The 285,153-nt window shown below is 44.0% G+C and overlaps 8 protein-coding genes, 4 long non-coding RNA genes and 1 pseudogene across 32 annotated transcripts; 8 read left to right on the top strand and 5 right to left on the bottom strand.

Annotated features, from left to right (window-relative positions):
- Positions 1 to 8,299: 8,299 nt before the first annotated feature.
- On the top strand, positions 8,300 to 30,167 carry LOC140504405 (tissue alpha-L-fucosidase-like). Of its 2 annotated transcripts, none has more exons than XR_011967094.1 (8): positions 8,300 to 9,418; positions 16,439 to 16,573; positions 22,259 to 22,396; positions 23,385 to 23,490; positions 24,691 to 24,891; positions 25,613 to 25,800; positions 27,421 to 27,608; positions 28,890 to 30,167. XR_011967094.1 is itself a non-coding variant. In XM_072609292.1 (8 exons), the coding sequence occupies exons 1-8, from the start codon at positions 8,985 to 8,987 to the stop codon at positions 29,028 to 29,030; spliced, it is 1,443 nt and encodes a 480-aa protein (XP_072465393.1). In that variant the 5' UTR covers positions 8,300 to 8,984; the 3' UTR covers positions 29,031 to 30,167. The 2 variants fall into 2 exon arrangements, 1 of the variants encoding a protein (XP_072465393.1); XM_072609292.1 differs by having other exon boundaries at positions 27,509 to 27,608.
- Positions 30,168 to 37,585: 7,418 nt separating this feature from the next.
- Positions 37,586 to 38,468, top strand: LOC140507485 (V-type proton ATPase subunit C 2 pseudogene; annotated as a pseudogene).
- Positions 38,469 to 41,769: 3,301 nt separating this feature from the next.
- On the top strand, positions 41,770 to 43,122 carry LOC140504404 (uncharacterized). Its single transcript, XR_011967093.1, has 3 exons — positions 41,770 to 41,875; positions 42,053 to 42,294; positions 42,654 to 43,122. It is a non-coding gene; the product is annotated as an uncharacterized lncRNA (long non-coding RNA).
- A 3,896-nt stretch (positions 43,123 to 47,018) lies between these two features.
- HMGCL (3-hydroxy-3-methylglutaryl-CoA lyase) lies at positions 47,019 to 59,981 on the top strand. 2 transcript variants are annotated; one of them, XM_072609284.1, is made up of 9 exons: positions 47,019 to 47,145; positions 48,506 to 48,589; positions 49,422 to 49,529; positions 50,497 to 50,592; positions 51,490 to 51,638; positions 52,554 to 52,617; positions 53,939 to 54,127; positions 56,452 to 56,577; positions 59,207 to 59,981. In XM_072609284.1, exons 1-9 carry the CDS (start codon positions 47,083 to 47,085, stop codon positions 59,312 to 59,314), a joined length of 987 nt encoding a protein of 328 aa, XP_072465385.1. In that variant the 5' UTR covers positions 47,019 to 47,082; the 3' UTR covers positions 59,315 to 59,981. The 2 variants fall into 2 exon arrangements, with proteins under 2 accessions (XP_072465385.1, XP_072465384.1); XM_072609283.1 differs by lacking the exon at positions 59,207 to 59,981 and adding an exon at positions 56,672 to 58,290.
- Positions 59,982 to 65,895: 5,914 nt separating this feature from the next.
- GALE (UDP-galactose-4-epimerase) lies at positions 65,896 to 71,367 on the top strand. 5 transcript variants are annotated; one of them, XM_072609280.1, is made up of 13 exons: positions 66,554 to 66,591; positions 67,178 to 67,262; positions 68,009 to 68,139; positions 68,289 to 68,418; positions 68,560 to 68,675; positions 68,782 to 68,895; positions 69,225 to 69,401; positions 69,575 to 69,688; positions 69,776 to 69,842; positions 70,013 to 70,098; positions 70,200 to 70,277; positions 70,665 to 70,779; positions 70,894 to 71,367. In XM_072609280.1, the coding sequence occupies exons 4-13, from the start codon at positions 68,298 to 68,300 to the stop codon at positions 70,950 to 70,952; spliced, it is 1,047 nt and encodes a 348-aa protein (XP_072465381.1). In that variant the 5' UTR covers positions 66,554 to 66,591; positions 67,178 to 67,262; positions 68,009 to 68,139; positions 68,289 to 68,297; the 3' UTR covers positions 70,953 to 71,367. The 5 variants fall into 5 exon arrangements, with proteins under 5 accessions (XP_072465379.1, XP_072465381.1, XP_072465382.1 ...); XM_072609281.1 differs by lacking the exon at positions 68,009 to 68,139 and having other exon boundaries at positions 66,566 to 66,591; XM_072609278.1 differs by lacking the exons at positions 67,178 to 67,262; positions 68,009 to 68,139 and having other exon boundaries at positions 65,896 to 66,591.
- A 101-nt stretch (positions 71,368 to 71,468) lies between these two features.
- On the bottom strand, positions 71,469 to 78,905 carry LYPLA2 (lysophospholipase 2). Of its 5 annotated transcripts, none has more exons than XM_072609287.1 (10): positions 78,789 to 78,905; positions 76,423 to 76,527; positions 76,173 to 76,204; positions 75,995 to 76,060; positions 75,444 to 75,491; positions 75,255 to 75,325; positions 74,772 to 74,845; positions 74,543 to 74,644; positions 72,598 to 72,771; positions 71,469 to 72,520 (listed from the first exon to the last, which is right to left on the bottom strand). In XM_072609287.1, the coding sequence occupies exons 2-10, from the start codon at positions 76,498 to 76,500 to the stop codon at positions 72,470 to 72,472; spliced, it is 696 nt and encodes a 231-aa protein (XP_072465388.1). In that variant the 5' UTR covers positions 76,501 to 76,527; positions 78,789 to 78,905; the 3' UTR covers positions 71,469 to 72,469. The 5 variants fall into 5 exon arrangements, with proteins under 5 accessions (XP_072465388.1, XP_072465389.1, XP_072465386.1 ...); XM_072609288.1 differs by having other exon boundaries at positions 78,839 to 78,888; XM_072609285.1 differs by having other exon boundaries at positions 71,469 to 72,771; positions 78,839 to 78,903.
- A 2,060-nt stretch (positions 78,906 to 80,965) lies between these two features.
- PITHD1 (PITH domain containing 1) lies at positions 80,966 to 89,812 on the bottom strand. The gene is made up of 6 exons (XM_072609290.1): positions 89,429 to 89,812; positions 88,165 to 88,208; positions 87,530 to 87,607; positions 83,606 to 83,710; positions 82,475 to 82,583; positions 80,966 to 81,870 (listed from the first exon to the last, which is right to left on the bottom strand). The coding sequence occupies exons 1-6, from the start codon at positions 89,627 to 89,629 to the stop codon at positions 81,769 to 81,771; spliced, it is 639 nt and encodes a 212-aa protein (XP_072465391.1). The 5' UTR covers positions 89,630 to 89,812; the 3' UTR covers positions 80,966 to 81,768.
- A 55-nt stretch (positions 89,813 to 89,867) lies between these two features.
- On the top strand, positions 89,868 to 97,046 carry LOC140504398 (uncharacterized). Of its 4 annotated transcripts, XR_011967092.1 has the most exons (5): positions 89,885 to 90,058; positions 90,701 to 90,777; positions 90,901 to 91,137; positions 92,367 to 92,443; positions 94,242 to 97,046. It is a non-coding gene; the product is annotated as an uncharacterized lncRNA (long non-coding RNA). The 4 variants fall into 4 exon arrangements; XR_011967089.1 differs by lacking the exon at positions 90,701 to 90,777 and having other exon boundaries at positions 89,868 to 90,058; XR_011967090.1 differs by having other exon boundaries at positions 90,701 to 91,137.
- Positions 97,047 to 106,142: 9,096 nt separating this feature from the next.
- ELOA (elongin A) lies at positions 106,143 to 123,293 on the bottom strand. Of its 2 annotated transcripts, none has more exons than XM_072609276.1 (11): positions 123,067 to 123,293; positions 116,568 to 116,624; positions 115,588 to 115,706; positions 113,508 to 114,705; positions 112,931 to 113,045; positions 111,723 to 111,878; positions 111,183 to 111,280; positions 109,014 to 109,194; positions 108,489 to 108,600; positions 107,913 to 108,100; positions 106,143 to 106,559 (listed from the first exon to the last, which is right to left on the bottom strand). In XM_072609276.1, the coding sequence occupies exons 1-11, from the start codon at positions 123,139 to 123,141 to the stop codon at positions 106,498 to 106,500; spliced, it is 2,361 nt and encodes a 786-aa protein (XP_072465377.1). In that variant the 5' UTR covers positions 123,142 to 123,293; the 3' UTR covers positions 106,143 to 106,497. The 2 variants fall into 2 exon arrangements, with proteins under 2 accessions (XP_072465377.1, XP_072465376.1); XM_072609275.1 differs by having other exon boundaries at positions 111,723 to 111,875; positions 123,067 to 123,268.
- A 10,508-nt stretch (positions 123,294 to 133,801) lies between these two features.
- Positions 133,802 to 151,510, top strand: LOC140504396 (uncharacterized). Its single transcript, XR_011967088.1, has 3 exons — positions 133,802 to 133,941; positions 143,014 to 143,149; positions 149,165 to 151,510. It is a non-coding gene; the product is annotated as an uncharacterized lncRNA (long non-coding RNA).
- Positions 150,251 to 156,660, bottom strand: RPL11 (ribosomal protein L11). Of its 2 annotated transcripts, none has more exons than XM_072609273.1 (6): positions 156,222 to 156,660; positions 154,217 to 154,367; positions 152,879 to 152,985; positions 152,281 to 152,412; positions 150,964 to 151,074; positions 150,251 to 150,328 (listed from the first exon to the last, which is right to left on the bottom strand). In XM_072609273.1, exons 1-6 carry the CDS (start codon positions 156,225 to 156,227, stop codon positions 150,299 to 150,301), a joined length of 537 nt encoding a protein of 178 aa, XP_072465374.1. In that variant the 5' UTR covers positions 156,228 to 156,660; the 3' UTR covers positions 150,251 to 150,298. The 2 variants fall into 2 exon arrangements, with proteins under 2 accessions (XP_072465374.1, XP_072465375.1); XM_072609274.1 differs by lacking the exon at positions 156,222 to 156,660 and adding an exon at positions 155,554 to 155,690.
- A 16,995-nt stretch (positions 156,661 to 173,655) lies between these two features.
- LOC140504393 (probable small intestine urate exporter) lies at positions 173,656 to 276,122 on the bottom strand. Of its 4 annotated transcripts, none has more exons than XM_072609270.1 (12): positions 275,956 to 276,122; positions 191,702 to 191,873; positions 188,616 to 188,824; positions 184,877 to 185,110; positions 182,047 to 182,134; positions 181,505 to 181,591; positions 178,120 to 178,238; positions 177,642 to 177,803; positions 177,172 to 177,304; positions 176,657 to 176,804; positions 175,877 to 175,967; positions 173,656 to 174,384 (listed from the first exon to the last, which is right to left on the bottom strand). In XM_072609270.1, the coding sequence occupies exons 2-12, from the start codon at positions 191,781 to 191,783 to the stop codon at positions 174,256 to 174,258; spliced, it is 1,482 nt and encodes a 493-aa protein (XP_072465371.1). In that variant the 5' UTR covers positions 191,784 to 191,873; positions 275,956 to 276,122; the 3' UTR covers positions 173,656 to 174,255. The 4 variants fall into 4 exon arrangements, with proteins under 4 accessions (XP_072465371.1, XP_072465369.1, XP_072465370.1 ...); XM_072609268.1 differs by lacking the exon at positions 275,956 to 276,122 and adding an exon at positions 193,766 to 194,775; XM_072609269.1 differs by lacking the exon at positions 275,956 to 276,122 and adding an exon at positions 192,576 to 193,468.
- Positions 181,985 to 191,009, top strand: LOC140504394 (uncharacterized). 3 transcript variants are annotated; one of them, XR_011967087.1, is made up of 5 exons: positions 181,999 to 182,072; positions 182,280 to 182,316; positions 186,333 to 186,437; positions 188,017 to 188,879; positions 190,254 to 191,009. It is a non-coding gene; the product is annotated as an uncharacterized lncRNA (long non-coding RNA). The 3 variants fall into 3 exon arrangements; XR_011967085.1 differs by lacking the exon at positions 181,999 to 182,072 and adding an exon at positions 182,088 to 182,177; XR_011967086.1 differs by lacking the exon at positions 182,280 to 182,316 and having other exon boundaries at positions 181,985 to 182,072.
- Positions 276,123 to 285,153: the final 9,031 nt, after the last annotated feature.

Genomic DNA, 285,153 nt, shown 5'->3' with positions numbered 1-285,153 from the left:
GCCAAGTCTAGTGGTCTTTCACTCTTCAGCCTTCTTGAAGTCTCTGCAGCCTTAGACATTGTCAGTCACCCTTATCTCTTGGAAACTCTTTCCTTTCTAGTTTTCATGACACTGCACTCTTCTGCTTCTCTTAATGGTCTAAAAACTCTTTTCAGTCTCCTTTTCTGGATAGCTGTCCAGATCATTCTCCTAAATAGGGAAACCTTGAAGGTTCTGACCTTGGTCCCCTTCTCTTTCACTTCTCTCTTTGTTGGTAGCTCTTGGTCTCTTTGTAGATATCATCTTTATGTAGATGCTTCTCAGAAGTATTTATCTAAGCCAAAACCATTCTCCTGACCTCCAGATTGACCAGAACTGCTGATTAGACATCTGTAACTGAATGCCCTGAAGATGTCTCTAACTCAAAATATCTCAAAGAGATCTCAATATCTTTCCCCCAAAATCCTTCCAACTTGTCTTTCACTGTGAAAGATACTACCATTTTCCCAGTCATTCATGCTACTCATCTCACTCACCTCACATAGCCAATCTGTGGTCATTTCTTGTCATTTCTACCTTCACAAAATCTCTGGAATAAATCCCCTTCTTTCCATTTACACAGCCACCATCTGTTGCAGTAAAGTTGAATCAAGTCAATTTGCATTTGTCAAGTGTCTCTTATGTGCCAGGCAATAAGCTAAGGACTGGGAATACAGACAGAGGCAAAAGACTATCCCTGCTCTCAAGGAGCAGACAACTGAATGGAGGACACAACCTAAAAACCACTAAGTACAAACAACAAAGGTGAAGGAGAAATTGGAGACAATCAAAGGAGGGAAAGCTCTAGAATTCAAAGGGGATTGGAAAAGGCTTCTTGTAGAAGAGGATCATTTAGGTGAGTCTTGAAGGAAGCCAGGAAATGGGGAAGAGGGGACAGAGATTGCCAGGCCTGGAAGAAAGTCAATGAAAATGCAGAGAGGTGGGAGATGGTGTGTCTTGTTTGAGGAACAACAAGGAAGCCACTTAAATCAGATGACTGTGTCAGTAAAGGGAAGGTGGGTGTCAGAAAACTGGAAAGGAGGGCCAGGTGGCAAAGGGCCTTACAAGCCAAAGAGAAGCCTTTATAGTAGATCATAGAGGTAATAAAAAGCTTATGCCTAGACTATTGCAATGGCCTGCAGGGTGGTTTCCTTGTCTCATATCTCTCCCCTTTATATGTCAACCTCTTCCCAACTACCAGAGTGATCTTCCAAAACAACACATCTAACCATGACACTGACCCCACTCAATAAACTCCCATAGCTCCCTATTATTTCTAAAATCATATGTAAAAGTACTTCACAACCTGTCTGCTTTTCCAGGCTTCTCACACTTAACTCCCCCTCAAATATCTGGTGATCCATCAGTACTGGCCTTCCCGGTGTGCCTCACAGAGGACCCTCCATCTCTGGTACTTTCCTGCTGAAAAGAGAGCCTCAGGTGATTTTGGCTTCTGAGGTCCAGTTCTTTCTGAGAGCATAGATTTAGAGCAGCAAGGGACTTCTAAGATCTTTGAGTAGTCTCCCCTCCCACCCAACCTCATTTGTCAACTCAGAAAAATGAGGCCAAGAAAGGTTAAGTGACTTGCCTGGGATCATACAGCATAATGATAATAGCTCACATTTATTTATGGCTTTCGGGTTTGCATACTTTTTTATATGTTACTTCATTTGACTCTAACAACCTTCTGAGGTAGATATTGTGAGACCAATTTTACAAATAGGAAACTGATATTGTATTCCTAGATCCTAGCACAGGGAGATTGGGACAGGGACTGGGTAGACCGACAAGTTTATTATTTTAAGGACTATGTATAATACCTAGGAAAGGAAATTTCTCCCACCAATGCAATTCAGCTCATTCCCTACAATTGTATTTAGAGAGAGTTTCCCAGAGCAGCACTAAGTGACTTAGCCAAGGTACTAAACCTAGTACATGTCAAAGTTAGGTCCTGAAGCCAGGAACAATTCTGTCTCCTCTTCAGCTGATCAATTGTGAACACATACCTCCTCCCTCCTTAGGCCAACTCACACTGCCACTGGCAGGTTGGATCCCCAGAGGGCTCCCACCAGTGTCTTTCTGTTTTATACTCTGTGAGTATACTCACTTAGTACTTTAGTAAAGGCATTTATTCTAATAGTGATGAGGTTTTGGGATGATGGGTACCCAAAATACTGACAGTCTGGGTCATGCTCGAATAAATTCAACTCAAGCCTTCTTAAAGCCAAAGAAAACAAAGTTTATTAATGATTCGCCAATTGGGTTGCCTTTTAAGGAACCTAAGCATTTGTGATGCTTGTATTCACAAGCGGGCCAGATAGAATCCCAGCTAGACAGAGTCTGAGCTGGATTGAATCTGAGCACCTTCATGGAGGCAAGATGGGACTTAAATACAGAAAAGAATATAGGAGGGATCTGGGGGGGTAGTCTGGTAGTCCAGGGTGATGGGAGGAGGGATTTAGGAAGGGTCTTGAGGAAAAGTCCAAGGAGGGAATCCAAGGAGGGTCAAAGACTGGAAACAGCTGGAGGCTATCAGGAGATATCAGACAATGGAGGGTTTGGGTGGGAAGCAGGTGGGGCAATCCAGATATCTTGACAGGGGCAATATGGGAATGGATACAGATCTTGATGGGAGTGGTCAGCAGCCTGGGGAAATGGGGTTTTGATGGGATCAAGGGTGGGGGGGTGAAACAGAGACCTAAGTAGAATGATAATGAAAAGCCCAAGGGCTTCCTGAGACTGCTGGAACAAATGGGAAGATTAGATTTGAGTAAGAAAGGCCAGATCAAGTGGGAAGATTCAAGGGGAGCTCAAGGAGGTTCCCAGAGTCTGAACCCCATCAACAGCATACGAAGAAAAGTGTCAACAAAGCATTTTCTCCAACACCAAGGGGTTACCTAAATACAACTAGACTCCAAGGCAACGGGGTTGGGGAGAAGGGTGAAGTCAAATGCAAATTATAATGGAGTAAGGCCAATGTACACTTTCTCATGGCCATGTCACCTCACCATTTAGTATGTATTTATTGAGTACCTACTATATACTTGGCACTGAGCTAAAGGCTGGGGTATAAAGAAAGGCAAAATATACTCCCTGTTCTCAAAAAGTTCACAGTCTGGGGGACGGAGCCAAGATGGCGGAGTAGAAAGACATAGATATGGAGGCTCTCCCCACACAGCCCATAAAAAACCTGTAAAGAGGGACTCTCAACAAATTGTGGAGCAGCAGAAGTGGAGAACAACAGAGTGGAGGCGATTTCCAGCCCAGGGTGACCTGAGAGGCCCACAGAAATGTCTGTTGCACAGGCGTGGAGCAGAGCCCAGCTCAGCTTTGGCCAGGCAGTGCAGCTCCCGAACAGCCTTCGGGGGCAGAATCTCCACTCGCGGAATCCCCAGTCCCAGTAGCAGCGGTTCCCAGATCCCTCAACTCACAGGCGCCAAAGGTCAGTGACCAGGTTTTTTCAGCTGGCCAAGAAGGGAAAAGGGCCTTCCCATAGCTCCAGCAGCAGGCAGCAGCCACAGAGGCTGCACAGCAGGCTGTACAGACTGCTCCATTGTTGGAGCGTAAAAACCCCTAGGGGTACTGAAGAACTGAGTCTTACCTCAGCCCTGAGTAGAGGCCCTGAGGCAGCTGGTCTTTGTCTCACACTGAATGGTGGCCCTGCCCATCCAGCTTATCTGAAAATCAGCCCCCAGTGCTGACTTGGCAGAACTGGAGGCCAGGTGGCTGTGGAGAGGTAACTGCTAAGATTCTGGGCACAAAAATCCTCTCTGCATCCAGACCAGTACATGCTTGATTGTGCCACCTTGGAGAAACTGAGATCTTATGGATTCCCAGAGTATACCCTACTCTTGACAAAGGACCCAAAAGTCAAGTAACTGGTTGGGAAAAATGCCCAAAAAAGGGAAAAAAAATAAGACTATAGATGGTTACTTTCTTGGTGAACAGATACCTTCTCCCAACCTTTTGGATGAGTAAAAACAATGCTTACCATCAGGGAAAGACATAGAAGTCAAGGCTTCTGTATCCCAAACATCCAAAATAATTCTTCAATGGTCTCAGGTCATGGAAGAGCTCAAAAAGGATTTTGAAAATCATGTAAGAGAGGTGGAGGAAAACTGGGAAGAGAAATGAGAGAGATGCAAGAAAAGCATGAAAAGCGGGTCAACACCTTGCTAAAGGAGACCCAAAAAAATGCTAAAGAAGATAACACCTTTAAAAATAGGCTAACTCAATAGGCAAAAGAAGTTCAAGAAGCCAATGAGGAGAAGAATGCTTTCAAAAGCAGAATTAGTCAAATGGAAAAGGAGGTTCAAAAGCTCACTGAAGAAAACAGTTATTTAAAAATTAGAATTAAACAGATGGAGGCTAATGACTTTATGAGAAACCAAGAAATCACAAAATAAAACCAAAAGAATGAAAAAATGGAAGATAATGTGAAATATCTCATTGGAAAAACAACTGACCTGGAAAATAGAATCAGGAGAGACAATGTAAAAATTCTGGGACTACCTGAAAGCCTTGATCAAAAAAAGAGCCTAGACATCATCTTTCATGAAATTATCAAGGAAAACTGCCCTGAGATTCTAGAACCAGAGGGCAAAATAAATATTGAAAGAATCCACAGATCACCTCCTGAAAGAGATCCAAAAAGAGAAACTCCTAGGAACATTGTGGCCAAATTCCAGAGTTCCCTGGTCAAGGAGAAAATATTGCAAACAGTTAGAAAGAAACAATTCAAGTATTGTGGAAATACAATCAGGATATCACAAGATCTAGCAGCTTCTACATTGAGGGATTGAAGGGCTTGTAATATGATATTCCAGAAGTCAAAGGAACTAGGACTAAAACCAAGAAGCACCTACCCAGCAAAACTGAGTATAATACTTCAGAGGAAAAAAGGGTCTTTCAATGAAATAGAGGACTTTCAAGCATTCTTGATGAAAAGACCAGAGCTGAAAAGAAAATTTGACTTTCAAACACAAGAATGAAGAGAAGCATGAAAAGGTAAACAGCAAAGAGAAGTCATAAGGGACTTACTAATGTTGAACTATTTACATTCCTGAAGGGAAAGACAATATTTGTAACTCTTGAAACTTTTTTCAGTATCTGGATAGTTGGTGGGATTACAGAGAGAGAGAGAGAGAGAGCGCACAGAGTGAATTGAATAGGAAGGGATCATATCTTAAAAAAATGAAATTAAATAGTGAGAGAGAAATATATTGGGAGAAGAAAGGGAGATATGGAATGGGGCAAATTATCTCTCATAAAAGAGGCAAGTAAAAGACTTTTCAGTGGAGAGGAAAAGAGGGAAGGTGAGAGAAAAAACATGAAGTTTACTCTCATCACATTTGACTAAAGGAAGGAATAAAATGCACACTCATTTTGGTATGAAAACCTATCTTACAATACAGGAAAGTCGGGGAGAAGGGGATAAGCAGGATAGGGGGGATGATGGAAGGGAGGGCAGTGGGAGGAGGGAGCAATTTGAAGTCAACACTCTTGGGGAGGGACAGGATCAAAAGAGAGAATAGAAGCAATGGGGGGCAGGATAGGATGGAGGGAATTACAGTTAGTCTTACACAACACGACTATTATGGAAATCATTTGCAAAACTACACAGATATGGCCTATATTGAATTGCCTGCCCTCCCAAAGAGAATGGGTGGGGAGGTAGTGGTGGGGAGAAGTTGGAACTCAAAGTTTTAGGAACAGCTGTTGAGTATTGTTCTTGCAACCTAGGCAATAAGAAATATAGGTAATGGGGTACAGAAAGTTATCTTGCTCTACAGGACAAAAGAGAAGATGGGGATAAGGGAAGGGAGGGATGTTAGAAGAGAGGGCAGATTGGTGATAGGGACAATTAGAATGCTCGGCGTTTTGGAGTGGGGGAGGGGAGAAATGGGTAGAAAATTTGGAACCCAAAATTTTGTGAAAATGAATGTTAAAAGTTAAATAAATAAATTTAAAAAAAAAAGAAAGAAAATGACGGATGAACACAGATGGGGTAGGAGGGTTTATAGGAAGACAGAAATAAAGAATCAGATAGTGAGGGGATGCGGAATGGGGTTTAAATGATAACATCCAGGAAGTTCAGAATCACTTGGATGTGTATGTAGGGTATGAGCAAGTATGAGAATGTTTATCATTGAACGGAAGGTACCACTTCTCTTCTCAGAGGTGGCTGAAGATCAAATTGGGAACAAGTACAGTACTGGATGGAAAGCATATAGTCAGCTGGGAATCTCCATTTCACCATGAATCTCAACTTGCAAGTCGTTCATCTTTATGTTTTTAGGGTCTAGATTTAAACTGAAATCTTTCGAGTACAGATTTAAAATTAAATATATGATCATGCATTAACAGCACACAGATGAGTTAACCTTAAAACAAGACTTATTTGGACAGAGAAAATCTTTGCCCCTTTTATTTTTTTTGGATGAAATTTACCTATTTTGTATTTTTTTTTAAATTGATGCTGCTGTAAAGTCACAGTGGATGAAGATGCTATTGAGGGCTGACATGTTTTCCATGTTGAATTATCTCCTTGGAGCATATCAGTCACCCAATCCAAAATGAAGATGGGGAAGGAGAAGCTGCTTCAATTATTCAACCTTTCTTCTTCTCCACAGGCCCCATCCTCCAATAATGCCTTTTGAAAAGCATATTTTCCATGCACCATTGGACTGGCCACTCAGTATCTTATCTACAGGACAACTCAAGTCAACATAAACCCACTCAATTGGTACCCGACTTCCCTCCCCCCCCCATTTTGTGGTTTTCTGGATTTATAGAATTTAATCTTCAGCAGCCATTAGAGCTCCACAGATAACTAAATTCCAAGAACTTGAATTGATTATTAAGTTGAAGAAAATGTGATTGTTAAATTGAAGAATTTAATTGATCGTTAAATTGTAGAAATTTTCAACCCAATAGAAGCCCAGTCATCATCACAAGAAATCCTTGCATGTTCTATACGGCAAAATGAAATAATTTTTAAAAATCTGATGTCAACAGCTTCAACATGTTTTTGAAGCTGAGCTCCCCTATTGCTGATATTCCTCCTTCCATCAATCCCCTTTTTTCTCTCTCATCCCCATTACACTTTTGCTGACCTGTGTAGTGATTTGGTAAAAGAAACTGTCATCACTCACTTTCCTTTCACCACATGTGAGTTTCAAGTTTTATTGTTGCAACAAAATGCTTTTTGCTAGCTTTTCTTTTAAAAAAAAACATATACCCTAATTTGCTAATCTCATCCTCCCTCTGAAGGTAGGAAACTGGTTGGTTGTTGTCCTTCATTCTGGAAGAGGACCAAAATGAGATCACCATGACAAAGTGAAATTTCAGTGTCTTCCACTGTGGCTGATCAGACCAACACGGACTCGGAATGAATCTCATCTTCCCTATGAAGATAGGAAACTACACAGCAAGAGAATGGAAGTCCTACTTACATTTTGGAGAAATGAATAAAGATATACAGATGTACATACATACATATATATGTAATACATGTGTTTATGTCATTATATGTGTCTATATAAAAATATACCATTCATTACAGAGATGCCTGCTTGTTACAAAGCAGCTGGTGAAAAAGACAGACAAAGAGATCGAGACATAAAGAGGAGAGAGAAACAGAGAGGAGGGAGGGAGAAGAGAAAGAGAAACAGAGAGTGAGAAAGAGACACAGAAGAGAGACAAAGATAAAGGGAGAGGGACACTTGTTAAAGAGGCTTGTATATCTCGAGTTACAGAAGACGTAGAAGGAACGTGTCCTTGTTAGCTAACGTTCGCACTAGATTAAAGGGGATCATAAATCAGTTAGAGACAAGATAAAGAAGAGCAGGATACCTAGAGCCCTTAAAGTCCCTTGCAATAATTAAGTCTCTAGCATTTAGGAGAGGAAAGTAGACTTTAAAGAGGGTGGAAGCTGTCCCTGCAGCACTGGCTGAGACTGTACATACATAACAAATGTCGAATTAGCACCAAAATGGAATTCGTTCCGGCAACCCCTGAAAGTGCACTCTTTACTGTTAATTCTTAAAAATCCACTTTCAATATTATTAAATCGTACTCGTCTTCATTCTCAGCCCTGGAGGGTTACTCCAGGCTCCTAGTCCACGCTGGTTCTAAGTAAGCTCGGAGCCAGGATCAGCCCCACCCCCTTTCTTCTCTCTGGCCAATCAGTGAGGAAATGATACCGAGAGGCCCCACCCCCAGCCAGTTTGGGGCTGCTCTTGTGGTTTAAAACTGGAGTTGATTACGAGGCTGCAATTCGTTGGCCAATCAGTGGGCAGAAGGGGCGGAGCCAGTGTGAGGGCTTAGGAGCCTGTCCGGGGCTGCTGCTCGCAGTCCTTGGGTTGCTACCCCCTCGGTGGCAGTTAGGGTCAAGTCCGTGACGCAGCTCTGGTCGCTGAGGCTGCTTCTGCTCTTCTCCGCTTCGTCGGCTTCGGCCTCAGCCAGCTACACCCGGGCCAGGGAGAGCCTGGACGCGCGGCCGGGGCTGGACGAGACCAAGCCGGAGGCGTTTGAGTCCTGGGGCGGATCCTCAATGAGTCCCAGGGAGGAAGCAGTCCTGCGCCGGAACCTCCGCGCCGGGCTTTTCCTAGGCGATCTTGGCCCCAGTTCGAGGCCAGCTTATCCGAGCCCAAGCAGTGGGCAAACCTCCTGGAGCCGTCGGGCGCACCAGGGAAAGGGACCGGCCAACTGACAGTTTACATATGAGAAAGCGGGCCCAGAGAGGTGAAGGGATTTGGCCCGGGGTCCCCGAAATTTGAGACCAGAGCTCTCCTATAACCCGCAGCCTTATCCCCCGAGGCTTCCCCGCCTCGGACGCCAGAGGGCGCCATAGTGCGTGCTGGTGCTGGAAGGCCCCAGGCGTCGTTTAGGAGGCGGGTCCGCCCCGCCCTCTTGCTTGGCTCCGGCCAATCAGCGCGGCAGAGAGGAGGAGCCCGCGAACCAGGATGGGGCCGAGGGCGCTCTGCAGAAGCTACCCAATTAGCAGGACCGAGACCTCCCGGAGGGGCGCTATGGTGGCCCGGGCAGCCCAGCAGGGCCGCGGTTGGCTGCAGCTGCCCCTGCTCGTGCTGGCGGCCTCGGCCTCGGCCTCGCCTCGCTACACGCCGGACTGGAAGAGCCTGGACTCGCGGCCGCTACCCGCCTGGTTCGACGAAGCCAAGTTCGGCGTGTTCGTGCACTGGGGCGTGTACTCGGTGCCGTCCTGGGGCAGCGAGTGGTTCTGGTGGAACTGGCAGGGCCTGCACGATGTCTTGTACGAAACCTTCATGCTCCGCAACTACCCGCCCGGCTTCTCCTACCCCGACTTCGGCCCCCAGTTCGGGGCCAGCTTCTTCGACCCCGAGCAGTGGGCCAACCTGTTCGAGGCGTCCGGGGCTAGGTGAGAGCGGGCGGGGCCCCGGGGAGGGCCGGACGTGGATCTCGGATTCCGCCCCGGGGCTCCGGGGAGCGGCTGCACGGAGCCGGGTGGGACCAGGATTCCAGCTCGAACCCGCGCTCCTCCCAGAGCGCCACCCAGCCCCTTATCGCTTTACTGGTAGCCCAGGTTATCCCGTCCCCTTTATCCGATAAGGTTACGGAGACTGAGGAGGCTAAGCCACTTCCCCGTTTCGGGATTGGGCGGTTTTTGTTAGTTTGGTATCCCCAACAACTGATAAATGTTTGTTGAGTGACTGTCCCAGACACGGAGGGCTAACCGCTAACTGGATTGGAACCTCGGTCTTTTCTGACTCCCAAGTCCAGGACTGTCACTGCTTTTCCTAGAGCAAAGCCTCCCTTAGGTAGCAACAAGCCACTGTTGCCCTGGTAACAGGCATTCATTTAGGGCTTACTGTGAGTTAGAAGGGGCAGCTAGGGGGCTGGAGCTCCGGGACTGAAGTCAGAAAGACTCACCTTCCTGAGTTCCAATCTAGCCTCAGACACTTCCTAACTGGATAAGTCACTTCACCCTGCTTGCCTCAGTCTCCTCATTTGTCAAATGAGTTGGAGAAGGAAGTGGCAAACCATTTCAGTATTTCTGTCAAGAAAACCCCAAATGGAGTCAGGAAGAGCTGGACGGGACTGAAAAAATGACTTAGAATGAAAATTCTTTAGGAGTAGGGATTGTTTCATTGGGACTGAACAGCAAATGACTTCGAATGAAAATTCTTTGGAAGTAGAGATTGTTTCGAATTGATTGTATTTGAGTAATGGTAGTGCGGTTCCCAACACATAGTAGGTGCCTATTGATAGTTGGAACCATAACTTCTCTGATACTCACCTTTCTCTTCTGTAAAATGAGTGAGCTGGGTTTACCTGTGTCACCTTAGGCAAGTCACTTAACGTCCCTTCTGGAACTTATTTTCCACACCTGTAAAAAGAGGAGGTTGGATTAAATGGCCTCCGGCGCCCTTTAAAGTTCTGTGTATTTCTTTTTTTGTATATAGCTGTTCACATGTCTTCCCTATTAGATTGTAAACTCCCTTAGGCTAGGAATTGTTTTTGTCTTTCTTTGTATCCCCAGCCCTTAAGAGCTGTGTGGCATGTAGTAAACTATTAGTAAATGCTTTATTGCCTTGAATCAGCAAGCATTTATTAGATTCTTCTTAGGTGCTGCTGGGTTCTGGGCTTGGCAGATATAGAGGAGCTGATGTGTAATTCAGGCAACTTCTACTGAAACTGAGTGAATTCCTTTCTGGAACCCCAAAACAATGTAGGTGGGTTAGATTCTCTGGTGCTTCTGGTTTGAGGCTGGCTGGTCCTGGTAAAGGAGTACAGGCAGGGCAGTGAGCAACAGGTCAGATGACAAGATGTCTAAACTGGCTAGATAATTAGGGGCAGAGGTGAAAACCGGCTCATCCTACAATCATGTTTGGGCACTAGGTGGTGCTGTGATAGAATATCTGCCTGAGTCAGACTCATATTCATGAGTTCAAATCTGTCCTCAGACACTTAAGTAGCAGTGTGACCCTGGGCAAGTCACTTAACCTTGTTTGCCTCAGTTTCCTCTTCTGTCAAATGATCTGCAGAAGGAAATGACAAATTGCTCCAGTATCTTTGCCAAGAAAATCCCAAATGAAGTGACAGATAGTTGAACAAAACTGAAAACATCTGAACAACAATCTAACTCTCCCTCAAGATGAAACATCAGAAATGAAAGCTCACATATATAAGGGGGAGTTTCCCCCCACAGCACCACTGTGTACTAGTAGAGAAGTATTGTTGTCCCCTTTTGACAGAAGAGGCAGCTGAAGTTTAGAGGAGGGAGAGTAGCCCAGGCTACTTTCAAGACATGACCAGGAAGCAGCTGAGACTCCAGAGCTGGTTCTCAGTGTTCTTTAGTGCTTCTTTGTCTGCACCTCTCTTCTTCTGATTATTCATCCAAGGTCTGGTTAGGAGATAGTCTGGGGTCATTTTATAGAAAGGCCCTTTGCCCAGAATTAGGAGGGCAGGAAGATCTTGACTCCGGACTCCCTGCATAAGCAGGCCACTCTTTGCCTCAAATTTCTCTTCTTAGATCCAGAGCTGGAAGTGATCAATTCCTGGGTAATCTTAGAGGTTGCCCAGGGCCATTCCCTTATTGTCTTTCAAATACAAATACAATACAATGAAACAAATACGGCACCTCCCACACTGACACCTCAAGTGCCAACCAATCTCGGGATCATTTTAAGGATCAAGTCCTAACAGCTTTGTGCACTGGCCTCACTAGACCATTGCTTTCCTTCTCTCCCCTTCTCAGCCCTGCTCCACTTCCCCTTCTGGTCCCATTTCTTCCTTTACCAAAGAAGAAGTAGGGCTTGGCTTCAGCACAAAAAAGACAAGCCAAGGAAAATTGGGTGTTTTTTTAAGGGCAAATGACTGAGTAGCAGAAGTTGGTGCTGTCCCCATCTTTGAATTATGCAATCATGAGAGCCATAAGGGAGACCCATTGGCGGCTTACCTAGTCCAAGGCCATCAGGAGTAACCAGAGTAGCCTTTTCCAATTCCCCCTTAGTGATGTGATAGCACCTTCCCTCTGTGATTATCTCCAGCTTATCCTGTCTAGGGTTGTACATGGTTATTTCCACGTGGTCTCCCCCGAAAGACTGTAAGATCCTAAATGGCAGGAAATGTCTTTTGCTTTTCTCTGTGTTCCCAGTGCCTAGCACAGTGTCTGACACAGTGTCTGACACATGGTAGGTGCTTGATAAATGATTGACTATCAGAGAAAAAGTGACTTATCCAGGGTCACAAAGCCAGCAAGTTCCTTAATCTCTGAACTCTAGCTCCCTGTATTGTCAAATGGGGATAATAGTAGAATCTACCTCATGGTTGTGGTGAAACTCAAATTGGACATGAAGACTCTGGAGAGTGTCCAGGAGGGCAGCCAGGCCAGCAGACGACTTCGAGCCTATGCCACATGCGGATCAGTTGAAAGAACTGAATTGGGCATGTTTAGCCTGGAGAAGAAGAGAGGAGGTCACATTGGGGCAGACTGATCATTTGATGGCTGTTCAAATGTGTGGAGGGGTAGGATGTGGATCGCACTCACTTGATTTGACCTGAAGGCCAAGGATAGCATGGTAGAAATTGAAAAGAAACAATTTATGCTTAACATCAGGAAAATAACTTCCTGTTGATTCATAAACTATGCAGACAGGAAATAGGAGTTCCCCATCCTTGGAAATCTTTAAGCTGAAGCTGGTTATAGTAAAGATACAAAAGGGTTCTTCAACTTTTTTATGTCATGGACCCTTGTGGCAATCTGGTAGATCCCTTTCTCAGGATGTATTTAAATGCAGACTGTAAAGTCCATAGGGTTATGAAGGAAACTATTCGGAAGCTATAAAAAAAAGTTACCATTTTTTAAAAAATCCAAGGACCTCAGATTAAGAATCACTTCTGCGCAGGTGGGACTAGATGACCCCTCATGTCCCTTCCAACTGGCAAGTACTTTAATTGGGGTTTTGTCTGTGAATACTTACAAGGTCAGTCAATAAATACTGGTTAAACACCTTCTATGTGTCAGACACTCTGCTTATAGCAAGGAAGACAGTATGCAAACAACTATGTACAACTAAGCTATACACAGGATAAATAGGAAAATAATCAATATATGGAAGGTACTAGAATTAAAGGGACACTGAAAAGGCTTCCTATGGAAGCCAGGAGCCAAAGAGGAGGCCTTTGAGAGCATCTACAAGGTGTAAATGTGGGAGACTGAACTTGAACCCAGGATACTCCATCTGGCGGTCCTTGGTCCTCTACTACTTCTCTCTCCCTTCTCTTGCTGCTGTTCCTTACAGGAAGGGGATTAGAAACCATTTCTCCCCATTTCCTGTTCAGTGGTTTCTCTGAACTCTCTGTCTCTGAAAGAATTATATCCCTGTCTCTAAAATGTGGGGAAAAAAACTCCTTATCTTTCAAAGATAGAAACTTATCCATGTAGGTATTTCTCAGAGTGACAGCATCAGTCACATGTTCTCATAGATCTATAAGTTCCTAGCTTTTCTCAGACCACTTAAGATGATTTTGGTGACTACACAGGAAAACTGACTGTGTTTGTCACCTGGAAACTAGCTTAATGGAATTTTTAAATGTTTTGGATGGACTTCTTTTGGTCCTTTAGTCAATCTACAAATCAGAAATGAAGGAAGCAACCTCAGGGTCATCTATCCCAACCTTGTCATTTTACAAATGAAAAAACAGAGGCTGGTAGAGATGAAATGACTTTCCCCAAATTCCAAACCTAGTCTTTATACCCAGGCGCTGACTCCAAGCATCTTTTTACTTTTTTCATCTCCTCTCCTCTTGAGAGATATTATGACCTAGTGGATAAAATGCTGGTTTGGCATGGGGGGACTCAGACAGACTTAGGTTCCAGTCTTGCCCTTGTCATTTACTTAGCTCTGCATACCTCGCCAGATCATCTCTTTGTGCCATAGTTCTGTATTGTGAAATGGGAATGTCATCTAGTAGTACTCATGAAAAGAAGTACATGAAAGTGTTTTGCAAGCTTTCAACCCATTTATAAATGTCAACTGTTGTCATTCCTGCATAGATCTAGAAGAGGGATTTTTAACCTTTTTTGTCTCCTGGACCCTTTGACAATCTGGTAAAAGTCTATGGACCTCTTCTCATAATAATCTTTTTTAAATACATAAAATGGAATTGCAAATAGACCAGTTATTGAAATACATTTGTCAAAATCATTTTTAAAAAAACTAATTCACAGACTCCAGATTAAAATCCTCTAGTTTATAAATGTATAAATTCTCCTGTCCTCCTGCTTAACATCAGGAAAATAACTTCCCTTTTGATTCATAAACTGTGCAAACAGGAAAGATGGTTTTCCTTCATAGCACATGATTCTTTCCCTAGTTATAGTCAGATTGGTGTCATTCTCTTAGAGGTAGAAGGGGCTACAGAGCTAAGCTAAGCCTTCTTTTATAGATGCAGAAATTAGGGCCCAGTAAAGTTAAGGAACTTTGACAAAGTCAGACAGAATTAAAGGTGCCCAAGCCCAGAATGAACAGCTTTATACTCCTGATGTCCAGCTTACCACATGGCCTTCCCACATCCTTATTTCTACTGAGAAACTCTAGACTTCTCTGTCTTTTCATGGGTAGAAAAAGTTAAAAGGAGCAGGTGGCTGCTGTGGGGGAAGGGAAGAGCCAGTGAACACTCAGTTCTATCCCCTGTCGCTAGTAAATTCAATAAAAGTAAACTGAGGTACATACTCTGAGCAAATCAGTTTATTAATAGTGACACACATACAGAGTTGTTAACAAAGTATGTCAGACTGACCACCTCAGTAAGGCCAGCTACCTCAGTGAGTAGAGGTGCACTCTATTTACAGGAACGAAGGAGGCCTATAAACCTCATAGTTATTAGCTCCACGAAGAAAAGTGGGTTGTCATTCAGCTGATGTTAATCATGCCCCTCTCTAACAATTAAGAAACATTTGATGTTTTATGGGATTCATCTGCCTCTTGTCATCTTAGTTAGATCAATACTCTCAGCTTGCTGACCCTTTGAGGAGATCAAATCTCCATTAACTGCAAAAGAACAGGCAAGGGTGGAGATACAGCTTTAGGGGATGGAACCAGATTCAGTTGGTTGGGGCTTGCAGACAACAAGCAGATGTCCCAGGGGCTAACTGCCAAGTAACAAAGATTTTTCCTTCCAACCACACCTTTAAATTAACTCAGAGGGAAAACTGCATGCCTGAAGCTTAACTTGGGGATAAAGAAAGCAGCTAGAACAATCATACAAAATGGGGCAGTAATACAAAATAAAGTCAGTTACAGAATAGAATCACTTATTAAATGATACAGAATAATTTTAATTCCCTCATCACACCCCTTTGTCTCCTTCTTGCCTCCTGGCAAGTTAGTGAGTTCAGAATTGCTACCTCCTTAGGACGCCATCATGAAATCTAAAGGCTAAAACAATCTCCTGGTCTTTTCCTTGACCGTCAGACAGTCTTAAGTCTCAGAGATAATCTTGAGTACTTTGAAAGGACTGGGATGTCCTTGGTGTGATTACATTCCTTCCTGCCATCACCTAGTGCCAGTCTTCTTATGGTAAGTTAAGCTGGTTCTGGGAAAACAGACTTGTCATTGTGATCTGCTTGAAGCCTTGCCAGCTTTGAAGGACCAGCCATATCTTGGAATCTGCTGACTCTGCCTCAGGAACACAGGCTCATTTTCAAAGCACAGTGAAGCACAAGGAGAGAAAGAAGTTGAAATATGAAAGGAAGGGAAGTTCTCTATGTGAAGAGCCCCAGAACCTCCCTTTATCCAGATGACTCTCACAAGCAAACTGGGAAACCCCTTTTAAAGCTACCGGGTAATTTGGAGGCTACTGGGCCCCTTCTACCTTTAATAAAGCAGAAATAGAGATAGGTATTTTGTAAGGCAGGATTTTTTTTATTTCTAATACATAATATTTTATTTTTCCCCCAATTACTTGTAAGGCAGGAATAGTTGAGAGACAGATTTGGGCACTTCCCAACCCTGAGAGGCATCCGCAAGTGGCTTGGGCTGTTTGCCTCAGGAGGGGCTACTTCTCCCTCCCTGGAGGACTTCAGACAAGCCTGAGGAACTGCTTGTCAGCTGTCCTGTAGTCAGACTAGATCCCCTCGAAGGTGCCCTCCATTTCTGAGATTCTGTGATTCTACAGAAGCCCTGACAGTGTATTGAACAAAGCGTTCCATAACGTAGGGCCAGAGAAGAGGTCACAGATGGCTGGTGACCTTTTGCTCACATTTGATTTATTAAGCACTTTCTCTGTGCCCAGCCCTGGGGCTACAGAGGCAAAAACAGCCCCCTGCCCTCAAGGTGTTTACATTTCACTGAGGCCATACTACACAGATGGGTAAATATATGAGAATTTGATCAGGAAGAAAGCATTGTCAACATGGCTTTGATTTCCACAGGTATGTGGTCCTGACCAGCAAGCATCATGAAGGTTATACACTCTGGCCCAGTCCTACATCTTGGAACTGGAATTCTATGGATGTAGGGCCACGCCGAGATCTGGTGGGTGATTTGGAACCTTTCCTCCGAAAGAAGTAAGTGTATTTGTTGTTTATTAGCCTTGGACTCCCCTTTGCTGGCAATCACTTGCAAATCTCTTTAGCTAACCCTTAGCTTTCCCAAATCACTAAAAATAATCTGCAGAATGGTCTCATTATCATTGAGCATTATTACATCCAAGCCCTGCTTGTTTGAGTTTTTTTAGTTTTTTTTTTATTTAACTTTTAACATTCATTTTCACAAAATTTTGGGTTCCAAATTTTCTACCCATTTCTCCCCTTCCCCTACCCCAAAACACCGAGCATTCTAATTGCCCCTATCACCAATCTGCCCTCTCTTCTATCATCCCTCCCTTCCCTTGTCCCTATCTTCTCTTTTGTCCTGTAGGGCCAGATAACTTTCTATACCCCTTTACCTGTATTTCTTATTTCCTAGTTGCAAGAACAGAACTCGACATTTGTTCCTAAAACTTTGAGATGCAACTTCTCTTCATCCCTCCCTCCCCACCCATTCCCTTTGGGAAGGCAAGCAATTCAATATAGGCCATATCTATGTAGTTTTGTAAATGACTTCCATAATAGTCGTGTTGTATAAGACTAACTATATTTCCCTCCATCCTATCCTGCCCCCCATTGCTTCTATTCTCTCTTTTGATCCTGTCCCTCCCCAAGAGTGTTGGCTTCAAATTGCTCCCTCCTCCCACTGCCCTCCCTTCCATCATCCCCCCCACCCTGTTTATCCCCTTCTCCCCCACTTTCCTGTATTGTAATATAGGTTTTCATACCAAAATGAGTGTGCATTTTATTTCTTCCTTTAGTCAAATGTGATGAGAGTAAACTTCATGTTTTCTTCTTCACCTCCCCTCTTTTTCCCTCCACTAAAAAGTCTTTTGCCTGCCTCTTTTATGAGAGATAATTTGCCCCATTCCATTTCTCCCTTTCTCCTCCCAATATATTTCTCTCTCACCCCTTAATTTCATTTTTTTAAGATATGATCCCATCCTATTCAATTCACTCTGTGTGTGTGTGTGTGTGTGTGTGTGTGTGTGTGTGTAATCCCACCCACTACCCAGATACTGAAAAGTTTCAAGAGTTACAAATATTGTCTTTCCATGTAGGAATGTAAACAGTTCAACTTTAGTTAAGTCCCTTATGACTTCTCTTTGCTGTTCACCTTTTCATGCTTCTCTTCATTCTTGTGTTTGAAAGTCAAATTTTCTTTTCAGCTCTGGTCTTTTCATCAAGAATGCTTGAAAGTCCTCTATTTCATTGAAAGACCATTTTTTCCCCTGAAGTATTATACTCAGTTTTGCTGGGTAGGTGCTTCTTGGTTTTAGTCCTAGTTCCTTTGACTTCTGGAATACCCTATTCCATGCCCTTCGATCCCTTAATGTAGAAGCTGCTAGATCTTGTGTTATTCTGATTGTATTTCCACAGTACTTGAATTGTTTCTTTCTAGCTGCTTGCACATTTTCTCCTTGACCAGAGAACTCTGGAATTTGGCCACAGTGTTCCTAGGAGTTTCTCTTTTTGGATCTCTTTCAGGAAGTGATCTGTGGATTCTTTCAATATTTATTTTGCCCTCTGGTTCTAGAATCTCAGGGCAGTTTTCCTTGATAATTTCATGAAAGATGATGTCTAGGCTCTTTTTTTGATCATGGCTTTCAGGTAGACCCATAATTTTTAAATTGTCTCTCCTGGATCTATTTTCCAGGTCAGTTGTTTTTCCAATGAGATATTTCACATTATCTTCCATTTTTTCATTCTTTTGGTTTTGTTTTGTGATTTCTTGGTTTCTCATAAAGTCATTGGCCTCCATCTGTTCCATTCTGATTTTGAAAGAACTATTTTCTTCAATGAGCTTTTGAATCTCGTTTTCCATTTGGCTAATTCTGCTTTTGAAAGCATTCTTCTCCTCATTGGCTTTTTGAATCTCTTTTTCCAATTGAGTTAGCCTATTTTTCAGGGTGTTATCTTCTTCAGCATTTTTTTGGGTCTCCTTTAGCAAGGTGCTGACCTGCTTTTCATGCTTTCCTTGCATCTGTTTCATTTCTTCCCAGTTTTTCCTCCACCTCTCTAACTTGATTTTCAAAATCCTTTTTGAGCTCTTCCATGGCCTGAGCCCATTGAATATTTATTCTGGATGTTTGGAATACAGAAGCCTTGACTTCTGAGTCTTTCCCTGATGGTAAGCCTTTTTCTTCCTCATCAAAAAGGATAGGAAGAGATATCTGTTCACCAAGAAAGTAACTTTATATGGTCTTATTTTTTTTCCCTTTTCTGGGCATTTTCCCAGCCAGTGACTTGACTTCTGAGTGTCCCCTCCACACCTACCTCACCTCCAGATCCGCCCAGCCAGTGCTTGGGGTCTGCTTCCCAGCCTCAGAGCTTTTGGCAGGGGCGGGGCTGGTATTCAGTGTGAGATTAAGTTCAGCTGCTTGGGGCTCAGTTCCCCCAGGGGGTTTATGCAGAGACCTTCAACAATGGATCCGAGCTCCTGCCTGCTTTGGGAGCCCTTGTCTGCTGCTGCCTCCTGAGGGGGCCTGAGTTATGGAGACACCCCACTCCCCTCTCAGCCAGCCAAAGAGACCCTCTCACTGACCTTTGGGGCCTCTGGGTGGAGGGACCTGCCCGCAGCTGAAGATTCCGTCCCTGAAGCCTGCTCGGATCTGCTCCTCTCAGTGCTACGCGGCCAAGGCAGGGCTGGGCTCTGCTCTGGGTCCGGTGCGTGACGGACTTTTCGGGTCAGTTTTTCAGGTCTCTCTGGAACAGAAATCTCATCCACTCCATTGTTCTGTGGCTTCTGCTGCTCCAGAATTTGTTGGGAGTTCTTCCTTACAGGAATTTTATGGGCTGTGGGTTTGGAGCTAGCATATGTGTGTCTTTCTACTCAGCCATTTTGGCTCCTCTTGTTTGAGTTTTAAGCCAGAGATTACCAGGCTACAAGTGGCATTTGGCTGATGAAGAGAAGCTGTCTAGAATAGGCCAGTGTCTGTATCAGCCTAGGAAAGAATCTGCTGACCTGGGGGCTTCTCCAGTCCTACCTTTGAGGAAGTATTTGGAGGCATGGCTAGGCAATAGTTCTGAAAAAGACTTAGAGGTTTAGTGGACTGGGCAGCTAGGTGCCACAGCAGATTGAGTGCCAGGCCTGAAGTCAGGAAGACTCATCTTCCTGAGTTCAAATCTAGCCTCAGATACTTCCTAGCTGTGTGATGCTAGATGAGTCACTTAACCCTATTTACCTCAGTTTCCTCATCTGTAAAATGAGCTGGAAAAGGAAAGGGCAGGCCACTCCAGTATCTCTGCCAAGAAAACCCCAAATCATTTGACATTTCTGAAACAAACAACAACGATAAAACTCATAGTCAAGACAGTTAGCACAGTCTTGGGTAGAATGAGTTGCCTCCACAAAGTGACTGACCCCTCCTCACAAGTCTTCTAACAGAAGCTGGAAGTTAGCTATGTAGCAATGGAGTTTCTTGTCCTTGATGGCTTTGTCAGAGGTGGGGAACCTGGGGCGTGAAACCCACATGTGGCCTTTTAGGGCCTCCGTTGCAGCCTTTTGACTGAGTCCAACTTTTACAGAACAAGTTGTTTTATGAAGGGGATTTGTTCTGTGAAATTTGGATTCAGTCAAAGGACTATGCTTGAGGACCTAAAGGGCCACGTGTGGCATTCAGACCACAAGTTCCCCTCCCCTGACTTGGACTAATGGTGCTGAAAAGTATTTGATTCTATGATTCTGATTAGGTCATCTCCTACCACTTGCCCCCCCATTCATATGTTCCTCCCTAGGTTTTGCCAAAATACCTTTACACTTCTCATCCTTTCCTTTCTCCTGAACTAAAGAAAGACTAGAATTTGAGTTGGTGGTAGAGCAAGGAATTCAAATACCAGAGCTTCCTTCTTCTGAGTAACCCTTCCCAACAGCATCAGCAACTCCCAGCTTCAATCTGGGTGCATCAGGGGTTCTCACACTTTTTGGTTTCAGCACCCATTTATACTCTTAAAAATTATCGAACACCCCCAGAAAGAGTTTTTGTTTGTGTGGCTTATTTTGTCTTGTTTGTGAGTTTTGTTTATCTAAAAATAGTTACTATAATAAAAATGTAAACACATTACCATTATTATAGAAATAGTTTTTGCCTCATGGGAACCCCCCCAAATAAAGGGGGGAGGTCTAAACACCTGAGCTGTTTAAACTTAGGCAGCTAGGTAGCTCAGTAGATAAAGCTCTGAGTTTCAGTTAGGAACACCTGCATTCAAATCCAGCCTCAGGCACTAGCTGTGTGACCTTAAGCAAGTCTCTTAACCTCTCATTGCCTTAATCCACTGGAGAAGGAAATAGCAAAGTATTCCAGTAACTTTGCCAAGAAAATTCCATGAACTATGCCCAAAGGGCTATAAATGTGCAAACCCTTTGACCCAACAACACTGCTTCTCAGACTGTATCCCAAAGAGATCATAAAAGTGGGAAAGGGACCCACATGTACAAAAATATTTGTAGCAGCTCTTTGTGTGGTGGCCAAGAACTGGAAATCGAGGGGATGCCCATCAATTGAGGAATGACTGAACAAGTTCTGGTATGTGAATGTAATGGAACACTATTGTGCTATAAGAAATGACGAACAGCCAGACTTCAGAAAATCCTGGAAAGACACATATGAACTGATGCTGAGTGAGGTGAGCAGAGCCAGGAGAACATTGTACACAGTAAACAGCCACAGTGTTTGAGGACTGTTTTTTATAAACTTAGCCCTTCACCACAATGTAAGGACCTAAAACATTTCCAAAGGACTTATGATGGACAATGCCATCCACATCCAGACAAAGAACTATGAAGTCAGAACACAGAATGGAGCAGACCGTTTTCTCCTTTGTTATGTCTGGTTCTTCCCCTGGTTTCTCCCATTCCTTTTAATTCTTCTATGCAGCATGACTAATATGAAAATGTGTTTAATAGGAATACACGTGTAGAGCCCATATAAGATTGCATGCTATCTTGGGGAGGGAGGGGAGAAAATTTGGAACTTATGGAAGTGGTTGTTGAAAACTGAAAACAAATAAATTAATGAATCTGGAGGAAAAAAAATTCCATGGACAGTTTTGATGGCAACTGAACAACCACAAAATCTAAACTTACTGGAGGGCAATGAGCAGGGACATTCGCTTCTCCAGGGTGGTGACTCCATCTTAACTGTCTTTCTAAAAGTCATTTGTAAATGAAGCAGAAGCATTTTCTTAAAGTCTAGAAAGCACCGGAGTGAGAGAGTTAGTTGAGAAGGAAAGAAAGACTGAGAATGTAAATGTTTTTATAGGTTGGCAAAAATGTGTGACATGGTAAACTTGCTGCCCAAATTCACTGTAGAGTGCAGAGCACAGGACACATCCTCCAGGGCCAAATGCTGCTGTTAACAGTGTTCTCTAATGGCATTTTAACTCCTCCTTCTTTGGTGATATCCTTTAAACTACTTCTTTTTTTATTCAAGGAAACCCTCGAATGAAATCATATAATTTATATATGTTACCAATCAATTGAATTCCTACAGTGAAACTCACTACAGTATATATCTGGGCACTGGAAAACAATTGAAATTTGTTTCAGATTCCAGTCCCCCATCTGTCACTTCCATACTATGTACTATTAGGTCTGTTTTTATTTTAAAAGTAGCTGTTCAAAAGAATTCTGTGTGAGATTCTGTTGTTCTTTCATCTTTTTAGGAATATCCGTTATGGACTGTACCACTCACTCCTAGAGTGGTTTCATCCCTTCTATCTGCTTGACAAGGAAAACAACTTCACAACCCAGAATTTTGTCAAGGCCAAGGTCCTGCCAGAAATGGTTGATCTTGTGACCAGGTAAACCTTCAGTTTTCATCCTTTCTAAACCTGGGATGGGGCATTGCTGTTCCTCTTTCAATCTCATGGGGTTTTATAATCCTAAAGGGCTAGAGAAATGGGAGATTGAAGGCAGTTTCTTTTTGTTTTGTTTTTTGCTGCTTGTAAAATATTCTCTTAGGGGATAGTCATTCCGCTGAGCTCTGACTGCAGTCTTACTAAGTAGTGAGGTCAAAGGCTTCCTAAAACTCCAAGGGACTAGTAGTTTCTGAGCATTGAAGGGCTAGAGTATGCCAGCTAACACTGCCCTGGGGACAGGTTCAGGGAGTAGGATTCTATGGCTTCAAAGCCTTTTTTTTTTTTTTTTGACAAATATATCACTCCCTTGATATAGGGATCTCCTAGTGAAGAGCTTGCTTTCCAAGGCAGACAGCATCTTCTTTTTTTTCTTTCTTTTCTTTTTTTGGGAGGTAAAGGGGGAAAGACAAGGCAGTTGGGCTTAAGTGACTTTCCCAAGGTCACACAGCTAGTAAGTGTCAAATGTGTGAGGCTGAATTTGAACTCAGGTCCTCCTGACTCCAGGGCCAGTGCTGTATTCACTGCGCCACCTAGCTGCCCCAAACTGCATCTTCTTAGTGTCTGAGGGCACTCAGAGATGAAGCAGCTTACCAGATCCACATAGCCAGTGTGGTTCAGGGGCAGGACTTGAACCCAGATCCTCCTTACTCCAAAGTAGCTCTCTGACCACTGCTCCACACTGCGCCTCTACAAACTTTACATCCTGTGTGAGGGAAGGAGAACAATCTAGTTCCAGTGTTACATATGAGGGTAATAAGGCTCAAACAGTGTAATTTCTTGCCTGAGGTTACATGGTTCTTCATAAGTGCTTTAGCCAGGCCTGGACCCTGGATCCCTTGACTGTTGGTCCACTGCTAGGTCACCTGGACCCCACTGCTGCTCTAGATTGTGAAGTCTCCTCTAGCATGTGACCCTTCCATGTGTCTTTCAGGTACAAACCTGACCTGATCTGGTCTGATGGAGAATGGGAAGCCCCTGACACTTACTGGAATTCCACTGAATTCCTCGCCTGGTTGTACAATGACAGCCCTGTAAAGGTAGGTGACTGTGAAGGACTGATTGTGACTGTAGAAGGTTGAGTGGGCCAGGGCCTGGAACCAATTGTATCCTTTCCTCCCCTCCATGATTAGTCAGGAGGGAAGAGAATTCTGGATGGGGAAATAAGGAAGCTTTCCAAGAATGCAGGATGCAGCATGCTGCTGTGGGACCAAGGGAAGAGAAAGAAATTAAAGGTCTTGTACATTCACACTGTCCTTGGCAGATGTTGAAAAGAATTGTTCCTTGGAGAGGGGGGATGGGAGAGAAGGGGAGAAAATTTAGAACTCATATTATGAAAGTGAATGTTGAAAACTAAAAAATAATTAATTAAAAAAATTGTTCCCTAGCATGAAGTCTTGAGTGACATACAGAACAGGCCTTTAGATCTAGGGCAAGATCATTGAATGTTCCAAGGCCTGGTAATGTAAATTTCATTTCATTTCAGCCAGAGATGTTTTATGCAATGTCTGCTGTATTCACACTGTATTGATAAGACAGCCTAGTAGGAGAAATAAATTCCATGCAAACAACTATAAAACAAGATAGTATATATGATCCACGCATGTATGTAGTATATATCATAGTATATATGATCTCAGCAGTTCTAGGAGAAAGCTAGAAAGGATAGCTAGCGTGACCAGATGAGTAGAGCCCTGGGCTGAATCTAATGATGAAATAAATAGGGATGAATAGTAAGTCTTCACTTGGGTACAAAATGTCATCTTTGCTAAGATGGGGGACAGGAGGGAGAAGGGGGAGGAGAGATGAACAGACAATTGTTCTGAAAAGGTCTGGGGAATTCAGTGGACTGTAGGATTCACAGAGTCAGAAATGTGATGGGAGAGCAAAAGAAAAGTGGGGTGCATTTCTTGGGCTGCATTAAGAGGGCCGGAGCTTCCAGGAATAAGGAGGTGATAGTCCTGCTGCATGGTCCTCTTCAGACTTTACCTGGAGGCTCATGTTCAATCCTGGGCATCACAGCTTAAGGACGAGGATAAGAATGTAGGAATTGGGACGTAGCAAGGATGGAGAAGGGCTGTGCATCCTTGTCATGTGAGGACCAGGGAAGGAATAGGGCTTGTTTAATTTTACTTAGAAGCATACGTGCTTGAATTACAAAGTCAGCTAAGAAACTCAGTAGATTTGCTTTTACAGTTAGATTCTATGGTGACTCAGCTCTTCCATTCTTCATTATTTAGAATCAAATTGTGGTTAACGATCGATGGGGCAAAGACATTCTCTGTAAGCATGGGGGTTACCTAACCTGTCATGACAAATACAAGCCAGCTACTCTTCCAAAACGCAAGTGGGAGATGTGCACCACCCTTGATAGAAAATCCTGGGGATATCGGCGAGACATGAACAGCAAGGATGTCATGACTGATTTAGAAATCATTTTGGTAAGAGCTGCTTGGGCTTTGGTCTCCTTAAGGAGGGGGAAGAGGATGTAGTATAAAGACACAGTGGGAGTCAGCAGGCTGGAGTTTGGGTCTTAGCTACACCCTTTCTTCCTTAGGCATGCTTTCCCATCTGTGCAATTAGGAGACTGAACTAGTTCATCTCTGAGGTATCTGGTATATACGTGTGTGTGTTTACACATGTGTATGTGGTATATACATATATATGTACACACACACACACATACACATACACACATATATCAGGTATCTGACATCCTGTGTTGAAAAAAGTCTTCTAACTAGCTCTGAAATTGTGAGTTCTAAGGACTCATCCTGCTCTGAAATTCTGAGTTCCTGCTCAGACATTGTAGATTCTGATTTGAACTCCGGTCTTGCTGACTCCAGGCTGAGCACTCTCGCCACTGCACCACCCAGCTGCCCTTGTGGCATTCTTTATGTACCTTGTATTGCCAGCGCCTATCACACCTGCCACGAAACTTAGAGAAGTTTAAAAAAAAAACTTAATTGGTTTGCTAGAGGTCCCTCCCAACCCTTGTGGAACTGAGATGCTGGATTCCAAACATCCCTCTTTGCTATATACTTCTGACTAAAGGGCCCAAGAAACAGAATATAAGCCAGGTTGTTTAATTGTTGTTTTTTAACATTTATAAAATATTAATAGGTGAGGGCACTTCATGATTTCTTTCTTTCTTCTTTCCAGGAATTAATTGAAGTCGTGAGCTTTGGAGGCAACTATCTGCTCAACGTTGGGCCAACCAAAGATGGAATCATTGCCCCCATCTTTGAAGAAAGGCTCCTTTCTGTGGGGAAATGGCTGAAAACCAACGGGGAAGGAATCTATGCTTCTAAGCCATGGAGGGTGCAAATGGAGAACACCACCACCGTAAGGTACATTGCCTTCACCTGCATTTGGGGGTCATTAGCTCTATTGTCCCATCCCATGCGAGCATCTCTCTTGTATTTAAATGCGGCTTAGTGTGTACCCCATGTCCAGCAGAGCCTCCCTGAGTTCCCCTCCATGCTGAGTCCATCAGTCTTCAGAAGCTTCCTGATTTCCTTCAGGTTGAACTCTTCTGTTCATAGATTCATAAAGGATTCAGCAGATCCTGGCATCTTGGTCTGACTCAAGGCTTCTTAGCCTTTTCTGGTGCCGCAGACACCTTTGGCCATCCGCTGAAAGCTATGGACCCTTTCTAAGAATGATGGTTTTAAATGCATAAAATAAAATACCAAAGATTACAAAGGAAATTACAGTCTACACAGTATATTGTAATAAGCATGCATTTTTTTCCTGTCCATATTCATACACCTCTTGCAATGAGTTGATGGGGGTACATGAGCCCCTGTTCTACTCCAAACCTTGATAGAAGTGTGTGAGAGCCCTAGCTAGGGGCTCTAGCCTTAGAGGTAGTGGGGTGGAGTGGGGAGTGGGGAATGGCTCAATGGCAGGATGATATGGGAGAGAGTACAACAGACTGGAAGTCCAGAGATCTGGGTTTTTGAGGCTCAGCTTTGCCACTAACTCTATAAAAATATTAAAACAAAGATGAAGAAAGAAGGGCTGGATTAAACAATCTCCAGAGTCCCCAGTCTAGATGTACCGTGACATTCATAGCTTTCAGTCACCTTAGGTCTTTGGAGATCATCATCAGGTCTTTGACTTAGTAGGAAATTGTGAACTCAGCCCTCTCCATAAATTGCTGTGGTACCTCAGGAAGAGAGGTCCCTTTTTATTTATGATCTGAAGCCGCTGGTCTAGATCAGATGCCCTAGCTCTCTGCCCTCAGTCCAGCACTCTGTTTGCTTTCCCCATGATTAGACAGGTCTTCAAGTCAGAGGCCATGGAGGAAGAGGTGGAAGTAGGGTTGGAAAGATGCCAGTGATCTTTGACATTTGTATCATACTTTAGATACGTTGTCCTTCTGCATGATAGGTAGAAAAAAAAAGAATCATTCCCCATTTTTCAAATGAAGAAACTGAGACTCAAACAGAGTAAAGATCATCCTGGAAGTGCCAGAGCTGGGACTTGAACCCACATTTTCTGACTCCAAGTCTTTTTCCTCCTTTCCATCTCACATCTATTAATTATTCTCAGTCTACAAATGCTTTTTTCCAAATGGGTCTTGTGCCATGCTTTCTGGAGGCTTCCCCCGCAAAATGATTGGACTTTCTGATGAAATAGTACCCCTATTCATTGCTGTGGAACAGGGGACAGAGCATTGGCTGTGGAGTCAGACCACCCCCTGACATTGAGATCCCATCTCAAACTTATGACCCAGGTGACCTTGGGCAAATTCCAGCTCCATGGGTCCCCCTTTTCTCCTCTGTAAAATGCCTCTGAGGTCCCTTTCCAGCTCTCTAGGATCCCAAGATGTTCTGTCAAGTGACAGGAAATACTTGCTGCATGTCCTGATGAAGTGTCAGGTAAATTGACTGAGAATTGACTTGTTTAGAAAGGAAAACAGAAGGAAAATGTTACCAGCTCCTAAATTCACACACATTTCCCAGGTTCTAGGTGCATGGACTCTGATGGGCCAAATGCTTCATGGATATTTCATTCCATTTGGATAAATCTGTGGTGGACTGTCTTCTGCAGGTACACCACAAAGGACTCTGCTGTGTATGCCTTCTACAATGACTGGCCACAGAATGGAGTGCTCCCACTTCCTTCCCCCATCCCAACAAATATGACAAAGGTAAGTAGTCATACTAGTCTTGTGAAAAGAGCTTTCTAGCCTTGGAACCATTAGCAAAGTTAGAAAATCCCCTGGAGCATCAGATTCGAGGGCTGCCCCAAATTAATAAGAATACAGTACAACAAAGATAATGTTCATTTGTAGTTTTGTAAGTCCATATGCAGTCTCCAGGCATCAGTTAGAGTCTGGAGCCCCTTCCCTGGGATGGAAGGCCCTTTTCCACCATGTAAACACTCAGCACATCCCAGGAGTCATTTAGTCTGTTCTGAGCGGTCAGCGTGGTTCATAATTTCGCTCTCTAAGACTTTTCTCCATAAACATGAGAAAGCACCTCACCCCATGCCTCAGCAGGGCAGGGTTGTTTTGGCTGTTTTGATTGATTGATTTTGTCGATTGTTATTTCTTTTTCTCTTTAAAAAACATTGCATATATATGTGTGTGTGTGTGTGTGTGTGTGTGTGTGTGTGTGTGTTACATATGTATGTGTCTTATATATATATATGTAAGAGATAGCTCTCTGGAAAGGAAAGGAACAGAGAGGAAAGATCTCCTACCCCAAAAACCTTATATTCTGTAGAGGGAGACATGATCTATTCAACAAATGTATATATGAAACCAGTGGTAACCTAATAAAAGAACTTTAATAATAAAAGAGTTGTTTCTGCCCATCCAGGCAGGGTATGGTAATGTGAACTATTAAATCGTTATTGCTCCCATTTGATAGACTGAGAGGAGTCCTCCTTCACTTAGCCGAGCTCACCTAACTAAAAAGTATTGCAGCCAAAACCAAGTCTTTAGGCTACAAGTCTTGCCTTTTTTAATGTATCACTACAGAGGCTCCTAGGTGGTGTAATAGATGGAGAGTCAGACTTAAGAAAGACCTGTGTTTGAATCCTGCCTTGGATACTTCATGACTTTGACCCTGGGCAAGTCACTAAACCTCTTTCAGCCTCAGTTTCCTCATCTGTAAAATGGGATAATATAGCAGTTATTCCAAGAATGTTCTGAGAATCAAATGAGGTAACATATGGAAAGCATTACACCAATTCTAGTTACTATTTCTTTAGGCAGCACAGTCTTTTATGCAGATGCTTTTAATTCTTAGGTCAGCCATAAATTTATTGTGCCACCTTGGGCAGATGACTTCCCCTCTCTGAGGCTCAATCTCCTTACCTGATGAGAAGAATGGACCATGCTCTGTTTCAGAGCCTTACAACTGGTTACATATACAGGTCATCTCTTGCCTTGTCTTTCTTTTCTTGTCTTTTCCTTTATTTCTAGGTCAGCATGTTGGGAGTCCCAGGGTTTCTGAAGTGGTCACAAGACTCAGTGCATCAAGGCCTCCTTGTTTACCTGCCCCAGCTCTCTCCAGCTGTTATAAAGATGGAAGTTTGGACTCTCAAACTAGAGGAGGTCATGTGAAGCATCATGTCCCATCCCACCCTGACACCTGTGACTCGGCTATTTTGATTTTTGCTTCTAAGATGTGAACAGTGCAATAAATTGGTTCCACTCTTACTTAACCAGCGTGGCATTTTCTGACCCATCTTAATCGAAGGACAGTGTACCTGCTTGACCTCAGTGAATACCTTTGATTTATAAGCCTGCACCTCCCTCCATGAAAGAAGCTTTTCAGGAAGGGGACCTCAGTGTTTCCCTGACCTTACCCGTATGGTTAACCTCAGAAATTATTTAGGATGGATGTCTCCTCTTTTTCCTCTGCCCCCTCTGAGTCAAGTACCTCAATCCTGTAAGTAGGGATCAGTCACTAGAAGACAGAAAGGAGTAGAACAGGCTGGTCAGGCAATGCCAAATTTGTTGGTTTGATGTCAGCTGCTGGTTAAAGAAACTTCCTCAAGGGTGAACAGGAGCCTGAAGAAGTAGGATCCTGAAGTTACCAGTAAAATGTGACACTGAACGAGCAAGGGGCAAGGGTCCAGCCAGAGGGCAATGTTTGTGAATTCAGCAGCGCTTCTCCAGAGGGACAAGAGGAGGATGGCATCCCTGGCTATCCTGGGCTTTCCACTTCTTAGACCTACACCAGCCACCCATGACTGCATTAGAAAGCCCCAAGTATAATTCTAAACAACAGCTGAGAATGGAGTTGGTTGGCAGCTCCATCTTGGCTCATGCCATTTTTGTCCAGTCCAGGAGAGTGGTTCTGTGGGTGCCAGAGACTGTCCCTCTCTCTAGAGCCTGTCCTATCCCTGTTAAAAGCCAAGTCTGTTGATGCAGAGGAATAAAGCAAGCTGATCTCTAGTTCCTGCTTCATGATCCTGACAGTTCCCCATGGAAATAAACTAGAGGGATTCCTGCTGCCTTGGGGCAGGGAGGAGAATGAGAAAGGAAACGTGGAAACATCCGTTTGGTGGAGGATTTACTTTTTTATTTGCATTCTAATCTGAAAAGCCATGAATGGCACCATGTCACTTGCTGTTAAATTTCCTTTCAAAATGTGCAATTAAGGAACAAATGCTCCAATTTCACGTCTGTCCTGTGCCTCTTTATATGTGAATGTTTTGATACTTGTAAAAAAAATAAACTACAATTTAATAAGGATTTTGTGCTGTTCATTGTGCCTAGTGGGCCCCTGCCTGCCTTTGCAGAAATCACTTGGTACAAGAGATCTTCGGGGTGTCCCCCCAAATTGAAGAGTAAAGTCAGAATCCTGATATTAGTGAAAAGGAAACCCTTTGGAAGGCAGAAGTGCTGGGGTCCTAATGCTGCCTCTGCCACCAACCCATGTGGGAACCTTGGGCAGGCCAGTTTACTGCTCTGAGCCTCACTTTCCACCTCCATAAAGTGTGAATGAGAGTTGGAATGTCTCCATCAGTTGTTTTTTTAATGAGGGAAACTCCTAAGTGGTGATAATGTTTAATATAAAATTTTGGAATAATCTCTTTGTTCTCTCTGAAGCAAACTCAGAGAATGCCTCTTCCTATGTCAGCAAAAGCCAGCCAAAGCTGACTCTGCATTCCTTGGAGACCTTTAACCTATGACATATCTTGAATAATGGGTCTTTCCTTTTATCTTATTATCTATAGACACATACTATGTTATGACATATCTTGAATAATGGTAAAGAAAATATAGACATCTTAGGTCATAATTTCTATTGAACATTGTTTGCCCTTTCCTGCATCAGTTATCTGTTTGGGGCAGGAAGCCTGCCACTTACTAGTGGTGGGATTTCCTTACCACCTGGGACATATGTTTACCCAGCTTGGAATCTCAAGACTTGACTGACATTGCTTTGTTAATTGTCTTGTCTTACTGAATTTATGATTTGCTTAGTTAAGAGAGTTTCCTCCTCATGTCAAAATGTATATAAGCCAGAGGATTTCTGCACTGGGTAGCCAGAACATTTCTGGCTCCATAATGCATTATGTAACTGTTTTCTTTATGGGGAATTGATCAATTAATTAATTAAATCATAAAATGTATGCATTTAGCCATGTTGCCTTTTCTTAACAAAGTTTTCAGGTCAACAGTGGTCATGTAGTAGAAAGAGTCTCAGACTAAAAAGGGCACCAGGTCTGCCTCTGATGCTGCCATGGCATCACACAACATCCTTGAGCCTCTTGGGTCCTGGCCTATAAAACAGTGGTGGTGATTATTTACATTCCTCTGGTGCTTTGGAGTGTGCAAAACAATCTCTCCCCAACAACGCTGAAGAAACAAGTGCCAATATTAATGTCCCCATTTCAAAGGTGAGGAAACTGAGGCTCAGTGAAGAAATTAGAGCTTTGCAGAATTGGAGGGACTTGAGCAGCCTCTCTTACCAGAAATCCTCCCACTACAGGACAGGGGGTCATCCAGCCTAAAAAGATTGGCTGATGTGATTGCTGAGCTAAACCCTTAAAGAAAGCCAGGAGTGATCCTGCAAGATGAGCTCCGAATACAAATGCTTATGCCCAGAGCAATGCCCCAGGTGGCCAGGATGCTAGACCCAGGGACTCTTGGTTAAGGCACTGCAGGGGAGGCCACTTACAAGTTACCTATTTAAGCTATTTTTTTTCAAACATGGCACCTTGTGACAGGTCTTTAGAATGGACTACTACATGTCAGGTGCTAGGGAACAAAAATAGTCCTTGACCTCAAATAGCTTCTGTTCTCTATCGCCTCATCCTAGTCATGGCTCTGACTGAACACAGGCAAATGCTCAGATTGTTTTACAGGGAAGAAAGTGGAGGCCTCAGGGTATAAACCGATGAGCTTGACTTCCAATCATACGCATATTCTAGACCAGGGGTGGGGAACCTGCAGCCTTTTGACCTTTTGTTAAGGGGATTTGTTCTGTGAAGTTTGGATTCCATCAAAGGGCTACACCTGAGGACCTAGAGAGCCACATGTGGCCTCAAGCCCGAAGGTTTCCCATCCCGTTCTACACTCTTAACAGTAAAGAGTGGCTTGGAAACCAAGGAAAGGCATGGGCATTGTGTTGTGGTCACAATAAACTAAATTTATTTTGTTTTTTGACATGGTTACTAGACTGACCAAGTAAAGGAGTACCTTCATCATCGCAGTACACATCTAGGTGCCTGAGTTAGGAGGGAGACCCAGGCTGTTGAAGCTGACATTGGCAGCATGGTGCATTGTGTAGATTGGTCCCAGGCATGAGGACAAGTGTGAGGACTTTGATGTCCCTCAGATTCCAGCTCCAGGCATTCCTCTCACTCCCACAGATTTATTCTCAAGATGTAACCCTCCCATCATGTACAAACAACAGTTCTTCAGTGAGTACTCCACCACCTGCACAACCCTCCCTCACTCAAAACAAAGTCAGGTGCAAATCATGTCACTATTTCTCTGATGGCATGGTCTTCTTCGAAGGATGAACACACACACCCTACCACCATCACTAGTGGCAGTCACTACACTTTCACACAGCTGGTCTACCATTACCATCCTTCGCTTTCAAAGAAGATCAATGACATCACAGGGTGATATCTTGACTCATGGGTGAATTGGATTGAAGCAAGGCACAGTTGGGCAAAGTCATCAGCTTCACTCTCTTTCCGAGTCATGGACGTCCAGTGGCAAGAAGAAAGTCCAGAGACTGGCTATGGCCCAGGATGCAGTGGATGACCTTGGTGTTTTTAATGTCTGACCAAGCGCTAAGCACTCCACAGAGCCTGCTTCAAGCACCTTCATGGTTGTTATAACAAATTGTTCTCATTCACCCATTTCACTGGGGTAGACATGCTTGGGGTAGACAACCCCCTAACTCAGTGACAGGTTTGAGACCTGTCGGTTGCCCTCAACCTGATTTAGCCCATCTGCTGAGGTTTACTGGGGTGTGGTTGTTGAGCACACTACAGCTTCCTGGAGCCACAGGTGAGAACTGAGTAAGGTGAGTATCAAAGGTGGATGAGTAGCCACAGCAAGGGCTCACATCAGAGGTGCTAGTGCTCCCTGAACACTACCACAGGAGAAGGAAATTCCTGTGCATAACTGCCAGAGACTCAGCGATGCTTCATTGTCCGCAAACCATCATCCTGAACCACATGAGACAGTTGCATCTACAGATCAACGTATAGAGAACAAAATGAAATCCACAATCACTGTCTTTGTTCAAACCTTCAATTCTACACCTTTAATTTGATTGACACATTGACTGCATCTCATCCTGCAGCACCAGTCTGGGCTCAGTCACATCTGCCAGTTCTTTTAGGCTGGATGACCCTTTGCCCTGTGTGTAGTAGATTACTGGTTAGGTGAGATCATTTCCAACAATCTGCTTAGCCATCAGGTCACAGGCTGATTTCCCACATTTTGAGTAAATTGAGAAGGATGTGAAGGATTTTTCAGAGAGTAAATGATGTTGAATTTCAGCATTTAAAGCAATTGGAACTTTAAAATATGAGCCTGAAAAGAGATGGCATCTGTCTTGACAGAGGGCTCAAGACTTGCCTTGACTATGAGAGGAAAGGAATTCCTTCAATGAGACACAGGCATTGGACCCAAAAGTCATGTTCCTAACCCTGGTCAGTGGTTCATAGATATAAGAGTCATGATCCAATGGGACTCTTTGTCACTGAGGCACAATTTTCAAGCACTCAGCCCTTTTTCTCTTTGATAAAGGCAGATCAAAGCAGCTTCTGAAGGTACTAATCTCAGCCCAAGTCTTCAATTTTTAGATTTTGGGGATTAGGGTGGGAGGGCAGGGTAAGGGGGTATCATCAAACCTTGTGCTTCAGTAAGTCAGCCCTCCCCTACCACTGAAGCACAAGATTCAGTGATAGCTCTTACTTTCTCCCCCCTATCCACAGACATGCAGCTGCCCACAAATAAAGTCTCAGTTTTGGCCAGTGACTCATAAGCTAAGGGAAGGTACCAGGAGTCCAGGCTTAACTTGTTACCATCCTGCTTGGTGGTTTGGTGAAGTCCTGACAGGAAGGGGCCACCTCAAGAGTCATGAAAGAAGGCTTTATTACCAGAGGCCAGTCCAAGTAGCAAAACTTACAGGAAGCAATACGAAAGGAGAGAGAGGAAAAATACTTGGGGTAAGGAACACTGTCCACTCAGGCAATTGGATAAAACGTGGAAGGAAAAACAAATCTGCAAACATTGGCCAGGGTTGGAGTCGGTCATGCAGGCACAAAGTGGAGTAGAGGCCCATGTCCCTGTGCAGGTTAAGTGTGAAGGCCCTCTCAGTGTTCTGACCTTGGATATCTCAAATGGTGATGGGCTTGTGCCAAGAAATAGGGTAGGAGAGGGTCATCTATCAGGATACAGAGTCAGGGAGGGCCTAGGAATATGATGGGGGGAGAGAAGAGGAAGCAAACGAGTTAATAAGCTTCCACAGAATATTTATGTGTGTCACAAGGCAAAATTACAAGATGGACCCCACATCACAAGATGGAGTCTAAGAAATATCAAAGAATCACACAGTAATGCACAGTCCCATTACATGATCAAAAGCCACTTAGTTCAAGATAAAAACTCACCAGGTTTTACTAAATACGGAAAATGAGGACACTACCTTGGGAATAAAGGAGTTGGTTTTTGTCTTAATCTAGAAATGAGAAAAAGATGCATACTAGAGAAAACTCAACTTTCACATCGATTCATTGAGTCTCCATGGATATAAAATGATTAGCTGATATCAATAGCTTCCATGTTTCTATTGATACATGAGGCAGCTAGATGACTCCGTGAATAGAACACCAGGTCTAAAGTAAAGAAGATCAGAATTTAAATTCAGACTGAGACAGTTAAGAGTTATGTGACCTTGGGAAAATCACTTAACCTCTGTTTGTTTTAATCTCTTGGAGAAGAAAATGGCAAACTACTCCAGTGTCCTCGCCAATAAAACTCCGTGGAGAGCATTGGTGTGTTACCGTCCGTGGAATCATAAAGAGTTGGTCATAAAGACAGAATGACTAAACAATTGTGTTTATATGGACAGTGCAAGAAGAATCATTGAGCTTTGGTAGCAAATCTTCCGTGTGTTTCAGCAGCACCGATTTAATGCCTATGTGAAATATAGAGAAGTTTTAAAACATGAAAGCATCACTGTTCTCGTAAGAACTGACTTTTTTTATTTCAGGGCTTAGATTTAGATGAATAATAATTGGCATTTATTTACATAGTACTGTAAGGTTTACATAGCACTTGACTTACTTGATCTTGACAACAATGCTGGGAGATGGGTACTACTATTATCCCCATTTTACAGATGAGTAAACAGAGGCAGACAGTGGTTAAGTGACTTGATCAGGGTCATACAGCTAGAAAGGGTTTACCATGGTACCTGGCACATGGTAGGTACTCAATAAATGTTTATAGAATTGAAGTCAAATTTGAACTCGGGGCTATCCTGACTTCAAGTCCAGCACCCTCTACATCGCACCACCTAACTGCAGCTAGGATTTAAATTATGGTATCATCATTGACATCTGCCAGAGCAGTGATGGCAATTTGATCATTAATTTGTGAAACTATGAAATGAGGGGAGGCATACCTGGTTCTTTGGGTGCTCGCTGGGAAATACCCACAATGGCAGCTGGAAATGAGACTACAATCAGACTTTAATAGGGTACAAAGGGAGTCTGGGCAAGTGGTAGAGAACATGCAGAAAGGGGTACCTGGGCAGATGGCTCAGGAGTGAGAGATGGGGTGGTGAAGGAAGGCAGGTAGCATGGGGAAGAGTAGGGGAAGGGGGGAGAAGCAGAGAGCAAACCTCACAGAACCATGGATTAGAGTTGGGAGCACTCAACCACCACGAAGCCCATGAAGATGGAGGAACGCTGAGGGGGAGGGGCAGGTGTTTGAAGTCTCAGTTTTTATAAGGTCTTTTTGAGAAACAGACCAACTCTTAACTGGGCCACCTTGGAGTTAGTTCATTCATGTATCAAAATCATTTCAGAGTTGGTAGTAACATTTTAAAGCTGACTTGTCCACATTGTTGACCTGAAAACTTGGTTAGAGAAAAGGCAACAGGCTAAATGCATACATTTTATGATTTAATTAATTAATCAATTCCCCATAAGGAAAACAGTTACATAGCACTATGGAGTCAGAGGTGACTCTGACTACCTAGTACAGAAATCATCTGTCTTAAGTACATTTTGCCGTGAGAAAAACTCTCCTAATTAAGCAAATCATAAATTCAGTAAGACAGGACAATTAACAAAGCAATGTCAGTCAGGCCTTGAGATTCCGGGCTGGGTAAGCATATGTCTCGGTGATAAGGAAAGAAATCCCACCACTAGTAAGTGGCAGGTTTCTTCCCCTAAACAGATAACTGACATAGGAAAGGGTAAACAAAGTTCAATAGAAATTACAACCTAAGATGTCTATATTTTAATAACATACAAAGGAAAGTCCCATTATTCAAGATATAGTGTCTTAGGTTAAAAGTCTCCTTAAGGAATGTAGAGTCGGCCTTGGCTGGCTTTTGCTGACATAGGAAGAGGCATTCTCTGAGTTTACTTCAGAGAGAACAAAGAGATTATTCCAAAATTTTATATTAAACATTATCAACATTATCTCAAAATTATCAGCACCTTTTGGTGTTGTGCGGGAGTCTGGAAATTATCTGAGATTTACATATCATAGGATCAAAAAAAAAAGAAAGACTGAAGTGTCTAGATAATTTCCCCTGATTCCACACAGATTACCAGGATGGATTTTTGGTTCATATGCAATACAATTTGTAAATTATGTTCGTTTGATCTTTGGGACTATTTACACGACTTCTCATCTCCCCTTTGTCCCCTTACTCCTGTTGATCTTTTATACTGGCTACTTACAAACTTACCATATTGAAAAGAGGAGGCAGAATTAGCCGACCAGAACAAAATACAATTTAAATGCAAGTGGATCGGAACATACTAGGAATGAACAAAACTGGCTTACTTAACATTTAGTAGAAAACTAGTCTTTCCCATTACTTTCTCATCCAACGACTTGTGAGATTTCATTAGCTACCTTGCTCTTCCAGAGACATGAAGTACATAACACTTAAATAACTTTTAAATGCTACGTTTTATTTCTATACATGTCAAATATCTTACAGTTTTAAAGATGATCTATTGTAAAGGCTGACAATTTCAAAATCTTAAAATAAAGCGGCAAACGTGTAAGAAGCCCACCTGTACAGCAATTTAGTGTTTTGGAAAATAAGGCCTGGAAGGAGTAGCTACAGCCGCAACCGCCTGGGAGCCGGGGACTGATCAGGGCTAAGAGGGTAGCACCTGCCCTCTAACGAACCCGGCTGCCAGTTGCGGGAGGCAGCCCAGCACGCCCCAGTCTCCCCTACCTCGGCAGTGCCCAAAGAGACTCCTGGAAGAACCGAAGGTACCCCCATGCTAAGGCTGACCAGGAGGATCGAACCCATGGTCCCCGAACCAGAGCTCGCCTTCGCCTCCCACCTCCAGTATCTCTGCCTCAGTCCTTCCCACGCACCCTGGCATGCGAGCCCCCTCCATTCTATACCAGTAACCTTGACTTAAAAGGGGAAGACTTCTAGAATGTCATCGGAATTTTGGTTAATTTCTGCCCTGGAGATAAGGAGAATTTGCACTCTGAAAGGAAACCTGGAGAATCTGGAAAAGAAATCCACAGGAAATCTCTTCACTGGGACTTTAGCTGACATTGTGAGCAGAGAGGATTTGGTGCTGGACTCAGAGTATCTCATCACTCTTCTGGTGATAGTCCAAAGCCAAACTATTCACAGTGGCAAAAAAGATACGAATCTCCCTCAGACATAGCGGTACCTCGATCAACCAAACTGATTGCTGAGGACAAGAAGGGAGGCCTCTTGACAGTCACATTGTTTAGGAGGGTGATGGCAGTGATTTCAGAGCCAGAGCCAAAGAAAAAAGTTCATTGTGAATTTTTCTATGATGATAAAGAAATTAAAACTGAAAGGGAAGAGATGACTGAGTTGCTCTATGAAAAGAAGCAACAGTAACAAACTTCACGTGCTGCTCTTAAAAAGAAATCTACCTTCCCGGATCACACGGTTAAGGTAACCCCATAGGGAACCCTGGTAGGCCCACTGTGGGGCAGGCGGAGAAAGGAGAGTGAGGGTGAGGGTCCCCTTTTGTGCTGGCTCAAGGTGAACTTCAGTGTAAGCGTTTATTGCCTGGATTCACCTAAAGGCTTGGAGAGTATTTGTTGAATCTGTGCTAAGGTATGGACTACCTATGAATTTTCAGGCAGCTCTTTTACAACCCCACAAAAAGGCTACAAAACGTTTAAGAGAAGTTCTACTCAGTCTTCAAATATCTGGATGAAGTAGCAGCAGGAAGTAGACCGGATGCTTCTGTGGATATTCCTGGATTACAACTAAATAACCGAGATTATTTTCCTTATGTCTACTTTCACATTTACCTTAGCCTTCTTGATTAGCTTTTTCTTTAGAGTCCAGTAACCCTTAGTAACTCTAGAAATAGCCTTATTTCATGTCTTCATTATGTAATCAAATTAAGCTGTAGATGCTGTCTTCTCTAAGTGAGAGAATTTTTACAAATAGTTAACCTTTACAATAGAAATTGCTTTAAAAAAAAAAACAAATGGCCTAGGATTTAGAATGTTACAAAATTACTCAAAAAATTAGTTATGGTTGTATTTATTTTTTGTACGTTATGACAATGTTTAATATAAAATTTTGGAATAATCTCTTTGTTCTCTCTGAAGCAAACTCAGAGAATGCCTCTTCCTATGTCAACAAAGCCAGCCAAGGCTGACTCTACATTCCTTAGGAGACCTTTAACCTAAGACACTATCTTGAATAATGGGATGTTTTCCATGTCTTAATATTTGTAGACATATACTATGTTATGGCATGTTAATGGTAAAGAAAACAGACATCTTGGGTCATAATTTCTATGTGAAACTTTGTCAAACTCTGTTATCTTATTGTATTTACAACCTATGCAATTAAGAAATTCCTTTATTAATGGTCTAGTTAGTCACTTATGGAGATCATAAATCTGAAGGACACAGAACACTTCTTTGTCCTAAAACACATTTAAGGTTGCCCAATTCTTTGTATCGGTAGCCAGAACATTTCTGGCTCCATAATGCATTATGTTACCGTTTTCTTTAATAGGGAATTGATCAATTAATTAAATCATAAAATGTATGCATTTAGCCTGTTGCCTTTTCTCTAACCAAGTTTTCAGGTCAACAGTTACAATAAAGAAAAGCTCCATAAAAAAAAAAAAAAAAAGAAAAGAGGCCCAGGAAGTTTAATTGTATCATTCATTATGAGTTCACTAGATTCTTTTATACTGTTACTGCAAACACTTTCATTAATCTTTGTGAATCAAAATAGCTTACAACTGGTTAGCCTAAAATGACCAAGGTCTCCCATTGCATCCTGGGCCATCTCCAGCTGTCCTGATGAATATCTGGCCACTGGACCCAGATGGCTGTGGAGGAGAAAGTGAGGCTGGTGACCTTGCACAGCCCTCCCTCAATGAAATCAAAGTCAACTTCAAGTCATGTCATCATCTCCCAGATGTCATGGTCCTCTTCAAGACCAGAGACAAACAAAGTTACAACTGAGAGTGTTATTCAATATTTTTAGATAACAGAACCTTTGTGGTAGTTCATCCCTTGTTCTCAAACAGGACCAATGATGTCAGGAGGGTGATTAACAGGGGATTTTAACTTGCAAGTGAATTGTTAAGTCTGGTAGAGCTGCACATAAGTCAGCCTCACTCCTTCAGAATCATCAGAGTCCAGTGGCAAGACAAAGGTCAAGACAATAGATGACCCCTGATGCAGTGGGAGACTTTGCCCTTTTTAAGCTAATGCCTTTCCCAGGTCTCAGTCCGCCTGAGGCAAATACCATTCAGTAATCAAAGACTAGGCAAGAACTGAAGCAAAAGATGGTCTACTTTACCTTCATAAAGAATCAGTCCAGAAGGGGACAACCCTCAGAATTTCTTAGTAACAGAACCACATATTAAGCCTAACTCTGGTCCTGTTGAGGTTTGGGGTGGTGTGGGGACCCCAAATTACCGACATACTGGGTCCTGCTCGAATGAATTCAACACAAACAAAACAAAGTTTATTATTAAAGATTCCCATACTGGGTTGGCTCTTAAGGAGCCTAAGCATTTGTAAGGCTTGTATTCACAAGCAGGCCAGATAGAATCTCAGCTAGACAGTCTGAGCTCGATTGAATCTGAGCGCCTTCATGGAGGTGAGATGGAACTTAAATACAGAAAAGACTGAGAGAAGAATCCAGTTGTCACCAAGCAGTCTCTGGTACCAGGGGATGGTCTAGATAGGGGAGGTAGATCAAACTAGGGAGGATCCTGATGGGAGTGGCCGGTAGTCCAGACAATCCTGGCTGGGTGACTTAGACCTCAAAAGAATACTAAGTAAGTGGCCAATAATATCAAAAGAATGCTAAATCCAGTAAGGGGAATCCAAGGAGCCCCCTAAGGACAGGCTTCCCAGGGCCCTTCAGACAACAAAGGTCTGGGCTTGGGCCTGTACCCCATCAGTCCCAGTCAGGAAAACAAACATTTCACAACCACCTCTGCTGAAACCTTTTAAAGAAATTCGAAGCTTTGCCAGTTCCAGTAATGACAGCAACAATTAACACTTTAAGTTTACAAAGTACCTCAAAATAATAAATCATTTGATCACAAGATTGAGCCGGGGAGGTAAATGCTACCATTGATCCCATGGACCCAACTGAAATTAAGGTAAACTGAGGCAATTAACAAGACGATAGAGCAAAATTTCTAGCTACATAGATGTGTCTTTTTCAATTAGATGTTGATGACATATGGGGCAGCTAGATGGTGCAGTGGGTAAAGCACCAATTCAGGAGTCAGGAGGACCTGAGTTCAAATCTCACCTCAGACACTTGACACTCACTAGCTGTAAGACCTTGGGCAAGTCACTTAACCCCAATTGCCTCATCCTGGGTCATCTCCAGTCATCCTGACGAATATCTGGTCACTGGATTCAGATGGCTCTGGAGGAGAAGAGAGGCTGGTGACCTGCACAGCCCTCCCTCACTCAAAACAAAGTCAAATGCAAGTCATGTCATTATTTCTCTGATGGCATGGTCTTCTTTGGCAACGAAGAAAGAACACACATTGATGACATAGCCAGAATTGAGATTACATCACTTGGACCTCCCTTTCTGAAATCCCTTTAACCACAGCCAACACATATGATTCAAGTTAGAAGACAATGATTCTCAGGAGATGGAAGCTGAGATTTGACCTTTCAGGTTAATCAAGTTTCTCTGGAAAGGAGCTGATGTTATAAAAAGGGAGAAACAAAAGTTTGAACTTTAGGTAAATTTCTCCTGGGGATGTGATTAGTGGGGAAGTTGAAAAAGTGGAGATACAAGTTACAATACAAGAATTGGGAGATAAGTGACCTGAGGATACCTGAGTAAAATTTATGGAGAAGGGAAATATTAAATCTAGCTTGACCAAGCCTTAAAATTAGAATTAAAATCAAAGAATTGATCCATAATTTCTTTGCATCTCAATCTCAGAGGCTGCCACAATCATCTGCAAACAAAAAAGTCGTACATTAACTCTCCCTCCATTTTGGTCTTGGCTTGCAGCCTTTTCAAGTTAAATAATTTACCCTCAGTGTGGTAGTTGACTTTGACCCCATTTTTGTCCTTGTTAAAGGGGTCCAACAAACACCATGCTAAAAAGCATGAGAGGGTGTGGCTTCCTGCGGGCGGACCTGAGGGGAAGGAGGACGATTTGGGGCATCTAGGGGCTTCCACAGCTTGAGGTGCAAGACAGATGAGTGGTGCTCAGTCCAAGGTGAGGTGGCGAGGATCGATGCTAGTCAGTGGGAAGGCACACAGATTGGGGAGACTAGTTGGAAGGAGGAGAAAAGGCCATCACAGGAAAAGTACTGAGGTTTCCCAGAGCACACAGCCTAGAGCAATGTTTGAATTCTTGCGTCAGAGATTCCTGGTCCTATTCCTCTTTCCCCAGGTTCTGCTGTATTTTGCCAGTCATGTCAGAGCCTGTCTCAGAAGTGGTGTCCTTTCTGAACAAGACCTGGGGAGATACTGTTCTGTTCCATGTAGACACAAAAATAAGCAACGAGACCCAGCTGATTAGGTGGTATTTGGAATCTAAGAATCAGCTCCTACTCACTATCTCTCCAGGGAAGAGCAGGCCAAGCTGGATTATCCAACAGAAGGAATATGAGGGGAGACAGTCTGTCACTGATGGTAAGTCTCTGAAGTTAATGGATGTGACTTCTGATGACAATGGATGTTATGAAGTTCATATCAAATCAGCCTCAGGAAATATACATATTCAGAACTTCCTTCTAACGGTCTCTGGGTGTGTGAGTACAGAGTCTAATGTGAACCCATGGATTTGGTTAGCCATTTTCATCATGGTCCTGATTGGTGTATTGGGCTCCTGATAGCAGTATGTGTCTTCTGCCCAAACAAACAACAGAATTGCCTTAACAACATAAGAGGCATCCCCAGAAGAAGAAGGAACATGCCACCAATAGCAAACCATAGGGAGGAGAAAAGACTAGAGGAGGGATGTGCACCTGTCCAGATGGCTTCCTTTTCAGATCAAGAAACACAGATGAGGACACATGGCAGAACCTTGCCAGCTATAACCACACAGGACAATGAAGAAGTAATGCTGGTCAGGGTCTGTACACCACAGGAGAGCAGTGGGAGAAGCCCAGACAGCAGCACTGCACTGTTGGAAGCCTGAGCACAGAGGTCCTCCTTTTGTGTGCTTCTGGCAAGGCCTATTCATTGCACTCCAGGTAGGCTGAACTCTGAATCATAAAGGAAGAATTCTTGACCAGACCAGAGACAGAGTAAAAATGGACATTTTTTCTCTTTTGTTTTAAATTAATTTGTTTTCAATTTTCAACAATCATTTCCATGTTTTAAATTTTTTCCCCCTCTCTCTTCTCCCTCCCCAACACAGCATCTGATTTTATATGGGTTCTACACATACATTCTTATTAAACCCATTTTCACATTAAAAAATACAATAAAATAAAAAAATAAAAAACATGAGAGTAAGCACACAGCCCTGCTCTCTCCATTAATGACTGGGAAACTGAGAGAGCATATTCCATTATCCAGAACCCTGGCAAGCATGCCATTATGTAACTGATGAACTTCTCTGGGAACTCAAGTTTTGCCATAATTTTTCACAACCCCTCTGTTATGTTAATTAGAGAGTTAAAGATCTTCCCCATCCATTGATGGGCCTGCCCATTAAGGGAAGCTTGATTAGGGGAGACCCATACCTTCAGTTAATTTCTAATGAGGCACAGGTTCTCCAGGGTTGTGATGCCCTCTGGCTCTGAAAAAGTGTATAAATAATCTGAGGTGAGATTTTACTTTGGGGCTTACTCATTGGAAGTGTTTGTTTGGTCAGATGAGACTCTGGGCAGCCGCCAAGGAGCCCCCTGGCTTTGAAAACCCAGATGTTGGTGCTTCTCTCTCTGGTAACTATGTACGGTCAGACAGTTGGATCTGTCTGTTTTGTGGATCTGCGATGTATGTATTGCTTACAGTCAGACAGTTGGAAGCCCTGTCTGCTGATCTTTATTTCTCCGTTTGCATTTTCTCTGAAATTCAGGTGCTGGCTATTCCCCCTGAACTAAGTGAATGATATATGTACTTAATTAAAGTGATTGAGGACCCCTCAAAAGTTGCTTTCCTTTTAGAAAAGCAGATCTAAGAACTTGTATGACAGGCCCTCTTGTGTATGCCAGGGTCCTTGTTGATACACCTTCACAAAGGCAACATTGTTTATAGAGCTCTGTTCTACTCCTGCCATTTTTTCCTGAGTTGTCAGACAGCAAACATCATATCCACCATTCCTCAGCTCTTTCTGAAACCACACTGGATCCCTGGTAGATGACAATCTTCCATATGAAGGATCGATCAACTTATCAAAAAGAACTCTGGCAAGAATCTTTCTGGCAATGACTAAGAGACATCCCCTTCCCCCAGTTCCCCGATTGTCCCAGGACAATCTATTTCCTTTACTTTTGTAGAGATGGACCATTGTCCATCCTTGAACATCCTTGAAACTGAGGCATCCTTGAACTCCTGGGAAACAGGAGGAAACAACCTCCTCCTGCCATATAACCTGGAAAATTTCAGTCAGCTTTTGTAGGAGCAGAGAACCTCTCCTCCTGCTGCCCCCACCTTGTAAATGTCACCTGGAATAGAATTGGCACTAGGTACTTTGTTCCATGAGAGAAACCTAATGGCATTCAAAATCTCTTCTTCAGTAGGAAGTTCAGCTAAAGAGGGACTGACTTCAGTGTCTTCAGCATTGATCAATGACAGTCTGTTGAGAACACTATGGAAGTGTTCAGCCCATCTATCCAGGATCTTGTCCTTATCACTACTCAATGTGGCTCCATCAGCACTGAGTAGTTGAGATGCACCATAGGTCTTTGGCCTATAAATAGCTTTTGGGGCATCACAGAAGCACTGTAGATGATTACTATCAGCACAAAACTGAATTTCATCTGCCTTCTTGATGAGCCAAGAATCCTCATCTCTCTAAGCTTCACATACTTTACTTTTGATAGAGTTAAATGCTGCCTTCTTAGAGGTGGATGAACTATCCTGATGGTAAATCCTATGAAGTTCTCACTTTTTGCTTAGCAACTTCTGAATTTCCCCATCATTTTCATCAAACCAGTCTTGTTGTTTCCAAGTATTTTGGCCCAGATAGGTAAATGCTGTGCTATGTATCAAATCTCTGAAAGCTGCCCCCTCCTTTTCTGCTCCACTGCTGCCAACCATGTGCTGGCTCAGCTTTCCCTCCAAGTTAGCAACAAACTGTTCTGCCTCAGAGAACATTGACGTTAAAGTTTTCTAGTAGTTGTCTTGCCTTGAGACCATCACTTTTGTTGAGTTTGAATATTTAGCTTGGAGAGGATATGTCTGTGATCAGTCCAGCACTCTGTACCACACATTGCCTTCATCACTCTCACATTCTATCTCTCCTTACAATCACATAGTCTATTAAATCCCAGTGTTTGCTGTGAGGGTGCATCTATGAAGTCTTATTATATTTAAATAAATAGAAGACAGTGTTAGTGATGAGAAGGTCATGAGATGCACAAGTCTTCATTAGTAAGTGACCATTCTGTGGCTGTTTCCAACTCCATTCCTCCCAAGGACTCCCTGTCAAATCCAGTAGTCTGTGCCTACTCTTACATTAGTCACCCAAAATTATAAGCTTGTCCTCTTTTGGCACATTGATGACAAGGGTCGCCAGGTCTTCATAAAAATTTTCTTTGACCTCATCAGGGTTCATCATGGTGGGAGCATAGGCAATGATGATGCTAGTGTGGTGTTTTCCTGCAAATGGCAATCACATTGTCATGAGTCAGTCATTCACCCTTTCAGTAGGCATACAAGCTTCTTGACTAGATGAGTTTTTATTGCAAAACCCATGTCAGCTTCACAGTGCAACCCTTCACTGTGACCACTCCAGAAAAACATGTATCCAGTTCCAACTTTAGTGAGCTGCCAGCCTTGTTTCACTCAGGGCTGCTTTTTAGACGTGTTATCAACCTACTGAGTTGTCTTGCAAAAAGAACTATTGCCTTTCAGGTCTACTGAATTTTGTGTTGTCCATTAATGTGCACACATTCCATTTGTTGATGGAGTGGAGTCATCTTTGCAAAACTTTTTGTATTTTTGTTTGTATGTTTTGATCTCAGGGTGGTATAACTCCCTGATATAGTAAACAGGCCAAAGTTGGGTGAAGGACACCATTTTTAGGGCATTTTTTTCTAGCCCCTTGCTCACTCTAGGGGTGAGCAGTACAGTCCTTCAAAAAGGCTGCTCAGACACCCAGGGGGCTGCTGAATCCCACTACCGCTTCAGTCCAGTGAGAAGACAGTCCTATAGCCTGGACCACCTGTGTGCAGGTCTGTGACTACAGTGTATCCACACCTGTTGCTTTGTCACTTGTCTGCTGCCAGGTGAAAGATAAATAAAGGTGAGGCAGGTGAAAATGAATAAATGGTCTGAATGAAGTCTTTTGACTCACACATAAATTGGATTTAAGTGGGAAAGAGTTCTAGCTTCAGTCTGACTTCCACAGTCATCAAAGTCCAGTGACAAGACAAAAGTCAAGACGAATGAATGACCTTTGGTGTCTTCTACGTCTGGGCAAGCTCTAAGCTCTCCACAGTCTCTGCTTCTGCTGCCTTAGCGGCCATAATGCAGATAACAAACGGTGTCATAACGGTGACTGTCTAACAATTCTAAACTTCATCAGCCATGGGAACAAATTGTTCTCTTCTGCCCATTCCACCAGGGGAAGTCTTCACATGCTTGGGGTAGACCCCCCAACTCACCAAAGGGTTTAAGACCCCCTTAGTTACCCCCAACCTGGCTTTGAATCACTTGCTGAGGCAGTTTTCCCAGGGTGTGTCTGCTGAGCATGCTGCAGCTTCTTGGAGATGTCAGGTAGACACCGAAGGTGGACGAAGAACCCTGAAAAGTGCTCCTCGATCTCCTGGAACACTCCTCACACCCCTAGAAAGAAACACGTAAACGTCGAGGAGCAGCGCCTCGGGCTCTGGGGTGCCCTGTGCCAAGGACTCGGGGTTCCCTTCTGGGCAGGATGTGTAGACAAAACCCAGACATGGCGGGGGTCCCGGGAGCAAGCAGAGTGAAAGCTCCTTCCAGCTGACGGGTTGTTTTTGCTTTTTAATCTTTGTACTTCCAGAACCTAGGGAGGAGCCTGGCCAAGCTTGCTGGCTCCGCCGGATCGGAGGATAAAGGGCAGAGGGCGGGCTGAAACACGTGGCCGGGTTTAAGCTTGTAGAGAGGAGCGAGAAGAAGCCGGTCTCTCCGGCCCCGCCCTCCCCGAGGAGGCCCCGCCCCCTGAGGCCCGCCCCCATCGGCCCCGCCCCCATAGGCCCCGCCCCCGCCCGGCTCGGCCGCCCCTTCCGACCTAGCGCTCATTAGGCGCCTGCGTAGTTCGGGCCTTCTAGGATGTGGCCGGTTTGGAGAGCGTCGCGGCGGCTTAGGATGGTTGGGTTGTCTTCCCTGCGGGCTGTAAGTTCCCCCCCAGACCCAGACCCGCCCCCGACTCCCTCGGCGCTTCCTTTCCTTCCTCCGCCCCTTTGTGTCTCCCGTGACGCCCGCCACCCTGACCTTGCCTGAGCTTGCGGAGCAGTGGAAGGGGGCAGTGAGGGCCGGATTCGCACTGGGCGCCTTTTCCGGGCGGCCTGGCGGACCCCGGGCCTCCCGTCCCGGGCCAAACGAAGGCTTGGGGTGCTCGGAACTCTTGTTCGGTCTGCAAGCATTTATGAAGCGCCTGCTGTATGCCAGGCACAGCGCTTTGCGCTGGGGAGGGAAAGGCCAGAGTCGGGGCTCGTGGGGAGGACGGCTCTGGGCCCCGACTGCCCCGGCCTCCTTTAAGCCCCAGCTGAAAGCCCTCCGGACCCCTCTCCATTGCGTAGTGCTTCCCCCAGGGGAGTGGGATTGGAACCCAGGCCCTCCGGACCCCCCCCCCCCCGGCACTCCTGCAGCTCTTGGCTTTCGTGGGGGGTTCAGTGTGACAGTTCAGGGGAGCCACCCCTTAGAGAGCCCTAATGTGTGCCACACTCTGGGGGGCAGGGTACACGGACCCTCCCTGTTTTAGTTTGAGCACCCCGAGAGTCGGATGCGCTTACCCCATCCTACCCATTTGCTGTAACTGAGGCACCCAAGGGGTTAAGTGGCTCGCCCGGGATCGCACACACGTCTGGTAATCGCCTAAGTTGAAGTTCAAACAGACCAGGGCTCTTCTCCCTACACAAACACGGAAATCCGTAATAGGTAAAAGGGTTTGAGTTACCAAAGCAAAGCAAAGGTGAGGTCTGAGGGCATAGAGCTCTTGTGGGGGAGAAAGGACTGAAATGCTTCCTGAGAACCAGTGCTGAGGGAGGGGTAACTAAATGAGAATTTTTACATTTGCTCTGGAGGATGGATCCTAGCAATAAAGCAGTTTCTGTGTTATTTGTGTCATTTTAAAAAAAGATGAATTTCTTCCACCTCCTGGTAGAAAGAGGATGGACTTCAGGGACACACTGAGACATCTAGTTTTTGGACATGACCAGTGCAGGAATTTGTTTTGCTTGATTATATATGTTTGTTACAAGGCTCTTCTTTTTCCTTTGAGGGATGGGAAGGGGGGGAAGAGAAAAGGTGGGTTTTGTTGTTGTTCATTGAAATAAATTTAAATTTTATTAAAAGGTGGATTTCAGGTTTGGAAGCTTCCTTTTTGTTCATAATCTCGGCCAAATGATTAAAATGGTGTGGAGTTACTTCCTGCATTGTCAGTGTTACTGAATGATGCTCAGTTATTTCAGTTATTGTCCCTTCCCCTACTGAAATGTGTCAACCATTCCTTCTCTTCCTTCCTGTGTTCAAGATCGGCTCCTCCAGCTTACCTGCATTCCCAAAGAAGGTTAAAATCGTGGAGGTCGGCCCTCGAGATGGTCTGCAAAATGAAAAGGTAATTGTGGAAAATCTGTTAACCCAGCACTTATTAAATATTTGCTATGTTGACTCATTCACATATGGTGTTTTATTCGTTCACCAAGCACTGATAGAGCTGAGGAAAAGTGGTGTTCAGGGCCAGGCAATCAGTAAGGAGAGAGTACTGGACCAGGGAGTTGGGGCTTTCGGTTCAGATCCCACCTTAGACACTTACTCGATGGGTAAATAAAACCTCTCTTCACTTCTCTGAGCCTCAGTTTCCTCAGCTGTAAAATGAAGGAGTCAGGGTTGATAATCTGGAGAGTTCTCAGTCTATGATTCGGTCGTCTCTTAAGATCTAATCATCCGTTCCTCTTAGTTAGAGGTCCTGTGGAGCCGTTGCAAGATTGGAGGAGTAACATGATGGAAGATTGACTTGGCAATTTCTGTCTAGAACAAGACATAAGAGGTGGGAGAAATCAGGCCCCAGAAACAACAGTTAGGAAGCATTACAGTTCTAGAGGCCTGGAGTAAGAGGTCATCTACTCAAAGAGAAGGGAGAATTGGCAGGACTTGAGGCCCAGCTGGATGTGGGCTGTGAGGGAGAGGTTCTGGGGACCAGCAGGTAAAGGAGACAGAGGGCTGATGGCAGCTGTCGGGGAGGGGGCACTAACCTGGATCTGTGTTCCCCTCAAATATAGGCTTTGACATTTGGTCACCTTCTGACTGAACTTGAGAAAACCCAGCCCTGTGAACCTGGGAATCCAGGTCAGAGCTTGGATGTGCTCTAGCAGAAGTGGAGTCCAGGGCCAGGGACTTCCTGGTGCATACTCATTCTTTTACTCCCTCTGCCTTTCTCCCCTATGCAGCATATTTTACCTTCGCAGTTGAAAATCAGGCTGATAGATATGTTGTCTGAGGCAGGACTCCCCGTCATTGAGGCCACCAGCTTCGTGTCGCCCAAGTGGGTGCCCCAGGTGAGAGCGGCCTGCAGGTGGGGTTTGTTTGTATGGAAAATTTCCCTTGTCATGCTTGGAATTGAAATCTTTTGCAAGTGAGTATTGCTAGGCTCTTTTGGGCATACCATGCCCTTGTCCACCATGGTCTCCTGATCCATTCCAGTAAAGCCCCTACTGTGTGCCAGACACCCAGCAGGGAACTGGGATACAGTGACAAAAGGAAACTGTCCCTGCCCCCAAGGAGCTTACTGAATTCTAATTGGAGGGGGGTAGGAAATACAAGATAGCAGTGAATGATCAGTAGAGAAGGGAGAGGTTGCTAACAACTGAGGGTGCAGCAAAGCTCCATGTAGGGAGCGACCAGGAGCAGAGCCATAAAGTTAGGGGAGGCTAGATTGAAGGTCATATCACATTGTCTACACTGTAGGCCTCCCTCAGTTCACTACGAGCATTGTGATGTAGAAGAAAAATCTAGGAGTCAGGAGGCCTGAATTCTGCTGCTGATTCTACTTACTCATTAGTCATTTTACCTCCATGGGCCTCAGTTTCTTCCTTGTTAAGAGGTTTGACTAGATGACCTTGGAGACCCTTCCCACTCAAAGCTATGGGCTTATGAACCTGGAGAATTCCCAATTTCTCTTGACCTTAGTTTTCCCTTCTGTGAAATGGGGCCCATGATCCTGGGCCTCCCACTTTGGTTGCAGAAAAGACACCACTTTGTATAGCCCATTTGTCACCGCCCTCACTACTGTTCTGTAGGAGCTGTGCCTTCTCTTCCACTGCTGGGGACTCAGCACTCAAGTCTACATCCTGCCCTGTGCCTCAGTTTCCTCATCTAAATAGTGGAGTGGTACCAGATGGCCTCTGAGGTCCCTTTCAGTTCTAGCCCTCTGATTCTAGGATTCTGGGTGATTTTCTGTAATTGAGGATTCCCTATGCTCCAGGTTCCTTCTAACCCTGGGATGCTTTTCTCTTGGCTTCCCAGATGGCAGATCATGCTGAAGTCCTGCAAGGCATCAAGAAGTTTCCTGGCATTTCCTACCCAGTCCTGACCCCCAATCTCACAGGCTTCCAGGCAGCGGTAAAAGGGACATGTTGCATCAGTCAGAGCCTGAGCTTCAAGCCTTGGCTCACAGTGCCCCCTGCTGGTCTCTGAGGCTCCATCCTCACCTCTGGGAGGGTCTCACCTGGGAAGGGTTATTTTGTTTGTTTTCCCTAATGGAAAGACCACTAGGCTTGGGAAGCAGAGGACCTGGGTTCAACTCCTGATTCTGCCTCTCTGACCATGGGTAAGTCACTTGAGGCCCCTTTGGACCTCAGTTTCATCATCTGTAATATGAGGCAATTGGTTCGAAGGCCCTTCCATCTCTAAATCTTTGAGCCAATTGACCTTTTAGCAAGTACAAGCAAGCACTGAGTTTTTGTTCCCATTCCATTTGATTCTAGTGCCCCAAATATGTATTAAATGCCTATTATGTGTTAGGTTCTGAGGTAACGAGATGGAACAAGAACCAGCTTCCACTCTGAGATTCTAATTGTAGAGCACTTAACATGGTGCCTGGCCCATAGTAAATGGTGTAGAAATGTTAATTATTGGGATAATCACTACTACTGGGGGACACAGAATCATTGGAGGTTGCTGCCAAAGTCTGTTAATTTCCAGAAGAAAAAAAAAGTAAAGACTTGGCTTTTGTGTCTGATGGATTGATTGGCCTTCAGTCCCCAGTTGAGAAAAAGGGCTTTAGATCATATTGTGGTGGTCCCCTGTAACACCTAGGAATCACAGACGTGGAGCTGGAAGGGACTTCAAGGACCAGCTAATTGAACCCCCTCATTTTAGAGAGGAGGAAACTGAGGTGCCCAGGGTTCCAGAGGCATGAAGAGGCAGAGTTGGGATTTGAACCCAGGCCTGTAGCTCCAAAGCCAGCATTATTGTTACAAATGTGCTGCCTGACCACATTTCCTTGCTTCTTGCTAGGTCGCTGCAGGGGCCAAGGAAGTGGCCATCTTTGGAGCTGCCTCAGAGCTCTTCACCAAAAAGAACATCAACTGCTCCATTGATGAGAGCTTAGAGCGCTTTGAGAAAGTCCTGAGTGCAGCGAAAGCTGCCAACATTCCTGTCCGAGGGTGAGCCAGTAGGCCCTGTTTTCCCTACCCCTTGGGGGCTCCCTGCAGTGTGGCCAGTCCCACCCTTGTGTGGGTCAGAATTTGGCCAGAAGTGGCATCCATTCATCCCTTGGTTTGTCAGGGAAGGCCCGAGGCTGAGTCTTTCAGGACAGCATTGGTCTGAGGGTCAGTGGTGTTCGTCTTGGCTTTGCCCCCAGGCACACTGACTGGATTTCAATTCAGAGAGTCTGGGTTCAAATCCTTGGTATTTATCCCTTGTGTGACCTTGACAGGTCTCTTAACCTCACTGGGCCTTAGTTTTCTCCTCTTTAATTTGAGATTTAACTAGATGGCCTCTGAGGTCGCTTCCAGTTCTAAAGCTTGTGATCTTGGAGCCTTCATGACCTCTTTGAGCCTCAGTTTCCCCATCTATAAAATGGAGTTCATGATCCCATGACTTTCAGGGATTTGGTGAGAAAAATGAAATCAGAAAAATGGAAAAAGTCTTGTTTCTTTTGAGTTCTTGGTGAGTCCAAGACACTATTGCTATTATTAGTGAGAATCTCCACTGACATCCTTCTCTGATGCCTCCTCATGGCTTAGAGGAGACCCTGAGTCTCCAGTGCCAGCTGAGTACAAGCTCTCCAAGCCAGAGAGATGTGCCAGGCAAACCCTTGTCTGGAAGACAGCCTTAGGAAGTGTAGAGGGGTGCATTGTCACTGGATGATGACCTTTGGCCCTAGCAGCTTGCCTTCTGAGGCACAGGAAGGGTTGTGATCTGCACATCTGTATAGATGGAATCATCAGCCATCCAGGTTCAGGCTCCATACATGTGGAGGGCGGGTGAGGGTAGTGTGACCCATCACAGGGCTCCATCTGGGCCTTGGTTCTTTCACCACTCGGGGCTCCCCTGACTAGGGCATGTTTTCCTGGCAGGTACGTGTCCTGCGTGCTTGGATGCCCATATGAAGGGAAAATCTCCCCAACCAAAGTAGCTGAGGTGTGTCTGTTGGAACAGGAGTTTTGTGAAGGTTTGGCTACCTTGTGGGTGAGAAGACAAGGGGCAGAAGATAGGGGTATCCAGAGCTCGTGAGCTTTCTCCACAGCAGTCTCTGACAAGTGGTCATCCAGCCTCTGCTGAAGGACTTTCCCAGATGGGACCTCGAAGCCTCCAAAGGCAGCCCATTCTCCTGTAGGACATTGTCAGGAAGTGGGGAGCTCCTTCCCTTGTGTTGTAACATTCTGTTTCTCTGAACCTTCCAACTGTTCAGAACCAAGCTCATCAACCCCTCTTCCAGTATTTGGAGACACTATTTGTGACTGCACAAAGTCATTTTTCCTGTTCCCCTGGTTATATAAGCCCTTATTGTTCTGGTCACCACTCAAGTGGCCCATCTGAGAATTAACCCTTGTTCGCCAGTGGACATGCAGGGCTCACCTGAAGTCTCATTGGAGAGGTCGTTTCTATGCCTAGATAATGGGCTTTCTGAATCTCTTGCTCTCTTTCCAAGGGAAAAGCTTTCTGAACTGGTTGTTAGCAAACATCCATCCTCTCCCATGGGCGTAGCTCCAGGGAAAGTTAGGGGAGAAATGGAAGCTGGGCTTGGGAGAGAGGCAATATACAAGAGTAGGAGTTTGTTGGAGGAGATTAAATGTACAGGAAATGACATGAAACCAGCAGGTACTGATGTTTGTTAGGCACCTGCTGTGTGCCAGTCACTGTCCTAAGTGCTGGAAGGGTGAAGGGTTCCAGGAACATGTCCTGTACGGAACCATTAAAAGAACTGGAAATGTTTAGCTTACAGAAGAGAAAAATTCAGCTATGACTGCTCTTCAGCAATGTGATTGCTGGCCTGTGGAAGAGAGTTTGGGATTATTCTCTGACCTCAGAGCACAGCTTGGGAAGTGATGTGGAGCAGGAAAAAGCTGAAGATGGTGAGGAGAGCCTTAGAAAAGTTCAGGGGGCTGCTTGGAGGCATAATGAATTTTCTGTTTCTGGAAGAGTTGAAGCAGACTGACAGACACTTTCCAGGGATGCTCTAAGTAGCAGTTTGTGTGTGGCTGTGAGTTTGGTTTAAATGGCCTCAGAGCCCCTCCAGCCCTTTGACTCTTAGGTGTTACTGTCACCTGATCCGTAGGGACACAGAGTCAAAGGCAAGATCTGGAAGAAATGCCTCCTGTGATTTTTCTCAGCCCCAGGCAGGGTTGCCTCTTTGTGCCATGACCATATTGCAGGAGAGGGCCAAGTGTTTCTCTTCCTTCACCTGTATCTCTCAGCCCATGGAGGTCATCCTCTGCCCAGTGTCCTCTTCACTCTCCAGGTGGCTAAGAAGCTATACTCAATGGGCTGCTTTGAGATCTCACTGGGTGACACCATTGGCGTGGGCACCGTGGTTGGCATGAAGGATATGCTGTCTGCTGTCATGAAGGAGGTACCAGTGAGTGCCCTGGCCATCCACTGCCATGACACTTATGGACAAGCCCTCACTAACATCTTAATGGCTCTTCAGGTAAAGGAAAGGAAATGAGTCTTCAAAAGAAGAAATGTGTACAGTGGGTGAAAGGGAACAGTAGAATTGGATTTAGTAGATGTGGTTGAAATCCTGGCTGTCCTGCCTTGGGCAAGTTACCTAAACTCCCTTGGCCTCGGTTTCCCCTTCGTAAAGTGAGCAGGTTGGACTAGATGATCTCACAGCCCTTTCAAGATCTGAGTCCTATGATCTCTTCTCCCAGAGATTCCCAGAGGGATGGACCTCAATCTGGTTTCCACTGAGGTTTGTTCTGCCAACTTCTCCAAAAAAAGCTTTACCAATTTCATTCATTGCCCTCTTAAGGACAGAAAGTTCTTTTGATGCCAACCCTATGTCTGAAATGTAGCCACTCACTTTCATTCCGCCCTAACGTTGAACCACAAACTGTTCAGCACCTGAATACCAAACCCAGACTCTGCTGTCAGCCTGGAATGGAAGGGGAGAATAATAGTAGCTAATACAGAATAATAATTAGCTTTTATATAGCATTTACTATGTGTCAGGCACTGTGCTAAGTTCTTTTCAGTTATCTCATTTGATTCTCGCAACAACTCTGTGAGATAGATGCTATTTTTACCCCCATTTTACAGATGAGGAAACTGAAGCAAACAGGTTAAGTGACTTGCCGCAGCTAGTAAGTGTCAGAGGCCTGATTTGAATTCAGGTCTTCCTGACTCCAGGCCCAGCACTCTATCTCCTGTGCCACCTAGCTACCAAGACAAATACACAAATAATAAATCACTCAGCAAGTCTTTATTAAGTACTTACTCTATGCCAGACTCTGCTAGGCACCAGGAGTACAGAGCCCCAAATGAAAGAGTTCTTGCTCACAAAGAGCGGATATTTTCTAGAGTGAGCTCACAAGGAGAGGTGGTCAAGAAAGGCTTCATGTAGAGGAATGATCCAGTTAGGTAGAGGTAAAGATGGAGTGCATCCAGGAAAAAGTTGTGGAGCCTCGAGATGAAGTGCTGGCCTATGGTATATGAGGATGGAAAAGTAGTTTGAGGTAGAGTTGTAGAGCATTGTAAGAGCTGAACAGGAGTGTCTGTTTGGAATTGGAGGAGGCGGAGCTCAACCGCTTCTGCCTAGGATTGGGTGAGGATCTTCTAAGTCTTCATGGAGTGGCAGGCATCCTGAGTTTTATCTCAAAAGGAGAGGGAAGCATTTGCAACCAGCATGAGGAGGAGTCCATTCCAAGCTCAACAGGGTGTGCTTAGAAGGGGATAGGGCAGATGAGGCCAGAGGTGTGGCCAGAGCTTGTGGACGTCCTCATCTGCTTTTTTGTCCCCTTTGCTCTCCTGTCTTCTCTAAGCTGGATGATCCCATGACTTCCCTTATTTCTGCAGATGTCTGGCCTTTCTTTCCTAACTTGTGTGGTCACCAGCATCAGGAAGACGGAGAGGTGGCAGCAGCTTTGAATGCCCTGGTCCAGGGGAGGCACCAGAAGCCAAGCTCTTCTGGCTAGTTGTCTGTTGCCAGAAATTTTCTGATAATATTTAATTATTTCATCACCAGCTGTGGCCACTCTGTCACCTGACTTAGTCTTCTCCTCACTGTCTTCCCTGGGCATAGAGAGGAAAGGGCCTCTTGGGCATGGACTCCCCCTGACCAGTACTGGCTGACCTAGGCAGATTATGAGCTTGAAGGCCCTAGATTCCTTGACTTTGTCATTCACTCACCAGTATGAATCCTGAGTAAGTCATACTGACTGTTTGGGCCTCAGTTTCCTAGCCCTGTAAAATAAGAGTGTTGTAAAGCATTGAATTTGGAATCAGTGGACTTGGATTTGAATCCTACTCTACTGCTTACCACCTGCAGGACTGTGGGAAGGTCACTTCACTTCTCAGGGCCTAGGTTGTCCTCATCTGTAAAATGAGTCATCAGAGTATATGACCTCCAGGGTGCCTTCCAGTCCTAACATTCTGAATCTTTCAAGTTTGTTTTTGATAAACCCCACTTAATTATTTTCTCCCTCTGGATTTCTCCTGCCTTCATCCCCAGATGTCTCTTACCGTCAGGTTTTATCCCTCTTCCCCTCTATTAAAATCTTCCCCCTAGAAAGAAATCCATTAAATTAATCCACTTTACAGTGAGTTATCTGGGCTTGATGACAGCCTTATGTATTTATCTTTACCATGGGTCTTTCCTTGGTATGCCCAAGGAATAACTCCTCAATGGTGGAATTGCAAAGCATCTCCTCAAACCAAGGGAGAATTTATAGAGGGAATGTCCCAGAATCCTCAGAAGCAAAGGTTGACCTCCTTGCACAAGGGAGCCATTTCTCTTCGTACTTATGTTTCCAGATGGGAGTGACTGTGGTGGATTCAGCAGTGGCTGGGCTTGGGGGCTGCCCATATGCTGAGGGTGCATCGGGAAATGTGGCAACAGAAGACCTTCTGTACATGCTGAATGGACTGGGGATAGAAACAGTAAGTATCATCTGCCCCCTAGTGGTCATAGTGCCAAAGCCACCAGACCCATCTTTGGTTTACTTGAGCAAACTGGTTTCTTGGTCTTCTGCAGGGGCCTGGTATTTTCCTGCACAAAATAAAGGAAGAAAAAGAGATTAAAAAAAAAAATCCAAATCAAACATCTCCTGATTATGTGGATGCCCTGGAGGCAGCAGAGTTAATAGGCTGGTGAAGCAAGACAGTTCAGAACCATAAAACATTAGGAATATAAGAAAGCTGAGAACATAGTAGAACGTAAAAGCCAGAACAGAACTTAAAACACAGAATGCCAGCGCTGGAGAGTCTCACATACTGATAGAAAATGCCTGCAACATCCAGTCTGCTTAAAGACCTAATGTTGGGAACCCACTGCTCCTAAGAGAGACCATTCCGTTTGGCAACAGCTGGATTTGGTTTTGTTTTTTAATTTTCATTTCTAGATTCTTTCCCTCCATCTCCCCCACACATTGATAAGGCAAGAAATATTATACTTATCATACATATGAAATCCATATTAACTGTATTATTAAGCGGGGGAAAGCAAAAAAAAAAATACACTTCATTCTGCAGTCTGAGTTCTCTTTCTGGAGGCAGATAGCATTTTCATCATGAGTTCTTTGGAACTGTGGTCTGTCATCGTATTGATCAAAGCTGCTGCCCTTCACAGTTGATAATCATTACAGTATTGCTTTTAGTTTAACAATTAATGGTAGAATTTTCTCCTGGTTCTCGCCTCCTTTTATATCAGGTCATACAAATTTAACCATTTTTTTCTAAAGCCATCCCTTTAATCTCTCATAGCACAGTAGTATCCCATCACAATCATGCTACAACTTGTTCAGCCATTTCCCCATTGATGGGCATTCCCTCAGTTTGCAATTTTTGCTACCACAAACGAGCTAATATAAATATTTTTATGCATGTAAGTCCTTTTCCTCCTTTTTTTTTTCCTTAGGGGGCCCTTATCTCCTTTGAGTATAGACCAAGTGGTATTGCCGGGTCCAAGAGTATGTGTAGTTTTACAGACTTTTGGGTATAGTTCCAAATTGTTGGAGTAGTTCACAACTCCACCAATCAATGCATTACTGTACCTGTCTTTTTTCATCCCCTTCAGCATTTGTCACTTTCCTTTTCTGTCATGTTAGCAGTCTTATTGGTGTGAGGTGGAACCTCAGAGTTGTTTTAATTTGCATTTCTCTAGTAATATTTTAGAGTGTTTTTATATGATTATTGCTAGCTTTGATGTTTTTTGAAAATTGTGCATATCTTTTGACCATTTATTAATTAGGGAATGGCTCTTATGCTGTAAACATTTTTTCCTCAGTTTCCTTCTTTCCTTCTAATTTTGGTTTCATTGGTTTTGTTTTTGCAAAAACTTTTTTGTTTGTGCAAAACCTCTTAATTTTTATGTAATCAAAATTATCCATTTTACTTCCCATAGTCCTCTCTGTATCTTGTTTGGTCGTGAATTCCTCTCTTATCCATAGATTTTGACAGGTAATTTTTCCCATGCTCCTCTAATTTGCTTATAGTATCATTCTTCATGTTTAAATCATGTACCCATTTTGACCTTATCTTGGTACACTGTGTGAGATGTTAGTCTATGCTTAATTTCTGCCAGACTAATTTCCCAGCTATTTCCCAAAAGCTTGAATCTTGAATCTTTAGGTTCAAAAAACACTAAGTTACTGTGGTTATTTACTTCTGTTTATTGTGTACCTATCTATTCCCCTGATCAACTTCTCTGTTTCTTGTTCAGTACCACATTCTTTTGAACAGCTTTAATTGTTGATAGATTTTTTTCATACATTGAGTTAAAATTCACCCCCTCACAATTTCCCCCAATTTTCTCTCCACTAGGACTGAGTATAATAAAACTAATCCTGTTCTCATATAACTACCCTTCAAATAATTGAAGACAAGGAATACAGAATGTTAGAACATGGATGTGAGAGCTTAGAGGGACCCCAAAATATAGAATATCAGAGCTGAGAGGTTCCTTCAAACTTGAAATATTGGAGCTAGGAAGGACCTTAGAACCCAGGATGTCAGAGCTGGGAGGGCCCTTAGAGCACAGGATGTTAGAGCTGGAAGGGCCTTAGAACAGAGAATTTTAGAACTGAGAGAAGCCTTAGAGATTATCTAGCCTTAACTTTTCTTAACTTTAGGGGGAATTGAGACCTTGCTAAAGATCACAAGTGCTTTGGAAGCCAGGCCTCCTGACTCTTCTCTAGACTAGTATAGTCTCCTTTACGCTGGCCTAACAGTTCCCATAATGCCCTTCTGTCTCTGCCCATGGAACAAAGGGACTCAGACAGGCCAAGGTTCTCAGTCTCACAGGATGATAGGGGACAGCTAAAAGGCTTCTAATCTGGCTGGTTTTTTTTTTTCCTTCCTCTCTCCCTGACCCCATAAGGCCTCACAGTCACATAACTGCTACTAGGTTGTATACTCCCATGTAAAGGTAGACCATTTTCCCTGCATTTTTATTACCATTTGAGTTTACCAGCCATGTGTTTCCATCTGTCAAATTTTGTTACCTCTTCTTCCACCTCAAAGTAGTGGTTACTGACAAACTGACCCTCCATTTTATGACTATTTTTTCAAGGGGGTGAGCCTTCCGAAGTTGTTGGAAGCTGGAAAATTTATCTGCAAGGCCCTGAATAGAAAAAGCAGTTCCAAAGTGGCCCAGGCCACTTTCAGCTCCAGGCTGTGACTTCACCCCTTTCCGTGACAGGCTGAGCTAACCAGATCCCAGCAGCAACCACGGACCTTCAGAACACGTAGTGCTGTCCCGTTGCCGCATTAAGGGATACACTGACAGTAGCCAAGAAATAGTAGTGCCAGGGCTGGGGGTGTCAAAGCAAAGGGATTAAGAGCTGACCTCTTTAGGAAATCAACTTCCGCTCAGTATATACATGGCTGGAAAAGCTTCCCTTAAGTAAGCTGGATGAATTGGGTCAGAGGAAGAAGCCCCAAGTCCTCCCCAAGAAGAGGCTTATGAATCTGGAAGTTTTGCTGCCACATTTTCCTTCATCTTTGACCCTGAGAAGGACGTCCTGGAGGGTGCTAGGAGGAGGCCTTGGGGCCCCTTCCTCGCTATATCCTGCTTCTCTGAATTTCTGGCTCGCCCTCCTAAGACCTCAGCCTCTCCATCCAAGGCTTTGAACACTGACACCCCCAGTCACCATCTGTTATCTGGGGGTGGAAAGGGCTTAGGTCCTGCTGAAGATTAAATCCTTCTTAGGATTTCCTGAAGGGCTGCTGCCTGGTGCCATCCTGCCAGTTGCAGTGATACTGCAAACCTCAGATGCCATTCTCTACCTGGAAATGATTTTTAAATGGTTGTCCCTAGCCAATGTAAATAAAAGGTGGAATGCCAATGAGTCTTCAGAATTCCACAAGTACCATGGGGAACCAGGGGATTAGATATTGCTTTGGTTCCCCACTTGCATATATGATTTGAGGGATGAGGGGAAGCTGAGATTCTTGAAGAACCACAGCATGAAGAGGGGTTGAACTAAGGTCTGCTTCAGCTCTAAGCTGCCCTTACCAGTGCCCACCTACAAAACAGACTCGGCCTTTCAGACCGGGGCGGGTTTTAGGAAGGGATAATAAATCAGTTGATAGAGAAAAGTTAATGATGAGAATCAGAGATGTGGAGCTGGAAATAATTCCAGAGGCCCTTCAGCACGCCCACACCCAACAGGGACACTGAGGTTGAGAGGACTGCCAGACTTCAGTTTATCTTCTGGGGGAGATGATATGTACATGCATAAGTGTACTTAGAATTTCATATCAACTGGACAGCAGCCGGCCTCCCACCTGGGAGTGGCTGGAACCAAACAAACAGCAGGATACAGATAAAAGAGTCAAGACTCAGAAGAGAAGTGTAATTTCAGAGTGAGGAAGATGAAGCCCCCTCCCAGGAAGGAGGACTTAACATGCTGGGCCAAAGGCAGGTCTTGTATGTTGCAAGGGGGCTGGATTATGACCTCATCATTTTTAGGTGTTGAGTTAGTGTTGCCATGGGCCCTTGGGGATCCTCCCACCTTGTGGGGCACAGAACCAGAGTTCTTTGGTGGGATCAGCAGTGCAGTACCTATCAGTGACAAGAAATAGGGGTTATGAACATGTGATGGGTAGATCTGGAAAAGGTTCTAGTCCAAGCAGTACACTTTGCCAGAGGATGAGATCATTCCAGGGCACAAAGGATTATTGTCATGCCAAACTCAGGGCACAGCCTGCTTGCTGGGCCTTAGCTCTGGAAAACAGGATGTCTCCAAAATATTTTGACGTCAAACACAAGCTAACTTGGGGAGGGCACTGGCAGCTGCCAGTTTCAGGAAATTTCCATATAGAGGGAAGCCTCTGAACTGAGGCTGGAGATTCTGAAGCAAAGGTGCTGAACAAAGTACACTTGGGAAAAGACAAGGAAACTGGGAATGGAGAGTCATATGGGAGGTTCAGCAGATAGTCCAGGATGGCTAGATGGAGGGAGTCATGTTAGGAGACTGGAGAGGTTGGAAGGCTTTAGATACCAGAACCTGGAGGGAATTGGGAGCCGTTGGAGTTTAGTGAGAGCAGTGGTGATGTGGTCATACTTGTGCTTTAAGATAATCACCTTGGTGAGTGTGGATGATGGACTGGAGTGGAGGAAAGGGAGACCACAACAACAGAGACTTTTGCAGTCTCACCAAGAGGTGATGGTGGCCTACACTAGGGTGTTGATTGGGTGAGCGAAGAGTAGGAGACACATTGGAGAAATGGGGAAGTAGAACTAAATTTGACATCTAATTGGATATATAGGGTGAGTGAGAATAGGAGTTGAGAATGACACCGCAGAGGTGAGGCTGAGTGCCTGGGAGGATGGTGGTGCCCAGGACAGTAAGATCTTATGAAGACGAATGGTCCGGGCAGGGAGGGTGATAATGAGTTCTGTTTTGGACACTGAGGTTGAGAAGGTTGTCAGACCTCAGGCTCAGAATGTCCAATAGACAGTTGGTGATGCAAGACTGAAGGTTGGAGAGGGCTTGCATAGAAATGAATTTAGAGACCCAGGAGTCAACTGCATAGAGATTATAACTGACCTAATGGGAGCTGATGAGGTCACCAAGTGAGAGGGTCAAGAGAGAACCTGGGGGGCAATGGGGTCTAGAAATCTATCTTGCCCTACAAGAGACAAGAGGGGATAAAAGAAGGGGGAGGGGTGTGATAGAAGGGAGGACAGGTTAGGGAAAGGGGTAAGTAATCAGAATGCAAGCCGTGTTGGGGTGGAGGGAGGGGAGAGATGGGGAGAAAATTTGGAGCTCCAAATCTTGTGGAAGTGAATGTTGAAAACTAAAAATAAATTAATAGGAATAAAAAGAGAGAGAGCCTGGGGGAGACACTATTAGTAGTGGACATGGCATCAATGAAGGGCCAGCAAAAAAGACTTGAGTAGGAAAAGGTGGGAGGGTAACCAGGAGAGAATCTTGTGGAAGGAAGGGTGTTGACAGTGAATGTTAAATGCTGCCCAAAGATGAGAGTGAGTAAAGGTCATTAGGTCTAGTAATTAAGATACGAGGAGTTCCCTTTATGCCTCTATGAGGATGATCACAGGGGCAGTGTGGATGGTCAGAAATCCGGGTCAGATACTTCCTGACTATTTCTGGGCAAGTCAATCTCACTGAGCCATCGTTTCCTCAAGTGGAGCTAAGGAGAGCCCATGTTTTCGTTGTGGGACAGACATCAGATAAAGAATGTAAAAAGCACTGCAAATCTTAGACTCCATATAAAATGCCAATTATTCTTAACTCCACTGAGTTTTGAGAGGCAGAAGATCAAGCAGTAGTAATCTCATGGATTCTTGGTGTGGTAGTATTGAACTTGGAGTCAGAAGACCACAATTAAAATTAGGGCTCTTTCACCTCCTAGTCATGTAACCTAGGGCAAGACTTTAAATTTAAAATGGAGACGCTTGCATTGCCAACCTAGGATTGGAGCTGGAGAGAGGACCCAGATGATCTTTTCATTTTTTTAAATAAAGTACTACTGTGTGCAAAGCACTGCTCACTCAATAAATATTGTGCCTACTCTGTGCCAGATATCATACTATGCACTGGAGATAAAAAGAAAGTCAAATGACCCTGCCCTCAGGGGGCTCCCCATCTAATAGGAGAGGTAACACGCAATGGCCTCTGTACAAATAAGTTAACTGTAGGATAAACATGAAATGATTAAGAGAGAGAAAGGACTATATTCAAGGGGAAAGGCTCCCAGTGGTCAGGAAAGGTAGGATTCAGAGCATTTGACAAATGAGTGAACATGCCCAGAGCCAAGAGATGGCTGGTCAGGGGTGCTCGCAGGAGGCCAGTGTCAGCGGATCAGAGTGGTTTTAGGTGTGACAGGACTTGGAAAGGTTATAAAGGGCTTTGAACACCAACAGAATTGATATTTGATCTGGGAGGTGACAGGGAGACACTTAGGTTTATGGAATAGAGGGATGAAATGGTTGAATCTGCCCTGTAGGGAGATCCCTTACTTCATGGCTGAGCAGAGGATGGCCCAGTGTGGGATAGATGTGTGCAGACCCACCAGCAACTACTGGAATAGTCCAAGCATGAGGAGATGAGGGCCTACCTCAAGGGTGTGGCAGCTGTGCCAGTGGAGAGGAGGGAATTCAAGAGATATTACAAAGGTAAAATTGACAGACCTTGGCAACAGTTTGGATATAAGGGATGAGTGATAATGAGGATCAAGGATGCCAGTTAGGTTGTGAGCCAGAGGGAGTAGGAGGATAGGGTGCTGTGACAATAATATGGTAGTTTGGAAAGGAGGAGAGTTTAGGGGGAAAATGGATCTGTTCAGTTTAAGATATCTACAGAAAGTCTAGTTCAAGAGGTCCAGTAGACAGCTGGAGATGGGAGACTGAAAAGACAGAAGTAGATTTGAGAATCATCAGTACAGAGATGATAACTGAACCATGGGAACCCATGAGATCAGTAAGAGAAATAGCATGGTGGGAGAAGAGCCCTGTGGGACACCCATGGTTAGCAGGATTAGACAGGTGGGAGGAGAGCCAGGAAGGTACAGATGGGAAAGGAGAAGCTCCCAGCTGGGAATCCTTGGGCTGCAGATGGGACTACGTCTTCTTTAGCATCACTTCCACTGATAAAACCCAATCTACTTCTGGTGTTGAACCATGTGATAAGCATCAAGGACTTTGGTGATGAAACCAGGCACTGAGGATGAGAAAGTGCCTGCCCTCAAGTTTTCATTCAATCTGTCCTTGGAGGTTTGGGGAGGGTAGAGTCAGCATTGAAGACTGGATAACACTGACCATCTTCAGTGGCAATAGATGCGCAGGGGACTATTAGCAGGACTGAGGACTTCCTCGAGAAATCCAGTCAGTTTCTCATTTAGTAACCTTGGAAAGTAACAGTAGCAAACCACAACTCCATCGGAGAGGTGGTAGACTAGGGGTGTAGAATAAGACATGCATTTTAAGAGACAATGTTCATTGCGCTTAATCGACTATACTTATTTGTTACAATGGACAGCTTTTATTTCGGGAGGAGACTTGAGAATTTTGGAGGGGAGATAATAGTTGTAATAGCACTCCCACCCCACCCCCAAAGAGCATCACTGAAAAAAACTTTAAATACACAGAACAAAAGGGCATTCTGAGCGTGGCACAGACAAACAGGACAATTTTCAAATCCCAACAGTTAATTGTTTATAAGCCTAAAAAAAAGAAAGTTTGAGGGAGTGGAGATGGACAATTTCACATGAAATCCTTTATCTGTTCTTTGTATATGCATAAGTCTTGGTACCACTTTCTGTTAAGGAGAAATGCATGCTGGGGGATAACAGTCTGCCAGCAGGTTTGGTTATAGGAGGCAAACAGGCTAGGCGATATCTTAATGAATGTTGTTTATTCCCTTTGAGCTAGTCTAAGATAGCGAACTTGTACAAGGAGCCAAAACCTAAGTTCTGACTGTCTGATACAGGCTTAAATCTGTTTTAGGATGATCCCAGGATGTCTGTGTCCCTCAGATTTATAGTTTCTGTATGTCTTTAACTATACCATGAGAAAGGAATTTTCTTAATTGAGTAGACTGTAAATACAGTAAGATAAGAGGGTTGACAATATGTGACATTGTGTCAATTTTAATTACAACCCAGGATATCTGTGTTTTCTTTACCAGTAACATGCCATAACATAGTATATGTCCACAAAATATTAAGATACGAAAAAAATCCCATTATTCAAGATAGTGTCTGGGGTTAAGGATCACATACTTAAACAGAGGAAAAATACTCTTAAGTCAGCCCTGTCTGGCCTTGTTGACATAGGAAGAGGTATTCTCTGAGTTTACTCAGAGGTCTAGGCTCATCTTCTGATTGATTCATTCAGGCTCTGGCCCTTATTAAGGCTCAAAAAACGATATTAAATGATTATCAGCTCTCCTTTAGTTCTTAGCATTCCTTCCCTAAGACAGCTAGGTGGTGCAGTGCAGAGAGGCCATTTCTTGATATGGAGCCAAAAAGATGAGTTCAAATTCAGCCTCAGACACTTACTGGCTGTGTAACCTTGGGTGAGTCATTTAACCTCTGCGTGCCTCATAGGGATCATAATGGCAACCAGCTCCCGGGGTTGTGAGGATCAAATTCAGCACGGTGTCTAGCACGTATAGTAAGTGCTAACTAAATGCTTATTCCCTTTCCTTTCTTCCTCCTACACAGCTCCCTCTGAGCAACTGCAGCCATGCTCCTTCCTCCTGGGTCCACAGTCACCACCCCTGGACCTGGGCTCTGTAGCGCCAGCTGGGTATTTACTTCCATGTGTGGAACTAGGGTTTGGTTTTTTTAAATTTATATCCCCAGCGTTTGGCACCGTGTCGGACACACAGGAGGCGCTTCACAAACGTTTATTTTCTTGAACTGTCCTTTTCCTCCTCTTTGGGGGGAAGGCTCGGTCCGGATAGGGTCGGGCGCCAGACGAGGCAGCCCTTTCAGGTTACAGATGAGGAAACTGAGGCCCAAAGGTGCGTGAAGATGATGGAGTCGGGGAAATGGAGACCCTGCTGGCCGCGAGGAATGTTTTGTCTGGTTATGCAGATGGTTCCTAGAGTTTAGTTTTTGTTTGGGGAGGCGGGGTAAGGTGAAAAGGAGAGAAAACAGGTCTGGATTAAACGAAAACCGATTTTCTGGCGTCTCCACGCCCAGAAGCGGCTCGGGACGTCGGGGGGGTGGAGTTTGGCCTCGCCTCGCCCCCCCAGCCCCGGCCGGTCATTCTGTAGATAAGCTGGAGCGGGTGGCTCGCCCACGGTCACGGAGGATCACGCACGGTGCGCCTGGCTGAGCGCGGAGGGCGTGCGGGCGGTGGGGCTTACAGCACGTGCCCCGGGGCAAGTAGCCGTAGGGCTCGGCTCCAAGGTTCCGCCCCCTAAAGGACCCCCCACTCCCATCCCCTACCCCCAGGCTCCCTCAGCCGCTGAGCTCCACGGTCAGGCTTGGCTTTGGGAGTCCCAGACACGAGCGTCTGCCAGCCCGCCCCGCCAGACTTCCGGCAAAGGCACCTGCTCGGCCTCACGTCCTACAACTCTCCGCTCGCCACCCCTCCGCTTGGGGGCTCAGTGGTAGGGCCTGGTCCATTCATTTCCTCCGCGCGCTCCCACCCAACTGGGAGCGATTCCTCCCTCCCCCGTCCGCTGCGGTACAATGGTACAGTCTTCTCTCTCCTTGCCAGCCCAGCTTCGGAAGCGCATCACGCAGGCGCTTTAGAGCCTTCTGGGTTCTTTTTGGCCTCCTCCGGACCCCGTAGCCGGAGTCTCAGTGACACGTTTCCATGGGGCCTTAGGTAGCGTGTTCGGAAGAGGGCGTGGAAGGGGGTGTGGCTAGGACCTTTAAAGGGGCAACGCGGCAGGTGAACCTGGACCTTAGCCGACCTAGCGCTGCACCCTCCCGTCTGAACGAGTAATCCAGGAAGGCACCTTGGCTGCTGACCAGGTACGGGGGCTACGGGCGCTGTTAGAGGCGGCCCGGGGCTCTGGGACACAACGGAAGGGAGGGCGGGGCAGCCGAGCCCGGGAGGTGAACGGTAGAGGAGGGTGGGTGGGAGTCCGAACTGTCCGAGCGAGCGAGAGGCGTAGACGTGACCGACAGTGACCATCGCCCGTCCGGTGTTGATGGCCTTCCTAAGGCAGCGCGACTTCATCCCCAAAACAGCCCCGCGTGGCGGCTGGGCTGATATTATCCCCATTTTACAATGGGAGAAACTGAGGCACGCAGGTCGTGACTTACTCAGGGTCACCTGGCCGGGGCCCGAGGGCAGATTTGAACTCGGGTCCATCCGCTGCCCCACCAGCTGCGCTGCCTCTTCATAGCGAGTGGCTGCGCAGTTTGGGAGGTGAGCGATATTGGGGGGTGGGAGGGTGCTCGGTGTCAAGAGCATGATGGGCGGTGCTCCAGGGGAGGAGAAAGGAGGGGAGGGGAGTGATGTTGGGGCTATGGACCCTCTAGGGCCTCGAGAGCGGGCCTTTGAGTCAAGTTTTACCGAACAACTCCTTTTACGAAGAGGATTTGTTCTGTAAAGTTTGGATTCAGTCAAAGGGCCGCACTTGAGGACCTGGAGGGCCGCAGGGTTCCCACACTGGAGGAGGCCACCAGGCTAGGAGGTGGTAAGTGAGAGAGGACGGGGGCTTCTGGAGAAGTAAAGGGCCGAGGGAAGACTGAGCCACCTTGGGCAGTCTCAGTCTTGGGAGTGCGGGGGGGCGGGGCGCAGCACACCCGCTCCTGGATTCGGACACTCACCCCCCCCCCCATGTCCTGCCCCAGGGAATAACTGAGCCCGAAGCCAGGGGTCGGGGGCGGGGGGGGGGGGGGGGGCCGTACTCGGGTATTCATGGGTGTTTGTATTTGGTGGGGCTGTGTATCTTTGGGCCAAAGTCCCTGAGGCTGGCGGCTGGCCCACTGAGGAGGAAGGGGGGGTGGGGGCAGGGCTGGCGTGAGCCCGGAGACCCCCCCCTTTTCCCTGTACTGGGCCTCACCATCCCCTTCATTCTCTGGGGAGCTGGCTACAGACAGACCGGACCAGACTGACTCTCCTTGGCTTTGGGGGTCCCCAGTCGGTGCCCCCAGGGGGCCCTGGTTCTTTTCCAAGAGACCCTTTGCCCTTCTTCGGGTCCTGGAACAAGGAGGCCTTGGGTCTCAGCCCCGGGGAGGTCCTGAGCCGAACCACTTAGCGGGTCGGGGGTGGGGCCTGGAGCCGGCTCCTGCTGGACAGCGACGGGGAGAAGGGAGGGGCAGAAATGGGAGCCCGAGAGGAGGCAGGGGGAGGAGAGGGAAGCGAAGCAGGAGTTCTTTGAAAACCTGAATGAATTCCTCCTCCCTCTTCCCTTGGCGGGGAGGAAACTCCCTACCTGAGGGCTTGGCTGGGGTTGAGCCACGTCCACAGCCCAGGCCCTCCCGGATCTCCAGAGGAGCTCCTGGACCTGCCTGCCTAGCACAGCTTAGCTGACATATGTCTGCTTCCAGGACCCCCCCACCCCCACCCCAGTGAGTCTGGTGCTTGGAGATCACCCAGGCCAGCAGTGCTGGGAAAAGAGGGAATGAGCCCAAGCAGGGATATGGGGCTGCAGGAGGAGGGGCTTTGGTTATTGTCCCAGATAGCCCCCGCCTCTCTGAGGTGCCCTCTGCCACCCCAGGTGTGAAGGATGGCCGAGAAGGTGCTGGTCACTGGAGGAGCTGGCTACATTGGCAGCCACACCGTCCTGGAGCTGCTGGAGGCAGGCTACCAGCCCGTGGTCATTGACAACTTCCACAACACCGTCCGTGGTGAGGTCCCCAGCACCTATCCATGGCCCAGCCTGCCAGTGGCGGGGAGGGGATGTCCATGAGAGCCTGTCATCTCTCCCAGGCCCCCAGGGCCTGCCTTTCTCTCCCAGATCTCTAGAGCCTGCCTTCCCTCTCATCCAGGGGAGGGGCCCATGCCTGAGAGCCTAAGGCGAGTGGAGGAACTCACAGGCAAGAAGGTGGAGTTTGAGGAGATGGATATTCTAGACAAAGCAGCCCTGCAAGGACTCTTTAAGAAGGTGAGGGGGGAGACCCAAGGTGGGCCTAGGGCATGGACCCTATCGAATGGACCCAGGACTGGGATTCCCGCAAGCCTAGCCTGCCTCCATACCATCTTTCCTACAGCACAGTTTTGTGGCTGTGATCCACTTCGCGGGGCTCAAGGCAGTTGGGGAGTCGGTACAGAAACCTCTGGACTATTACAGGGTCAACCTCACAGGGACCATCCAGCTGCTGGAGGTAAGAGGCTTGGGCCAGACAGATGCCACCTTCCAGGACCTCTGCCCACTGATTCGGTGATGATGGCAGGTAGTCTTAGAGGGGCAGTAGAACCTTAGACTGACCCAGGCTGTCAAAGGATAAGAGGGATAAGAAGTGACTGGGAGCTGAGCCCTGACCTCTGGGGACCTCGGAAGAGGAGAGGCAAGAAGGGACTGAGATGGGACAAGAGGTCCATTCCTCCCAGCCCGACTGCCTGAATGGGCTTTGGAGGGCAGGCAGGAGGACAACCCCAGGGCCTTCCAGGGCTGAGGCCTCTGTCCTCACCTCTTTCCCTTCTGGTGGCTCAGACCATGAACACTCATGGGGTGAAGAACTTGGTGTTCAGCAGCTCAGCTACCGTCTACGGAAACCCCCACTACCTCCCCCTGGATGAGAACCACCCCACTGGGGGCTGCACCAACCCCTATGGCAAGTCCAAGTTCTTCATCGAGGAGATGATCCGGGACCTGTGCCAGGCAGAGAAGGTAAAGACCTATTACAGATGGGGCAGTTGAGGCCTGGTGAGGGGGGAGTGACTTCCTTAAGGTCACTAGGGCAGTAGGTACCTCTCCCCATGACCAGTCCACATGTGAAGAGGTCAGGAGTTTGGGAAGGCTACCTGCAAGGCCCCCTAGGCTGACAGCTCTGGGATCCACAGGCCTGGAATGCAGTGCTGCTGAGATACTTTAACCCCATCGGGGCCCATGCCTCTGGCCGCATCGGGGAGGACCCACAAGGCATCCCCAACAATCTGATGCCCTACGTCTCCCAGGTACCCCTCGGGCAGGGGGTGGGGTGGAGCCACACTTGCCTGGGATTTAGGGATGAGGGCTAACCCTAACTCCCCTCCACCATCCAGGTGGCAGTCGGACGTCGGGAGGTCCTCAGCGTCTATGGCAATGACTACAGCACAGTGGATGGGACAGGTGAGGGGTTGCTGAGGACAAGGCCCCCAGATCAGCACTCCACATGCTCCAGGCTTAATCAATATAATGTTTGAACTCATCCATTCCAGTGTGGGGTGAGGGGCAGGTACTTAGTGGACAAGGGAGTCCTGCCAGTAGTTGGGGGCTAATGCACCACCTCCTCCATGCAGGTGTCCGGGATTACATCCATGTCGTGGACTTGGCTAAGGGCCACATCACAGCCCTGAAGAAACTTAAGGAACAGTGTGGCTGTCGGGTAGGCAGCAAGGCTGTGGGGGCAACTGGTGGCAGATGCTGAAAAGTGGGGTCCCTAGCACTGTCAGCCACCCCCTCTCACAGGAAACCTTGCCCCCACAGATCTATAACTTGGGGACAGGCACAGGCTATTCTGTGCTACAGATGGTGACTGCCATGGAGAAAGCCTCTGGAAAGAAGGTGGGACTGATGCCCATGCCCTATGCCCCCCCCAGGCCCTGCCTCCACCAGACCATGATACCTGTGACTCCTGAGGCAGAGGAGTGTGGGAAAGGGCAGGGATCCTGGCTCTACCACCGGCCAGCTCTAGAACCACGAGAGGGCCTCTGTTTCCTCGTGTTAAGTGCGAGGGTTAGCCTAGCTTCCTCTGAAGCCACTTTCCTGCTGTGTATGTGAGCCTGTGATGGAGTCATCATCTGTAAAATGGGGCTAACACTCCCAGCTCCCTCCTGGAGTGGTGGTCAGACAGATAGTTCTTGTGCCAAGGACCTACTCCTTCACCAGGCATTACCCCCCTCCTAGTCTGCCTCTACTCCCTGCAGACCTTTCACTGTTGTTTGGTTCTAGATCCCATATAAGATTGTGGCCCGCCGGGATGGGGATGTGGCCACCTGCTATGCCAACCCCAAGCTGGCACAGGAGGAGCTGGGCTGGAAAGCAGATTTCGGCCTCGACAAGATGTGTAAGTAACTGGGGAGGGTTCTGGTTAGGGATGGGCTGAATGTGGGAGGGGGCTTGTCCTCTGCCCCCCTGTCTCACCCAGGACCCCAAGTCACCTTCTCCCTGCCTGTTTCAGGTGAGGACCTTTGGCGATGGCAGGAACAGAATCCAACAGGATTTAGTAACCAGGCCTGATCTACCATTGAGGAACATTGGAAATGATGGGCCTCCCCAGCCTGAGCTTTAACATGGACTTTATCCCATGGAGGGCTGGCTTCCTGAGGATGGAGGGAGAAAGGGAGGGGCAGATGCTGAACCTCACACCCCACAGAACTTCCCCCAGGGGGCTGAGCCAACTAAGCTTGAGCTTGCTTACCTAGGAGGGCACAGGAGAGGGCCTTCCCTTCCTACCTCACTCTCCCTGCCATCCACCAAGGAACTGAAAACCTCAGGTCCTTCCCTCCCCAAGAGGGACAGGCTGTGTCTGTCCCACTGTGGTCCCCAAAACATAGGGGCTGGGCAGGGAGCCATGGGTCAGGCCCAGCCCCTCCTCCCAAAATCATTTCTAGTCTTGTAATCAGGTTCACAAATAAAGCTTCTTATACTTTTGTCTCTGGGCCCACTTTGTCTCTGGGGGGTATGATGGCAGTTGACCCACTCTATGCTTCTGAACCCCCTCCCCTCGCCCAACTCAAATCAATGACCAAGGTGGAAGGTTTGTTCTTTAATCTGATTTGACTTGGAGACACAAAACAAGGAACGAAAACACCCAAAACCGCATGGAGGAGGAGGAAGATGAGCCCCTTTGGGGCTCAGAACCTGAGCCTCAGCCCCCTCCCTAGGGGGAAGGGGATGAGGAGAACAGGCCAAGAACATCTGGGCACCATCCAGCTGAGGCAGCGAAGGGGTCCTCCATCCTTCTTCCAGAGGGCCAGGCCTAGCTCCCCGCAGCCTAGAAACGGGGGTATCCAAGCCCTAGCCCTGCAGCCTGGAAGGAGATTCCACCAGGGATCTTTTTTGTGGCGAGTGGGGTCAGGGAGAGAGAAGCTCCAGCCCAGGTGCACCTGCCCTCTCCCCACCCCCAAGGCCTGGACCCAAGCCCCTCCCTGGCAGGGAGGGGCACAGCAGCAAGAGGGGCCTCGGGCCCAGGGTAGGTGCATTGTCAGCAGAGAGAATAGACATTCATGATGAGGGCCAGAGAACAGGAAAGCAACAGAAGACGCATGATTATCTGAATGAGGAAGGGTGGACCCCAGCTCTCCCTGCAGCAGGAGGAGGAGGAGGGGGGAGTGGGTGTATGGGTGGGGGGAGCCCAAACACTGAGGTCACTGGGGGGAAGAAAAGGAGAGAGGTACACCCAGAAGCTGGACCCGTGAGGTACATACAGGTCCTGAGTGGGTCAGCAGCTGGGCCCCCACGCACCCCTGGCAATACTGTGGCCCTGGGGGACAGGAAGATCCTGGAGGACAGACTGGCAGCTGAGGAGATGGAGACTGCACCCTTGATCCCCAACCTCCCAGGACAGTGCTAGGACAGGGAAAGAGACAGGGAAGAGGAGCTAGGAAGATCTCCAAGGGGGAGGGGCCCAATCCTCCAATGCCCTCAAAGACCCGGGGGGGAGGGGCTGCCATGGCTTCCACTTCGTGTTCAGAGATCAGATACTGCTGTGGGCCCCTCGGCCCCCCGGGGGGAGCAGGGCAGGGTGGTTCCTGTTAGATGGGGGGCAGCAGCTTCTCAATGAATTCCTTCACAGCTGCCATCTCCTGTAGAGTGAAAGTCCATCAGGTGGGGTCATGGGGTGGGAGGGGGAAAGGGAGGAGGCATCATGGGGGGCACTGACCTGAGGACAGGAGCTGTGCATAACCCCCGGGTAGGTCTTAAACTGGACCTTAGCCGGAGGGACAACAGACTTGAGTTTCTCTGAGGTGAGGGCTCCGAAGCGCACGGGCACCATGGGGTCCAGCTCGCCATGGCACTGCAGGATGGCCATGTCCCGGGCTGTGCCATTGGCTGCCTGTGGGGCAGTCAGAGTTCAGGGAAAGAGGCTACCAGGGTCACTGAGGGAGGAGAAAGTCCTTGGTAGAGACTCCTCGACTGATCTGAGTTCTGGCCCAATGCTGCAGCAGCCCACTTTCTGCCTAGGACCCAGCATTCTTGCTACTGGATCTAAATCCCAAGGAGGTTACTCACAACGATAAAAGACCCATCTCATACAATATTCCTGGGAGCACTCTGTGTAACAGGGCAGCTAGAAAGCATGGTGGAGAAATCACCCTGGAGTCAGGGAGACCTGAGTTCAAATTCAACCTCAGACACTTACTAGCTAGGCGATCCTAGGCAATCCTAACCTGTTTGCCTCAGTTTCCCCATCTGTAAAATGAACTGGAGAAGGAAATAGCAATGTACTCCAGTATCTTTGCCAAGAAAACCCCAGATGGGGTCACAGAGAGTCAGGCACAGCTGCACACCGCCACCACTCTTTGTAGTAGCAGAGTTGGAAGCAAATGATGTACCCAGTGACCAGGCAAGAGTTGGACCAGCTGCCATCAGAAGAGGGTGAGACAGTAGCATATCCAGAATGATTCAGAGAAACATTCAAAGAAAACAATTCAAGGAGGGTCACCCCCTGCCAATGCAGTGCCCTCCGAACCTGGGACAGACACAGTGACTAACTGAAGACAGCCCTGAACTACAAAACTCAAACCAAGTTATTAACACTAATTAAAGGAGGCATCAACAGGAAACAGGAAGCTGCCTGGACTGTTGGTCACGCTCACTATGACATGTTTTGGGAGGATGGTAGCTGAGCGGGGCTGGGGCTGTAGTGCCACCCACCCAGGAGGCCTCTCATTCCACCCATCAAATCACTCAGCATTAATTTTGAACGTGTCCCATTCTCCTGACCCAGCAGCATGTAAGCTTTCGAGGGAGGGGCAGTTTAATTTTTCTTTGTATCTCCCAGCACCCTATAGCACAGTGCCTGGCACACTGTAGCCACATAATGTTTGTTGGTCAATATTATTAAGGCTTGTGTGATGTGCTAAAAAATATTCATACATTTTTCCCCCTTAATAGCAAAATGAGAATGTTGGGCTAGATGAGGGATTCTTAACCATGGATAGATTTCAAGGGGTGTCTGTGTACTTGGATGAGGGAAAAATGTACATTTTTATTTTTACTAAATCTTCAAATGAAATTGAACATTTCCTCCAGTTCAGAATGTGGACCACAAACATTCAAAGAAAGGGCCTGGGGGGTTCTTCACCTGGTCTCTGGATCATGCCTGAGGGGCCCATGATACAAACCAGGAAAAGAATCCTGGCACCAAATGAGCCAGATTCCTTCCAGTCCTGGTGCTTCTGTTCCTCCAGCATTCTCTACTCTGGGAGCCAGAGTAATGTGATGTGGGGGAAGGATACCCAGGGTCACAGGCCTGAGAGTCCTGGCTCCACACCACCTTACTGTGTAGTTGGGGAAGGAGTTTTCACTCCCCTGAGCTTCAGGTTTCCTGATCTGTCAAACTTAGATGATCATGGGGGAAAGCATTAGCTTCGAAATCCGAGGCCTTGGGGTCAGATGCTGGCTCTGCCACCTCCTCCCTATGGGCTCCTGCCACCTCGTTAGGCAACTGGCTTCCATCTCTGGGTTGTGTAAAATGAGGGCCTGGCCTAGGGTGGTTCCAGCTGCCTCTAACCTGACGATCCAGTCATGTCTACCTCCAGCACGTTCTGATACAAGAAATGAGGTGAGAGGAGAGGCTAGATCGGCCAGCCAGGGTCACTTACCTGAGGGAAGGCCCGATGCAGGGGGAGCCAGCAGCTGAGGGCCACGATGCCAGCCAGGGGATGTGGACAGGTGAGAGCTGTGTAAAGGGAAAGGGCTCCACCCTGGGGCAGGCCCAGCCGGAGGCCTGGGTCAGGACATACCCAGAGACACCAACTTCCACAGTCTCCCGGTCATGTTCCGCCTGGCCCCCCCCACCTTCACAGCCAGGCCCCAGTACCCCTTCCTCACCTGAGAGAAGCCCCCCAAAATGATTCGATTGGCTGGAATTCCGTTCTTCACTTCGTGCTCAATCAGGGCCTTGACTAGAGGGGGCAGGGAAGGGAACAGAGTACAAGGGGGGGTTGGATGAAGAAAGAGTCTGTGGGGGTCCCCTCAAAGGCCTAAAACCTGGGTCTTCCAGAAATGGGGAGCAGTCATCTGCTCCATGAAGGCAGATACTGTGTATCCCAGCTGAACTCTGTATTCTGCCCCACCAACCTTCCCTACACCCCAAAAGCCCAGTGAGAACATTTATTGCATGAATGATCTTCATGAATGTATGAATGGTACGCTGTCCTAGGCCATAAACTCCATGGACTCCACAGACTGATTCTTACCTACACCTTTGGAATCTCCCTAGCACAGTGACCTGCGCACAATAAGGCCTCCTTAATGCTCATTCTGTGCTGACTGACTGAAGGTCTGTGAATTGGGGGAATGAGAAAGACTTACTGCTCTCAGCTGCTTTCTTGATCCCAGCTTCATCTTCTGGGGCATCGGGGCTCAAGCCCATCAGGTCAAACCTAGAGATGAGGCAGACAAGGGGACCTGAGCTCTCCCAGGACCTGCCCTGGATCAATTCCTCTCTTGTCTGAGAAGACCCTCCAAGAACTAAACCCAACCCTGGCCATTATCACTTACCAGGAAGGCATCACCATCTTCATGTTCAGTGTGACTGGGATCCGAGGCCTGGGGAGACAAGAAAGGAATAAGGAAAGTGACTGCTCCCCTCCCCGCCACTCCTGGACCTCAGTCCACCGGGAGGATCCTAAGGGTGGAGCCTTGGGTACCAGGCCCAGGGGCCGGATCAGTACTGAAGGAGGCCCTCCCCATCCCCAGACCAATGTTTGAAGAACTGCCAGGCAACCAGCCACATGGGGCCAGAGGCTGCTCAGGTTTGAGCATCAGCGCACTAACATCGACATCGGAGAGCTCCCCATCTACCCATCTGCCTGGTGAGTGCTGGGGGTCCAGAATTGGCAGGAGGGGTAAGGGCAGGGAAGTGGCCCTCATTCTGATGACTCCTCAAGGCAGGGTCTGATTCGGGTCCCCTGTGACCTAGCTTGGGGATCCAGTGGCTAGGGAAGGGGTCCAAGGAGGAAGATGTGATGGGAGGCCCCTCTGCCCTGACCTTCCCACTCTTCAGCCTCTCTCCTGAGCTCTGCCTCCCCTCCCCCAAAGGCATCACTTACGCATGGGGACAGATGTACTTGACATAGGGAAGGCGGATGGAGGAAAGGGCATCAGCCCAGCTGTGCCTGTGGGAAGAAAGCAAGGCCAGGCCAGGGAGAGAGGGGTACATGATGGGGAGGTTGCCAGGCACCAGCTTCCTAGGCTGGGGCCTACCTCCCCCCAAGGCACCTCACTTACCCTGAGTCTCCAAGTCCATGTAAAAAAATAACCTGCAGGAAGAAGAGAAACCAGAGCAGGGGCTAAGAGACTTGGGGCTCCTTCCTGAACCCCATTCCTCTCCATGGCCTCTCCTCCAGCCAACCCCTCCCCCGCCCCCAGAAACTGAGGCCATGGGCAAACCGGTCATTATCTGTTTCATGCCCTAGGGAAGCGGCAGTGGGGCCACCTCCACCTTTCCCACATCCCTCAGGGCGGCCCTGGCTCTTACCGCTGCTGTCTCCCGCTCAGCTCCTGAAACAGTCGCAGCGTCGGAGAGCAGGGGGACAGACATGTTGTTACCACACATACACCAACGGGGTGACAACGCTGGGGCCTGCATGGGGACGAAGGGACAAGGGCTGTGTGAGTCTGGCCCTTCCTCTAGGGTCTTCTCCATGGACGATGGCAGGTTTCAGGGTAACCCTACCCCCAGACCCCCATCAGCTCTATTGCTGGCCTCCACCTTGGCAGAGAGGACTGAGGTTAGGTGAAAGTGGACAGGACTGTATCCTAGTGAGCAGTCCTGCCTCTGCCCCTGACTCTCTATGTGACCTTGGACAGGTCCCTGTGAGCTCTGACATCTTTGGCTAACTACAAATAACCTAGGGAGTGCATGGGACAGGAGACAGGAGAAGCCCCCCACCCCCTCTGCCCCAAAGCCAGGTCAACAAGGCCTAAGGACTATCCCATCTGGCCTGGCTCAGAGACAGAGTGGAGTGGCCCTGTCTGGAAAGGTGCCAAACTGGACAGGATCAGTAGCGTTAACCCCACTGGCCACTAGGCCAGCCACAGGGAGGGCCAGAGCAGAGGGGCAGGGGATTCAGCATAACCAGGCAGGAAGAGACCCCTGGTCAAACCTCAACCCTCTAGACCCTCCTCCAATTGCGGAAAAATATTTCTCTGACCTTTCAGGCCCAGAAACCCCAGGGACCTCTCTTTCCTCCGACTCCCATCCCAACCCCCAAAGCCCACTTTCTCTTCCTCCTTGGCCTGGGCCACCCTGACAAAAGGAAAGCCAGAAAGAGAAGTTAACTGGGAACACTTCCTATGCTGCCCCTGCCCACACCCAACTGGCCTTTTGAAATTCAGCTAGGCCCCCTCAGACATTCATCCTAGGACTCATCTTTCACCAGGAGCCCCAATGACCAACCCACACCTCCATGGCCCATCCCAGGCTTCCCCTCCATTGAGTCACACGGGGTCTGCATGGTCTGCACCCCCTTTTCTAGCAGCCCCACACATCTATTCCATACACCATCCCCTCTCCCAGGAGGCATCTCACTAACTCCCCACTACACAGAGACTGTTGGGAGTTTCTACAATAGGGCATCCTCCCCACCTGGACAAGGACTGTCCCATCCATAGGAGCCCCCCCAATACTGTCCCTGGGGGCTTTTGATGAGCACCAATGGCCTCTCCCCCTCCTTCCACCAGGCATCCTCATGATGACCCATCCCATCCAGGCCTCTCAAGACCCTACAACGGGACCCCCACTCACTGCTCTCCCTCACTGGGTAAGTCCCCCATAGGGAGCCATTTCACCCCAGAAATCTCCACAAGGGGTTATCCCACCTAGAGCCTTCAGTGCCTGTCTCCTCGTCCCTGCCAATACACAGAGCATTTCAGCAGTGGGACACCCATTAGGGGCTTCCTCAAGGGCCTTCTCTCTCCTGTCTTCCCACACCCCCCCACCCCATGGAACATGCCACTCAGGGCATCCCTTCTGCTCTCCCCACCCCACAATGGGACATCCCACTCCTGTCCGCCAACTTTTCCACGATGTGACATTCTACTCCTGTCTCTACACATCCCCACAACGAGACATCCCACCTAGGGCATTCCACCTGCACCCACCACTCCCTGTGGGACATCCCACCTACTGCATCCCACCTGCTCCCCCCATCCCACAATGGGACATCCCACCTAATACATCCCACATGCTCCCCACAACTCACAATGGGACATCCCACCTAATACATTCCACATGCTCCCCCCTAACTCACAATGGGACATTCCATCTAGGACATTCACCTGCTCTCCCCATTTGACAATGGGACATCCCACTCGGGGCATCCCTCCTCCCCCCAACTCACAATAGGACATCCCAGCTAGGGCATCCCTCCTGCCCCCCATCCCCACAATGGGACATCCCACTAGGCCATCCACCTGTTCTCCCCACCTGACAATGGGACATTCCACCCAGAGCATCCCTCCGGCTCCCCCCATTCCACAATGGGACATCCTACTTAATCCATCCCACCTGTTCCCCCCAACTCACAATGGGACATCCCAGCTAGGGCATCCCTCCTGCTCCCCATCCTCACAATGGGATAGCCTACTCGTGCCCCCTCCCCTCCCGCAGCCTCACAATGGCACGTTCCATCTCCGGTCCCGGGGTCCCACACAATGGCGCACCGCCCGCCCGCGCCCCTCTCGTTGGTGCCTCGGGAGCCCCGACCAGAGAACCTCCCGCCTCGTTCGTTCCTCTCTCTGCCCGGCCTCCGTCGCCCACCGCTGCGTCGGATCCCTCCCGATGGTCCCGTCTGCCCCCCAGCCCCTACGCACCCCACCCCCCGGACTCCCGGACAATGGTACCTCCGCCGCGCCCAGCTCCCGGGGGCTCCAATCCGTCCTGGGCGACTCACCTCTTTCTCTGGCTCGGATACTCACAGAGCTCCCCACCCCCCCACCCCGGCCCCTCCCCCTCCCGCTGCCCCCGCCGGAACTTCCGCTTGGGCAGCGAGAACCCGACCACGCGCTGCCGGAAGTGCCGTGCGCGGCGCGGGACGGAACCCGGAAGTGAGGCTCGGGGCTCTCCCTGAGGGCTGCTCCGGAGAACGGAGGTGGCCGGGGTGGGCAGGGGAGGCCCTCCGGTCGGACGTGTGTCCCCAGGACGAGCGCCGCGAGGAGGCTCAGCCCGGCGCGCGCTCCCCCTCACCCAGCGGCTGCCCCCAGACCGAGACACCCTAGGAGGGAGCCTTCCCCCGGCCACCAGCTGACCTTAGTACGACCCCAGAGGTGGGCAGTTAGGCTGGCTTCGCCCACTTTCCTGGGGAAATGCCCCGATTTTGTGCCTCCCCTCCCCCCAGGGAGCCGTGGTGTAGCCGCCCCTCAACCCTCCAGTCACTTAAGTCGGTAGGAAATGCTCTGGCCCGGAAGAGGAAAGCCCTATCCTGGCCCTACTGTAACTGCCGTGGGGCTTGGGGTGGGCTTCATCAAGGGCCCCAGAGCCGCGGGCTGGAGAAGCGTCTAAAGGTTTCCCGGGAAAACCAGTGTGTCTGCAGTCAGCGACTTGAGTCGCGACAGGAACTGACTCCCTCTTGTCCCGGCAGCCCGCCGTGCCTCCTCCGGTTTAGTCACATATAGGCTGCTCCCAACTGCCCGAGTTGTGCGTTCGATTCAAAGCCTCAGGTGGCATTTCGGCCCCCGGGCCACAAGGCAGGGCCATTTGACCTCAAATGCTTAGTGGGTACCTGGGATGTAGGGCACCTGAGCCAAGCATCAGGGCCAGTGCTGAGACCAAGCACCCGCTGGGGAGACAGGGGCGGGGCAAGCGAGGCCCGGGGACGCCCCTCCCGCCAGACCCGAGGGACTTGCACTCACCTTCCCCAAAATAGTCCCAGACGTGTGAGCTCTGGAAAGCTAACAGCCGATTCTCCCCATGCTCACAGATGACAGTGACTCTAACTTCATCCCGAAGTCTGCAGTTTGTGAAGTTCGGTAACTGGATTAGTATTTTAATGTGTAATAATACAGAGCTTCTAACTTCCTGTTTTCAAGACTTCAAATGAGATACTTTTCCCTCCTCCTTACTGCTAACCCCCTTGGAACGTCTTGTTGCTCATCTCCACCTCACTGAACATGTTGATAAAGCTGCTATGGTTATGGGGGATGTGCATCAAGCAAGTGTCCAAGTTTACTCCGGATGTCAGTCCACTTACAGCCACATTCAATCGCTGAACCTGTCCTTTTTCAGCATGTTTACTTTTCTTCATTTCCAGTACTACATTCACAAGAGGACCACATTTAACTTCCCTCAAACCTTAGATGTGATAGTTTCCACCTCTGACAGCTTTGCCGTTCAAGAAATACAGTAGAAGGTTGACAACCAGCCTCCCTAAGTGTGCACACAGGTGCAAAGCATAAGAGAACAGCTAAAATTTCCCTTCAGTCCTATGATCTTACCACCCTGCAAGTTTGATACACACTGGAAAAAGCCAGCCCATTCCACAGCACATGCACAGACCTTACTTCCTTATTCCAACTGAGCAGGTACAGTTTCTTCATGGGTTCAATACCTGAAGACAGTCAGCTGTTTGTGTCTGAATCAAGGAACTAAGTTACTGTCATCCCCCATGAGCAGTCAGTAGAACTTTCCGAAGTCCTTGGTTCAGTCAGCATTTTGTCGGTCTTCAAGTGAAGATTCTGGCTCCACCACTGCAAATGTCAACTTAACCGAGCCCCAGCTCCCTCATCTTTCCTGTACAAGGCAGTATCTCCAGGGACAAAAATCAATGGATTTGCAAAGGACTTGCTTTTCACTACTTGTGGGATCTTGGGCAAGTCATTTAAACTCTAGACTACAGTTTCCTCATATATAAGATGAGACAGTTAGACTAGGTTGTTTCTAAGGTCATTTTGAAGTTCTAATTCATATGTGCTCAGTGACCTCTTTTCACAGGGCTTTTTGAGGAAAATGATTTATGAACTGCAAAGTGTTCTTTCTATGAGTGGGAAATACTATTAATAAGCATGAAAAAATAAAAGACAAATGTTGTCTGGTGTGGATTTATTAGGAAGCTTCTTAGTCACAGGGAATAGAAAGCTGTGCACAGAAGAGCTCAAAGATTTCTGGTTTCTAAGAAGCATTAAGCATCATGCCATAAACAATGCTTTTCCTAAGTCCCAATGTCACCACCAAGATAGACATACTCATGGCAACAATTCCAGTACACACTGCCCCTCGGTTGGTTATCAAAGGCAGGAAGAAAGAGTGCAAAGCTGTAAATGTGATCAAGAGATTAGCTTTATAGCCACAATCCCAGGATACTTCAAGAGGGGGTAGCAGCTACCTGGTAGATCGGAATGGCTTAGCCACAATAAACACAAAATACTTCACACAAACAGGAGGGAGCAAGCAAGAAGAGGTGTTTCAAGATGGAGATCTTACTGGCAAATGCCATGAACAACATCTCAAGATCTTGGAATGCTACAGGCAACCCAGTAGTGGTAATCACTGATTTTTTAAAAGGTCACACACAAGTCCTGCCACAAAGGGATAAAAACATTTAAAGAGTCCACATCCAAACTGGGAAATCGAGGGCTATCCATGACTTCCAGATTTCCAAAAGGCTCAAGACCCGATTTCTACAGTGCCCACAGCGCCAAAATGTCCTCAACAATCCAGTGGCCTTTGCCAATGGTTTGGTGTCCTCAGTTTTCAAGCCCCCAGCAAAAAAGCTTTGGGGAAAGCTGCCACAGCCATATCTCCCTCAAGCCCCATCTTTTTCCTTCCAAAACACTTGTCTGACATCATCTCTGACACAACAGCTTCTGTGGGAGCCCCAGCTTGCCTTTAAGAAATGAAGTGCGTCTGTGGGGTGACCTGCTGGACCTTGTGATCTGCTGGATTAGCTGATGCTTCATAATTGCAGATAGTCACCTCGTGTCGACGCATCTTAAGGAGAAGCAAGAAAACTTGAATTAGGCAATTGGCCATTTAAAACATTGCTCCCCACACTACACACTTGGAATTTTCCTCAATCCTTTTTTGGGGTAAAGTGCTTAAAACCATCCAATACCCATCACACTCTGCCTGAGAGTGACAACCCGAAAATCCTTTCATGTTCATTACTGGATTTTTCACCCATTACTGCAGGAAAAAAACTTGACACAACTTTTGAAGGTAATGGAGTTGGTGGATGAAGTCTTGGTAACCTCTGTGTCCAGCTCTACCTCTCAACAGCCTTGTGACCTTTAGCAAATGGCTTCTCTGGGCCTTGGTTGGGACAGATTTTCTCCAAGATAGTCATGTCACTTTACACTCTAAACCTGTGTCAGCAGGCTCTTTTCGGCTACATTATCCATAGCAGAAAGCACACCCCCACAACAATTAAAACTAAGTAGGGCATATCAAACTGCCAGGGCAGATTTTCTTTGAAGACCCCTGAAGAAATAAGGGTGGCAGGGATGAATTTACTTTACTTACTTTTCTTCCTTTTATTGGATTCCCCCACTATGATTTATAAGGATCTCATGCCATTTTTCTGTCTATTTCTTACCTCAGTCCATTCTCCTCTCAGTCCAATGTAAAACACCTTTGTGGTGTCAGCGCCGAAGTTTTTTGAAATATGAATAGAGAGATGATAGACATTTGAAAAACGAGAAATTCTGTAAGAATGGAAGCAGGAAGGAAAAACTGACTGTTACAACTTCATGAGTAACACATCTTATCCCCCACTCATGAAAACCGTTTCAGAAACACCCAATTGCTGTTAGAAATCACAAACAAGCCAAATGTCAGGAAAATCTTCCTGGACTTTTACTTTTAGCTTATCTCTTAGGACACATCAAAAGTGCTATGTTGCTACGTACTTTAGACTGGGAAGAGGAAAGAACATTTTAGAAGCAACATTTACAACATTAGGGGTAGCTGGCAGTACAATGGATAGAGAGCAGTGGGCCTGAAGTCAGGAAGTCCTGAGTTCCTACCTGTGTGACTCTGGGTAAGTCACTTAACCTCAGTCTGTCTCAGTTTCCTCATCTGTAAAATGAGGATAATGGGGAACACTTACCTCCCAGGGTTGTGAGAATCAAATGAGATAATTATAAAGCACTTAGCAGTGCCCAGTACCTAGTAAGTGCTACATAAATGTTAGTTATTATTACTATACTGCCAAAGAAGACAAAGGCAATTCTAAAGCAAGCTTAACTCAGGCCCTTGGAAAGGGATAGTAATAAAGCAACATAGTGAGATAGAAATTTGGAATAAAAAAATGTCCCTTTACATCCCAGCTCTGCTCCTTCTGGGTAGTCCATCTGCTTTCTCTGAGCATCTGAAGGGGTTGGCTTGGCCTAGATGACTCTAAGGTCCTTTTTAGCTCCAAATTCTATGAAGGTAAAGAGGAGCCTGTGCTACCACCCTTCTCCCCCAACAAAACCACCTTTTCCTACAACTTTCCCAAAAGGGCCAGGAGTTAACAAGTCTTTGGTTTCCACCAATACACTAGAAGGGAAAAAAAAAATCGATCCAAGCAATAGCAACGTCACCTCCTCCACTTTTTTTTAATCACTGCCAACATTAAGAAAGAAGACTGGTCAAAAACAAATTCTCAACTGCCAATAACATATAACAAACAAGTGTTCACCCCTCAGGAGATGATGCTTTCAAAGGGAGAAGAGACTCAGCTTACTTTGTAGCATATTCTAATTCTCCAGTGATGTCTCGATTTAGACTAAAAGTCTGATCAGGTTCTCGGTCTGTATCATCAAAAGACATTTGTGGAATGTTTTTGAACCTAAAGAGAGACAAGGAAGAAATTCATGTGACACCTTGTACCAGATTTGTCTATGTTTCTCAAGTCCTCTATGCCACTGAATCCTGAATTCCTCTGAGAAGGAAATCTTCAGGAATGATAGGGTTTTGTTTTTGTTTTTAAAAACAAACAAAATAAGCAAGAAAAATGGACTCTAATGATACTCAAAAAGGAACTGCCAAGAAAATATTTTTTGTTTTGTCAGCAATTTCCCAAACCATCCTAATCTTAACATAAGTAAGAAACAAAAGGAAAGAAATCACAAAAGGAAATTTAACGATAGTTTCAAGAACAGATGATGGAACAATTCACTTCTTTTTTATTCATTATTATGAATGTAAAATGTGCTCAATAAAGGAAAATCATTTTTCTAAACTCCAAGACTGAAGGTGCCAACAGGATATTTGGTTTATTTGATTTGGGGTGATCACATAAGAGATGAAAGAACATCAAATTCTGAGTCAATACTGTGAGTTCACTCATTAGGAAAAAGATCACCTTAATGGCAGCATCACACACAATAAGAGAAGTTTGACTGATATGAATTAAGGAGCAAAAAATTCAAATAGTGTGCAGGTACAAAGACACCAAGCAACAGGTCAGTACCGCCAACAACTCTCCTAGAGCTGATTTAAGATTCTGCTCTTTAGAAGTGATGTCTGCCATAGGGTTGTAATAAGCATGCATGATCAATGTTGGTCAAGATCAGAGAAGATAGTCTATACCAAGAGCAACTGTCAATCACTTTACCAAGAGAAGGATCACCTGGCCATGGGAAATGATCCTTGTCTAAGAAACAGTCTTTCCCTACTCTCCTCATGGCAAACTGCAATCTAGCATCTCGAGTGTGTTACACTAAAATCTAAACACACTTGAGCAAGTAATGCCAGAACACTTTAAAGCAGCAAACACCTAGGGGGTCTGTTGTACAGTTCTTGAGCTTTTGTCCTACCCATTTTCCAGGCAAACAAACATCCAGATAATTTGTCTCAAATGGACCACACACTCTTAAAAGAGATGCTGACAGTTCAATTTCAAATGCACACTTCCAAGACAATGGCTTCTCTCTCCCTCCATTTTTCAATAGTACTTCAGAATTTTTTTTTGCCACCGTATCAATTCTGCCCTTCGGATTTAACACTTTACTCATTCTGCCATAAGGATGATCAATGCCAGGCAGAGGCCTTAACACACAATAGTATAAATACATGGTACACTTCTATCTACAGTTATATCTTTTCAAAACTCATACTGTGATAATCAAGATATGCTACAATTGTAAAAGCATTTCCTGCCGAAATGTCATTCCTGAAACCTGTAACACTTCAACATTTCATAGAGCTTCATCACCTCTGCAAATGTAATACTGCATCTCCATCCCTTCCAAGCCTTCCCACCCAGGGCTATTATTTGTCAGTGTCTTGTCAGGCAACTTCACTTTAGAACTTCTCCAATGCAATGGAGGCTTCCCTCTGGTTCTTTTTTCATGGGTACCAGGGCGGAACTTCCTGTTATTCCCTCATTCACCACAAATGGCCCACCAATCAAACCTAATTCATGAAATCTGTCACATATTTAGCAATTTGTCATTCAAAAATCTTATTAAAGCAAAAAGATTTAGCAAATTCAGATAAAAAAGAATTGATAATATCTAATATTACTATATAAAATGGAGGTATTTCTCTGAAGTATCCACTAACTAGGGTAAGACTAGGATCATGACAAATGGGTCACTTTTTTTGCTCTAAAGGCTATCAAGAACACAAATTGTAGTTTTATTATAATATCTAAAATATCAATATTTCTAGATGATCTGGGGATTCTAGCCAGGTAGGAGGTGTTTCAAGAAAGACAAGTAGTCCTACCAAAAATTACTTTATAGAGCAAGAAAAAAAATTAAAAACTTCATCTGGAAGAACAAAAGGTACAGAATATCAAGGGAATTCATGAAAAGAAATGCTAGGGAAGGTGGCCTAGTCATACCAGATCTTAAATTGTATTATAAAGCAGCAATTGTCAAAATTATTTGGTACTGGCTAAGAAATCAGTGGAATAGGTTAAGTATACAAGACGCAGTAGTCACTGACTGCGGTAATCTACTGTTTGATAAACCCAAAGACTCCAGCTTCTGGGATAAGAACTCACTATCTGACAAAAACTGCTGGGAAAACTGAAAAGTACTATGGCAGAAACTGGGCATACAACAATAATATCTTACACCATATCCAAAATAGAGTCAAAATTGGTACACAATTTATATATAAAGGCTGATGCTATAAGCTAATTGGGAGAGCAAGGAATAGTTTACCTGTCTGATTTATGGAGAACAGAAGAATTATGACCAAACAAGAGATAGAGAACATTATGAAAAGCAAAATGGATAATTTTGATTACATTAAATTGAAAAGTTTTTGTACAAACAAAGCCAATGCAACTAAGATTAGGAGGGAAGCCAAAAACTGGGAAAGAATTTTTATAACCAGTGTCTGTGATAAAGGTCTCATTTCTAAAATATACAGAGAACTGAGTCAAATTTATAAGAATACAAGTCAAATGATAAATGGGCAAAGGATATGAACAGGCAGTTTTCAGAGGTGCATACCTTTTAACCCAGCAATACCACTTCTACGGTTGTATGCCAGAGATCATACAAATGGGAAAAAGATCCACATTTACAAAAATATTTAGAGCAATTTTTTTTTTGGTAGTGGCAAAGGGGATGCCCATCAATTGGGGAACAGCTGAACAAGTTGTGGTATGTAAACGTAATAGAATATTATTGTGCTGTAAGAAATGATGAGCAGGCAGACTTACGAACTGATGGTGAGTGAGGGGAGCAGAACCAGGAGAATATTGCAAAAAATTACAGCCACACTGTGAGATGACTAACTTTGACAGGCTTGGCTCTTCTCGGCAGTACAGTTCTAAGACAACTCCAGAAGGCTCATGATGGAGAATGCTCTCCACATCCAGAGAAAGAATTACAGAGTCTGAATGTGGATAGCAGCACACTGTTTGCTCTCTTTTTTGTTTTGTTTTGCTTCTTCTTTCTCATGGTTTACTCCAGTGGTTATAATTCTTCTTTATAATATGACTAATGTGAAAATGTTTAATATGAATGTATACATAAAGTCTGTATCAGATTGTATGCTGTCTTGGAGAGGGGGGAGGGGAGGGAAAGGATGAAAATTTAAAACTCAAAAGCTTGTGGAACTGAATGTTGTAAACTAAAAATAAATAAATTTTTTAAAAAGTGGAGTGGAAAAAAAAAGTAATTAAACCAAAAAAGTCATTATTTAGATGAAATGAACTTATGCTGTGTGACTCCAGAGGACAAAATTAAAGTTGCTGAGTAAAACATATAGGTTTCAGTTCAATTATAAAGAAGCAACTTCCTAGCGATGAGCACTACAATCATGAAATGGGCAGCCCTTGGGGTAATGAACTCCCCTTCACTGTAGCCACTTGTTGAGAACGTCAAAGAGCGGGGTCTTGCCTGAAGCAGGGTTTGAGCACGGATTGGGATCACTTCTAAGGAGAACATCCCAAGTCTTTTGCACTTAAAAGAGCTGTTATCTGAGAAAGGCAGCAATTCAGACAGATGACCAAAAGTCTACTGGGCTCTAAGCGAAAGGTACTTAACTGCTCTTCCAGAGTATTCTGTGCTGTTTATTCCTGCTGAAGATCAAATGTGGGGCTTTGCTGTAAGCTATTACTGAGCAACAATGGAACTAGTCACTAAAGAGAGGCACAGATAAAGGGGAGACCTTTTCGTGGGGGTCTGAGGTCCCTGTTACTTACAGTCTCATCTCTGAAGGATGTGAGTCGTCGTCCTCTCCCATAATAATGATTCCTTTCAGTTTAACATTACCAGTAAACCTGCTCAAACACAAAAGACAAGCTGGGAGTCAGAAAGCTAGAGGGGCATCTTAGGTCAGCTACTTACTATCTACATGACCTTGGTCATCACTTCCCCTCTCTGAGCCTTAGTGCTCTCCTTTATAAAATGAGAGGCTTGGACTAGATGGTCTCTAAGGTTCCTTCTACGTTTGAGGATTCTAAAAACTTGAACTTCACCTCCTTCACTGTGAATGGATACTTTCCTAACAGTACAGTGCCACAGAAAGAACACCGGATTTGAAGTCAGGAGATTTAGGTATGGGGTTTTTTATCTGTTTGGGTCTAAATTCCCCCAAGCTTTAAAATGGGCATAAATAATACTTCAAATACCCTACCTCATGGGTAGTTTGTGAGGAATGAATGACAATGTAACACTTTATAAGTCTGAATTATTACCTCCAAGGAAAGCAATCATCCTCCCCACCCCCTTTCCAAAATAGATGTTATATTGAGCAAAGCAGTCACCTGGCAAGCTGACTGTACCTGGTGCTTATTAAGTGGAGGAAGCCTAAGGTACCTATTAGAAGGGTACTCACGGAATATTAAACAGCAACTCTTCATCAGCATCACTTTCTACAAACTGGGAAAAAACAACAACCCACAGATCATTAACACCTTTGGGTGTTCACTTCTCTTCTGAAAGTCAAGTCTAATGCAGTTTCTTGCTTGGACATGCTTAGCTGCATGAATCTGTGGGCCCCAGCCATAATGTGCAGTTTGCTTCCATAGGCCTCAGTTTGAAGAGGCATGGCCTAGACTTCATTAGTGTTGTACCTAAGGGGTTCTAGATTAAATCAAGAGCTCCATTCTGGCTTTCCAGTGGTGCTGGGCCTGGATTGCAGGAAAATCAGAAATGATAATCAACTACAAAGGTAAAAGTGAAGGATGCTGCTTTGGGAACCACACCACTGCACAAGGGGATAACTGCAGCAGGGCTCCAAAAGCACCAGCGCAGGAGCCCGGAGATATGGCTGTGTTATCTCTAGCCAAGTGATGACCTGCAGCAAATCATTTCTCCTACAAGACCCTCTAGTTTTCCCATTTGTCTCCAGGCACTGCATCACACTTCCCCATTTAGGATGTTACGAACAGTGCTATCTAAAATGTGGAAGGCAGATCACGTACTTGGCATCACCAGTCCAAGTCATGAGGACTGCACTGGCATTGTATGTCAACGTTGCATCGACACCCGTGGGATCCCCAGGCTGATCCTCAGTTCGCTTCTCTACACAATGGGTGGGATAACCCTTTTACTACCACCCACCAGAGCTGCAGTGGGGACCCGATGAGAGACTGACACAAAAACACTTTCTGTAAGCCCAGGAAGGCCCGTGGAAATGATAGTGGGTGGTGACTGCTAGACGTCCGAGGGCACCAGCCCGGTGCAGGGGAAGGAGCGCCGGACCCGGGCAGTCACCGGCTGGACCCGAGCGAATCCTCCCTCCCCAGCTTCCTTTTTTTAAAGGCTTGGGAAGGTTGGATGAGAGCGGTCCCGAATTCCCTTCCCGATCTGGCCCCCAGCTAATCACCATCTCGGTCTGTCTGTCCTCCGTCAGAGCGCTCAATCAACGCCCAGGACGCGGTTATCAGCCGCTGACACCAGGGGGTGGGGCCAGGCCGAAACGTCCCAGGCTCTAAGGCTGGGGGTGACGCGGCAGGGCCCCCGCCCTCCTTCCCACGCCGGCTCCTCGGCCTGCCCAGGAGCCCCCCGCCCCGCCCCCACGCGCGGCCCCGCCCGCGGAGCCCCTCCGCGCCCCCTCCCCGCGGTCGGGGGGCCGCAGGCCCAGGCTCGGGCCCCACCTTGCTGCGGTCGGCCCGCTCCTCCCACGGCTTGAAGACGCCGCGGCCGCTGCCCTCGTGGCTCTCGTTGAGGCACTGCAGGCGCTCCAGGTCGATGCGCAGGTACAGCCCGTAGGCCAGGCCGCGCTGCTCCGGCGGCTCCTCGTGCTCCGCGGCGCAGCGGCAGCCGCCGCCCCCGCCGTGGCTGTGCCCATGCGACATGACGCCGGCCCAGGCCCCGCGGCAGACCCGGCCCGCTGGCTGCTACGACCCTGCTACACACACCCACAGCGCCGCACAGTGAGGCCGCCGCGCCTCGCGCACCTGCCGTAAAGCACGCCCCGACCACGCCCCCACTCTGCCCTCCTCCAGCGCATGCGCAGAGGGCCTCCGTCCCGGCTCCGCAGAGCCGCGCCAAGCCACGCCCTTACGTCGTAAGCGCGTCGCTCCCCTCCCCTCCCTCCTTCCAGTGGCGCATGCTCAGCATCCACTCCGGCCCTGAGCTCCCGAGCCCCTGCCATTACTGGAATCTGAAACTTCTCCGGGACGCCACTCTTCAGCAGGAATACGCATGCGCTGCGGGTGGCGGGGGCAGGGCGGGGAGGTCTGTGCTTCCCCAGCCGCTACCCCGAGTGCCCATCTGACAGACGGGTAAACTGAGGCCGAATTACCGCTGACGTTTGCGAGCGCTCTCGGGGCTGGGGAGCGCCCCGCCCTCGCCCCCGACCCCCCCCGCGAAGGCCGGGCTGTTATGCCCCTCGCACGTAGCAGGAAACTGAGGCTCTTTGGGGGGATGCCCGTGACCCCCGGGCTGACCCTTTGCACCCCCCCCCTCGCCTCCTAAGGGTGCCCGGCGCTCGGGTTCGAGGCCAGGCCGGGTTCTGCACCGGGCCCGGAGCTCGGTGACTCCGCTGCGCCTGCCCTCCCGGCGTGGGGCGCCCCTTTGCGCATTTCCCACCCTCCTCCGAGGAGCCTCCTCAGACAGCGCCCCAGGGGTCCGTGAGCCCCCAGAGGTTAAGAGCCCGTGGCCCGAGGCTCCGGAAGCAAGCTTGCCCCTTCCTCAAGATGCCCCCGGGGAGGGGAGGGGAGGCAGGTCAGATCCACCTCCATAAGCATTGATTAAGCGCTTCCTGTATGCTTGGAACGCCTGGAGCGTCCTCTGAGGGAGACCATATGCAGGGGAGCCAGAGGTGGGGCCTGGAGGGGTGGGGCCCCGGGGGGAGCCTGGGGGGGGGTTCTGGCCTGGAGGGGGGGGGGCCGCGGCAGTTCCCGAGTTATTCTCCCGTTTCACAGATTAAAGCTTAACTTTTGAAGGAAAAGATGATGAATTACGGGGCGCAGTGACATTCGCAGCTGGCACTTGACCTCAGGTGTGGTTTCCACCACGGCCGAGAGGGTGCCCATCTTATTTCAGACACTCCCCTGGCCAAGTCCCAGAGCCTCAGTTTCCTCCTCTGTAAAATCAGCCTAATATCCCGTTCCCTTGCTTTCAGAGAACTGCGAGGATTAAGTGAAAAGGTGGCTGAAGCGCCTCGAAGGCGCCTGTTACTTTTATCGCCTTGTTTGGTCCAAGGATCCCTGCTGAACAACTGAAGAAACTAAGGCCCAGCCTCTCTGGGCCCCCAGGGAGGGCCCTGCCCGCCGGACATTCTGGCCTTTTCTGGATCCACTGGATTCCTGACAAGCTCTTCTGCTCTTGCTTAGCTCTGTTTTCCCCAGGCTGAGCACAGGTAGGAAGGACTTAGAAATGCTCCTTACCATGTCATGGTGCCAGGACCAATTGAGGATTGAATGCTATAAGCAATAAGGTCACAGATCCAGAGCTTGAACCCTGGGCCCCCAGCTCCTGACCCACTGCCCTGACTCTACGGCTGAATGAGAGCCAGCTCCCAGACAGGGAGGAGCCTGGTGTGTGGAGCAGAGATAGCCAGCCTGTCTGATTGCATCTCCAGCACCCACAGTGCTGATCTGGGCTTCGCTGGGAGAATGGGGGGGCCCACCACAGATAGTGGGGGGGGGGGAGGAGTGTCATGAGGTTTCTTCTGGCCTCTGCAAGCTGCCTGATAACCCAGAAAGAGCTTCAAGGAACTCCACACTTACAGGCTCACTGCATGATCCTGAAGCCTCCAGGCCACATGTGGCCTTCTAGGTCCTTGGGTGTAGCCTTTTGACTGAGTCCAAGTTTTGCAGAACAAGTCCTTTTATTAAGGGGATTTGTGCTGTGAAGTTTGGATTCAGTGAAAGGATCACACTTGAGGGCCTAGAAGGCCACATGTGGCCTCCAGGCTGCAGGTTTCCCAGCCTTGTAGCCCATTTACTTGACCACAGTTTCCTCATATGTAAAATGGCAAGTTTGGACTTTATCTCTAAGGGCCCTCCCAGATCTGACATCCTGTGCTCCAATCCTACCTCTGACCCTCAGTGTTTTAAGGGCCCTTCCAGTTCTGACCTTCTACAAGTCTTGTGAACATGCAACCAAACAGGATTGTTGTCAGAACAGCACTTTGTAAATTGCCAGGTACTCCAGAAATGCTAAGTCTGTAAAATGGGGATAATAGCAGCTTGCACCTTGTGAGGTCATTGAGAGAAGTAGATGAGGTAATATATGTCAAGCATTTACAAACTTGAATTTATTCTCTAAATGCATTGAGCTATTACTTTAGCTGGCTGCTGTTGCCATCAGCCTCATGTCCGGGTCTGAAGAATAGGGTCCATGGCCCCATTGTGGAACAGAAACTGCCAGTTTAGTATGAGACTATGCCGAGGTCAGTCATGGAACAGAAGATTCCTCTCTAAAAGCAAGGGAGAGAGCACTGGTCTGGGGAGGACAAAGGTGAGTCAGCCAGGAGCAAACTCAGGCCCAGCCTTGACTAGTTATCCCACTTGCGGGAATTCCTCAGAGTCCTGGACCAGCTTTTCTCTGTCTCTCACCCATCTTTACCCCATTCCTATTTTCTAGCAATGAGTGAGGATGAATGAGAAGATGATGGAGAAGTTCAGGACAGTCCCAGGATTCCTGTATCAATTTGGGTTCAGGTAATAAAACCTTTCCCCTCCTTCAGGTCTCTCTTTGAACATCTCACCACACTCAAAGGGCAGGGCCCTTCAGGCTCACTGGGAAAACTGGTTTTGTTTCATTTGAAAGGCTTGTATTCTCCAAAGCTTAGCACAGTGTGTGGCCACATAGTAAGCTCTTAACAAATGTCTGTTGACTGACTAGAAAAAATATATATGTACACGTATACATATGTAAAAAATGTGTGTATGTATACACATATGAATTTTTATAAACTATTTATAAAAATTAATTATTTTCTTTTCATTATCCAGTTTGACTGCAGGGTGGTGAATTTCTCAGCCATATGTGCTCAAAGATTTTCTCTACCCAAGTGTAAGACTTTAACTTCATCCCTATTGAATTATTACCCATTGAATTAGCCTGTCAGGATCCTTTTGGACCATGATTGGGTCATCCAGTGCATGAGCCATTCCCACCAGCCTCCTATGTTTGAGAGATCTGACCAGCAGCCACCAAGCCCCTTGATGCCTAAACTTGGATCATTTGAGGCTATGGATTTTAATAACTGGCATTTATAAAGGGTTTTAAGGTTTACTATGCACTCTAGTGCATAGTGCAAGACACTCTATTGTCTTATTTGAACTTTACCATGACCCCAAGAGAGAGAATTTTACTGCTGGATCTTTTCTTGGATTTTATCTCCCCTTTACTCCTGGGTTTCTCCACTGGTGTTTTTCTTCCTTCTCTGTAGCATCTCTCTGTGGTGTTTAGTTTGGTGGGAAGAGAAAGAAAGAAAGGAAGGAAGGAAGGAAGGAAGGAAGGAAGGAAGGAAGGAAGGAAGGAAGGAAGGAAGAAAGAGAGAGACAGAGAGAAAGAGAGAGAGAAATGGATAGATGCAGTCTTCTGCCTCCCTTTTCCTTTTTAGTTTAAAGCACTTTTGATTAGATTCACAAGAAATCTGGGAAATACATTCTTGCCAACCTTCATTCGTTACATTCATTCAAATTCTGCCCAGGAACCTGTCATCCCTGCTTTGAGCTGTGGTCCAGAAGTCCAGTCCCATTCTCAGACAACCCCTTTCTGTGTCCCAAATCAAAGTATCTCATCTGTATTCCTTGCCAACCTGGGCTCACAACATCTTCAGTGACTTTATAATCTTTAGAAATATTTTTAGGCCCTTTCGGACAGCATCACATTTCCATAGGAACCAGCGTAAATTGTTGGCAGTCATCTGTCTCATTTCTGTCTGGCTAGTACACCTGAGCTTTGAAGGCCGAGCGTGGAGCCCAGGTGAATGGCCCCACAGTCTGCTTTTTCCATTCTTATAGGATCTAAGTTTCACCTCCTGAGAGAGTTCAATGGTAATTATAAGTTGTTCTTGCTTAGTCCGTTTTTCAGTCATGTCTGACTCTTCGTGACTCCATTTGGGGTTTTCTTGGCTGAGATACTGGAGTGGTTTGCCATTTCCTTCTCCAGCTCATTTTACATATGAGGAAACTGAGGCAACTAGGGCTAAGTGACTTGCCCAGGGTCACAAGATAGGAAGTGTCTAAGGCTGGATTTAAACTCAGATCTTACTGTTTCCAGGCCCATTGCTCTATCCACCTATACTACCCAGATGTCAAGACAGTAGGTACCAATAAAACTTTAAAAATTAAAATATTAATACAGGAAAAAAGAGCATCAAAGATGAAAATAGAGGATACAAGATGGCAAATTTAGCCCATCTTGGCCACACATCCCTCCATAGCCTGATGCACATTTCATGCAGCTTTGACATATCAAATAACCAAATCTTTCCCTTTTATCACACAGCTAAAACATGACTTCTTACCAAAGTTCTTCAATGGATCCTTTGAAAGGAGGCTAGATCCTAAAGGTGGATGACTGTGAGTGCCAATCAGGAGGTTGGTTTGTATTTGCTAGGTCATAGGGAGCAACAGAAGGTTATTGAGTAGAAGAGTGTGATATGATCATGACAGAGAGCTGGAGGGATGACTCAGGCAGCAATGTGATGGATGGATAGACTGGAGACAGGAACACCCATCAAGAAGAAGCTACTTATATAGCACTATAAGGTTTTATTCCCCTTTACAAATTGCATCTCACTTGATCCTTACAACAGTTCGATGAGGGAGGTACTGATAGTATTCCCTCTGTCCAGACAAGGAAGGTGAGGCCCAGAGAGGCTGGCTTGGCATAGTCCCCCACCTACAGGCTTGGAGCCCAGGGTTGCCTCTCCAAGGTCCAAGGAAGCAGAGGTGATGGCCTGGAGGAGAATGGTGGCAGTGAGATGGGGAGAGCTATTATGGAAGTAGAAAGGATGGGACTTGCCAACTCACAGGGTGTGGGGCAAGGGTGGGGAACCTGCAGCCTCCAGGCCACAGGTGGCCTTCTAGGTCCTTGGATGCAGCCTGTTGACCGAGTCCAAGCTTTTACAGAACAAATTCTTTTATGAAGGGGACTTGTTCTGTGAAGTTTAGATTCAATCAAAGGGCCGCGCTTGAGGACCTAGAGGACCATATGTGGCCTCAAGGCTGAAGATTCCCTACTCCTGAATAGGCCAAGGTGACCCCAGGGTCATAAGACATAAGTGACTGGGGGAATTCCGACTCCATCTGCAGAAAGTGAGAAGTCAGGTTCTGGGTACATGATAAACAACCAACAATGGCTCACAAAGGATGAATAAAAAGCCTGCCACAGTCCTAGGAACAGGACTGTCAGGAATGCTAAGGCGCAGGAGGACTCAGCAGTCCCTCTGTCCTCTGCCTAGCTGAGACCATACCTTGGGGTCCAGGCTTTCATCCATGTGGGTACTTACCTCCTTCTACTGCCTGATGTATGATACATGATGGTAGCTAAAAACTGCATCCCTCAATTCCAGGACTCTTGGCGCTTAGCTGTTTGGTCCTTGGGTGACACACACATTTCTTACAGACCTGTGCGTGATTTTATAGGAGGTAAAGCTGCAACTAGACTGGGGTAACTGGCACTTTGTCCAGGATACTCAAATTTAGAAAGCTTTGAAAGTACTTCTCTTCCTTCAGAAAGAAGAACCATCAACATAGCATCTAGTTAGCAAGAATAATTAGTTAAAACTCTTGGATCCAAAGGAAAAAGGATGAAATATGTCTATATTCCTTCATTATGGGGGGGGGGGTCTATGGGTGAGAAATGTTGCATGTTCTGTCAAGCATGGCTTTTTTGTTTATCAATTTTGCTTAACTCTTTCCTAGTTAAAATGGAGGTTTCATTTGTGGGGGTAACATATTCAGAGATGACTGGTGTTTTATATATATTTATATGTATGTATATGTGTGTGTGTGTTTGTATGTGTATGTAAGTATATGTGTGTATACATAGCTAATACACATATACATACATATAAAATCAATTAAAACAATAGGCTTAATTTGTTAAAACAGGAAACTCTCCCAGGTTCAGCAGGTGAGCTCCTCCTGACCCTGCCCTGCTCTGCCCCTTCTCCCTGTGGAAACCTCCCCAGCATCAGCTTCACAGTGTATGGGGATCTCTGCCCATGTGGGTCCTAGAGTCTCTGTCTCCTCTATCCCCTACCCAAGTCTCTCTCCCTTCCACAAATAAATGATCATGCTGACTTGAAAGTGTCTTTTATGCTGCTTGGCCTGACCTGTCCACTGTTCTTTGGCCCAGCCCAAAGCTGTATCTCTGGCAGGAAGGAGCTGCCCAAGCTGGGGTGCTTCTGGAGTAACTGTGGCAAACCTATGGTCACCTGTGTGCACAGCAAGTCGTCAGAAGAAGATGTCAGTGCAGGGCAGCAAAATTAATCTTAAAAAAAAAGAGCCTTTTCATTTATTTAAATTTATAAATTAATTTATGTTTAAATTCATGGTGCTGTCTAAAAATTATATCTATACAATATCTGTATGACCTCAGTAATTGCATCCACTCTCTGAGACTCTGTCCTCACTGGGAAAACAAGGATGCTGATGTCTGTGGGATGACGGGAGAGTTGGAAGGGTCCTCGTGGGCCTGCTAGTCCAACCCTATTATTTCACAAAAGAAGAAAGAGGGCCCGGTGGGATTAAATGATTTGCCAGGAGTTGCCTGGCATGTGCATCATCAGGCTGGTTCTAAATGTAGGTCTCTGACTTAGCTTATAGGGTTGTATCCAATGAGACCATGGATGTGAAACACTTCGAAAACTGAGTGGACATTGGTACTATTGCTAGCTCTGAATCAAATATACGTATGCACCATTCAACCAGATCGTAATCATGGATTTTACATCCTGCTTTAAGATTTGTGACCACACTGTGTGAGCCTCTCAGTGATACAATGAGGCAAGTGAGGCACATATACCGCCCCGCCCCCCCGACATTTAAAAATGAGGAGACCTGAGAGATTCTAGTAACAGACAGAAATGAGATTTAAATCCCGGTGTTTCTGATTCCAAATTCTTGTGTTCTGGTCACTTTATGAGACTGCTTTCTTCATAGGAAAAAGATACTTCTATTGGGGGGGGGGGAATGCCAAATTGGAGTTTCATGAAGTCATAGCTTTAAGTGACAGCCAACGAAAGGGTTGGATCCATGACCTTTGTACCACCTAAAAATAAATCCTTTCAGTTTTCATTATTGATCCTGACTCTTTGTGATTCTATTTGAGATTTTTTTGGGCAAAGATACTGGAATAGTTTGCCATTTCCTTCTCCAGCTTCTTTTACAGATGAGGAAACTGAGGCAAACAGTATTAAGTACACATAGCTAGTGTCTTAGGCTAGATTTGAACTTGGGTCTTCCTGACTTCAGGCCCACAGTCCTTTCTACGGAGCCACCTAGCTTTCAGTCAGCTCTTACTCAGAAGTTCTAAGTAGACAGTCCACCCAGCATGGCTGGAGGTGGTCTTCCCAGCAGCCCATCTCTGGCATCTGCCCCTCATTGTTCACACCTCTGCCAAATCAATTTTCTAGAGGAGCTATCTGATCACTCTTCCTCTGCTCAGAACACACCCCTGGCTGCTGCTGCTTTCTGGAGCGAAATCCACCCTCCTTGACCGCCAGTCTAGGCTCACCACAAGTGGGCACCTTCCCTGCCTTTTCATCTTCATCTCTGTTTTTCCCTATTTGCCATTCCATGCCTACTCATCCCCATTCAGTAAACCTACATTAGGCCCAAGCACTTCCCAATCACCAGAGCCCTACCCAGCCCCCAATCCTTACCCTCCTTCTTCCATGGAGGATTTGATTGCCCATCATTCCCTCTCCCTCCTGAGAAGAGGAAGGTCTTCTCTTCCCTCTGCTTCTGAGATTCTTTAATTCTGTAGACTCCTGGTTCTCCTCCTGCCTCTAACCCATCCCCTCTTTCCCTTGCTGGCTCACAGAATGAGTTACAAAGGCCCTCATATCATCTAGGGTAATACATATCCCATTAGCTGTGAGCTCCCTGAAATCAGAGACTGCTTTTTGCTGTTCTTTGCATCCCCAACACTCAGCACAGTGTCCGACACACAGTGCTTATTAAATGTGTATTGACCGAATGACCAGGTGTCTCCTCAGTAAATCCCCTGTAGCATCACTTGAGGCTTTCCTGCTCTATGTGGATCCAGCTCAAACTCTTTGGAACTTTTTCCTTATAAAGAATCTAAACCTGTCTTTCTGAAACTTTACAGAATAACAAAATTTGAAAAATGGAAAGGACCTCAGCAGATACCTAATCCAGCCCGAACCAGAAATAACAGCCCCAAGTGGTCATCCATCCCTGGCTCCAAGTCTACCAGTGAAGGAGCATCACCTCCTGAGGTCACGAATTCCTCTTGTCCACTGCTATGTAGTTAGAAAATTTCTTTTCCTGACAGCAAGCCTAAGGTTTCTGCGTTCAGATTCCAGCTCTGTTACTTACTGCCCACCTGATTCTGAGGACTGCCCTTTCCCCCTAGGCATTGTTTTCTTTGTAAAGTGAGGGAGTTGGGACTAACCAACCTTTAAGGCCCTTTCAGCTCCAAAGCCTATAAACCTAATTTAGTGAAAAATCCAGAGAGGATAAGAGTCATGAGCTACCCAGGATTTCTGTGCATATCTGTGGAACATCTCCATCATGTTTTATCCCCTATATTTCCTGCTTTCACTTCCAAGGCAGGCATGTAAAAAGCTACCTCTCTTCATTTTAAAGGTGAGGAAATGAAGGCACTCCAAGTTTAGGGACTTGTCCAGGTAATGTCCTAATGAAACAAGAGAATTCAGATCTCAACCTTCATCCTTTTGAAATTTGGCTCTTTGGTTCATATTAGAAGGCTGAATAGACAGAAAGTCAGAGTGGGAATGAGAATGAGGCCATTTCTAGGAGGAAGATAATTTTCACATATCACAGAACAAATTGCCAGCCAGCGAAGTGCTAGATTAAGATGAATGCTAAAGGGACCCTAGAAGTCGTTGATCCATCCCCCTTATTTAATAGGTGAGGAACCGAGACTCAGAGAAATAGGGACTTGCCTGGAGTCACACCAGGAATAACTGGCAGGGCTTGGATTTGAACTCATGATCTCTAGTGTGCAATCCATCACTCTGTCCACTGCATACACTGTCTCCTATTTAGTCAGAGGGAGGCTCACTCTCTGGAAAGCATCTGTCCATACCATCCTTACATTCTCCAGCTAGGGGGCCAGTGGTCACAGGACTTGGAAAACTGGGTCCTGACCTGAGCTTCCAGGCCACACTTGTGCAGGTGAGGAAGGCTCACCTGTCTGTTGTAAAACATTGGCGACAACTAAACAGCCGTGGCAGCTAGAATCTCTGCTATTAGACTCTTGTAAAGACGAAAATGCTAGATACTGTAGGAGCCATGACTCAACTGCTTCCCCCTCAAAGCAGAGCAGTTGGTCGTGGTCCACCAGGGTCATTCAGCTGACTTTTTAAAAAGGTGACCACAGAAATCAGGGCAGTGTAATATTTGGCTTATGTGTTCAATACCCTCTCCCTATAAAGGGAAGAGTCCTGCCATCATCCAGGCTACCCTTACCACCTTCAAATACCACACAAATACATATGTATATATATATATGTGTGTGTGTGCATGTAAATATGTATCTATATAGAGAGGTGTGTGTGTGTGTATACACACATAAACACACATATGGAGAGAAGAGAAAGAAGAGAGGGATGGAGGGAGAGAGAGAAGGAGAGTAAGAAGAAATCTAAGGAAATCTTTCAAGCATCTGAAGAACTATCTTATAGTTATATATGTACATATATATCTGTGCAGTCTACAAATTATACATGTACACATATACACATTTTTTATTTTTTTAATTATTTAAAATTTTTTGTCAAATATTTCCCAATTAAGGTTAAAAAAATTTACCATTTAAAAAAATTTTGAGTTCCAAATTCTTTCTCTCAAACCCCTCTCCCCAATTTGAGAAGGCAAGCAATTTGATATTGATAGGAAGTCATCAAGAACATATTTCCATATTAGCCATGTTGCAAAAGAAAACACACAAAATAAAACAATAAAAATAAAGAGAGTTTAAAAAGTCTGCTTCAGTTTGCACTTAGAGTTCATCAGTTCTGTCTCTCTGGAGGTGGATAGCATCCTTCATCATAGGTCCTTTGGAATTGTTTTGGATTATTGTCTTGATCAGAGTAGTTAAGTTTTTCACAGTTCATCATCCCTGCAATGTTGCTGGTTCTGTGTACAATGTTCTTCTGGTTCTGTTCCCTTCACTTTACATCAGTTCGTATAAGTGTTCTCAGTTTTCTCTGAAACCATCCTCCTCATTTTTTATAAAACAGTAGTTTCCATCACAATTATATACCACAACTTGTTGAGCCATTCCCCAGTTTGGGGCATCCCCTCAATTTCCAATTCTTTGGCATCAAAAAAAGAGCCAATATAAATATATTTGTACAAGTAGGACCTTTTCCCCTTTCTTTGATCTCTTTGAGATACAAACCTAGTAAAGATATTGCTGGGTCCAAGGGTATGCACGGTTTTATAGCCCTTTGGACATAGTTCCAAATTATTCTCCAGAGTGGTTTGGACCATTTCACTGTTCCACCAAACAGCGTATCAGTGTCCTAATTTTTCCACATCCACTCCAGCATTTGCTATTTTTCTTTTCTGTTGTATTAACCAATCTGAGATGTAGGAAGTAGTATCTCAGAGTTGTTTTAATTTGTAATTCTTAAATCAGTAGTGATTTACAGCATTTTTTCATGTGACTATTGGGAGCTTTTATTTCTTTTTCTGAAAACTGCCTGTTCATATCCTTTGGCCATTTTATCAGTTGAGAATGGCTCTTATTTTTATCAATTTGGCTCAGTTCCATACATATTTGAGAAATGAGGCTCCCCTGATTCCTATGCTTTCTAGTTTTTTAATAGGAATGTGTTACATCTTGTCAAAAGCTTTTTCTGCATCTATTGATATAATCAAATGATTATATCAATCGATACAGAAAACTATCAGCATAATTGACTATCTCAATAACCAAATCAAGTATGATAGCTTTCTTAGTATTGAACCAGTCCTGCATTCCTGGTATAAATTATACAGATATTTGCAACAAAAGCACTTAAAATGATTTAATGTTCTAACACTAAATAATTATTCAGTCTTATAAATTAAATATCTAAAGATTAAGAGTTTACACTTGTTAATTTCCCCTCCCTACAGAGTGATTAAATTATCTTTCCCTCATGCATTCAAACCTTTAGCATTCTTTGTCAAAGACAAGTGGCTTTTAAAAGTACCACCGCCTATAGATATTAGGGACTGTCTCACTGCACCCCCCCCATCCCCCCGCCCATGATTTTGTTGATGTAGGGAACTGGAACCAAGCAATCTTCCTTGAGAGACACCCCCCACCCACTTTGCCTCCCTAGGGACTATTCAAAAAATGGGTGACTTGCTTAGGACCACAGCCAACATGGTGTCAGGGGCAGGACACGGATCTCCCCAAGTCTACAGCCTGTTTTTTATCCATTAGGGCGTGTTGCTTCTTGTGGTGCTGAATACATGGTCATTTTATAAGGTCTTGAAATAATTCTTACCGCATAGTAAATGTACTAAGGTTTTCAGTTAATTATTCATTGTTTTCCTAATTGAGAATCTTGTGGGGTAGTAGAAAGCATGTTGGCTTCGTAGTCAAAGGACAACTTTAGGTTCCTATCGAACCCAAATTCAATTCCAGGTGTTCCTAGCTCTGGGAAGGTAGCAGTCACTTTCCTAATCTGACCTCAAGCAGTAAATCTAATCCTGTCTCCATGAGACATTCCTTCTGATGCTTGAGGGGCATCCTTGCATCTTCTGCAGACAAATCATCTCCTTATTTCTGCTGTTCCTATGGCTTAGGCATCTGTTTGTCAGTGTTATTTAGTAAAATACACAGCCCAGAACTAAACACAATACTCCAGATGGCATCTGACCGGGCTGAGTTTAACATCAAGTTTTAGAACAAAACTGAGTCATAGGCCCATAGGTTTATAACTAGAAGAGACCTTAGAAGCAGGCCAAAGTCTTTACAGATGAGGAATGATTAAGGAATTTGCATAGGGTCACACAGGTAGTTAAACGTCTGAGGCAAGATTCAAACTCAGATCATTCATCGACTGTTCTTGCTAGCTAGTGAGCCCTGCTTCAGTGCCATCAGGACTCTGTCCATTCATTCTCATTCTCTTGACCTCATGCGGTCATCATTCTTCTAGCTGTGATTTCTTCTCTTTGCCTTATTTCATAAAGGTTTTTCCAGTTTTCTTTGTATGCTTTATATGTCAGTTTTAATTCCATTATAATATTCTTTTACATGAACATACCACAATTTAACTCCTATCTGGTTTTTTTAATTTCATATTATGGTGTTATGAAAACCTTTCAACTGATAGCTTTTTTGTTTTTAATAACACTTGCAAAGAATATTCCCAACAATGGAATCACTGGATCAAAGGCTATGCCTAGTTTTACATAATTATATGTATATGTAACTATGTGTAGTTTTGTATACATATATATGTAACCATATACTATATATAAGCTATATACACACACATAATTATGTGTAAAACTATATATTTTGTTTTGTATTGCCAGATGGCCCTTCAAAATGATTCTACAAGTTTACAAGTCCACCAGCAATGTCCTACAATTTTGCTGACATTGGGTTTCGTTGCTTTTAATGATTTTTGCCCATTTGATGTAACACCTCAAAGTTTTTACTAGACTCTTCAATTAGTGAGGCTGAGCATTTTTTCAAGGGACTTAAATTAGTCCTCTTCAAAATTGTCAATTATGCCTTTTAACCATTTATTTATTGTAGATTGGAAATGGCCACTCTGGGTTTTTTTTAAGTTACTTATATTTTAAGTGTCAAATTTTTTGTTATATTTACCATAAAATTTTCCCAATTTTAATTTTTTTCATGTAGGCAGGTACATTTCTGTAGTCCTTCGTAATTGTTGAATAAAAACCAAAACTCTCACCTCCCCTTCACAACTAAACGCTTTCCTTTCATATTTTTAGAGGGGAGTTATGTTTAAACATTTCATCCACCTGGAATTCACTGATGTGGATGTAATTCCCTTTTCCATCAAATTGCCAAGCAGTTTTTCCTGAGTCCTTGCCTTCTTTCCCCAGCTTGTTTTCCATAGGCTTGTCAAACCCTCATCTTTATTGCATACGTCTTCTCTCTCTACTCCTAGTACCCCAGGTAGTTTTGAGAACTGCTGGGTACTTGCGAACTGCCCTCACCCAGTTTATGTGATTCTTTTGACCTGTGGAGAACTTCGTAGGATTCAAAATGATCTTACTAGGTTCTGCCCCCAATCTCTGTTTCTTCAAACATGTCTAATTATCCTCTCTCCAGTCTCGTTTGGACCTAGATCTACACAGAACAGTCTCATCCCTGTCTCTACTGCTGACATCTCCCAGGGGCAGAACACAAGCCCACCTTTCCCTCCCTCACTTTGGCTCCACTGTCCCACTGTCCTCAGTCTGCTTTTCTTGCTATTTCTCACTTTTCATAATCAAGTCAGTTACGAAGCGCTCTTAAGTCCTTCCTTTATCTTTTATGTGTCCTCTCCTCTGCTTCCCAAAGGAGCATTTCTAACTCCACCTTTTTCATGCAGCCTGCTCTATTGTCACTGATCGCAGGGCATCCACATCCCCCCACACCAAGTTCCTGTTTTGTCCTCATAAACTAACAAAACCTTACAGTTTTGTCATATTTCTTACCCATCCTCAAGTGTTGGGGGCAGGGAGCTTTCATGGGATGTGACTAGTCTCTTATAGAGCTGATAACCCATCCATGTCTTTCTCATCCTGCGCAACCCTTGCTCATATCCTCCTAAAAATCATCTACAAAGGGTCCAAGCCTCTCTAACTTAATTGAACTTGATAACAATTTTTTTGCCCAATTTTGGCAGAGGAAAGAAGAAACATGCCAATATCCAGTTTTTTCTTTTTATTGAGACATGAAATTTTTGTTCCTTTTCATATAACTTATCTAATTAAAATATTCATCTTGGTAGTTACCACAAAAAAGTAACATAGAAAATTCTATTTACATCTGGGGACCAAAATACAAATGTTGAGCAGGCCAACACCTGACTCCCTTCCCTCCCACCCCAAAACAAAAACCAAAGCCCCCAAGAAACCACTCACCACACTCACCAAAGATCACAAAGGATTAGTTTGGTGGTCTGCACGTAGTGTAGCACAGAACATTTGAAATTGCACAAGTAAAGGATCAGAAAGGCTGAGACGCTTGATATTGTTTTTCCCCATTACCAGAGGAGGCTGTTTATATCTTGTCTCCCTCCCCTTCCCCCCAGGCACCTAATTCCTGACTCTGAAACACTCAGGTGAGGCAGGTTGGCCAGAGGTGAATACGGCTAACTGGAAGCCTGTTACAACAGGACAAAGGAGAGTAGACAGCTATTGGAGGAATCCGCCATATAATAGAATGAATCCCTTTAGTTCTCTCCCTGTCTAAAAGCCACTGATAAAAGGAACTTCTTACAGACACAACTGGATCTCTTGACATGAAACAGTATCAGTGGTAAAACCCCCAAACACACAGTGTAAAACAGACTAAAGATGGTGCACAGAGGGTGGCCTATTGTGCCTCTGTAGTCTCCAGGCTGCTCTTGTCTTCAAAAGGCTGCACCTGGTGAAGAAGAGAGATGGGGAAGGAAGGTGTGGAAGAGAAAGTGTCATCGGAGCACGAAAGGAGGGACCCAAGCACATTTGATACAGTCAGTCACCACCACTATGGTTTAGAGGCACATGACGCAGAGCTCTGCACATTGACCCAAGGCTCATGTCTCTGGAACCTCCAAACCAGAAATGACAGTGGCTTTGCAGGGTATTTCCCAGGTATGGCTCGGGGCCAACAGGAGATGCTGGAATTCCCTAATCCCACTGACCTCAGCAGAAATGGAAGGTGGGGAGGGAGGAGAGTAAGGTTCTCCACAGCGTGTCTGGCTCCCCTGTCTGATCTTGGTGCTTCCTGTAGCCGAGCTCAGCAGCTAACTCAGGTTCAGCCTCCCTGCCCTGGTCTGACAACTCCTTCACCATTTCAGACTGAGCTTCTACTGCCAGGATGGCCGTTCAGAATTACAGAAGCCACTCATGGCACTTAGTGCCATATTCCATTTTTTTCCTTTTAGTTTCCTGACAAATGGGCAGCAAAGGTCCCATGCTCATCAAATCTTTCCCTCCAAAAGCAGAAGCTTGTATTGTATGTGCTGACCATGTGAGCTTTACAAATTTCCAGAAAGTTCTAAAAGCTGCTCTGCTCTTCTAACACATGATCTTACCATGTTCTTTTTAAACCCTCCAAACACACTACTCTTTTAAAACCATTCGCTTCCAACAGTAATTCACAAGGAGCAAAGAGATTAAAGTGCCTAACTTTAAAAAAAGCAGGAAAACTTTTCCTGGGCTATATGAAATCTGGAAACATGTAGCTGCCTGTTTCCACCCTTGAGCAGGGAGAAAGAGTGAAAAGAAAAAATCTTTTAAAACTGTTTGAGGCAGGAATGGAAAATTCTGAAACTGCTTGGGGGATGGAAGAGAGGGCAGGGACAGGTTGTGCAAATCAAGGTTTCTCCTCCAGGATGGATGTCTTGCACTAATACTCAAAAAAAGCACAACAGGACAGATCAAGAGGGTTGAGGAGAGTCGCTCACTTTTCCAAATAAGCGCCTTAATAAATACTATTTGATGACAACAGTAAGTGAGAACACAAGATAAGCATCTGTACAGGAACTGAAAAGCAACACCAGGAAAATCTCCCACCTGGGATTAACAAACAAGAACACATTAACAGTTTTCAAGATCCTAGTGCTATCCAGGGAGAAACAAACTGCCCTGAAAGGGAGCATCCCAGGACTCCCAAGGCTTTGCCAACACACAAAACAGGCACCATGGAGGCTCCTTGGGGAGTGGGGGGTGGGGGGGTGGGGTGCGCCAGTCTTTCCTCTGGAACAGCATCCCACCCTGAGAAGAGGTGGTGGCTCGGCTGAATTCAGGGGATCTTCTGGCCTTGACTAGACTTGCATCCTATCCTAAGGCTAGGAAAGAAAGCAGCCTAAAACAATATAAAGAAGTGTGTGTGTAAGAGAGAGAGAGAGAGAGAGAGAGAGTGTGTGTGTGTGTGTGTGTGTGTGTGTGTGTGTGTGTGCGTGAGAGAGAGAGAGAGGGAGAAAGAGGAGGAAAGGAGGAAAAATACTGGGGGTATTATAAATACAATCTGGGGAAATATTTATTAATTAAAACTATTTTTCATAGTTTACAAAGAGGTTTGCTAACAAGGTTGGATTGACCTTAAAATCCTCAGGAGGCCCAAGGTTTCACATCTTTCCTTATAAAGTCTCAAGTGCTCTCTGGGCAGGGAGGCAGGGACTGTGTGCAGGTAGTTTACAGGCACTAAACCTGGAGAAATGGGTCCATTAATCACTGGGCAGGTTTTGGAGATGCAAGTGGCAGCGACTGGCTCCATGGAGCAAGGTATCCCAGACTCCTCTCTCTGTGAGCTTCACTCTCCCTCTTTCCCTCCCTCACCAGCCCCTCCTCCTTTCCCATCTTTGGGGAAGGCTTTATCTCCGGGAGAATCTGTTCTTGAATGCCTTGATCGTCTTGGCCATCATCGGGGCAATTTCTACAAGAGAGAGGACAAAAAAAGTCAGGTCTGACGACTAAAGCTCTCACTACCCCAACTGGCCAAGAAGCACATTCCTAATCATGGCTGGGGGGGTGGGGGTGATGTTGGTGCTCAGGTACTATTCTCAGAATTTCATTGTTAAACAAACCAAATACACAACAATTAGAGACCTGGAAAGGCCCGTAAGACTTAGAATCTCAGTGCTAAAAAAGGACATTCATAACCCAGACCATTCTGTCCATCCCTCACAGTCCCACCCCTCCTTAAATACATGAGGAAGCCTCTGAGGAAGGAGCTACATTGTTGCTCAAGGTCAACACCAAGCAAGAACCAAGCAGAGACCTAAGCCTGGCATCCAGACCCCACCTCAAAGCTTCTTCAAGATTATGCTATTTCTCTTAATATACAAAAGGAGGAAAAATCCCAGGATCAAACCATCCTGGTTCTTTCACGACCAACTATTCTCTGTGAAGTTCTAAGATCCTGACTTTGACTTAACTTTGCTCTCCCTCCTTTGTCTGCTTTGTGACATGGCTAATGAATCCCAGGACTGTAAGCCCAGCTTCCAGGCTTTAAGCGTCTTCCCCTCACCTCACCCAAAGCCAGCAACACTGATGTGACCCTTTTAGAAAAATCCGTTATATCTCAGGGATATCTGACATTTAAAAATCATTAAACCACTATCACTTAAAATGCCAAAGCATTGTCTTCACCCAGGGACCTCTACAGTCCCTTCTAATTCCAACATTCCATGATTATAAGAGCCTATGAAAAACACAAATAAGAGAAAATTCAGTAAGAACCTATAGGAATCAAAACCCAAAGACCCAAATCTGCTGGTTACCATGTGGTGCCAGGGTATGAGCTCTAACTCAAGAGCCAGCTTTACACCACTCACTACTGGGTAGCTGAGTGCAGGCCTGTTTTATTCACCTATAAAAGGAGAGGGGAAGACAACATGGCCTCTAAGGTCCTTTCCAGCTCTAAATCCATGATCAGTTACAAAATAATTCAATGGTTCATTGAGTTAACAGACATCAGATTGTGTCAAAGGTCAAGGCACCCAGTGGGTAGAACTGAACTGCCCTCCAGTGGCTGAAGTGAAGTGTTGAAACCATATGGTTCCCAATTAGTCTGATCCTCTTGGCAAGATTTAAAGTTGGGAGGGATCTGGGAGGTCTCCTTCTCCAACTGGTGAAACAAAAGGAGGCTCAGAACTTTCAATGACAAGTCTACCGAGTGCTAAGGACCACCTGCCCACCCCCTTCTTCCAAGTGATTTATATCACATAACATTTGGCAGAAAACATGAGGGGTCCGATGTTTCCCTTACACCCTTGCTATAACTCACTTTTTACAGGTGGTTTCCTAGGATCATAAGACACTGTGCTGCTGACCACTGAGGCAGAGTGGGCGCTGCTGGTGCTTGGGCCATCATATGGCTGTCCTTCCTCAGCATTGTTGTAACTGCTGCCACCACCACTACTGCTGCTGCTTCCACAGGTGTAGCTGCTGTTGGAGTACGGGGCTGGTTTGATCCTACAAGAGAAGGTCTGGCAGCTGAACAAGAGCACAGAGCCAAGGACCACCAAGCAGTGCTCAGAGATGGCCTTCTCCAGTCTGTTTCATTTTCCATGTTCAGAACCTTGGCCGTAAGCACACAAATCATCTCTGTCTACCTATACTTTCTGCCTCGCCAGAATCTGGTAACGATCCTCTCTGGGTGTCGCCCAGTGCCCAGCACCAAATAGCACTTGGTCTTTCTGAAGCTCCTTTCCCTCAATATTCCTGGGGAAGTCGGCAGAAAAACCCTGTCTCCATTCTGGAGACAAGAAGACACCCCGGGAGGAAAGGTGACCCACTCCCTTTCTTCCGGTCATTACCCTGCTGAGTGGCTGGAGAGAATCACAAATGAAAAGGATCTTACTTGATCTTCTCTGGAACAGCTGCTCCTCCAGTACCAAATCTCTCCTGCCGTCTTCTGACATCTCGAGGTGGCTTGGCCACAGAGTTGACAAAGGCCATCTTGGCTTGTCGGCCTACAGGGAAGCAGAGGGGTCACTCCTGGGCTTGGGGACACAAAGGCTCTCTAGTGTCACCCATCTTAAGATACAGAAGAGGCTGAAGATGTCCCTGAGCCAGAATCCCTTGGACAACTTCCCTCCCAGCTTCTGATACTTCTTTCACTTGAAAAATCCAAAAATCCAAGACAGCACCCTAACATCTGGATGGCTCTCACTGTTTGGGAATTTTTCCTTATATCAAGCTAAAATCTGACATCTCATCAACTTTTACCATTAGACTGAGATTGTTCGAAGACATGAGCTTATTATTAGTAAATTACCAACTCTGAAGCTTCCCTTTACGTACAGCTCCACCTTGTGGGAGGCATGAGACTCTGGACAGACCTGACCCAGACCAAAGCCAGATGACCAGCCCCTCCCCTCTTCACCTTTGGGTTTGTTGGCGTGAGCTGATCGAATGTTCTCAGTCAAGAGGAGCAGTCGCTGCTCCCGAGCATCTTGGAGCCGGAGATACATCTCCCGCCAGGACTCAAATTCCTCTGGTCTCTCTCTCTTAAAGTCTCGATGGCAGTGAATTTTCCACAGCTGATCAGTCTCTTCAGTTAGTACCTGAAGCCCAAACACAATGACTTTTAGAAATGTTGCTTTCTCAAGACAGACTATTCCATTTTTCTTTTGATGACTGTGGCAGTATGTATGTAGGTCTAAAAACAAAATTTTTTTCCCCCTAGGTAAGAACTCTGCTCATCCCTACAGGAAGAGCATTATAGCCCTGACACATGGTGTCTTGTCATGGCACCTCACATATTGCGTAAGGCACTCTAGTTTACAAAAAGAATCTGACCATGTCACACTCCTGCTCAAGAAGCTTTGCTGGCTCCCTTTCACCACGAAGATAAACTAGAAACTCCTGTTTAGCATTTAAAGCTCTTTATGATTTGGCTCCCACCTATCATTCAGCCACATAAACTCAGGGCAGTGGCCATATCAGTCCCTGCTCTTCTCCCCTTTATGTGACACTCCATCTTCTGCCTCCTCCCCTCCTCCCCTAGCTCTCAGGACTTTACTGCTCAGCCCACAGATTGGCTTGTAGACATTTTCTATTTTCTTAGCTGTACATGCGCTGTCTCCCTCCAATCTCCACCTTCTCCTCTCCCCAGAAATAGAGATTCTGAAAGGCCAAAGATGAAGCTTGCTTTTATCTTTGTAGCTACAGCCCCTTGCACAGAGTAGGTGCTTAATAAATGCTTGCTGAACTTAAAGTGCTATCATATGCCATAATAGCATATTTTGATTCTCACAACTACTTAGGTGACCCAATGCAAGGATTTTCTCCTTTGATATCCTCTGATTTGGTAAGGACCGGAATCCCTCTCTGAATTCAAATGGCACTTTATATCCAACATGTTCATCACGTAAGACTGTATATCATAATTATCAGTGGTGGTGGTTTTCTATCTGCCACCCCCACCCTCAACTGGGCAAGTCACTTAACCTCTGTTTGCCTTTGTTTCTTCAACTGTAAAACATGGATCACAACAGCACCTACCTCCCAAGACTGTTGTGAGGATCAAATGAGACAACTATAAAGTATTCAGCACGGTACCAGGCACAGTAGGTCCTTAATATTTACTTCCTTCCCTCTTTCCCCCTTTACTGAAATTCCATGGAGACAGGACTGCCTGGTTTAATTTTTCAGTTTCTCCCAGGACCTAGCACAGTGTTCTGCATGCATGCTGAATGCTAATTAAACTGTCACTTTGCAGAAAAGGAACCAGACACCACAGCGAAAGAGATTCAATGACTTGCCCAAAGTCACAAGAAAAGTAAGCAGCAAAGCCAGGTTCCCAGGCCAGGTGCTCTTTCCACTCCGCCTTTGGTCTGTTTTTTCCACTGCTCTCAGCACAAAGAACACAGCCCAGCCCCTGCCCTTGGGACCTTGCAAATAATCACTGCACGACTCAGGAGCTCTGCCCCTGCTAATGCATCAAGACAACTGCAAAGAGGCAGAGACGAGGCAGAGAAGGGTCTTAATGTTAGCCATAGTCTATTCTGGCTTTAGAGTTGCGGAGGCACTTTACTCATCCTCTTTTAAGTGAAACACAGTTAATGCAAAAAGAAGAAGCCTACGTCACAAAAATGATTATAAGTAAAACCTGCTTGATGGCAAAATAATATGGACAGTTTTGGATCTGACCTGTATTATTTTTTCCAATAATGACAATGTATACTTGGATGGCAAACTCAACTGCTGCTTCCCTTCACCCCAGGGGTTCTGGTGGCAGAATTCTCCCTTGACCTTTGTAACTAGGCAAGCCCAAGGGTGCCAGGAGAGCTGGTAGTTAACATGTTTTTCCTCCCTCTGAATCCCACCTAGATTCTGGCCCCAGAGGCTTACTGAAAATGACAGGAGCAGGTGTTGAACACATGCTCACTTGAAGCCCCTGAGCCAAGACAAGGATCAGGGAAAATAGCAAGTGCCTGCTGAACTTTTACATGTGCTAAAGAAATATCAAATATATGGAGACAAGACCATTATTCAGGGAATGCAAAACATGACGACATGCCACCCTGCCCCACCTAAAGAAAAAACTCACGTGGTTGCACTCCTCAATTCTATAGAGCTGCTCAGGAGTACATCTTTCCAAAACTGGTTCAAGTACAGAATAGGGAACACCCCCAACTTCATAGATTGCTGTAAAAGGGAAAAAAAATTGAATTGGAGATTCATTCATTAAAGTATTATATGCAAAGTACCATATCAGAGGCTGGGAGAAATACAACCATAAATAAGACAGTCCTTGCCTTCAATAGGGAGATAAGACATACACACCTAACTATAATACAAAAAAAAAAAGAATATGAAGTGATAAGGAAACCAAAGGAATAAAAAATCACTTCCAACTAGGTGTTTGGAGAGGGAAGAAAAAAGCTTCTGGACTGGGTCTTGGGAGGATGAGAAAAAACTGAACCCACTTTGGGGGTGGGGTGGGAGCAGGGGAGAGGAGAGAAGAGGACAAGAACATTTCAAACGTAAGAAACCAAGTGAAGAAAGGTCTAGCCACAAACACAAAGAATCTCGCTTAGAGATGGGCTCCATCACAGACAATAGCCAAGGCTGAATGAAGTTTACTCACAGTCTATGTTATTATTGAGGACTCTGATGCACTGCTGGTGCAAGGACATCATCTTCGGTAGGTAGGCACACTTGGAACCGGAATAAACTTGCATCTTTGAATTCATCCTACGTCCAGTAAATCCAGCTTCCTCTTCTTCATGAGGTGAGGAGACTGCTATAGAAAAGAAGAGACTATAAAACTAAATTTCTCTCAAAAGATTCCCTTTGAAAATATGTCACTCAGAAAAATACAAATTAACCCTTCACTGAGTTGCATCATTTGAAAAGTGGAAAACCTCTAGCCAATCATTAATGACAAGTGTAGTAACCATTCTAGAAAAGCAGCCCCTGGCAGCCCAGGGTTTACGTGCAATGGCCTCCTGCTCTTCTGGGAAGCAGCAGAATCTCAGCTCAAACAAGACTAATTAATCTGATATTAGTTTAGATCTCAGTAATAAATTAATCCTGGACACTAAAAAAGACCTACTACAATATACTCAAATTGCGAAGTTCTCCCCACCCCACCCCCCCAAACATCCAAAACAAGTACAGCTGCTGTGCCAAATCACACCTATCCAACAAAATTGCCAACTTGAAATGCAGATTTTTGCTCTAGTATGGAAATCTCCCAGCACACTGAAGGACCTTTTGAAAGGAGATGGGAGAGCTGGCAGGCAAAGAAACTAAAAATAAAAGCACTAGTTACTGACAGCAAAGCTTTATTGCTCTTCATTTAGGCTGGAGAAAAGTCAAAGGGAAGAGGACAGCAGTATGTCTTCAAGTCTTTAGAGGAGGCTCCATTAGACACAACTGGCTGCACTACATAGAAGCTTACAGAGGCTGCATGTCAGGAAGAAGGTCCCTCACAATCAGAGCTCTCCCAAACTGGACTGGGCTGCCCCTGGTGGGCTCTCCCTCCCTGGAGGTCTATGAGCAAAGACTAGAGGCCATTTGGTGGGTCTGCTGTTGTGGGAGTTCTTTTCAGGTAGAGGAAGGACTAGATAAATGCTAGGATCCCTTCCAAATCTCAAATTCTACACTGATTCTGAGAGACACTGGAAGAGAAAACACAGCAGCCAAGAAGTAACCTTCAGCTTTTCAAAACCTCTATGTAATGCTTCTGCTAAGGCTTCTTTCAGAGAACAGCAAGTCAAAGATGGTCCCAACTCTCATCCCTGTCTTTCTCCGTACTGAAGCAACATTCCCATCTCCACAGAGGGAACTTACCTTTCCTCTTTGGCTGAAAGGAGGGAATCAGTTCAAGAGAAGGAAGTGGACGATAATTGGCCTGAATGGTAGGCAAAGGGATGTCCGGTAACGTTGGGGTCACATCACTGGAGACCTGCCGAATGAGAGTGTCAACAGTCAAAGATATGTTTACCCCAGCCCCACCTCACTTTCTGTCACAACCAGTTTTCTCTTCTAAGGCCAAATCTAAACACTCATTGGCTGGGTTTTCTTCTTTCCTAAGGAAATAAATGGCTAAGTAAGCACATGCCCAAGGCCTTCAATAAATTCCCTCCTCCAGCACTGCAGCAGGAGAATCACAACTAGACACTAGAGAAACAAGTAACTGCACCATAAAATTCACTTGGGCATCAAGCACAAGATTATGAAGTCCAGGCCCCAAACAACACTGATAAGGAGGAGGAATAACATTTCTAAGACCACATCCATGAGTCCATGAGTCCATGTAGAAAAAAACTTCACCCAATTTTAAAACCTTACAAAAGAGAGAGTCCATTTTTCAGGAGCAGGAAGCTCCAGTAATAAGCACATGTCAAGCCTGGGGAGACACGCTTACCTTTTTCAGTTTGGCAGAGCTGGCTCCAGAATGCTGCTTTTCTACTTTGCTCTCATTCATCTTAGGGAGTTTCTGAACAGCATTATTAGAGTTTTTATGGTCAGCTTTGGAACCGTTCTGTTTACTGTGACTTTTCTCTGCACGAACCCCAGGTGTGGTTTTAACAACCTTCTTTTTTTTCCTCTGGGGCTGGTCATAGCTGAGGTATGATTCAAAAGACATGGTGGGCTGTTCATAGTCATCATCCACATCTGTCTCCCCAGCCCCTGCAAAGTGACTCGATGGTTTTCTGTCCGAGTCAGAGGCTTTGGATTTCCCTTCCCGTATCTTTAAGCTGTTAGACCCTCCTTTCTCTTTTGGCTTGGGAGAAAATTCTCCCTCCCATTTTCCCACATCAAAGCTGTCCACACTCAGCTTGGTCTTTTCCGATTTGGATTTCTGTGCATCTTTGTGCTTTGTTTTTTTCATATGGTTGACAGAAGTTACCTCCAAGGGAGGCAATAACTTTTTCTTGCCGCTGCTGCTGCCCTCTTTATCCCTCTCTCTCTTGGCAGCACTAGACTGCTTCTCCTTGGAACTGATTGCTGAGGGAGACCTTCGACCCTCTTCTCGAGAAGCAGCCTTAGACACTTTTTCTCGACTCAAACTAAAGGTCTTCTCTTCTTTTGTATCCAATCGATGCTTTTCCTTCTGTGAAGTCTTATGCTCTTTGCTCCGACTCACAGAAACTCTATCCTGGGGATCACCCAAGTGTCTCTCTTGGCTATTTAGCCCTCGGTCCTGAAAGACATGACTATGGCTTTTGCCAACCTTCCGATGAGACACCGGTTGCTCTTCCTCTTCTTCTTGGGGTTGATCATAGTCCATGGAAAACTGCTGGGGGCTTGTGGAAGGCTGAGGTGAGTGGACATGACTACTGTCTGATAATTCATGATCTGAGGCATAGACTGGAGAGGTTTTGTTCCATCGCTTTCTCTCATCTCTCGTCTCAGCACTGTGTGAAGCCTTGGGCATTCTCTCCAACTCCGAGAGTTTTCGATGTTTTTTCTCCCGGTAGTCAGGACTGTGTGGCTGGCTACAAGAGGCCTTCCAGCTTTCCCTATAGTCCACCTCCATTTCCTCCTCCTTGGGAAATCCATCTCGGGGACGTTTTCTAGAGCTATTTCTCTCTAGGTCTTGCTCCTCAGGCTCAATATTTCTAAACAAAACATAAAAATAAAAAATTTCATTAACATTCATCAAGTATCTCCTGCATAGAGAACAAGCAAGGAGTTGGGGGTGACACAAAGTCCATAAGGTTCTAAGGGACATAATCCAATCTATCTGAAAAAAAAGATGCAATCACTAGTATTAAGGGTGGATAGAGCAGGAAGCATGTGAGGAAAAGATTAGACAAAAGAGATGACTACACACAGCTAGGTCTGACATAAGACACGTACAGGTGTGATGGGTAAGGCTGGAAGGCAACAGAAGGAACTCAGATTGCTTCTTTCCTTTGGGAGTCTACAGAAGCACCCAATCCTCCATGCACATGTTATTCTCTAGTCAACTTAACTGTTGAAAATTCAGCTCAAATGGATCTGCTTACCCTGAACCACACCCACCCCACAATCTCAAACCAGGGCATTCCTGTTCCTAATACCACTGCCTCTATTTTTCAGACTGGGAAACAGGCCTATTGAATCCATTCCCGTGAAGGAAGATAGAAAACAGCTCCCAAGTCCCAGAATCAGGACAGTTGCCATTCTTCTCAGATCTGATTGCCTAAACTACTCTGGGATTCACATCAGGCCCAGGAATAAGGAAAAAAAGAGGAAGGAAAAGAGAAGAGGAAAAAGAGAGTGCTGGATCTGGAGTCAGAGTCCTGGCTTGAGCACTTATTACTCCTGAAACTTAGGCAAGTCTCCTCTGTAAAAATAAGGGGGCTGGACTAGGGCCAATTCAATCCAACAAGTACATATGAGTTTGGTCTCCAAGGTTCCTTTCAGCTGTAAATCTATGACTTGATCAGCCTTTCTGCAGTCCCTCTTGGGCACCAGAATCTGCCATGAAGCAGTATGGGTAAAGAACATCTTCTTACCTTTCAACCTCCTGAGCAACAGGGACTAACTTCTTCCAGCGGGCCACTAAGTCCTTGGCAAAGCCTCCTACTTGCTCATGTTTCCGCAAGCCATTCACTGTTTTCCCGACACCTGTTTCCTGTAAAATATATGGAAAAACCAGCAAAGGGGGTTAAACTCAATTTATACCAGATTCAAAAACCTCAGATTCTCTGAGGTAAAAACCATCTGTTTACCAAACACTTCTACCTATCAAAAACTCATTCTACAAATTTCTTTAATATTTAATTTCTTAAACTAAAATCTCTGATCACACAGAGCAGCAAAACTATTCCATGGTGAGGGATAAGGCTTTTCAAAGCAAAAGCGCCCGAGTGAACTTGACAGAAAAAATCTAACTGACCTTACATACTGGAAAGACTAGTGTTTCCAGTCCCAGGTTGGCCATTTATTATCATATTAACACTCTCCCCCATCCCCCAACATTCTCTAGTGAGAGTATCATGTAATATTCTGTGTTCTCTATGGATCATATGCCCCTATTAAACTGTAATTCCCAGGAAAGGAAGGACTATTGTCTCTCCTAGCACTCTGAAAAGTTCTAAAATATTCAACAGGTTCTAATAAATGTTTGCTGAATGAGCGTCAAATGAAGGTGTAAATTTGGCCAAGTTCTCATTTCTCTGAATTTCTTTCCTTTTCTAAAAAATGGATACACTAATACTGCTCTACTTGTTATGAGGATCAAATGAAAATATGTGTAAAGCACTTAGTCATATTAAAGCTAAAGAGAAATGTCCTCTTACCCTTTTATTTTATTTTCATTTCAACAAGCTTTTATCTAGTGCCCAGTGTACGCAAGACAATGCAGTAAATGCCAGGAAAACAAAAGTGGAGTAAGATTCGTCCGAGCTTTCAAGGAGTTTACTGTCAGTATCTATTAATATTCTCTCGTCAGGTATTATTATGCACAAATTTTAGGTTGTTAAGGCTGTCTTACCGCAAGAATGTCCACTGTGATAGGTAAATCTGAGAGTCTCTTCAGATGTTTTAAAAGCTACAGAGACAAAGAAAAATTTACAGTTACAATTTTAATCTGATTCATTGGGACACATGAAAACCTCCTTTCCCGAAATAACAATGCTACAGAATATACGTGAAATAACTATCAACTGTATTGACACTTAGTATTTTGCCCCAGACTTGGTAAAAGAGCAAGACAACATCAATTACAGAAAAATGCCACATAGGCCTGGCAGCAGAGGAAAAAAGGAAGGGGAGGAACTCTGAGAAAAATGGCACTGTGCCTTCAGGAAGGAGTCACTCTCTGAAGGCTATTTTTTCAAAAATAAGGTAAGTAGGCACAGGCAAAGAATGGTTTCCTGCTAAAATTATTAGAATTTTTTTCTGTTAATATTGGATATATAAAATGACCAAGCAGTGGACAGAACCAAATGAAGTTCTCTTTCTTTTTCTTCTCACCTCCTTTCCCTCATGGGGCCTCTGGGAAGACAGTGTTTGGTAAACTATTACCTTATACACACTTAAGTTATTATTATTCATCTCAGTATTCACCATAACTGGAACTCAATTAATTAAGATACTTTGTTGAACAATTAACCAACTTTATGACTAATGCTCCCTTAATTCTCAGCCTGTTCATATTCCTCCAGTTCTTATTTAGCTTTCCTCTCCTGCATGCTGATCACTGTTTTCTTTAGAAAGTCTTCTACACAGGCACCCACAACACGATGACTGTGTGATATACAGTGAATGCAGAGCACTGGGGGAGTGAGAAGTCAGAGGATTTGGGGTGAGATTTACAATGCTGCTACTTACTACCTAAGTTACACTGACTAGATTACTTTCCCCTCTCTGGGCATGGGTCCTCCTCCTCTGTAAAATGAAGGGGTTGAATTAAATGATTTCCAAGAATCCTTACCCCAATGAATCTTTGATTCTATGGGATAACGCAGATGTCTGCCTTAAGCATTCCAGACTTCCACCCATCACTACAACATCACAAAATCAATACCAAGAGACAAGACAGAGAGTAGGGTTCTCTAATACACTGTCCTATGTGGAGTTGGAAGACACCTCAGAATTCAGCTCACCTCACAGCCTAATTTTATAAATGAGAAAGCTGAAGCCCAGAGAAGCCAGACTGCCTTGCCTAAGGTGTAATGGCTAATAAGCAGCAGAACCAGTCAAATCCAGGTCCTCAGTCTCTAAACCTGCTGTACCACTATATTAAGAATAGTGTATTTACAGAGGGCTGGGGGGGGGGGGGAAGGGGGTGGCCTTTAGCTCTATATCCTAGGCCACTGCCTTCCTTGCCTACTGTAGTTCCAAGTCTAACAAAAGTACAAAAGATAACTGAGAGATTTGTGAAAAAAAATTTTAACATTTAAATACAGAAGATGAGATGTGCTGATTTTCAATGTCTCCTTCTAGCTACCATTAAGTCTGACATTAAGCTTTTCATTTCAGTACTTGGGATGCTTTCTGGGCACCCTCCCTCAGCTAAGAAAGCCTTAAACATGTCCCTTCTTTTCTCTGTAAAATGAAGAGAGGTTGAACTAAATGATCTCAAAGATCTCTCAGAGTCCCAGATCCTATGCTCATTCTACTTTCCTTTGAAATACAGCAGTGTTGACCTAAAGTATGTGTCTCCATATACAGAACAAAGCAAAAAAAGTGATTGTTTTTACTGGACAAAAACAGACCCAGTGGTTCTCTATTGGTACTGTCTCTAAGGCAAAGGTTTTATATTCAAATATGAGTGAAAAATTGGTGCTTAGGATACACAGGCATGTCTTTATGTTTTGAAAGGTAGGAAACAGTATGGTATAACGGAAAGAACACAGGATTAAGAATGAGAAGTCCTGGGTTCAAATTCTAACTCTGCTATCAGTTTGGTAACCCTGGGTAAATCATTTCCCCCTGCTATCCTCAAATCCCCTGTGTAAATCCTTTCAAGCTCTAAAACTGCTATGTGGTTCTATGGACTTGTGTCCCCCAAGACCATTAAAGTAGCACTGATTAAAAATTATCTGAATGATCTGATCTACCCAAATGCTAGGTATATACTAAAAAATCTCCAGGAAACTGAGGTATATGACAAATTACTACTCCCAACACAAAGACATTAACCACACAAATAAATCACCATAACATTAAGTAACAAATGGAAGGAAATGGAACAAAGATTCTCTGGCCTCCTAACATATTGTAGATGTCACTGAAACAATTCCACATTATCATACCATGATAGTTCAGAGTCTCTGTGGCTAATGACCAAAATTTCCTGAGTGCCCAGCAATACCAACAAGACTGATGGCAAGTGCTAGGGGTATGTTTATTGCCTTCTTTTAAAACTTACAAGCAAATAATTAGGGAGAGGGGTACTTCTGACAAAACCCTTATGGGTCAGCTGAAATTTGAGGTTTGTCAGTTTCGAGGTCCACTCTGTTCAACAATGGAGAAAAAGGGCCTCTTTCCCATAGTTTCTTCCTTTTCAGTTAGGGATATGCATGAAGATAGATTAAAAAAAAGGCTTACTAGGTATCCTTTTTCCCTGTCATCAGAGGGTGGGTCACAGCGGATCCTCCTGCAAGTGAACAAATATGTTCACCTACAAAAATGTACCAAAAAACAAGTAGACTAAAAACTGGTCAATCCAGAATTTTGTCAGCTGGGAATTTCTCAACTGGCACATCCATACAGTTACAGTACAATAACAGATGTTCAAAATGGTGACCTGAGATACTATGAGATACCTGCTTTTTAAATCATACTCAATACAGTTCAGCGCGTGTGTTTTAATTCTTTGAAAACTGACACTCATGGTAGGTATTATGTTAACTTTCTAACTAAAATAGATTAATCAGATCATCCTATTTCCTGAACATACCGGGTAATAGTTGACTGTACTATCAGACTTATTGTGTAGCCTAAGACACTATGACAAGGGCCTGGGAAAAAAAACCCCAAGATATCTAAATAAAGTGAGAAACTGTAAAGATATGTCTCATGTATCACAACATGAAGTGTAAATAAAAGCAGACAAAACTGAAATGCCAACCAAGGAGTATATAAGCATTTACAACACAGCAAAATTCTAGACATTGGTAATTACTATCCTTCTAAGGTTAAGCCAGCATACACATTTTGCTAAGTATGAGTATGATCAGGACCATTTCAAAGGCAAGTCTCTGCTTACAAATGCTAAAATTGGGCAGATTAGGGGTAAGCAACATTCTGACAGAACAACATTTAAGACAGTTAACATAAATGTTCTCCTAATTTTCTAAAATCAGTTTGCATTTCCTAAAATAAATCCATTTAAAATCTGAACATCAATGAGTCTTCTCACTGACAAGTCAAAGTACAAATGACCTGTCAAATCAGTCTCTTAGAATCTCCACACAATACCAACATTTGCCTGATGACTATATGCCAAATCTAGTATACCATCACATTTAAATGAAAAAAGTGAGAATTACAAACTACCAACAATTAATATTAAACAATCTAAAGATATAAATATTTAACATAAACTACAGATCTATGTCTTGGTTTTGAAATCCATTTTTATCAGCAAGTAAAATTTTACTACTTAGACACCTTAAAACTTTTATAACTACTTGGGGGAACACCTTTGTAGTTAACAAAGTGTTAGTGTTCCAAAGATTCATGGTTTCATCAGTATAGGTGCCCAGCTAATGCGCAATGAAATAGCTCTGTGCCTTAGCTGTAACTTTCTTGAATTGCTGTGGCTTAACAACAACAACTACTATTTTTATAGGGCTTACCATGTGCCAGGCCCTATGTTAAGGACTTTGCAATTATGATCTTATTTAATCCTCACAACAACCCTGGGAAGATATTATCCCATTTTACAGCAGAGGAACTGAGGCAAACAGAGGTTAAGCGACTTGCTAAGGGTGACACAGCTAGTATTTGAAGCTGAATTTGAACTGATATCTTCCTGACTCCAGGCCTGGGACTGTATTCACTGTGCCACCTAGCTGACTATAGAGTCTGGGGAATCTGTTAATACAGGTTTACTTTCTCCACAAAAATCAAAGTCTGTATCCAGTGTTAGCTAATACAAAGAGACACAAAGATAGATACATCAGATTTACTTCTGGTTTAGTAAGCCCTTGTTACAATATAATAGCTGAGTTCACGATTTTGTTTCTTTTTTAGGTCTTTGTTGTCCCTGCCCCTATGGCTGGCACCATTCCAGCCTCACTCAAGGGCCTATGTGTCTGACACACAGTAGGTGCTTAATAAATGATGGCTTGAAGATTTTTAAAACTATGTACAGACATTAGACTGAGTTTGAATCCAGGCTGTGTGACCTTATAGAAATTATTTTCCTTTTCTGGGCCTCAGGTATTTCATCTAGAAAATCTCTAAGATCATTTCTTTTGGCTCTAAATCCTATTATCCTTAGAATGTTAATGAGGTAAGGAGTTTCCTTTTCCACACCACAGAGTTGTTCCCTAAAACAAAATGGGAATAAGAGGTGGGGAACAATAGTAAAAGGTAAGTCTGACTTAGCAGGACACAATCGAGGGTCAGTATGTCCACCCAGGCAGTTCATCAATGAAGTAGAGGTGTTTGTAGGGCTATGAAATGGAAATGAAACTCACTCCACACTTACACCTATGAGGGAATTCCTTCCTCCCACCGAGCCAAGTTAAGTCAGGAAGGGGAACTCCATTAAGAGTGTTTGTTAACCAGAATTCACTCATCCCCACAAAAATCATTTTTATAAATCTGAAAATATGCATGTAGTGCTGTCCTACTAGACACATAGAAATCTCAGGTCTTCTGTGATAAGCACACATTAGAACCTTAACTGTTGATAATAAAGATAAATTGTCTGCTCATTAGAAATAAGGATGTGGAGGAATTCAGTCAGTATTTATTTATATGTACTATTTCTGAAAGCAATGTTTAAAAATTTTTTTAAGTGTGCCCAGCTGTTAAATAGTAAAATATAAAGAACAAGGTTGCCTTATTTCATAGGAACTAAAAGCAAATTTAAAAAAAGATAAATGGGATTAGAACTCAGGTGCACAGACTTCAATTCCAGCCTCTTTCCAGTACATTATACTGCCAAATAAGATGGCTTCCTCAGGAACTGCTTTGAATTGAATTCTGAATGAGCAGAGTTAATTAGTTTAGTACACAGAATATAGAGGCTATTTCAAGCATGCACAGATGCATAAAACCTGGTTTGTGACAAATGGAAAGCAGGCTCACACAGGTCTGAGGCACCCAAGGGGAATGTGAATTTCACTAGATCCTAAATATAAAAACAAATTGCTAAGCCAATAGGAAACCAAAACTTTTTCCCAGTCAGGATACTATGATATGATTCCAAAAAACATCCAACCACTAGTTTACTTCTGGATCATTAAGTTGGAAATTTATTTATACTACGAAATTTCTACGTACATCTTAGTATACAGAGGGTACACTACTAGAAAAGGAGAAAAGTGGTGCCATATTGGAAATCTTTAAAGAGGTGAAGAGCGTGTATTAGGTTCAAACTCACATAAAAAACTGCTTATCTTTAAATGTGGTTACCATTCAAAACAGAATGCAATTAATAAAAAATAAGGCCTTCTGGATAAAGTTTGCAAGTTGATATTTTTATTCACTCTAAAAAAACCCAGGTCTTATACTGCTGTGGACCTCGGGTTTCTGCAACTTATGACATGAGAGCTTTAGAGAAAATGGTCCTTCCCGGGCGGCTGTAACAGTGAAATAAAAAATAAAGCCCACCGCGGACCAGGATTTTTTAAGGGACACGGCGGGAGCAGAGAAAAGGTCACCGATCTCTCCTCTCTCCAGTCCCCGCAGCCACACACGGAAGCCGCGGCTGAGTTTGCCTCGGGAATCCCGGACCAACTCCGCAGGAAGCGGAGGGCAGGGCCAGGCCCGGGGCGCCGAGCCGCGCTGGGGCCTGCCCTTTCTAGGAACCCAGCGAAGCCTGCTCCGAGGCCCGGGACCCCGAGCGCCCGGCCGGGCCTGGCTCCGAGCCGGACCGGGGGCGGCCGCCCCGCCCCCTCGCCCAGAACAAACTTTCCGATCCTCGAGCCCGGAGTTGCCCGAGGCTGGAGGGGGAGGGGAGGGGGACCCCGGGCTGCGCCCGGGCAGTGGGCACGGGTTCGAGCGGCCGAAGGCGTTATAGGGGGCAGCTGTCGGGAGCAGCGGGTGGGGGCCGAGCCCTGGGCCGGAGCCCACGCGCCGCCCGCCTGTCCGCCACCTCCCCCGGCGGCCGGACCAGGCCGGTGCCCTAGTGACCGTTAAGCGGCTCGCGCCGCTGCCCCCCCCCCCCCCCGCGGCCCCCGCCTCCAACGCCCCCCGCGGGGCCTCGAGCCTCCGGCTCCGCCCCGCCCCGCCCCGCCGGCACCGCCCCTCGCCCGGTGCCTACCCCGACCCCGACCCCGACCCCGGCCCCGGGCCGGCCCAAGACTTACCTTCTTCGGCTCAGGGTTTCCGGCCAATCTCGACTGCAACCTCTCCACCACTTCCAGGACCGACTCCGCCGCCATGGTGGTCACTGGCACGGCCTCCTCGCCGGGACTAGGCTCGCGGCGCCTCCACGGCCAGGGTAAGGGGGAGAGGGAGAGGGAGAAGAGAGCGCACCTCCCGCGCCGCCTCCACAGCCCTGGCGGAAGCGGAACTGGCGCTTTCAGGGCCGCGAGGGAAGGGTGAGTGAGCCCTAGGGCTGGCCCCGCCCCCGACGTGCTCTGGCCCCGCCCCCGACGGCCGAGCGAGGTGTGAGCTCGCCCGGAGCAGGTGCGCTCCTGCCTTGGCGCGTGCGCGAGGGTCCGGAGGCGTCTGGCACGTGGTGTTCTGCCGCCTCGGCTCGAGGCCTCTCTCCGAGGCCTCCTGTCCCCCTTCAGTGAGAACCAGAGGGTGACCAAGGTCCCTCCCCTTGGCGTGGGCCTTCTCCTCCAGGGGCTGGCCCCTCCATCAGCGTCCGCCCTCCGGCTCCTTCCAAGCAAACAAAACAGAAAGCCAGCGGCCTTCCCCTTGGTCCTCTTGGTGAGCTCACCCTTCTGACAAGGCAGGATTTTGTGACGTCATCTGAGGGGGTGAAACTGACGAGAGGCACGCAAGGAGTGATGGGAAGAGCTGAGATTCAAACCCAGTTCCAGGGACCTCCCGAAAGGAGAGCACAGTAAAGCAAAAATGGCCAATGTCCGTTTGCCTCTGTTTTCCCACCACTCCATTCCTTGAAATCTAGCCTCCAGACCCACCACTGCCCTTAACTCAAGGGTACAAACTGGGCTTCATTCCCAAACCTGCCTGTCTTTGCTACTTGACCTCTCAGCAGAGGGACTCTGCTGTCCCCCTCCCCTCTTCTCAGTCTGCTTTTCTGGATTATCATCCATGCCCTTATAGGTGTGGCCCCCCCCCCCAATCCCAGGCTCCAGCCTAGCCCTTCTCTTCTCTCCCGACCACGTCTGCTGGTGATCTCACAAGTTCCCAGATGACTCCCAGATCTATAGATCCACTCCTCATCTCTCTCCTAGGCTGCATTTTCACACCAGTAACTGCCTGCTGAACATCTCTGCCTGAGTGTCCCCTAGATTCCCTAGCTCCCTTCAAGGGAGTTCAAGGGCCCCCTCCTGGAGGAGGTCTTTCTTGGGTACTACCCTGCTACTAGTTAGTATTTTTCCCTACCCTACTTCCATCATTATTTTTTAATTTACTTTCTATGTGTTTTGAATAATATATTTATTCAAGTATGTATTGTCCCCCTCTCCAGGAGAATGTTAGCTCCCCGAAGTGAGAGATTGGGGTTTTTTCCCTTTGTATTCCCAGAATCTGTTACAGTGTCTGGCATAAATAGGTATTTTAAAAATATTTGTTGAATGTTATTTCTAATGTGTAAACTCCATGAGGAAGGGGCCCCATGTCTAATCAACCTTGAATCTCCTTCATTTACCAGCACAATGTTTTGCACAAAGTTTAACATTTGTTGAACTGAGGTGCAGTGTCTTGTTTGACCTGGCTCTTTGGGGGCTGCTGGATGGTAACCACAAAGCAATGGACTCCACTTTGAAGCAGATTTTTCAGTTCTGTAGTTGTGGAGCTTGGGGAAGTGAGTCATCTTTACCTCTCCACTATAGCCACTGCCAATCCAAGGGGCAAGGACATAGAGAGCCACTGGATCTAGGTCTCAAACTCAGCACAGAAATTTCAGGATTCAGCAATATGGCCACGATGGTCTCAGGACTAACTAATATCAACAGTGATATTTAGTATAATGATAATGCACACTTTATATTGTAAACTAGGGTTTACAGAGTACTTTCTTCTGAGGAAGCTAGATCTTTCTTCAAGAATTAGTGATTTGACTCAAAGAACTCAGAGATTTGGAAGGGACCTCAGTTTATACCAGAAAGAGACACTGAGGAACTCTACTCTAGCAGAGAGCCTGTTTCATTTTTATTTCATTGTATTTATCTTTATTCACTCTAATTGTTATTAGTTCTTCCTTATAGTTTCAGAAAAACTTGAGAAAACTTACATGAACTGATGCAAAGTGATGTGAGCAGAACCAGGAGAATATTATATACAGTAACAACAATATGGTATGGTTGATCCACTGTGAAAGACTTAGCTACTCTGATCAAGACAATGATCCAAGCCAATTTCAAGGGACCCATGACGCAAAATACTCTCCACCTCCAGAGAGAGAGAGAACTGATGAACTCTGAATGCAAATTGAAGCATACTTTTTAAACTTTATTTTATTTTGTTTGTCTTTTCTATTGCAACATGGCTAATCTGCAAATACATTTTCTGTGATTTCACAGGTATAATCAATATCAAATTCTCAAGGAGGGGCAAGAGGGGAGGGAAGGAGAGAATTTGGAACTCAAATTTTTTGAAATGATTGTTAATTTTTTTACATGGAATTGGGAGATATTTAATGAAGTAAATACAAATAATTTTTATAAGAGTCCTTCCTTATACTTAACTGAAATCTTCACTCATTCTCCTATATCTGCCTTAGGAATCAAACTGAACAATACTAATTCCTCTCCCTATAAAGACCCTTCAGATACTTGAAGACAAATATTATATCAAGCAAGTCCTATCTTTTCTTCTGGCTACAATCCCAGATTCTTCAGCTGATCATTTTATGGTAAAGTCTGAAAATGTCTGTTCAGTAAAACTTACTAACTTTTTGCGCATGCCCTATTTTGTTTTCAAGTCACTCTTTTTTTTTTTTTTAAATAGCTGGGAATATCACTCCAAAGCTGGAATTATGTTGAGCCAGCTCTCTATGGACTATGAGAGCTTCTTATATGAACCCCTCTAGCCTGGTACAGTTATGACAGAGAAAACTGTGACCACCAGCAGCAGAGACATCCCGTGTCAGACCTCTGGTCCCTTGATCTTCCCTGGCACTGCCCAAGAGTTTTGCCCCTGATGGCAGCTATGGGATGGAAATGCTCTGGAATTGGATTTGACAAAATTCAGTTCAGGCCAATAAAGATTTATGAAGCGCTTACTATGTGGAAGGTGCTGTGCTGGAGACCATGGAGACAAATTAAGTTATAGTCCCTGCCCCCAAAGAGCTCGCAGTCTTAATGGGGATTATTAATAGGGAATTAAGTACATGTTACTTGATTCAATATATATTTTTATTAAGTATCTACCATAGAAAAGGTACAAGATTCATGTTCCATCCAGTACAGGAATCCATTTCACCAGTTAATGAGTAACAGTCAAGGTATTTAGATTTTTGAAGTTTAGTTTAATTTTTCCAAATGATGATATTCCCAGTACCTTTCATTAGACTGTTTGTTAGGGATGTACATGTCTCAGTATGTACATGGTTATCAGTCAGTAAGTATTTATTAAGCACCTGCTACATGCTAGGAGCTCACTGCTAGGCATAGGAATACAGTAAAACCGGCAAGAAATCTTTACTTACAAGTGTACATTCTAAGGGTAGAGACAAGTACATATGAAAATATGTATAACATCAATATAAAGTTAACGCCTATACACATAATTACACACAAAGTAGTGAAAAGTAAGGTATTTTGGGAGGGAGGGCATTACAGGCATGGGGGACGTTCAGTACAAAGCAGATAATGTCCAAGGAGACCAGAAAGATAGTCTGGGGCCAGGGTCAGAGGTCTTTAAAAGCTAAGTGGAGTCCAGTAGTATAGTGGATAGAGAACTGGGCCTGGAGTTAGGAAAACCTGAGTTCATTCAAGCAACAAGCTGTGTCACCCTGGCCAAGTTCCTTAACCTGTCTGCCTCAGTTTCCTCAACTGAAAAATGGAGAAGAGCACCTCCTTCCCAGGGCTGTTGTGAAGCTCCAGTGAGTAAATACTTGTGAAGCATTTAGCACAATGCTTGGCACATAGCAGATGCTTAAGAAATGCTTGTTTTTGTCATTCTTCAAGGTGGCAGGAAGGTACTGAGGGTGGCTGAGTAGGGAGTCGAATGGTCAGATCAAAGCTTAAGGAAAATTACTTTGGCAGCAGTATTTAGGATGAACTGGAGCGGTGAGAGACTTGGGGCAGAGAGACCGATTAGGAGTTTGTGCAATTTTCAGGTCAAAATATAATGAAGGTTTGAACTGAGTTGGATGGGAGCAACATTGGAAAGGTAGAAATGGCAGAATGTGGCCATTGATGGCAATGTGGGATTGTGGAGAGTGAGAAGCTAGCCCATCATGAGGTTATACCCCTGAACTCTGGACAGATAGCAGAAACAGGAAGTCTAGAAGAAGGGAGGGTTCAGAGAGGAAGGAGAATGAGTTCAGCATTAGATGTGTTAAATTTAAGATGTCCTTAGGACAACTAGTTTGAAATGTCCAACAGGTGACTGGAGATAGGATACTACTGAAGCTGGGGGAAAGACTGGGGCTGAATGTACATATCCTAGAGTTGCCTGTACAGAGATGAGAGTTAAACCCAGGGAGCTGATGAGATTCTGAAGAGAGAAGGCCTAGGATAGAACCTTGGGGAATACCCAAAATTAGTGAGTGTGATATGGATGACGAATCAGCAAAGGAGCCTAAGAAGGAATGGTGGGACAGGTATCAGGAGAACCAGGAGGGAGCAATGTCCAGAAAACTCAGGGGAGAGAGTATCCAGGACTGGAGAGGAGCCAGCAGTGTCAAGTGTGGCAGATAGGTTGAGAAATATTAGGACCGAGAAAAGACCTTCAATTCTAGCAATTAAGAGATCATTGGTAATTCTGGAGAGAAGAAGCCAGACTGCAAAGGGTAAAATGAGAGAAAGTAGAGAAAGAAAATGTATATGACTTTTTAAGGAGTTTGAAAAAGAGAAGAGAAATAGAGAATCATGGCTTGGGGGGTTGGTAGGGTCTAGTGAACATTTATTTAGACAGGACAATCTCCTCTTTTCTCTCTCCGTTTCTCTGTGTGTATCTGTCTCCTTTCGCTTCTCTCTATGTCTCTCTGTCTCTTTCTGTCTCTGTTTCTCTATCTCTCTGTCCACCCCCACCCTAATTCCATGCCCTTTCACCTCTAGGCATTTTCTCCGTCTTTCCCCTACCTCCACCCCCCATGCCTGGAATGTTCTTTCTCCTCAACTTCTCCTACTGACCTTCTTTAAGTACCAATTGAAATCTCATCTTTTACAGGAGGCCTTTTCCAATCTCTCTAAACTCTTAACACTTTCCATCTGTTAATTATGTCCTATTTATCCTCTATATGGCTTGTTTTGTATATATTTGTTTGCACTTTGTCTGCCCCATTAGACTAGACTGTGTAAACTCCATGAGGACAGGGCCTATCTTTGATCTCTTTTTGTTTACCTACCACTTAGCCCAGTTTAGAAGTTGATTGATTGGTTGACCTGGGAATGTGTGAAGTCAGTAGGGAAGAAACTAGTTTCCAGGAAGAGGCTGGAAAGATTTGAAAGAGAAGGAAAGATGGTTGAGGATACAATCTTTTGGAGAAGACAGGAGGGGATAGAATCAAAGAGACCCAGGAAAAAAGCCCCCTTTTTGTTTGAACCTGGGGGGAAGGAGGAGAGGCAGGAGATGAGATCAAGGGGCTTTGAGATAAAGAGAATGAGAGACACAGGACCTCATATTGGTTTTTTGGTGGTTTTTTTTTAGTAAAGTAGAAGACAAGGTCCTCAGACGAGAGAGAGAGAGAGAGAGAGAGAGAGAGAGAGAGAGAGAGAGAGAGAGAGAGAGAGAGAGAGAGAGAGAAAGAGTAAAGGAGGAGGTCGAAGGGCTTACAGGAGAGAAGAGAAGTGTCTGTGGAGAGTGACAGGGATGATGTAGCCCCAAAATAGAAGATGCCCCAGAGCAGAACACAGTGGGCCTGACGTGGATAAAGAAGCAGTAAGTTAGACCAGGAGGAAGCTGTCCAACAGAACTGAGAGAGAAGTGGGTAAAGCAGTAACACCTCAGGTTTCTACCTCACAGGGATGCTGGGAGGTTCAAATGGAGAAAACTCGGGCAAAATGCCAGGAAGACCATAAATGTAAATGTCCGCTCTTATTATTGTCAGGAGATAGTGTAGGAAAGCCTAAAAGAGTTGCAGTCTGGGTCTGGTCTGCCATCACTGATGAGATAATAGATCATTGGAAGTATTTAAGTGAGTTCCTGTTCCTGGAGTATAAACCAGTCCTTGAAGCGGACACTTGACTAAGCTGGAGTCCGTATATTTGTTGAATGACTTTGTAAGACAACATCTCTGAGTTATTTGGGAATGTGATCCCTCCATTGCTTAAACAGGAAGAACTTTAACCTGAATATGTAGGACAGGTTTAACTCCTGAGCTGGTCTCCCACTGAGCCTGGTTGTCTTTAACAAAGCACAAGCCAGGCCAAGATCCCCTTAACTTAGGCTTCTGGGGAAATTCACCAAGTCCTATGCTCCAGCCCAGGGTGGAAGCATCCTTGAGTTTCCAAAGGCTACTACAGGGAAGCATAAGTTTTGGCAGATGCATTCAATTCAATCCCATTTCATTCTCAAATGCTAAATGCCTACTATACACAAGACACACTGTGCTCAATGCTAACAGTTCCTGCCTTGGAGCGGCCTGAATGCTCAGATCCAGGAGAAGGAGGGACGTGGCACTGCCAGGCCAACAGCACCAGTGTTTAGCGATTCCAAATGAGAGGTGGCCCACATTGGGGGGGATTGTAAGGACCCTGCACAAAAGAGACTCCCTCCAAGGTCAGAGAGCTGCCCACACTGGGAGCCCTTCTGTTCAATTCCTCTTAGAGAAGAATTTAAACCATTATATGGAAGGATTTAGGACCCTGTGGAAAAACTGGGACCCACCAGAGAATGAGAAGAGCCTTGTTGATCCTTTATGGGCTATTGTTTGAATCCCAGGGTTCATTTTCTGTATTAGTGGATGCTCCAGTCAGCCTGCACGGGTGCTTTGTACTTGCTGTGTTTTCTCTGGGGTTGAATCAAGGCTATCTAGCTGATAAAATGATTTATCTTGATTTCTTGTATGGAAGTTAGGGACCTGGCTACCCACTTTTGTGGAAACCTCAACATGAGCTATATATGAGCTATATATGAGCTATAACCAGAAATTCCCTAAAGAAAATTCTTCAGGCTCATAATAAACCAAAGAGCATAATAATCTTCTGGAATAGTCCCAAGATTGGGCCCGATCTGTGTGAACCCATATCTTGGGTATTACAAATATGACCTCTAGGTTCAAGAATAGTCTGCCCCAGGACAACATAATGTGCAAATCTTGCAGACTACAAAATTTGAAGAAACTGGAACAATCAGCTCTTTCTGCGAAATTCTATCATTATTAATTATGATCAAAATAAGTAGAGACATTATTTAAAAGACTACCACCACTGTGAGGTAATCATGAGTCAGTCACTTAACTCCATGGACCTCAGTTTTCTTATTTGCAAATCGGAGGGGCAAAACTTGATGTCAGTAAGGTCCCTTTTAGGCTCTTTTTGACAATCTTCTGGTCTAAGGTACCTTGCAGTACAAAATTCTATGTGCAGAACCTTTCATCAGTATTCATGGGAAGGGATTTCATGCACTTGGAGTCTGCAAACCTGGAGTCCAGGCCCATCTGTGATCCTCACCAGCTTAGCCTCTTCATGTTCCTCTTCCTCTTTGGAACAGGAGTACTAATAATCGTGATTCTCCATCACAATTTTGAAGAAAGTGTTCTGTAAACCTTAAAGTGCTATGGGAGTTTGAGTTATCATCATAATCAAAGAGGAAATCCTTGGTCTCCCTCCACTGGGATCCTGGGTGTTCAACAGTTTATCACAAGATTGGAAATTTAGAACTAGAAAGAGCCTTACAGACCATCTAATGTGACATCCAAATGAGGATTCCTATGGCTTACAATGGCATACCATCCCTCCCCCAAAAAACCCCAAAAGGTATTTAATCTAACAGTATAGAAAATAAAGTAATGACATGTTCCCATGCATACCTGGAGGTCTGTTTTTCCACAGTTTGTCACAGGAGCATGTGGAAAGAACATACATGGAGAAAACATCCATGACCTGGAAAGAAACATGGAACATACAAGATGAAGATTTTTTTTTCAACAAAACACAGCAAGAGAAACACATCAAAAGCTGCCATGATCATGGTGTGGGTGTGACTGGGGTGACTGACTCATCTCCAAACTGCAGAGAGGCTGAAATCTTCTGGTGATATCAGTGAATTGTTTCCTGCTAGATGCTGAGTGAGCCTTCTACTGTACAGCTGACCATCTCCCCTGGATGGTGCATTTCAACTCTCATTCACATAGCTTTTAAAAAGTTTTAAAAACAGCAGTCACATGCTTTCGAACTCTACATGGGGGTCAGCCCCAAGACTGGACCTGATCCCATACAAGTCTATATCTTGGGTATGACAAACATAACCCCTAGGTTCAGGAATGGTTTGCCTCAGAGTGACCATTTTGAATTGCAACTGCTCAAGCATTATATTAACTAATGATCCTGCTTTAAATTCGAAATACTTCTAACAAGATGAACTGGCAAAAATCCCAAGGGAGAAAAAAACAGGCTTTTTTTTCAAATCCAGCCCCAGACACTTACTAGCTGCGTATGATCCCGGGCAAGCCACTTGACCTCATTTACCTCATCTATAAAATGAGCTGGAGAAGGAAATGGCAAACCACTTCAGTATCTTTACCAAGAGAAACCCCAAATGGGGTCATGAAGAGTCAGACAAGTCTGAAAAACAACTCGACACTACAACATCAGCACAATCCTTCTCATTCCATTGGTAAGTTCTTATGCTAGCTTACATCACGCTGAATTAGCCAGGAGTGCCCCCAGGACCAGAAGGGGAACATTTGGCCTTACACAGTGGGGTTTCGGAGATGTCAAGGAGGAATCCTGGAATCCCCAAATGTCACTGCTGGAAGGAACTTGAACATGAGAGCTGAAAGGGCTATTAAGATCAGCAGCAGCTAGGTGGCACCATACTGCACCAAGCACCAGCCCTGGAGTTAGGAGGACTTGAGTTCCAATTCCATCTCAGCTATGTGACCCTGGGCAAGTCACTTAACTCTAACTCTCTCTAAAAAATGATGATGATGATGATGATGGTGATAACACAGCTCTAGTCTTGTAGGTGTTGGAGGAATGTCTGGTGACCTGAATTTTTGGATTTCAAGCTTAGTTATAAAGCACTTTATCATTACAAAGCCCTTTACATACACCATCTCACAAGGCCTTTACAACGGTACCATGGAGTAAGCAGAGCACCCATAGTCTTTATTTTACATATGAGAAAACTTATCCTCCAAAAGGTCAAGAGATTTGCCCAAGGTCATATAGCTAGTAAGTGACTGAAAGGGAAACCAGACTTTGAAATCTAGATTTTTGGAATCAGAATCTGAGGCTCTTTTTGCTACTCTGAACTGCCTCTCCACAAATAACAGTTTAAAACAACAATAGTAAAAATAGCTGTCCCTCATATAACGCTTTAAGGTTTGCAAAGTAGCTAATTTAGACCTCCCCATATCCCTATGAAGGAAAGCATTATTATCTCCATTTTACAGATCAGGAAACTGAGCCTCCCAGAAGTTAAACAGCTTGCTTTCCCGATGGTCACACCTCTAGGAGTGGTGAGGTCAGATTGACTCTGAGACTCAGGGTTCTATTTACTCCAGTGCTCCGCTCTGAAATCAAGGTGCTGTAGACTGGACCTGATGTTATTGTACCTCCAAAATAACAAAGAGGAACTAGCAGCAGCTGCAAGACTGGCAGTGCAGAACAAGCAGTCTCAAATTAGCACGACGAGACCTCCCAGCAGCCCTCAAGGAACTTAGACTCTCGAGAATTGATTTCTGTAACCAAGGAACCAAACACTCTGCTGCAAGAAAAGACTAGGGTGGGCAGATCCACAGGCAAACAGCTTCAGGCAGGAAAGTGGAAAGAACCAGTTGGAGAAGGAGCCCCTTCCAAATCTGTTTCCAAGGTCCCTTTCACCAAAAGGAGGGGAGATGTTGGCGGCAATGTGTATCAGGAAAATAGTAAGGACTGTTATTCATTTAGAGCACAAAGGAACAAAATGTGGAGTCACAGACTATCGGAGCTCAGGGATGTCAGAAAGGGCTCTTCATGTATAGAATGTTGGGCTTGGAAGGGCCCTTAGAACAGGGAATGTCCATACAGGAAGAAGCCAGGGACAAAGACCATTAGAAATGAACAGGGTCCCAGAAAGCAGGATGTTAGAATACAGAATGTCAGTCCTAGGAAGGACCTTAGAACATATGTAGATTATTGGAGCTAAAAGGGTCATCGAGAATATAAACGTAGACCATCCGAGCTGGAAGGGACCTTAGAACACAGAATGTTAGAAACAGATGAGACCTTTAGAATGGTCCAATATCTGGAGGAGACATCAGTGGGCTCATCTAATACAAATCCCTCATTTTACAGATGGTGGGACTGAGGCCCAAGGAGTTTAAGTAACTAGTGCAAGGTCACACAGAAAGGAGGAGAGCTGGGATATCACGCCAAGCCATCTGACTCCAGAACCAGAGTTTTCCCCAGGTATCCAACACTGTTTCAAGGATACACATCTCATTTGAAGACAACACATTGGTAGTTTGCTGATGTTGTACTGTCTGAATATCATTTCCATGGCACTTGAAATTAGATGAAATTGGAAAATTCAGTAACTGAAGCAGAGGAATAACTTCTGTAGGATCATCGATTTAGAGACAGAAGGGTCCTTAGAAGCCACCTAAGCCCAACCTCCTTATTTTACAGATAAAGAAACTGAAGAAGGAACTAAACATTTATTAAGTGCCTACCGTGTACCAAGTGCTTTACAAATATGACCTCATCTGATCTTCACAACAACCCTGGGAGGTAGGTGTTATTATTATCCTCGTTTTACAGTTGAGGAAAGGGAGGCAGAGGTTAAGTGACTTGCCCAGGGTCACACAGCTAGGAAGTGTCTGAAGCAGGATTTGAACTCAGGTCTTTATCATTCCAGGTCTAGCACTCTATCCCCCATCTTCACTAAACCTCAATGCAGCTTCATTACCATTTTTTTCCTTCCTGTTACTACAGATCCTGCTCTTCCTCTCATACCACCCTTTCTCTTCCATAGATCTTTATTAGGAAAGAAAGAGGAAAGAAACAAGCATTTATTAAGTACCAACTGTGTACTAGGCACTGTACAAAATCTGGATATACAAATAGAATTCTGCCCTCCAGGAGCTTAGAATTCATCTGGATTGGCAAAGTGATGCAGGGGTCTGGTTTTGGAGGCTCCCAGCACAAGAGAAGGGGCCACCACAGCCTTCTAGGTCAAACCAAATCTGAAAATGCAGAATCACTCCTCTAACATATTCCACAAGTGGCCATCCAATCTGTTCTGCCAGAAGTTCCTGCAGACTCCAGCTTTCCCTCTTCTCTCCGGCTCTCTCCCATTTCTCCTTCCTCTGTTCCCAGTCTTGGTTCCAAGGTCTGTCACTGACTTCTCAGCCACCCCCATGCCCAGGAGAATTTCTGGGAGTTCCCCTGCAAATTTTTGGCTCCTGCCTTGATCAATATTGATCTCAGCCTATAAACACAGTGTAGCCCAACACCACCACGCCTTGGATGGTCTCTAGGCAAAGTGAGGAAACCATCCAGAGTTCAGCCATTATGGCTATATAAAGGTCCAGTGCAGGGCTGAGGAACCTGCGGCCTTGAGGTCAGATATGGCTACAAGTGTCACAGTTGAGGACCTAGAGGGTCACATGTGGCCTCAAGGCCACAGGTTCCCCACCTCTGGTCCAGTGAATTGGACCTTCCCTGCAGCTGGAGTCCTACCTCACATTTACTGATTTTCAGCCTCATTCCTTTTCCTGTTGTCCTCACTCTTCCTTCCTCAACCTCCATAGGGACTCCTCTCCTACTTCCTTGAACTCTACTGGTGCTCCCTTAAATAACCTCCTCCATCCCTCACCTCAGTACACTTTCTTCCCCTTCCATCAAGTATCCCTTACTCTTTGCCAAGGTCATCTTGTTCAATGATGCAAAAGGAGATGGACATAGGAGTGAGGTCTGCAGGAGGGAGGGCCCAGTTCTTCCACATGAGGGTCTCCACAGAGATCTTCCTCCAGTGTCCCACTTCTTTCATGCCCCCCTCTTTTGGATCTTCACACCCATTCTCTTTTCCCTCTACCTATAAACATGGTCAGAGCTCCCCAGTGAAAAAAAAGAGCCCCCTTTTAATTCCCCATCCCATACCAGAGAACTCACCACCATTTGGATATAGCTTTAAATATCTAGAACGTTCTGTTCCTTTCTGAGTTTTGCTGTAGACAGGTGACAGGAGCAGGGGGAAGGGATTTACCCAGGGCCACACAGTAAGTGACTATTTTCCCACATCCCCTCTACCTAATCCCCTCTTATTACCGTTCCATCTCTGGGCTCCCTTTTACCTGTCACGTTTTCAACTCTTAGTCATTTATTAGAATCAAAGACCCACCACACCACAGAGCCAGAAGGGATGTCAGCCACCACTTGGTCCAAACCAGACCTAAAAGAAGAATCATCTCTGATATCCCAGAGGAGGAGTGGCTGTCTTGCCCTGATCTGAAGGGGATCCAACCTCACTGCTGTGGCAAACGGCCATCCACCTGCTGGAGGCTTCACGTGGTTAGGATTCGGACAGAGAACCTGAACTGGCCTTTCTGTCACTGAGACTCACCCCATTTTTCTCATGGTCCTGCCTAAAGAGAACAAGCCAAATCCAAATGGGTTCTTTAAATATCTAAAGATGATCCCAACATTCCTTCCCCTCCAAGCCTTCTCTTCTTCAGGCTGAATATCCCTTAACCTCATAAGGCCCGGCCTTGAGGCCCCTCACCATCCATAGTGCTTTTTCTGGATATTTTCTGGCTTATCAGCATCATTCCTAAAATGTAAAGCCTAGAACTCAAATTAATATACCAGATGTCGTCTGACTAGAGTAGAGTGCAGTGGGACTGCTTATTCCTTATTTCCAGATATTAGACCTTTTTTAAAATGTAGTTTAAGACCTCATTAGCTTTCTTGGCCACCATAGCCTACCACTGACTCATATTGAGTTTGTAACCCACCAAACCCCCAGATCTTTTTCAGATGAACTGCTGTTTAACCATTTCTTCCTCTGTCTTCTATTTAGGAGGTTGAGTTTTTGAATTCACATGGGAGACCTTTGTATTTTTTTCCTATTACATTCCATCTTCTTCAATTTAGCCCAAGATCTTTTTCAATCCTGACAATGCAGTCCAGTGTTAGTTATCCTTCCCAGATTTCTGTCATTTGAATATTTGTTAAGCATGCCACCTGAGTCTTGATATTCAAATCTGTTAAACACACAACAGGGCTAAGAATAGTTGCCTAGAGCACTGGACAGGAGACCCTAATTCCAAGCTGACATCAAACCATTAATGACTACTCTTTGGATTCAGCCATTTAATCAAGTTTTAAATCCATCTATCTGCTACTGTCTTGTTCACATCTCTCCTACATAGAGACATACATATACATATACATGTATACTTTATCAAATGCTTTGCTGAAACTAAACTATATCTCCTGTATCCCATTCATCTACCAGTTCTACATATAAGCCTGAAATGACTTGTTCTTTTCTGAAGTCATGATGGTTCTTTGGGATCACTGTTTCTTTTTCCAGATGTTTATTGACCATCCTTTTAATATTAGTTCTAAATTTTCTTTTCTCCTTTCTGTCTTTTTTTTTTAGAATTTTCCCAGTAATGAAAGTCAAGCTTACTAGCCTAGAGTATACAGAGTCTGTCCTCTTTCCTTTTTTTAAAAAATCAGGGTATCTGCTCTTCTAGAGTCCTCCAGTTACTCTCCTATTGACCAAAATCTTTGAAGGGTCACAGACAAATATCTTAGCAATATCAGCACCACTTTTTTCAGTACCCAAGGATGTCATTCTTTTGAATCAGGTAATATGAACCCATGAAGGGGCAACAGGTGCTCCCTTACTATCTCTGTACTTAATTGGATATCCAACACCTTTAACACCACTTTAGATCTAGTCTGAAACATTCCCCTTATCCAAGAAAACACACACAAAGTAAGAACTGAGAAGCTCCCCCTAGTGACATCAGTTCCCATCGTTCCATCTCTTCATTGGTCCTCTACCCCACCAATAGCTGAAACAAGAGAAAGAGCTTTTTTGTTTTCCTTTGACTTCTTCCCTGGCTCCAAACAGTCTTTTTCCAGGACCGTTCCATGCTCTGAATTCGTCTTCTGTTATTTGTCTTTGCTTACATTTCTGTACTTGCCCTTTAAAAACCTAGATTGGTTTTTGAGCTTTCCCTGCATCCATCTCAATATCTTTAAACAATTCCTCTTGTTTTTCCTCATCAGAATTGTCTCCCTTATGTCTTGGGCTTCTTTGGTTGATTAGACCAGTAGAATTTAAGTTTATGGGATCCTGCCTTTCTTTCAAAATCTATGCTCCATTTTGGACTATACCAAGATTTCCTCACCTTTTCTCTTCCACAAACTCTAAGACAGAAGCAATCACTTCCTTCCAGTATTCCCATCATTTTTACTCCAGTAACCATATTGGTGAGAATTGAACATAAAACACAAAAGTCCTTCTTTTGGGGGGCTTTTGAAGGGTCAGCTAGGTGGCTCCATAGTGCACAGAATGCTAGGCCTCGAGTCAGGAAGACTCATTTTCATGAGTTCAAATCTGGCCTCAGACACTTAGTAGCTGTGTGACCCTGGGCAAGTCACTTCAACCTGTCTTCCTCAGTTTCCTTATCTGTAAAAAATGAGCTGCAGAAGGAAATGGCAAACCACTCCAGTATCTCTTCCAAGAAAACCTCAAATAGTGTCAGATACAACTGAAATGACAAAAGCCTTTTAAAATTATCACTAATGAAAAAATTTATTAAAGGCTTGACTTTAGTGGAGAAAACTCTAAGAGATACCCAGATAACTGAGGTTAATCATTACTCTTACATGCCTCTGGGACAGATTTGTGGTATGTTCCCTAAACTAATTTCTTTTCTCTTTTTACTTTCTTCTTTCTGTCCACAGATTATCTCCTAAATTTCTCCATCGTGTTTTCCCATCCTGATTCCTAGATTTCCTCATATTCTAAATATAAAATGCTACCTGCTACCCCCACCTCTCCTCTAATCTTTTAACCATCCTTTTTCTTTTGAGTAAGATATGCTTTTTCTGAACCACATGGGTTTCGTTCTATCCAGTCTTAGTGAAACCTATAAAGTCAGATTCTCCTCTTTGCTTTGGGATCTCTAGTTGAGCTGGTTTGCTATCCATAATCTGGATTTCTGCATAAAGGTCTGAGGCCACGGTTTATTCTTGGCTACTTTCCTAGATTCTTTCTCCTCTGAACTGCTGGATGCTTTCTATACTTTCACAACTCCCTCCTTCCCCCCTACCCTTTACAGTTTTAAACCCCCTTGATTAAATTTTCAAAACTGTAGCTAAATATATTCCTATTAGCCCTTCTAAGAGTGGGTATGCCTTCTAGTTGTAGCCCATCCATTGCCAGAAACCTATTATCCCTATCCAAAATCCAAATCCCATTATTAAACACCATATTTGTAATACGCTGTATTTCCCCAAATGTTCTCGTCTCTTCTGAAGCCCTTCTGCCTGTCTTCAGTAAACAGCAGGAACGATGACACAACCAGGGCCCATACATAAGGTCTTCATTTTCTTGCCCAAGACTAATTTTTGGCAATGATTTCTAGGCTTCTTATGGAAGTATCATTTGTGACCACGTGTATCACCAGAAATGGGTGGTATTCATCCATTTTTTTAAAAATCTTGGGAAGTTCTCAGTAATACCTTGAATACTTGCCCTGAGAAAATTGATCTATTGCTGTCAGTTCTCTGTTTAAAAGCCTTCAATGACTTCTTGTTGGCTAACTGATAAAAATCCAAGTTCCTCAGCCTGTTTATTCGAGGTCCCCCATAGTCTGGCAAACTCCCTCTCCCTTGCACCTTTCTAACCTTGACTATACAGAAATCTTTTCCACATGCTGTTCATCCACCATATAGTTCACCTACTACCTCCCCAATGCTTCTCCCCCTGCCTCTTTTCTCAGGCCATTTTTTATCCTTGGAAAACTCCCTCTGCCCCTCCCTCTTGCCTTCTCCAACTTCTACAATCCTACTACTAAAATCCTATCTTTCCTTCAAGACCCAATTAAACTGTCATCTCTTCCATGAAGTTCCCCAAATTGGAAAGAGTGGTTCTTCCTCAAACCTCACACAGCACTTTGTACCTCTTACATGTTTATTATGCACGATTTTGGATTATAGTTACTTGTACATGTATTATTTCTTCCCACTGGATCTTCACTTCTAAGAAGATAGTAACATGTCTCATATAGCTTTGTAGCCTCACCAGCATATATAATAGGTCTTTGATAAATATTTGTTAAATTCAATGTAAGAGATTGAGTAAAAGAGATAAGTCTGGAAAGATAATTTGAGGCTAGGGGCGGAGGGTCTTGAATACTAAGTTATAACTTTAGCCAACAGGAATGGGGAGTCATTCACATAATCTGAGCAAGAGTGACATGATCAGAAGTCAATTTTAGGAAAATTAACCATGCCTGCTACAGTCACACCCTGGCTGAGACCTTCATCCCCTTTTGCCTGGTTTACTGCAGTCTGGCCTCATAAATGGTATCTCTCACTAAGATCTCTCCTCCTTTCCAATCTATACTCCACAACTGCAAAACTAATCTAAAAGAAAGGTATGATCATAACCCTCCCCTGCTCAATAAGCATCAACAACTCCCTACTATCCGTAGGATAAAATACAAAGTTCTCTGTGATTAAAAGCCCTTCCCAATCTACATCCAGCCTACTTTCCCAGGCCTATTACACATCACTCACCTTCATGCACCATTCCATCTCCCATCTCTATACCGTTCATTTCTCAACTGGCCGAATTACTTTGGGACATCTCTGACTTCTCTACCATGTCCCACAAAGTTCATTATTGGGAAAACTTCATAATCTAGTAAAATCCAATAAGCCCGTACCCCTTCTCATCACTACCTTCTGTCTCTCTGATTGGAGAATGGAGCTATATACTCCAAAACTTGTATTTAAAGAGAGCCCAGCTCAGAATATCTCACTTCTCACCCAGAAGCACTTGTCTGGGACTTCTCTGATTTTTCTACCATGTTCCTTTCCTAGACACCCAGACTCCCTTCCCCCAGCTTCTCAGTTTCTTTGGTACCATCTTGCCCCATTAGACTGTAAACTCCTTGAGGGAAGGGACCATCTTTTTTTTGTTTCGTTATTTTCTTCAGTATTTTTTGTGCTTCTTTTACCAAGTCATTAATTTTCTTTTCATAACTTTCTTGCATAGCTCTCATTTGACTTTCTAATTTTTCCTCTGCCACTCTCATTTTTAGAATAATTTCTTTGCTTTTTAAAAAAAGTCTCTTTAACTTTCTTATGAATTCTTGCTGGGTTTGTGCCTAATCTGCATTTTCTTTTCTTTGAGGTGTTGCTTGTAGATGTTTTATCTCCTTCTGAGTTTATGTTTTGAGTTTCCCCATTATCATAATAGCTCTTTAAAGTCAGGTTCTTTTTTTGTCTACTCATTCCTCCAGCCTACTTCTTGACTTTGGACTTCATGTTAGCGTTGGACTCTGTTCACCTCTGTGTGGATGTCTAGCCTGAGCTTCTGTCTTTTTTATGATCTGCTATCTTCATAGCTTAGTCTGGGGGCCTGTACATTTTTGGTGCTTCCAAAGTGGTGTGATCTGGGGAGAAGTCTGATCACTGCACGCCACAAATTCCTGACCCAATTTTGGCTTGTTGGTGTGTAGTTTGGGTTTGTTGGATTCTGTGTGGCTGAGTTTCCACAAACTGCTGTTGGATTCAAGTTACAGTTAGCCTGCTGGGAGGGTCTATAGGTTCAGAATGACTGAACTACCAGTTTCCCCTTGGTTTTGGTCTCCACCCTGGTTATTCCACAGCAGGCTTATGTGTGGAGTCAAAAATTAGAACTGAGTCTCCCCTCTGATCTTGGGCACAAAGCCACACAGTTATTATTTCCTGAACTTATTCCTTGCTCCTTACAAAAATAGGGCCTTTGCTCCCTAGTGACCTTGAGTGCTCCTCTCAGCCCTGAAACTGTGAGCCAAAACTGAGTGATGTGCCAAAGGGCATCTGGATGGCCCCTATTTCTGCACCCAGTGCTGGTATAGGGGTTCCCTGGGACCTCTTTCTGCCTAGGTGCTCAGTCCCCTTAGACCCTAGTTGTGGAATTACTCTCTGCCAATGCTGTAGCCACCACAACCTACTACCACACTGCTGCACTGTGCTCCTGGCCAGTCCCCATCCCATATCTCTTGGAGAGAGCTCTTGGTCTTTTTTTCTTACCTCTCCTGATCAGAATTTGGTTTGGAATATTTTCTAGGTCTTTATGAAGTAGCATGTGAAGGAGCCAAGGCAAAAAATTTCTACCTCCCACTCCTCCATCTTGACTCTGGCTGCCTCTATTCCCCACCCTCGGGGTTTTTTTTGGGGGGGTGTTTTGGTATGTATTCAGCATTCAGCATAGTGCCCAGCACATAGTAGGGACTTAATACATGTTTACAGACTGACTTTGCACTGGCTATGTTTCTTGCCTCAGTTATGATCCCTCCCACATCCCTGTAGGATGCCAGGCTCCCTTCAGAGGGTGGCAGTTCAAGTGCTACCTCTTACAGGCACACAGCCTTCCCTGGTCCCCTCTGCTACTACTCCCCCTGCCCATTACTGTGTATGTATTATAGTTACATACATGTTTACATACTATTCTCCCGCCAAGGATTATAGCGCAAGGAATGGAAAGGATCTCAGGAGCCCAATGTCATTATTTTAGGTGTTAGTAAACTGAGGCTGAGAGAAGTAAGATGACTTGCCCAAAGTCACACAGAATGGCAGAGCCAGGATTAAAACCCGAGTCCTCTGACTCCAAACCCGGCACTTGTGGCAGCCTGCCTTCTGGGGAAGGGGGTGTTTTGGGTTTGGAGCTTTGCCTTCTCAGAATCCAGGCTATAGTGCGCCAGGCAAAAAGTAGGCATTTAATAAATGTTTCCTGATTGGTGGCTGTATAAATTTAGAGAGAGGGACTAGGAAAACAGCATGATGATGCCCTGAGAACACAGAATGTTCTGGAAGGCAGGGAATGGAGAAATTAGGGTGTTTGAGGTGCCTCAGAACACAGGATGCTCTGGAGAGGAACCTAAGGACAACAGGTTTGGAGTTACCAGACCTGGCTCTGAATCCTAGTTCATCTTAGGTGGCCCTAAGCAAGGCTAAACCCCACTGGGACTCAGGTTTTTTACCTTAAAAATGGGGGCTTGTTAGAGTCGAATTGAAATGATTTCCAAGATCCTTTCAGCTCTACATCCTATGAACCTCTCCCCATGAGGTAAACAAATACATTTTCATAGCTAAGTCATTCCATCACACACCTGTAACTCTCCGTGAATTTATTAATTAAAACTGCATGTCATCATTGTTTACATAGAAATTCACTAACAACAAAGATTAATTGATCTTCAGATCTTAAGGGATTTCTGAGGTTTTACATTTCCTGAGACTTTGGAATCTCAAGATTTAGAGATAGGGGCTGGGACAAATAGTTTGCTGAAGTAAACTCTTCAAATGCTGCCCATGATAGTATTAATAGTTTGCATTTATTAAGGGTTGTAGAGTTTATTAAGCATTTTCAAGTCTGGCATTTCATTTCACTGTCAAAGAACCCTGGGAGGAAGGGTGATGGAAGGATTATCTATCAATCCTTTTTCTGGGTGAGGAGATTCAGACATCAAAAGGTAAATGGACTTCCCCAAACAGCTGAAAACCAGTGCCAGAATCAAGCCCTGACTTAGACTTGCCTATGCTCCCCACCCATTGCTTTCTCCATAGCACTTCACAGATTCGATTAATCATCACACAGATTCCAGAGCAACAAGTTCTGGGAGAAAACAAGACTGGATTTCTGAAGGCTTCCCTCTGGCTTCTGCCCCCCATTCCACCCTCAAACTCTTTGCTTTGACCCCAGGTATGTATTTGGTTCTTAGACAAGATTCTTTTTAGTGAGTCTTTAGAGTGTTGATCATCATGGGAACAACTTTATAACAAAGATAGACCAAAAGGAACTGACTCTGCAGCACGGAGGACCTAATTATATAGCATACAACCTTCCCGGAGGGCAGGTTCACTCGGAGAGCTAAGGGAGTCAGCCACCAATTCCCAGCTCTTCAAAGACTGGGCGAATCTACCTATGGCCTTGGTGACTGATGAGCAAAAGCATTCCAAACATGGACAAATTCTCCACTGAGAATTTAACTCAGTCATTAGGGGATGGGTCTGAGGCCTTGGATTTACCGTGGTATATATAGTGATCCTCCCAGGTTGTGGTGTTTGTCCTTTGTTCTCGAAGAGGACCATGACATCACAATAGTGACATGATTTGCAGTTGACTTTGATTTGAGTGAGGAAGGGCTGTGCAAGGTCACCAACCTCACTTCTCCTGAGCCATTTGGGTCCAGTGGCCTAGATCAGGATGGCTGGAGATGGCCCAGGATGCAATGGGAGAACCTGGCCCTTTCAGGCTAAGGTCTTATAGCATTCTCACTTTGAGTGAGATACACCTATTCAATGAATAGGCTTCTTTAAGTAGTTGCTCAAGGGATGGCCCCTTTCATAAAAAAAAAAAAGATCAAACTGGGATCCTCTCCTCAATCCTACCAGGTCTCCCAGGTATCCTAGGATGGGAGGAGCGATTGCTGCCTGTAGGCATCCAGAAACTGAAATTTCTGGCCCCCATTAGACAGCCAGCAGTGAATTTTCCATAGCTGATGACCACTTTAAGTGGTAGCTAATGGTTGATGGAAAGTCAATTTCTGGACACAACCACGGTGTGAAAACGTACCACCTCAAGAATAGATCAAAACCTTATTCATCTCTTCCCCTCACTGACGTACTGCAGGGAAATGAGGTTCATGTTGATGAGTCTTGTAATTCACAGAATATCAGTCTAGAAAGAATATAATGTCAGATCAGGAGGGAGCCTGAGAACCTGAAGAGTTTTAGAAACATTAGATCACAGAATGTCAAAGTCGGAAAGAATTTAGAACAGTGTCAGGGCTGGAAGAGTCTTAGAACAGAATATCAGGTGCAGCTAGGTGGCTCAGTGGATAGCGCATTGGGCCCTGGAGTGAGAAGGATTCAAGTTCAAATTTGGACTCAGACACTTCCTAACTGTGTGATCCTGGACAAGTCACTTAACCCCAATTACCTCAAAAAACCCCCACAAAATAAACAACCCCAAAACCAATCAAACAAAAAAAACTACCATTACCAGCACAACACCAAACAACTAAACCCAATAACAGAATATCAACACTGAAGAGAACTTGGATCATAAAGGCCAGAACCAGAAGGATTTTAGAACATAAAATATTAAAGCAAGAGGCAACTTAAAGGAATAGTTTGGACACCTAATTTTACAAATGGAAAAACAAAGATTTAGAGAGAAATGACAGATTGATAGAAACCAAGTTTCTTGGTTCCCAACTCAATGCTCTTCTTAAGACTCACAACAGTGACAGGACCACAAAGGAGAATGGTGAATGACAGCATTCCACTTACGTATCAAATAACTGGATATTTATATATATTTAGCAGTCACTTCCTTGTTTCCTAGTTTCATTTATAGCAAGACTGTCGCTGTGAACATGGCTCAATTCCTCCAATAGTATATGAACTCAATGACTGTTTGATAGAGGCATCTAGTGGGGAATGCCAAGTTAAGTTAATGTCTGTAGATGGTCTAAAACACGGCCTCAGAATCCTTCGTTTCCTTTTCTGCCAATCCATTGCCTTCACTATATTAGGGGAAGAGGGCTACACAGGGTCAAGCGCTCTGATATTTGTAAGCATTTCACAGGTTACATTGTCAAAGAATCCATCCCCCAATGGCCCATCTTAGACAGTGCTTGTACTACAACTGATCACCTGGAATCTCATTAACACACTGATTAAGTCAGCATTTTTTTTTTTAATATTCCATATCTTCTGAAACCACTGAGTTGCCTCTTCCCTTTGACTGAAGGGCTGGAGCCTTCCTTTATGGAGGGCTGGGATCTGAACTTTCCAGGTAAGCGATTTCCCATCAGCAGCTCAGGTTTCAATTCCACACAGTCTTTCTTCAGTTTCCTTCTGGGTAGTGTCTTTTCCCATTGGACTGTTCAGCTCCTTGAGGGCAGGGACTGTCTTTTTCTTATTTGTATCCTCTGCACGTAGCATCAGATTTTAAGATAAGGAAACAGAGGTACACAAAGGTACCTCACCTGATCAGAGTCACACAAGCTAGTTGATACTAGTAAGAAGCCAGCCTGGGTGACTGGAAGGATGGTAATATCCTTGACAGTACAGGAAAGGGCTTGGGGAGAAAGATAATGTGTTCAGTGTTGGATATCTTGAGTTTATGCAGGGGTACAGCAAAAAGTTTGGATTTAGTCAAGAGCTGCACTTGAGGACCTAGAGGGCCACATGAGGCCTTGAGGCCACAGGTTCCCCACCGCTGGTTTAAGATGTTTATAGATATCCACTTCGAGGTGTCCAATAAGCAGCTGGAGATCTGAGATTGAGGGTCAGGAAAGAGCTTAGTGCTGGCTAAGTAGATTACAGAATCGTCAGCACAGAGATGGTTGGTTGAATGCACGGGAACGCATATCACGAAACAAAATGGTATCTTACAGAGAAGAAGATGGGGAACACCCCACCATTATCAGGCAAGATCTGAATGAAAATCCAACAAAGGACTCTAAGGAGTGATCAGATAGATAAGAGGAAAACCAGAAGGCAGCAGTGCCACAAAAACGTAAAGAATATCAAGAAAAGGTTAATTAACAAGATCAAAGGCTGCAAAAAAAAGTCAAGGATGATGAGGAGTGAGAAAAGACTATTAGACTTGACCATTTATAGATCACTGGTAACTTTTAGAGAGCTGTTCCAGCTGACTGATCAGGTCTGAAGGCAGAGTGAAGACAGTGAGAGGAAAGGAAGTAGCAGTGTCAATTGTAAACAGTCTTAAGGAGTTAGGCAGCAAAAGCAGTAGAGATACGGGACAATGGTTGGGGGGAAGAACATATCAAGTGAAAGGTTTTTGAAGATGGGGAAGACATGGGCATGTTTGCTGTCAGTAGGGAACAGCCAGTAGATTGGGAGCAACTCAAGATTAGTGAGGGAGGAGGGGTTGATAGAGAGTTCAAGGCTGGAGAGAACAGGATGGAGTCATACTGAAGGGTTTGCCTTGGTTAAGAAGGGCCACCTCCTTATGTGTGACAGGAGTAAAGGACATAATGACAAGACAAATGAAGAGGAGAAGGGGAGGGGGCTCTCCACAAAGGGTCTTATTTTTTTTTCCCCACTAAAATGAGTTGTTTTTCAGCGGAGAGGGTTGGGGGAGAAGGGAGTTATGGAAGGTTTGAGGGATGAAAAAGTTTGGTAAAACTGTTGCTAAATGGGATAGTAAATCAATTAGGGTGATGTAAAAGGATTGCCTTGCTCTAGTGAGGGCCCAGTTGACATGATGTAATATACATTTTTAGTGAATCCAATCAACACAGTTTCATGATTTCCTTTAGCTTTGTTCAGCAGCACAGAAGGCCCAGGTGGGCGGGAGTTGACAGGCTGATGTTTGTTGGGGCAGGATCTTGGATAGGATAAAGGGTATACGCTGGCGAGAACAGGGCAGTGTAGAGCTGAACTGATTCACCAAGGGGTCAAGTTGAGGAACATAGGAGAGTAGAGTGAGTGAGTGCCAGGATGCTGCCCTGGGAAGAAATGAAGGGGTGGAGGGATTGGAAGTAGGGTGGGATGGGCAAGAGAGAGCTACAAAAGCCAGGATTAAGGGCTATAAGCCAGTGGGGAAGGTAGGTTATGACCAGAGGGACTTCAGAGGTCATGATCATTTGTGTATGAAGGTGAGATCAAGGATAGGACCATCTCTGTGTATGGTAGAGGAGGTTCATGGGAAATGAGGAAGTTGAGGGAATATCAGTATGTATGTTGAAGTCCCCTAGTATGAGAACAAGAGTTGACGATAATATTAGTAAGTCAGCACTTATGAAGTGCTTCAAGATTTGCAAAGTACTTCACATCTCACAATACATGTAAGGCTCATTGAGCCTTATAACCCTAGGATGTAGTTGCTATTATCACCATTTTACGGAAAAGGAAACTGAGTCACACACTGTTGTGTGACTTGCCCAGCCAGGGTCACACTATTAAGTGACTGCTGCAGGTTTACAGTTTTAATTACTCCCAGATTGTGAACCAGGAACTGAATCCATTTAGGAAGTAGTGTGGTAGAAATGCTGGACTTGGCAATGCTTACCTTGGGTTCAAATTCCGGTTCTGTTCCTGACTTTGGTTTTGTTTTCTCTTCCTTAACAAGGTTCCTTGACAGTTAAGGTTCTATGGTACAGGTACTAGATTCTGGCCTTTCCACCATGCCTGCCTGGTGTAGTTCAATCTGATTTGCCAGAGGTCAACCTGTGATTTCATCTGTTGTCTAGTGTAGGGACGCTTGCCCAAATTATCACTGGCAAACAACTGCCACCCACCAGTCTCCACCCTCAGGTGCGCACCTCAACTCAATACTTCCCTAACAAATGGAAGAGGGTGTCACAGTAGTGCCCACAGGATCTTGGGCTTACTGTATGTCTTGTCCCATGGACAATTTGTGGAACATGAGGCATTTACTTGTTGTGGCTGTTTCCTCGTTTTTAAAATGAGGAAAATACTATCTCACAGGTAAGGAACAGTGTTTGCAGGCTGTCAAGTACTTCAGAAATGTGACTGATTATGACAGGAGTCACTGCTCAGGATCAGAAGGCATGGATATTTTTAACCCTTAGAAGATCCTAAGAATGGAGAGGAGTCAACTATTTCAGGGATTAAACCACAAGGGTCCATCCAACATGTAAAAGGCAACTCTCCTTGCTCATGACTCAGACCAGTGTATAGCTGCGACCCTGGATCGTGCATGACAAGATCATCTCCAAGCCTTCTCCAACTGAGCTATTTACAATTCCATGGTCTCTCCTTGGCTGGTGTCTCATTTTCCTGTGGAAAGGTTGCTCCACTCCCTCTTTTGAGAGCTAATCAAAGAGCTGTTTGGTTAGGCTCTGAGCTTCATTAGTTTATACGTCGTTCAGTTGTTTTAGTTGTGTGCCAATCTCCATGACCTCATTTAAGGTTCTCTTGGAAAAGATGCTGAAGTAGTTTGCTGCTTTCTCCAGCTCATTTTACAGATATGGAAACTGAAGCAAACAGGGTTAAGTGATTTGTCCACAGCCACACCTCTAGAGCCTTGAGGCTGGATTTGTACTCAGGTGTGATTCCGGGCACTGTGCCACCTAGCTGTACAAAGGGACGCTGGTAAAGTTGAATTTTCAGCCTTTAGGTCAGGGTCTCAGATTATGGATCTGTAGAAGACAGCAGTGACTCACCTGAACTACACTAGACTGTGTTCCAAGACCTCTCGGCTTCACTGCTAACAGGACACACTAACCAGCTCTGAAGTTGGCATGACGCTTCATAGATGCAGTCACTTTTGTTCACTGATGTTATTATTTTCAATTAACAATTAGCACTGAAGGCTGGTTATCAGCTATGCCCTCTAATTCCTGGGAACAGTGAACACCAATTAGTCTAGTGGAGGGTAGCAGGAAGGCAGTGCAGAGGCAGGCCCAACCTCAGCCGGGATTCACCGTATCAAAAAGCTCGGTACCCTCAGAAACAAGTTTCCCTCCCCAGGGACTGGTTAATGTAAGCCACCACTCTGAAGCTGGGGGTAGTGGGACTGACCGAGACAGAGGACACCAAAGTCAGTTTAAAATGGAAGAACTCAGATGTAAGGAGGTTGTTGATATAAACCATTATGAAGTGTGTAAGCATTACATTAACAGTAAGGAGGCCTAGGACTGTATCCCAAATAGATCATAAAAATGGGAAAGGGTCCCACCTGTACAAAAATATAGCAGCTCTCTTTGTGGTTCCCAAGAACTGGAAATCAAGGGGATGCCTATCAATTGAGAAATGGTTGGACAAGTTGTGGCACATGAAAGTAACAGAATACTACCGTGCTATAAGAAATGAGGACTTCAGAGAGGCCTGGAAGGACTTAGATGAATTGATGCTGAGTGAAAGGAGCAGAACCAGAACTTTGTACACAGCAACCACCACAGTGGACGAGGAATTTTTCTGATAGACTTAGTCCTTCACAGCAATGCAAAGACCTAAAAAATTCCCAATAGACTCTTAAGGCAAAATGCCTTCCACCTCCAGAGAAAAGAACTCTGAAATTGGATTGCAGAATGAAGACCATTTTTTCTTGTGTTACGTTTTGTTTTCATGGTTTCTCCCATTCATTTTAATTCTATGCAACATGACTGAAGTGAAAATGTATTATTAAGAATGTATTAAGGAACTCTATAAGACTGCAAGCCATCTTGGGGGGAGGGAGAGGGAAGGAGGGTAAAAAAAAATCAAAGATGTGGAAGTGATTGTAGAAAATAGAAAACAAAATAATTTAAAAAACAAACAATAAGGAGGCCTGTGGTTCAGCCACTAATTCACTGAGACTGATGACTCCACTGCTTCCCTTCTCTGGATCGAATCCAAGTCCCAACATCACTAGCTTTATGACCATGGCCATCACCTGAGACTCAGTTTCTTCATTATAAAATGGCGATATTTTGTCATTAGTTAGGGTTGCAGTTAGTTAAGTGCTATAAAAAACTTAAAAAGTATTGCAAACACTCGTGCATTTCGCCACAACTGCCACCATCCTAAAATGAGGGGGCTGACCCAAATCTCTCCCAAGTTGTTTCCAGGTAAAAAATGCTGACATTTCAGTGGGCTGGCATGGGGCATGCACTGGCTCAAAGTGGCCAGGAGAGCTCAGGGCTCCACAAGGGCTGAAGAACACTTTTATACAGAGGAATGTCCAAGGTCACAAATGTAGTCAGGAGCAGACGTGGCATTCACCCCAGGTGAATTCACCCAACTCCAAATCCAGTGCCCTGTCCACTATGCCAGGCACTGCCACCCAGGAGCATGGGCTCCTCCCACAGAAAACAACACAAAATAGACTTGATGGATCATTTTATTGACCTTTTAATAGAAAATAGGACTTTTATTTGCCAGGAAGGATGATGCCATCATACTGCAAGAGAAAAGATTATTTTTTTTCAGAATCAGAGGAAACAGGAGGGAAATCAATAGCAGCTCTAGTGGCTTTGTTTATTGAAAACCCAGCTCCCTTCTGTCATTTTAAGTAAGCAAAGCCAATGGGTCAATATTTGCTAACAAGGTTACTATCTACTATATTTGATGTAGCTTGGGTTGCAAAAACTGTAGAAATGTCTTCTCTTTTTAATGACTGACCACAACAGCTTTGAGCTAAGGTAAACCTATGAAGAACAAAATCCTCACAATCCTTTTTCCACAAAAGGCCACATCAGTAGCAGCAGAGGGGGAGGCATCTCCCAGTGCCTCTTGCTGAGACAAGACACCCCCTTTGACTCCAACCTTTACTCTGGACTAAGGGTTCTTAACTTTCTTTGTCACGAACCCCTCTGGCAGTCCGGACCCAGAGTAACTACTTTCAGAATGTCTTTACATGAAACCAATTATTAAAGATGTCATTTCCCCCCACTCTTCCCTTCCAACCTTACCCATCCCTACCTTGACCCCTACTCAAACTAGGCCATCCTCAGCCTCCCAAATGTCCCTCCAAGCAAACTTAAGCATGCTTTTTCTTAAAGGATGCTACCTAGACAGAGAGAAGACTCCTCTTACCTTCTGCTGGAACCAGCGCATGGCTTCCTCTTTGCCAATTCTGTGTTTGGCCCCGATGCAGCCTGTCCTACGCTTCTTGTCTGCAATGCTGAACCCAGGCCTGCCCAATACCTGCCCCACAAACAGTCAACAATCAACTTGCTGGCCCAGGGATAAGGTGCCAACTAAGAGACACATGTGACTAGGGCTGCTATGGCCCCTCCAAGTGGCTTTCATTGTCTTACCCATAAATGAAGGCAATGGACTGATGCTCAATGTTCCTTTGAGAGCTAAAGGCTGATTCTGCATCACTATTCTCTCTCAAAGATCTCTCAATAACTTGCTGAGCTCTCCCTCAACACCCACTTTTCAGTTTGGGACATTTTCCTTTCCAGCTTGCAAGGTATTTTTTTTTTTTTTAAGCAAAACCAACACTATGCAAGTGTCCATGGAATAATAAGGCTGGGAATCAATGATCACAGTCTGTGTGTAAAGTCACAAAACAGGGGTTGGTCCTAGCTTTGCAATTAATCCCAATCCACTTTCTACAGTGCCTGACCAAGAGCACCCCACGTAACCCAGACAAAGCCCAACCCTTCCTCTCCTGTTGAGATAATGGTTCAGGGAATTCAAGTGACTTAAGGCATGAACTTCCACACCTAGTTGGGCACTGAGCTGTGAGAAAATCATGGAATGAGGCTATGATCATGCTCCCCTATTGGAATGCACTCAGGTTTAGCTGAAAAGGGAGGGCATTAGAAGCATGTACAGGGCTACAGACAGCCCAGGAAACAAAGGGAAGGCACTGGGGCCAGGAAACTGGTGCACATCACAGGTGAGCCATGCACTAAGGAGGAGAAAGGGGTATGATGCAGAACAGAATCCAGGTCTTCTAAGGTGGAAAACTGCATTGAAACTGGTCCACATTTCCAATCTATATTCCTCCCAACTGAGCTTACTGGATGCCCCAGAGGATGTTTGAAGAATTGAATGGAGGATTGAAAATCTTGTGGACCAATAACTCATCTTACAGAGGAGGGAACTGTGGCAGGCAGAGGGTGACTTGCCCAAGACCATACAGTCTTGTCATTCACTTCCCAATTTTGGCTTGTTTGCTTCCCTGATTAATATCCCCAAAGAGCTGGGAGTAGAGATGAAGGTTGATAACGGAACACTCATTCCAACGTGCCTCCTTTCTGAAAGCTTTTGGCAGAGAAGAGGATGAAGCCATTGGTGCAAACCAAACATGTGGACCCCCTTTCCCAGAATGTGGAGCATCTATATGTCACTTCAACCACAGAGAACAGAGAAGCAGCAACAAAAACCAAGTGCCCATACCACATAGAAGTCCAAGCCGTAGATGCCAATGCTCGGGTCGTATTTAATCCCCAGATCGATATGCTCTTGGATCCCAAAGCCAAAGTTGCCAGTGTCTGAGAAGTTATTTTTCCTTAACTCATACTCTCGCACCTGAAAAAGGAAAATACAATTCACACTGACATACTGAGCTCAGCTGACTAGAACGTTGCCACAGACGGATGACAGACAGGGGACCCCCCCAAATCAGTGTTCTTCCTTTCCAAACTAAGCAACAGCAAAAATGCTCCAGATTGCAGGATTTAGAGCTTGAAGGGACCTTAAGGAGAATCGAACCCAAATCTCTCATTTTGGAGATGAGAAAACATATGTCCACAGTTGGATTTCATGCAACTACAAGGAACTCCTGCCATGCACAGAATGAATAAGTACACCAGAGGTTCCAAAGAAGGACAGGGAATACATCATACTACATTGTGGACTTCCCCTGTGGGAGGGGGAAGAGGAAATGGATATTAATTAATCTAATGAATGATTCTTATCCCCAACAGCATCTGAAAGAAAAATCAATAAATGCCCATGAAATAAGTTAATGTATAGTTTGAGGATCATGCCTCACCTTCAGCCCCTTCTCCAGAATCTCTTCAGCTTTGGCCCCACGGACTGTACAGTGAACAGCGATCTTCTCATTTCTCCTGATTCCAAAAGACCTGACAGTATAGCGAGCTGCAGGAGAGTGACAAGATGGTTAGGAGTCACTTTGGAGTTCGTGTCCATTAGCCCTCTTTCCCAATAACAGCGTCATGGTCCAATAGGGCAAGAGAACGAGAATCAAGGCAATGGCCCCAAGTATCAATCAACCCTTCTGAAATTCAGACAACCCCATATGAGGAACCTTAGTAGTATTCCAGGTGAAATGCCTCATCTTATATAACAAGAAACTAAGACCCAGAGAGACTGGGTAACTTGCTTAGTACCACCCAGGACTCCTGAAGTCCAGTCTAAAGCTTTTTTGATTATATCCCGCTGCTTTCTGGCCATTATCCTGAGCTAGATTCAATTTATAATTTAAATATGAATACTTGACTAAGGTTCCCAAGCCACCCAACACTGATAAGAATCAAAAGTTCAAAGTCAGGATTTTTTTGCTGAAAACTTTCCCAGGGCACATGTGGGCAAATCTAAAATAAAAAAAATCTAACTACTTTGAATGTATATAAACAATAATCTAATTAAAATACTGTAAACCAAACAATAGTATTCTTTAATCAAATATACAACATCTAGCTATTCACACACAGAGCTCCTTTAAATAGCTATGCCTTCTTTACAATGCACCTCAGCAAATCAAAACTCCCTCATGACACCTTTTAATCCAAAATGTGCATGCAACTGACCAGATGGAATTATGCTTACACTGTGCCAAGACCAAAACCTCTAATCCCCTGACCTTCTGCTGCACCACAGAATGTCAGAAGAGGAAAGGAGGTCCAAGACGATCCCAACTCTTGGTGACCCCATTTAGGGTTTTCTTGGCAGACAATGGAGTGCTTGCCATTTCTTTCTCCAGCTCACTTTAAGACAACGAAAATGAGGCAATAAGTGACTTGACCAGGGTGACACAGCTAGCAAGTGCCTGAGACCAGATTTTAATTCATGCCTTCCTGACTCCAGGGCCAGCAACCTATCCACTGAGCCACTTAGCCATCTACCCTCTCATTGTTATAGAGGAGGAAACAGGATTGAGAAAAGGGAAGCCTCTTGCCTAAGACTACACAACTCTGCAGTGAGATTAAAACCCGGGTCTTGACTCTTTAATTCCAGTTCTCTTACCACTACACCAGCTTTTAAGGCTTTTACAGAAGAGCCTTGGAGGGGCTTACAGCTCTCAAACTGTAAAGAGGAAGGACAAAGCCCCAGGACTCCCTGCCTCTCCCAGGCTTGGCTTCATTCTTACCTTTGGAGAACACTGGGGTTTGGCCTGTGAGCTGCTCCAACACTTTGGCTGCCCGGGTCAGTCGATCTCCACTCTCCCCAACACAGATGTTGAGGCAGAGCTTACGGATTCGCAATTCCCGCATGGGGTTTTCCTTCTCACCCTGATCTTGCTGAAAAGAGAATAAGCTGCACTGGTCAGTGAACCAAAGTTCCTGCAACTACTGCCACCTTCATAATAGCCAATGGTAAATAATGACAGGGTCCACAACATTCCTGCCACTAAGAGGAATAGCTGTTCTGTCTCTCATAGTTAGGAAAACTGCAAGGAATAGGGAATTTAAATTAAAATTTATTTTCCCAACTTCTGACTGGATTTCTTTCTAATTTAATCAAAACCCTTGTTATAAGCATGTTGTCAAGCAAAACATTCCCAAACTGATCACTGCCTAAAAATACATTTCAATGTGCACTAAGGCACACGAGTCCTTTGGAATGACGGCTGGTCTTCATACTGATCACAATTTCTAAGTCTTTACATATTATTGTAAAAAACTGTTTTCTTGGTTCTGCTCAATTCACAAAAATCTCCTAAACGCCACATGATTACACAAATTTCTCCCGAACATGCCCTGCACTCTTTCCAACGCCTGCTTCCTTTTCAGGTCTAATTTCCACTCGTTCTTTAAAAGTCCAATTCAAATATCCCTTTCTCCAAAGTTTCCTTTGCTCCTTTCCTGGTAAGTTAGCTCTTCCCACTAGACCAAGCAAAGCACTTTTTTCCCGTAGCCTTAATGCTCACTCATACATATTACACATGCATATACAAACATTTTTAAATCACTGTTACTAGTTATGTCTTATCCGCTTACTAGCAACCTCAATAGGGATGGCCGTTTTCTGCCCGTTTAAATTCCCCCGAGCACAGCACTCTCCAGAGAAATGCGGTGGATATTTGCATAACTAAAAGGATAAAGTTGGGCCTAGAAACTAAGTTTCCTTCTACTAAGTCTTGAGACCATAGGCCAAAAAGCATAACGTATTTTGTACGTTTTAGGAAGGGAGAGGAGTAGTGCTGACGTGAAAGGGGGCCCAGGGGAGAGATCGCGTCAAGCCAAAATAGTCTAAAAGGCAGAATGAACGGTGACATGCACGCAGCCCTTCCCCTAACCCGTACCCACTAAATCCCATGATTCTCCACGACCCTTAAAGGCCCCGCTTTGCAGAGGAGGCCTTCCCCCCCCCCCCCCCCGAAGCTGGGGCTCCGGGGTTCCATCCCCCTTCCTCCCAGTCAGCGTCCCGATCCCCTTCACGCCCTCGCCTTCCCTCTGGGAGCACCTCCAATTCACCCGCCCGTACCAGGCTTCCGCACGGTGTCCCCTCCGCTCGGCTGTTCGGGCCCCTCGGTCGCGCTCAGCAGGGGGTTAAGGCCCGCCGGGCCTCGCGGGCGGAGCTGGGGCGGCCCACCCCGGGGCTCCTCCCCGCTCACCAACACGCCCGGGCAAAGACCCTCCGCCCCGGCCCGAGGCTTTCGGGAGCGCCTTCCCCGACCACCCGCCGGCGCTCCCCAGCAAACGTGGAAGCGGGCACCCCGCGTATCAGGAGCCCCCGTTTGGCAGATAAGGAAAATGAGGCTGACATCCAAGAGAACTGCACGTCCGGCACAATAGGGCCGGGAGTAATGCCCCTAGGCTCCGGCCTCCCCTCCACATTCCCGGGATCTCGCGGCCCCTGCCCTCGGCCGCCCTCCTCCTCCCCGCTCCCGAGAGTCCCTGGAGCTGGCCTGGGGGAAAGGAAAGCGGCCAAGCCCCGGCGCCCGCTCCTCGGATGCCTCCCGAGGCTTCCGCGGGGCCCGCCGGTCGGGGCATGGCCCGGGGCGCCTGGCCTACGGAACCCTCTCCGAGCCCGCCGGGCGGACGAAGCAGGCCCTGAGGCCCGTGGCCAACCAGGGCCGCAGCCCCCATGGGCCCCCGGCAGGGAGGATGGGGACGGATGGCGGTAACAGACCCACACCCGCCGCTACTTACCGCCATGGTGAAGAACCGGAAGAGAGAATGGAGTTTCCGACCCGAGGCCTTATGGGACGTGAGGCAGAGCAGACGCTGACCTCACGGAAGGAGAAATCATAGAGAGGGGAGGAGGAAGGAGCGGGCACTCGTGTTGCTTCTGCTGGTGCTGCCACCTGGTGGAATCCAGGAGCAGGGCTGCCTGGGAGGTCCAAACTAAGTCCTGGCTAGCTGACTCAGGTTAGAGTGAGCAGTGAGAAAAAGCTTGCCTGTCCCCCCAAAGAGGCACTTAATCAGTGTCTGTTGATTGCTTCATTCAAATAATAAATGCCCTTGGAGCTATCTTTGCAGGAATCTCTTAAAAAGGCTTTGATCATCCACACCCATCTCCCCCAGTCCCAGTGGGAGTGAGAAAAGCTGGACCAAGGTCTCCTGTCCAAGACACCAAGGAACTAGTTCTAGTTCCCTCTGTTACTAACAGCTCTGGCCAATTCTGGGCATGCCAGTCACTTCCCCTCCTGGACCGCAGGTCACTCCTCTGTAAAATGAGGTACTTAGACTAAATGATCTCATACTCTGCTGCTTTTTCAACATTCTGTGCCACCAAGGCAAGGGCTTGTGTTACAGAAATCTTAAATGCATACAGTTAAAAACTTAAGATACAAAGATGTTTCCTCCCCCCACCCCGCAATCTAAGTTCATGGATCTCCTGAAATCTATCTACAGACCCAAGTTAAGAATCTTTTTTTCTAAGGTCTCTTCTAGCTCTAACATTCTATGTTCTAAGGACTCTCTGGGTTCTGACATTCCGTATTGTAAGGGTCCTTCCATCTCTAACATCCTGACTTCTAAAGACCCTTCCCAACTCTGACAGCTTGTGTTCTAAGGGCCGTCCTGATGGGGTGGTGGGACCTGGACCCCAAAAGGCAAAGACCATGTCTCTGGAAGCAACCCATAATTCCAGCAAGGACCCTGTGAGAAAATCTTTCCTTGTTACAGGCACATGCAGACCTGACCCTATAATTCCTTAGATAAGGGCTATCAGTAGAGACACAGGGTTGGTGAACTATCTTGTCCCATCTCCCCCAGTATCTGGTATCAACAGAGCTTTCTCTGTTGACTCCCTGAATTTTCCCACAATTCAATAAACTTTACCACTTGACTGGAAGATGGTTTGAGTCTGTGAATTCATTCCAGGGGATGCAATCCAGGTGATGCTATCCAGCACACCTAAACTGTGTCACTTGTATCTCTGACATCCTGCATTCTAAGGACCCACCCAGCTCTGATATTCTGGGTTCTAAGGGTCCACCCAGCTCTTACATCCTGTGTTCTAAGGGTCCTTCCAGTTCTGACATTCTGGGTTCTAAGCCCCCTCTCCCACATGTGACATTCTGTGTTCTAAGGGTCCTCCCAGCTCTGACATCCTGTGTTCTAAGGCCCCTCCCAGCTCTGATATCCCATGTTCTAAGAGCCCTCCCAGCTCTGACATCCTGTGTTCTAAAAGTCCACCCAAGTCTGACACTCTTGGTTCTAAGCTCCCCTACCCCCCCAGCCACCATTTGACATCCTGTGTTCTAAGGGCCCTCCCAGCTCTGACATCCTGTGTTCTAAGGGCCCTCCCAGCTCTGACATCCTGTGTTCTAAGGGCCCTCCCAGCTCTGACATCCTGGGTTCTAAGGGCCCTCCCAGCTCTGACATCCTGGGTTCTAAGGGCCCTCCCAGCTCTGACATCCTGGGTTCTAAGGGTCCTCCAAGCTCTGACATCCTGTGTTCTAAGGGCCCTCCCAGCTCTGACATCCTGTGTTCTAAGGGCCCTCCCAGCTCTGACATCCTGTGTTCTAAGGCCCCTCCCAGCTCTGACATCCTGTGTTCTAAGGGCCCTCCCAGCTCTGACATCCTGTGTTCTAAGGGCCCTCCCAGCTCTGACATCCTGTGTTCTAAGGGCCCTCCCAGCTCTGACATCCTGTGTTCTAAGGGCCCTCCCAGCTCTGACATCCTGTGTTCTAAGGGCCCTCCCAGCTCTGACATCCTGTGTTCTAAGGGCCCTCCCAGCTCTGACATCCTGTGTTCTAAGGGCCCTCCCAGCTCTGACATCCTGTGTTCTAAGGGCCCTCCCAGCTCTGACATCCTGTGTTCTAAGGGCCCTCCCAGCTCTGACATCCTGTGTTCTAAGGGCCCTCCCAGCTCTGACATCCTGTGTTCTAAGGGCCCTCCCAGCTCTGACATCCTGTGTTCTAAGGGCCCTCCCAGCTCTGACATCCTGTGTTCTAAGGGCCCTCCCAGCTCTGACATCCTGTGTTCTAAGGGCCCTCCCAGCTCTGACATCCTGTGTTCTAAGGGTCCTCCCAGCTCTGACATCCTGTGTTCTAAGGGCCCTCCCAGCTCTGACATCCTGTGTTCTAAGGGCCCTCCCAGCTCTGACATCCTGTGTTCTAAGGGTCCTCCCAGCTCTGACATCCTGTGTTCTAAGGGCCCTCCCAGCTCTGACATCCTGTGTTCTAAGGGCCCTCCCAGCTCTGACATCCTGGGTTCTAAGGGCCCTCCCAGCTCTGACATCCTGTGTTCTAAGGGTCCTCCCAGCTCTGACATCCTGTGTTCTAAGGGCCCTCCCAGCTCTGACACTCTGCATTTAAATTTCCCAGTGTTCCGTTGTTATGGTTTCTATGTAGCAGGGCATGCCCAGACATGGAGCAGTCGGAGGAGTCAGACAAACCCTTGTTTCCTCTCTAGTCTCCCAAAGCATGACAGTAAGGAAGGGGCGCATGTAGGAAATATTGAAACTCATCAGCTGAATTCTTGTGGCCTAGTTCTCTAGGACCCTTTGTCCTTTGTTTCTGGCTTATTCTTTACTTTCTCTCTCCCTTCCTTCCTTCTATTCATTTATTATCTATCCATTTATAATCTGTCCTGCTCATTGACCCCCAATAAACAATAAAAATAAAAATCTTGATCCATGTTTGCATAGTGCAATAAAAAGAAATGCCCACGCTGACCCTGTCCCAAAATGCATTTTAAATTCATTAGCTCTCTGTCAGGAGGCGACTTACATGTTTCCTCTTCATTGTTTTGGACTCATGGTTTCTCTAAGTTCATCAGAGTTCCAAAATTATTTCAAGGTATTTTCAAAATTATTTTTCTCTATAATGAATACATTAAAATAAGTTCTTCTCCTAGTTCTGCTCCCTGTGATCTGTATCAGGTCACAAAGGTCTCCATCTCCTCCGAAACTGTCCTTTTCATCATTTATAGCATGATAATATTCCATTACCTATAACTCAATCTGAACCTGCCCCAAAGATTACTCAAGGGTGCCTTCATGTTAGGCAAACTGGGCATGGTCAGTCCAGCCTGGGTTACATATTATAATCTATTTAGCCAAATTTCCAATCTACTATGAAAAGAGTTACTAGAAATATCTTTGTACATTTACATCCTTCTATTAATTCTTTTATATCTTGAGGGTATATAAGCTAACAGCGATATAGCTAGCTGGAAGGAAGGATGGATGGATGGAAGAAAGGATGGATGGAAAAAAGAAAGGAAGTAAATGCATTTATCAGGCACAACTATATGCTAAGCCCATTATAAATATCATCTCATTCTATCCTCATAGCCACCTTGGGAGGTAGGTGCTCCCATTATCACTAGCATTATTTGCAATTGAGGAAACCAAAGCCGACAAAAGTTAAATGACTTTTCCAGGGTCCCATAGCTAATTAATGTCTGAGACCACATTTCAATTCTGGTCTTCCTGAATTCTCTACTCACTAAGCCAAGAAAGTGTGCAGATTATGCAGAGTTTAGCAACTCTGGTGATATTATTCCAGTTTGCCTTCCAGAATTGGACCAAGTAATAGTTACACCAAGTAGATCAATGTACCTGTTTTCCCACAACCCCTCCAACATTTATTATTTTCCTCCTTTGTCATCTTTGTCCGTTTGATGGGTATGAGGTAAACCTCAAAATTTCTTTAATTTTTATTTCTTTGGTTATTAGTGATTTAGAGCATTTTGTCATGTGGCTATTGATTCCTGAGATTTCTTCCTTTGAAAAACTGATTCAAAAAGCTGATGATTCACTGAAGCAGTTAAATGAGAAGAGTAGATGGAAGTCAGGACTTGGAGTCAGAAAGGGCTGAGTTCAAATGCTTCCTCAGGCAGTTACTAGTTTCATGACCTTAGACAAGTCGCTTAACCTGTTTGCCTAGTTTCCTCATCTGAAAAATAGGGAATAATACCTCCTTCCCAGGGTTGTTGTGTGGATCAAATGAGAGCATATTTGTAAAGCATACTGCAACCATTAAACACTATACAAATACTGGCTATTATCATTATCAGATCCTTTGACCATTTATTCATTGGGAAATAGCTCTTAGCTTTATAATTGTGAATCAGTTTCTTATCTATCTTGTAATAGAGCTTTATCAGAGAAACTCACCACAAAGATTTTTTTCCCCATTTACATGCTTCTCTTCTAATTTTAAGTATGTTAAATTTGTACAAAGACCTTAATTGTATATAGACAAGATTATTGCTTTTATCTTATGTGAGTGATACTTTCTATTGCCTATGTTGTCATGAATTCTTCCTCAATCCATACGCCTGAAATGTACTCATTCCTTTAATTTGTGTATGATGGGATTTTTAGTATCTAGGACTCAATCTATCCCATTCACTCCTCTAACTCCAGGAATTAAATAAAGGGATGGTTCTCCCCTCTGTGAATAGAGGGTAGACCTAATGACAGTCTAGAAATCTAGATAAGGAGTTAAATTTGGAATAAGCAGTACAATTAATCACCATTAATTCATTTCAGTTTTACTAGAAAAGGAGGCTTTTTAATAGGATTTTACACAGGTCAACACCACTTTGATGATGAGGATGATGATGACAATGATGAGGATGCTCACACCTTTGGGGAACTTTAAGGGAAGACTGGGAGCCAGTCATACATAAAAGGGGAAAAGACAGGACTGGAGGGGGTGGGGAGAGGAAGAGATTGAAAAGGGGAGAACAACTACCATTCTCTTCCTTTTGATGCAGTCTTGCAGGAAGATTGACAGGATCTGAAGAGGTGAGAGTTCCAGAGTTGATTTCATCTTGCAGATTTTTAGTTTCTGGAGGTCATAAAGAGAACAGTTGGTGGGAAATGATAAAGTGATTCTCTGATGGTGGGGGATCCAAAGCCTACCCTCAATGCCCTCCAGTCAGAGGGGAGAGAGGAGCCCCAGGGCAAAGGATGCTCAAAAGGTCTGAGTTACAGAGCTGATTGCAGAATGATAATTTTCTGAAGATTATGAAGTCCAGGAAGACAGCTGCATGGGACAGGAAAACAGACAGACAGATGCTCCAGCAGAGAGGAGACCCAGATGTATATGTCAGGAGGAAGCAGAGGCATAAAGCCCAGACAAGAATTTATGAGTCAAGGACAGGACTGATTGGTGCCAGTCAGTCAAACACATTTATTAAACACGTACTATGTGCCAGGCCCCGTGCTAAGTACCAGGGATACAAAAAGAGGTAAAAGACAGTCCCTGCCCTCAAGGACCTTACCATCTAATGGGGGAAACAACAAACAAATATGTACAAGCAAGTGATATACAGGATAAATAGGAAATAATTAAAAGAGAGAAGGCACTAGAATTAAGAGGGACTGGAAAATTGTAAAATATGGGATTTTAATTGGGACTTTAAAGGAAATCCAGGAGGGAAATGAAGGAAAGTTTCTGGGAGATATCAGGCTTTAAAGGATGGGTAGTATTTCACCTAGGAGCAGCTAGGGGCATCATGGTGAACAGAGAGCTGGGTTTGGAACCAGGAAGACTCATCTTCATGAGTTCAAATCCAGACTTACTAGCTGTGTGACCCTGGGCAAGTCACTCCACCCTGCTTGCCTCGGTTTCCTCATCTGTAAATAAACTGAAGAAGGAAATGGCAAAACACGTCTAGGATCTGACTCCAGTTGGACATGACTGAAACAACTCAACAGCAACCAACAACAACTGAAACAACTCAACAACAAACAACGACAACTGAAACAACTCAACAGCAGCAATGAACAGGCAAGGAAGAGATAGGAGGATATTTAAGCCTAAGGAACAGCATGGCCCAAGATACAGAAATGGAAGGATAGGGTAAATTCTGTAGAGCAGTCTGGTAACTAGAGTAAAGAGGGCAGAGAGAGAGAGTGCAACAGCCAATCAGCATTAATTAAGCACCTCCTTTGTTCTAGGTAAGTGCTGGGGATGCAAAACGGGGCAAAAAGTTGTCTTTGCCTTCAAGGAGTTTAACATCTGAACATGGAGACAAGAGCAAATAAATATGCACAAACATTTTATATACTATATACACATATATACATACATATATGCTATATGTGTGTGTGTGTGTGTGTGTGTGTATGTGTGTAGATTTTGCTTTCCCTGTTAGCTCATAATCTTTAAGGGCAGGGAATAAATGTATCTTACTCCAGGCAGGGATTACATCTACTTTTGTACCTTCCTCAGCAGCAGCACAAGAATTAAGTTAGATGTTTTTAAGAGAGGCCTCATGATCCTGGACAGACAGCCAGCTTTGGTGTTAGGAAGAATCAAGCTTCCTCCAGGATTAAATCTAAACTCCTCTATTTGTCATTTAAAGTTCTTCACAGACATGCCCCAAACTACCTTTTTATCCAAATTGAACATTATTTGCACCAATGTATATATTTGTCCAGCCAAAATGGCTTTCTTGCTTGCTGCTCCTGGTGTATGACATTCCATTTCCCACCTCCAAGACTTTGTATGGACTATCTACCATACCTCTTCACCTGTATCTCAGAATCACTAGTTTCTTTCAGGGCTCAGTTTAAGTGCCACCTTCTACATGAGATCTTTCCTGGTAGTCCCAGGTACAGCTGCTTTTCTCTCAAAAGTCACCATGTTACCTATTTTGTAGATAAATGGATACTTAGGTGTTTTCTCTCCTGACTAGACTGTAAGTTCCTAGATGATAAGGACTGTGCTTGCTTTTGTCTTTGTAGGCATTTAATGTTGCTGTTTGTCCTTAGTTCTTGAAGAGGACCATGATATTAGGCAGGTGATGCCTTGACTTGCAAGTGAATTGGATTATAGTGAGGCAGGGCTGTGCCAAGTCACCAGCCTCACTTTCTCCTCAGGAGCCATGTGGGTCCAGTGGCAAAATATAGATCAGGAGGACTGGCACTAAATAGATAAACTGCTTGTTGATTGGTTGACCTCTGACAGTACAGGTGGTAAGGCCCTGGGCAAATCATTTAAGCTTAGGCAAATCTCAGTGCCCCAAGATAACTCTCCAAAAGAGGAGCTCTCAACCTGGGATCCTTGGACCCTCTAGTGGGACTATGTATAGATTTTAGGAGGCCCATAAACTTAAATGGGAAAAAAGTACATTTATTTGAATGCAATTGATTTCTTCTGCAATCTTATATATTTGATTTTATGAAACATTATAAACATTATAAAACATTATTATAACATTCTAAAACATTCTGAGGAGTCCATTGACTACACCTGATTGACCATGGGAGTGACGGCAGTGTTCAGGACCCCACAAAAATGGAGAATTGCTGCCTAAGATTATAGAAGTTATCTGTATCATAAGAGGAGTTCCACAAAATTATAGATCTGGACCACCTCTTCCTTATCAAGATGATGAATGTTTATTAATAAGACTACCTAGGAGAACTGGGCTATTTATTCAAATATTCAATAGAGTTCTCTGTGCATGGCATTGCTTGACCACTTATGTGACATTGTTGGAAGGCTCTTGGGCCACTTTTCCTCCTCTTTCCCTGAGGCAAAATGTCTATTCATTGTCACACAAAATGTGGAGATTTCTTCCTTGGGCATTTTAGTTCCCCACTGGCATAGAAATCTTAGGGCAGGGGGTGGAGGTGGTGGTTGGGGGATGTCACAGTTTGGGAGACAATATGATATAATGACTAGAATACCAAATACTCAAACAGACCTGAGTTTAAATCCTGCCTTTGACATTCCGGGTAACCACTTAACTTCAGAACCTCAGTCTTCTTCCTGTAAAGTGGAGATAATCCTACGTGCTGGACCTACCACAAGGTGGTTGGCAGGCTCAAATGAGATAGGTAAATTGTTTCGTAAAGTGTTACAAAAGTGTTTTATTAATTAGCTGTCATCAGTTATTCGAAGGCAGCTAAGTGGTGCATTGTGCCAGGTCTGGAGTCAGGAAGACTTACCTTCCTGAGTTCAAATTTAGCCTCAGATACTTCCTAGCTATGTGACCCTGGCCTAGCTATGTGACCCTGGACAAGTCACCTCACCCTGTTTGCCTCAGTTGCCTTATCTGTCAAAAGAGCAGGAAAAGGACATGGCAAACCACTCCAATATCTCTGTTAAGAAAACCCCAAATGGGGTCACAAAGAGTCTGACAGTATTAAAAAAAAAATAACTGAACAAGAAAAACACCAGTTATTCATATTCATTACCAGTGTGGCGTAGTTGAAAGCTGGCTTCAAAGCCAGGAAAACCTCAGTCCAAGTCCTATCTCTGTTACATGGAGGCAGTGCAATCTTAGGCACATTACTCGACCTCTCAGGCAACTCTATGATTATAAAGTTGTAGAGAAGGTGCCAACCGGTATTGGTGAAGGGACTTGCCTCGTCTGGGAGTACCAATAAAATCCCAGATAAAGTCCCTGTCCTTTGCGTCCCAGTTAATACTGTGTATATGTGTATACTTCATGGTGGGAGGAGAGGGTGGGAAGTGATGAGGTGGTAAGTAGACAGTTAGCCCCATAGAGATGAAATCCATAAAGTGATAAAAGGGGCCTAGTAAGAGGGCCAGCACCCAGCTCCTCTTGTTGGATGGCTTTGCTTAGGAAAATAGTTCACCCTTCTCTAGACCTTTATACAAGAAGCTTTGCTTACAAGTTTGTGAGCTGGGCCTGGGACTTTCCCATTTTCCTCTGGTTTGTTCCCCATGCTTGAGACATCCTCCCTGCTTTCCTCCACTAGCTGAACTCCTATCCATCTTGTAAAATCTAATTCAATTTAAAAAATTAAAAATAAAAATCCCCACCTAATTCAAATGCCAAATCCTCTAAGCAACCTTCCCTGATCAGGAAGAACCTCTACCTCCCTCTCTCCCATTCCACCTCCTTCTAACGTTTTGTTTAGTGCATCTTTGGTACAAAAACAAGGTATCCTAAAAGTCTTGGCACAGCTGGGTTTTGTGTTTGTTTTTATTTTTTAAAACATAAAACTACACCGAGTCTTTTTGGAACACTGCATATTAGTCACATGTATGTCTCTCTAAGAGGCAGCTAAGTAGCACCATAATGAACAAAGCACTGGGCCTGGAGTCTGGAAGACCTGAGTTCAAATCTAATCTCAGACACTTACTAGCTGTGTGACCTTGGGCGAGTTATTTAACCTCTGTTTGCCTTAATCTACTGGAGAAGGAAATGGCAAATCATTCCAGTGTCTTTGCCAAGAAAACCCCAAATGGTAACACAAGATGTCAGACACTAACTGAAACAACTGAACAACAAAAAAGGACGGTATTTTGTGATCTAGTGAAAAGTATATGGTGCTTGGAATTATATCATCTAAATCTGAGTCCCAATTCTATCACTTACTGGTTGTGTGACCTGGGGAAATTTATAGGATCATAGATTTAAAACTGGGAGAGACCTTAGAAGTTAAGTTTAACCCTCTCATTTTATAGATGAGGAAACTGAGTCACGCAGAAGTGAAATATGTCTTCCATAAGGTCACACAGTTGGCAAGTGTCTTGGGCAGGATTTGAACATGCCACTTCCTGACTCCAAGTTCCGAGGTCTATCCATTTTTCCAGGTTACCTTTCACCTTCCTTCCAAGGTTTAGAATGCATAAGATGGCATAATCAACCATAAGTTCACCACCTGCCTCAAATAACAATGGCCTGAGGAAATTAGATTTAAACAAAAGTTTACTGAATGCTTCCTTGGTGCCAGGCTCTGAAGTAGGTGCCAAGGGAAACAAAGATGAAAGAATAAAACAGCTGCTGTCCTTAATGGGCTTCCCCAACTGAGAATCAGGGGTAACAATGTGACCTGTGTACAAACAGGTAAGGTACAAGGTCAGATGTGATGGGGGCAGGGGGAATAAAGGAGGGATGCTGCAGAGTACTCTGGGAAAATCTGAGGAGGGTGGGATGGTGAGGACTTAACCAGAAAGCTTCCTGCAAGAGTCAAGGAAAAGTAGAGATGACTACTCATGTTGATGTAGCTGGCACTATTTTAGGTACTTGGGGTGTCTAGCTAAAACAGAAATGGTCTTTGCCCTCAATGATCTTATATTCTATCTGAGAGATAGCATGTATGCAGATGAGAATATGTAAGATGAAAACATGATAATTTTAGAAGGGGAGATGGGATCAGGAAAGGCCTCATGTAAGAGACTGGAGCTGAGCTGAACTTTGAAGGAAACAAGGGATTCTAAAAGGAAGAGGTAAGGAGGGAGGGTAACCAAGGTGTGGGGGACTGCCAGTGCAAAGATGCAGAGATGGGAGATGGACCATGCATAAAGAATAACAAGGAGACCAGTTTGGCTAAACCAAAGAGCACATAAAAGGAGAATGATGTACAGTAAGGCTGGAAAGTACATTCCAGGCATGGAGAATAGTCTGTCTGAACCTATGGAGATGAGAGATAGAATGTTGAGTCTGAACACAAGTAGTAGGAGAGAAGGGAATAAGCATTTATATAGCACCTACTATATGCCAAGCAATGTGCTAAGCCCTTTACAATTATTTCCTCATTTGAATCTCACAACAACCCTTTGAGGTAGGTCATGTTATTATCCCCATTTTATAGTTGAGGAAACTGAGGCAAACAGAGGTTAAGTGACTTGCCCAAGATCAGAGATTCTAAGTGTCTGAGGTCAGATCTGAACTCAAGTCTTCCTGACTTACTCTTTCTAGTGTGCTACCTCCCTGTCCAAGTGGTCTAGAATTAGCCAGAATGTCAACATTTAAGGGAATAATGTAAAAGGAAGCTGGAAAGATATGTGGGCAATCAGATTGTAAAAAGCCTTGAATGCCAACTTAAAGGAGTTTTTATTTTACTCTGTAGGAAAAGTATTGTTCAGTCATTTCAGTCAAGTCCAACTCCTCATGACTCCATTTGGAGTTTTCTTCGTAAAGATACTGGAGTGGTTTACCATTTCCTTCTCCAGATCATTTTACACATGAGGAAACTGAGGCAAACAGAAGCTAAATGACTTGCCCAAGGTCACACAGCTAGTAAATGTCTGAGAAAAAAAAGGAAACAATAAATTTGGGGGGGGGGCAGAGAAATGTGATACTCAGGTCTGTGTGTTTATCAGGAGAAATCTTTTTGGCAGGTACAGATGGACTGGGGAGGGGAAGCAGCAGAAACGGAGAGACCTTTAGTGCCTGTGAGAAGTGTGAGGCCCTGATTTAGCGTGCTCATCATGTGAATAGAAAGAAAAGGATACAGGAGAGAGGTAGAATTGGCAACTGGTTGGGTCAAGGGGAATAAGGAAAAAGAAAAATTAAAAGTCCAGTGATCTGATCCTGAAAGCCTGGGATGGTAGTATTAGCATTGATAGAAGTAACAGGAGTGCAGAGAAGAGTGGTTGTTTTTTTGGGGGGGGGAGGAGATGTAGTTCAATTTTACTTCTTGAGTTTATCCCAGGGAAATGGAGGCCTAGGAGTCAGGAAAGAGACTGGGACTACATGTATAGATTGGGGGAACCAGCTGCATGGAGGTGAAAATTGAACTCAAGGGAATAGATGAGATCTCCAAGGAGCTAAGTAGAGAGAAGCAGTGTGCCAAGTGGTTAGGGCACTGTACTTCAAGTCTCACCTCTGGACTTAATATTTCTGAGCATGCCTCAGGTTCTTCACCTGTAAAATGGAGCGTCACAGTCTTGGTCAGGGGTGGGGAACCTGCAGCACTGTACTTGAGGACCTAGAGGGCCACATGTGGACTTGAGGCTGTAGGCTCCCAACCCCTGGTCTTGGTATTTACTTCATGGGGTTGTTGTATCAAATGAGACAATATAATTAAATGCTTCACAAACCTTAAATCACTGTATGTATGCATATATAATACATATATGTGTGTATATACACACATACATATATACATACATATACATACATGTATATAAGTATGTATGTGTATATACATATATCTAGTCAGTTATCATTATTAGAAGAGGTATGAGACCTGAGGCTTGGGCAAGGGAGGTACCATAAATGGATGATTCAAAGGCAGCTCTTCTTTGAAGGAAAGGTCAAAAAAGGAAGACAGTAGAGTCAGCTAACTCAAGGGAGGAGAGTGTAAGGAGGAGAAAGGGGTTTGTATCCATGTATCAGATACTACAGAAATGTCCAGGAGGACTAGAAAAAACCACTCTAGATTTTCATGATTACGAAGTTAGTTGGAGACATCAGGAAGAATACATTCAGTAGAGTGGTGGGCTCTGAGGCCAAATCGCTAAGAGCTGGGAAGTGAGTGAGTAGTGAGGAAGGAGAGTCATAGAAGGTGGATAATTCTTCCTAGGAGAATTGCAATTAAAGGGAGAAGAGATCTAGATCTACAGCTTAAGGGGGTGGCAGGAAAGGATGACACCAATGTATGTGACTGATGGATACCAGGACAAGAGAAAGCAAGAAGAGAAGGAGGGAGTGAGGGGACAAGAATTCCCAATTTGAAACTTTCCCAAGGATGGGAAGTGTAGATTTTTCTGATTTTCCAAACACACACACATGCTCAAAGGCATTAGAAAAATCACTTTTGGGGAGGAAAAACTATGATGTGTTAATTCCAAGCATCAATGATAATCCTAATATCATAGACTGAGAGCCAATGAGGCGTAGTGATTGGAGTCGTTATTCACTTGTTTCAGTGACGTCCAACTCTTCATGATTTGGGGATTTTGTTGGCAAAGTTACTGGAGCAGTTTGCCATTTCCTTCTCTAGCTCATTTTTTACAAATGAGGAAACTGAAGCAAACAGGGTAAAGTGACTTGCCCAGGGTTACACAGCTAGTAAGTGCCTGAGGGTCAATCCCTCTGCATTTATAGAAGAGGTGCTGGTGGACTTTCTGGAGTCCACGTGACCACAGTGTTGATGGCATCTTTTTTTTCCTCATGGTGGAGGCTATTGGATGGAGTGAGGAGAGAGAGGGGAGGGAAGGATAGAGACCTCAGAGATCAAGACTTCTGCTTGGCCAAGGTTGACTGGGAGTGGGGGGGAGGAAGAATGCAAGAATGTAGGGGGAGACAGGCCACCAGGGTGAGAAGGAAGGATTGGCCAGGGGCAGGGCAGGACTAATGAAATGAAGAAGAAGGCACCATACTCAGGCTTGAACCAGGTTCCTTTCTCAACCATGCACATGCCCTCCTGCCTAGGAAAAAGCTCTGGAGGACTGGCCCTTGACACTCTTGCCCTTAGACCCAGGGGCCCCTTACTCTTTGCTCCTTCAGCCCTCTCTTCTAGTTCAGCAAGTATTCACAGGAATTGCCAGCCACTGGCAGCGAGTTCTGCCACAGCTCAGAACCACCTGCCTCCTGCCAGGTCACCCCAGCCCTCCCAGATCCACCCACTGAGCACTCACAGGCCACTCCCTGGGGTCTGTAAGCCAAGGGCAAAGCCATCTGGATCCAGGGGCTCAGGGATCTCAGGGCTGACCCATGTGGGCAGCTGCCTTCAAAGCTGAACTCCAGCTGAGGACCACTGTCTTCACGAAGTCTTTCCTGATTCTTCCTAGGGGCCAGAACCTTGCTCACTACCATTACCTACTTTTCCTTTTGCCTATGCTTATCCCCCAACTGAATGTGAGCTTCAGGAGGAGAGGTGCATTTCATTTTTATTTTTGTGTTTCTCCCCACCCATATTTGATTGCCAGAGTGCCTGGCACAAATGGGCCGTTAGGAAATGCTTGTTGCTTGATTAGTTGATATAGAGAATGCTGGAGCTAGTCTTGGAAGACGGGTTCAAATCCTGCTTCAGACACTACTAGTTGTGTGTGCCTCAGTTTCTTCTTCTGCCAAATGAGAATAACACTACTTACCTCAAAAAGTTGTGAGACTCAAATGAGATTAAGTACGTAAGGAGTTTTGTAAACTTTAAGCTGCTATATGAATGTTTTTTAGTAATACAGAAGATTTACTAGACAAGCCAAGACTAGGTCATTCAGTTTTTGCTTGAAGGGGACAGGGAAGGAATAAGCATGTATTAAGTGCCTACTATCTACCAGGTACTGTGCTAAGTGGGTACAAACATTATCTTATTTGATTCTCCCAACAAACCTACAGGGTAGGTACTATTATTATCCCCTTGAGGAAACTGAGGCACACAAAGGTTGGGTGACATTCCCAGTCACTGTACTCAGGTCTTCTGGACTCCACGCCCAGCCCTCTATCCAATGTGCTACATAGCTTTGTCACTAGCACTTATATAGTACTTACTCTGGATCAAGAAGGGTGCTAAGCACTTTGCAAATATCTAATTTGAAGACCCCTGGTTTTTAAAATTTATATCTTTAACTTTTTATTTTTACCATTCAATATATCCTAATGAAGTTCATTTGAAAGAACAAAAAGTCAGGAACTTCAAAGAAAACAGGAGGAAAAAAAGATGTAAAGGAAGTAGAGTCAGCAACATCAGACCTTGAAGTATAAGGTGAGAGCATTATTGAAGTATAAAATGAATAATTTTGATTATTTTAAATTCAAATTTTCTTGTATAAATAAAACCTCTATAACCAAGAATAGAAAGAATGAAGAAAATTGGGGGAGACTTTTCTAGTCAGTCTCTCAGATAGGATGGGATTGGGTTAGAATGTCGCTGTGGTGTAGGAAACAACGAGCTGGTTGATTTAGAAAAACATGGAAAGACTTGGACCTATAAAGGAAGATGCTATCCACCTTCAGAGAAACAGACGACAGGTGGAAATAACCACAGTATGATCTCACATATACGTATGTGAGTATATATGCTCATATATGTGCATGCGTATATATAACTATATATATGTGTGTGTGTATCTCTCTCTCTCTATATATATCTAAATATATATCTGCACTTAATTGTAGCCTTCTTGGAGGGTAGGAAAAGAAATAAAGTAAAAAGTGCACAGCAGAGAGCAAAAGAAAACCAGTGAGGAAACAAAGAAAAGCTAGGCTGCTTTGAAAATAATGTGTAGCGTTTATTATATAGTTTTCTTGAAATGGAAATTTATTGCTTTATATTGAATCGTCTCATGTTCTGCTGTGCGAATGGCATTTTTTTTCTTTTTTCATTTTGTATTTAGGTTTATAATAAATTATAAAATTATAAAAAATTATTAAAAAATCCAGTATGTCCTTTTGCTGAAACTACTTATATTACATGAGATGACAAGCCTTTGGAACGCGTTCTTTAATTGTTCATCATGAAACTGTACTTTCATCACATTGAATGTTATGTATGCCTTGGAGAAACAGTCTATTTTTCCAAGTCAACTCTTGATTATAGCCCGTTGGCTTTTTTTTCGTTGATACCCAGAGATCTTTGGGATAGTTTTGGTTCTCTTTAAACTTAATTAAAATATTTATTTTCTCTCTCTCTTTCCTCCCCCAGGCTAACTAAACAAAAAGTAAATACATAAAAGCTTCATAATATTCAATCAAGCATCTTGATGCTATTTCCTCTTGTCCGGAAAGAGGCAGCATGCTTTCTCATCAGTCCCCTGGACTCATGGTTCAGTTCCCAAGTCTTTCAAAGTTAGTTTTTTTATAAGATCTCCGGTCTTAAATGGAGAGGTGGACACTCAAGAATTTTTACCCTTAGAACCAAGAGAGGGAACCAATTAGGTAGGCAGCCCCTGGGTTGCAATAAAGTGCACTTTCATCTTTTATATATTTGGTTTTAAACATAACAAACACCATCCTCCCAAAACACCCAAATCAGCTTCTTTACAAAGGGTATTCCCCGAAATAATTTATTACCATCAAGGAAGGATTTGAAGAATGTTTTTTAGAATGGCTTTTGATGAATAAACAATTTTTTTTTACTGGTAGAAAACCCTGTTCTCTGTGGCTGTTACAATGAAGAACCAGAGATATAGACAGGCAGTAATACCAAGGGAATAGGGTATTGTTTTCAAATCCCGACCTAGTCATGTCAAACTTTCTTGTCTCAGCACTTACTATACCCCTTTTCTTAAACTCAGAGATTATTATGGTTCAAAGGAGTCTCAGAAGTAATCTGGTCATAGTATCATAGATCTAGAAGAGGCTTCAGAGGTGATCTAATCCAAGCCCCTCATTTTACATATGAGGAACTGAGATAAAAAGGGGTTAAGTGACTTGCCCAGGGTCACACAGCTAATAAGAATCTGAAGCTAGATTTGAACTCAGGTCTTCCTGACTCCAGGCCTGGAATGCTGTGCTACTACTACCTAGTCACCCATTTCTCAAACAGTGGGTGTTAAACAAATGTGTGTTGATTGATTGAATTGACTTCTCCAAGGTCACACAGGATGGAAGTAGTAGAGATTTGAATCTAGTCCTTTGGACTCCTGATCTAACACTTTCCACATCACCATGCTTTTCAGTATTTCACATGACCCTAATTTTATCCAGGGCAATATTTCCTTTTGTGGCACAGGAACTCACCCTTCATTCCCAGGAGATTTGGGTGTCATAAAGTGAGTTGGTGACAAAATTCATCCCTCAATAGTGAACTGTCCTGATGGTGATGAGCCACCATGTACATGGCCAGGCTAACAAACCGTATGTGGCCTGTCTAGGTTGGCAGTTTGCTCCAGACTGCCTGCGGGGCCTCCCTGGACCCTCTGTTCTGCTCCACTTTTTGGAGGAATCCTGAAAAGTATTTCTCATAAATGGTATCAGTCGGTACCAAAGATATATGAAGTATTATGTAGAAGCATAGACTGTCAGAGCTGCGAAAACCCTTAGAACACAGGGTGTCAGAGCTGGGAGAGGCCCTAGACAAAGGCTTGTAGAGTGCAGAAGCATGTTAGGAACCAGCTAGTCCAAACTTCTTGCTTTTAAAAAAACCCAACAGCTTTATTAATGTCTTTTGTTTTCACACTAGTCATTTCCCAATATCCTCCACTGCCTTGAACCCTCCCTGAAAACAAAGACAAACAGTAAGGTAGATTTCCCTGGCCCAGGACAGCCTTTCTGATATACAGCATCCCACCTCTTCCTCTTCTCTAACAGGAGGAGGGATGTCCCTATCCTCTTGTTTGATAGATAGGAGTGAAAGGAAGTTACTTGACCAAGATCACATACCAAGTCAGAGGCAGGGCTGGGACCAGAGATCAATCCACTAAGCATTTATTTGTCAGGCCTAGAGGCCTAAGGGCTACCTGAGTCTTTCCTTACCTGTCGCAGGTCTTCGGCTGGCCAAACCAGATAAACGTATGAGAGAAGAGACTTTCCAGAGTCGAACAAGGGTTAGGCTTTATTCAGGGTCTTGGTTACATGTGCAGGGTGAATTCTTCCTTAGGAGAGAGGAATCCTCTTCCCAAGGAGGCAAAGATCTTACAGTAAGAGAATGGAAGTGGGAGTGAGAGAGGGGAGAGGGGAGAGGGGAGAGGGGCCTTCTGTCCTCTAAGGGCCCCTCAGGGCGAAGAGCGCCTTCAGGCTTTCCTGACCCTACTTAAGCTCTCCCGCATAGTTTGCACGTGAATACCATGCCTGTTCTCAGCCCTTAGACAACAATAGGTGTGCTCAGACCATGGATTAATCTCAGGGGCGGGGATGCTCTCCCCAGCAAGTTTCCCACAGGGAAGAGGCAGAAATGCACGAGATAGCCCGGGTCTCACACCTCAGTTCCCAGCTGTTCCCTGGGGGAACTCATGAGAACTCTAAGGTTTAGAAGTCCTCACTTTTACCTGCCTGAGACTATCCACATGGAACTGAGCTTACACCCCCAACATTTATTAAGCCCCCAAGTCCCTTCCCTCCAAGCTCGGTATTTTCTTCTCCCCACAGCAGCAGGGTGGGCAACAGGCTCCCCTTGGGCTGCCCCTCATCATGGGATGCTGTCTACTCTTGCCCAGTCTTGGATGTCTGCACGGCCAAAGATGAGGTAGAAGATCACCCCACATAGGTTAATGGCTCCTGACAGAAAGAAGACATTCCTCCAGCCAGGCAGGGTGTCCTGCGAACCAAAACAGGGCAGTCAGGTTCATGAAACCATAGGCGCCGGCCCAACTCAAGGGAGAATGGAAGCTTCACCCCAGGCTGGCTGCCCACGGGGTCCTGAGTGAAGACCGTCATCCCATGGGATTGAAAGGGAGAGAGATGGGAACTTGTGGCAGGGGCTGAAAGGAGAATGATCCATTCAGGAAGGAGATTCATGAGGGTTCAGGGAAGAGCTTGGGCACCAGTTGGGGTAAAGGGCAGCTGTCCTAACACTAACTCAACGAAGGCCCATGGCCCTGCCTCCAAGCCCACCCTCTCTTCTTCTAGAGAGCTCAATAAACAAGTCCTAAAGGTCTACATGTGTGGGTAATGTTCCATGGCCAAGATAATACTTGTAAAGTGCTCAGCTCAGTGCCCGGCACATAGCAGGCACTTAATAAATGCCTCTTCCCTCCCTCTCTCACCTCATCGTGCAAAGGAATTAAAGTTAAAAAAACCCTTAGACATAGAACATTGGGACATAGAACATCATGGTAGTACTTAGATTTAGCATTCAAAGAGAATTTAGACCTTGGGTTTCAGAGGTGGGAGGGCCCTTAAAACACAGGATGTCAGAGCTGGGAGATCCCTTAGAATGTGGGATATCAGGGCTTGGAAGGCACTTAGAACATAAAATTTTAGAGCTGGAAGATTTTATAGATTCAATTACGTTCCATGCTACGGAACTACGCTAGGGGCTTGGGATACAAAGACAGAAATGAAATGGACCCTGCCCTCAAGGAGATCACATTTTATTGGAGGGATATAACTTTACAGAAGGGTAAGTGATCAGGAAATCTGAGGTGGGAGAAAGTCCTAACCACTGGGGGGCACTGGGAAAGGTTCAAGAGAAACCATGTTTGAACTCAGCCTTGAAGGAAAATAAGGAGATGAGGACAATCAGGCCCAGAGAAAAAGGAAGTGACCTTCCCAGGACCACACATTTGTTTAATGGCACAGTAAGGACTAGAACCCTGGTCTCCAGATGTCCAGTCCATGGACTGTTCTGATGAGGCCATAGAACCTTTTATTGGTGTGGTGCAGTGAAATGCCCACTATACTCACAGACAAGGAGCATTAATAAGCACTTACTATGTGCAAAGCACTGTGGAAAACTCTAGGAATACAAAGAGAACCCAAGACAGTTTCTGCTCTCAGAGTTCACCTTTTCATTGGGGGAAACAACTCCTGCAGAAAATTCCGTTTCAGTGTAGACAGAAAGTCACGGTGGTCCTGAACTGGAGCCACAGGGCAGATGGCCAGGCCCAAGGTCCTGAGCAAGCATTGTTGGGAAGGATTGGCAGGATATGGATAGGTGAGGTTTGGGCTAAGGCATTTGGGGATGGTCTTTAGGGGGATGGGTTCAGGCTGGAGTAGCTGGGCCTCAGTTTCTCCACCTATAAAGTGGGGATGATATCAGCTGCACCCTTCTGGGATTGCTGTGGGAAGGCTGTTCTCTTTCTAGTTACCTGACTGTTGAGGAATCCAGCCACACTGGGTGCCACCATTCCTGAGAGATTGGCTAGGGTGTTAATGACTCCATGCAGGAAGCCTGCGTACCTGGGTGAGGGAAAAAAGAACATCAGAGGCCAACGAACGTTTTCTTCTTCCATTCACCAACTTTTCAGTGATTCTCTACTGTGTGTCCAGCCCTGAGGGGGAGACCAAAAAAGGTTCCTGCCCTCAGAAAGCTCAATCTTGGTGTGGAGGGAACAGTACTGAGGGATAGAGTAGGCCCCTAAATAGGAAACTTTGATGGTCCATTGGAATCATTATATTAGGAGCTCAAGGGCCAGGAATGTCTTCTACCACTTTTTGTATCTCCAACGCTTGTCCAATGCCTGGTACGTGTTGTTCATTCATTTCCAATTTTTTTGTGATCCCACTTGGGGTCTTCTTGGCAGAGATGCTGGAATAGTTTGCCATTTCCTTCTCCAGTTCATTTTACAGATGAAGAAATTTAGGCAAACAGGTTAAATGATTTGCCCAGGGTCATAGCTAATAAGTGTCTGAGGTCAGATTTAAACTCAGGTCTTCCTGACTCCAGGCCTGGCACTCTATCCACTGTGCCACCTAGCTGCCCTGCCTGGCACAGAGTAGACAATTAATGCTTATTGACTGACTAACTGAAAAACATTCAATTTGTTAGGCATCCTTGACCCTCTCACCTTTTTGTGACACCTGGCAGGGTTCTGAGTACAGACAAGGGTAGGGAAACACCATTCAGAAAAGAGGAGGCAGAGACTGACCTGGGGGCAACATCCAAGAGATTCACAGCAAAGCCAGCCCCGGTCATGCTGATGAGGGTCATGGAGAGAGTGAAGAGAATGACAGCGGCGATGTAATTGCAGCCAATGTAAGACACCACGAGCACTAGGGCTGCTGGGCACAGCATCCCTTGGGAAAGACACAGGGACAGCATTTCCTCTGCTTCTAACCTCTCTTCTTGATTCACCTGGGATCTCTTCCTTCTTCCTTCTGCGCACTCCCATTCTCTGTCCATTTCTCATGCTCCTCTTCCCTATTTAGGCCCTTTCTCCTTCACTCCTTCATTCATTTATTCCACAAATACTTGCTCAGTGCAAGCACAAGATGTGTGCTGGCTCATACACAGTCCACCCAGACCTCCCTTTTAAACGGATGCATCATGTGTCCAGGGCCCACTTGAATATGTCCAGATGGACTGACCCACAGGTCTCAGAAGGGGATGGGAAAAGGGAGGTGGGGGTGGGGAGAGACCCAGGGGCATCAGGCCCATTCTTACCCAGAGTGGTGAAGAGTTTCCTCATCGTACCCAACTGGAGCAGGCTCTTGGCTACTAAGAAGTCTCCCAGGAGCCCTGTGCCTATATGACCCAGCCAGTTCCCAACGTATGGAGGGGCACTCAGGAAGCCACTCTAAGGAATAACCCAGGGCCAAAAGGCCCCCTGGAATCAGGAGGTGGGTATCAAGTTGTCCAAGAACACAAGGGAAGTGGAAGAAAATCCTGTACAGTCTAAGAACCCTGGAAGTTAGAGAGGGAGGAAGAGGAGGGAAAAAGAACAAAGAAGAAAGGAGGAAAGGCAGACAGTTTGTTTGGAGCTAAGGCTTGGTTTCCCAGTTTGCTCAGCTCTAAACAGCGAGTGTTGGGCAGTAAATTGATCTAACGTTCCTCCCTCTCTTCTTCGATGATGGGAACTTAGCTGATGATGCCCAAGGGAAGGCAGGGCCATGGGGGGCCATGGTGGCTCTCACCTCTCCAGTGTCCAGGTGAAGAATGCGGTTTAGGTACATAGGAAGCAGGGTCAGCAGGGTGTAAAAGAGCCAGTCACAACAGAAATAGGCAACTGCAATGGCCCATAGTGGCCCGCATTTCAGCATAGAGAACAGAGGCAGTGACCAGCTGTGGCAGGGGCCCTGGGAAGAGAAATCCTCTTAGTAAAACCATCTAATGCTCAGCAACGCTGGACTTGCAAGTTTGAAGACTTGACTTGAAGTCCTGACTCTGTCGCTTGATAATGATATGACCTTGTTTCACCTGAATCTCAGTTTTTTCTTCTGTGAAATGGGGATAATAATACTCACACCACCTACTTCTTGCTGTTGGAGTTGGGATCAAATGAGATCAGGGATTTTTTTTAAAGGGGATCTTTACTGGGATAGTCTGTGAAGAGTCCTGTCCCCATTTCTAAGCTCAGGCCATAACAAGGCTAAAAAAAGGTACATCCCCTACCTTCTGAGTTGAGGCTGATGTGATATACTCCTTCTCCATGGTACTGATGCATGGATGACTGTCAGGATCTTCAAACACCAGAAAGAACCAAAGCACGCACCAGACACAGCTCACACCTCCTAGTGAGCAGAGACAAGAAAAAGGAATGTTTTTCATGGGAAAACACTACCATGCTCCCCAAAGGACTTTCCTTTACTGATGTGGGCCTTACCACAACCCTAGGAGGGAGACAGGGCAGATATTCTTTTTTCCTAATGAGTTAGAAGTATTTTTATTTATTTTATTAAATATTTCCCAATTACATTAAAATTTTTTGAACATTCATTTAAAAAAAAAATTGAATTTCAAATTTTCTCCCTGCTTCTCATCCCTCCCCCTTCCCTTGGGAAGGCAGCTATGGTTGTTGTCTTTCTTAATTGGAGATGACCAAAATGACATCACCATGTCAGGGTCAATGTACAGTGTGTCCAAATGTGACAGATCAGACTGATACAACCTTGGAAAACTCAACCATAGGTGGGGTACAAATAATACATATGAACATTTGGAATGGAGATTTCTCTAAATTTGTGCATCTTGTTTTTTTAAAGCTACTTTTATTCTGCTTTGCCCATAGAGCACGGTGCCTTCATTGATGTGGACATGTCATTATGGATGGTCCTGTGCCAATGTCTCATAATTGATTCCAAAGTTCTTCAGAGACACCGCTTTGTATCACTTTTTCTGACATAAAGGTGAGCACTTGCCTTGTGTGAATTCTCTGTAAAACAGTTTTTTAAGACATTGCATTTTTTTCTTTCCATGTGGCAAAGAATTAGAAATTGAGGGGATGTCCATTAGTTGGGGAATGGCTAAACAAGTTGTGGTATATGAATGTAATGGAATACTATTGTGCTATAAAAAATGACTAACAGATTTCAGAAAAACCTGAAAAGACATATGAACTGATGCTGAGTGAAGTGAGCCAAACCAGGAAAACACTGTATACAGTAACAGCCACATTGTACAATGACTGACTTTGATAGACTTATCTCTACTTAGCAATGCAAGGATCTAATTCAGTTCCAAAAGACTCATGGTGGAAAATGCTATCCACATCCAGAGAAAGAATGCATATAAAAGCGTACTATTTGCTCTCTTTTTCTTTTGTTTGGTTTTTCTTTCTCATGGTTCTTCCCATTAGTTCTACTTCTTCTTTACATCATGACTAATGTAAAAATACGTTTAATATGAATGTGTATGTAGAGCCTATATCAGATTGCACACCATCTTAGGGAGGGGGGAGGAGAAGAAGGAGAAGAAAATTTAAAACTCAAAACCTTATGTAAGTGAATGTTGAAAACTAAAAATTAATTAATTAATTTTTAAAAAAAGACCTAGTATTTTTTACTATCCATCTCAGAGAAAGAACTGATGGTGTCTGACTACAAATTGAAACATACTTTTTAAAAACTTTTAAAAATTTTTCTTGAGTTTTTTTGGTCTATGCTTTCTTTCACAACATGACAATTATGAATATGTTTCTCATGACTGCACATGTATAACCTATATTGGATTGCTTGCCTTTTCAGTGGGGTGGGAAGGGAGGAAAGGAAGGAACTTAGAATTCAAAGTTTTGTTGAAAATTGCTTTTATGTGTAACTGGGAAAAAAATAAAATACTAAATAAACATTTTTCAAAAACACATAGCATTTTTCATCATAAGGCCTTCAGAATTGTGGATCATTGCACTGCTGAGAATAATTAAGCCTTTCACCGTTGATCATTGTACAGTATTGCTGTTACTACATAGAATGTTCTCCTGGTTCTGCTCACTTCACTTTGATCCATTCATATAAGACTTCCCACATTTTTCTAAAACCATCCTGCTCACCATTTCTTTTAGCACAATAGTAATAAAGCAGTAATTATGAAAAGCACTTGGTACTGGCTAAGAACAGAAGGGTAGACCAGTGGAATAGGTTAGGTACTCAAGACACAGTAGTCAATGAATATACGACCCCAGCTTCTGGAATAAGAACTCCCTGTTTGACAAAAATTGTTGGGAAAACTGGATAACAATGTGGTGGAAACTAGGCATAGACCAATGCCTGATACTGTACACAAGAATAAAGTCCAAATGGGTACATGATCTAGGTATACATATTGATACTATAAACAAATTAGGGGCAGCTAGGTGGTACAGTGGATAGAGCACCAGTGCAGGAGTCAGGAGGACCTGAGTTCAAATCTCACCTCAGACACTTGACACTCACTAGCTCTGTGACCTTGAGCAAGTCACTTAACCCCAACTGCCTCATCCTGGGTCATCTCCAGTCATCCTGATGAATATCTAGTCACTGGTTTCAGATGGCTCTGGAGGAGAAGTGAGGCTGGTGACCTGCACAGCCCTCCCTCACTCAAAACAAAGTCAAGTGCAAGTCATGTCATCATTTCTCTGATGGCATGGTCTTCTTCGACAATGAAGGATGAACACACACACATTTCATTACATTCATGTACCACAACTTGTTCAGCCATTCCCTAATTGATGGGGATCCCCTTCATTTCCAGTTTTTGGCCACCACAAAAGAGCTGTTATAAATATTTGTGTACAGATAGGTCCTTTTCTTTGATCTGGTTTTTGTTTTTTGGTTTTTTTTTGGCCTCTAGGATACAAATATTCTAATTCCTATATATATAAAGGCCCAGAGAGGTCAGGAGATTTTCCCAAGGTCACATAGCTAGGAAGTAGAAGAGCCCAGATAAAAACCTAGATTTCCTAAATCTTAATACAATTTCCTGTGCTATTATATTGGTTACTGAATTGGAAGGTTAAGATTCAGAATTTTTAATATGGGCTCAGCAAAGAGAAAAATAATTAATTTACAGATCATGTAGGCATCATGGTGTAGGGCTGGCAATATCAGATTTAGGACACATAGATACAATTGCTGGCTCTGATACGTATTCTCTGATTGGCCCTAAGCAAGTCACCTGACCTCTGTGGGCTTGTGTTTCCTCATCTGCAGAAACAGGCACTTGGATTCCATGATGGCTAACGTCCCCTCTAGGGGCTCCTGAGTCTGGACTCGAATCCAGATTCAGCTCTCTTGCCACAAACTCCCCATTCTGTTCTTCTCTCTATTATTATAGCCTTCCCCTAAAAAGATGCCCCTTTTTCCCTAGGACCTGACTGGGTCTCACTCATATCTACCAGCTAAGCCAGTGAACTTGAGAGTATTCAATTGCATTGAACATAACCACAAAATACTTCTTTTTCCTATGTTTGCTTTGGACACTCTTTGGTGATTATTGATCTCAACTTTGGCTGCTGGGAGGAGAAGGGAAGGGGGTTCTTTGTACCTGAAAAGGTCAACACAGAAATACCTGGTTGATGACTTACCAAAGATGTAGAAAAAGGCAGGCCACCCCAGGATCTGGCAAGTGATGCCTCCCACCATCAGGGTGAAGAAGGTCCCTAGTGTGGTACCTGGGAAGGAATATAGAATCTCAGTGCTGAGAGAAGTCAGAGAACACAGAATGTCAGACCTAGGAGGGCCCTTAGAACCCACAAAATCAGTGCTAGGAGGGACCTTAGAACACAGAATATCAGGGCTGGGGGAACCTTAGAACACAGAATGTAAGGGCTGGGAGGGACCTTAGAATACAAAGTGTCAGAACTATAGGAATGTTTTAGAACACAGAATGTCAGGGCTGGGAGGGTTCCTGAAAATGTATCAGAGTTTAAAGGATCTTTAAAATGTAGATATTAAGAGTGGAAAGTCTCCTATGTTCTAGTCTCCCAGAGCGCAGCTGGGAGGGATCTTAGAAAATAATGAGTAAATAATTGTCCAGGACCTCAGAGAGCACATAGTCCAACTCTCTTATTTTACAGCTGAGAAAATGGAGGTCTAGAGAAATAACCAAGAGCAAGATCTTTCTTACCAGCATCTGCAAAATTCATGAGGCAGGTGAGTTCCTGAGGTGGGGCCCACTTTGTCCAGAGAGTATAAACTGCTGGGAAGATCACACCCTGTTGTGGATGGCAAAGCAACCTGGTTACTCCCGCTGCAAAGGTGATAATTCAGTTCTGCATTATCTGCATTTGGAAGTGGGGAGGTCTAAGGGAGAAGAGCGACAGGGATGGGAACTGACCCTGTGGTTTCATGGTTACACAGGATTCCTGGGTGAGGAAACTACATTTCCTGATGGCAGGTTTGTACCTTGTCTGCAACTTATCATCTTAGAGAAATCCAAAGAAGCAAAACCATCTTCCCCCTGCTGTCATGGTGCATTTTATGTCTCCAAAGCTTGTTTAAAAGAGTAAAGTTTGAGTTAGAAGTTTACAAACAGAGAATATCAGAGCTAGGAGGGACCACAGAACAGAGAATGTGCAACTATAATGTTAGTGCTGAAAGGGACATAGAACGTAGAACGTTAGAACTCGAAGAAATCTTAGGGAGAGTCTAGTCCAACCTCTTCATTGTACAAATGAGAAAACTGAATCTCAGAGGGGGAAGGGCCCTACCCAAAGGGACGAAAATCTCAGTTTCCCAGTGCCCAGTCCAGAACTCCTCCCACCGCTCCATGTATACTTCCATTTTGGGCCATCCTAACTACATCTCCTCTGCCTTCATTCATGAACAAGGAACAAGAGAGGTGGGGAAAGAAAAATGAAATGGTAAAACCCAACAGCAAGAGTCTATTTGGCTTCCAAAAAGAGCACTAAGAAAGGACAAGGCTTCCTCTAAGCCCAATAGTATATTTAACCCTTTAGATTCCTGTGCAATAGCAATAATATTATTATTTTATATCATAGGGAATCAAGAAGACCTGAGTTCAAATCTTGCCTCAGACACCATACAAGCTGTGTGACTTTAAGTCACTTAACCCCTATCTGCCTCAGTTTCCTCATCTGTAAAATGGTGATAATAATATTAGCACCTACCTCCCAGAGTTGTTGTAAGGATCGAATGACATAACACACATAAAATGCTTTCCAAACTTTAAAGCATATATAAATGCTAGCAGCTGATACTACTACTACTACTACTACTACTACTACTACTACTACTACTACTACTATTACTACACTAATTCTGTTACCTTGGGAATGTCATTTAACCACTCTGTACCTTAGTTTCCTCATCTGTAAGATAGGGATAATAACAGCATCTACCTCTATCTGTTTTTGTGAAGATCAATGAAATAATATGTGTATTATGCCATGTAATACATATTAAAAGGTCGTGAAACATTCAAAAGCCTTGAAATACCAGAAATATTTAGTTATTATTATTCTTGTTGTTAATGCTCATTACTCTCTTGGTGGTTACAAAGCACTTTAAAGCACATTTTCTCATTGGAAACTATCAACAGCCCAGGGAGAAATGCCGGAGAAGAATTGTCCACCACGTTTATCGTTATTGTTACCACTGGCATCATTACTTTGTCACATCTACTCCAGATTCCTTCTGGAGTATGGAATCTGTCTTGATCACATCATACCCTCTCCCTGCTTCCCACCTCCATCATCCTAAGTACTGCCTTCCTTCAACTTGCAGTCAGATTTCCTAAGGGTTTCTTCATCTGACTGTATTATCATACAGAGCTAGCTCATCTAGCTAGCATAATAATATATTATCAGTACTACGATGTCAATTCTAGCCAATGTCTAGTTCAATCCCTTCTTTTGGCACTTGAGAAAACTGAGGCCCAAAGATGTAGTGGTAATAAGCCTGCATACAGATGGTCTAGTGGGAAACCTAGCTAAAGCAGCCAGTAATGAGAAAGCCAGTAGAGATTAGTGGAAGGAAGACAGCCAACAGATGTGAAATGAATGAGCTTGGTCAGTGTTTCTAGGGTGGCCTCTCCCTATCATCAGTGATGCTTCGGTACTCCTTGCTCCCATGTGTGGATGGAGGAAATAGAAATAGAGCATGGGGGCACTAAAGTTGTAAAGAACCATGGATAGGATGTGCTCACATACGGAATAAGTCCATATAGGAAACAGTGAAAACAACAGTAGAAGATACCTGTGAGTAATTATGGCCCAATATTACTGCTATGGTATATTAGAAAAAGCAATGGTTCTGAAATCAAAAGACCCAAGTTCAAATCCCACCCCTAGTACCATCTGTATGATCTTGGGAAGGTCACTTAACTTCCCTGGGCCACAATTTCCTCATTTGGAAAATGAGGAGGTTGGTGTAGTGGGCCTCCAAGGTCCCTTTCAGCATGAGAGCTTTAGTCCTGAGTTCCTACTGCTAATAGCTAACATTCATATTGGGCTTTAAGGTAACTTCCCTCACAAAAACTTTTTGAAAGTAGATGATTTAATGGATAGAAAGCTGGATTTTGATTCAGAAAGATCCGAATCTAATCCCATCTCAGTCATTTATTAGCTGTGCAACCCTAGGCAAATGACTTAACCTCTCTGAGCCTTGGTTTCCCCTTCTGTAAGGTGAGGATAATCATGGTATCTACTTTATCTGTAAAATGAGAATAATCAGGGTATCTACTCCACGTTATCTCAAAATCATGTTGTGAGAATAAAGTGAGATTATATTTATAAAGTTCTTAGCAGATTGTAATGCATATAGAAAAGCTAGTTATCATTTCACCATTTTACACATGAAGACATTAGATTCCTGAGTGGAGAAATCCAGGGTCACATGGGCAATACATTGAAGATACAAGATTTGGAACTGAGTCAATCTTTTGACTGCTAGCCCTAGATTCTTTCTATGTATGATGAAACCAATGTGGTGCTTACCTGAGAGAGGCCTCTCAAAGCCTGGATTAGGGCAAGATAAACAACACCGAGCTCTGCCGCTGAGGGTACGAGAAGACTGAGGATAGAGGAGAGGAGTAGACCAATGCCCAGCACAGGCTTCCAGCCCACAATACCCAAGAGGTAGCCTCCAGGGATCTGGGTGATGAGGTAGCCAGAGGAAAAAGAGCTCAAGAGCAGTCCACAAGTTTCAGGGGTCCAGTCATAGACAGGGGCCTGGAAGAGAGGGAGACCTGTCAAAGGACTAGGGGAGCATAGGAGATGTATGATATGATACAATGATATGATATGATATATGACTATATTATAGTACATAATAATAAATGTGTAATTCAGCATACTAGTATTATACAATTGATACATAATATAGTACAGTGAGTGTATAATATAGTATGTATAATATTGCACAAGGATCAGCTAGGTGGCACAGGGGATAGAGCACTGGGTCTGGAGTCAGGAAGACTCATCTTCCTTAGTTCAAAACCGACCTCAGACACTTACTAGCTGGGTGATCCTGGGCAAGTCACTTAACCCTGTTTGCCTCAGTTTTCTTATCTGTCAAATGAACTGAAGAAGGAAATGTCAAACTACTCCAGTATCTTTGCTAAGAAAATCTCAAAATGGGGTCATGGAGAGTCAGACACGACTGAAATGACTGAACAACTTAAATATTGTATAAGTAATGTTCAATATAGTGTGAAAATATAGTATCATCAATGTAGAATATAAATACAATAAACGTATAAGGCAGCATAATATACAATCAATGTATAATATAGTATTATCGATCAATATAATATAATCAATAAACATTAAGTGACTGCTATTGCATAATATAGCATAATCAATTGTACAATCAATGTATAATAGAACAGAATAGAGATAATGATACTAGGCATTTCTATGAATTTATGGCTTACTAAAGCACTTTATGTCTCCTTTTTATATTAATGATAACAATAATAACCATAGCTGGCATTTATATGTGATTTTAGGTTTTCAAAGGGCTTTGTGTTATCTCACTTGATGCTCATAACAACCCTGAGTGGCAGGCACTATTATTATCCCCATTTCATAGCTGAGGAAACTGAGGCCCAGAGGGGTTAAGCAGTTTGCTCAGGGAAGCACAGTTAACAAGCGTCTGGAATAGAATTCAAACTCAAGTCTTTTTGATCCTAGGTCCAAAATTCAACCTACTATATTGATTCTTGAATAACATTTTATCTTTTTTCCAATTACATATAAAAATGATTTTTAATATTCATTAAAAAAATTTTTTTCGTTCCAAATTTCCGTCTCTCTCTCTTCCCTCACCCTTCCCTGAGAAAGCAGTTTGCTACAGCTTATATATGTGTAATCATGCAAAACACATTTCCACATTTACTATATTGATCCCTGTAATGATCAAATGTAAGTATTATTGTCTTCTTTTTACAAGTTAGGAAACTGAGGCCCAGAGGATTCAGACCCACAAAGGAATTGGGAAATCATCATTTCATTTTATAGAGGAAGAAACTGAGAAAATAGACCAAGGAGCCCACAGGTTGGTGGATTTGTAGTCTCAAAAATCTGAGTATAAATGTCACTTCTGACTCTTCCAAGTTGTGTGACCCTGGGTAAGCTACTCAACGTCTTTGGGACTCACTTTCCTTATCTGTTAAATAAGGGAGTTGGACTCATTTGCTTCTGTTGCCTCTTCTAGCTCTAGATCTTTATATCCATTTACGGTCCCATGAGACCCAAAGAAGTTCATTGAGTAGTCCAGGGACACAGAAGTCAAAAGTAGTCATCAGAATTTGAACACAGGCTTTGGGATCACAGGAACATTTCAGGGTCAGCAGCTATCTAACCTGACTAAGATTGGAGCTGGAAGGAAGCTTAGGGACCACACTGACCAGCTCCCTTCTTTTTCTACTCTGTTCCATTGCCCTTAACTCTCAATGCAGTCTTCCTTACATGCCACCAACCTCCAGCCAGTCCCCACCACTCTTGGTCCAAAGCCATATAACTAACATCAAAGGCAGCCCGCCAGCCCAAATCTTGTGGTCCTCAGGTCCAAGGCCCAGGCCACATTAGGCCGAGTCTACACAGCTGCCAAACCTTGGGTGCTCGTTAAGGGTCCAAGGACCAGTTGGGAAGGTCTGGCCTGAATTGCCTGTCTTTGATCACCTGTCTTAGAAACCCTCTCACTGACATGAAATCCCTCGAGCCCAGTGGGATTGTGTGGGGAAATGGGAACCCAGGTTGAGTACAAAGAACATGCTTCAGGTGAAGAGTTCCATCTGCAGCATTGCTGAACTCAATGATTCACCCAACCCAACAAACATTTATGTAGCACCTGCAACGTGCAAAGGAATGTGCTAGACATTAGGGTTCCAAAGATGAAAAATGACACAGCGCCTGCCTTTAGTAAGCTTTTATACCACGAACACAGGTACATTGGGACCAGCTTGAAAACCAGATGTTCAGTTTTCAATGAAACCTTGGAAATCAACAAATGTTACATACACATCAAGGTTTAATTGTTTTGTTGACTGTCTAGATTCAAGAAAGTGATGGCTGTTTAGCTATTTTTCAGTCTTGTCTAACTTGTTGTGACCCCACTTGGGGCTTTCTTGGCAAAGATATTAGGGTGGTTTGCCATTTTCTTCTCCAGTTCATTTTACAGATGAGGAAACTGAGGCAAACAGGGTGAAGTGACTTGCCCAGGGTCACACAGCTAGGAAGTGTCTAAGGCCAGATTTGAAATCAGGAAGATGAGTCTTCCTGAATCCAGGCCTGGTACTCTATCCACTGTGCCACCTTACTGCCCAGGAAAGTAATGGAAAAAATATTAATAGCACTGATTAAACTTAAAAGTGTGCCAGTACACTTCCCCCCAGACCAGAGCTGGTTGTTAAACATTTATCTGTATGTATGTAAATAACTAGAAGACAGATGGAGAAGCAATATGGCATAGTGAATTTGGTGTTGGGATGGGCTGCCTTGCATGATTGATTCCCCATATATGGAAGCATTTCAGGAGAATGGCCATTTGCTGGAGATGTTGTGGAGGGAGTTTGTGCTCAGGTAGGAGTTACCCTAGATCCTCCCTGAAGTCCCTTCCCATTCTGAAATTCTAGGATTCCAGAAGTGTTCACAGTACAACCTACATGCAGGAATCCCGGCACAAATTTCAGTGATAGCAAAGGAAAGACCCCACCATCCCAGAGCTCTTCTCTCCAACATCTGCGTGCTAGGAAGGAAACTGAACCCAGATGTAACGCTGTGCTGTGCGTGAACCAGCTCTGCTCAGCAACGCAATTATCCAAGACCATTCCGAAGGACTTACAAGGTCAAATGCTATCCACCTCCTAAGAAAGAAACTGATGGAGTCTGAATGCAGATGGAAGCATACTTTTAAAAAACTTTCTCTATTTTTCTTGTCTGTTTTCTTTTGCAACATGACTAATATGGAAATAGGCTTTGCATGACTGCACATGTATAATTTATAGTAAATTGCTTGCCTTCTTAAGGAGAGAGAGGGGAAAGGGGGAGGGAGAAGATCTGGAACTAAAAATTTTAAAAATACAAATGTTAAAAATTATTTTTACAGGTACTTGAGGAAATTGAAATAATTTTTTGTTTAAAAAAGCTAAAAACTGCACTAAAAGCTTTTGGGGATAAAGCTATTAATGTTATGGGTCTGTGCCAGGCCTCTCCCATGGAAGTAGTTTACTACCTTGATGTCTGTGGGCTGGGATGTGTTGGGGGGAGCAGGAGAAGGTCCAGGACACACATCTGCAGAGACATTGAGAGACATCTGCTGGCCCGTGCTGTTCACCATGGCTACAATGGCGATGCTGAGGTCCACTCGCTGGGAATAAGTAACGAACAAGGAGATGTGCAGGATGAAAGCCAGGCCCCAGCGGACAGAGAAGAGGCCAGGCCCTGGAGGACAAAACCACGGAAGGGGTCAGGGCAGCTAGACAGTCAAGATACTCAGGTAACCTTTCTCCTTTTTACAACCTGACCCCTTCCCTCCTTTCAGTCTTCTTACAGATAAGGAACTGAGACAAATAAGGTTGTGACTTACCCAGGGTCACAGAGCTAGCAAGTGTCTGGGGCTGGACTTGAACACAGGTCTTCCTGTCCCAATTCTCTATCCACTGCACCAAAAGCTGCCTCTTATGCTCCATAAATGTTATATATGCAGAGATATATAGGTATGTATGTAAATAATAAAATGCATATCTCTTCCATTAGAATATGATCTTCTTGAAGGCAGGGAGCAGTTTTACCACAATTCTTAGCATCGTAACTATCACATAGTTATGACTGACAAATATGGGGATCTTGCCAAAGTGCTGAAAATTGCCCCTCTAGGAGAGGAGCAAGTGAGTAAATTTTTGGTCCAGGTCTGTGATTTTATCTGTGTATAGAATTACCGGTATGGAAAAACTTCTAATGATACACATTATAACTCACCTATAGTTATAGGGTGCTAGGGGGGTGATACCATAGTGCATAGGCCAGGTTTGGAGACTTCATGAGTTCAAATCTAGTCTCAGATACTTAATGACTGGGTGACACTGGACAAGGCACTTCACCCTGCTTCCCTCAGTTCCTCATCTGTAAAATAAATTGGAGAAGGAAATGGCAAACCACTCCAATGTCTTTGCCAAGAAAACCCCAAAAGGGGTCATGGGTTAGTTAGACATGACTGGAAAAAATGACTGAATTATAAGTCTTCGAGACTTGCCTATAAATGTTTATTACCACCACTGGTAGAAGGAATTATATTTAAATTACTTTGCAGTGAATGTGAACTACTGCTTAAAAATAAATTATTAACAATTTTCACATACCCATCAAAGTATTAGAGAAGTCTTGATAATTAAATAACAGCCCACATTTTCATAGCCCTTCATGGTTATGTTCACTGGGTTCAAAGTGCTTGAAATACACTATATCTTTTCTTGTATTATCATATTTTTTTTGAGTTTGAGGAGATAGGGCTAGGATCATTCATTATGTGTATTTTACAGATGAGGAAACTGAGGAAAAGCATGTAGATCAAGGTCTCACAGCTAGTAAGCCCCAGGGACAGGGCTGGAACCCAAGGCTCATGACTCACTCCAGCACTTGTAACCGCCTACCTCCTTCATCCTTCTTCCAAATCTCTTCCCCACTCTCAGTTCTTTCCCTTTTGTCTGGCCCTCATCCTAGTTTCCAATGTCTCCCTTTCATATCCAGCTTAATACTGTGGGGCTTTAAAATGTAATAGGGGCATAGGATGGTCTTTGATCTGCTAACAGGCAGCAGTGTCCAATGATGACAATATTCTGCATTCATACTGTCCTTTATCCCTATTTCCCAGGTGTCTTTATTGGCAAGCGAAATGTAATTTTTTCCCAGTTGGAAGGATGCACTAAAGGATCATGGGAGGTGGAGCCCAGCAGGACTGAGGACACTCTGAAACTTTTGAGCCTTCCTGAGAGGATTGGGGGGAGGGGGGAGGAATGTGCAGACTTGTGCCTTTGCCAAAACCTGGTTATTTGTAAGGGAAGGGGTCAGCTACCCAGAACTAAATACAACTTTGAGCAGTTAGAACCTTGTCTGACTCAAGGACCTGCTTAAGGAGTTACCTGCTTGGGCAGAATTTTCTGTTTCAATGGGACTGGGTGAATTTACATCTTTTTCATTCTCTCCCCTTTTTGGCTTTGATAAACTGGCATCATTCCTCCTTAAACTTTATTAGTTACCCCAGCTGTTACTTCCCCAGGATCTCCTTTGATGAGCTGCCTACCTTGAGAATTCAGCTCATCCAGTAGAACACATCCAGAAAAATCCAGCACATACAGAAGTTATAGATAGGTAATTAGTTTACATGATTTGAGAAAATAAGACAGTGTCTATTAATAAGCAGTGACCTAAAATGAAGCCTGTCTCTTTGGGCATTATTTTTTTTCTATGTAAAAAGAGGGGGTTTCTAAGGCTCTTGAGATGGAACATTTTATGTTCTATGTTCCCTGACATTCTATGTCCTGGGGTTATATAGTCTAAAGTCCTTTCTCAATCTAATATTCTATGTTTTTGTTTATTTTCTGATCAAGGCCTGTGATTTCACTAATAAAGTAAGTAAATCTTTGACTTATAAACTCTAAAAGTGCTTCATTTGGTCTTTGCATTCCCAGCACCCAGTACAGAGCCTGGCACATGGTGGCCCCTAAAAGGTGCTTATTGATCAACTGACTGAGTGGAAGGCTTTGTGGGCCGTGAGATGTGGAATGGCTTGCCCAAGGGCACACATGCTGTATGCCTCAGAGACAGAATTTAAAACCAAGTTGTCTTGAGTCTTCAGCCAACCATTCTGTATTCAACCAACTAGAACACTCTACAAAATTAAGTCCCTTCCAGAACGGACAGTCAATGTTCCAAGGTCTTCTCTGGCTCTGGCATTCTCACACAGGTGTAATTAGCATGTGTCCTTCTGAAAGTCCAAAAGGCTTCACATTTTCCTTTGCTACAGATGCCTGAGAGGAGTGATGGGTGGAGAGAGCAAGGATCTTAATGTTGGCTATATGGTGGACGTGGAGTCAAGGAGACTCAGAAACTTACTGACTGTTTGTCGCTGGGCTAGTCATTTCATCTCTTTTGGATTCAGTTTCCTCATTGGTTAAAAATGAGGATAATAATACACCTACTTCCCAGGGTTATCTCAAATGAATCAATGGATGTAGAAGTGCTTTGTAAGGCTTGAAGTGCCATCTAAGTGTTAGCTGCCTTACTGCTGTTACTGTTATTATCATGGTGTTACTGATTTACCTTTCCCTTTGGGAAGCTGCTCATTCAGGAGAGGGCAGGCACTTTCTCCAGGAGTCTCTGGGGCTGAGCTGTCATCCTCCATGCTGAGCTGGTCACCTCTTCTCACCTCCTTGGGCACTTTGTCTTTCTGGGGATAGCCTGTCTTCTTGGCATCCACAAGAGAGGGTTACGTCTGGGGCAAGGGAGAAGGTTTCTATCCAAATCGTGTGACTGAGTCAGTGATGGTTTAAACACACACACACACACACACACACACAGACACACACACACACACACACACACACACACACACACACACACACACCCTAAAGTGGTCAACAAAGAGATTACAATTGTTTATTGTTGGTTCTCAAGTCCTTCGAGGTCCCCTATTCCAAGAAGTATAAGGAAGGTGATGTGATTCGTTCAAGACCACTCTGCTAGTTAAAGTCTGAGACAGGATGCCAACTCAGGCCTTCCTGACTCCATCCATGCTTAGGCTTCTAGTATCTCTTGCACCATCTGACTGCCTCTAGAGACAGAAGAATCCTCACAGTACGAACTAGACTCAAAGTCTTTGCAACAAATGAATGAATGAATAAATAAATGTCATTTATTAAGTTTGTAGTACAAGCCAAGCATTGCCAGTTTTACGTGAATGATCAGACTTCAAATATTATGTGTGAAAGAATATCAGAAGGCTAGACCAAATGATTTTTCCAGCTCTAACGTTTTCTGTTCTAAGGTCTTTCCTAAATCTGATATTCTACATATCAGGAATCTATTTGAGTTGTAACATTCTGTCCTCAATTTGGTTAACTAGATGGAAAAGTGGATAGAATGTTGGACCTGGAGTCAGGAAAACTTGAATTCAAATCCAGCTTCAGACACTTACTAGCTGTGTGATCCTGGGCAAGTCCCTTAATCCTGTGTACCTCAGTTCCTCATTTGTAAAATGAGCTGGAGAAGGAAATGGCAAACCACTCCAGTATCTCTGGATCCTGAATATCTCTGAATACCAAGAAAACCCAGATAGATCACAAAGAGCTGCACATGATTCAATAACTACAACAAATGTTCAATTTAATTCCACAAGGATTTCTATTCTAACATTGTATGCTACAGGTTCTGACACTCTATCTTAAGGTTCCTGCAACATCTGACCTTCCATAGTCCCTCTCAGCTCTGACATTCTGCGTTCTAAGGTTCCTCCCAGCTCTGACATTCTGTGTCCTAAGGTTCTTCCCAGCTCTGACATTCTGCGTTCTAAGGTTCCTCCCAGCTCTGACATTTTGTGTTCTAAGGTTCCTCCCAGCTCTGACATTCTGTGTACTAGAGGGCCCTCTCAGCTCTGACATTCTGTGTTCTAAGGTTCTTCCCAGCTCTGACATTCTGCGTTCTAAGGTTCCTCCCAGCTCTGACATTTTGTGTTCTAAGGTTCCTCCCAGCTCTGACATTCTGTGTACTAGAGGGCCCTCTCAGCTCTGACATTCTGCGTTCTAAGGTTCCTCCCAGCTCTGACATTTTGTGTTCTAAGGTTCCTCCCAGCTCTGACATTCTGTGTACTAGAGGGCCCTCTCAGCTCTGACATTCTGTGTTCTAAGGTTCTTCCCAGCTCTGACATTCTGCGTTCTAAGGTTCCTCCCAGCTCTGACATTCTGTGTCCTAAGGTTCTTCTCAGCTCTAACATTTTATGTTCTAACCTTCTCTCCCAGCTCTGACATTCTACAATCTCATCCCTTGAGCTCACTGAACGAACTTGTAAGTATGTGGCATTGCTTCCTTCCCCTTTCCTCTGCCCCCTCCCCCATGCCCTTATTTCTACTATGAACTCCAACCACACTGCTCCCACTTGGTCCCTATAGACTCCCTCCCAGCTCCCTGGTTGAGTTCTGGGCATTCCAGCAGAGCAGCCAGAGGCAGCCTCCCCCCCCTTTCTCATCCTCCTTTTCCTCCTCCTCCTTCTCCTGCTCCTTCTCTCTCTCCTGCTCTGTCTCCATCAGCATCTGGCCAAAGATTCCAGAATAAACAGCCCAGCCCTGGCCAGAGACCAAAAGAAAAGCGATTGGGGATCTTTGTCCTCACCTGACTCTGGACTGCCGGGAGCTGGTCAGCAAGGGTCATGTGAACATACAGCCACGTGACAGCTGATCAGGGTCTGTAACTCCTTCGATGGAGTCACTAGCCTGGCCTGCTTCCAGCTCCCTTCTTCCTTTCCAAGCCTGGTCGGTCGCTTCAGGGGAAAACCCAACACCAAGTTGCTGGGGCTGTACCTGAGGAATAATCAGCATGCTTCAAGACTGCTAGGCTGGTCTTTTGAGGATAGCCATGGTGGGGGCCTGGGCTTGCATCAGAGGAGGACCTTATTTTTTTCTTCCAGATTTATTAATTTGTTTTCAGTTTTCAATATTCACTTCCATAAGTTTTAAATTTTCTCCCCCTCCCTTCCTAAGACAGCATGCAATCTTATACGGGCTCTACAAATACATTCTTATTAAACACATTTTCACATTAGTCATGTTGCTTAGAAGATTTATAATGAATGGGAGAAACCACGAGAAAAACCAAACAAAAGATAAAATAGTCTACTTCATTCTGCGTTTCAACTCCATAGCTTTTTCTCTGGATGTGAACAGCATTTCGTATCATGAATCCTCCGGAAATGTTTTAGGTTCTTGCATTGCTATGAAGGGCTAAGTCTATCAAAATCAATTCTCGCACACTGTGGTTGTTACTGTGTACAATGTTCTCCTGGCTCTGCTCACTTCACTCAGTATCAGTTCATATAGGTCTTTCCAGGTTTCTCTAAAATCTGCATGTTCGTCATTTTTTATAGAACAATACTATTCCATTACATTCACATACCACAACTTGTTCAGTCATTCCCCAATGGATGGGCAACCCCTCGATTCCTTCTTGGCCACCACAAAAAGAGCTGCTATAAATATTTTTGTACATATAGGTGGAGGAAGACCTTATAATAATGCCCTGGCCCGAACTCCTGTGATGGTTTATTGGGTATAGTGGAGAACCTGGGCTCTCCAAGGCTCTGCCCACCAAGCAGAAGCTCTGGCAGCCCTTACCAAGTCAGAAAGGCTCCAAGGATTGATCCAGCCATCAATTGTGTCAATTTCAAGTTTCCATTGGTCCCATCTTCTACAAGAGCCCTATCTCAGTCCCTATTAAAATTGGTGCCAGTGCTCTATTGATTAACTCCAATTTATCTTGTATGTATCTTGGTTGGACATAGCTATTTTCCTTCTCCCTTCTTAGATTATGAACTCCTTGAGGGCAGGGGGTATCTTTTATCTTTTTTTTGTATCCCCGGTATTTAGCACAGTGCCTGGCACATGCTTAAGAATATCAGTTGATTGACTATTCTTTAGAGGCCCAGTGAAGCTCAGTGCAGGCCACTATTTGGGGGCTTCATCAGCTCCTGAAGACTGGCTATAAGACCAAGAAGACACAAGAGGACTGTATCCTTTGCTCAGTCTTGTCTTTTCCATTCTCCATTTTCTTCATTTCCTTTCTCTCACGTCTCGCCTAGACAAACAACCACAACAGCCTCCTAATTGAGTTCTCTGCTTCCAAGCTCTCCCCTCCCCAGTCCATCTTCCACCTAGAAACCCAAGGGATTTTTCATAAAGCTCCTATCTGACCATGTCATTCCCTCCACTCTCCCTCAATACATTCCAGTGGTTCCCTATCACCTCTAGGAACAAATACAAAACCACCTGCTGTTTGGCATTTCAAGTCTGGCCTGAAAATACCTCCCCAAGACTGTGCTCTATTAATCCCTTTCTCGTGCTTTATAGTTTGACCAAATTAGCCTTTTTGATGTTTCTCACGTGTGAAACTCCAAGTCTTTGTACACGTCTTAAATGTGCTCCTACCTCACCTCAGCCTCTCTAGTTTCCTTCAGAACTTAACTCCAGTGATATTTCCTATGTGAGCTTCTTCCTCAGTCATTGGTGCCTCCCCCACCCCCCAAAATTGTCTTCTATTTGTTTTGTATATATTTCTCTACGAGTTGTCTTCCTCTATAGGATGCCCCTTCTTGAGGGCAGGGACCATCTCATCTCTGTCTTTGCATCCCCAGTACGTAGGGGCAGCTAGGGGGTACAGTGGATAGAGCACCAGTGCAGGAGTCAGGAGGACCAGACTTCAAACCTCACCTCAGACACTTGGCACTCACTAGCTGTGTGACCTTGGGCAAGTCACTTAACCCCAACTGCCTCATCCTGGGTCATCTCCAGTCATCCTGATGACTATCTGGTCACTGGATTCAGATGCCTCTGGAGGAGAAGTGAGGCTGGTGACCTGCACAGCCCTCCCTCACTCAAAACAAAGTCAAGGGCAAGTCATGTCATTATTTCTCTGAGGCATTGTTTTCTTTGATAATGAAGGACAAACACACGTCACAGAATACCTGTTTAATAAATAGGATTGATCTTCATTAGTGGGGGACGTCCCCCCAATCCAGTCAAGATAAAATCCTTCCAGACCAAAACCGTTCTAAGGGTACCTGCCTCTATCCTAAGGCACAAAAAGCTAGTGACAGGGCTTAGACAAGGATGCTCCCAAGGGTGATTAGAAAGACATAGCTTGAACCTTTTAAGTGTCTGTGAATGGGAGCAATCAAACTAGGAAAATAGCCCAAGGCTAAAGGACTTTATAGTATTCAAATCTGAGATGCCACAGAGGACCCTAAAGATTCAGCACCCTAACCCCCAACATCCTGACGTGGCCCAATGCCTGTCAGCACCCTGAACACAGGCATACCCCAGGAGGAGGAGGAGGTCAGCACAGGAATACAGGGGACTCAGGTCAAGACAAAGCAGGACCATCATCCCACCCAATGGTAGAGCTGGGGGTAAAACCTGATCCTGGCACAAAGACCAAATTCAGGAAGTAAGATTGGAGAGGTGAATAAACAGAAGACACCAATCATTATGAGGAATTATTACACAGCCAGAAATGCCCTCAAATCCAACCTAGAGGAAGCAAACAGCTCCACAACAACTATAGGCTGAGATTCAGAGGAGAAAAGGGGAAAGACATAAGGGCTACAGCAATGCCTGGAAGAAATGAAGTGAGGAATTGAAAAAAAAGGAAATAAGAGTTCGAGAGGAAAGAACTGGGAGAAGAATAACTTACAACAGAAAATGGTAAACCTTGCCAAGTAACTGATTCTCTGAAAATTAAAACAGCAAGTAAAGACTCCATGAGACAGCAAGAAATATTGAAACAAAATTAAAAGATTGACAAGATAAAAGAAGATCCAAAATATCTGCTGTGAAAAGTGAGTGACCTGAAAAACAGATCAAGGAGAGATCCCATAAGAATTATGGGACTTCCTAGTCTTTGATAGGCAGCTTTGGCCTTATATTGATGGGTTCCAGGGTTTCTCTCTCCTTCCTTCCCTTTATGTGTTATTTTCTTCATTAGAATATAAGCTGCCTGGGAGCAAGGACTGTCAAGCATTGTTTTATTTGTAATCCTAGGATCTAGAACATTACCTAGCACATAGTTAGTGCTTAATAAATGAATTATCTAGTCATATAACCTAAAATCATTACCAAGAAAAGGCCTGGATACTATAATTCAAGAAATCAAAATATCCAGACCTATTGGACAAATCAAATCAACGAATATTTATTAAGCATCTACTATGTGCCAAGCACCATACTAAGCACTGGGAGATTTAAAAAAAAAGAAGGCAAAAAATAATCCCTGACCACAAGGAGCTCACAATCTAATGGGGAAAACAGCACACAAACAACTGTACACAAACAAGACATATACAGGATAAAATGAATACAATCTCAGAAGCAAGGCTCTAGCATCAAGGGGAACTAGGTAGGATACTTCCAGAAGATGGGATTGCAACCAGAGGATCTAGCAGGGCTGGGGAACCTGCAGCCTTGAGGCTACATGTGGCCCTCTAGATCCTCAAGTGTGGCCCTGTGATTGAATCCAAACTTCACAGAACAAATCCCCTTAGTAAAAGGATTTGTTCTGTAAAACTTGGACTCAGTCAAAAGGTTGCACCCAAAGACCTAGAGGGCCACATGTGGCCCCAAGGCCACAGATTCTCCACCTCTGATTTAGACTATACCTAGATTTCCTCTCCTTCTTATTACAAACTCAAGGATCTTTGGAATTGTCCCTCCCCACCAAGATGCCGATCATTTCTACTCCAGCAAACACTTGCTAATTGTTCATGAGTATCAGATCTAGAATAGAATTTCCCCTTTTTGATTCCTCTGACTTTTGAAGCATCAAATTATCACCAAAGCAAGTCAAGAAATTATTAGCTCCTCTGGTCTGGAAGAGAGAGACAAACAGAGAGCTCTAGCAGCTGTCTGGATACCTGAAGTCCCCCATCTCTAATACATCAAGCCTTTGTGCTGGGCTTGTGATTTGTTTTCCAAACGCTTCATCCTTTTCCTCTTTCTGTTCCAGTGGTCTGTAGCATGTAGTCCAAAAAGACTGTAAGTCAGGTATTGGATTCATAGGGGAGGAAGAAGAGTGCCTTGGACATCCACAGATGATAGCAACAGGGATCTAGACAGGAGCAAGCTACAAAACAAGAGCAGTGGCTGATGAGTGATAATGGCAGAGAGAGAGGGAGGTAGGAGCAAAGAGTGTCCCAGCTCCTTCTGTCAGTCCTGGGTGTTCAGAGGCGTGAAAGGGGCAGCCAAGAGGTAGGGTAGCTTCAGGAGAAAACCAGGTTCCAGGGAAAAAGGATGGTAAGATAGAGAGAAAGGATAAAGAAGACTGTGTTAACAATGGAGGAGGGTCCCTTCTTTATAGAGGTGGGGGTCCTATGGTTTAGAATATTCTCTCTCTCTCTGTCTCTGTCTCTCTCTGTGTCTCTGACTCTGTCTCTGTCTGTCTTTGTCTCTCTGTCTCTCTCTTCAGAAGGGATTGCTTATAGGTAGGAGAGGGAGGAGGAATATATTTGGAAATGACGAGGATGTATGAAATTATAACTGCTAGGTGGTGCAGAAGAGAAAAGTGGTAGACATGGAGTTGGTAAGACCTGAGCTCGGATCGGAACCCAGATGCTTAATCACTGCGTGATCTTGGGCTGGTCATTTAATCGCTCTCTGCTTCAGTTTCCTCATCTGCAAAATGAGGGTAATTATAGTGTCTACCTCCTAGGATTGTTGTGAGGATTAAATGGGGCAATATCTATGCTTTGCAAGCCTTCAGTCACTATGGAAGTGCAAGCTATTATTAGCCATGAACATTTTAAATAAAAGAATTAGAAAGGACATTCCAGAAGGCAGAGGAGGATTGGACCTGAGTATGTCTAGAATTGAGATTAACATTGGAGAAGGAGGGGTGAGCACTGCTCTTCCTGCTGATTTCTCCATTGATCCCGGGGAGAGGAAATATGCCCATCCACACGAGCTCATGTAGCAAAGCCCCCAAGGTCATGTTTGTCTCTCAGTCCTGAGAGCTAGTCCTGAAATCCCAAAATTCTATTAAGTAAGCAAAGACACTATCTCAGATAAAGTCAGCAGTTAAGCAGGCATTCTTCAGGACACTGGGAAAAAACAAAAACAAAAATGAAATAATTCCTACCCTCAAGGACCTTACGTTCTGCTGGGGCAGACAATACTTAAATATGTTTCTTTCCTCACAGACTTTCTTGGATACAGATACACTATTCAGCCAGATGAAAAGACTGAGGCAACATAGATCTTTGCCTTCTAATTTCTGAAGGACCATCTTGAGGAAAGGAAAAGCACTTTGTATACTTTTTTCATTAAAAAACAAAACAAAATAATTATTAAATTCTTATTATGTTCCAGGTACCATGGTAAGTGCTGGGGATACAGAAAGAGGCAATCCCTGACCTCAAGGAGCTAACAATCTGATGGGGGAGACCATAGACAAATATATACCAAAGCTAGCTATGTATAAGATAAATGGGAAATAGTTAAAGGAGGAAAGGCACTGGCATTAAGAGGAGTTAGGGAAGGCTTTCTGTAGAAGGTGGGATTTTAATTGGAACTTAAAGGAAGGAGCAAAGTGCCATAGAAGTGTGTTGTTATTGTTATAACCCAGAAGGCAACACTAGGTCTATTGGGTGGGAGTTGTGCTCCCACTAGGTCTATTGGGTGGGAGTTGAGTTAAGCTCAATATAAGAAGAGATTCCTAAAAATGCAGTCTTTTAAAGTAGTGAGTTCCCTAACACTAGAGATGTTTTTAAGTAGCAGCAGAATGAACCACTTGCTAGGGATTGTAGAAGAGATTCCTGGTTAGGAATAGGTCGGCATTCGGGGCAGCTAGGTGGCATAGTGGATAGAGTATTAGCCCTGCAATCAGGAGGACCTGAATTCAAATCTAGTCTCAGACACTTATTATCTGTATGACCCTAGAAAAGTCACTTGACCCCCCCCATTGCCTCAAAAAAAAGGAATAGGCTGGCATGAATGAACCCTAAGGTCCCCTCTAGCTTTGAGAATCTGTAAATCTTCAGACACTTTCCCAGATACACTTCATACCTCAATCACATTCATAAAACACACTTATAGAAACTCCCAGACTCTACTGTGGGTACAGCACCCTCTTTCCACCTTCTCCATTTTCTTCCTTTCTCATTTGCCTCCCTCCCTCCCTCCCTTCCCTTTCTCTACCCCCTCCAGAACAGCCTCTGTTTCCTTCCTCTGTGCAATGACAAGATTGCCTCTGACAATGACTACCTGTCTAACCTCGGTCAAGCGAGGTCAACTCCCTGTTTCTTCACAGGTAAAATAAGGAGTTTGGGTTGGATGACCTCTGACGTCCCTTCTAACTTTGATCTCTGGGTCTATGATTTTTTCCTTCTTCCAGCATCTTTTATAAGGGACCTCAGCTCTGTAATTCCATTTCTTTCTCATTCCCACCTCTCTCCTCTCTAAGGATCCAATCTGGGTGGCAGGGGGAGGATGGCACAGTCAGAAAAAAGGAGAGACTTACCCCCTGCCCAGAGAGCCCAAGAACCGCACAGTAAAGCACTCAGAAGCAAGCCTCAGTAGATGCTTGGTGATGGAGCCTGGGCTCTAAATATCCGGTCACATTCCCCGTAGCCAACAGGGGGCAGCCTCATCATGCTTTTGAACCTGACACCCAGTCAGTTGTCCAGTTGGGATTTCAGGGCTGAAGCAGCCTTGACTGCAAGCTCATTCATTCTACTATGTACGTGGCATTGTGCTCGATTAGGGCAATACCAAGATAAAAATGACATGATCCCCACCCATGAGGAGCTTACGATCCATGAGTAGATAATTAAAATACAAGCTTGGATGTGATGGGGGAAAGGAGAGATCCAGGCAAAGGAGTCTGGGAACATTTGAGACTGGAGAGATTCCAATCAGGAGGGTTGGGGGTGGGGTGGGGTTAGAATCAAGGAAGTTTACATGAAGGAGATTGACCCCTGAGCCTGAGAGACTGAGATGAGGAAAGACATTCCAGGAGTGGGAGAAGTCCTTGGTCACTACATATGCCATTTTGGTTAGGTCCTAATGTGTCTTGTATGAAATAAAGGGAAATAAGTCCATACTGGAAGGTAGGAGCACACTGTGAAGGGCCTTTGATCCCAGGAACCTGGGTTAAAAAAATCAGCTTCACAAGTTCAAAGTGAGGAAAATGTATGTAGCAGCTTGTCTGAAAAAGATCTGAGGTTTTCAGTGGACCACCAGTTCAATAGAAGACAACTGTGATGTGGCAGCCAAGACAGGTAATGTGACCCTGAGTGTTCAAGGTAGGGAAGTGAATGTCCCATTACACTCTGCTTTCCTTGATCAGACCACCTCTGGCATACTGTGTTCAGTTTTGGGCACTACATTCTAGGAAGGACATTGGTATGCTGGAGAGGACAATCAGAGTGACTATATGGCCTTGAGACTGTACTATGAATATTGGTATGAAGACTTGAAAAAAATAGTATGTTTGGCTTGGAGAAGAGAAGGCTGAGGGAGGGGGTGGTATGGGGAAAGGAATATGACAGTATTTGACAATCAATCAAAGGAGATACTTGATCCCAGAGGGCAGAACCAAGGACAACTGGGGGTGGGGAAAAGAAAAATTGGAGAGAAGAAAATTGAGGCTTTATCCAAAAGTAGAGCTGCTTCAAGAGTGGTTGGCTTTCTCTCACTGGTGACCTTCAACCTTAGAAGGTTTATTGTAGAAGGAACTCTCATTTAAGTATGGATTGGAGGAGATGGCCTCTGAGGTCCCTTTAAATTCTAAAATTCTCTGATTCTGTGAAGGAGCTTGTATTTTATTCTACAGGAAATAGGGAGCCATGGACAATTTGTGAGTAAGGCAGTGACATGGGGCAGACCTGTTCCTTAGGAAGATTATTTTTTAAATGTTTAAGAAATTTAAAAAAATAATATTTTATATTTTTTCAATTACTTGTAAAGACAATTTTTAACATTTTTAAAAAATTGAGTTCCAAAATTTTCTCTCTTCCTCCCTCCCTTATTCCCTCCCTAAAACAGTAAACAATTTGATATAGGTTATATATGTGCACTCATGTAAAACATATTTCCATATTAGTCATGTTGTGAAAGATGAAACAGACCAAAAGGAAAAAACAACCCATGGAAAAATAAAGTGAAAATAGTATGCATCAATCTGCATTCAGACTCCATCAGTTCTTTCCATCATGGGTCCTTTAGAATTGTCTTGGATCATTACATTTCTGAGAAGAGATAAGTTATTCGCAGTTGATCATTGTTACAATGTTGCTGTTACTGTTACAATGTTGCTGTTACTGTGTACAGTGTTCTCCCGGTTCTGCTCACTTCATTCAGTTTCAGTTCATATAAGTCTTTCCAAGTTTTTCTGAAATCCACATGTTCATCATTTTTTATAGCACAATGGTGTTTCATTACATTCATGTACCACAACTTGTTCAGCCATTCCCCAATTGATGGGCATCACCTCAATTTCCAATTCTTTGCCACCACAAAAAGAGCTGCTATAAATATTTTTTGTACACGAGGCTCCTTTTCCCTTTTTTGTGATCTCTTTGGGATACAGACTTTGTACTGGCATTGCTGGGTCCAAGGCTATGCACAGTTTGATTGCCCTTTGGGCACAGTCTTAGGAAGATTGTTTTGACAACTTTGTGGGAAACAGAGAGGAGAAAATCTACAGGCACAGAAAATCAGTTAGAAGACCATTGTAGTAGTTCAGGTATATGGTGATGAAAACCTGAACCAAGGCAATGGTTCAAATGGTAGATTTCATCCAATAATGATGAGAGATAAAATTGTAGGGATTCAGCAGCTGATGACAGAGGCAAGAAGCAAAGAGGAGTGGGAGGACTGGGACTGTGAATGATAAGGAAGACAGTGGTGCTCAGCAGAAATGAGAATGGAGGTGGGGAGAATTTGAGGAGAGAGGATGAGTTCTAATTGAGTCATGTTGAGATCAACATGCCCGAAGGACCTTTCAAGTAGAAATGCCCATCTGGAAGCTGAAATTGTGAAAGGTCAGGGCTGGGCAGAACAATTCAGAGTCACCTGAGTAGCAGTGATATTTAAACATGGAAGCTGATGGGATCACTGAGGGAGGGTAGAGAGAAGAAAAAAGGGCCCAGGAACAGCTTCAGGAGATATTGATGATGGTGGTGATGGGGATGGGGATGATGCTACATATACAATGCTTTAAAGTTTGCAAATTAATATTAAATTAAATACTTTATCTCTTTTGATTTTTCTCAACAACCCAGAGAGGTAGGTGCAATTATCTCTTTATTAACATATACCATGGGCCAAGCACTCACTGAATCCTTATAGCAACCCTGCGATGTGGTACTATTATTATCCCCATATTGTTACTGCTCTTGTTATACAGTCCTGTCCAACTCTTCACGACTCTATTTGGCAGAGATACTGGAGTGTTTCCTTCTCCCATTCATTTTACAGATGAGGAAACTGAGGCAAACGGTGAAATGACTTGCCCAGGGTCACACAGCTAGTGTCTGAAGTCTTCCTGACTCCAGGCCCTCCACTTTATCCATCGAGCCATCTCGTTGCCCCAAAAGTGAATACTCCCACCTTCCTATAGTAGTCAGGTAAGCTTTGTCTTCTTTGAAGCCAAACCTATACTCAGAGGCCCTCACTCAAAAAACAAAGTCAAGTGCATGTCATGTCATTATTTCTCTGATGGCAAGGATGAACACACAATACTCAGAGTTACACAAAACTATAGGAGATTGAAAAGGAAGTGTCAGATAAATAGGAAGTGAACCAGGATAGAAAAGTGTCACAGAAAGCAAAGGAGGACAGAATTATCTGCTGAGAAAGGAAGATCAGCAATGTTGCAAAGTCAAAGAGGATATAGATCAAGGAAGAGAAGACTGATTCAACAAATTAGAGATTTTAGGATTTAGGGACATTGGAAGTGTGACCCTGTCATTTTAAGAGAAGGCCACAAAACTGCTATAAATGACTTGACCAAGGTCACACAGGTAATCAATCACAGACAGAGGCAGGATTCAAAGACAGGCTCAAATACATCCAGCACTATTTGTGCTGAAAAGCAACCTTGCCTCCCCAGATCACCCACAACTTTTGAGAGCAGTTCGATAGAGTGATGAGGTCAGAAGCCAGATTGCAAAAGGTCGAAGACTGAGTGGGTGGAAAGGAAGTAGAGGCAGCAAGTGTTGACTTCTTTCTAGGACTTTAGAAGCGATAAGGAGGAGAGATACAAGACTAAGGTCTGAGGAAGTGGGGGGGTCAAGAGAAGGCTTTTTATGGATGGGAAACTAAGCATGTTTGCAAACAGCTGAGAAGATACTAGTTAGATTGAAAATGAGAAAGAAAGCTGAGTATGGTGGCCCAAATCTATAATACCTGCTATTGGGGAGGAGGCAGCTGGAGGGTGGCTTGACCTCAGGAGACCTAAGCTGCGGAGGTGCTAAAACCAAATTGGCGTATGCGCTAAGTCTGGCATCAATACGGTGAGCCCCTAGGACCATAGGGACCCCAGCTACCAATGAGGGGTAAAACAGCCCAAGTGGAAAATAGAGCAGATCAAAGCTCTTATACCTAAGGGCAGGGGATTAGGCCTGTGAGTGGTTATTGCATCTGTAGCCTGGGCAAGATAAGGAGACCTGATCTTAAAAAAGAAAGAAAGAAAAAGAAAATGTAACAGGGGGATGGGGGAAGACAGAAAAATGAGAGTGAAAGAATGATAAAGCTTTCTAAGTAGAATAGAAAAGATGGGATCAATGTCACAAGAAGAGAAGTGTACCTGGACAAGAAAGACTATGGTAGCCTCTGAAACTGGAGTAAAGGAGATGGTGAAGATTTAGAGAGATATGTCAAGGTAGACTAGGAGAAATGAAAGAACTTAGATACACCTTGGAGTCTGGAATAACTGAACTCAAATTTGGCCTTAGCTACTTAAAAAGCTATGTAAATCACATAACCACTGCCTGCTTCAGTTTCCTCATCTGTAAAATGGGGATAATAATAGCACTTACCTTCCAGGGTTGTTGTGAAGATAAAATAAGATAATATTTGAAAAGCAGTTAGCACAGTTCTTGGCACACAGTTGGTGCTAATAAGTGCTTGTTAAATTTTTTTAAAAGATATCCTCCATCATTTTAGTAAAGTAGAAAGTAAGAACATCTGATGAGAGCATTGGAGTGTGGATAGAGCTGGAGCCTTGAAGAGAGAGAACCAAGTCTGGAATCATCCCACAGGGGAGTGGTTTGTTGTTCAGTCATGTGCGACTCTTCATGACACAGTGTGCCATACTGTCATTGGAGTTTTACTGGGGTGGTTTGCCATTTCCTTCTCCAGATCATTTTACAGATTTTACATTTACAGATGAGTAAACATGAGGCAAATAGGGTTAAGTGACTTGCCCAGGGTCACATAATAAGTGTCTGAGGCTGGATTTGAGCTCAAGTCTTGAAGATCCAGAACTCTAACCACTGACCCACCTAGTTGCCTCCTGGGATCATAGAATATTAGGGCTAAAATTGACATAGAACACAGACTATTAGAACATAAAATGTTTGAGTTGGAAGGGACCTTACCACATAGAATGTTAGAAATATAAGGGTCTTTAGAATTCATTTAGTCTAACATCTTTTAAGGATGAAGAAATTGAGACTCCTCCAAAACTAAGGACTATCCTAAGGTCACAAAGTGGATTAGTGGTAGAACATGAACTAGAACCCAGATGACCTGACCCTCAGTCTATGATTACTACATGATTCATCTCAGAGCTTCTCTGAAAATTGCCTTAGTCTCAAGGTTCATCATGGGTTAACATCCATTAAAAAACCACAGCCCATGAACCCCCACCAATGTTTCCTTTACCAGACCATCTAGAGAGTACACAAGTTTAAAGCAAATGACATTGCATTAAATAGTCTACCAAAATAAATTCAGGTTACCACACTTCCCTTCCCTCCTCATTTTCTGGGAGCAAAGATCAGAAGCCATTATGGCAGAATAAAAGGATGATAGAGCCATGTTTCATGTTGCCTTCTTCTCACTTCCTGTCTTCCTTCCTCTGCCTTCTGAGAAAGGAGAAAGAAGAGAGTGGCTGATTTGATTCGAGAACACACAATGTGTCAGGGACAAGAAGGGTCTTGAAGCGACTGAAGTCAGGCAGCTACTTTGACATGCCTGCAGGAGACAACCAGGGCAAATCAGTTCAGCCTAAAGAGGTTCCAGTCCTAAAATAGAGACCACGCCTGGGAACCACAAGAAAAAAAAATATCCAGAATTGCTGAGTCTGAGGCTTGCTGTTAGGAATCCTGTTTGGCTGATGTTATAAAGGAGGCCAGATTCAGGCTGGTCTGATAGTTCAGGTTTGAGATTGAAACAAAACTGAGACACTCAGAGTCCACGATTTCCCCTGATCTTGCCTTGTTCTTCGTCTTTACTGTGATGTCTGTTTCCTCCTTCCCCCTGTTCTTCCTTAGGCCATCAGGGGCAGGTAGGTGGTGCAGTGGAGAGAGCACCAGTGCAGGAGTCAGGAGGTTCAAAACTCACCTCAGACACTTGATACTCACTAGCTGTGTGACCTTGGGCAGGTCACTTAACCCCAATTGCCTCATCCTGGGTCATCTCCAGTTATCCTGATGAATATCTGGTCACTGGATTCAGGAAGAGAAGTAAGGCTGGTGACCTCCCTCACTCAAAACAAAGGCAAGTCATGTCATCATTTCTCTGATGGCATAGTCTTCTTTGGCAACAAAGGACGAACACACACACAGAGCCCTAGGCCATCACCCCTGCACTAGCTATGTTCTCCTCCCTTCCTCATCTTGACATCTTGGTCCACTCTACGTTATCCTTTACTCTTGAATTCTCTGACTCTTTATACTGTTGCCTATGGTACTTTACCAAACCCTAGTTCTGGATTACTCCCACTATTTATCTCCTTTCCTCCTATTAACTCACTACTGAATGGAGCTGGAGGAAATCTCAAATCCACTCCAAATTTATTATCTAATCTAGGTTGGGTCCTAACTGAGAAAGGCAAGTATTCCATTTTTCCATAATCAATTTGCCATTGTGTTCTCTACAGAGGCTATTCCAGGCTTTCCTCCTGGTCTGAGTTTGAGCCTCCCATGGCACACCTTGTCTATCCTTTTGTCCAAAGACCTCACTTTGAAATAAATGAAGCCATTGGCAGTGTTTTCTTCTCTCCTCTCCCTCCTCATCTCACATTACTCAGACCTTTTCCACCTGATATCTTCTTTTTCATTGGTTTTGAATGACTAGATCATCCGTTTCCTTGCCAACAAACCCTGGACATCAGCAGTTCTCAAAGTGTGGTTTAGGGACCCCTGAGAATCCCCAAAATTCTTTCAGATGATTCAACTCTAATATTTAACAAAAGAAGCTTAACTTAGCCATAGAATTGAAGGGATATTCATCAGGGACACAACACTGGTATAAGCAGACACAGCCCCTCTTGACTCCAGAAACGAGTGCCTGGTCAGCAGTCGAGGGCATAGTGATTCACACAGCTGTGAGACATCCGTCAAGTCTAAGGGGCCCTGATTCCTCATGGCATGAAGGCTTCTTTATGTTTTAGAGGAAAACCAGCTTGGCCTAGGGGAACCCTGGTAGATACTGCTCCTACTGTATCTAGTAAGCAAGAGAAAACATCTTTGCTTGTTTTTAGTCCATGATGCTGAGCCAGGGAGGGTTGTCACCCCCCTCTTTGGGTTATGAGTGTGGTAAGCTGGGATTCTCCCCTTCTATACACAAAGAGCCAGGAGGTAAACAGGAGGAGGGTTTGGAAATGGTTAGAGACAAATGTCTCCAACAAGCATGTTTACTATAGTTTCCTTTCCACTTTATTCTTGAGAATAATAGTATTAGCTAACATTTATATAATGCTCACTATATGACAGGCCTTGTGCTAATGGCTTTACAGTTATCTCATTCGAGCCTCACACCAACCCTGGAGGTAGGGCTGTTGTTATCCCCATTTTACAGATAAGGAAACTGAGGCAAATGAGGGTTAAACAACTTGCTCAGGGTCACACAGATAAGTGTTCGAGGCCAGATTTTAACTCAGGTTTTCCTGACTCCAGGCCTGGCACCCTATCTACCGTACCACCTAGTTGCTCCAGGTACAACAAATCATACACTTACAACATGCTTTGGCTCTGAATCTGTTAATAATTTGGTAAATGCTTGAGAGGATAGAATTCGGTTTCTGAGCTAGGTATACATAAAGGACTTCATATTTTAATATTTTGAACAATATTCCATAACATACCCTGAGTTAAAAAGGGGCCCAGTATTGACGGATGGTCACTTTGAAGTACATTGGCGTCAGAGCAAACAGCCTAGGCATTTACAGCCTGAACACTCTCTGGTGGCTAATGGAGATGAGGGAGCAGGACAGGAAAAGGTCAATTCTTTATGCATGAATCAGAGTAACTGACAAGCTGGTAGCTCGAGTAGAGTGCCACCTGGTGGGCAATTTAGATGTTGCATTCAGTTAACTAAGATTCCCTGTTGAATAATTTTTTAAATTAATATTTACAATTTAATAATAATAAAAATTTAAACAAATTAATTTTATTTAATAATAAATAATAATAAAACTTGATTGCAGAAACTTTTATTATCTTACTCACATTCCACTTCAACTACAGAAAATTGGAAATATCTGTAGTTCTTATCTACCTGCATTCATCGTTACAGCCTTGACTCTTTCTTTACCTAAAACTTTTACCCTACATTTTTTATGATTAGTTACCATTTATTTATTTTGAAAAAAATTTAGAACTCATTATTTTGTATTCTTAATATGATTTTTAAGAAATGTCAGTTCTGACCTCTCTCCCTCCTTCCCACCCATTGTGAAGGCAAGAAATGTGATGTCAATGATACATGTGAAATAATGCGAAACATACTTTCGTATTAGCCTAGTTGCAAAAAAAACCACAAGAAAATGAAGAAAGTTTAAAAATTATGCTTTAATCTGCATTCAGACTCTATCAGTTCTTTCTCTGGGGATTGATAGCATTTTTCATCATAAGTCCTTCAGAATTGTATTGGATCATTGTACGCTGAGAATAGCCAAGTCATTCCCAGCTGATCATTGTACAATGTTGCTATTACTGTGTACAATGTTCTTCTGGTTCAGTTCATTTCACTTTGCATTAATTCATATAAAACTTCCCAGATTTTCTGTCATTTTTATAGCAAAATGGTATTCTATCACAATCATGTATTATAACTTATCCAGCCCAATTGCCCAATTGATGGGTTTCACCACAATTTCTAATTGTAAGCCACCACAAAAATAGCTGCTATAAATGTTTTTGTACAAATAGGTCATCTCCCCCTCTGCTTTTTGGAATTTCTTTGGGATACAGATCTAGTTGTGGTATTGTTGGATCAAAGGGTAATGCACTTTTATAGCCTTTGGGGCATAGTTCCAAATTGCTCTCCAGAATGGTTGGGTCAGTTCACAACTCCACCAGCAATGCATTAGTATTCCTATTTTTTGACAATCAAACATTTGTCATTTTCCTTTTTTGTCTATTAGGCAATCTGATAGGTGTGATGGTATCTCAGAGTTGTTTTAAATTGAATTTTTCTAACCGATAGTGATTTAGAGCATTTTTTCATATGACTATAGATAGCTTTGATATCTTCTGCAAATTGCCTGTGTACATCCTTTGACTACTTATCAATTAGGGAATGACTCATATCCTTATAATTTGATTTGCTTCTTTATATATTTGAGAAATGAGGTCTTTATCAGAGAAAGACTGTAAAAAATGTCCCCCAGTTTTCTGCTTTCCTTCTAATTCTGGCTGCATTGGTTTTGCTTGTGCAAATCCTTTCTAATCTGATATAATAAAAATTATCCGTTTTACATTCCCTAACACACATACTCTCTCTCCTTTGTTTGCTCATAAATTCTTCCCCTATCCATAGATCTGGCCAGAAAAATTTTTCATGCTACTTCAAATTTGCTTATGATATCACCCTTTATGTCTAAATCATGTGCCCATTTTGACCTTATCTTGGTATACAGTGTGAGATATTGGTCTGCTATGCCTAGTTTCTGCCAAATTGCTTTCCAGTTTTCCCAGTAGTTTTTGTCAAATAGCGAATTTTTGTCCCCAAAGCTAGGATCTTTAAGTAAGGCCATTAAGTAAGATCACTTTCCTTCACATTTTTTTCATTGATTTCCTTGATATCCATGATCTTTTGTTCTTTGAGATGAATTTTGTTATTTTTTTCTAGTTCCATAAAATAATTTTTAGTAGTTTAATTGGTATGACACTAAATAAGTAAATTAATTTAGGTAGCATTGTCATTTTTATTAACATTAATTTAGCTTGCCTAGGAACAAGTAATATTTCTCCAATTATTTAGATATGACTTTATTTGCATAAGAAGTATCTTGTAATTGTCTTCTTATAGTTCGTTCCTGGTTGTGTCCTGGCACGTATATTCCCAAGTATTTTGTATTGTCTGTAGTTATTTTAAAACTTACCCTAGGTTGTAGGGGAAAACAAGCCTAACTTAGGGGACATGGTAGATATTATTTTTAAAATTTTTATTTATTTTGAATTTAAACACCAAAAATATTTCTATTCTGAAATTAAACTCCAAAATAATGAGCATTTCCATACACATAGTAGGACACTAAGATGATTTTATGTGAAATCCTTACTATCCATTTCATACCACTTTTGCTTTTTAAAAAGTAATACGATAGCAGCTTTTTCAAAAGTATATGATAGCAGCTCTTTTCATGATGGTAAAATATTGGAAACTGAGGGGATGCCCATCAATTGGGGAATGACTAAACAAGTTGTGGTATGGTTGTCGTCCTTTGTTTTCAAAGAGGACCAAAATGACATCATCATTGTAAAGTGAAATTTCAGTGTGTCCGATTGTGGCTGATCAGACCAATAGGGGCTCAGAATGCTCTACCACAGGATGGGCACATACAGTCCATGTGAATATTTGGGGGGAATACTCCAAATTTGTGCATCCTACTTTTACTTTGTGCTGTCTCAACTCCGCTTTGCTCATAGAGCACAGCACCCTTTCTGATGTGGGCACGCCATGCTGAGCAGTCTTGCACAGTCAAATCCAAAGTTCTTGAGGGACCTTGAGAGTGTCCTTGTATCACTTCTTCTGACCACCTTGTGATCACCTGCCCCATGTGAGTTCTCCACGAAACAGTCTTTTTGGCAAGCATACATTTTGCATTCGAACAACATGGCCAGCCCATCGGAGTTGCACTCTCTGAAGCATAGTTGAATGCCTTGGCAGTTCCGCTTGAGCAAGGACTTCAGTGTCTGGTACCTTATCCTGAGAGGTGATCCTCAGAATCTTCCTAAGACAGTTCAAATGGAAGAGATACAGTTTCCTGGTATGGCGCTGGTAGACGTTCCATGTTTCACAGGCATACAACAATGAGACCAGCACAAGGGCTCTGTAGACCATCAGTTTGGCAGTCAGTCTAGTACATCTTCTCCCTCAAACTTTTCTTCAGAGCCTCCCAAACACTGAGCTAGCTCTGACAACACGTGTATCAACCTCATTGTCAATGTGTACATCCCTGGAAAGTACACTACCAAGGTAAGTGAACTTATCCTCAGCATTCAAAACTTCTCCATTTGTTGTAACTGATGGTTCCACGTATGGATGGTGTGGTGGCGGCTGATGGAGCACCTGTGTTTTCTTGGTGTTAATTAGTAGGCCAAAATTAGCACAGGCAGCAGAGGATTGATCCGTACTTTGTTGTATTTCAGCTTCAGAGGCTGCATTGAGTGCACAATCATCTGCAAACAAAAAATCATGCACCAACACTCCCTCCACTTTGGCCTTGGCTTGTAGCCTTTTCAAATTGAAGAACTTACCATCAGTACAGTAGCTGACCTTGATGCTGTGTTCATCCTCATTGAAAGCATTTGACAATATGGCTGAAAACATCATGCTAAAAAGCATGGGAGCAAGCACACAACCCAATTTCACTCCACTGGTAAATGGGTAGGCACAAGAGCATTGTCTGTTCCATCAAAAGCAAAGTATAAGCAAAACTTAGATGCAGGATTCCTGGCTCAGTAAGAAGGCAGATGAAATTCAGCTTTATGCTGATAGTAACAATCCAAAGTGTTTTTATGATTCCCTGAAAGCTATTTATAGACCAAAAATCTATAGGACATCACAACCACTCAGTGTTGATAGAGCCACATTATAGATGTGATACCTGCTGAGTTCTCTTGCAACAAGAGCAATTTGTCTTTTAGGTCTACTGGATTTTGTGTTATCTATAAGTGTGCACATGTTCCATGTGCTGATGGTGAATGGAATCATCTTTGCAGATGTTTTTGTACATTTTGTCCATTTTTTTGCATTTTGACCACATAGTGGGATTCCCTGCCTGACACAGTAATCAGGTCAGGGTTGGGTAAGCAGACAATATTTAGGGCAATAGCCCCTTCCTCACACCAGGAGTTGAGCAGTGTGATCCTTAAAAGGCTGCTCAGACACCCAGGGGGCTGCTGAGTCCCACTGCTGCTTCCAGTAAGAAATGACCCTATAGCCTGGGTCACCTGTGTGCAGGGTTGTGACTACAGCTCCCAGTGTATCTGCACCTGCTGCTTCATCAATTGCCTGTTGCCACAGGACTTTGAGGCAAAATAGTAAAATGGTATGGGTGATGTCTTTTGATTTGAATGTAAATTGGATTTAAGTGAGGCAGATGGACAAAGTTGTCATCCTCTCTCCTCCAGAGTCATCATAGTCCAGTGGCAGGATAGAGTCAAGATGGCTGGCAATGACTCAGGATGCAGTGGATGACCTTGGCATCTTCAGTGTCTAACCAAGCTCTAAGCATTCCACATTGCTTGCTTCAGCTGTCTTCGTGGCCATTGGAATAAATTGTTCTCATCTACCCATTCTACCTGAGGAAGTCTTTACCTTCATGGGGTAGACACCCCCCTAACTCACCAATGGGTCTGAGACCCCCTTGGCTACCCTTAACCTGGTTTGGCCTGTCTGTTGAAACAGTTTACTGGGATGTGGCTCCTGCGCATGCTGCAGCTTCTTGGAGCCACAGGTGAGAGTTGGGTGGAACAGGTGAACACCAAAGGTGGAAAAAGCCCTGAAAAGGGCTTGGCAGTCATCACAAAAAAGATATTGGTTCTCCCTGAACACACACTACACCCCAATTGTGGTATATGAATATAATGGAATACTATTGTTCTGTAATGATAAGCAGGTGGGGATTTCAGAAAAGCCTGGAAAGACCTGTATGAACTGATGCAAAGTGAAATTAGCCGAACCAAGAAAACATTGTACATGTAACAGCAACATTGTGTGATGAATAGCTATGAATGAATCAGCTCTTCTCAACAACACAATGGTCCAAGACAATTACAAAGGACTCATGATAGAAAATGCTATCCACATCCAGATAAAGAACTGATGGACTCTGAAAGCAGATCAGATACTATTTTCACTTTATTTTTTTCATGTTTTTTTTCCCCTTTGATCTGTTTCTTCTTTCACAACTGTGACTAACATAGAAAGATGTTTTACATGCTTGCATATATATAATCTATAAAAATTGCTTACCCTTTTAGAAAGAGGGCAGGGAATGGAGGAAGGCAGAAAAATTTGGAATTCAAAATCTTGTCAAAATAAATACTAAAAATTGTCTTTACATAAAATTGGGAAAAAATAGAATACTATTTTAAAAAAATATACGATAAATTGTACACTTTCTTTTCACAACAATCCTGTTTGTTTTATGCTTCCTTCTAAACTTCCTCATGTTTTTTTCTGTGAATTTTTAAACATTCCTACTCCCTCTACAGCTCCTCCCCCATTAAAAACTGAGAGAAAGAAAGGGAGGAAAACCTCTTAGCAAATAAGTCAAACAAAAGGAGCCCACACAGCACTCATGTCCAGAAATTTATGTTTTTCTCTCAACCTTGAGATCATTACCTCTCTGAGTGGTAACATCCAGGGGAATGCTGGAACTGTCTTAAAAGGACTGGAACTGATTGTTAAATTTTCAGTGTGAACATTTATAATCTCAGAAATTGGCAAATGTTACAAATCAGAGCTTGATTTATTGTTTTGTTGATTGTCTATGTGTGTATGTGCTCGATCCTCCTTGGTTTTTTTTCAGATAAGAGTAACGTTCATCTGATGCTTAACCCCTTCAACCCTTCCTCCGTGTATGTTGTATATTCTTCTCACTGTCTCTTATCTTTCTCCCCTTAAAATCTTTAGAACAAAACCAATCCACTCTCAAGACCTGTGGGGTTTTTTTTTTCTTATTTAATGCCCTGAATACCTTTTGAAGAAAGTAAGGTTCTGAAAGGACACTTGTTTCTCTTCCCTTATTAAAATGTTAGTACTTCATCATAATACAGCTCCTTACTTGCTCAACTAAACTAAACTTCCTAGGTTTCTCTGGATTCTTACATGTTTGTATTTTAGTGTTCCTACTCAGCTCTGGTCTTTTCATTAGACATACTAGATAGTCATCTATTCCATTTTTTTCCTTCTTAAATTACGTACTTAGCTTTGCAGAACCAGTTGTTCTTGGTTCTAAGTTTTTTATTTTTGCTTTTTGCCTTTTGCAATATTTAAGAAGAGCATCCAGGTCAGTTATTTTTTCATTTCTTACTAAACTGAAATCTGGACACCTCTATCATGGCCCTGAAAGATTATTGTAGCCCCAGAACCTACACATTGGAAGCACTCTCAGCCTATTAGGGCCATCCTCCTGATTAGAAGGCTCCTTCTAGAACCTCCATTTAAGAAGGGCACTGAGGCCAGCTATCTCTTTATTTCTTTCCAGGCTTCAATCCAGAATCCTCCATCATATTCCCACTTGGATACCTTCTCCCCCTTCCCTTTCAGTTTCTTTTTCTCTTGTCTTTCCCCATTAGAAAGTAAGCTCCCTGAGGGCAGGGACTATCTTTGTTTTCCTGTATTGTATTTCCAATACTTAACGCAATGCCTCATACATCTGTAGTTGCTATGGTTCAATTGTTTCAGTCATGTCCAATTCTTCATGATCTTACTTGGGGTTTTCTTAGCAGAGATACTGGTGTGGTTTGTCATTTCTTTCTCCAGCTAGTTTTACAGATGAGAAAACTGAGGCAAATAGTTAAATGACTTGCCCAGAGTCACCCAGCTAGAAAATGTCTATAGTTAGATTTGGACTCAGGAAGATGAGTCTTCCTGTCTCCAAGCCAAGTACTTTATCCACCCCACCTACCTATCTGGCACATAGTAAGTCCTTAATGAAGGTTTGCAGACTAGTATTATATTCCAAGATCTCCTCTTATTTAAGTAGAAATTGTCGGGTCTTGTGTGATCTTGACTATGGTTCTTTTTTAACAGTATTTTTTCCCCATGTAAAGACAATTTTTGACATTCATTTTTTAAAAATTTTGAATTCCAAATTTTCTATCTTCCCTAAAATGGTAAGTAATTTTATATAGTTGACTATGGTTCTTTAGCACTTGAACTGCAAGTAACATTTTTTCATAGACAAGGGAGATTTGTGTTAGGGCTATGAAATTCTTAAGACTTTCCCTTTTATGGTTTCTTTCAAGAAGTGATTCGTTTATTCTTTCTGTCTTTACTTTGTCTTCTGGTTTGAATAGATCCAGTTTTCATTTATTATTTCTTGAAATATAGCGTCCAGGCTTTTTCTTTTATTATGGCTGTCAGGTAATCCAGTGATTCTTAAATTATCTCACCTTGATCAGATCTTGAATAGTGTGTAGGTCAGTTGACTTTGATATCATATATCTTAGATTTTCTTCTATTTTTTTCTACCTTTTTGTTTTGTTCTGATACTTCTTTCTTGTGTACTCATTGATTTGTGCTTGGTCTAGGTTAGTTTTCAGAGAGTCCATTTCTTGGGTAAGGGTCTTTACTTTCCTTTCTAATTTATTTATTTTCCTTCTAATTCTTTCCTCCAGAGTATATTTCATTTTTAATCTCTTGCTTGTCAATATTCATATCTCGTAGAAAAGTCATTTTCCTTTGATTCTTTGCTTGCAGTTGTTAAGAGTTATTTTTTCCTTCTTTGGGGAGAACCTCTGGATTTGGATATGTTTTTTATATTGGTCAGTATTTTCTTTGATTTATTCTTCTTTTCAGTCTTGCTTCCCAACTGGGAAGCCAGGCTTAGCTCTCTTACCGATTTTCTTCTAGTAGGTGTATGGGAAATTGGGCAATGTGCCTATCATTCAGACAACCATCTTGGCCAGAAATCACTATCTTATTAACACCGTGACATGTTTTCTATAGGCTCACAAATGAGAGCACTTGTTATCTTGAGATGGTATAGGTTAAAATTATGGGTGATTTCAGTAGAGATTTAGACCAATTAATAGATTGCCAAGCCATAATATGACCTTGTTGTATTAGGAAAAGAACTCTGAACTTGAAGCCAGGACAACATGGTGTAGTAGAAAGAAAATAGATTTGGGGCTGGAGGTCTTGGGCTCAGATGCCTGTCCAGGTTATTATTACCTACTTGAACAATCTGGGGTACATCATTCCCCTTTCTAGGTCTAATTTTCCTCACCTATAAAATTGAATACTTGTACTAGATGACCTTTGAGCTTGAAATTATGTAAGTCCTGGGATCTAGTCTTAGTTCTACTACTTACCACTCCCTATGAGATCTTGAGCAAGTCATCCCAACAGGACTACTATTGACTTTAGCTTATGTATAAAATGGGACTACCCTACTTTTTGTGGCAGCAAAGAACTAGAAACAAAGTGCCCATCAGCTGGGGAATGGATAAACAGATTGCGGTACATGAAGGTAATGAAATGTTATTGTGCCACAAGAAGCAATAAACGTGAAGAATTTACAGAATTATAGGAAGTTTTTATGAATGGATACAGACTAAGAAAGGCTGAAGCAGAAAAAAAGACATGTACAATGATCACGAGTAGAAATGGAAAGAAAATAAAACAAAACAGAACACTGTAAATGGAATGACCAAATATCACTTGAAAAAAAGAGATGAAAAATATGCCTCCTTCCCTTTTTGGAAGAGGTGAGGGATGCTATATGTACTGTCAGACCAAATTCGTGTGTTGGTTAATTTTGTAAAACTAAACTCTATTTCTTATTCTGTTATGATGAATGGCTTTCTGGGGGGAAGAGGGAAGAAGAAAGGAAGGGGAGAGAGAAAGATTTGGAAATAAAGGTGATATAAAAACAAAAGATATAACTACAAATTATCATGCCTTTTAATAGTTGTCGTTATCACCTCAAAGGGTTGTTATGAATATAAAAAATGGGATCGTTTTCCCTCCCTGGGACTCAGTTGTTTCATTTGAAAAGTCTTGCTTTTCCTAATTCAGAGGGTTGTGATGAGGAATGCTTTGTAATCTTTAGAGCACTATAGAATTATAATTTGCAAAAGCCACCTTGAAGGCTATTCAAGAACCATATAAATGTTGACTACCATTATTATTTTAGCATCCCATGTTCTGAGGTTCTTTTCTATTATGAAATTCTATGTTCTAACATTTTGTATATTCAGGTCCCTTTCAGCTCTGACATTCCGTGTTCTAAGGCCCTTGTCAGCTCTGACATTCCACGTTCTAAGGCCCCTGCCAGCTCTGACATTCCGTGTTCTAAGGTCCCTGCCAGTTCTGATATTCCACGTTCTAAGGCCCCTGCCAGCTCTGACATTCCATGTTCTAAGAGCTCCCAGCTCCAACTTTCACTGTCTCCAGGCTGCTTGCAGAAAAGACATCTTTCTCCTTGGAGGTGCCTTTGCAGGCCAACATTCTGGTGACCAATGCCCCCGGGTCAGCTGCGGGCTGGCATTTCGGAGGCTCTGCCTTCTCTCTTGCCACAGCAGCTGCCTCAGGGCTGGGGGAGGAGAAGGGCGGTAATGGAGAAACAACAGGAAGTTTGCCTCTTTTATTAGCCCCAGCAAGGCAGCTGCAGGTGAGTAATCTGATCTCTGCGGCGTCCTGTTTTCTCCTCTGCCTCCCTTTCCTCGACACCCACTCACCTGCCGCCAGGGACTGAGGGTGCCTGACCCGTCACCAACTCTCACTCATTCGCTCTCTCTCGATCCCCCACGCCCCCACGCTCCCTGCCCTCAACCCCAGCACAGACCCAGCTGCCTCAGTTACCAGGAAACAGGGCTGGGCCGGGGCTGGGTTCCACGAGGATGCTGACGCCCACTCACAGCCGGTCTGCCCCCACTACCCACCAAGCTCCAGCTGCTGAAGGAGCTTCAAACCCCCGCACCCCCATCTGCAACAACGTGGCCCTTCCACGGCTCTGAGCAGGGTGCCTGGGCCTGCCTGACCTCCTCTGGGACAGGGAAGGGCCTTGGACTGGGAGCCAGGAGGTCAAGGCTTGGGGCCAGTTCTTCTGAGTATTTAGATACATGACTTTAGGCAAGTCACAGACCTTTATTCTTGGTTCTCTGGTCTTAATCGGGGATGATGATGATGCTTTCACTTCCCAGGGATGTTGTTAAGCCTGGGCGATGAAGTCGTGGGCATGTGAAAGTACCTTATAAACAGAAGTCATTATTTCTCTGGGAAATCGTTCAAGTGAAAGTCAATTGCAGGGGACCCGACGTAGCAATTGACAATTTATGAAACTGCTTTCTTCGAAGCAGCTTTGTGGGGTAAGTGGGTGCCAGGATTATTATTCCTATTTGACAGATGAGATAAATAAAAGCCAGAGAAGGGCTTGAATCACATCAGGAGTTGGTGTCAGAGAGAAAAATGGTCTTCTGTGTCCTTAACCCTAAGTCCAGGGCTCTAAAGTGATCCTAAACTGCCCCAATCTCCTCTCCTTCCCCCCACACACTCTAGGGACAGTCCTAACCCATTTAATCCTGATCTGCAAAGACAATCTCTGCTCTCTTTCTGGGTTCAGACTGTCAGGGAGAAAAGGTGAATAAATCCCTCTTTATTCTTCTGGTCCATCATCCTGGCCTCCAGCCTCCTCCTCTAACTGCTACTCCTTTTCCTCCTTCTGCATCATTTATTAAGCACTTACTGTATGGAAAGCACTGTGCAGTATCCTGCAAATGCAAAGAAAGGCAAAACCGCTCCCTGTCTTCAGGATCTCACTGTCTACTGGGAGAGATAACATGCCAACAACATATGTGTATATATGCACACACATGCATACAATCACATGTGCATGCATACATACAAATTTATACAGTGTATATAGGAGGTCATCTCAGAGGGAAGGAACCAGCAGTGGGAGAAAGGAGGAGTGGAGGGGTAGAGACCTGGAAAGGGTTCTTGAAGAAAGTGGGATTTGAGCGGAGACGTGGAATTTGAGGGGGAAACGTATACAGCCTTGACTGTTGTTAACCAGTTGGACAATACGTCATCTTTCACCTTTGACTCCCTGTACCTTCCCACCATTCATGAATGGTTGCTTCTGGGCCCTGCATCACCCTCCACCATCCGCCTTCCACTCACTCTCCTGAGCCTCTGAACACCTCTGGAAGATGTCATGCCACTCTCTTGGCTGAGTCCACTTCAGATTCGTGTTACTTCATCTCAGCTGGGCAGGATCCTTTTCTTTTCTCTTGATTTGCCTCAATCCCACCTGCCAGAGTGGCTAGTCCAATCCTTCCTCCCTCCTCAAGCCTCCAACTTCCCTCCATTCAATTGTATCCTTCTCCAAGGGTCCTCCTGGATTTTACTGGCTACCAGAGGATTATAGATTTAGGGCGGGAAGCAAGGGGGTGGAACTGATTGCTAAATTTTCATTGTGACTATTTCTGCTTCAGAATTAGGCAAAATCAGGGTTTGATTTATTGTTTGTCTAGACTTAAGAAAGGGATGGAGAAAATGCAGATTAAATTTAAAAGTGTGTCGTGGGTAAATTTGTTCCTGCTTCAGAGTCTGGTCATTAAACATCTACCACTAACTGAAAGGGACCTTAAACACCTTTGAGTTCCTATCCCTTCATTTTACAGATAAAGAACTGAGTCCCACTGAGGTAAAGTGACTTGGTCTGGGACATAGAGTTAGTGTCTGAGATGGGATGGAATCCAGTTGTAATTCCTTCCCTCCTCTCCAGTCCACTAGGATGCTTCTCTCTTCTCCCATCATGAGGATGGGTTCTGTCATCTCTCCAACTCTCCCCTTCAAAATTTGGAGGTGACCCTTCTTCCTTGCCACGGCATTTGTTCCCTTAATCCCATCCCCCCATTCTCTATAGGGTATTTTCTCAATGGCCATTCCCATTCTGTCATCTTCGATCTCTTGCTGGTTGCTTACATTCATGCTGAGTTCTACCCCATTCTTAAAAAACTTTCCCTTGGCTTGGGACCTGGGCATTTATTTCTTCACACCTATCAGCATTTGTCTCTTCTAAACTGTCATTGTAAAACTCCTAGAAAGAGTGATCCACACTTGCTGTCTCTCCTCAGTCCTCAACCCCTTATGGTCTGGCTTTTGACCGGGCTCTTCTTCAGAAATCATCCTCTCCAAGGTTAACAATGGCCTTTTTGTTTTACTTTTTGATTGGATCTGGTGTAGTGACCTCCCAGAGAGACACTTGTTCTACCAATGCTGATAACACTTTAGAGAGGAGTCTGGGCCACTTAAAGGTTAAATGATTTGCCTGGGATCACACAACTAGTAAGATGACTTATGGGTGTGCTTGAATCTAGATTCTACTGACTCTTGGGCCAACTCTCTATCCATCATATTAATGGTTGTTGTTCAGTCTTATCTGACTTTTTGTAACCCCTCCTTTGGGTTTTTTTTTTTTTTTGGTAGAGATATTGTAGTGCTTTGCCATTTTCTTCTCCAGCTTATTTTACAGATGAGAAAACGGAGGCAAACAGGGTTAAGTGACTTGTCCAGAGTCACACAGTAAGTCTTGGAGGTCATATTTGAACTCAGATCTTCCTTCCTTCAGACCTAGTGCTCTATTTACTATAGCACCTGGCTGCCCCCTCTAACCAATGAGTTCTTTTAAAAACTTAAAAAAAAATTTTTTAATTAACAAAAAATGATTTCCTCTCCCTCCTACTTTCCCCCTTGTAACCAATATGCCTAGTCAAGCCAAACGAATTCCCAAATGAATATCCAACAATCTCTTTATAGTAAAGCTCAGTACTCATCCTTCTAGGATGCTTTTAGGCAGCTCTCCCTACTGACCACCACTTCATCTTAGATACTTTCTCCTTCCTTCGCTTTTATGATATCTTTCTCCCCTGGTTCTCTGCCTTCCTGTCTAACTGCTCCTTCTCTGTTTCCTTGGTTGTATCATTATCTATTTCCTGACTCTTTAGCGTTCCTCAGGGCAATGTCCTCTCCAACCCTCATCACTCTGTCTGTACATTCTCTTCCTTGGTACAACTCCCAAAGAAACCAAACAAACAAAACAAAAATGCTTAACTTTAAAATTTTGTATATATCTATCTATGACTACATATTGACTCTCTTAATAGAATATAAGCTCCTTGAAAACAGGGATTGTTTTTCTTTTTGTATCCCCAGAGCTCAGCAAATAGTAGGAGATTAAAACACACTTATTGAACTAAATTTAATTGACTCCCACTGAATAAAGGTGGGAAAAAATCATGCAATTGTTCTGAATGGGTCCACTACAAATGTATGTTATAAAACCTCAACTGGGCCCTTTCTCCTGCATGGCAATTCTATGATCCCTCCCTTATCAGTCCACTATCACTCTCTGAAGCAGCTCTTCCAACATTTTCATTCTTCCTCAGACCTCCCATGGTTTCCCCATTCTCTCAGCTGAGAACCTTAATTCATATTGTAAAAATGGGGCCATTTGCTGTAAACTCCTTCTTCTCCCCTCTTCCTCATCCCCCATCACTCATGCCTTCTTGTCCTGTCTCACATGTGGCCTTACTCCTTAACCCTTGGTTGGCCTGCAAAGCAATCATTCCATCCAGTCTCCTCTAACAGATTGCCTCCTCTATCATTCCCACTCTTTCATTTATTTTCAATCCCTCCTGGTCTACTGGCTCATTCTCTACTGCCTATAAACATGCTCATGTGCACCCCACCTGCCCACATTCTCAGAAAACTCTCATTTGATCTTTCCATCCCACTAACTGTGGTCCTATATCTTTTCTGCCCTTTGTAGCTAAACTCTTTTTGAAAGGGGGTCTACCATAGATGTCACTTTTCTCTTTGCACTCTCTTAACCCCTTACAATCTAGCTTTCAATCTTATCATTCCATTGAAAGTACTCTCTCCAGAGTTACCAATGATCTCTTAGCTGCTAAATCCAATGACCTTTCCTCCTCCCATTCTTCTTGGCCTCTCTACAGCTATTGACTCCTTGATACTCTCTTCTCCCTAAGTCAGGGGTGGGGAACCCATGACCTTGAGGCCACATGTGACCCTTTAGGTCCTTGGGTGTGACCTTTGGACTGAGTCCAAGTTTTACAGAACTTATGAACTTATGAAGGAGATTCGTTATGTGAAGTTTGGATTCAGGCAAAGTGGTGCACTTGAGGACCTAGAGGGCCACATGTGGCCTTAAGGCCACAGGTTCCCCACCCCTGGTCTAGGTTTTTGGGATACCACTGTTTCCTGAGTGTCTTCCTATCAGATTGCTCCTTCTTGGTTTCCTTTCCTGGATCCTCATCCAGATCATGCCCTTTTAACCATAGGTGTCCCAGGGATAGGGGGCACAATGGATAAGGTGCTGGACCTGGAGTCAGGGAGGCTCATCTTCCTGAGTTTAAATCTGGTCTCAGAGTAACTAGCTGTGTGACCTTGGGTAAGTCACAGTTTGCCTCAGTTTCCTCATCTATAAAATGAGTTGGAGAAGGAAATGGCAAACTACTCCAGTATTGTTGCCAAGAAAACCTCAAATGAGGTCACAAAGAGTTGGACACATCTGAAAAGTAACATGTTCCAGGGTTTTATCTCTGGGACCTCTTTTCTTCTTCCTCTGTACACCTCACTTGGGGATCTCATCAGCTCCCAGGGATTTAATGACCACCTCTATGTTAATGACTCTCAAATCTACCTACCTGCCCCAGCCTCTCTGCTGACCTCCAATCTTGAAACTCCAACAGCCTTTCAGACATCTAGAACTGGATTTCCAGTAGTCATTTTATTTTTTTAATTTTCTTGGTTTTTTATTAAATTAATTTGTTTTCAGTTTTCAACAATCACTTCAATATGTCTTAAATTTTCTGCTCCTCCTTCCCCAAGATGGCATGCAATCTTATATGGGTTCTACACATACATTCTTATTAAACACATTTTCACATTAGCCATGTTGCATAGAAGAATTAAAATGGAGAAATCATGAGAAAAAACAAAACACAAGAGAAAATAGTATGCTTCATTCTGCGTTCTGATTCCATGGTCCTTTCTCTGAATGTGGATGGCATTTTGCTTCCAGAGTTCTCTGGAAATGTTATAGGTCCTTGCATTACTGTAAAGGGTCAAGTCTATCAGAAACAGTCCTCATACACTGTGGTTGTTACTGTGTACAATGGTATCCTGGTTCTGCTGCTTTCACTCACCATCAGTTCATATAAGTCCCTCCAGGCCTCTCTGAAGTCCTCCTGTTCATCATTTCTTATGACACAATAGTATTCCATTACATTCATATACCACAACTTGTTCAGCCATTCCCCAATGGATGGGCATCCCCTCAATTTCTAGTTCTTGGCCACCACAAAGAGAGCTGCTGTAAATGGTTTTGTACATGTAGGACCTTTTCTCATTTTTATGATCTCTCTAGGATACAGTCCTAGAAGTACTATTCAATAGTCATTTTAACTCAACATGTTCAAAACAGAACTTACTATCTTTTCCCCTAAACTCTTCTCCCCTTATTTATTTACCTTTTAGTTTTAATTTATTTATTTAATTATCTGTTACCATAGGGCAACACCATCTTCCCAGTCCCTCTGGCTTGAAACCAAGGAGTCAAATTTGAATCCTCACTATCCTATACCAATCTCCCTATACCAATCTGTCACCAAGGCCTGTCCATTTCATTGTCGGAACATCTCTTGAATATAATCCCCCTTCTGTCCTCTGATACTGCCCCCACTGCAGCCCCTCATCACCTGGACTATTATAATAGCCTGCTCATGGATCTGCTCGCCTCAAGTCTTTCCCTACTCCAATCTGTCCTCCATTCACACACCAAAGAGTGATTTTCCTAAAGTTCAGGTCTGACTATATTACCCCCCTCTCAATAAACTCCAGTAATTCCCTTCTACCCTGAGGATCAGACCCGAAATCTTGTGTCTGATGTTCCAACCCTTTTATAACCCTCATCTTTCTGGTCTTCTCACACCTTACTCCTCTGACCCAGTGACACCAGCCTGGTCATTCCATGAACAAGACCCTCCGTCCCTTGACTCCAGCATTCTCTCTAGCTGCTCCTGTACCTGCAATGCTTCCCAACTAAAATCCTATAGGAAGTTTTTCCCCAACCCCTCCTGATTCTAGTGCCTTCCCTCTTATTTTCCATATATGCCTTGTTTATAAATATTTGTTTCCTTGTTCTCTTCCCCATTAGGCGGTGAGCTCCTCGAGGTCAGGGACTGCCTTTTGCCTCTTTTTGTATCTTAGCACAGTGACTGGCATGTAGTAGGTGCTTAACAAATGTTTATTGACTAAGTGGGACATAGTAGGTATTATATGGATACTAGCTATTATTATCTTTATTAATTATAGATAATCAGCAATAGGGAGACACTAGCACTAAGAGGGGTCAGGAGAATCTTCCCATAGAAAGTGGAATTTTAATTGGGATTTAATGGAAGTCAGGAAGGCTAAGGGATTGAGGTGAGGAGAGAGAGCCTTCCAGATATGAGAGACAGTCATCAAAAATGCCCAAAGTTGGGAAGCTTGGTGGCAGTGTAGCCATTAGCCCTGGAATCAGGAGGACCTGAGTTCAAATCCAGCCTCAGACACTTACTAGCTGTACGACCTTGGGTAAGTCACTTAACCTTGATTTCCTCCAAAAACAAATGCCCAGAGTTAGGAGGTGGAGAGCCTTGTGCAAGGAGGCCAGTGTCCCTGAATCCCAGAGTCCATGGGGGTGAATAAGATATAAGAGAACTGGTAAAATAGAAGGATGACAGATTATAAAAGACTTTGAACACTCCAAGAAAATTTCATATTTGATCCTGGAGGTGATGGGGACAGGGAAATCACTTCAGCCACCTTCATGGCTGTTAGAACAAATTGTTCTCATCTGCCTTTTCCAATGGGGGAAGTCTTCACGTGCTTGGGGTAGGCACCCCCCTAACTTGCCAACAGGTTTGAAGCCTATCAGCTACCCTCAATCTGATTTAGCCCATCTATTGAAATAGTTTGTGTTGTGGTGGCTGCTGAGATGGTTTATCAGGGTGTGACCGATGCCCATGCTATAGATTCTTGGAGCCACAGGTGAGAGTTGGTAACAGCTGGACACCAAAGATGGATGGGCAAGCCCTTACAACAGAGGTGTCCTCTCCGAACAACCCATACACCCTAGATAAGTAAATACAAGGTAAATGGAAGAAGGAGAAATCACCAAGAACCGGAGGTTTCAGGGAAAGTTTCACAAAGGAAGTAGCATCTAAGTTAAGCCTGGAGGGTAGACAAGTTTCTGAGATACTGAAATGAGAAGGAGGGGGCACAGCAGCAGGGAGAGCCTTCCAGGTATGGGAAACAGCTTGTGCAAATGTATAGAGGTGAGAAATGGGAATTTAAGTCTAGGGAACATCAAGGTAGCACTTCAGTTTGGTTGAAATATAGAGTTCTTGATGAATACACAATGAATTTGGAAAGGACTTTACATGTCAGGCATGGGTTCTAAGGTACCTTCTGACTCTAACTGTTTCTGTTGGACAATGGCCTTGTAGATAGAAAAGATTGTAGAGTCACTCCAGAGCTTGTATGCCCTGATAATCCATGGGGTATTGGCAATGGACCCATGCAATCCTACTTCCCACTGGAAAAACCACCTCTCCCAAGAAAACTGCCTGTGATCCCTCAGTTGGACCCTGTTTAGTTCTTGGTTTGCACTCCTTGGAAGCCTTCATCAAGGATCATTTTGTGTTGTGTGGAGTTATTGGGGTGCAAGGCTTACATTCTAGATTTAAGTTCCATCGGTTCAAGGATCCTAGCTGGTCCCAGAGCACGGATCACTAGATTTAGGACCAGGAAATCCCTCTGGCAACCTTACTTTTCTCCGATGTAAAATTCAAGATAATAATGTTGGTAGCCTTGCAATGGGTTGATGTAAGGCTCAAATGGGGTCCAGTATACAGAAGGCATTTTTTAGATCTTCAAAGTCTGGCTCTCTGGGACAGCTAGGTGGCACCATCCTGCATAAAGCGCTGGACCTGAAGTCAGGAAGACTCATTTTCCTGAGTTCAAATCCAGCCTCACATACTTAGCTTCGTGACCTTGGGCAAGCCACTTCACCCTATTGGCCTCAGTTTCCTCATTTATAAAATGAGCTGGAGAAGGAAATGCTGAACCACTCCAGTATCTCTGCCAAGAAAACCCCAAATGAGGTCACGGGGAGTTGGATATGACTGAACAACAACCGGCTCTCATATCCACAAGGGAGAGTTAATTGTTAAATTTTCAGTGTGAGCATTTATAGCTCAGAAATGAGCAAATGTTTTAAATAAGATCTTGATTTATTGACCACTTGACTTAAGAAAGTGATAGAAAACATGTTAATAATGAAAATTTCACTTAAAAATCTTCCCTGTGTACATTTTTGTCAGTGGTGGTGTTCAGATCTAGTATTTAAACATTTATCAGCACACCTCTGGTGCTATTATATAAATGAGAGGACTCTAAGAGGCACAGCGGATAATGTACTAAACCTCGAGTAAGGAAAACCTGAGTTCAAAAATTTGACCTCAGATACTCGATAGTTGTGTGACCTTGGGAAAGCCATTTTGCCTCAGTTTCCTAAACTGTAAAATGGAGATCATAACAGCACATGCCTCTCAGGGTAGTTGTGAAGATCATGTGAGATAATATTTGTAAAGCATTTAGCACAGTGCCTAGCACATAGTAGGTACTATCTAAATGTTTATTCCCTTCCCTTTCTAGAGTTGTTGGGAAGATCAATTGAGATAGTATTTGTAAAGTTCTTTGCAAATCGTAAAGCACCATGTAAAAGCTAACAACTACCATTGCCTTTTTTCTTTCACTTATCCAGTTCTATACACAAGACACTGTATACAATAGGCAACTCATAAAGGAAGAGGGGGGGGGCTTTATAAGAGCACCTACTATGTGCCAGGAACTGGGCTAAGCCTTTTAACAAATACTATCTCATTTGAGCCTCACAAAAACTCTAAGAGGTAGGTGCTGTGATCATTCCTATTTTACAGACGAGGAAAATAAGTATTGAAGTTCATAGATCGTAAGAGGCGACAGTCTAGAGACTATCTAATCTAACTCTCCCATTACTAAATGAGAGATTAGAAAACTCAGAGCCAGAGAGAGGAAGTGACTTGCATAAGGTGCAAGGTTCTGTGTAAGCAACTAGTTCAGCTCCTTGTTTTATACAGAGATAAACACGGGCTTAAAGGGGAAATTGCAGAAGGGTTTGGGTCACTACAGGAGCTGACAAGGAAAGCGCCCCCACCCCATTCAAGGGCCAAAGAGGCCACAGGGCCAGGCTAGAAGAGGGTACAGGACAGCAGGGCATTCTAAGTTCTGAGATCTGCTCCAACTCCAACCATCTGTGTTCCAAAATTTCATGTTCCAAAGTCCATTTTTAGCCATTATCTTCTTCTATATTCTAAAATGTCCCTTCCAGCACCAATATTCTGTTCTCTAGGATCTCTCTCAGCTCTGAGATTCTGTTCTAAGGTCCCTCCCAGCTCTGACATCCTCTGTTCTGGAGCCCTTCCAGATCTGACATTCTGTGTTCTAAGTCCCCTTTCAGTCTCTGAGAGTCTATGTTTTAATATCCTACATGCTTAACCTTTTCTCACTCTACCATTCTATTTTGGTATGTATATGAGCCTTCAGAAAACTTTTCTGGAAAGAGCACTGACATCTAAAGTGCCACCCACCTCTTAATCTGTGGTTCAGCCCACTTTTCAGTCAGATGCTTGCCTATTCCAGCTCCAAGGGTGGGAAGGGCTGCCTTGCGGTATGGTGGGCAAAGTCCTGGATTGGGAAAAGTCAGAGGAGACTTGAATTAGGGGTTCCCCTCGTAGTTCCCTAACTGATTTTGCATCTCTTTGCTCCTCTTCAGTTCCTTCTTCTAGAAAATGGGGATATACCATCCACTATCTGGTCTGGAACCTACCACCCATGGTTATTATGGATGTCAAATGAGGTAATGGATATAAAGGGCTCTGCAAATAGAAACAGGCAACTCTCAGTATGGGGTCAGGTGGAGGGCCATGGGTGTTTGGAATGGTCTGAAACAGCAGTGGTACAGTTGTCCTAATGGTCTGAGGATGCTGTGCCTGGTTTATAGGAATCAAAGAATGTCACCCCTATAAAGGACCATAGAACAAAGAATGTTGGAAAAGACAGAGTCAGAGCTGGGGAGAGGCTTTAGAACAGAGGATGTCAGAGCTGGGAGGGACATTAGTAGCCATCTAGTTCAAATGCCCTGTTAGACTTGAAAGGTAAGTGTTGGAAGTCACCTTAGACTTCAGTCAGGTTCAATACCCTTATTTTATTCATAAGTAAAGTGAAACAAGAAAGGGAAATGACTTGCCCAGGGTAACTTGTTGGTTGATTGTCTATGGATATTCATAATGACTACCCTGGAGGCAATTTGTGTCTAGTTAGTACATACAACAATGGCACCAAGCCACCTGACACACCAGGAGCCACAGTGGATTGACCACCCCCATTAATGCAGGGAGCTGAATGTTGGTTGGCACTAGGGTTACTTCAGACCAGGTTCACCTGCTCCCATCACCACACCCAGAGCTCTCCATCAGTCCTTCCCTTTCCCCTTCCCCTTCAGTTTTCTCCCACAGGAGGCCTCAAGGCCAGGTGGGCCCCAGCTACAATGACCAATTTAGAAAGTGAAGTTGCTTCTCAAACAAATAAGAAAGGAGAGTGGGGAAATGGCAGCCTCATTTCCTGTCCCACTCTCTCCCTTAGCACCTGGCCTCACAGCTGCAGGTTTGCATTGCCTGTTTATGGAGGTTGTACCAGCCCAGGGCTGGAGAGGAGATCCTGCTTAGAGCTGCAGCCCCAGCACCCAGCCTCCCTAGAGAGGATGACTGGGTACTGCTATTGTGGTATTCTACATCCTTAAGACGCAGAATGTCAGAGATAGAGAAAACCATAGAAAAGGGAATGTCAGAGCTGGGAGGGCCCTTGGAACATAGGATGTCAGAGCTGGGAGGGGACTCAGAATATAGAACCAGTCAATCAATAAACATTTATTAAACACCTACTATGTGCCAAATGTGTATGTGTTCGTCCTTTGTTGCCAAAGAAGACCATGCCATCAGAGAATTGATGACATGACTTGCCCTTGACTTTGTTTTGAGTGAGGGAGGGCTGTGCAGGTCACCAGCCTCATGTCTCCTCCACAGCCATCTGAATCCAGTGACCAGATATTCATCAGGATGACTGGAGATGACCCAGGATGAGGCAATTGGGGTTAAGTGACTTGCCCAAGGTCACACAGCTAGTGAGCGTCAAGTGTCTGAGGTGAGTTTTGAACCTCCTGACTCCTGCACTGGTGCTCTATCCACTGCACCACCTAGCTGCCTACCAAATGTAGTGCTAAGATACAGAAAGTCAACAGACCCTCAAGGAGCTTACAATCTAATAGATTGAGGCAACATACAAACAAATATATACAAAACCAACTCTAAACAGGATAAACAGAAAATGATTAACAGAGGGAAGGCACCAGAATTTAGCAGGGCTGGAGAAGGCTTCCTGTAGATGGTGGGATTTTAGTGGGGACTTAAAGGAAGTCAGGGAGGTCAGGAGAACAAGTGAAGGAGGGAGAATGTTGCAGATGTGGGAGACGGAGAACATGGCCAGAGCTGAGAGAGGTGGGAGCCAGGCGGGCCCTTAGATCTTAGACTATTGGTGCTAGAAGAACTTTAGAATATAGATTTAAAGATGAAATGGATCTTAGAGAGCTTCTACTCCAGGAGTGGGGAACATGTGGCCACACGTGACCTTGAGGTCGCAGGTTCCCCACCCCTGTTCCAGTCCAACTTTCTAATTTTATAGATGGCAAAGCTGAGGCTCATGGACAGTGATTTGCCTAAGAAAGTTTATTTGCTGGGAGATAATTGATGTTGATAATGGGTTCAGGGGGCATCCATGTGCCCAAAGTGGTAGGCCAAGGCCAAGTTCTCTGCTCTGACCACAGAGGCAGGTGGTTCTGGTCACTGATATAGGGAAAGAATTGCAGCTTCACAGATCTAGGACTGGAAAGGGCTCCCCCAAAGGCCATTTGTCCAGACCCCTCATTGTACAGATAGGAAGTTGAGACCCAGAAGAGTTAAAAAAGTTACCCAAGGTCTTATAGGCAGTATCAGAGATGGGATTGGAATCCAGGTCATCTGATGGTAAAATCTGTGGAGTGGGCATTTTTTCAACTGTACCACACAGACTTTGCAGACTGAGTCTGGAGAGCTGAATGGGTCATGCACAATGCTCTGGGCAGGGGGAGCAGAATGGACACCAAAGGAACTCTAAGGCTGGTGGAAAATAGCCCAGCCTTGGGTCATCTATACCATTCACACTGCCATGGAAGGAAGCTCTAGGGTGTTCTACATCCTGGGCAGGGAGCTTACTCAGGGGTAGGGGCAGTAAATAACCAGACAGTGGGAGGACCCAGAGAACGGAAACCTCTGAGATTGTTTTCACCTGTAACCTGCTTTTGTATCAGAACAGCGATGGAAAATGTTTGTCAGAGGAAGCTGCAGACTGGGGAGCAAAGCACATGTGTAGGAGGGGGGCACCTTCAGGGGTGTGTGCCTGAGGCATAGGGATGGGAGCTGGGATATGGGGAGGGGGCCAGAGAGTCATGAAGAAGGGTCATGTTATTTCTCAGAATGCTAGAGTCCTTAGAACATAAAATGTCAGATCTGAATGGGCCCTTAGAACATAGAATGTCAGAGCTGGGAGGGCCCTTAGAACATGGGATGTCAGAACTGGGAGGAACCTTAGAGTAGGGAACATGAGAACTAGAGGGCTCTTAGAACATGGGATGTCAGAGCTGGGAGGGACCTTGTAACACAGAATGTCAGAGCTGACAGGGACCTTAAACATGAATGTTAGAAAGCAGAATGCTGGAGCTGAAAGGAACGTTAGAGAACAGGGAAGGAAGGTGAGGCTAATTAGGAGGAAGGTGGCCCTTTGGTTCCCATTTCAATGTTCTTTTCAAATACCCCCTTTGACCCAGTTTCCTCACTTGTCCCTTGTCACAGGCAATCACAGTTGTAGCCTCTTGGGGCAGCAGATGTCCCTGTTGGACAGAGGAATAGACATTGGATGAGAAGCCCTGAGCTCAAATCCTGCACAGACACTAACTAGCTGAGTGACTCCGGGCAAGTTTCCTCATCTGTAAAATGAGGAGAATAATAAAACCTTTCTCTCAGCCTTATTGTGATAAATGGAGATAAACTTTGTGAAGCACTTTGCAAACCTTAAAATACTTTAGAAATGTCAGATGTTATTATCGCTTCCTTCACAGAAATGTGAGCTAGGAGACACCAGCCATACTCCTCCTTTAGCCCTGAGCAGGGACCACTGAGTTAGGGTAAAGACAAATTTCTCTAACAAAGTCTCACCCGAGGACATCGTGTGCAAAAATTAGGCACAGAGGGTCAGCAATCCCCCAAGAATCAGTATATTCTGGTCATCAAACAATTTCTCTCTACATATTAGGGAAAGACCTGAGTCGCAGTAGAGCACAAGTCAAATTCTTTAATACCACCTGGTATCCTATGCCTAAGACTCTGAAGACAAAGATGCCTTGAGAGACAACTGAGATACTAGAACTGAGTTATTCCAGAAGGAAGGAAGCATTTATTAAGTACTGGATCTAGGTTACCCGGTGGGAGAGCACTGGGCCCAGAATCAGGAAGACTCATCTTCACGAGTTCAAATCTGGCCTCAGACACTTGTTAGCTGTGTGACCTTGGGGAAAGTCCCTTAATCTTGTTTGCCTCAGTTTCCTCATCTTTAAATGAGCTGGAGAAGGAAACCACTCCAGTATCTTTACCAAGAAAACTCCAAATGAGGTCATGAAGAGTCAGACATAACTGAAAAATGACTAAACGACAAAAAGTTTACTATATTCTAAGGCAAATATCATCAATGCAAAGTATAAGGGTAGTGTAGAAAAACCAATAAAATAACACCATTGGTAAAGAGAGGAGGGAAAAGCCAGTGCTGGCCAGAGTAATTAGAGACTGCAGCTGACATTGACAGTTGACAGTTAGAGTTGACATCTGAGCTGATCCTTGATGTGTGGGTAGGATTCCAATGGGCCAAGGTGGATGGAAGGGTATCTCTTGAGGACATTTCAGAGAGAGAACATTCTGAGCAAACGTGGTAGAGGGTGAAACCTCTTCTCTCCTTATTGACACCTAGCCTCATGAAGGAAGTTGTAAAAAAGCAATCGTGCTAATTCCTACCTTGAAGAACTGTCATGAGGATCAAATGAGATAATATACATATGCTGAGGGCTAATAACAGTACCAAGCACATCTTGAACTTTCCTAAATAGGGATCATAGCCATTCATTTTTCTTGTCTCACCCTCCCCCACCCCACCTCCACCTGAGGAAGGGTTCTTCATAAACTAAGCCAAACAAGTGAAAACTCTTCCTTGCTTTAGGAGCAAAATCTGAGAGGCCTGGATTCTACCATAAATTATTGCATAGCTTTGGGCAGTTTGATTGTCTTAAGCTCTCTAGGTTGTGTTTTTCTTATCTGTAGAACAAAAACAGCTGTTGGACCTACACTGGTGGGAGGGTCTGATGAGAGGAGTGATTAAAAAAAAAAAAGCCATGGCAACAAAGATAAACTCCAAATGGATACATCATTTAGACCCCAAAATGCTAGTTATTACTGTTATAAAAAGTCACATTAAATTCAAATTAGGGAAACAAGAAAGAAATTACCTTTCTGATCTATGGAGAAAGGAAAAGTTCATAACCCCGCAAGGGTTAGAGAGGATTCTAGAAGATGAAATGGCCAATTTTTTGTTATGTGAAATTATAAAGTGTTTGCATGAACAAAACCAGTGTAGTTAAACTTATAAGAGAAACAGGTAACTGGGGGGTGGGGTGGATCTAGGCAGCCACTTTCTCTGATTAAAGTCTTATTTTCAAGATGGAAAAAGAACTGATTCGATTTTATAAGAGCAAGAGCTACTCCTCAATAGATAAATGGTCAAAGGATGTGAAAACAGGCAGTTTTCCTTTTTTCTTTCACTTAATAGTATTTTATTTTTCCAATTACATGTAAAGATAGTTTTCAATATTCACTTTTATAAGATTTGGAATTCCAAATTTTTTTCTCCCTCCCTCCCTGCCCTCCCCTCTCTCCAAGATGGCAAAAAGGCAGTTTTCAATGGAAGAAGTCCAAACAACCATATGAGAAAAAATTCTCCAAATCACTAATATTGAGAGGAATACAAATGAAAATAACTCAGATGCTCCATCTCATACCATCAGGTTGGCAAAGATGACAAAAGAGGAAAATGATGATTGGAGGAGCAACTCCTGGCATATTGATGCCTGGAGTCATGGATTGGTCCAGTCATCTGGGAAGGCAATTCGAACACGACACTGCCCATCTACCCTTTGACCCAACAGTCCTCTACCAGGCCTATCCCCGAAAGAAATCAAAGACAGAGGAAAAGGACCCATAGGTACAAGGATATTTATAGTAGCTCTTTTTGTAGTGGCAAAGAACTAGAACTGAACGTTCTAGAGTGCCTGTGCATTGTGCAGTGACCAAATGGAGCAGAATCTGGTTGTACTGTACGAGATGATGAAATAGATGGTTTCCTGGAAAACTGGGAAGCCCTGTATGAAGGAAGAGCTGCAAAGTAAAGAGAACAGAGCCAGAACCTATTAGGCAATAATCACAACGTAGTAAAGACAAACAACTTGAAAATACTCAAGAACTCTCACCAATACAATGGCTCACAAGAGAGGGAATGGACTCAAGGGGCGGAAAGGGACATACGTTTATGGATGACCAAAGTAAAAATATACTTTGCTTGATTAAGCATATTTCTCATAAGGGTTTTTCTTTTTCTGTTTTGTTTCATCGAAGGTAAACCAGGTGGGAAATGGGAATGAAAATAAATGTCTGACAAAACTCTCTCTATACATACATACATGTATACACACATATAGATGTGTATATATGCACACATCTATACACATACATGCATGTGTGTGCACATATATACACACGTATACATATGTACACACACATACGTGTGTTATTACCCTGGGGAAATGATGGAAGAATTAAACTGCAAGACAAAAGCTAGTAAGCAGCAGAATTAGAACTCAAACCCAGACCTTCTGATTCCAAGCCCAGCAATCAGTTCATTATATCAATCAGCCTTTCCTGCTATGTTTCAGCTCTGTTCCCAGTTCTCACATGATGTTCTTTCTGAATCTAAGGTCAATCCATCAAAAAACATTTAAATAAACTATGTGCCAGTTACTGTGCTAAGCTTTGGGGATACAAAAAGAGGCAAAAGATAGTCCCTGCCCTCAAGGAGCAACATGCAAACAAACATATACAAAGCAAGCTCCACGCAGGGTAAATAGGAAATGGTGTCCATCCTTCATTGCCAAAGAAGACCATGCCACCAGAGAAATGATGACATGACTTGCAATTGATTTTGTTTTGAGTGAGGAAATAATTAACAGAGAGAAGGCACTAGAATTAAGAGGGAATGGGAAAAGTTTCCCTAGAAGATGGGATTCTAGCTGGGACTTGAAGAAAGCCAGGGAAGTCAGTAGGTGGAGTCAAGGAGGGAGAGGTTCTAGGCATGAAGAACAGCCAGAGAAAATGCCTAGAGCCGAGATAGAGTGTCTTGTTCATAGAACAGCCAAGAGGCTGGTGTCACTGGACTGGAGATTACAAGCAAAGAGTAAGGTGTAAGAAGTCTGGAAAGGTAGGAGGGAGCTATGTCACAATGGATGTCAACCTGAGAATTTTGTATTTGATCCTGGAGACAATAGTGAACCACTGGAATTTATTGAGTAGAGGGATGATATGGTCAAGCCCTCTCAGTTCTGACATTCTACATTCAAAGGTCTGTTTTAGCATTGCCATTTTGTAATTCTACAGAGATAAATGAATCGTGGGGGTTTTAATTCATAATTATAATTAGCACCTCTTGCATGCAAAATATACACAAACATCATGCAAAGCAGGGTCTCTCCGAGTGAAGCTGACACAAAACTTGTGATTTCTCTGCCTAACATTCAAAGCTCCCTACTCTTCTCTTTCTGCTTTATCCCCTGTTATTCCCCACATACTTTGAATTTCAGGTAAATTAGACTACTCTCTGCCATTTGATTCATTTTTGTAGCATTTGTATAGTGTAAAGGATGCTCGATTTGGAGTTAGAGGACCTGAATTTGAATTCAAAGCTTGGGTAAGTAGTTACCCTCTCTGGGACCCTGCTTTCCCATCTGTAAAATAAAGGGCTTAAACTCGATGATGTTCTAGATTCCTACCTGTTCTTATTCTAATGTCAAGCAACTGCTCCTGAACTCTCAGAAACAGCAGTACTGAATTTACTCCTTATTTTAGATTAGTGTCAGTCCTAGGCTTCCAATGAGAGGATAGGTAGGCTCTCTTTTCTGATATTCTTTGGTTCATTAACTTCCTTTCAGGGACAATGGGGACAAATTTAATTATATCTTCAATTTTGGCTCATATCTAGGGTTTGCCAGAAAGAGAAAAGTAAATCAAGGTATGTAACACATGAAAGGAAACAGATATGGGATAGGTAACTTACTCCCGTGAGGCAGCTAGGGAACAGTGGATAGAGCACAGGACCCAGAGTCAGGAATACTCATATTACTGAGTTCAAATCCAGCCTCAGACACTTATTAGCTGTCAGACCCTGGGCAAGTCACTTAATTCCAATTACCTCCAAAAAAAAAAAGTCCAGAATATATGGGACTTCCCATAGGAATTAGTAACCTGGGATTGACTGGAACCTCATCCTTAAGTGAGAGATCAAACTTTCCTGGGGAAACTCTCTTCCATAATCATGCTACTTGTTAAAAATGATTTTTCTCTGTGCTTTGGCTCAAGCTATAAGCTATTCCCGGATTACTTTTCATTTCTTGCTTCATTTGTTAAATTCCTTGTTCTTCTTGTTCAGTTGTTTCAATCATGTCCAGCTCTTGGGATTTTCTTGGCAAAGATACTGGATGGTTTGTCATTTTCTTTTTCAGTTCATTTTATAGATGGAGAAACTGAGGCAAATAGGGTTAAGCCCAGAGTCACACAGGCAGTAAGTTTGCCATTTTCTTCTCCAGCTCATTTGACAGACGAGGAAACCAAGGCAAACAAGGTGAAGTGACTTGCCTAGGGTTACACAGCTAGTAAGTGTCTGAGGTTGGATTTGAATTCAGGAAGATGAGTCTTCCTGACTCCAGACCTAGCAGTTACTCCACTACCTCACGTAGCTGCAGCAACAGCATCGAGAAAACAGATACAGGGTGATTTGGGCGGGGAGGCCCTAGCAGCTGGGGGAAATAGGGAAAGCCTTCATATAGTTTAAGCTGCATGAGTTTTCTTACACAAAGTGGTGGATTCTGATGTGGAGGAGAAGAGGGAATGCATGTCACTCATGGGAAACAGCCTGTGCAAAGTCAGTCAGTCAATATACATTTATTAAACACCTACTATGTGTCAGGCACTGTGCTAAGAACTAGGGATACAAAAAAAGAAGCCAAACACTGTCCCTTCCTTTAAGAGATTCCTTCACAATATTATAGGAAAGACACCAAGCAAATGTGTAAACCATTTTATGTGGTGGATAAATAGGAAATGATTAAGCGAGGGAAGGCACTAGAGTTAAAGATGGGTTGGGAAAGGTTTCCTGTAGAAGATGGAATTTTAATGGGGACATAAAGGAAGCCAGGGAGTCAGTAGGTGGAGATTAAGAAGGAGAGCATTGCAGGTATGGGGAAGAGCCAGAGAGAATGCTGGAGGCAAGAGCTGGAGGTTCTTGCTCAAGGACCAACCAGGGGCCAGTGTCCCTAGATCCCCTGACTCCGAGGGTGTCTAGGGAGAAGTAAGGGGCAAGAAGACTGGACAGGTAGGTCCTTAGAACATAGAGTATTGTAGCATGGAGAATCTTTAGAACAGAGGGTGTCAGAGGTGTTAGTGGCCTTAGAACACAGGAGGTCAGAGTTGGGAGGATCCTTAGAACACAGGAGATCAGAGCTAGGAGCACCCTTAGAACACAGGAAGTCAGAGTTAGGAGGACCTAACTTAGAATACAGGAGATCAGAGCTGGGAAGACCCTTAGACCACAGCCTGGCAGGGCTAACAGGGGCCTTAGAACACAGGTATTAGGAAATACTGTTTCATGGGATCTCTGCTTACCCAGTGTTGCAGTATTCGTGATAAGTATATTCTAAAAGCAAATTGATTGCAAAGGAGAAAGAAAGGGACAAATTCTATAGAGAACTAGTAAGACTTTCCAGATAAAATCAATATTTGAGTATTCAATGACTTTAGTACAAAGGTGGAAACAGGTAATGGTGGCAAGAAATATGTTGGAAATGTGGATCAAGAATAAGGAACAAGATGGACTACAGACTTGGAGACTCCACAGAAGCCTCACACCTCTATGTCACAAGTCCTTTCTTAGAGAAAAGAATCAGCAGGCCCGGGCACACTTGGCATCAAAGAGAAATACAAAAATTAAAATGGGACATATTTTAACAGACAGGAAATGACTTGTTAACTGATGTGGGAGTGATTCCTAGATCAACTGCTTGTGTAAACTTTAAAATTAGTACAAAACTAGTCAAAAATGAGAAAAAGACTTGGAATATAATTAAAACAACTCTATTATGAAAGAAGTTATTGATGATTAAAATAAGATATGTATAGAAGAAAGGACATAGGCACAGGCTATAATAATTTCATACACAAGTTTAAACCATGTATAACAAGGAGACCAAAAGAGCTAAAAAGCAAGTACTTGGCTAATGTGCCAAGCAGAGATTTGGCAGCCATGGTAACACCACTTTAGAATATAAGCTTATAATCAAAATCTTTCAGAGAAGAATGATGGAAGGTTATGATCAGTAGTATTTCACAAAACAGAGAAAAGAAGTAGAGAGTAAAACCAATGGAAAAGACGTTTGGATAGAGACACAACTAAACAAAGTCACCCCAAGGACATTTAAATATGAAAAAGAAAAGAGAAGAAAAGTGGAAAAGATCTGCACAGGCTTTTACTACACATCTGATTTACCATCAAGGACATTAGCAGCACTTTGGGTACTAACAGCCCAGTCCATGATGTACTTAGAGGAGAGGTAGAAATGGCACTAAAAAGAACAAAGATGGGAAAATCAGATGGCTTAAGCCAAGTGCACACCCAGACAATCATGCATTAGTCAGGGCACCGAAGGATCAATTCACAAAGAATCTTTAAGGAGAGGAATCTACCAAAGGTATGGGGAAAAAACTGTATTAGTACTAAAAAAGTGACTGAGTGAAGATCAATAACTAATAACCTATATTTCTACTTTCTCATCCATATATAATTTTTACGAGACCCACCTACACGTGCACCAAAGACATTCTGGATGAACATCTTTGTAGGAAAAAAGGCAGGTTTTTCTAAGTGATTATCCATAGTAAAATGCATTGTTAACACCATACAATTGACAAAAAGATGTAGGAAAATACAAAATCCCACTGGTTTTATTGTTCATTGATTATAAAAAAGCATTTGATTCAACAGCACAAAATGCCACCTTGTGTCTCTCTTCCAACAACTTTTCCATATGTCAAAAAGAATCAATATTCTTTGAAAGTTATAATAGCAGAGATAACATTCACAAAGTCCCTCTGATCATCAGTATCTGGTTTGGCATAAGACATATGCTCACCAAAGGTGTTTGCCACAGTAGTGGTAGAGATTCAGTACAGAGTCTAAGTAAAAAAGGATAACCTAGGAATGGTTTGAAAAGGGGTAACCTAGGGATGATAAGGTCCTTAAGATGTTCATGTTTCCAAATGACACTGAGATGGCTGCATCAACCAGTACAATGCAGAATTTTCTGGAACGGATCTACCACCCCTCAAAACTGTTTGGCTTAATCATGCACCAAGGCAAAAATCAAATGGGCAAAGAACATCTACTGTCCACATGCTAATATGAGGTTGAATGGACAATCTCATCCATCCATATATATCCTCCACAAAAAAACAGATGGACCACAAGCTCAACCCACAATTAAACAGGAGAACAGGTTGGATGGACTTCAGGAAACATGACTTTCTCATGACTTCTAAACTCCTTGAAACAAAAGTCCCAGTGTTCTACTTGTGTTGTATAGTTGCAAGGCATAGAATATTACCATCTCCGAATAATTTAAAGAAAAATAAATATAACGCAGAGGGCAAGAGAGAAAAGCACATTGGCCTTTGAGTAGGAATCAGAGGAAAGGATGGATGGAAATGGATGGGCAAAAAGTATGATGGGTTTGTCATGTGGCAAAGGCAGGGATGACCAGTGGGCAGCCTTGATGTTCCATTGGCATCACTGTGATGTTGAAATAAAGCAATAAAGGACCTAAGCACGTGGGACAAACTCCCTGTGGCAAATTTAAGTGAAGACTAGGGCAAGGATCACACAAAATGGACAGGTGTGGATAGGAAGCAATTTTAACCCAAGGCCAGACCTCTCTCCTCTTTGCCATGCCATGCCTCTGTGGTTGTTACTACCAAAATAAATGATAATGGACATTATAAAAATAATATAACTGGGTAAATTGTAGAATCTCCATTCCTAAAGATGTCTTTTGGGAACCACCAATGAGAGAATTGAGGGCCAGAAACAGTAATGATACATTAGCTAGTAATAGCTAGCATTTCTTTATTATGATGCTTTAAGGTTTGAAAAGCATTATCTCATTTGAGCCTCTCAACAACCCTGGGAGGTAGGTCCTATTACTATTCTCTCCATTTTACAGAAGGGGAAACAGAGGCAGGCAGAAATAAAATGACTTGCCTAGGGTCACACAGCCAATATGTGTCAAAGTCAGGACTTCAATCCAGGTTTTCCTGATTCCAAGGCTAGTCACTCTATCTGCTCTGCCATATTTCCTCTGCAAACCACTGGTTTTTATAGGTGAGAAAATGGAGGCCCAGAGTAGTTAAAGGACTAGTCATTCATGTTGTTGTTGAGTCACTTCAGTCATGTCCAACTCTCCTATTTCTTGGTAAAGATACTGGAATGGTCTACCATTTCCTTCTGCAGCTCATTTTACAGATGAGGAAACTGAGGCAAACACGGTGAAGTGACTTTCCCAGCGTCATATAGCTAGTAAGTATCTGAGGCTGGATTTAAACTCAGGTCCTCCTAACTCCAGGTCTGACACTTTATCTACTGAACTACCTACATATAGTCTTGTTGATGTAGGTATTCCCTCCAATTCTGGGTTTTAGTCTCTTCATCTATACAACAAGGGAATTGGACAAAATGACCTATAAGGTCCCTTCTAATTCTAAGTCAATGAGCCTATGATCAAAATAGGATTCTTGGTGAATTCAAAGACCCCTTGCACTAACTCCTAGGTCCATAAATTGGCTTGGGTGCTCTCTGAGTCCAATCATTCTATCCATTCCACCATATTGCCTCTCCAAGACAACTTTAAGCTCTGACATTCTGTATTTTAAGATCTCCAAGAGCTGATAGTCTATTATCAGATGAGATAATATTTGTAAAGTGCTTAGCACCATGGCTAGCACATAGTAGGTGCTTAATAAATGCTCGTTCCCTTCACTTATTTCTAAGACCCTTTCCACTTTTAACATTCTTGGATTCTATAGGTGACCCACCCAAGCTCATAAAAGGAGTAACTAATTCAGTTATTGGTATGACATAAACCCAGCTCTTATAGGATTTGGAGCTAGAGGGGAAGCTTTGGGGAGATATAATCTGACCCTCTCATTTGACAGATGGGAAAGTGAGAGCAAAAGACCAAGTTGAATGACTTACCCAAAGTCATACCATTAGTGAGTAGCAGAGCTGGGATTTAAGCCCAGGGCTTCCCCACTGTGTTCCCTCTACCACCTTGTTTTTCTCAGTGCTTAATTCCAGATTCCCTCCACAGCAGGAGCCTAGGGCTGGGTAAGACAGCCTCCAGGTGAGATGTTTTGTTGTTGTTTTTGTTTTTTTAAAGGCTCTTCTCTAACCCCCAGAATAACACTGCAGGTTGGTTTAGGGCCTGTGAAACCACCACAGGAAACCAAAAACTCAGACACAGATGGGAGCGGAAAACAGTGTCAGAGATGGTAGAATATTGGCTGCCACCTTAGCTAAAAATACAGCAGTTTATTAGAGGCTGATGAGTACCCAGATAGGCAAGAAGTTTTCCACTGAGGTGGGTAAGAGGTCATGACCAAGTTTTAACCTCAACAGAAATAGAGATGGGGGAATGTCACAGGGGGCTCACTGAGTAGGTTGGATCTAAGAGAAGACCTAATAATCACACACACCCCTTTTAGAGTTTAAATCCCTCCCTCAACTTCAGATGCTTTCTCCATAAAGTCTTGTCTGATTCCCTTGCTGGTTAATAATTGTGTGACCATAGGCAACTGGTTCATATTCTCTGGGACTCAGTTTCCCTATCTGTAAAAATATAATATTAGACTAAATCAAGGGTCCTTAACCTTTTTTGTGTCCACCAACTTTTGGCAGTCTGGTGAAGCCTATGGACTTCTTCTCAGAAAAATATTTTAAATACATAAATATATAATACACAGGATTACAAAGGAAACTAATTATAATGAAATACAATCATAAAAAAAACAAACCCAAATTCATGGACCACACATTAAAAACCCTTGGATTAAATGGTCCCTGAATGACAGCTAGGTGGAGCAGTGGACAAACTACAGGGCCTGGGGTCTGGAAGACTGGGATTCAAATCCAGCCTCAGAAACATACTAGCTGTGTGGTTTAACCTGCGTGCCTCAGTTTCTTCAACTGTAAAATAGGGATAATAAAAGCACCTAGCATCCCAGGGTTGTTGCTAAAACCAAATGAGATGTAGATTGTAGAGCACTTAGCGCAATGCCTGGGAGATACTATATAAATACTTACTCTCTTCTCCTTCCTCCCTGGGGTCTCCTTTATCTCTAAGCCCTATGACCCTGTGCTGTCCCAAGGTGAAAGAGGTCTCTTCAAATTTCTCCTAGAACCTTGCTTCAGCCTCTTTTTTTGTGCTTGTCTTAATCTCCTTTGTATCATAGTGACTTGGGTATGTAACATTAACCCTCTTTCCCCCATTAGCTTGTAAATTATTTGAGAAAATATAATGTGGCATATCTAGCTTTGGATTCCTAGTACAGAACACAAGGTCCAGCATATAGTAGGTGCTTAATAAAAGTAGAAGAAAAGAAAGAAGGCAAGAAAGAAGGGAAGAAGGGAGGAAAGGAAGAAAGAAGGGAGGGAGGAAGGAAAAAAGAAAGGAAAGAAGGAAGGGTGTCTTAGGTTTATAAGTCACTTTCCTCTCAACAGTCCTATAGCAAGCTTTTGTCCCCATTTTGCAGATGCCAAAGCTGAGGCTCAGAGAAGTTGTTCATTTCCCATTGGCCTAATGAAAAACGAAGAAAGCTGGTTTTGGAGTCAGAAGATCTGAATCTGGCAACCTCATCTTCTAGCAGGACTTTCCTGGCTGCTTCTGTACTGACGACTCTCACATTTAAATTTCCAGCCCTGACCTCTCTCCAGAACTTGAGACTAGCATTTCCAGCTGCCTGTGAGACAGATCTCCATCTCCATTTACTCCAACTTAAACTCAAAACATCCAATAATGGACTCACATTATTTCACCACCCCAAAATCTGCTTTGCCATCTAATTTCACTATCTCTGCCAGGGGTGCCATGGTTCACCCTCAGCTCCTCCATTCACATCCTCCTCTTAGCTCTGATATCCAAGCAGTGACCAAGGACTGCTTGTTCTATTACTGTCACATATTCCATTTCTACCTCTCTTCTCTATTCTCACTCTCACTACTCCAAAACGGGTACTCAGCACCACCCACCAAGCTATGGGGTTGGCGGGAAAAGGACTGGATTTGGAATCCAGAAGTCTGGGTTGGAATATGGCTCTGTTACTATTCCCAAGGTACCTGGGTGAGTTTTAGGAAGTCTATTTCTCTGGGCCTCAGATTCATCACCTGTAAAACGAGAAGGGAAAGGCCTTAGATTATCTCTAGTTAGAGCTTTTGGCTCTAAAACTAGTGACTTTACTTGATAGGGATAAGGATTGGATTGGATTTCATTGGCATAGGGAACTTCCAGATGGGAATGTTCTCTCCATCAGTGAAGGTTAGCGCCTTTTCTGCATCTTAGTTTGAGAGAAGTGCCCAGAGATAGATAATTTGCCCAAGATGACACCGCAACATGTCAGAGGAAAGCCTTAGAGCCAGGTCTTCTTACCTATTACACCATTCCCCCCTCAACATCACCTGACTTTAAGACTTCTAAAATGTACATGGGACAAGGGTTTTTGTCCTCCCTTCTTCCCATTCTCTCCTCCCTCTGTTGGAATGTGGAGAACAAGGAGAATTTCCCAGTGGACTTTTAAGACCGCTTATGTTTATGTTTCTTGGGGCGCCATGGTTTTATATGAAGAAAGTGCAGGCCAGTCTGGTCTCGTTTCTCCATTCTCCAGGTTATCAGGGGAAATTAAACCTTCCTGGAAAGAATGAAAGTATGTCGAGGTAAAAAAAAAAAGAAAGAAAGAAAGAAGAAAAGCATCTGAAGACGGAAATCCTGGCCTGTGTCAGGAGATTGGAGGGTAGAAGAATGTGACCCAGAGGAAGGGGTGGAGAACCACCACATGCTAGCAGCTGAGGCCTAGGGATAACGTTTCTTCCTATAGAGAAGGGAGCTGAGCCTTCTCAGGAGGAAGCAGCTGTTTGTTCTCCAAGGAATCAGGATGTGGATCCAAAGGTGGCCTTAGAAAAGGTCATCCAGTAAGGATCAGAGAAAGAAGGGACAAAAAGGGATTCCTTGGAGAAGAAGGGGGCCTATTCAGCTATTTGTTGGTGTCAAGGTGGGCCTCCATCAGAGGCCAGCAAATGTTCAGGTCACAGGAGATAAAACGGACGGGTGTATCCCGCTCTGACTCCACCTGCCTTGTACAGTGGGTGGGCAATTCTCCAAAAGAGAGTGGATCATTCTGTGTCCCCCCTCAGTCTGCATCTGCACCCAGTACAGAGCCTTTCAAGTGTGAGTGGCTCATGCTACTTTTAGTAAGAGAGATGAAGCTTTGAGGAGCTTGTTTGTATATGAAAAGGTCAGCAGAAACCCACTGAACTTCCCCCAGGGCATAGGTTTTCTCTGTACATCTTTTCCCCAAAGACTCATTTGTAAAGACTAGTGATTCTTAAGCTGTGATGTGGGGGGGACCAAGTCTCTTTTGGAATTTCGGAAAAGTCCATATTATTTCATCATGTTTTAATTTCTAATATGGTAAATGTTGATAGGTATAACCCACATTAGCAAAAGCTCTTTGAGGGTTCCTCAATAATTTTTAAGAGTTCAAAAAGTCTGAGGAAAGATCATTTAGACCAGGAATAGGCAAACTGTGGCCCAAAGGGCAAATCTGCTCCATGACTGATATTGTAAGGCAAAAAGTTAAGAACAATTTTTACATTTTAAAATACTATAAAACTTTATTGATACTCTAGGATACTTGTATATCTTTATAGTGATACTATACATCAACAAGGGAATCTAAGAAAGAGTTTTGTTGTGGTTTTTTTTTAAGTGGGAAGCTGGAAGCCCAGAGCTATTTGATGATTGTTGGGCAAAGGGTTTTGCCTGTTACAGTCAAGTCACCAATGGTGAAGATTTAGGAAATGTCCTCAGTGGTCACATTAGGGTCAGGATTTGAGGTGGCAAGCCTCAGAGCCAACACCCTAAGGATAGAAGAGGCTTTTGCCAGTCCAAGACTAATGGTCTCAACTCATTGTGAAAGGACACAGTAGCACCCAAGCTAAGGATTGCAGCTGAACCTGAAGCTAAAGGTAATAGTGATTGTACCTGTCCATTGAGGATCAAGACCAGCCTAAAAAAAAAAAGAGTGAACGGGCCAGCAGAAAGGCTATGCCCTGTAAAGAGCATGCCCAGCTGAGCAACCTCTCCAACTCAGGTATGATATCTTGTCACAAAGTTTTTCAGGACTATAATAAAGCAGGAAGGAAATCTATGCCTATCAGTTCCAGAGTTGTGAGTTGCCTTGGCCACATATTATCATTATACTATTAAGTTTGTACCCACTTTTCCCACAGACACAGCATGTATTTGTGGGAGAGTATGCCCCTGGTTTGTGATGGGAGTGTTTTTGTAACTACTACTCTTGCTAAATACCTTTGCGAAGAGTTAATTTAGTCTATTGTAGATTTTTAATGGTGACCCCACTTATGGGGACTCATGATCTATACTTTGTGGTGGCACAGGATACACTCTTGATTACTGTTGTTATTGTTGAGTTATTTTAGTTGTGTCTGACTCTCTGTGACCCCATTTGGGGGTTTTATTGGCAAAGATTCTGAGAGTGGTTTGCCATTTCCTTCTCCACCTTATTTTATAGATGAGGAAACAGAGGTAAACAAGTGACTTGCCCAGGGTCACACAACTAGTAAGTGTCAGAGGCCAGATTCAAAATCAGGTCTTCCTGAATCCAGGTTGAGCACTCAATCCATTTTGCTACCTAGTTTTACCGAAGAAAGTCATTGCCAGGGAGTAAAAAGTCTGGACAAGAAGGAAGACTTTTAAGGACACGGATAGTGTTATCACTACTCTCAGTTAAAAGTAGGACTTTCAAAAAAGAAAGGTATTTTTGAGGAATTAAAAGTAGAATAAGAAGATAGTATCTGAAAAGAGAATTTAGACTTCTCTACTAGGGTTTAAAATATGGAAATAATAGGCTTTTGGTCACAGATGGAGTGTACCCAACAAGCACTGGTAAAAAAATATATTTGCCTGGAGACTTGCAATTTTAGTCAACAAGGCTTTTAACTGAAAAGGGAGGAGAACAATAAGGAGAGAAAGCTGACCACATATATCTGCCAAGCTAGATATCATAGAGAATACAAAAAATAAGAATTATCTGTACAGACTAATTCATAGAGGAAAATATCCAAGAAGGAAATTAAGCCACCCCACCTCCCCAGAAAAAGTTACTGATGGCCTCAAGACCCATCAGTATGAGATTCTTTCTTCGTTGGTGGAGACTTGACTGTTCAATGCTCTGCCTTTATATGAAGGGCAGAACTGGTGAAAGCTTAAGAGAAAAGAGTTCCTGATCTTCTTCTAGCTTCCAGCTTTGAAGAAAAAAATGTGCTATTCCATCCTCTCTTTAGGTCCCTAGAAAGGGAGAAAGACTCTGGGAAGAAACCAATATGTAGAGGAAACAGCCCTTCAATCATGCGCTTCCTTATTCCAGGCTGATTGCACTGGATACTTTGTTGAATTTCCCCTCCAGTGATCTCTCAGTTGAGTTGAATTATTTCACTCCGAATGGGAAAGCTCATCTCTTTTTGTGTACTATCTGATATATATTCTCAAATGCATACTTTCTCTGATTTATGTTTGTTATATGTTTGGATAAATGGGTTTATTTGATATTTGCTATATGTGTTCACTGTGAAACTGACATCTGTGGGAAAGTAGTCAAACACTGGATATGGAGCTTGGGACAGTCCTTCCCCATTAAAGGATAGTGATCCCTTGATACAGCATGAACAAGAATATTGTTTCCTTTAGACTAACAATATTTAAGGGAGCAGATAGATATAATTCTAGCCTAAAAACCCCTTTCTATGAGAAGAGCCAAGTGGCTAACCTCTGGACTCAACCTTCTCCTTCCCTTCTTGGCAGGAATCAAAGTCTCCCTTGGAGAAGGGTGGGGGAAAGGAGACGCCCAGAGATGTCCTTTCTTTCCTCCCTGTGAGCCACAGATACATGGACATACATAACTTAGGTGGAAAAAACAATATAGCACAACACACACATCCCTACATTTTTTAAAAAGGCACAAAATATGGGGAAAAAATAGGATAATCCTAACACAATGAAGTAAATCTGACTGCAAAGCTCCCAGGGAGGTTTGGTGGGATGACATGCATAATTAGAATAAAAGCTCAGAAGCATTTGCTTCATTCAACAGAAAATAGAATAGCAGAGGTAAATAGCAGGTAAAAGCAGAGATTCAGTGACCTTCTATATCAAAAAGATAAATTCTTGAGAGGAAATCCAAAAATTAGAGAGGGGAAGCATGGTGGAAAGCATTTGAGTGAGGGTCAACAGAGGGAAAAACAGAAGTAATATTGTTGCAGTAGTATACTATAGACCACCTGGACAGAGAAGGAAATAGATGAGGAGTTCAGGAAACACCTCTCCAAACTGGCATGCAGAAGGCTTTATGTAGTAGTGACAGGGGTGTGGGGAGAGGACTTCATTATTTGGACATCTGCTGGAGTGCTTTCTCTGCCAAAAGCAGAGCAGCGAATAAATTCCTAATGAAAATTGTGTTCTTCAAATGCAGAGGGAGCAAGAAGGGAAACTGATGTTATGGATCTCATTTTGACCAAAAAGGAGGAATGGGTTACTGAAGTAGAAATAATGCTAATTTTTGGCTTTATCTTAGAAACTGTGAAAGAAAAGAAAAGTAAAGTCATCTTCAGTTTTTGGAAGAGTGGATTATAAAGAGTTTGGGAGAAGGATAAATAGGATCCCATGAACTAAAATTCTGTGATGACCCCAGATTCACAAAACTATACATACCCTTTGACCCAACTATACTTCAAGTATTCCCAAAAGAAATCAAAGAAAGAAGAAAAGGACCCAGATGCACAAAAATATTTATAGTAGTTCTTATTGTAGTGTCAAAGAACTGGAAACTAAGGAGATGCTCATCCACTGAGAAAACAACTGAACAAATTATGATATATGAATGTGATGGAATACTATCATACCATAAGAAGTGGTGAAAGAGATGGTTTCAGAAAAACCTGGGAAGATTTGTGATAATTGATGCAGAATGAAGCAAGCAGACCTGGAAAAAGGCGAACAACGTTAGAAGACTTAGGAATTGTGATCAATGCAAATGACTAGACGTGATTCCAGAGAACCGATGATAAAGTATACTACCCACCTTCTGACTGAGAGGTGATCTACTCTGGGGATAGAAGACATATTTTTTGGACATGACCAATATGGGAATCTGTTTTGTTTGACTATGTAACTATCTGTTATGAGGATTTGCTTTTGCTTTTTTCTTTCGATGAGTGAGAGAGTGGAAGGGAGACAAAAGAAATATTTGTGCAATGAAAAAAATGAAATTAAAATTTTTTAAATTCCATAAAAGAAATCAGTCCAAAAAGAACAGGAAGTTCTCACCAATGAAATTTATCAAATGTTAATTATGTACCACATGCAAAGTGTATGAGGATTATCACCACATAAAAGATCAAAAAACAGTGTAAAGAAAAATGAGTTTAAAACAAGCGTGGTAAGGGACCCAACTAAGCAAAGTCATCCCAAAGGCATTTATGGATGAAACTTAGGAAGGAAAATAACAAACAGATAAGAAGTTCAGTAAAGATTTTATAATAAACTCTTCCTACCATCAAGATTGGTAGTGCCACTACATTTGGACTCTACTATCACAGACCCACATGTGTGGCAGGAGGAAGTGGAAATGCCCCTAAAGAACACAAAAATGGGAAAAGTTGCTAAGGAAGACCAAATATAAAGAGAAGTCTGTGCTGGAGATCAGTCAGTCAGTCAGTCAGCCAGGCATTTATTAAGCACCTACTATGACCTAAGCACTAAGTTTTAAGAACTTAGTTCTAACAACACAAGTTATAGTCCCTGTTTTTGTTTCTTCCTTTTAGTGTTCTTTTCCTTTTGGTTCTAATTCTTCTTTGCAACATGACTAATGTAGAAATATGTTTAATATTATTATACATGTATAACTCAAGTAGCTCACAGCCTAAGGGGTGAAACAACATGCAAATAGCTATAGATAGGATAAATAGAAAATAATGAACAGAGGGAAAAGCACCAAGATTAAGAAGATCTGGGAAAGACTTCTAGCTGAAAATAGGACTTTAGCTGAAACTTGAAGAAAGCCAGAGAATCCAGGAGACAGAGGTGAGAAGGGAGAGAGTTTCAGGCATAGGGCAAGTGAAAATTCATGGAGCTAGGAGCCGGTAATCTTGTGAGAGGAACAGGAAGGAATCCAGTATAGAGACAGAGTGCATAGTGGGGGAGTGAGGTGTAAAAGAATAACTAGGAGGATCTGAGGGGGCCAAGTTAGAAAGGACTTTGAATACCAAACAGAAGATTTTGTATTTGATCATAGAAGTGATAGGGAGTCATTGAAGTTTGAATGGGGAGGAAAGGTGATACTTTCAGACCTATGCTTTAGGAAGATTAATATGACTGGTGAGTGGAGGGTGGACTAGAATGGGGAGAGACTTGAGGCAGGAAAACCAACCAAGAGGCTATTGTAATAGTCCAGGCTGGAGGTGATGAGGTCCTGAACTCCAGTGGTGGCATTGTCAGAGGTATACACAAGATGTTTTGAAGGAAAAAACAAAAGGGCTTGGCAACTGATTAGATATAGGGAGTGAGAGAGAGAATGGGTTGTCAAGGATGACACCAAGGGTTGGGAGCCTGACATAATCTTGAGAACATTGATTCTCAAGGTGACTGAAAAAAGGAGAGGATTCCAAAGGCATAGCGAAAAAAGTGTTGGACCTTACAATTAGGCAAAACAAGCAAAACTAAGAGAACATCCCTAACTACTGACATATAAGCCTATTTTCTAATATCTGCAAAAATTTGATGAAAATAATCATCAAGGGTACCTTTGAAGAAGCAATCAGGCAGGTTTTCACAAATGATCTTTTACTGCAAACTCGATCTTTGCAAGTGTGCAATTGCCTGGGAAATGTAGAGAGTACAAGACACCATTGTGTTTTTTGGCTATTTAAAAAATAGCCAACAGCTCTTCTATTAGAGCCAAATGCTGCCTCAAATGCTCTCCTCTGGCAAAGTGCTGCATATGCCAAGATCATCGCAGACTCCTTGAAAACTGTAACAAAGTTGTCACCAAAGAGGACCTTCTCTTGTGTCAAGCAAGCAAGACAACACAGCAGGGCAATACATGGTCCACAGAGGTGTTTACTATTGTCATGGAGGAGACACAGTGCAGGGACTGAAAAAGAGGATTCACATGAGGTAGTGAGGGACTGTTTGTAACTGACACTGTGCTCCTTGGGTCAAACCCCCAAACGGAGGTTCTGAATGAGATCCATGACAGCTCAGAAGAATTTGGTCCAAATATCCATGTGGGGTAAAAAACAATATGAAGGAAGTCTTAAGTCCAGAATAGGAGATGTAAGTTGGATGGACAACCCAAAGCGTACCCTCTGTGGATGTAACTACGTATGTGTGTATATGTGTATATATGTGTGTGTGTGTGTGTATGTACCTTGTGTTCATCCTTCATTGCTGAAGAAAACCATGCCATCAGAAAAATGATGACATGACTTGCACTTGACTTTGTCATCAGGATGACTAGAGGTGACCCAGGATGCACTGGGAGACCTTGGGCCAAGGTTTCTGCAGGTACTTAGGGTAAGGAAACACCCATTCATTGAAAAGGCCTGTTTAAGAAGTAATCAGGTCATGGTCCCTTTAATGAGGCAAAGAAAAGAAAGACATTAGTCTGGGAGGGAAACAGCAACAGTAACTGTTGCTGTATGTACATACACCCATATATACATGCATGTATGTATACATATGCATACTATATACATGTATGTGTGTATATATATATATATATACACACATACATATGTAGTAAATTGTAATAGATTTAAGGAAGGACATGGAAGAAATTTGCACTGCAAGGACTGCTACCTGCATGCATAGAGGGAGTACCCACAGTAGTGAGATCACAGATCCATCAAAATATTAAAGTATATGCAGGGCACTGTCCTAGTGAGGCAAAGAGAAAGAATTCCAGTTAAGAAAGGAAAGGGGAAGTTGTATAGAGGAATCAATGTGGATGCACAGGGAACTCTTCAACCAACTCAGGTTATAGCAAGCTATATATAAAAGACAGAAACAAGGATGGGTGACTAAGGATGAATATGAAAGAGTGGTATAGTTCTGCAGAAATAATATCAGGAGCACTAAAGTTCAAAGTGACCTGAGGTTGACTAGAAAGACTAAGGATAGTAAAGGAGGATTTCTTTTTTAACAAAGTCTCCCAGGTTAGAACAATAATAGCTAACATTTATGTAGCACTTTAGAAAATACATATATAATATATATGATAGCTAACATTTATATAGCACCTACTGTGTGACAGGTACTGTGCTAAGTGCTTTATGATTATTATTTCCTTTGAACCTCACAGTAACCCGGGGAGGTAGGTGCTATTATTATTCACATGAGGAAACTGAGGTTAAGTGACTTGCCCAGGGTCACACCACTAGTAAGTATCTGAGGCTGGATTTGAACTGGGGCCCAGCAATCTATCCACTGCTCCATCAAGTGCAGCCACTATTCACAGACCATATCTCAATGCTGATGTCATCCCTCTTCAGGCTCTGCTTCTGGTCTTCTGGTCTTTGGCACCACACTTCAGCAGCCCTCTTGTTCTGGGAAATTCATCTTCTCCTGCAGCTTCTTCACCCTGGAACATCCCTCTGCCATACTGACATCCTTCTCCCATTGGTAAGTTCCTCCCAGGATCTCCATATTAGGCAGGAGTTCAGGTCAACCAACTTTCACTCTCCTTCTAGAAGTACTTCTGACTTTCTAGACCCTTAGAAGGTATCTCCTCCTTCTCCTCCTTCCCTTCTCAGCTGCCTTTCATGTGCCATCTTCCCCCCATTAAAATGTAAGATCCTCAACAGCAAAGACTGTCTTTTGTCTTTGCATTTATGTTCCTAGCTCTTGGCACAGTGCCCTGCACTTAGTAAGTATTTAATAAAGTAAGTAAAGGTAAAATTACTGATCATTGTGGGAACTTTGACCTGCTCTGTGCTGGTCTGACTTTTTTTTAGACAGGCTGGTCCCCTTCTCCACACCCCTTGCCATATTGGATTCAGACTTAGATCAGTGTAGTATACTCCAGATCTCAAGTGATTCCCCCAGCCTCTGCCTCCCCAGGAGCAGGGATCCCAGACATGCATCGCCACACTCAGCCAAATGGAGATATTGATATTGAGAGCTAGAAGCAGATCAAAGAAGATAGGAGACCACCATTCTGGGTAGATATAATGATGATAATGGACAATGGGGAGAAGACAAAACTCTTATCTTGCTTCTTTTTTCTCAGTCAAGGGGAATAGAGTGGGAGGGATGAATGGCTAACTGGTGAGTGAGGAAGGAAACAAGCTCCTACTATGCGCCAGGCACTGCACTAAGCATTTTGCAATTACTGTCTCAAGAGATACAACAATCCTCTGAGTTGGGCGCTATAGTTATTGTTGTTCAGTCATATTTGGTCATGTCAGATTCTTCTTGATACCATTTGGGGTTTTCTTGGCAAAGGTACTGGAGCAGTTAGTCATTCCCTTCTCCAGCTCATTTTATAGATGAGGAAACTGAGGCAAGCAAGCAGGGTTAAGTGACTTGCCCAGGGCCACACAGCCAAGAAGTGTTTGAAATTGGATTCAAACTCAGGTCTTCCTGATTCTAGGCCCACTGCACCATCTAGCTATCTCAGGTGAGCTAATTGGTAACGTAAGCACCCAGTGGTTCTTAATGGGTTCAGGTCATTAGACCCAGAATAGCTACATCCCAAGGAATTAAAAGTACTGAATTGCCAAGCTACTGTCAGCAGCTCATCTTTAAAAGATGGTGGAATTTGGGAGAGGTGCCACAAGACTAAAGAAGGGAACATATTGTCCAATTTTCAAAAAAAGGAAAGAGGTCAGAATTTGCAGACTACACGCTATAGGACAATGAAATTGACTTTACTTCCTGGCAAAAATCTAAAATGCATTATTCAAAGGATGGTTTATGAATAGTACGAAAGAAAACCAGTAATCACAAAGATGGCTTTATCAGGAACAAACCATGCCAAACTAACTTCATTTTCTTATGTGACTGAGTAACTAGACTGATAGGAGCAGCTAGGTGGCACAGTGCATAGAACAGCGGTCCTGATGTCTAGAAGGTCTGAGTTCAAATCCAGCCTCAGACACTTACTAGCTGTGTATCTGAGCAAGTTACTTAACCTATTGCCTCAGTTTCCTCAACTGTAAAATAGGGATAATAACAGCACTTACTTCCCAGGGTTGTTGTGATGATCAAATAAGACAACGTTTATAAAGTGTTCAGCACAGCACCTCGCATGCAGTAGATGCAACATAAATGCTTATTCCCTCACCTTCCCCTTCTAGTCCTTGGATCCTGGGCAAGTCATAATCTCTCTACTCCTCTATATCTTCCTGGATAAGACTGAGAAGTGCTTCGCCAACCTTGAAGCATTACAGAAATGTGATTTATTATTACAAGATGAAGTTCAAACTCTTCACTCTGTCATGCTACCCTTGCAATCTTTCAGTTTCTTATAATATTCCCAGGATTACACTCGATAATACAATCTAAACACGATGGTTCCTTTATCTCTGAACTTGCCCCTTGCTCTTCAGCCTTTGTGACATGGCTCATGCCTAAAATTCCCTCCCTCGTCTTCTTCACCATTTGAATTCCTATCCATATTTTAAAACACAACTAAAGCATTACCTTCCCCATGTAGTCTTCCTTGATTCCCCAAGTAAAAACCTCATATAATGAGGTCCCTCCTGGCTATTCCTTAAACAAGACCCTCTGTCTCTTAGCTTCAGAATTTTCTCTGTCCCCCATATCTGGAATGCTCTCCCACCTCCTTTCTGCCTCAGGTATCCCTGACTGCCTTCAAGGCCTAGATAAAATCCCATCTCCTACAAGAAACCTTCACCTGCCCCTCTTAATTCCAGTGCCTTCTCTCTGATAATCATTTCCTATTTATCCTGTATATAATTTTTTAAATACAATCATTTGCTTATTGTCTCTCCCATTAGACTGAGTTCCTTGAGAGCAGAAATTATCTTTTACCTCATTTTTTATTTATAGAGCTTAACACAGTGCCTGGCATATAGTAGGAACTTAATAAATGCTTATTAACTGACTTTCATATGTGTTGGCTTCATTATTATATTTCCCTCCTTGAGAGCAGGAACTGTCTGGTGCTTGGTATACAGTAAGCAGATAAGGCTTTGCTCATTCATTCCCGATTTTAAAACATCTTTGGAATTACCTTAGAATCCTAGAATTCTAGCCTTAGAAGATGGTTAGTAGTCATTGAGTCCAGTGGATATGATATTACTAACAAGTGGCCATCAACCTCTCCTTAAACGCAATGATGAGGAACTTAAAACCTTGGGTGTCTGGCTGTTCCATTGTTGGATATCTTCCACCATTAGGAAGCTTTTCCTTATTTTGAGCTGAAATCTACATCCTTAACATTTTCACCCATTAGTCCTAGTTCTAAGAAGTCTAACCTCTAATCTCCTTATTCTATGTTCTCATATCGAAGGGCTGGTGATCTTGTCCCACTAAGTCTTCTCTTCTGCAGGCTAAAACATTCCCAGTTTTCTCAATTGGTCCTCTTTTTTCCTGGGCCTTTTTTTTTTGTAGTGAATACTTAGTAGGTGTGTAATAGATGTTCACCGACTGACTGACTAGAAAGATAGCTTGGGGGGTTGGTAAAACCATCAGATCTAGAACCAGAAAATGTGGGTCCAAATCCTGATGGCTTCTTACTACCAGTTCAACACTTGGGAAGTTCTTCACTCCTTTGGACCTCAGTTTCCTCATCTACAAAATGAGGAGGTTGTCTCTAACTTCAAATCCTAGGAGTCAGAAGAACTGATTTGAGTACTTACTAGTTCTGCGGCGTTAAGTGAGTGAGCCTTAATTTCCTCATCTGAAAAATGGGACATAAAGACAGTAAGAAGACCCTTTGGTTTTGCTCTAGGAATGCAAGCTCCTAGTATTATAATCCCCAATCCCTCCCCAAAGCATCTGCATCCTCTCCAGCTCCCCACCCCCACCCTCTCGTGTTCAATGTAAATGCCTGTTTATATATGTAAATCATAACGGCCCCTCCAGCCGCCTGGAGATTGATGGGCCGGAAACACTGACAATGGATGAAAGACGAGTTGTACCCAGGTGTGTAGGGGGAAGGGAAGAGTCAGGCACTGGAGAGAAAAACCAGGACTGAAAACCAGGACTGAAGTAGTTAAGGAGCCCAGATGAATCAAAGGCCAGACTAGTGTAGCCAATAGGCCTCTCTACACTGTTGAAGTGGAAAGGGACCTGCACAGCGTTTCCCATCCAACCTCTTTTTGTTTTCTGGTGAGGAAACTAAAATTAGAAATGACCTGCATGGTAGATTTACAGCGAGAAAAACTCCAGAGGCCATCTGATTCCCACACATACACACATTTTACAGATGAGGAAACTGAGGTCCAGAGAGTTGAAGTGATTTGTCTTGGGTCACCAAGCACCATATCAATGGCTGTGAGACTTGAATCCAGGTTTTCAAATTCTACATCCAAGGACCTCTACAAAATCATCGAACCATGGAATTCAATTTAATAAGCATTTATTAAGCACCTACTATGTGCAAGGTACCATAAGGGAAACTAGGGATACAAAGACCAGAGGAAAACCAATCGCTGCCTTCACAGAGCTTATATTCAACCAAGAGTATACCTATTTACACAGATGCATAAAGGCAAGATAATTTGAAGAAGGAGAGAATGCTGGCAATTAGAAGGATTCTTTGAGGAGATCAAAAGAAACCCTGAAGAGGCAGTTAAGTGGTGTAGAATCAGCCCTGCAGTCAAAAGGACCTGAGTTCAAATATGACCTCAGATCCTTACTAGCTGTGTGACCCTGGGGAAGTCACTTGAGAGAGAAAGAGAGAAAAACCCTGGAAGAAGTTAAGGATTCTAAGAGAGAGAGAGTAAAAAAAAAGGCAGAAGGAACAGTTTGTGCATGGCAAAGGGAAACAGAACGTTAAATCTGGGGAATACCCAATGGGCTAGGCTAGAAGGGACCTTAGAAATCATTTATTTTAAACCATTTGTTTGGAAGAGAATGAAGGAAACAAAGAATCCAAGAGCCTCAGTTGGATTGATATCTCCTAGGAATCTTTCTTACCAGCACACATTCACCAGATGCCTGAGATTTAAGGGACCTCAGAGGTCAGCTGGTTCCATATCAACATGCACAAGAATAAAACATTCTAAAATCTTCCTGACAAATGGTTGTCCAGCTTCTTCTTGAGGACCCGGCTCCACTGGTAAATTTCCTCCTTTATAGCAAGCAAAAAACTGGCTTTCTAGCAACTTTCTCCACCCAGTTCTCCTAGTTCTGCTCTACAAGGCCAAGCAGAAATAATCTAATCTCTCTTGCACAGAATAGCGTGTTAGAAAGAGCCCTGTTGAAGAATTTATGACCACATAAGAGATAGAGAGCTTTATTTTGATTACATCAAATTAAAAAGGGTTTTGCACAAACAAAACCAATGCAGCCAAGATTAGAAGGGAAGCAGGAAATGGGGAAATTTTTTTTTTTTACAGCAAATTTCTCTGATAAAGGCCTCATTTCTCAAATATAGAGAGAACTGAGCCAAATTTATAAAAAATAATTCATTCCAAATTGATAAATGGCTAAAGGATGTGAGCAGGTAGTTTTCAGAAGAAGAAAATCAAACTATAGTCACATGAAAAAATGTTCTAAATCACTATTAATTAGAGAAATGCAAATTAAGACAACTCTGAGGTACCACCTCACACCTATTGATTAATATGACAGAAAAGGAAAATGACAAATGTTGAAGGGAATGTGAAAAAATCAGGACACTAATGCACTGTTGGTAGAGTTTTGAACTGATCCAACCATTCTGGAGAGCACTTTGGAACTATGCCCAAAAGGCTATGAAACCAAGTCTATCTTCTAAAAAGAAAAAAAGAAAAGGACCTCTAGGTACAAAAATACTTATAACAATTCTTTTTGTAGTGGCAAAGAATTGGAAATTGAGAAGATGGCCATCAACTGGGAAATGGCTACACAAGTTGTGGTATAGTGATGAATTATTATTGTGTTGTAAGAAATGACAAACAGAATGCTTTTGGAAAAACTGGAGACTTACATGAACTAATGCAAAATGAAGTGAGCAGAACCAGGAGAACACCGTGTGCAATAATGGTAATATTGTACAATGGTCAACTGCGAATGGCTTAGCTGTTCTCAGCAATACAATGATCCAAGACAATTTTAAAGAACTTGTGATGAAAAAATGCTACCAATCCCCAGAGAAAGAAGTGATAGTGACTGAATGCAGATGGAAGACTACTTTTTAAAATTTTATTATTCTTGTAATTTATTTATTTCTTCTTTGGTCTGCATTTTCTTTTGCAACATGGCTGACAAGGAAATGTTTTACATAGGGAAATGTTTTACACGGTGGCACATGTATAATCTATATCAAATTGCTTACCTTCTCAGGGAGGGTGGGGAGAGGAAGAAAATTTGCAACTCAAAATTTTAAAAAAACAAATGTTAAAAATGTTTCTCTACATGTAATTGAGGAAAACAATAAAAGAGCCCTGTTCTCTCTACCTAAACATCCTAGTCTTCAGTCTCTTCACTTCTGTGATCATCTTACTTTGGACCAAAGTTCTTATCCTGGGGTCCATGGACCCCTAAAAGATCTATTGATAGATTGCAGAGGTGTCTGTGAATTTTTAAAGAATACTCAATTTCCTTTGTAATTCTATGGATTTTATTTTATACATTTAAAAACATGCTGAGAAGGGGTCTATAGGCTTCCTGCCAAAGGAGTCCAAGACACACAAAAAGATTAATGAGAACCCTTGCTCTTGGCAGGACATTGTGGTTGGTCCCTATTGTTGAGGAGGCTGGGGCTGATGGATCTCTTGAGCTCAGGAGTTCTGAGCTATAAGAAAAATGAAATTGATTGGGTGTCCACACTAAGACTGGCGTCAGTATCGTGAGCTTCCTGGAGCAGGAGGCCACCCCCCATACCCAAGGAGGGGCAAATCCACCCAGGTTATTAATCATCTACTTTGTGCTGGGCGCTGTGCTAAGCTCAGGGGATGTAAAAATAGGTAAAAGACAGAGAGTGGCTACTGCATTTCCAGCCTTGGCAAGTTAGGACAACTCAGTCTAGAAAAAAAGTGGGAGAAAGAAATAAAAGGGAGGGAGAAAGACTTCTTCTGAATAATTTTCAGTGTATCATTATCTTTCCTAAAATATTGGGAGCAGAACCAAAAGGAAAACAAGATAACCAAAAGGGAGTGCTATGCAATTATAATGACCAAGTTTGGCCCCCAAAGAGGGGAATGAGACAGCACCTCCCCCAGCTTCCTCGCAGAGTGGGAGGACAATGGATGTGGTACCCTGAATAAATGTCAGACTTCCTTGATATATTGGTATTCGGGTCTGCATTCCAAGGGATGATAGGTCTTATCCATTAGTAAAAGTAGATCATATAAACACAAAAGATATTAAAATTACTTATTTTAAAACCAGATTATATTTAGTTTTTTTAAAAAAATCAGAATAATTTCTCAGTATATAACCTCCAATTGAATCCTGTTGGCAACAAAATTTGAGAAAAAAAATAACCAGTAAAGTGACCAAAATTGATGATATGTACTATGTTCCACACCCACAGCCTTAACCTCCCATCTCTACTGTAGACAGAGAGGAGGAAGATGTGTTTTCTCCTCATTTCTTTGAGACCATGATTGGTCATTGAAATTAACTGGAATTGAGCAGAAATTCAGGGTTATCTTATTTAGGTTACTGTAACCATGGCACATACTGTTCTCTTGATTCCAGTCTCTTAGCTCTGCATCACTTTGTGGAAATCTTCCCATGTATCTCTGAACTGAAGGGCAGCTTCTTTAGGGAATTTGGTTTCAATTAAACCAACATTTCTGATGAGTTAAGTTTTGGACACGTTGAGATTGAGGCATTAGCAAAAGTTCATGTGACAGTTTGGAAACCATGGGCCTGGAGCACAGGAAAGAAGCCAGATATATAGATCTGTCAGTCATGTGCATAGGAGTGATAAATGAAGCCTTGGGACTAGATGAGATACCTAAGGGTGAGGAGAGAAAAATGAAGAGAGAGAGAGACAGACAGACAGACAGAAGAGAGACAACAGAGAGAAGAGAGAGAAAAGTGAGAGACAGAGAGAAAGAACAGAGAAAGACAGAGACAAAGGAGAGAAAAGGGAGAAGAGAGAGAAAGAGAAAGGGAGAAAGAGGAGGAGAAAGAAGAAGAGAGGACTGAGAATCTTGGAGGACACCCACCCTTAAAGACAGAAAAGTTCAAAAGAACTGGAAACCATGAGAGTTGTGGGGCTCTGATTGAGGGCATTTCACCCTGACTGCAGAATCTACTGTCTACACTGGCAGTTAGATCTGAGTTCTAGCCCCAACTCTGCTTGCAGTGGGACCTGCTTTCTTTGGGTCTCAGTTTCCTCATCTATGCCATGAAGGAATTGGGTTCCATGGTCTCCAAAGTCCATTTCAGTTCTGCCAGTATAGGTTCTAAGCTCTAACATTCCATCTTCTAAGGTCCCCTTCCATTCTGACATTAGATGTACGAAGTTCTCCTGCCCCTGCCCAGTTTCTGTTGTGCAGACTTCTAACCTCTCTATTCCTGGCCCCTCAGGGCCCCTCTATCCTAACCTAACTGATATCCTGAGCAGCTGTGCAGATGCCATTGGACAATTACAGTCCCTCTCTTTACCCTCCCCCACCCCTGTCACTTTGTGGCTGTGGCAGATGTCCCTCAGAGGATGATGGGCTCTTTGCTCAGGGGCAGCGATGGGTGAGTAATGACAACCTCCCCTGCTTTTCATTTGGGCTGGGACGGTGAGTCATACAAGCTGAGCAGGCGTGGAGGGACTGTGATATCGACGGAAGATCTCATCACATGATGCTTTCCTCCCTAAATCCACCCATCTTCCAGGCACTACCACTGATACAGCCATCCTTCCAGGCACCCAGTTTCTCACCACCTGGTATTGATACCTTTGACTCGTCCTCAGCCCTCACCCACAACCAATCAGTTTCCAAATGTTATCACTTCTACTTCTACATCTATTGGACGTGTCCACTTCTCTCTACTTCCATAGTCACGTCCATGAGACCCCCATGACCTCTGGCCTGAGTTCTTACAACCATCTCCTAATTGGTTTCTCTTCTATCTAATCACTCTCCTCTACACAGCTGCCAAAACCACCTTCCTAAGTGCAGGTCTGACTCTCCCCCCCACCCCCCCCTCTCTCTCTCTCTCTCTCTTTCTCTCTCTCTCTCTCTCTCTCTCCCTCCTTCAGTGGCTCCCTGTTGACCTTTCAGATCAAATATTAGCTCATCTTTATCTTATTCTTTTTAAAATGAAATTTTTGTAAATTCTGCATTATATCAGAATAACACAAGTGAATGATTAACCACCACCAGCACTCTCAAAAAAAAAAAAGGTATTCTTGTCATGCTTTCAAGTTTAGTCAATATCATTAACATTTTCTCCCTGATTAAGTTAAATCTAGACAAGAAACGAATGATACAATAAATCTAAATGACACAAACAAACAATAAACAACCCTGTTCTGTAACATCGTCATTTCTAAGGCGTAAATGCTCACAACAAAAATTTAACACTCAGCTCAAAAGCTGGTTTCCAGTACTCCTCTGATAGTACAGGGTAGAGGACAGACTTGTCATTGGACCTGGAATTTCATTGTTTTGAGATAGTTTCTGAGGAGGAAACTCCTTCTACTGATGCAGGTCAGAGCCATCTCTATAGCTTGATCCTGAGGCCCAGAGAGATTACAGGATTTGTCCAGGATCACCCAGTCAGTAAACTTCAAAGGAGAGGATTGGAACCCAGGGCTTACTGCCTCGGAGGCCAGCTTTCTATTGAGTATGTAACATTTAAGGATTTCTGAGGTATTCAGGAAGGACCAGCACCTCTAGTGTGAGGGCTGCTCATCCACTTTAGAGGTCCACCTTCACCCACCTCTCACCTGTGGCTCCAAAGAGTTGTAGATTATCCAGGGACCACATCCTAGTAAACCATCACAGGCTAACCCAGGTTAAAGGCAACCTGTTGGTGAGTTAAGGGGGGTGTCTACCCTAAGCATGTGAAGACTTCCCTCCTCCCCACAATGGAATGGGTGGATGAGAACAATTAGTTCCAACTGCCATAAAGGCAGCTGAAGCAGGCTCTGTGGAGCCCTTAGAACTTGGTTAGACATTGAAGACACCAAGGTCATGCACTGCATCCTGGGCCATCGCCAGTCATCCTGGCTTTTGTCTTGTCACTGGACATCAATGACTCTGGAAGAGAGAGTGAGGCTGATAACTTGGTGTAGCTCTGCCTCACTTAAATCCAATTCACGCATGAGTCAAGACATCATCCATGTCACTGATCCTCTTCAAAAACAAAAGTTGTTAGGGTTGATAGGGTAGAGGTACCCTATCTAATTTGTAAATAAGTGAATCTATACATATAACTCATATATTCTAAAAACTGGGTTTTTTTTATTTATATGGGTAAACAATTCAAAAAGTTTGTAGACCATGAAAATGAAGAATGGGGAATAAGGAAAGGAGGAGAGGTTGGAGACATAGGAGAAGAATCAGAAAAGTGAGATTTCTCTGGAAGGTAAGAAACAAGAAGACTGCCCAGGAGGAGGGCATGGTCAATATCAAATAATGTACATGTTTTGGTTTGGATCTGAGACTTTACTGATCCAGGCAACTCTTGGGTACCCTCTCAATGGAGCTCCATTCTGTAACATATAAGGTGTCCCAAAAGTCTTGATGTGGTTTGAAGCTATTACAAGCTATTACATTGCTGAGCATTGTTAGTTTATAATTGTAAGAAGACTTCGGGCATGCTCCATACAGTCTTAGAACATATGAGTTACAAAGTCAGAAACAAGACTTAACTCCAAAGCTGGCTCTCTACTTACTAGGCTGCATGGTCTCTCATTAATGTGATTATTAAATAACACATTTACATTCTATTTCAATATTTACAAAGCACTTTCCCCACAACTATGTTGAGCTAGGTAACTTGAGCAGTATAATGTCCATTTTGTGGATGAGAAGGTAAAGGGGAAGCTAGGTGATACAGTGGATAGAGCAGCAGCCCTGGAATTGAGAGGACTTGAGTTCAAATCCAGCCTCAGAGGATTACTAGCTATGTGACCCTGGGCAAGTCACTTAACCCCAACTGCCTCCCCCACACCCTCCCAAAAAAGAAGGTGAAGGGCCTCAGCCACATCTGAGGTCACACAGCTAGGAAGTGGGCAAAGCATGTATTTGAATCTCCTGACTCCATTACCCTTGGTACTGCACCATCCAAAGCATCTCAGATACCACAGGGAGGGCTGGGAGGGTGAGAAGTGAGCAAAAGGCCCCTGGGTATATGAGATAGGTGATCTCAGTGTGAGACACTGTGCTCCTTGGCATCTCGTCATTGGTGCCCTAGGAGGCAGTAGCTTCCTTCTAGCTTCCTGGAAAAGCCAGCAGGCTCTGGCAAAGATAGGAGACAGTTTTCAGGAGGGGATGGAGGTCAGGGCTGGAGATGGCTGTAAACTCCAGTCATCCAATTCCCTAGAGCTATGTCCTGGGGGAGATGGAGAACAGCTGGCCCAAAATCCCTTTGAAGATGAGCCTAGTTATTCCACAATTCCCTCTCTCCCTTCTCTCCTTCACTTCTTTCAGAAAAGAGGTCTAGGGATGTGGACTCCGAAGGGAAGTTGAGAAAGGCAGTGCAGGGCCCTGAGAGGCCTTTCTCTTTTTCTCAGCTGCCTCTCTGCCCCTCACCCCACCACCGCCGAACTGGGCCAGAACCGTCTCTTTCTGCCTCTGCCGTGAGTCACCATCCCACACCTGCGCCTGACCTCAGGCTTCAGAGCTGGAAATAGATGCACGAGGCCCTGAGCCTGAGAAGCCAGCACCTGCAGGCCTGGGCTGCAGCCCTCATCCAGGAGGGGAGGGCACACTTTAAAGCTACTCACGCGTTTTATCTGAAGTACTGGGCTTGTGGGAACTGCTCCTGGGGAAAGATGGCTCACCTGGACTGTGGGAAACACAATGCCACCCCCTCCCAACGCTCCCATCTCTCCCCAAAGCCCCCACCCCAGATTAGGCACAGGGACCCTTTGGGCCTGCCTGCAGCACCTCCTCCCTTTCCAGGTCCCTCCCTTTCCAGGTATGACGCCTACACACTGAACACCAGATATCCCATAGTGGGCTTAATGAAAATTACTAAACTGCCTGTCAGGAGATCTGAGATCTGGGCCCAGTTCTTTCATTAACTTTCTGCTAATTAAAGTGCAAAGTGACCTTGGGTCAGTTTCTTTTCTCTGAACTTCAGTTTTCTCCACTGTATATAACGCAGGAGTTAGAAAAGTGTGGGGAACCTGGGGCCTGAAGGCCACATGTGGCCCACTAGGTCCTCCAGGGCAGCCCTCTGACTGAATCCAAACTAAGGGCCACACAGTTTCCCCACCCCTGGACCAGACTGTTTCTAAGATTGCTTCTAGCTTTAATAGGTGCTAAATATTTTTTATTAATTATTATTTATTATTATTATTATTAATTTATTAATTAAATATTTTTATATGTGCTATATACCTTCCAAATTATTACAGCATTATATGTTCTGGCATTATATGCCTCCCCACTTGGACATGCTCTTTTTTTATCCCTTCCAGCTCTGCCATTCTGTTTTAAGGCTCCTCCCAGCTCTGACATCCTGTGTTCTAAGGGCCCTCCCAGCTCTGACATCCTGTGTTCTAAGGGCCCTCCCAGCTCTGACATCCTGTGTTCTAAGGGCCTTCCCAGATCTCACATTCTGTATTCTAAGGTTCTTTGGCCTCAGACATACTATTTTCCAATGTGTCTTCTGGCACCTAGCATTTAAGATCCTTTTCACCACTGACATCAAAGATGATAGGATTTCATGAATCTGGGGAGAAATATCAGGGAAAGATCAGTCCCCATGCTGGTCCTCACTTTCTCAGTCTCATCAGGGAGCTAGTAACACATTAACACACATGTACTAGGTAACATTATGAGACTTCTCATGATGAAACCCTAAATGGTGTAGGGGTGGATTGCAGAGGCTGTAGGGAATCAGGGTGGGTTCAAGTGGTCTGGAAGAGGCTTCATTGAACCAGGCCTTAAAGGATGAGGAGATTCTGTTAGAGAGAGGTCAAGGGGAACAGCTGACCACATATGGGGGCGTTTGAGTGAAACTTCGGACAAAGGAACGGGCCTGAGACAGTGAGAAGACTGGTCTAACTAGAGGGAAAGACTCTTGGTGGAGTGTTCTGGGGAAGTAGGATAGTCTGTGGAGGGCCTTGAATGACAGCCAAAGAATGTAAATGTGACACCGTCTGCAATGAGTATATGCTATAGGCCTAATTGTTGTCGTTATTCAGTTGTGTCCACCTCTTTGTGATCCCATCTGGGGCTTTCTTGGCAGAGATTACTGGAGTGATTTGCCATTTCCTCCTCCACATCATTTTACACATGAGAAAACTGATGCAAACAGGGCAAAGTGACTTGCCCAGGGTCACACTGCTAGGAAGTATTTAAGGCCAGATTTGAACTCAGGTCTTCCTGACTCCAGGCCTGGCACTCTATCCACTGTGCCACAGAGCTGTCTGACAATCATTGACACTTATGTTAATGATCTAACGCTCTCAGGTTTGCAAAGCCTTTCACTCACACTTTTCTATTTAATCTCACAATAGCCTGTGAATTCGGTACAACTATCGCCCTTTTTTATAGATGAGAAAACTGAGTTTCACATGAGTAAAGTGACCTGCCCACTGCATCCAGTCAGTCTGAGGTAAGAGGTGAGATTTGAGCCTAGATCCTCCTGACTCTTTCCACTCTAGCACATGAGGGGTGGAGAGAAGGACAAAGGCCAGGCCCACGACCCTGAGCCAAAGGTCTCTCTGTCCATCCTCACAGGCCAAGCCCATGGCAGGTCAGGGAAGGCCTGAGTCAGTCATGGGCCAGCTGTAGGGGCCCCAGGCCTGTTCCTCTGGCCTCTGGCCTCCAGGCTTAGGGCGGAGATAAAGAGCAGCCCAGCTGTGATGTCAACAGGCCCTTCCTTCCTCACACATCTGTTTGCAAAGGTCACCTATTTTAAACTTTCTCTCACCCCACCCCACAAAAGGGCGCATTTTTTTAAAGTGTGTCAGTAGCTTAGTTCAGCCCAACATTCAAATAGCTCTCCACACAAGCACTGACAAATCCCCCAAGTCTCCCCAGACCTCAGCACAAACTTTCTATTTGCCCCAGACCCTCAGCCCTCTCATCTCCTCTCCCCAAATTCACTTCCCAGTCTCTCATGCCACCCACACCCCTAGTTCTACCTCACTTTCCCCTGCCTATGCAAATCTCTCTAGTCCCACTTCTCAGCTTTTCATCAGTCCATTTTCCCTTTAAAAATCTCTTTTTCCACCCCATGTGTCCGGCCTCACCTCACTTCAGAGACTCTCAGCCCAAGTCTACATCCCTTGTTCCCCCCCAGATTATAGACCATAAGTATCCTCATCACCCCCCCTCTCCTTTACCCATAGCTGCCCATTTTCCTCATCCTAACCCACTTTTCAGTTCATCACTCCATTGTTTCCATCCTACACCACTTCCTAGCCCCTCAGATCTCTCTGTCTCCCTCAAAGACTCTACCCCTCCAGTCCTTCAGGTCCCCATCTCCTCAGGCCCTCAGCATTCCTGGCCTTTACTTTACCCCATATCCCTAGTTCTGCCATTCCCAGATCACCAAACATTCCACAATTCACCCAACAATTTATCCTTGGCCCCTTCCTTATCTACGCTATCCCACAACACTTCCCACACCAAACCCTGTCTCCCTAATCTCACTCAACTTCCAAACCCTTCATCACCTAAATTTCCCTAATCTTACCAAACTTCATGCACCATACTTGCCCCTCTTCCTGACCAATCAATTCTTCAGCCTCTCAGTCTTCTAAGAACTCCAGTCCACTTCCCCCTCCTTTAGGCAGACCCCCAACCCCCACAGAAGAAAAAAATGGTGACCAGGAGACCAGCTAGAAGGCTATTTCAGAAGCCCAGGGTTTAGATTAGGATAATGACTTGTTAAGTATAGGGAGAAAATTATCGTAGAGATAAAATTGTTAGAATTTAGTAACTGATAGGGGCAGTAAAGATGATTCTGCAGTTTCCAGCCTGGAAGGTTCAGAATAAGATGGCATAGAAATCGAGAAAATGAGAAAAGGGCCAGATTTAAGCCCTCTCTTGTAACCAAGAAAAACAGTTAAGCAAATTCAATGGACACAGACACTTAGTCTGACATTGTATGCCACATTCTGCATCCATGACTTCTCAACCTCTACTGAAAGAGGTAAGGGCTTTCTCACCTCTTTTCTAGAGTTGGTGGTCATTATAGTCCCACCATGTTAAGCTCCATTTTGGCAATGTTTCATCAACGTTATTGTACATGTTAAATTATTCTCCTGTACCTGTTATGTGACTTAATAAGCTGCCTTTCCTTTCATTCACTCATTCTAGCATCGGCTTATATGTCCTCCCATTGTTCTCCAAATTCCTAACACAATGATAATATTCCAGTTCCATCCATGTGCGACAAATGATTCCGCCATTCCCTGGTCAATGGGCAGCTTCCTTGTTTCTAGGCCTCTGCCTCCAAAAAAAAAGATTGCTATGCTGTATCTGGGGGCTTTCTTTTTATCATTGACCTCCCTTGAATTCCCTTGATGAACGTGAACAATTTAGTCACTTTTCTTATATAATTCCAAATTTTTTCCAGAACAGTTGGCCCAATTCACTGCTCCACCATGACATTCCATTACAGTGCAGTACATTAGGGTGCTTCTCTTCCCACAGCTCCTCCAACACTATTTCCATCTTTTGTCATCTTTGCCAATTTGCTGCAACCCCCTCATTTTACAGATGAGAAAACTGAGGCTCAGAGAGGGGAAGGGATTTACTCAAGGTTACACAGGAAACATCTTGTAAGGAACTACTGAAGGATGGGAGGCCTGCTTCATCCATCTCTCTGAATTGTAGGTTGGATTGCATCTCAAACTTCCGAGATACAGCTGCCTCTCCACCGGGTCATGAGAAAGGAGGCAAGGGCAGGCTCTGGGCACAGGAAACAGGGCCAGCCGTGAGGCAGCGTCAGCCTCTGGTACCCACAGACTCCAGGATGAGCTGGTGAGATCACAGCTCCAGGAAGCAGCTGCTGGGGAGGTCTTGGGTCCGACTCTGGGAAAATCAGGCCACAGCTGGCTGGATCTGCAGCTCGTTCTCTGCTTGCTGGATTTCCCTGCTGCTGCTGCTGCTGTGCCTTCTCTCTCCATTCCACAACAGCACTGAAAGAAGCCTTTTGGGAAAATGTATGTCATAGTGTATGTGTCTAGTGGGCTATTATAGTGCCAGCCTTCTGCTTACCATTTCATCTCTGCAAGTGAATTGTGGGGACTTCTTGTGTGTCCTTTCTTCTCTCTGACCCTCAGTTTCCTCATCTGTAAAATGAAGGGACTGGACCCAAGTTGGTCTGATTCAGAGAGGGAGTCAAGACCTGAGTTTAGATTGTGGCACTGGAGTCAGAGGAGCTCAGTTCAGGTCTCAGCCCCATCACTGGCTGACTACAGGCAAATTACCTAATCTCTCTGTGCCTCAGTTTCCTTCTCTGTAAAATGAAGGGCTAAAAGCCTCCAGAGGACCCTTGATGAAACGTATCACCCATCCCCTAACACAATGGACACAGAGTGCAGAAAGAAACATACATTTTTAGACCTGAACACTGGGCAGATTTGTTTCGTTTAACTAGGTTTTTACAAGGGTTTTTCTTTCTCCATTTTTAATTGGGGTGGGAGTAGGTAAGAGGGGGGAGGTATTATTGGTAGTATTAAAAAAAAAGGAGGGCTACTGTAGTATTTCAAAAAGTACATGGAAGAGAACAGAAGGAAAATCCGAAAGAAGCACAGACAAGCAGGACAGTTTTGAAAGTAAGCTATGGAGTATATGATATACAATACTTTTTAAGAAAAAAAAGGGCAAATGGTGAGAAGTGGAAATCCATGATTTCTTACACAACCTACTTTTTGTGTTCTGAGTATATATTCTCTCTCTCTCTCTCTCTCTCTCTCTCTCTCTCTCTCTCTCTCTCTCTCTCTCTCTGTGGAGAGGTGCTTAAGTTCAGAAATTTTTAAAGGATAAAAATGAGGGGGTTGAATTAGATGGTCTCTAAGGTCCATTCCAGGTCTCAATCCATGATCCTATGATCCTACTGTATGGCATTAAGTCAAGTCACTTCCCCTATCTCAACTCGGTTTTCTTATGTTTAGGGGGTATAATTTGTACAACTTCAAGGGTGCTGGTTTCTAAATTTTCAGTGTGAACATTTATACCTGGGAAAATAAGCTACAAATCAGAGTTCCACTTATTGTTTTGTTGATTGTCTAGACTTTAAAAAAAAGTCTATCAATAACGGAGATTAAATTTAAAAGTATATATTGATTACTTTTTTCCCCCAGAGAGCCAATTATTAAACATTTATCAGCACATCCCTGGGAACAGCCAATGCCTAAGACTGTTTTCAGTTCTAAATCCTAGAATCTATTGATTCAGCTTAGTTCAATTATCAAGTGTTAATTTTATATCGGGAAGGTCCTATGCTCAGCAGTGATAGATAGAAAGATAAAAGAAGACACAGTCCTCCGGAAGCCTATGACAAGTAGAACAAAGCAGACATGAGGAAGGTCTTTAAGAGCAGGGAGTGATCTTAGAACCCATCTAATCCAATCTCCAGAGAAGGAACTAAGAGCAACCACTCTAGTTGAGAAGACAAGACAAATATACACAGAAAGTTAAATAAAAACAGGAGATAACACAGGACAGTGCATGGTTCATTGACAGATTCAAATCAACAGATAGTAATAAAGCTATGAAGTACCAGGCACTGTCCAAGGTGCTGAGTTTACAAGGGCAAAAGCAGTCCCTGCCTTCAAGAAGCTTGTGTTTCTATGGAAGGAGAATATGGACCCAGATGAGGAAATAAAAATTCTCACTTTTTCTCAGTTATTACTGACAGAATCCATGTACTCATTCTCTCAGTTATGAATGACAGACATTTATCATGTATTTAAGTATTTACCTCAGTGAAGTGTAGGCTCTCTTCTCCAACAAGGTGTCTCCTATGCCTAGGTTAAGATCATCCAAAATTCCTCAATAGAGGTGAGCTACAGTTCACTCAAGAGCATACATTTAGAATTGGACAGGAACTTGGAGACTGGCCCCTCCAACTCCCTCATTTGGGAGGTGAGGAGCCTGAAAGCTGGAGATGTGAAATAACTTGCCCATGGTCTTATAGATAATAAATAACACAACTGACTTGTCTTTTCCACTTATCTTCTTGCCAGTAGCCTTTTCACTCTACAGATACCTGCACCCTAGAGTCCTTTCCTCTGATTGGTGAGTCTCCAACTCAGACCACCATCTGCGAATTTCTTAGGCCACCATCTTTACTCATGTCTTTACTTCTCACCCTCCAGATTTTTTCATCCCCTTGCCATATCATGTGTACAGATCATACATACTTGGATTGGCCAGGTATATGGGAGTCAGATTTATTCATTCATTTATGTTTTCATTAATTTTACCACTATTTTTTAAAGGACCCTAACCATACTTAACTTTACTCATTTCTGGACTCTCTTCTTAAAATTTCCCTTCTTCTCCTTACACATTGCCACCCAAGAGAACCCCCTGAGACCCTCCTCTCATGCTTGGTGACTTCCTCCTCAGGACCATCATTTGAGGAAGGCCCTTGGCCATGCTTCATCTCATTCACACCTGGATTCTCCTTCTCCTTCTCCTTTCCTGCCATATCACCCCTATATGGGTACCACTACCCCTATCCTTCCCAGATCCATTTTAGGTGTTATTTTCCCCCATCAGAACATAAGCTCCTTAAGGGTAAGGACTGCCTTTTTTGTTTGTACTTGTATTTCCAGCACTTCACATAATACTCAATATATAATAAATTCAACTCTCAATACATTATCTATTTAACAAAACAATCAACAAGCCTTTATTAAGTGCCTACTATGTGCCAGGCACTGTGTACAGCTAGAAGACTGGCCTCAAACCCATGCCAACAGCCTGATCTGTGACTTAGAATTATAGATCATTTTAGAGCTAGAAGGGACTTCCTATGTAATTTAATCCAATGTCTTTATTTTACAGATGAACAAACATAGGATAAATACAAAATAAATATATCATAATACATTCCCAACAAATGAAATCTACCTGGCTTTTTAAGCCTTTTCATAACCCTACTCCCTCCGGCCTTTCTAGGCTTGTTACACCTTATCCAACTACACGTGCTCAATCTAGTGACACTGTACTCCACAGACAATTTACTCTATCTCTGCCTCCTGGCTTCCCTGGCTTCCTTCACGTCTCAGTTAAAAATCTCACCTTGTACAAAAAGCCTTTTCTAATCCCCCGTAACTTGAGGACCTTCCAGATGGTAATTTTCTCCAATTTACCATGTCTGTATCTTGTATGTAAGTAGCTGTTTACATGTTGATGCCCATTAGACTGTGAGATCCTCCAGGGCAGGGACTGTCTTTTGCTTTTCTTTGTATCCCCAGGCACTTAGCACAGTGTCTGGCACAGAACAGGCATTTAATAAATACTTTTTGACTGGTTGAAAGACTGACCTATCTTTATGTCCACATCTGTTTCATAGGGTTGCTGAAAGAAAAGAAGAAGAAGAAGAAGAAGAAGAAGAAGAAGAAGGAGAAGAAGAAGAAGGAGGAGGAGGAGGAGGAGGAGTAGAAAGAAAGAAAGAGAGAACAAGAGAGAAAGGAGAGGAAGAGAGAGAGACACAGAGAGACACACACAGAGAGAGAGAGAACACGTTAAAAGAGAAGGCTGGATGGGTTTCCTTTAAATTTTTTTCAACTAGTCCTTTAATGTAAAAAATATAAAATAACAGTTTCTCATCCCTATACATTAAGAATACTTCTGAAAGTACCCACATGTACAAAAATGTTTATAGCACCTCTTTTTGCGGTGGCAAAGAATTGGAAATTGAGAGGATGCCCATCAATTGGGGAAAGGCTAGTTGTGGTATATGAATTTAATGGAATATTATTGTTCCATAAGAAATGGTGACAGATGGTTTCAGAAAAACATGGAAAGGCTTCCATGAACTGATACTGAGCGAAGTGAGCAGAACCAGGAGAACACTGTACACAGTAATGCCAACATTGTGCAATGACTGACTGTTAGACTTAGCTCTTCTCAGCAACGCAACCATTGAAGACAATCCCAAAAGACTCACGATAGAAAATACTACCCAAATCCAAAGAAAGAATTATGGAATCTGAATGCAGATCCAAGCATATTATTTTCTCTCTTTTTTTCTTTCTTGTTTTTTTCCCTTTTGTTCTGATTCTTCTTTCACAACATGACGAATATGGAAAGATGTTTAATATGAATGTACATGTGGAGCCTATATCAGATTACATGCTGTCCTGGGGAGGAGGAAGGGAGAGAGGGAGGAAATTTAGAACTCAAAATCTTTTAAAGTGAATGGTGAAAACTAAAACTTAATTAATTAATTTAAAAATAATGTTTCTGAATGGAAATCAGATTATAGTTTCTGAATTTTCCTTATGATACTTGGGAGCCTCATATCTGAAGGAGGCTCTATCTGAATTGATGAAAACAAAAGATGGATTAGCAATGCCAGTCTCTGTACTCTTCAAATTTGAGCCTATGTGCTGCCAAATCAAGCACTTGGATGGTTTTCAATCAGCACCAGAGGAAGGGGAACCCAGAAGGTCAAGAACATGGATCCACAAAGGTATCCTTACACAGGAATGGCCAAGAACATATGCCTACAATCAACCTTTGTTAGAGACTCCTCAGATCTTCTTCAGATCCCAGTGGAAGGGGCCATAATGCAGACCCTTTATTTTATAGAGAAAGGCTGTGACTTACCCAAAGTCTCAGAGGTTGTAGTTACAGAATTTAAGAGTATAAAGGCACGTTAGTGGTCATCTATCATCAAAAGGAATCCCCAATACAATATGACCAATAAAAGAGACAGTCCCTGCCTTCAGAGAACTCACCTTCTCCTGAACCAATATTCAACTTGTCAATATTGGCTCTTCTTGCTGCAGGCCCTCCTCTGGTCCTTAGTTCCAACCACTATGGGAGACCAGCAGACCTAGCAGCATACTTGGCTGGGCCACCAAGTTGGTAACTGCAGCTCTGTTAACAATTTTCCCCCTTCAGAGCCACAAGTTCCACTGGGTGGATGATGGCCTGAAATAGAAAGTCTTGGAAGATCCTGTGACTCATCTCCCAACACCAGCTCCCTGTTTTATATCCTGTTCAACTGCTTACCTTGGTGCATGTACTGTTGTGTTTTATTTGCTTGGAATTTAGTTGTGAAACCTTTACTTTCTTTTAATAGCTATATGTGTTTTGAGTAGTGGTTGGGGGGATTTTGGTTTTCCTGGAAGAATTTTTTAAAAAATGGAAACCAGAATGAAAATTAAATCCGGGATGGTTTGTTCTATTGGATGATTTTTATTTTGCTATAGGACATTTGTTTTTATTTAGTATGAGTCACAGACTCATAGAGTGTTAGAATTGGAAAGAGAGCCAGGAATAGGGTCAAGCAAGGTGGGCAGTAGTTGGTGGGCAGTAACTGGAGTGTAATGTTTTTTGTTTTGTTTTGTCTTTGTTTGTCAGAAATGGGGGCATCATGTATTGGAGAGAGTCACAAAAATGAGAAAGTTGAACAGATCTATTCAATTTGGGGCATGATGTTCAAATCTTGGTGGGGATGCAGACAGGCCTGGCTCTGGGGGCTTTGGTGGGAAGTGTAGAATACAAGCTGTCAGAGCTAGAAGAGATCTCAGGACGCAGGCTACTAAAGCTGGAAAAGATTTTAAAACATGGAACTTTAAAGTTAGAAAAGACCAGTCAAAAAGATAGTGACTTTGGAGTTGGAGGAGTTGTGTTCAAATCTTATACTTACTACCAGTGTGGCCTTGATCAAGCCAATGAACCTAAAGTCTTCAGATATAAAATAAGCATAATCAGAATAAAAAAAAATAGACCACAGAAAGTTAACTTTGAAAAGCACCCCAGAGCATAGACCTTTCACAGTCAAAGCTGAAAGAGACCTTAGAAAATAGATTAGAACACAAGTTGTTACCGATACAAGTTACAATTGAAAAGGACCTTGGAACATAAACTATTAGAACATAAAATTTGGAAAGGACTTTAGAACCTAGAATATTATAATAATGTTAGAGCTATCAGGAAAAAAATGGAGGATATTTGTTTCATTCGCCTCATTTTACAAATAAGGAAACAGATCCAGAGAAGGGAGGTGACCTGCCTAAGGTTACACAGTAAGGAATGGCAATGAAAAGGTGGAAATTTTTAAAACAATTTTTATTGGGAAACTCCAGGGAAAAACACAAAAACAGAGGCATCGAGGGGTTTAGAGAACCCAGGATTCATTACTAATCTTTTTTTTTTTTTTTGAGGCAATGGGGTTAAGTGACTTGCCCAGGGTCACACAGCTAGTAAGTGTCTGAGAGCCAAATTTGAACTCAGTTCTTCCTGACTTCAGGGCCAGCGTTCTATCCACTGCACCACCTAGCTGCCCCATTCTTCACTAACCTTGTAAGTGACTAGACCCAGCCTGGGGTAGTGAATGAGTCGTGGCTGGGAGGTAACAAACTTAGGTTACAGTCTAGACTTTTGTATTAACTATGTGACTTTTTTTACAGTCAACGCTCATTCGCTTCAGTTTCCTCATCAAGAAGATGAGGAATGAATCCTATCTCTAACAACTGATAATTCTGTGTGTATGGCCAGGTTGTTGGCATGGGTTTGAGGTTAGTTTCTCAGCTGCTAGGCAATCTTGTGGCTTCTCACCCATTTATACAGGGACCTGGCAAAGGGGCCTTCACTGGCCTGTAAAGCCCATCCTTGTCCCCCAAACAGCTCCCAGCTCCCCAAAGTTACCCTGATTCTCCAGTTCTCAGGTTATGCCAACCCTCTTCTCTCCCCCCTCTCCATTGCTCCAGTCCCTTCTCTTCCCCACATTATAGCTGCACTCAGGGAAAAAGTGTAGGGGATGATAGAGGGGCCCTATTTCCCACAAGAGAGCAGACTCCACCATCACATCTGGTCTCCAGCCAGGAATCCCTAGTGGGGACAAAATTAGCCTGAGCTGAAAATAAAGTCTCCATCCTTGGAGGACACCAGGAGTTCCCACTCCCTCTCCTTCAGAGCCCAGCCTGGCCTTCCAAAGACCCCCCCCCCCCCACTCTATTTCTGGCCTCTCCTGTGGATTTCCCCTGCCTCACTCCCATGTTGAGGCAGCAACAGAGAATAGATGGGTCTACTTAGCCTGACTTTCCAAAGCCAGGTTTCCTCTCCCTAAAGGGGTTAACAAGCTACAGCATCTCAGTTCAAATCTTAGCCTGATTGTTACTTGACATGTGACCCTGGGTAAATCACTTCACCTCACTCTTTTCTGAGTTACAGAATAAATACTGTAAAATGGGGATAACAATAGCACTTCAGAACTGGAAAGTCTTTCCAAACACAAAATGTAAGAAAGCAGAATGTCAGAACTGAGCTGGTTCTTAGAATACAGTGTCAGGGCTGAGAGCGACTTTAGAACAATGGATGTCAGAGCTGGGAAGGTTCTTAGAACCTAGAATGCCAGAGCTGGGAGAGCCCTTAGAACAAAGGATGTCAAAGCTGGGAAGGCTCTTAGAACCTAGAATGGCAGAGCTGGGAGGGCCCTTAGAACACAGAATGTTGATCCTTAGAACAAAGACTGTCAGAACTGGAAGTTAGAACACAGATGTCAGAACCCAGGAGGGCTTCAGGATAAAGAATGCCTGGAACTTAAGAGAGTTGAGCTAAAAACCTGATGAGCAAATTGAGAGCAGAGGCAGTGGGGACCCCCAGACCAAGCACTGTGAGCAGGCTGAGGCGGACCGGACCGGAGGCCGAAGGGCAGCCGGGATCCCCTCTGCCCGCACGGCCAGCCTCTCTCTCTCTCTCTCTCCTTCTACGCCCCCCCCCCCCCCCGCCCCCCGCTCCCTCCCGGCGCCTGGCTGCCAGGGTGGTTTGACTAACTACATTCCTTTGGTTTTCCCACACACTCACAATCAAAGAGTCCCCAAACTACTCCAGATCTCCCTCCCTCTTCCCTCCCCTCTGCGGCCTCCCTCCCCCCTCAGTAAATGCCTGCAGAAGCTCTTTTCCACCACCAACACCCCCCCATCCCCGTCTTTAATCTGTTGTTACCAAAGAAAGCGGCTTTTGTTGGGCAGGGGCTTCCAAGGGCTGGCGGGCGGGGGGAGCGGAGCCCTGTGAAAGGCGCCCCCCTCCCCACGGCTCATTATGCACGGCGGCTGTGGTCGGGCGGCCGATTGTGTGTCCTGCAGCTGCAAGGGCGGCCGGGGAGTGGGGAGGGGACCAAGAAAAAGGCAGCCCGCCTGTCGCCGCCCCGAAACTCTCCTCCCCCCCCCCCCCTCCCGGGCCGCTAGCATTGTCTCCCGCCGCCCGGCCCGGCGCACCTGGCTCCGGGGCCCCGCCGGCCGGCGCAGCGGTCATCGGGGACCCCTCGGCCCACTGCAGATACCCCCACGGCAGCTGGGGGTGGGGGCGAGCGCGGATCGCCCGGCAGGGACTGGACTGAGGGGGCAGAGGACCCGGGTTCGAATCTATCCTTAGCTGTGCGCGACCCTGGGCCAGCCACGGCCCCCTCTCTGGACCTTCGTTTGTGCGGATGGTAATTTTTAATCTGTAAAATGAATGGATGGAGCATAGTAGTGTCTAACTGACACCCTCTGTTCCAAGGACCCTCCCAGCTCTGACATCCTGGGTTCTAATGCCCTCCCAGCCCTGATATCCTGGGTTCTAAAGGCCCTGCCAGCTCTGATATTCTATTATTGTATGGCTCCTGGAGTGGATGCTGACTCAGAAAATGTCTGCCCAAGATCAGTGACTTTGGAGTCTGTGAACCTGGATTCAAATCTCAGCTCTCCCACTGAGTGTCTGTGTGACCTTAGACAAGGTACATCCACTCTGGTCCTTAGTCTAATCATCTGTAAAATGGGAAGGGGGGTGTGTGTTAGATGATTTCTGAATTCCCGACTAAATCTATGATTCTACTATCCTGTGATCTACAGGTCATGGGGTCTTATAAAAACTGGGGGGCTCTCAGGCACCCCTGTTCAGTCAGTCAGTAAACATTTATTAAACACCTACTGTGCACCAGGTACTGTGCTAAGGGCCAGGAAAATAAAGAAAGGCAAAAGACAGCTCCAGTCCCCAGGGAGCTCACAGTCCAAATGGGGTGATGACATGCCAGAAGCATTGTGCGACTAAGCTACTTGCAGGATTAACTGGAAATAATCAGCAGAGTTAAGGCGCCTCATTTTACAGTAAATGAAGGGTCATACAGGTAGTAAGCATCAGGAACAGGATTTGAACTCAGATGTATGATCCCATTTTATAGATGAGAAAGCTGCAGATCACAGAGGATGTGATGCCCATCATCCCACACTTAGTATTTATTGGAGACATTAGAATCAGGTCTCCTGACTCCCAACCCAGCCTTACAATCTCCGAAACCATACTGCCTCTGCCAAAGGGTTAACCACCAGGTGACTTTTTTTTTTTTTTGTCACAACAATTTGTGAAGACCATCTACTCAAACATCATGGGATTTGCTTGCACCGCCGGAAGAAGTTTTGTCCACCCATTCTTGAAGGGCCGGGTCATAGAGAAGGGCCCTTTAAGGGTTACAAAGTAATTTCCTTACAAAGACTCCAAGAAGAAGCCTGCAAGTACTATCCTTGTTTTAAGAGGTGGGGAAACTGAGGACCAAGGAAATAAAATTACCTTTACCCTTTACCTCTAAGTAAGTGGCAAAGTGGGGACTTAATCCTAGAATCTCTGACTCAAGGTCCAGGATTCTTTCCCCTTTACCAGCAGCAGCAATCGTAATTAATAATTAACAATAATAACAATATACTAGCTCCCCATTCCATGATGCCCCCATAAATATCATCTCACTGGCACAGCCACGTGGTATACAGGAAAGCACCCAAGCTATCTACAGGCATATGGTGAAAAATCATGCAATTCTGATAGTACTCAGGATTTCTTTTTTGGCTAGACCTGTGATATCTCTAGCATGGGGAAACTAACTCTGCTGGCCAAGATCAGCCATTGTCCCGTAACTTAGAATCTTAGAAAGTTGCCTGGGCCATTGAAAGATTAGGTGACTTTCCCAAGGGCTCTCAGCCAACAGATGGCAGAAGTTGCTGGATTCAAGTCCCAGCTAAAACCTCAGCTTCTAAGACAAGTCTTTAGGGCAGGCACCATGAATAGACCACCAGCCCTGAAGTCAGGAGCACCTGAGTTCAAATCCAGCCTCAAACACTGACTGGCTGTGTGATGGTGGGCAAGTCACTTAACCTCAATTGCCAACCCCCCACCCCAAAAGAGAGAAAAACCTTTCTTGATGCCCCCAGTACTGGTGCCTTCCTTCAGTGGAGTGTCTCCAATTCATCCTATATCTAGCTCACTTGTACGTAGTTGTTTGCATGGTATCTCCTATCCCTGTCCCCATATTCCCATACACACACAACCTTAGCCTTGGAGAGAACTGTCTTTTGCCTTTCTTTGTATTCTCAGCACTTATGTGCATGGCACATAGTAGGCACTAAGGAAATGCTTAGTTCCTCAAAGCCCCAGCACGTAATTTCTACACAAACCAGACCTTTTTTCTGGTGGAGGAGTGGGGGAATCCTGACTATGTGTCATGTCAATCCCTTCCCTCTCATGTTTAAGGGAGGGAAGAGAATCCCTGAGCTGCGATTTCATCTTGCTTAAAAGATAGAGGGCCAATTTTGGGATCAGAAAGACTTTGGTTGAACATTTGTGTCTGACAAACCTACTCTAGCTGTGGGATTCCACGCCCCTCCCTGCTTCTCCCCTACATATGATGAAAGCAACTTGAAGACAAAGAACACTTTGAATCTAAGTGCCTAGCACAGTGCTGGTCCAGAATAGGTGATTGATCATTGCATAGAAATGGAACAAAAAAGGGCAGTTTACCCTCTTTGTGCCTCCAGGCCACTATTTAAGATTACAACGGACAAGAGAGGGTTTCCATACTGGGAGTTCCCTGCACAGGGTGGGAAAGAAAGCCCTAAAAACTGGGAGGTGGGGGTGGAATTGAGCAAGGGTCTCCAGGAGCACCTGAACTAAGCCTTGAAAGGAGCTAGAAGAGGGGAGAGAGATAACCTGGGAGCACAGTCTGGGCAAAGGCCCAGAGGCAAGACATGGGCTGTCTTGTCAGAGGAATAGCAAATTTGACTTGATCCGATTAATAAACCTACTTATCAGCTGGGCAACCGAAAGAAAATCATTTTCCCAGATACAGTGCTGTTGAGAAAGCAGTGCTTGGAGTTAGAGGACCTGAGTTCAGCCTGTTTCTTATTCCCTCTGTAATTAGGGGCAGATTGCCTCACTTCTGTAAGGCCTCAGTTTCTTCATCTGTAAAATAAGGCACTTGGGCTTCAATGGCCTCTAAGGTTCCTTTCACCTCTAATTCTTGATCCTGGGACCATTCTGAACCTCTGTAAAATGGGAATGATGCTGCTCCAGATCTACTCCTTGTGGAAAACACTAAGGATTTGACTACACTTTGGGCTTAAAATACAGTTGTCCATTTTACTTCCTTTGAGGCCAGAGGGAGAACCAGGCAAACACAGTGCAGTGGAAAGAGTCTTGTCTCTGGAGTCAATCAATGGATGAACATTTATTAAGTGCCTACTATGCGCCAGGAACTGTGCTGCAGAGGCAAAAGACGGTCCCTGCTCTCAAGGACCTTACAATCTGATGGGGGAGACAACATGCAAACAAATATATACAAAATAAGTTGTGTTCAGGACAGATAGGTAATAAATAACGGGGAAGGCTCTGGAACGAAGAGGGGTTGGGAAAGGCTTCCAGTAAGAGATGGGATTTTAGTTGGAACTTAAAGGAAGTCAGGGAGGTCAATAGAAAGGGTGGTGGGAGATCGGTCCAAGTATGGAGGAACAGCCAGAGAAAATGCCTGGAATGGGGTTCCAGCCCCAACTCTGCCTTTTGCTCTGCTTGTGCCTGGTTAAACCACTTGAACTAGATGGTCTCTAAGACCCCTTTCCTGGCTCTAAATGTAGATCTTAGTCTACTAGTCTACTACTTAGTCTCTAGCTCCAGCAGAAGCCAGATGAACATTCCAGAGGTCAAAGATGTGACCCAGAACTGTTTCAGGATCCTTAATAATATTCCATCATTGTGGGTTCCAGGAGGGTGAACTGCCCTGGGGACAGAGCTCAGCAGAGGAGTGCCAACAGCTTGCAGACCAGGCCCCTGTCTGGGCCCTGGCTTTTCTCATCTCCCCATCAACCTCTGCTTCTTGCACACCTCTGCTGGCCCTGTGCCCCCAGAGCTCTGGCAGGGGGGCACTCTTGGCTAGCCCTAGCTGTTTCCTGTTTGGCTGGTAAATTATATTCTCTGGCAGGCTCACTTTCCCTGAGCCCTCCCCCACCCGACGGACCCTGGGAGTCTGGAGCCAAGGCAGAATCCAGTCCAAGCCCAAGGAGACGCCAAGCATTGTCTCAGAAGGCCTTTTCTTCCTTCCCCTGGCTCCGGCTCATCATTACTTGAAGGTTTCCAAAGCATTTGTCTCATAGCAACTCACTGAGATATGGTGGAATACAAGTATTATTTTGAACATTTTACAGATGGGGAAATTGAGGCTCAAAGAGTTAAAATGACCAAATGATCTCTAGGGGCCCCTTCTAATACTAAATCCTCTGGTCTTAAAATGTACATAAATAGACTTGAAAATTTTATTGCTAAACTTTATTTTCATCCCCTTTACATCCCAATGACCTGCCAGGTAGGCCTTCTGCCAACCCTTCTAGACCACAGACCATGCCCTAGGAGATTTAACCAGTTCAGCTTGAGAACTCCCTCAATGAAACCATACTATTTGATTGGTGAGTGTCTCACATAGCCTACTATATTTAGCCAGCCCAGGCATGCTTCACTTTACACCCGGGGCCTTCTAGCCTGCCATGGCTTGTGTCCTTCCTGACCCCACTCCATCCCCCTTTCCAGTTCTGGAACCATAAGCAAATGAATTCTTCCATTCCCACTGGAAAAGATGTGTCCGCTTACTCCCCTGTGACCCACTCATTTTCCATGCCAGAATACCCCATTCTGACCACCATTGTCCCATATGTGTTGTCTCTCCCTATTAGAATGACCTTCTTAAGGTCAGAGACTGTCTTGGTTTTGGCTTTTTATTTTCAGGGCATATAACAAACACCTAATAAATGCTTTATTATTCATTCATTCACTCACTCACTCATTCATCTAGATCTACACCTACATCTATCTATATTTATATGTATATATTCCTTCCCTACCCAGAGAGTCACTTCTTATTTGGAAGTTTAAAATGGTCAGTCAGTCAGCAAATATTTATTAAGCACTGAAGATGAAAAGAAAGAGAAAAACATCGTCCCTGCCCTCAAGGGGTTCATAGTCTAACGGAGGAGACACCATGTAAATAAATACTTACATGCGAGACATAGACAGGATACTTTGGACTTAATTTCAAAGAGAAGGCAAAAGGTAGGGCAAGAAAGTCCTATAGCAAAAAGTAGGGTTTGAGTTGCGTCTTGAGGGAGGCCAGGAAAGCTTGGAGTTGTAGGGGAGGAAGAGGATTCCAGGGATGGGAAATGGCCTGGTGTTGGAAGCGAGAAACCCCAAGAAGACAAGTGTTGTTGGGTCACAGAATACATGGCGGGGAATAAAATGTAAGAAGACTGGAAAAACAGAAAAGTTCTAGACCGGGGGGTGGGGAACCTGTGACCTCGAGGTCATATGTGGCCCTCTAGTCCTCAAGTGCAGCCTTTTGACTGAATCCAAACTCCACAGAACAAATCTCCTTGATAAAAGAATGACTGAGTCAAAAGGCCACATTGAGGACCTAGAAGGCCACAGGTAGCTTCAAAGCCACAGGTTCCCCACCCCTGGTCTAGACTGTGAAGGGTTTTAAAAGCCAAATGTTCAATCTGTCAGTAACAGGGAGTCACTGGAGTTTTCCATTTGGGAATGTGGGATGAAATGGTTAGATTTTTCCTTTAGAAAAATCACTTTGGCAGCTGAGTGGAGGACAGATCAACATGAACAGTGACTTTGAGAGAGACCAACCAGAAGATTTTTGCAATAATTCAGGAGTGAGGTGGTGAGGACTCACACCAAGATGGCAGCTATGAGTCAAAAGAAGAAGCTGTATACAGGAGATGCTGTCAGTCAACAGCCAGCATTTATTAAGCACTTACTGTGCTCAAGGTATTGTGCTATGAAGGTAGAAATGACTAGATTTGGCAAGACTGAATACATGAGGTGAGGAGAAGTTGAGGGTGACACATAGGATATTAGCCTGGGTGACTGGGAGAATGTTGGGATTCTCTACAGTGCTGGGAAGAAGGAAGGGTTTAAAGGGAAAGATGATGAGTTGTGTGGTGTACATACTGAGTTTGAGATACCTGTGGGACATTCAGTTCAAGATATCTAAGAGGCAGTTGATAAGGTGAGATGAGCTTAGGAGAGAGACTATGGCTACAGATATATATATCATATATATGTATATATATGAATCTTCTGCATATATGCAATAATTGAATCCATGAGAAATGGACCATTGAGAGAAATAATATAGAGAGAGAAGAGAAGAGGGTCCAGGACAAAGCCCTGGGAGACATTCATAGTCTAGTGGGTCAAGCCTGGAAAAGTCAAGTCAACAAGTCAACAAAAAGTTACAAAAAAGGTCAGTTACTAAGCTTTTATTTAACATCTCCTCTGCACTGTGTTTTGCTAAGTTCTGGGATTACAAAGAAAGGCAACTGGTCCATGCTCCCACAGTCTCATCAGGGAGACAAGATGTAAGCAAATACATCCAAATAAGATACAGAAAAAAAAATAACTCAGAGATAATTTTAGAGGGAAGAGATCAATACTGAGAGATCCAAAAAGGCTTCTTATAGAGGAATGGGATTTTAGATGAGTCCTGAAGGAAACCAGGAAAGCCAGGAGGCAGAGATAAAGTGGGATGCAGGACAATCACTGACAACTCCTGGAGCAGGTGAGGAGATGGAATATTCTATGAAGAACAGAACAGAAGCCAGTTACTGGATCTCAAAGTAGGTGGAACAGAGAAAGGCAAGAAGACAGGAAAGGTAGGGAGGAGCCATGTGGAAAAGAACTTTTGCCCTTACAGATTTAAGAATGAGCGCCTAGAAAGAAAAGAGTATTCAGGAGGAGACAGTGATGGACAGGATCAAAGGATAAGGATTAGGAAAAGGTTATGAAATTTTGCAGCTGAGATCACGGGTAACATTGGAGAGGGCAGTAGTTCAGCAAAATGAACCAATATGTCAATCAAGACTGACATTTATATGTATTTTTCCACATTCACATTCCTTTTCCTCTGCAAAGGAGGGATGACTTTTGACTTCCAGTTTTTCTTCTTCCAGACCAAGCTTGGTCATTATGATTACACTGTAAATGGCCTTTATTTCACATCCTTTATTCCATGAGCTTCTCACAAAAGCTTTAGGCCAGAGACAGGATAAGTATTTATTTTTGCTCCATTTTTACAGATCAGGAAACTGAGGCCCAGAGAGGAAAAATGACTTTCAACAGGTTAGTGGCAAAACGCCTAATAAATCCTTGTTGGATCGATTGGATTAGAATGAGAGAGTCCCAGTTCTCCCAACCTCCTGTCTGGGGATCTTACCTGATACTCCATTAGATTAGAGTAGCTGCTGCTTACCTTACCAACGTAGGCCTCAGAGAAGGTTGACGGCAGGAGAACTTCAGTCTTTTACTTCCATAGATTCTTTCCTGAGATCCCTGAGGGGGAGGCAATTGATCAATCAACAAGCATGTCCCAGATGCTGAAATAATAATAATAAAGTTGTTATTGTTGTTCAGTCCCATCTAACTCTCCATGACTGCATTGGGGGTTTTCTTGGCAGAGATACCAGAGTGATTTGCCATGTCCTTCTCCAGCTCATTTGACAGATGAAGAAACTGAGACAAACAGGGTTAAGTGACTTGTCCAGGGTCACACAGCTAATAAGTGTCTGAAGCTGGATTTGAACTCAGGTCTTCCTAACTTTAGGACTGGCACTCTATCCACTGAGCTACCTAGTTGCCCCTAATAATAATAATAGCTAACATTTATATAGTCTCTTAAGATTTGTAAGTCTCTTAACAAATAACATTTTTTGATCCTTATAACGGCTCATACAAAGGCATGGAGACGGTAGATGGAAGGTCATGAATGAGGAAGGGTAAGACAACCAGCTTGGCTGGCTTCTAGAGTACAAGAGGAAGAATCATATAAAATAGGTACCAGAAGGGCTTTAAATGCCAAACACAGGATTTTGTATTTTAGCCTAGAGGCAAGAGGGAGCCACAGAAGTTTCTTGAGCATCTGGAGCTGTGACATCCTAGGTTCTAAGATCCTTCCCAACTTTGACATTCAATATGCTGAAGTAGCATTCCCCGTCCCTGGCTCTGACACCCAAATTTTTTAAAAATATATTAATTATTTATTTTGAGTTTTCAACATTCACTTCCATATGATTTTGAGTTCCAAATTTTCTCCTCCTCTCCTCCACCTACCCCAAGATGGCATGACACCCAACATTCTGAGGCCTCTTTCAGTTCTGATATTCTAGATTCTAAAGTTATTTCCAGTTCCAATACTTTGTGATTCTGTGACTTCAAGATGGAACCAAAAATAATTCTTAAGATTAAATTCACCTACCTAAAATGACTAGAGAAAAGAAGAGTGTGTAAGGAGCATAAGGAAACGGGAGAGATGGAAAAGAGGATCATAGGAGCACATCTCTAGGGCTGAAAACATCAGAAGCCTTGTAAGCCAACCCTGCCATTTTACCGATGGGCTATCTGACATCCCCAAGAGATTAAGGGACTTGTCCAAGGTCACACAATCAGAGGCAGGATTTAACCCCACGTCCTCCAACTTTTATATTATATCAGGGTGAAGGAAAGAGGGAGAAAAGGAAAGAAGGAGAGAAGGAAGGTAAGAGATAAAGAGAGAGCACCAGGAAAGAAGATGTAGGAAGGAGGGAGAGGGAAATCACTAAAGATTGGGTGGGAAACTCTGGAGCTTTACAAATTTCCCTAACACAGACCAGGGGCAGAAGGAACATTGGGGCCACAGAAGTTGTAAGTTTAGGGGGAAAATCTTCACTGAATTCCAAGGGGAAATTCCCCTTTCCCCTGACTTTCTCTACTTGGGAACTGATTTTTTTTTTAACCAAAAAGCTCTCCAGAGAAAAAGTTTCACAGACATGAAAACCCCCAAAGCTCACCTTTAGTCCCATTGCATCCTGT

Source organism: Notamacropus eugenii, chromosome 5 (assembly GCF_028372415.1).
Source record: "Notamacropus eugenii isolate mMacEug1 chromosome 5, mMacEug1.pri_v2, whole genome shotgun sequence".
Taxonomy (NCBI): Eukaryota; Metazoa; Chordata; class Mammalia; order Diprotodontia; family Macropodidae; genus Notamacropus; species Notamacropus eugenii.
This window is presented reverse-complemented; position numbering and strand designations above follow the sequence as displayed.

Coding starts and splice junctions, on each gene's coding strand:
- ELOA (XM_072609276.1), bottom strand. CDS start 123,141: ATGGCGGCGGAGTCGGTCCTGGAAGTGGTGGAGAGGTTGCAGTCGAGA. Junction 111,281..111,722: donor CCTCAATAATAACATAGACT/GTGAGTAAACTT, acceptor TCCCTTTTACAG/CAATCTATGAAGTTGGGGGT. Junction 109,195..111,182: donor GAATTGAGGAGTGCAACCAC/GTGAGTTTTTTC, acceptor TTTGGGCTTCAG/GTACTAACTGAAGAGACTGA.
- PITHD1 (XM_072609290.1), bottom strand. CDS start 89,629: ATGTCGCATGGGCACAGCCACGGCGGGGGCGGCGGCTGCCGCTGCGCC. Junction 83,711..87,529: donor CATCCTTCAGAGATGAGACT/GTAAGTAACAGG, acceptor GTCTCTCTTTAG/GTTCAAAAACATTCCACAAA. Junction 81,871..82,474: donor TGAGAGGAGAATGGACTGAG/GTAAGAAATAGA, acceptor CTTCTCCTTAAG/ATGCGTCGACACGAGGTGAC.
- LYPLA2 (XM_072609285.1), bottom strand. CDS start 76,500: ATGTGTGGTAACAACATGTCTGTCCCCCTGCTCTCCGACGCTGCGACT. Junction 75,326..75,443: donor AAGATGGTGATGCCTTCCTG/GTAAGTGATAAT, acceptor CCTCATCTCTAG/GTTTGACCTGATGGGCTTGA. Junction 74,846..75,254: donor CAAGAAAGCAGCTGAGAGCA/GTAAGTCTTTCT, acceptor TGCCCCCTCTAG/TCAAGGCCCTGATTGAGCAC.
- LOC140504393 (XM_072609270.1), bottom strand. CDS start 191,783: ATGGAGGATGACAGCTCAGCCCCAGAGACTCCTGGAGAAAGTGCCTGC. Junction 176,805..177,171: donor GAAACTCTTCACCACTCTGG/GTAAGAATGGGC, acceptor GTCTTTCCCAAG/GGATGCTGTGCCCAGCAGCC. Junction 175,968..176,656: donor CTCTTGGATGTTGCCCCCAG/GTCAGTCTCTGC, acceptor TCCCTCACCCAG/GTACGCAGGCTTCCTGCATG.
- GALE (XM_072609278.1), top strand. CDS start 68,298: ATGGCCGAGAAGGTGCTGGTCACTGGAGGAGCTGGCTACATTGGCAGC. Junction 68,676..68,781: donor TGCAAGGACTCTTTAAGAAG/GTGAGGGGGGAG, acceptor TCTTTCCTACAG/CACAGTTTTGTGGCTGTGAT. Junction 70,278..70,664: donor AGAAAGCCTCTGGAAAGAAG/GTGGGACTGATG, acceptor GTTTGGTTCTAG/ATCCCATATAAGATTGTGGC.
- HMGCL (XM_072609283.1), top strand. CDS start 47,083: ATGTGGCCGGTTTGGAGAGCGTCGCGGCGGCTTAGGATGGTTGGGTTG. Junction 50,593..51,489: donor TCACAGGCTTCCAGGCAGCG/GTAAAAGGGACA, acceptor GCTTCTTGCTAG/GTCGCTGCAGGGGCCAAGGA. Junction 52,618..53,938: donor CCCCAACCAAAGTAGCTGAG/GTGTGTCTGTTG, acceptor TTCACTCTCCAG/GTGGCTAAGAAGCTATACTC.
- RPL11 (XM_072609273.1), bottom strand. Junction 152,986..154,216: donor AACCCCAGTGTTCTCCAAAG/GTAAGAATGAAG, acceptor ACTCTCCTGCAG/CTCGCTATACTGTCAGGTCT. Junction 151,075..152,280: donor ACGGCTTGGACTTCTATGTG/GTATGGGCACTT, acceptor TTTGTGGGGCAG/GTATTGGGCAGGCCTGGGTT.
- LOC140504405 (XM_072609292.1), top strand. CDS start 8,985: ATGGGGCCGAGGGCGCTCTGCAGAAGCTACCCAATTAGCAGGACCGAG. Junction 22,397..23,384: donor ATGGTTGATCTTGTGACCAG/GTAAACCTTCAG, acceptor TGTGTCTTTCAG/GTACAAACCTGACCTGATCT. Junction 27,609..28,889: donor TCCCAACAAATATGACAAAG/GTAAGTAGTCAT, acceptor CTTTATTTCTAG/GTCAGCATGTTGGGAGTCCC.